General features: G+C 51.4%; 17 protein-coding genes across 63 annotated transcripts in view; 7 read left to right on the plus strand and 10 right to left on the minus strand.

The window, feature by feature from the left end:
• Positions 1 to 3,398: 3,398 nt before the first annotated feature.
• LOC122367866 (uncharacterized FtsK-like protein DR_0400) lies at positions 3,399 to 14,340 on the plus strand. Its single transcript, XM_043341345.1, has 10 exons — positions 3,399 to 3,507; positions 5,346 to 5,488; positions 6,813 to 6,933; positions 7,269 to 7,496; positions 7,748 to 8,007; positions 8,278 to 8,412; positions 9,940 to 10,050; positions 12,135 to 12,266; positions 12,375 to 13,057; positions 13,299 to 14,340. The coding sequence occupies exons 2-10, from the start codon at positions 5,483 to 5,485 to the stop codon at positions 13,633 to 13,635; spliced, it is 2,013 nt and encodes a 670-aa protein (XP_043197280.1). The 5' UTR covers positions 3,399 to 3,507; positions 5,346 to 5,482; the 3' UTR covers positions 13,636 to 14,340.
• Positions 14,269 to 41,734, minus strand: LOC122367868 (tektin-1-like). Of its 24 annotated transcripts, none has more exons than XM_043341371.1 (8): positions 41,441 to 41,734; positions 26,913 to 27,102; positions 26,546 to 26,733; positions 26,140 to 26,263; positions 25,686 to 25,834; positions 15,808 to 16,030; positions 15,301 to 15,536; positions 14,269 to 15,051 (listed from the first exon to the last, which is right to left on the minus strand). In XM_043341371.1, exons 2-8 carry the CDS (start codon positions 27,078 to 27,080, stop codon positions 14,931 to 14,933), a joined length of 1,209 nt encoding a protein of 402 aa, XP_043197306.1. In that variant the 5' UTR covers positions 27,081 to 27,102; positions 41,441 to 41,734; the 3' UTR covers positions 14,269 to 14,930. The 24 variants fall into 24 exon arrangements, with proteins under 24 accessions (XP_043197306.1, XP_043197285.1, XP_043197295.1 ...); XM_043341350.1 differs by lacking the exon at positions 41,441 to 41,734 and adding an exon at positions 34,174 to 34,269; XM_043341360.1 differs by lacking the exon at positions 41,441 to 41,734 and adding an exon at positions 27,912 to 27,962 and having other exon boundaries at positions 26,913 to 27,126.
• On the plus strand, positions 28,134 to 40,636 carry LOC122367867 (nucleolar protein 56-like). The gene is made up of 3 exons (XM_043341346.1): positions 28,134 to 28,308; positions 34,195 to 34,283; positions 38,820 to 40,636. Exon 3 carries the CDS (start codon positions 38,829 to 38,831, stop codon positions 40,371 to 40,373), a length of 1,545 nt encoding a protein of 514 aa, XP_043197281.1. The 5' UTR covers positions 28,134 to 28,308; positions 34,195 to 34,283; positions 38,820 to 38,828; the 3' UTR covers positions 40,374 to 40,636.
• Positions 35,007 to 38,398, minus strand: LOC122367865. Its single transcript, XM_043341344.1, has 2 exons — positions 37,777 to 38,398; positions 35,007 to 37,462 (listed from the first exon to the last, which is right to left on the minus strand). The coding sequence occupies exons 1-2, from the start codon at positions 37,882 to 37,884 to the stop codon at positions 35,048 to 35,050; spliced, it is 2,523 nt and encodes an 840-aa protein (XP_043197279.1). The 5' UTR covers positions 37,885 to 38,398; the 3' UTR covers positions 35,007 to 35,047.
• A 167-nt stretch (positions 41,735 to 41,901) lies between the features above and the next one.
• Positions 41,902 to 54,054, plus strand: LOC122367870 (vacuolar protein sorting-associated protein 37B-like). Of its 5 annotated transcripts, none has more exons than XM_043341374.1 (5): positions 41,902 to 41,918; positions 46,214 to 46,362; positions 52,368 to 52,542; positions 52,866 to 52,939; positions 53,461 to 54,054. In XM_043341374.1, the coding sequence occupies exons 2-5, from the start codon at positions 46,219 to 46,221 to the stop codon at positions 53,836 to 53,838; spliced, it is 771 nt and encodes a 256-aa protein (XP_043197309.1). In that variant the 5' UTR covers positions 41,902 to 41,918; positions 46,214 to 46,218; the 3' UTR covers positions 53,839 to 54,054. The 5 variants fall into 5 exon arrangements, with proteins under 5 accessions (XP_043197309.1, XP_043197308.1, XP_043197307.1 ...); XM_043341373.1 differs by having other exon boundaries at positions 41,903 to 41,923; XM_043341372.1 differs by lacking the exon at positions 41,902 to 41,918 and adding an exon at positions 45,539 to 45,626.
• A 24-nt stretch (positions 54,055 to 54,078) lies between these two features.
• LOC122367882 (dnaJ homolog subfamily C member 30, mitochondrial-like) lies at positions 54,079 to 61,741 on the minus strand. The gene is made up of 6 exons (XM_043341409.1): positions 61,700 to 61,741; positions 61,123 to 61,308; positions 60,714 to 60,778; positions 60,223 to 60,232; positions 56,942 to 57,364; positions 54,079 to 54,899 (listed from the first exon to the last, which is right to left on the minus strand). Exons 1-6 carry the CDS (start codon positions 61,739 to 61,741, stop codon positions 54,681 to 54,683), a joined length of 945 nt encoding a protein of 314 aa, XP_043197344.1. The 3' UTR covers positions 54,079 to 54,680.
• Positions 61,742 to 62,285: 544 nt separating this feature from the next.
• On the minus strand, positions 62,286 to 83,991 carry LOC122367864 (pre-mRNA-processing-splicing factor 8). Its single transcript, XM_043341343.1, has 29 exons — positions 83,784 to 83,991; positions 80,202 to 80,433; positions 79,836 to 80,005; positions 79,343 to 79,507; positions 78,784 to 78,999; positions 78,293 to 78,505; positions 77,979 to 78,104; positions 75,804 to 75,909; positions 73,685 to 74,213; positions 73,212 to 73,438; positions 72,838 to 72,981; positions 72,354 to 72,536; positions 71,938 to 72,144; positions 71,425 to 71,715; positions 70,984 to 71,179; positions 70,466 to 70,653; positions 69,850 to 70,124; positions 69,403 to 69,664; positions 68,946 to 69,122; positions 68,236 to 68,679; positions 67,667 to 67,876; positions 66,541 to 67,250; positions 66,061 to 66,255; positions 65,663 to 65,814; positions 65,233 to 65,366; positions 64,168 to 64,962; positions 63,664 to 63,843; positions 63,113 to 63,371; positions 62,286 to 62,872 (listed from the first exon to the last, which is right to left on the minus strand). Exons 2-29 carry the CDS (start codon positions 80,385 to 80,387, stop codon positions 62,718 to 62,720), a joined length of 7,095 nt encoding a protein of 2,364 aa, XP_043197278.1. The 5' UTR covers positions 80,388 to 80,433; positions 83,784 to 83,991; the 3' UTR covers positions 62,286 to 62,717.
• Positions 83,992 to 84,236: 245 nt separating this feature from the next.
• Positions 84,237 to 87,476, plus strand: LOC122367874. 4 transcript variants are annotated; one of them, XM_043341383.1, is made up of 2 exons: positions 84,237 to 84,336; positions 85,124 to 87,476. In XM_043341383.1, exon 2 carries the CDS (start codon positions 85,232 to 85,234, stop codon positions 86,645 to 86,647), a length of 1,416 nt encoding a protein of 471 aa, XP_043197318.1. In that variant the 5' UTR covers positions 84,237 to 84,336; positions 85,124 to 85,231; the 3' UTR covers positions 86,648 to 87,476. The 4 variants fall into 4 exon arrangements, with proteins under 4 accessions (XP_043197318.1, XP_043197322.1, XP_043197320.1 ...); XM_043341387.1 differs by having other exon boundaries at positions 84,269 to 84,336; positions 85,148 to 87,476; XM_043341385.1 differs by having other exon boundaries at positions 84,309 to 84,336; positions 85,106 to 87,476.
• Positions 87,477 to 87,663: 187 nt separating this feature from the next.
• On the minus strand, positions 87,664 to 102,939 carry LOC122367875 (MAP kinase-activated protein kinase 2-like). Of its 4 annotated transcripts, none has more exons than XM_043341390.1 (7): positions 102,740 to 102,939; positions 94,875 to 95,069; positions 94,156 to 94,360; positions 93,419 to 93,526; positions 92,255 to 92,429; positions 91,581 to 91,791; positions 87,664 to 89,392 (listed from the first exon to the last, which is right to left on the minus strand). In XM_043341390.1, the coding sequence occupies exons 2-7, from the start codon at positions 95,028 to 95,030 to the stop codon at positions 89,153 to 89,155; spliced, it is 1,095 nt and encodes a 364-aa protein (XP_043197325.1). In that variant the 5' UTR covers positions 95,031 to 95,069; positions 102,740 to 102,939; the 3' UTR covers positions 87,664 to 89,152. The 4 variants fall into 4 exon arrangements, with proteins under 4 accessions (XP_043197325.1, XP_043197323.1, XP_043197324.1 ...); XM_043341388.1 differs by lacking the exon at positions 102,740 to 102,939 and adding an exon at positions 99,617 to 99,974; XM_043341389.1 differs by lacking the exon at positions 102,740 to 102,939 and adding an exon at positions 99,444 to 99,508.
• LOC122367872 (vinculin-like) lies at positions 102,788 to 144,234 on the plus strand. Of its 4 annotated transcripts, XM_043341379.1 has the most exons (22): positions 102,820 to 103,059; positions 115,588 to 115,695; positions 116,090 to 116,235; positions 117,332 to 117,527; positions 122,559 to 122,709; positions 122,958 to 123,163; positions 124,009 to 124,173; positions 124,668 to 124,892; positions 125,128 to 125,273; positions 126,024 to 126,153; positions 126,809 to 126,961; positions 127,535 to 127,712; positions 127,914 to 128,007; positions 128,418 to 128,521; positions 128,792 to 128,883; positions 129,180 to 129,264; positions 130,890 to 131,009; positions 132,641 to 132,801; positions 133,010 to 133,225; positions 133,616 to 133,706; positions 134,185 to 134,229; positions 143,067 to 144,234. In XM_043341379.1, the coding sequence occupies exons 1-22, from the start codon at positions 103,003 to 103,005 to the stop codon at positions 143,231 to 143,233; spliced, it is 3,036 nt and encodes a 1,011-aa protein (XP_043197314.1). In that variant the 5' UTR covers positions 102,820 to 103,002; the 3' UTR covers positions 143,234 to 144,234. The 4 variants fall into 4 exon arrangements, with proteins under 4 accessions (XP_043197315.1, XP_043197314.1, XP_043197316.1 ...); XM_043341380.1 differs by lacking the exon at positions 134,185 to 134,229 and having other exon boundaries at positions 102,788 to 103,059; XM_043341381.1 differs by lacking the exon at positions 130,890 to 131,009.
• Positions 144,235 to 144,325: 91 nt separating this feature from the next.
• Positions 144,326 to 158,137, minus strand: LOC122367871 (histone-lysine N-methyltransferase, H3 lysine-79 specific-like). 2 transcript variants are annotated; one of them, XM_043341378.1, is made up of 16 exons: positions 157,832 to 158,137; positions 157,034 to 157,080; positions 156,601 to 156,675; positions 156,294 to 156,357; positions 155,591 to 155,731; positions 154,143 to 154,328; positions 153,429 to 153,696; positions 152,978 to 153,126; positions 152,700 to 152,817; positions 151,458 to 151,706; positions 151,084 to 151,316; positions 150,572 to 150,778; positions 150,178 to 150,366; positions 146,541 to 147,876; positions 145,818 to 146,297; positions 144,326 to 145,638 (listed from the first exon to the last, which is right to left on the minus strand). In XM_043341378.1, the coding sequence occupies exons 1-16, from the start codon at positions 157,925 to 157,927 to the stop codon at positions 145,610 to 145,612; spliced, it is 3,867 nt and encodes a 1,288-aa protein (XP_043197313.1). In that variant the 5' UTR covers positions 157,928 to 158,137; the 3' UTR covers positions 144,326 to 145,609. The 2 variants fall into 2 exon arrangements, with proteins under 2 accessions (XP_043197313.1, XP_043197312.1); XM_043341377.1 differs by having other exon boundaries at positions 157,034 to 157,083.
• Positions 158,138 to 159,018: 881 nt separating this feature from the next.
• On the plus strand, positions 159,019 to 161,038 carry LOC122367878 (small nuclear ribonucleoprotein Sm D3-like). Its single transcript, XM_043341402.1, has 3 exons — positions 159,019 to 159,728; positions 160,456 to 160,516; positions 160,803 to 161,038. Exons 1-3 carry the CDS (start codon positions 159,468 to 159,470, stop codon positions 160,871 to 160,873), a joined length of 393 nt encoding a protein of 130 aa, XP_043197337.1. The 5' UTR covers positions 159,019 to 159,467; the 3' UTR covers positions 160,874 to 161,038.
• Positions 160,985 to 171,860, minus strand: LOC122367877. Its single transcript, XM_043341401.1, has 8 exons — positions 170,961 to 171,860; positions 166,771 to 166,944; positions 165,417 to 165,636; positions 164,919 to 165,062; positions 163,051 to 163,274; positions 162,727 to 162,855; positions 162,333 to 162,413; positions 160,985 to 162,179 (listed from the first exon to the last, which is right to left on the minus strand). Exons 1-8 carry the CDS (start codon positions 171,188 to 171,190, stop codon positions 161,093 to 161,095), a joined length of 2,289 nt encoding a protein of 762 aa, XP_043197336.1. The 5' UTR covers positions 171,191 to 171,860; the 3' UTR covers positions 160,985 to 161,092.
• Positions 171,861 to 173,026: 1,166 nt separating this feature from the next.
• On the minus strand, positions 173,027 to 203,353 carry LOC122367879 (sodium-dependent dopamine transporter-like). 3 transcript variants are annotated; one of them, XM_043341404.1, is made up of 14 exons: positions 203,123 to 203,353; positions 189,092 to 189,226; positions 187,891 to 188,045; positions 187,341 to 187,456; positions 186,876 to 187,014; positions 186,085 to 186,219; positions 184,275 to 184,378; positions 178,941 to 179,065; positions 178,358 to 178,470; positions 177,585 to 177,713; positions 175,107 to 175,206; positions 174,698 to 174,798; positions 174,299 to 174,466; positions 173,027 to 174,006 (listed from the first exon to the last, which is right to left on the minus strand). In XM_043341404.1, the coding sequence occupies exons 1-14, from the start codon at positions 203,274 to 203,276 to the stop codon at positions 173,842 to 173,844; spliced, it is 1,839 nt and encodes a 612-aa protein (XP_043197339.1). In that variant the 5' UTR covers positions 203,277 to 203,353; the 3' UTR covers positions 173,027 to 173,841. The 3 variants fall into 3 exon arrangements, with proteins under 3 accessions (XP_043197339.1, XP_043197340.1, XP_043197341.1); XM_043341405.1 differs by lacking the exon at positions 203,123 to 203,353 and adding an exon at positions 194,506 to 194,850; XM_043341406.1 differs by lacking the exon at positions 203,123 to 203,353 and adding an exon at positions 194,365 to 194,395 and having other exon boundaries at positions 189,092 to 189,228.
• A 5,968-nt stretch (positions 203,354 to 209,321) lies between these two features.
• On the plus strand, positions 209,322 to 214,295 carry LOC122367880 (venom allergen 5.02-like). Its single transcript, XM_043341407.1, has 4 exons — positions 209,322 to 209,699; positions 210,109 to 210,196; positions 211,161 to 211,305; positions 213,173 to 214,295. Exons 1-4 carry the CDS (start codon positions 209,418 to 209,420, stop codon positions 213,834 to 213,836), a joined length of 1,179 nt encoding a protein of 392 aa, XP_043197342.1. The 5' UTR covers positions 209,322 to 209,417; the 3' UTR covers positions 213,837 to 214,295.
• A 28,509-nt stretch (positions 214,296 to 242,804) lies between these two features.
• LOC122367881 (homeobox protein zampogna-like) lies at positions 242,805 to 255,528 on the minus strand. The gene is made up of 3 exons (XM_043341408.1): positions 255,253 to 255,528; positions 248,250 to 248,458; positions 242,805 to 244,297 (listed from the first exon to the last, which is right to left on the minus strand). The coding sequence occupies exons 1-3, from the start codon at positions 255,446 to 255,448 to the stop codon at positions 243,875 to 243,877; spliced, it is 828 nt and encodes a 275-aa protein (XP_043197343.1). The 5' UTR covers positions 255,449 to 255,528; the 3' UTR covers positions 242,805 to 243,874.
• A 17,041-nt stretch (positions 255,529 to 272,569) lies between these two features.
• Positions 272,570 to 280,786, minus strand: part of LOC122367876 (uncharacterized protein CG3556-like) — a 34,040-nt gene continuing 25,823 nt past the window's right edge. For 4 of the 8 annotated variants that reach the window (XM_043341400.1, XM_043341398.1, XM_043341396.1 and 1 more), the window contains 6 exons: positions 280,441 to 280,587; positions 276,419 to 276,576; positions 275,081 to 275,258; positions 274,633 to 274,834; positions 273,661 to 273,815; positions 272,570 to 273,239 (listed from right to left, as the gene is read on the minus strand). In XM_043341400.1, the coding sequence (XP_043197335.1) occupies positions 273,178 to 273,239; positions 273,661 to 273,815; positions 274,633 to 274,834; positions 275,081 to 275,258; positions 276,419 to 276,576; positions 280,441 to 280,587 (902 nt within the window). In that variant the 3' untranslated portion in view covers positions 272,570 to 273,177. Of the gene's footprint in view, positions 273,240 to 273,660; positions 273,816 to 274,632; positions 274,835 to 275,071; positions 275,259 to 276,418; positions 276,577 to 280,440; positions 280,588 to 280,786 lie in introns of all 8 variants that reach the window. The other 4 variants (XM_043341399.1, XM_043341397.1, XM_043341395.1 and 1 more) reach the window with 1 other exon arrangement.

Below are 280,786 nucleotides of genomic sequence, written 5' to 3' on the forward strand. Positions count from 1 at the left end.
GTCCAGTCTAGAGTTGCAAAATTTCCCTACCGCACTACCGGCACGCCGGTAATTTTTCACTACCGCAGGTTTTTTCGTGGTATCTGGCATGTCTTGCCGGTAGCATGCCGGTATTTTTGATTTTGCACACAAAAAAATTATCAGCATATGATTCAAACTTTGGACACTAAGAGGCTATTGAATTGTAATAACAGCAATCTTAGCCACTGCAAAATACATTTTGTGGTAAAAGTTCCATATGCCGTATTAAAACCGCCAAATTACCGGTATGCCGGTAATTTGGCGGTTTTTTTGCTTGGGGCGTGGTAGCATGCCGGTATCCCAGAAAATTTTTGTGGGGCGGGGCGGTGCCGGTAGCAGCCCATTGGGAAAACTTTGCAACTCTAGTCCAGTCGTCCACCGTGTCAGTTGTCCACCGCACCTGGTCGGGCAATGAAGTTTAGATGCTCCGTGATGACCGTGATGTCAACGTATTTGAGCGATAATGTCAGTGTAAGCTCCTTTTGGTTTGAGCGCCGTTCGCCACGCCGGGCCAGCTCCAGATGCGACACCAGACACCCGCCCAAGATAACTTTTCTAATGCACCCACTTGCCCCAGGAGCGCGGAGCTCTCTGAAATTCATCGCAGTTAATCGATATTCAGTTTCCAAAAGCCAAAAAATATCCCTCAATGGGCTTGCTTCTACATTTAGTTCCATTCGAGAGAAGATCACCATAGATTGAAATTTAAGCTTGTGTATTTGGGTTGAATATGCTGAGAGTGGTTCAAAGTTCTTTTCAACATTTGTGGATAACATCATGCCCCGGCGATTGGGCGACGTAGAGCGGGCAAAACGCATTCGATAGCTAATTGCCAACTCCGTTAAACGCCGCCTTGTCTCCGAATTTCGTCTCTAACCTAGTCGTAGTGCACATAATGTGCGCATTAAGCAGCCCAAATATAGTTCATCTTCTTAGTGCCTAACTCTGCCAAAGCCCGTCAGCCATGAGTCACGAGCTTTTGTAACGTGCCATATAAACGAGATTGGACCCTTGCTGGTTTTCCATTTGAATGCGCAAATGTCGTTGATGATCGGTGAAACAGGAACACATTGCCAGGATCACTAGAAAATAGCCACCGAAGTTCAAAGAGATGCAGATGGAGTTCAAAGATTCTGGCTGGAATCTACAATCTCTGTTGAACTTTCTCTGTAGAACTTGGAATCTCCGTAATTTTTTTTAGGGCTGTGACCACCAGCTCAGAGTCAACCGGCAAGATGTACATATATTTAGACAAGGTGTGATATTTGGAGATGCAAGGGGAACAGTTCGTCTTACCACGCCGCTGAAATGTCAATAGATAACCAATTACCACTCCACCCGTGCTGTTGCTGTTTTTTCTGTATGTGTTGGGCAAGGCTGAAGTGTGAACTGTGAGCGGTAGGTACCTGCTGTCAACATCGTCTGAAGCACTTCTTCGTGGAATTGATGGCATTAACAAACAAAAATGACAGCATGGTTTTGGCCATCGCGGATCACATCTGTCATGGGTATGATAGGTCAAGCCCGCAGGCCCGTGCCTGTCCCAAGTTTTTTATGCTGGTAGAGTCGTCCAATTAGGCGAGTCTGATCTGTCGGCTGACTCTGCCTGTCGTCAGCCGTAGTCAGTGACTCAGTAGCACGCAGCGGCAGTGTGGCGCACACCTATGTCCCTCCGCAGTAGCACAGAGTGTCTGCGACGCAGTGTCGTCCAAACCAGTGTCCGATTACGCTGATTGGTCCAGTCGGCAGCAGGCAGGGATAGTCAGACGACACCGTGATAGTCACCTGATCTGACCACCTGACGTTCAGTCGGCAGCAGGCAGGGATAGTCAGCTGTCAGCCGACACCGCGATAGTCACCCGACCTGACCAGCTGACGCGCAGGCTGCGTGACTGTGGCGGAGGCGTCGTGACTCAAATTACATGAGCCGGGATGCGTCTTCATTTTGACAATCGGCGGTGGATGACAACTGTCGATCCTTAGAGAGTTCTAGATGCGCGATGTAGCTTTGCATGGATTCCAGCTAGGAGTGCTCTCAAAAGACCGATCAATTTTCACGATCTTTTTCACATACTATCTCTTATTTAACAATACTCTGATTTTTCTATACGTGAATAACCATTGGATGCAATCATAACAAACAAAACATGGGTTACGTGTGAAGTACGTTTGTATTGTGATTCCTAACCACCTGTCTTCATACCACACACCTATCGCCTGCCGCAGACGGTGCCTTGGATGACGCCGAATCCTGGCCTGTGGATGCCTGTCCGGCGCCGGAGGCGGTGTCTCCTCCTGGGCCCTCTGTCCCGGTGTCGCCCGGCTCCTGTACCGCCCTCCGCTGCGAGTCCTGGTCCTGCTCCGAACCGCCGCCAGCTCTGGCCGAGTTCTGTTCCGACCCCGAGCCGCCGCCAGCACTGGCCGCCAGGTGAGACACCCGGGATGTCAGCCCCTACCCGAATTATTAACCTTCTTATCCTGGCACATTTTAGCCGCGTCTGCCCCGCGAATATATTGAGTTAGTCCTGGGTGCTTTCTGTCGCTGCGTTTTTTTATAGTCTGGCTACCATATGCGTTTTACAATTTGCTTATTTATTTGTGTTTTCCTGCAGCTGTAACGTAACGAGAAGAATGATTGTATCGACTTTTGTATTTCGGAAAATGAATTTATCTGGAGGGGCTGTTACATCCTCCATGTATTTTACAGATAGTGAACACACCTACCTTGTATGTATACCTTGGCCATGAATAGATAGCTTTCGAGGACGGGTCTCATCTCGTGTTATCTCGATTGCCGACCTGGAGTGTAGGCAAAGCGTTCGACCGATGCTTTTCGGGATGACTGGCAGAGAAGATGTCTCGAACCGTCGCAGGCGTGCCCTGAACTTGAAAAACGCGATGTAATGGTCTATTACAAGTATTGTAATCTTCTCGTATGTCCTTTATTCGGTAAAAATCAAATGTAAATGATTAGATACTACTTAGTTTCGATAAGACTGAGACGGCACGTGCTAACTTATAGTTTGTATTCAACCGTCTCATTTGTTCACGATCACCAGACTGACCTGATCCTGATACTGTCTGATGGTGCACTGATCCTTGCATCCCGGTATCTGCCGTGGCAGGTCTGTTCCTGAACCAACCTCATCTGAACCAACTGCTCGTGAGCGACATACTACTCCTGAACCACCCACGCTGGGGCGGACTGCTCACGAACCGGCTGCTCCTGCTCCGACCGCTCCTGGTCCGGCTCTCTGCACCGACCGCTCCTGACCCGCCCACTCCTGATCCGCTGCTCCTGCGCCGACCGCTCCTGACCCGCCCACTCCTGACCCGTCCAACGGCGGCCCACCGGTTCCCGGGCGGCCGGCGGTGTGCCCTCCCCGGTGACCGAGCTCCGCCGCTGTCTGGCCACCCCGGAACTGGGCGGTATCCGAGACCTGGTGGTCACCTGCCTCCAGCCGCCCTTCTGCCTCTACCTCAAGTGTGAGTGAGCCGCCGGCTGGGCGGGCGTGGGCGCCGCACGTGTCCCCTGACCTGTCAGACCAATGTCGGAAGTGTCCGGGACGTTTCGCAATGTGTCCCCCTGCGCGTGCTAACCTCAGCAATCAGTCATCGCCGCAACTCAGCGTGCCACGCGGTCTCCTGTCGCGTGGAACGTCACAGAGAAATGCAGCTCTAGGTCTCAAAATGTCACCGAACGACCTTGAAGTCAGTTGCAGCCTCGTCCAGCTGAAGTTTTGGCGCAATAAGTAGCACATATATATTTCACCTTTTGGGTAGCTTTATGAAAGGAGTGATCAGCCTAAGATTGTAGGTAGTAGGGGAACGATGTCCATTTTCATTGTTGGTATATCCACATTATTCTGGTACTCCCCGTGCACTTTCTTATAAATAAGGGATCTTGCCTCAGTCGAAGCCTTGTTTGACTCCACCCCTCCCTTCTTTTATGCATGTTGCATGTTTGGTTGTTTTGGAACCATTTCCAATCTAAATTTACATCCAATTAGTCACATTTCGCAGACCTTCGTCGATGTCTGACTGCGTCTTGATAAGTACCAACGCTTTTCAAATGTTTTGGGACTTGGCTTCTCCTTCTAAGGTAGCTCCGAGGTGTCGGCTGTCGTTCTGAACAGGTATGATGCCGCCTGATGCGTAGTGGTCAATGAGAAACTCCAGGCCACCCATGCGTGTTATTGTGAGACGTCCTCGGTTTTTCCTCGGATCTCGAATGCAGCAGCTTCTGTTGCAGAGGATCGTTTCTTTCCCTACCGGGTGTGACCAGGTGCACTGCTGCCTCGTGTTCCGTTGTTACTGGGGGTCTGCTCCGTCACCCGTTGTTCCCTGGGTCACGGCCGGTCCCGTGCCGGTCACTGTGAGTCACTGGTCGCGGTCAGAGTCCCCTGTGTGCGGTATACCAGCACCTGTGGTCGGCCTCCGGTTAGTCAGCGGCCGCGCCGCGCCACGCACCGGCCGCAGACGACCCGTCGGCGATGGGCCGTCGGCGGCACCAGCTGTCGGCGGCGACGACTGACACCAGCCGCCCCTCCCACCCGTCACTTGTGGGGAGGGCGGGAGGGGACTGCGAACCACGAGGCGCGGCGGCGACCGCACTGTGGTCAGTTGCGTCGGCTCTCTCGGCCCGGACTGCAGTTGGGTCTGCTCGGTGGTCCAGGCTGCAGTGAGCTCCTCTCGGTGTTCCGGTCTGCGGTGAGCTCTGCTCGGTAGTCCAGTCTGCAGTGAGCTCTGCTCGGTAGTCCAGTCTGCAGTTGGGCTCGGCGCGGTCCGCAGTTGATCTGCTCGCCCAGTCCCGTCTGGAGTTATCTCTCTCCGGTGGTCTCTGCCGCCGAGATGCTGGCGCTGTTCATGTGTCTGCTGCTGCCGCTGTTTTCTCTGGCCAGCTCCGGCTCGGAGCGGGGCCGGGAGCGGCGCCGGCTCCGGCTCCGGCGGCCCGGCCGCTCCCGTGAGTACTCGGTACCGGCGCGGGCCGTCCCCGCGCCGGCACGTGGTGGACGGCGGCGGATGGGGCGACGCGGGGTCGCCGGTCCGTCCGTCCGTCCGTGTCTAGTGGGCTGATACCGACACGGAGATGGAGGTCCCGCGCGGGTGCTTGTGTGTGGGTGGGGGGGGGGGGGGGAGGGAGGTGGGAAGAGGGAAGATGGCGGGAGTTGCGATAGGCTGTTGCTGGTATTGTCTTCATGACCATTTATCTTGTTGTTTTAAGCAGTTTCGGGCCCGATTATACTTCTCGACTAATGCATAGCTGCATCTCTTCTCCTCCCCCGTCGAGAGTCAAATTGTGATTTGTTTCGTCTGTTCCGCAGACGCCAAGCCGCCCGACTCTGGCCAGCAGCTGCCGCGGACGTCGAACCTCAGCCAGGAGTCGATCCAGATCCACAAGGTGCTCACGGAGTTCCTATCCGGCCTGTCCAAACCGGCCGCCGAGGACGTGCGACGACAGATGCAGGTCAGAGCAGACGGTCGGCGAGCAACTGTCTGTCTGTCTGTCTGTCTGTCTGTTTTGTGTTTGTGTGTCTGTCTGTCTATCTGTCTGTCTGTCTGTCTGTCTGTCTGTTTGTGTGTTTGTCAGCACTTCTCCATGGCAATTGGCAATGTGAGGAAACATGTGCATTATGACTGCACTAGTACACAACGTGAACGCAACGTTAACGGGCGTTAAATGGTATTGACCGAATGAGGCGATGACGTGTTGATGCTTGATAGCAGCTATTTGTGAATATTTAAAGGTAGTGTGCCAGCTTTCTTGGACCGTATGGAGTTAATGGCCCAGATAAGGAGAACCGGATTTTTAGAACTTATCCATACCTTCAAAACTCATGGAAACGTCTTAAATTCTTCAAATTTTGAGTACCCCAGTGCGAAATTCGCCCCGACGGGTTGTCGGTCGTACCCCAACCACATTTCACACCACTATGAACAATAAATGCACACACTGAAATCGCTATTACCGATATGCTCATCCAATCAAGTTTCGATAAACCCGTTCATCATCATCTCCTGCGGTTTCGAACACGCCTGTTAGGTGGCTTCTGATGCTCGTCGAGGTCGGAATTTCCAAATACGCGTGGTGCGTCGGGCCGCGCGCTCTGACTTCGGCCAATAAAAATGCGTCAGCTGATCATTGTCATTTCTGCCACTTGCGTGTGGTGAAATGGGGTCATAACTTATAAGACGGCTTTTTCATATCAATTATTTTACATAAAATCATATTTCAAACCATAAATAATGTTCGACAGCCAAATAAAAGAAACAGTACCAATACGGGCTTACAGTTTAAGGCTCGACATTGTGTTGTCTACGATTAGACAGCTGATAACTCATTCCCGTACGTCGCATGGTCGTAACACTATAATGACCTTTGCTTATTGTCACAAGTGCGCCGCATTCGCGATTGTTGCCCGACGCCTGTTTGCAGGTGAGCCCACTACAGTTGTTATACATATCTAAAAACCGATAAACTTTTAGGCGAAAAAGGCACTATTCCAGGCCCATTTTTGATTTTTTTTTGCGATATTAGGTAAAAACAGAAGCTTCTTATCCTAGGAAAAATAAAATGGGAAATCTTTCAAAGGTGGCACACTACCTTTAAGGTGTTTGTAGTTGTCTTGTAAAAAGCCAGTCTTTTGACCATTTCTGGAAACGGAATTTCCGTTGGTGTGTTGAAGGTTCGGGTATGGTAGTTGATGATTTATGAGGTACCTATATTTTTTTCCATTCCTCGTGCATGATGGTTGTCCGCGCCCTAATTAGTAGCTTGGCTCTGTCCACAGACGAGTATGGAGAGCTGTATCAGCGCCGCCGACTCCGCCTCCTCGGACGAAATGTCTGAGATCGTTCAGCACTTCTATAACACCTTCCACGACAGGGTGCACTCGCACTCGGCCTACTACGGTGAGTATCCTGGATTCACACCTCACGTATTTAAAACTAAGAGCGCTGCTTTTGTCGGACGTATCACCGTACGATGATAATCATGGGCCATTTGTTAAGGCTGAATAGCAGTGCCCTCAATGCTTGCACCTCTCGTCTCGATGCGGGATACCTAATACCTATCGCAGTAACAGCGTTGTTTTTCCTAACACGTCCTGCTGTGTGCTGTTCTGTCTCGTGTCGTGTTTGTACGCCGACGGCCGACCAGGATGTCTGGAGGCCGGCCGGGCGCCGTGTGTGTACATACATAGTTGTGTGCGCTAGCAGCTGACGGAGGTCTCGACTCTGTCCTGCAGGCGTCTCCCCGGAGCGTCGCTCGGAGCTGGAGGACCTGGCCGAGCGCTACCTGACCACCCGGCTCTACCGGGTGCTCTTCACGCCGCTGTCGCAGGAGCTCGAGGAGGCCGACCTGGCCGTCCAGAAGCGGATCCGATCCCTCTACTGGGTGGGGGTCGAGCTGCTGGAGCTCAACATCGACGAGACCAACCCGGCCGTCACAGAGCTGGTCGAGCGGGCCATCACAGGTGAGACGCGCGACGCTGGCGCTAACGGGTGACGTACGGGGCACGGTGGGTGTCTAATGGTACCGTTATATGGCACTGATATACCGTATATACGGTGTACTATAGAGTGATGGCCTGTGTGGACGGTGCTGGAAGGCAAGCTTGTCTTATTTTGCACAGTCGGGTAGGTTTGGCATTGTACTCTGGACTGTAACACTGTCGTGTGAGCTATGCAAAACACCTAACCACGGCGCCGTCTCACCCCTCCGCAGACATTATCGAGATGGACAGCAAGCGTACGCCGCAGGACAAGCTGACGTGTGTGTCGGCCTGCGTGAGTCACCTGCTGGAGATGCTGTGCGTGGGCCGCCAGGGCGAGCCGCCCAGCGCCGACGACCTGCTGCCGGCGCTCATATTTGTGGTGCTGCGCGCCAACCCGCCGCGGCTGCAGAGCAACGTGCAGTACGTGACGCGCTTCAGCAGCCAGCAGCGCATCATGTCCGGACAGCAGGGATACGACTTCACCAACCTGGTGAGAGCCCGCGACGGCACACAGTATCGGTGGGGTAGGGTGTTCACTGTTCATGGTCCGGCTGCTGCTGCTGGCTAATGTGTCAGGCTGACGACAGTGTTGAGCGTTGAATGATGCCGTTTTGAGGCCAATTTACAGCGATAGATCCATCGGATTGTCCGCTTCACTGTCTGTGTTCGTTGTCATTGAGTGATGTTTATGCCTTGATAAATGTGTGTTGATGTATGTCCGCGTGTTAATGCTGACGTTAATGTCCCTTTGCGCCGTCAGTGCTGCGCCGTGTCGTTCATCGAGTCGATGGGCGCCGACTCTCTGGGTCTAACGGCCGAGGAGTACGAGCGGTACATGTCCGGAGAGGTGCTGCCGCCGGCGGCGCACTGGGAGAGCGGACAGTACCGCTGTCAGGTCAGTGGTGGGGGTACAGGGAGGGGTACCACTGGGAGAGCGGCCAGTACCGCTGTCAGGTCAGTGTGTATGTGTGCGTTGGGGGGGGGGGGGGGGAGGGGGATCCGTTTGCGGAGGTGCTGGAGTACATTTGCTTCCGTTTTTTATGCCTGTTAGGTTGTGCTTCTGGTCTTTCTTTTTTTAACCAGTTTCAACATCTTAGCTCTGCTGAATCATATATGCATTTAAGAACGTCGATATAACGTCTGCTCGGTCTCCGTTTTCCGGTGGGTTTTTACTCATTGTCATGAGGCCGCCCTGTGCCAGCCGCGATAGTGAGCTCCGGATGCGCAGCTGGTGTCGTTTGTTCGGCTCTGTCGCGGCTCTGAGGGCGATTTACATCCGCTCGGCAACACCAGTCGGCGCCGGGTGCCGGCGCCGTGATCCGGAGCTGCCAGCAGGACACTGCAAACTCCGAGCGCTTATCAAATCTTTGTGATTTACGCCGATGCAATTTTATGAATAACTGCATTTTAGGAAAACATCTTCCGTTGAACGCCGCTATCCAATGCTGATGGGCGTGTCTTCTGTGTTACGGACCGCTGATCACGCGCTGAGCACCCGGCCTGTTTAAAGCGCTAGACTCGGCTAGTTGATTTCCAAAGCAGGTGCAGATTCCATTCGTACGTCGGTAGTGAGGTCGAGGTCAGAGGCCGAGCCGTTACCTCGGCGCCGGCCTGCCCACCTGTGCCGGCCGTCTGCACGCCGGGCTGAGTAGTATGACTAAGTGCGCCGTGCGGTAATAGGTCGGACGCCGCCGCTGGTTAGAGTGCGCCCGAGGGAGGGGAGGGGTGGCCGGTGCGTAGCTGCAGATAGAGGCCCCCGGCGGTGACTCACCGTCACTACTCCGTCGGGGACGTCCACCCAGGCGCAACATGTCACCGACCCGCTCCAGATGACCCGGCACATATCGCGGCTTTGTGCACTTACGGCGTCACCTGATACAGATACTGCGCAATAGAGCAACTACATCTTGTCAAAGCTTCAAAAAGTCAATAGAGGTTGAGGATTTCAGAGTGAACGGTAAACATGCTGCCCAAAGAGCAAAAGCCTTCGGAAGGTCATTGCCCTGGCCGATGATAATACTCGGTATTCGGTAATGATTTTCGACGACGCGCCCGTTTCAAGCCCGCCAGAGTACCTTGACTGACTCACCACGAAACAGAAGGCCTCACTTTTTCGTTGTTTTTTGTTGCGCAAGGGACGTTGCAGCGGGTAGTTTGCACTAGCCTGCGAGTGCGGATGATATCTCCACTGCGACCGGAACCCGTGACAGTGCGCTGGCCGCCGTGGCACAAAGCTGTTGCTGCATGACTCACATGCCCCGGTACTGCATGGTACCGCAAACATATTGTGGATGTCCTTTATGTTAGAAAACGTAACACCGGGACTCCAGGACCTGCTTGTCCCACTCGCGGCCCACCTGATCGATGACTTGCGTGACCCGTGACCCCACGCGACCCGTCTGACCCTTCTCCCGGTCTGCAGGCGCTGCGAGTAATGGAGTCCAACACGGAGACGCTGTCGTCGCTGCAGGAGCGGCAGGCGCGGCTTCTGGCCGAGGAGCAGCAGCTCAGCGACGACATGAGCAGCTTCTCGGTGAGTGCCGGCCTCCCCTCCCCCTCCTTAGAGCAGCAGCTCAGCGACAATATGAGTAGCTTCTCGGTGAGTGCCGGCCTCCCCTCCCCTCCTTAGAGCAGCAGCTCAGCGACGACATGAGCAGCTTCTCGGTGAGTGCCGGCCCTCCCCCGGCGGCGCCCGGAGTTACCTTCACCCTAGGTACTGCCGCCCGGAGCTGCAACCTCGGAGTTACCGCCTCCCGCGGCCCTGCAGTCGGTCACGCGGGCCGCTATCGCAGCACAGCGAGGTAAAAACCTGCCAGCACGAGCGATGCTTACCAAAAGGACCTGACACACCTCAGAATATCTATGGTCTCATCTTATCAAAGTGTAAAACACACATCGATCGAAATCACACTCACTATATCTCCCACTAGTGTGTCCGGACATGCTTGATATGTGAAACGCAGTCATCCAAAAAGGTTGGCGTGCTTTTGCTCCACTTTATCCCTAAATCTTTGCCCCGGGTTAGAAAATTGGCTACTATAGTTCGTTTTTTTTTTCAAAAGGGCGCTGGCTCCTAGTTCCTTATCGAAGCTCTCACGTGAGTTTTGGCAGCTTCAGCGTCTGGCCAAGAATTTCTTACCCAAAAAATATTCGATTTCAAATTTTGCACGGTAAGTACCCGGAAATTGTGTCTTGAAAAATTAGCATACCATGATGACGTCACTGGTGGCAGCAGGCACCCAATGTCCGTACGATGGGACAAAGTTTCGACGAATTTGGGGGAAACGAATTGGGGGCCGAGGTTATAATCGAGTAAGCGGTTTCGTCCATGATAGTTATTCGTTACATTGCAATACAAGTTCGACAGCATGACGTCACCACTGTTCTCATATCTGGTTCCAAAATGCACGTATGGAAATTATTGGGAATACTTCACATGTTAAAATAAGGCGACGTTCGAATTTCTCAGGTTCAGTTTTTGCTCGTTTTGCTCGCTAAAAGGCGTGCTTTTTCGAAAAACGTACTTGGAGCCAGAGTCCTTTTGAAAAAAAAACGAACTATAGCTACGGCATGAGGACAAACTCCAAGTCGCATTCCCCTTCCTCGCCACTATTGGGTTTCGCGACTTTGTAGAATAATCAGTAATTTAGTGTGTTCACTTCTTCGCTAGCGCTGAATTCTGCTCTAGAACACTAAATAGCGACAGCCGACTACATTCGCCGTTTTTCTGTGGTTTGTTTACACATTCGGCCGTGCGCAACTGACACGAGAAGGTTGCTAATGTTGCGGTCACACATCAGCCAATACCTCTCCTCGTACCTGGCCAGGCAGCCCCACTCACCGCCAGCCCGGGCCTCGTGGTCAGCTCAGCACCGCCCCCGGGCCGGCCTCGGTTCGTTCCTCTGCCCCCGCCGGACGCTGTGTCGGCTATCTGGGCGGCCGTGGGGCCAGACTCGCACATCGACCCCTCCCTCCCCCAGGTCTGTGTGTGTTTTGTGCGCGTGTGGACGATAGCCGCCTCAAACGCACCTCCTATCAATGGTCACTCGTGGTCACTGGTCAAGGACAGGCGACACTGACCACGGTCGGGCCAGGGGACAATGGATATCCAGCTCCACTCAAACCAAAGACGGTGTCCTGAGAGGCCTTGACATGATGTTCGGGTTTTGAGCATTTTAACGTTGTTCCCGAAGATATGCTGGTTGGATGTACATAGTTGGCTCAATCTTTTCCCTTTCGTTTTGGCTTAATTTTAATTTCGGTAATCTATGATGCAATTTCGAAACACAATCTGCGGTCTAGCAACAGTAACATTGATTTTAAACCAAACCAATCACACAGTCTAATTCATCCCGTTCTACGCCTACGATCGCTCCGTTGCGTTGCGCGTTTGAGCTGCGCTGTTAGCGGTGTCCCAGGTGAGCCAGCTGCGCGCGGCGGATGACCGATTGCGGAGCGTTCCCTCCCCGCGGCCGACCGCGGCGCAGTATTGTACGCGCGGTGTTTGTAAATACGCCGACCGCCCCACCTGGCGCTGAATCAGCCGGTGTTTGTGTGGGGAGGGACGGACTCTGTGTTGGGAGGCACTGACTCACCCGTGACACGTCTGCCCCACAGGAGAGCGTGACGAACAGCGTGGACGAGTGTCTGGCGGAGAACCCGCTCACGCTGCGGCCCGCGCGCCGGCCGGCGCAGCTGGACTCGCCCTCCTCCGGGCTGGACGGCCTGCCCACGCCGCTGACACCCCAGGTCAGTGCTGCGGACAGTCCCGTCCCGTGCTGGTGCGATGGTCGGTGAATGTGGTGCCGGCGGCCGCTGTCCGTCCCGGCCGTGCGCTGACGCCCCCTCGGTCGGCAGGTGGTGGGTGCCGCGCCGTCGGCCGCCGGACCGGTGCAGCTGCCGTCGCCGCCGCCCGGCCTGCTGGCGGACGCCCAGGACAGCCTCAGCTCGGTGCTCTCGCTGTCTCAGATGTCGCTGGAGCCGGCTGGCGGCCCACCCCGGCAGCCGGCGCCGGCCAGCGGGCCGTTCAGCCTGCCGCTGGAGTCGGCGACCCGGCCCGACAGCGGCCCGCGCGGCCTGGACGGGCCGCCGACGGAGCCGGCGCCGGCCCCGCCGTACGCCACCAGTGGGGCGCTGCCGATCCCGGGCCGGCCCGGCCGGCCGGGGCGCTCGGGCAGCCCGTCGGTCGGCGGCCGGCCGCGCGCGCCGTCGCCGCCGCCGCCCGAGCTGCCGCCGCGCGGCCTCACGCCGTCCGTGCGCAACATCCCGTCGATTCCGTGCAGCACGGGCGCCGTGCCGGTGCCGGTGCCGGTGGCGGACGGCTGGGCGGCGCAGCCGAGCCGCCGCCAGGCCGGCTACAGCCCCGGCCGGCGGCCCGCCGAGCTGCCGCGCTCCCTGAGCCACACCTCGGAGCTGGGCGGTCGGCAGGGCGAGGTGCCGCGCTCCCTGAGCTTCCAGCCGGGCCAGGAGGCGGCCACCTCGCCCGCCGGCCGCCGCGTCTCAGTCACACGCAATGAGGCACTGGCCCAGGAGGCATTCAGGTACGGACGCAGCGAACGCTGAACACCGGACACTGCGAGACCTGATAATGGTGACATGTCCCACGGGAGGTCTTGGCTGCTTGTTGAAATAGTCATGCGTCAGAGTCAGAGTCAAAGTCAGCTTTAGCTACTACCAGGCAGCTGAGCCTGAATCAACGCTGGCGCTCACCCTGGAATCATCTGCTCTGTCGCAGCCCGTGGCCGCTGATGGTTGACGGCGGGCTCTGCGCTCTGTCTGCAGGCACTCTCAGGCGCGGTGTGAGCGGTCGGAGAGCGTGCGCAGTCGTCTCCAGCAGCCGGCGGCCGCCGACCTCAGCGCCGCGGCCGCCGACGACTGGCAGTGGTCGCGCCAGCAGCGCCGCGAGCAGCGCCACTCGGTGCGCGGTGAGATGGAGCGCCGCTACTCGGTGCAGGCGCCCGGCCAGCAGGAGCGCGCCGCCGCCGCCGCCGCCAACGCCACGGCCGTCCTCAGCGCAGAGTGCGAGGCCGCCAAACAGCGGCCGCCCAAGGCCTCCGACAAGGGCGACAAGCTGGTCAAGGTGCTCAGCGGCATCTTCAGTCTGACGGACAACTTCTGAGCGCGCGGCGGGCGGGCGGCGCCGCTCGGTGGACCATTCGCAGACGGCTGGAGGTGAGCGGGCGCGGCGGCACCCACGTACTGGCTTTAATCGGGGAGCTCCAGTGTGGCTGTCACACTGCCTAGCCGAGTGATTCATCCTAGTCCGAATACCGTGCGGCTGGCAGCAGAATGCGGGTACGATTCGACTATGCTGCCGCTCTATGGGATTGATCGTATGTCCATGTGCCGAGATAGGCCTAATATTGTTAACCGTATCGTCTCCCATTCTGTGTCGCCCTCCTCAGCCGCTGAACAAACCATCTCTGACTCGACGCCTGGGGTACCGTGGAACGATCGACACTCCTAAGGGGCTGGTCCGCCGCGCTAGGGCATATGCAATGCATCTCTTGGTCGGGATCTATCACTGAATGGCGCTGAGCGACAGCGAGCTACAATGGGGAGCTGATTCGCGAAATGTGATTCCGGGTAGTCATAAGCGTTGTTAATTGTTGTATATGGGCATATTGAATTGTGAAGTGTATATTGTTGGGAGAATTGGAGTAGTACATCCCTATCGCGCGGCGGGTTATCCGCCTTTTTATGGCCGGGCTGCTTCGGTGGCCAGAGTTCCACATAGCTGACTGTGAGGACGTGGATGCTGATTGATTTTATTATTTACTACATGTGCATGTAACGCGAGGCGAACAATAAACAGCAATTTGTCTCTTGTGCGTGTAGGCCGTCCGAAACGGCGTTTATTGCACACCGAGGACTTGGTGCTTTAATCTAAATGTAAACGAAATGCAGCTGTGGTCATGCTTTATAAGTCGCGGACTAGACAGTGGACATTCAACCAATTTCACATCATTGCACATGATAACACGGACAAAAATGCAGATCCTCGACCCTGTCTGGGCCCGATGGCAGGGGACTGGCAGTGTTCATAACGCGCTAAATGCGCTGGTCAGCACCGGTTTACACAACTTCATAATCTACTCGAAACCATAAAACTCACCGAAGAAATAATAAAACGCTCTAGAAGGCAAGGGAAAAGAGCTACATGACGCGAGTTGTTTGCGACCGTTTAATGTCTACAATTATCTCAACAACGCCTTGTGTGGGTTGGATTGTGAATTTGAGCTGACCTCAATGTGGGATAAAACTGAGAAAAACAATATCGAACCTGCCTGACCCGTCCATGCGTCTGAGCGAGGCCGCGGTGCGATGGCGTTGGGGGCTCGGCCACTGCTGAACTCGCCGCCCAGAGTCGGTGTCGCTGTCGGTCTCGGTGTCGGTTTCGGTGCTGGACGGCGACTAGAAGTGCTGGATGATGACCGCCTGCCGGTGCACCTGACACTGGCCCTCGCAGATGTGCAGCGTGTTGGTCTTGACGTCAATGTCCTCCTCCAGAATGAGCCGCTCCCGGTCCAGGTTCCTGCGAGGGCCGACCGGCTCAGTCAGTCACACTCTGCGAGCCGTGTACGGGGCAAATCTGACCCGGAGTGGGATACTCATGTGCTGCTTTGAACATAAGTGCACTCTATTGATCGTACGTAAGCAAGTTGATTATGTTACTGAAGCACACTGACGCAACCCATCGAAGCTTCTCCTTGTTGCGAAGCGACAGCGGTAATACACCGCCGCGATAGCTCATCTGCCTTGACGGCGTCGGTCGGCGACTCACCTGAGCTGCGCCTGGGCCGAGGCCAGCTCTCTGCGCAGCCGGTCGGCGTTGGTCTGGATCTCCTTGACCTCGATCACCAGCTGTCGCTGGGCGCGGTCGTTGGTCAGCTCTGGGCAGGGCCGCTCGGTGCGGCCGCGCAGCCGCGTCTGCGCCTTGGCCAGTGGCGTGCGCAGGTTCCGCACGGCCAGGTCCAGCTCGCCAATGGTGCGCTCCACGGCGGCTATGTGCTCACGAACCTGGACGGCGCGGAGATACAGCCCAGGTCAGGAGTATTGGTGGTAGCGTGGCCCTGCCGTCCTATCGTCATCCAGGGAACTGATCAGTGGACACCGTAAGCGGCCTCCGTCCCGATCACCACTACCGGCAGCAGCAGGCATATGGGGCCAGCTCTGTGTCCCGCTCACTCAACCCGCTCACCATGGGCCGTTTGTCCGCTAGCCCGCTCACCATGGGCCGTTTGTCCGCTAGCCCGCTTACCATGGACCGTTTGTCCGCTAGCCCGCTCACCATGGACAGTTTGTCCTCCAGCGTCTGTTTGGCGGTGCGCGTCTGTTGTACGCGCGTGTCCAGCGCCCGGTTGGTCCTCTCCACCTGGTTGCGTACGTCACACTCGGCCTGTTTGAGCATGGCCTCCAGACTGGACTGCAGCGTGCGCGCAATGTCCACCTCCCGGGTGGCGAAGGCCAGCAGGTCGGCCGCGTTCTCCAGCCACGAGTCCACCGTCAGACCGCTGAAACACAGACAACCGGTAGCCCTGCCGCTGAGACACAGACATAGGACAGCTGCTGACATGGTGTGTCGTTTCGGGAACTAGCGACCCGCGGCCGGGCGCCGCGCAGAGGTGCCCGCCATAGGGTTTTGGGGCTATTTTTTCACGTTTCGGCCTAAATCGTGAAAAGTGCTGGTCGTAGCAAATATGTTCCCTGGTTTCTGAATTTTCAGCCCACGTGGAATGCGATAGCACAAGAATCATTTTCGTACAGACAAAACTGTGCCCGCGTTTTTTGGTCAAAGTAAAAATGTTCAGCAGCTTTTAACACGTGGGCCGCCGCAAAACAGGGTACACCGGAGCACTTACGATTCAATATCTCCTAAGCCATCATAGATAGCAAATATGTTCCCTGGATCTATGTAGATAATACTTTAGAGAACACTTCAGGCCAAAAATTGTTTCTCGACAACTTACACCCAGCCCGCGTTTTTGGCTTAAATGCAAAGCAACACGGCAGCCGACCTTTAGGGCTCAGTTAGCGAGTTCATTTTTTAGCGAGCACTTCGAGCATTTCAGCGTTCGATGAAATGACATATTTTTTCAACGCAGTCGTTTCTTCATTTGCATCTAAACGCGACCTATATGATAATGTGATTGTATCGTCACACTAGAAGGTGTAATTCATGGTAATTTATAGGGCTAATTCTCGGCGCACAGCAGCAGACGGACACCGACTGACCCACCATCTAAAGGCAGTTTGGCGAAGCAGTATCGTGAATCACAGCCGCGAGATGTCCCTAGCGTAGAACACCGTCTGTTTGCCCAGTTTAAATACGTGATGTTTGCCCGCTGTCAACCCCTCAGTCATGGGGTTGGGGTCGCGGATGAATGGGCGACCGCCCGCCGCGCGGGGAGGGGGCTGCTCCCCTGACCCGGACCGCCGCGGCGTGGGGACGGTCCCGCACTCGCGTGCCTCACGTCGCCGCCTCACACCGGTCAATTACGCTGGTTTTGAGGAACCGCCCATTGTGGTGGTGGGTGATCCAACGCAGACCATGCCAGAACCCCACTGAGGGGGTATCACCCGTGTCAGCTGGCTCAGACCCATGATATCCCCATACCGAAAGCGACGTTCCAAAGAGCAATATGCCTTTAGTGGGTAGGATATTATTGATGTTTAATTCGAGAATGTATGCATGGATGTAAGCAAATACCTACATGATGTGTTGAAATACCTACTCCAACTGTACAACTCTGGCCTCTCAGCTCGAGGAATAAACTTTTTTTTTTACTTTATAGACAGATTTTTAGTGACTTAACACTCGCACTTACATATAGCGGGGTCGAACGGACCCCCTCCCGGTTTTTCGCGAATAATTCGCGCAAAAAGGGCCGATCGCGACGAAATTTTCAATACCCTCGAGTTAATCAATTTTACACTTACTCTTAAAATTTAATGACCCTGACCCCAATGACCTTTGACCTGTGGTCTGATTCTCGAGACCATGTTCGACCGGAATCGCGAATTGGCGTATGTCGGCTGAGGCTCACATTATCCGCGCAATTTCCAATCTTTTTTTTTTTGGTGTGGGTTTCAAGGTCCCGTGAAGGTCAGGTCAGTCATTGACCTTTGATGACCTTGCTTCACTATTTCGAGTTTTACATGTTTCTATGGTAGTTTCTGGGGCTGATTTCGAATTCCCCTTTGGAGATTTATGAAATAGTTTTGGTGCCCTCGTATGCTACGAAGCTGTCAATAGTGGTCAACACCTGCTATGGATGGCCGGCAGGTCACCTAATGGTTGACCTGACCTGACCTGACCCGACCTGGCCTAAATACATTAAGACATCAAAGATATGTGATCAAAGCTAACATGAACTACGTGTTCAGCACCCCACAAAATCCCTTTTTCAACCTCACTTTACGAATTTCCAGCAAGTCCTTATTTTCCGGATTTTTGGGTCATTGACCTGACCTGGAAGGTCAACCAGTGACATAAATAAGACCATAAAATTGGGTGTCATCGGCTTACTTTCCTTGCGGGCAACGCGCTCGTTTTTTTTTCTGCGAAGCTCTAGCTCCATCAGAGGCCAAACGGCAAGGAGAGTCCAACCCCCTCCCCCCTCCCCCCATATACGTTAGACGCTGGCAAACACGAATACGGGCGAGGATTAAAACGAAGGACAAATATACGAGCGAACGGACCGCGCAAGCGAAGCGAAATCTTTTTAACCCTCGCCGGCACAGGCCATTTTGCGTCCATCGACGGCACAAGGGGGGGGGGGTACGACCCCCTCGCGTTTGCCCCTGATCGAGCTACAGCTTCGCGGAAAAAACGAGCGTGTTGCCCGTCACGAGAGGAGGCCGGTGATATCCAATTTTAAGGTCCTAGGTCATCGGGAGACCTTCCAGGTCAGGTCAATGACCCGAAAATCGGGAAAATCGGGACCTGTTAGAAAGTCGTAAAGTGTGGCTGCTATGGGGTTTTCCGGGGTGCTGATCACGAATATCGTGTTAGTTTTGATCAGAGATTTTGTTTCTAAGCATTTAAACCAGGTCGGGTCAGGTCAGGTCAGGTCAGGTCAACCGGTAGGGGTCGTGACGGGTATTCGTAATACGTGTCAACCGCCTCTGACAGCTTCGTAACATGTTACGAAGGCAACAAAACTACTTCGTAAATGTACAAATGGTTGCTAAATTCGAAATCAGCTCCAAAAACTAGCCTAGAAACATGTAAAACTCCAAAAAGTGAGCCGAGGTCACCAAAGGTCAATGACCTGACCTGACCTTCAGGTGACCTTGACAACCACCCTAATGCATGGGAGGAACATCAAATCACATGTTGGAACGTTTGAAACCACGAAAAGCTTGCAAACGCGCGGCTAAAGCGAGCCGACATACTACGAATCGCGATTCCGGTCAAGCATGGTCTCGGAAAAGAGGTCACAGGTCAAAGGTCATTTAGGTCAGGGTCATGAAATTTTCAGGGTAGGTGTAAAATTAATCAATACGAGGGTACCGAAAGTTTCGTCGCGATCGGCCGCTTTTTACGCGAGTTATTCGCGACAAACCTTAGGGGGGGGGGGTGCATCAACCCCCACCCCCTGTGCCGGCGAGGGTTAAGATAACGGAAAGATATCAGCATTTACATATAACGGCCCGGCCCAGCCTGTAACGCTTTTGAGAGGCATATATTTCATGCCTCAGTAACCGTTGCAGTGGTTGGGCTAGCTCAATTTGATCAAGAGTTATTAACGAAAAAAATAATATCACCTTGATGACGTCATAAATGACGTCACGCAAGGTCAACATTGCAAAAGTACGCATCTAACCTTGCAAGGAGTGCATTAAATCACGATTCTGTGTGCTTGAGATAGTTGTAGATCGTTGCCGGCGCCAGAATAGCTGTTTTTATTTTTCCCCATTGACATAAATGGTGAGGTCACGAAAATGACCTGACCTCATATGACCTTTAGCACAGATAACAGTAGTACTTTAGGAAAAATCCGAGATATAAAAGTTGTGAGACTCATAATGAATACTAGATCCTGCAAGTTTCATTTCCCTGTGACATCTCCTCTGGCAGTGAGGGCGTTGCGAAGTTATTCGCGAAAAACCTTAGTGGATCGTTGCATGCATACCCCCATACGCCGGACGCCCCCTGTGGCGGCGTCCGGCGAGGGTTAAGCAGTCGAAAAAGCACTTTTGAACAATTAACCCTCGCCGGCACAGGGGGGGGGGGTTGATGCAACCCCCCCTAAGGTTTTTCGCCAATAACTCGCGTAAAAAGCGACCGATCGCGACGAAACTTTCAGTACCCTCGCATTGATCAATTTTACACCTACCCTGAAAATTTCATGACCCTGACCCCAATGACCTTTGACCTGTGACCTCTTTTCCGAGACCATGTTTGGCCGGAATCGCGATTCGGCGTATGTCGGCTAACATTAGCCGCGCGTTTGCAAGCTTTTTGTGGTTTCAAACGTTCAAACATGTGATTTGATGTCGCTCCCATACATTAGGGTGGGTGTCAAGGTCACCTGAAGGTCAGGTCAGGTCATTGACCTTTGGTGACCTCGGGTGACCTCGGTTCACTTTTTCGAGTTTTACATGTTTCTAGGCTAGTTTTTGGAGCTGAATTCGAATTTGGCAACCATTTGAACATTTACGAAGTAGTTTTGGTGCCTTCGTAACATGTTACGAAGCTGTCAGAGGCGGTTGACACGTATTACGAATACCCGTCACAACCCCTACCGGTTGATCTGACCTGACCTGACCCGACCTGGTCTAAATGCTTAAAGACATCATCTCTGATCAAAACTAACACGATATTCGTGATCAGCACCCCGGAAAACCACATAGCAGCCACAATTTACGACTTTCTAACAGGTCCCGATTTTCCCCGGTTTTCGGGTCATTGACCTGACCTGGAAGGTCACCCGATGAGCTAAGACCTTAAAATTGGGTATCATCGGCTTCGTCTCGTGACGGGCAACACGCTCGTTTTTTCCGCGAAGCTCTAGCTCGATCAGGGGCCAAACGCGAGGGGGGGGGGGGGTCGTACCCCCCCCCCCTTGTGCCGTCGAAGGACGCAAAATGGCCTGTGCCGGCGAGGGTTAACATGTGAATGAGACGTGGAAAGGCAGTAAAAACAGCTGCAATGCGTTCAGTTTTACAATAGGCAATCGATTGGGATGCCACATGAGTTTTACCGGTCAGGTCATGAGCTCGACCTTAAAAAATGTTCATCTTTGGAGGTCAAATTACACACCATTCTACACTATTGGACGAGAGAGACATGATGCTAGCCGAGCTGATTGTTTTTAATGCCTATGTAGTATATACCCACAACAATGACAACAATGCACCGCTGGGCTACGCTTCGCTTGCGTTCCAGGACCGTAGTGACGTCACAGGAAGGGACGCGGGCGGACCGCTGATGACCCGCCCGCTGTCAAAGGGCGGGCTGGGTTTGACGGGCGCACAATAGCGGCCGCGCGCGTGTTCCTGAAAGCGATAGCGAAGGCACGGGCGCCGGAAGGGTTGGACGCTTTGACCCTCTCCCAGACCTCCCGCTGTTACTGCCAAGGTTACTGCTACTGAGAAGGAAAATAAGTGACGGTGGTATTCACACAGGCTTTTCACTAATTTCTGACGTTTCGCACGTGTCGTCAACAATTCTCGTCCCCTAGAGATACTTGCACGATGCTTGCACGAACACTAAGGTAACCGGCCTGTTAGCTTGAAACGCCGCCAAAAACATAGGTTGCTCCATGGTATAATCTCTTCCATGCATGTGACCGGTCTGGAGCCTTTTCGCATTAGATCGATGCGCGTTTTTATCGATATAGGATCTCCATCGATCTTAGAATTTGGCGAATTTGCGATCTGAATGATGGGGTGGAGCAAGATTAGAATGGGTCTGAGCCAGGACAGTAGAATCGGAGTTGAACCCAGAGTCACCAAAATATTACTAACTCCGACTCCGGAGCAGAATCGACATCGCTAACTGAATGGCTCAAAGTTATACCCGAAGAGGAAGCCAGTCTGCCGAAAAATAGCCGTTTTCACGACGGGCTTTCTGGCGAGTGGACTTATATGGCAGTGTTCGCCATGGGCCGGGCCAGCCAATGGGTCATGGGCTGGGCTGGGTCACGGGCTGGGCTGGGCCCTCAAATATAACCCACGAGCCGCTGGGGGGGGGGGCATAAAGTTGCCCCCCTTTACGTTTTGTGAAATATCTCCGAAACCTGATGAGCTACGAACGTGAAACTTCGCATAGCTTCAAATGAATACCTAGGCAATGTTTGAGGAAAGTTTGGTGGTTGTAGCACCTAAGATGACGTCATAGTGACGTCATAAATTTTTGTCGTTTTCCGATATGGACTGTTTCTGATGACGCTGAGCATGAAACTCAACTGTAAATGAACTAGACAGCACCTGCTGTCATCCTAAAACATCTAACTACACTTCCATCTAGTTTCTTACCAATAATCGACCCTTTATATTCGGTCCCATATATCTGATGTATCGTGAGGAATATGAGAGTCGCAAATCTATAATTTCACTTATGACGTCACTGTGACGTCATTTCAAATGGGATCGACACCAAATTTGGACACAACCTTGGCTAGGTATTCCGAAAGATGTGTGCAAAGTTTCGCTTCTCTATCTCTTCGCGTTGCGACGATATCGTCGCAGAAGTAAAGGGGGGGCAACTATATGCCCCCCAGCGGCCGGCGGGTGGCGCGGAAGCCCAGCGGCCGCCGGGATAAATAATCGATGGGCTGTGGTGAGTGTGGGTGGGCTGGGACAAGGACTGTAAAGTGGACTCAGAGGTTCGCGACTGAGCTAAAAACAAAAACTAGCTTTTTACTGTGCAAGACTAAAAAAACGAATGAAAGCATATATGTGCAATGTGCATTGTGCATGCTGCTCCCAAAAGATTGTTTCTTTGCGCCTATGGGTGACATATGTAATACCTGTTTGGTGTCTATGATCCATTCATTGTTGACGGGCTGGTCCGGGCTGGACGGGCTAGACCGGGCTGGGCTTCAACAATTTTACTATGCATGGGTTCGCGCTGGGACGGGCTGTCAACCCATGGGCCTGGGTCGGGCTGGACTGGGATTTTGCGGCCCGTGGCGAACACTGTTATATGGACTAAATCTACAAAAATCTCTTAAACAGCAAATATGTTCATATCATGACTTTATTTTAGTATTTTAACTCTCGCATGTGTAGGGGTAGTTGGATGGACCCGCGTCCCGCCCCCTCGGTTTTTCGCGAATAATCTCGCTCAAAAGGCGGACGATCGCGACGAAACTTTCAGTACCCCAGAGTTGATCAATTTTACACATACTCTTTTTCTTTCATGAACTTGACCCAAATGACCTTTGACCCCTGGCCTTTTTCTCGAGACCATGTTTGACCGAAATCGCGATTCAACGTATGTCAGATCACATTATCCGCGCGTTTCCAGTCTTTTTTGTGTTGTAAACGTCCAAACATGTCAAATGATGTTCGTCCCATGCGGCATGCATTACGGTGGGTGCCAAGGTCACGTAAAGGTCAGGTCAGGGTCATTGATCTTTGAGGACCTTGATTCACTTTTTCTAGTTTAACATGTTCCTGGCATCCGTTTGAACATTTGCTTAGTAGTTACGAGCGAGCGAGCGCAGCGAGCGAAGCGAGTCTTTGCAATATAACGGAAAAATATCAGTATGAGCGGCCCGGCCCGGCCCGGCCCGGCCTGTAACGCTTTTGAGAGGCTTATATCTCAGCAACCGCTAGACCGATTGGCCTGCGGTCTTTTTTGCTGGGTAGCCCCATCCCTTCTACCCCGTAATTGACTACTTTTGATACATCTCAGTGACCGTCGTGGCACGTGCCACGTGAAAAGTCAAGGGTGTTAAAGCTGTTTTGCAAAAGTAGTGATTTTGAAAGGCTCGTATCTCAGCAGCCGCTTGAGCGATTGTCTTGCGGTAATTTTTTGTAGGGTAGCTGCATCCCTTCTACGAAAGGTCGGAGACTCTTGATCTATGTGAGTGACCCCCACTGCACGTGCAAAATACAAAAAGAAGAGGTGCCAAATTTGTTCCCATTTCAACAACTCGGTAATTACTGGGGCGATTTCGCTGAAACTTGGCGTACAGGTAGGCAGCCACCAGGCTATGCATTCCCATGTGTTGCGGTTAAGGTGCTACTGCACGACGTGCAGTGCACGTGCGCACGTACAGGGGGCGCTCCCAGATCTCGAGAACGGCTGGACCGATTATTTCAACATTTTTTTTCTTCAAAAAGCGGCGCACAACTCGGGAACCAATAGAGCTACCCGACTCAAGAAGCAATAGACGCAGCAAAACGGACGAGAAGGCAAACGAGAGAACGCGACGAGACAATTAGGATGAGCACCTGAAAGTTGAATTTCAAGGTCACAGGTCGGGTCAAGGTCAGATCAAACACATGAAATTGGGCTTTCAGTAGCATGGGTCCAAAACACCTTTGGTAACCTGACCTTTGACCTGACCGAAAAAGTGACCTAAGTATAAATTTCGCCATTATTCCTTACGCTTTTTCGAACGTCGCTTTCCCCGTATCGCTACATGGCCCAGGAGCCGAGCTAAAAGGGGGGTGTTCAAACACCCCGCCCACCAGCAGGGCGTGTAATTCCAGGACCCCCAGCTGGGTGCGGGTTATGAAATGCATTCATCATGGTCGTGATGTAGTCACAATAAATTGCCAAGATTCCATTCAAGATTTTGGAAACCGTAGAACGATAGGTAATCAAAAATCGAAGATGGTAATTTGATTGTTCATGGTAGGTATTGGCAGTCCAATGACGTTTACGGCATGTCTTTATGTCTTTTCTGTGCCTACCCGTGATTTTTTTAAACATGTGTCGTTTCTTTTCGAAAACTCAAATTATGACGTCACTAAAACCTCGATATCTTAAAAAAATGGACCGATTTTTTGGGAAACTTTGTCACAATAAATTTCTATAAATTCCCTACATGTACAGTCTGTCTTAAAAGTACCGCGCAAAGTGACGGTGGATCCATCGAGCCTGACTGAGCAAGGGCCTGCTAAATTTGGGTCACCGAAACAATTGACATCCTTGTCCATTCCCTAGGTCAATTGGTCGGTGACTTTTAAATTAAAACAGGCCCTTTCTCGGTCAGGCTTGATGGATCCACCGCCACTTTGCGCGGTACTTTTAAGACAGACTGTACAGTCTGTCTTAAAAGTACCGCGCAAAGTGACGGTGGATCCATCAAGCCTGACCGATGAAGGACTGCCAAATTTGAGTCACCGAAGCAATGGACATCCTCGTCCATTCCCCAGCTCCATTGGTTCGGTGACTTTCAAATTATAGCAGGCCCTTCCTCGGTCAGGCTTGATGGATCCACCGTCACTTTGCGCGGTACTTTTAAGACAGACTGTACCTACCTACACAAAATTTGGCACAAAAAACATCGTCCCTATGCTAAAATTCTGCACCAGCAACATTCCAAGTGCTCGTGCTTACAAACGAGCCAATTGTCTATATGGACTCTCAGCTGCTCCCGGGTCATGCGCAGCGCCTCGCCGACTGAGCGTATGCCACGCTGAGGCGACAAGCCAGCCCGTCACCGCAAGAACGGTGCTGCCTCCCTCCCCCTTCTCCCGACTCCGTCCCCCGACCGGCGCAGCATTCCTCAGGCCACAATAGTGACTCCCCTCCCTCAGCTGACCCGTCCTCAGGTGCGGTGTACACTGGACAAATACCTCTGCCGGGGCTGACGGGGTCCATGTTTGAACAAGGGATTAAGGGAAGCCTTCAAACATCTCAGACGGAGTTTTCGCCGAAACTACCAGCTAGCGCCATCCACCGGTGAACGGCGGTACTAAACTTCATTCGCTAGTTCCCGAAACGACACACCATGAGCACAGGAAATCAACAACTGGCAAATGCTCCAGTCAGTCTACAAGCAGCCCCGACAATGAAAAAAGCTAATTCCCTGTAATCCGGCACAGTTCATTGCCTTACCCCCGGCCCCGACACAATAAAAAGCACGCACATGTCATGGTCTGAAATCTGTCCGTGGGCCATGAACTACAAACTGACCATGGTAAGAGGACCGGAGGACAAACTGTCCCTGCTGAGACACTCCGTATGGTCACCGTATTTACTCTGTGTCGATGTTGACGTCTCCGGCCACCAGCTCCATGCCGGCCGACTGCAGGCTCAGATCGCGCATGCTCCGGTCGATGTCGAGCGCCGCCTGTTTGCGCTCAATGTCCCGCTCCAGCTGGTACTTGGCCTTTCGCAGCCGCCGCAGCTGCCGGACACGGCACGTGCGGTGTGACTGGTACAGACTGGCTGCTCACGACGGATCAACACTAACATACGATGTTTCAATTATAGAAGGCTATGCTGCTCGTACATGAACCTAATGGACCTTGGGTCCCAGCATCTCAGCATATACGACTCGTATGCGACTCGTATGCACTGAAAGCTTGATTTTCAATCATTTTCTTTAGCATCCGACTCTTTGTGAAAAATAATAGCATGTGATGAGTCCGGCTCGCAATCTCCCACTCGTGTGACTTTTCCGCCAGCTCCGGAACCCCTCGCTCGACTGACCTGCTCCTTGGCCTGCTCGCGGGACCGGCAGAGCATCTCCAGCGCGCCCTCCATCACCTCCACCTCCTTGATGAGCTGCCGCTCGGGGTCGTCGTGCACGCGGTCTACGCCCAGACGACGCTCCCTGCGGCCAACACGGGCCGGCGAGGAAGAGACATGTGGTGGGCGGGGTCATTGAGCGGTCGGTGATGTAACTTTACCGATGAACCTCACAGGAAAAACTTATTGCCGTATCGGGACTATGATTGTATCGCAGGTAGGTTCATGACCTATGCGTCACTCACTAACAACAGCACGGATGAAACAATTTTGAGACTAAGAAAGTATATAGCAGGTACTGCCAGCCAGCTCTTCTCGTGTGTCGTGTGTCGGTCTGACCGGGTCCTAGAACAGCGGGTCGCCGTACCTCATCTCCAGACAGTCTTTGGCGCGCTGCAGCGGGTCCTGCAGGTCACACTCGGCCTTCATCACGCGCACCAGCGTCACGTCCATCGTGTCGATGCGCTGCTTCACCTCAGCCAGCTTCCCGTCCAGCTCCGACTTCCAGTACTCGAGCTGCTCCACACGCTGGTCCAGCCGCTTGTCCGCCTCGTCCTGAACAAATCTAATAGTCAGCCAAACACGCGCATGTCCCTAAGGCGACGCTTCTACCAGATCAATGACACGTAAAAATTCAAATGCATAGGTACACGGCGTCCTTGTATACTTGCATAAGCATTCCCATTTTAGCATGACTTTGGTCACCGAGGAGTGTGGTTTGCCGACTAGCCCACCTGTGACTGTTTGGTGCGAACGACTATTTCATCGCGCAGCCGGTTGCACTCGGCCATGAGCGACTCGGCTGTGTTGGAGTTGGCCTCGGCATTGTGGAACTTGATGTTATTTGCTAGAGTCCACTCCTGCGGTGTGAACCGCGGAGGTCGGGCCACGGTCCGCGGCATGGCTCAGCCGGTCAGCGGTCACCTGCAAAATAAATACGATGGTCCTCTGCCCCGCGCCACTATCATCGTAATTTCCGGTTACCCAGCTACTACACAGTGCACAGCATGACCATCTTGTGTCCAAGCAATGGCTATGACCTGGGAACTTCGAGGTCCTGCAGATGCAAAGCTGAGGTTGGGTCCTTGGGTGATGGGTCAAACGTTACCGTTCAGCCTCAAGGTGTTTGGTAGGTACGGCTCTCGCGAAATTAAGCGGTAGGTTTTGCACTTTTACATTTCCGGTTATATCTCAGAAACTAATCGATCTACGATGAGGCCATTTTACACGATCGTGGCCGGTTTGTGAACCAACAAGTCGATTGCATCTTCAACACTTAAAACGACGAAGACATAGCCTGAAGTACACCAAACTTTTCTAGATGCAAAACCTATCGCTAAAACCCGCGAGACCTGTACCTAACCTACCAGCTCTGTATTCTGTCTCAGGATTAGGGCCTGTGACAGTGGGCCTGAGACAAGATTACTTTACTTATAGGCCTGAGGCGTTACATTAAAATTCATCACGATGTCCCAAGCTATAGGCAAGGCCCTATATGCTATAGGTACCCGCTCTGGACGTGTCTTCCGATGCTACGCTACGGCGTTAGGGATCCGAATATGCCTCAGCAACGCGGGTAACAACGTCCAAATTTGAGACCCACGTTGACGTAGCATTTGTATGGGTTAAATTACGGTGCTATGGAAATGAAATTCAAATATCTCTAGTATCCCACCCAAACCAGCAATGTGACTCCTCAAAAATTTCTTAAACTAATGTCGAAAGAGGTATACGATGATGACTTATGATGACAAACACATCAAAACAAATTAGTACGCAGCATCGATGGTTGCTATGGAAACAGCAATGCCCCAAGAGTTTCAAAATAAGAGTTCTTCCGCTGTTTTTTAAAATTTTTCTCAATTTGTTTCATTTAAATTTGAAATGAAATTACGTCTGACTTTTTATGTTTTTAGCCATTTACTTTAACAAGTATTACTTTTTCTATTATTCCTATAATTATTCCTCCCATTACTGCGTCACATTCCATATCTGCGTCAGTTTTGTATCGGTTTCGATAAACACGTGTGTGGTCGCATTTTGCGACATTTTGTTTCGAGTGTGAGATTCGTTGGGAAAATCGTATAGATTTAGGAAAAATGTCATAGATTTCCAGGATACCCAGCAGAGGTAATGCAATTTTCCTTTTAGGTGTACATTGAGCCAAATAGCATAGAATGCTTTTGGTGAAGTTGTTACTCTATCTGGGTTCCATTTCAATTTCCAGTTCACCGCTCAGATTGTCGAATTAATTCAGAGGGGTGTTCACGGGCACCGCACACTGCTGCGTGCGGTGTGTGCGGTGCGTCCAGCAGGCGTGGGGGTAGGGGATGGGTAGGCGGTTCTGACGTCACGGCTGCGTGCGGTGGACGGTCCGCTGTGGCCAGTCCCGACCGGCCACAGCGATCGCTGTGTGCGGTGACGGAAGGCTGACGTAGGGACGCGGTGGGCGGAGCTTGGAGGCTGTGTGCGGTCCGACCGCACACAGGGCCCGTGAACAGCTCTCTGATCATTTGTTGGTCAGTTAGGCACCAGCTTTGACATTTGAGTTTGGTATTATGTGCGACATTATTTCATACATTAAAGATAATGAAAAATGGGGAAACATTATGCTGCAATGGTAAAGCTGGCTTTCCAAGATCTTAACCCGCGCCCAGCTGGGGGGGGGCAGGATCTGCCCCCCTCCACCTCCCGTCTTTCGCCAACAACTTCTAAACGCATTACGCCAGCGACGTCAAACTTTCAGTACCTTATCATACATCAATTTAAGACGTTTCCTGAAAATTTGAGCGAAATCCGTCGGGAGATTTTTGAGAAAATGACGTTAAGTGATGTCATGTTCGCCATTTTCGCCTAAAAAACGGCAATATTTCAAACGCCGCTAACATCTTTATTTGTAAAGGAATCGAGACGTAGCAAAAAAGGTTATACGTGTTTCTACTTCGTCTATCAAACGGCTATCTCAGTTTTTTGATTTTTTATTTTGGCCCAATTTTTTCTCAGAAAACTGACTTTTTGGAAAAATGATTATAAATCCAAAATTTGGAGTGTATAAAAAAATGAAATACATGTCAGAGAAGTGGTCTATGTGCACCTACACGCCTAGGTACCAATTTTTTGAAGAATCGGTTAAAAAAATGGAGTACCGTAAAATGGGGTGTTAAGGGACAGTTTTGAGGTGTTTTGTTATATAACTCAAGAATGGTTGGAGATAGAAGCATCAAATTGTCAGCATTTTATGTGGAATTTGGTGCTTTACATGCCTGCCACATTAAAGTTTTTAAGATTTGTCCTGCATATTATTTTTTATTATTTTTCATCACTGTCCCTTAGCACCCCAATGTGGGGTGTTAAGGGACACCTATATTATTCCAAGAAATGGTCATCAAATGCCCACAATTGGGGTGTGGAAGGGCACACAATTTATTTATTGAAATGTTTCGCATATTCTGTCACAAAACAAGTCAGGTTCATTCACCACTAATGACCTTTTTAGCCAATTACGTGTAATGCGGTTTACGCTTGTGGAAAATGTGCTAATTATAAGGTAAACAGAACCAAAAAGTAATCTTCTGTCATCAATAAAACCCATGTTGAAGCTTGTCACTTGTCATTATGTTGACCTCTTTGTTTTAGCCTTTTTATGATGACATTACATTTACTTACATCAGTCTCCATTGACCCATCATTGTAAAAGAGAGTGTTGAGATGTTTTGTTACATAACTTAAGATGTGTTCGAGATAAAAGCATGAACTTGCCAGCATTTTATGTGAAATTTGGTGTTTTCCATGCGTACTTAATTAAATTATATTTAGATATTATTTTTTTTTATTTTTTCTTCCCTGTTCGTTAGCACCCCACATCGACCTCAAAATATGCATGTATCTGGAAAAGAGGAAGAGGATGATGAATGAATGGGTGGATTTGCACAAGTTTTTCAGGAAACATGTGCAATACATGTGACAATACACCTATGCATTCATTTTCCCTGTACAACCACTAGTTTATGTGGTACACACAGAGTTTTGGAGGTGTTTCAATTTTGTGAAAATGTAGCATGATTTTCAAATCCATTTTTGAACCAAATCACTTGCATGAAAAACCATACCATTTTCTCCTATGGTCAAGAGCAAAACAGTGTCAACTACCACACTGAAGTTTTTATTGAACCTTCTCAAATTAGGAAGTTAATATGACTCAAAGTTTTTCCCAGGCAATTGTCCCTTAACACCCCACTGTCCCTTAACACCCCATTTTACGGTAATTCAAAATTTTATGATGTCACGACACACAAAAGTGATAAAACTTTTGAAAAATGATTCATTTGGAAGTTCCAGACCTCGTATGAAATAAAAAAATAGCACCATTCGATTCACCGTGAAAAACTGCATCAACTATACACCTTTTTAGCCTTAACAACCAACTTCAGAATTTGACCTCACTTGGCCTGACGGCTGACCTTGACCTAACCTCGACCTGAAATTCATCCAGAGGTGGTCCATATCACTTATTGAGTGTGCCTATTGAATTCTATGAATAAAATGACCCATAAAACATGTGTTGCACATGCCCTTTTCTATATTTTGTTTTTGGTGACCTGACCTGACGTGACCTTGACCTTTGAATGATATTGTATGCAACAAATATTGTCTTGATAGCCTAAGAACACGTCTTGGGCAATCAGTCTCAGTCCATTCTTCGGCAACTACGGTGCAAGGCCGATACTGTAGAAACTTGCATTTTGTACCCTTGACCTGACCTTGACCTGACCTCTGACCCACTTAAGCAAAAAAAATGGGCTCTTAAAGATCCGCCTTGTTGAGAGCTTTCGCTTGCCGTTTTCCCCGTCTTTCTACGACCATCGGTTCCGAAGTTAGACAGGGGGGCAGAATCTGCCCCCCCCCCCCCTAGCAGGGCGCGTATGGCTGAATAGCCCAGCGGGGCGCGGGTTAAAGGGACCCTCCCACCTTCAAAAAAGTTAATGAATTGGAATGACAGTGATGTCGCTCGGTTCAGAAAGAGCAAAAACGAATATCTACCAAATTTCATCGAAAAATATTCACCGGTTTTCAAGATATTAGACTTTTACTTTTGTTTACTTTTTGAGATCTCCGCTGGGGCGTTCCACGACAAATCGACAAGTGCCCTGCACCCTCATATTTTATTTTTTGCTTAAACTTGGTGTAATGGGTTGTGATGGGCGGGGAAGCCAGCTGTGACAAGGATTTTTTTCTTCGAACAACGGTTTCCGAGATATAGCCTCGGGCAATTCCTGGAGGTCGCGCTGCAGCCCTATGTTTGGCGGCCTATAACTCAAAAACTATTGGTTTTCTACGATAAAAACTTAATATGGTTCAACTCACAATCAGTCAACAAACATTTTGGCTATCTCGGATTTTCAATTTTTGAAAATTTTGATCACGTGACCTTTTGACCTATTTTTCGAAGAGTGACCTTGATATTTTCCCCACTGAAAGTTGCAATTTTGTCTGATGACGATTAAAGCCTTATCAATTGTCATTCATATGCGAAAATAAAAAAAGTGGATATCGCCCTGCGTTGACCTCAGGTCAGGTCATTTTTATGACCTGTCCATTATTACGAGCGGGAGCGACAACGATATCTCGAGAATAAAGCAAGATAGCGACAAGCGGTAAACGGTGCAGGGTACACACGGATAAGGTCTATAATTTTTATTAAGGTCATTTTCAGGTCAGGTCAAAAATGACGTCACAGGAGCAAAAAGGAAGTCAAAATTGCGGCACTTCATATATATCAAGTTTTTCTCGAATAACTTTCAAGGTATCCCAGCTAGGAACAAACTAATATCACCATCGTGATCCTCTCGTCGATCCGCATCGAAACATATGTATGTTGACCTCGAAAGGTCGAAAGGTCAAAAGTTGACCTTAGGTCACGTGACCTAAGGTCAACTTTTGACCTTTCCACCTTTCGAGGTCAACATACATACGTTTCGATGCGGATCGACGAGAGGATCACGATGGTGCTATTAGTTTGTTCCTAGCTGGGATACCTTGAAAGTTATTCGAGAAAAACTTCATATATATGTAGTGCCGCAATTTCGACTTCATTTTTGCTCCTGTGACGTCATCTTTGACCTGACCTGAAAATGACTTTAGTAAAAATTATAGACCTTATCCGTGTGTACCCTGCACCGTTTACCGCTTGTCGCTATCTTGCTTTAATCTCGAGATCTCGCTGTCGCTCCCGCTCGTCACGTGACCTAAGGTCAACTTTTGACCTTTCGACCTTTCGAGGTCAACATACATGTGTTTCGATGCGGATCGACGAGAGGATCACGATGGTGCTATTGGTTTGTTCCTAGCTGGGATACCTTGAAAGTTATTCGAGAAAAACTTCATATATATGTAGTGCTGCAATTTTGACTTCCTTTTTGCTCCTGTGACGTCATCTTTGACCTGACCTGAAAATGACCTCAGTAAAAATTATAGACCTTATCCGTGTGTACCCTGCACCGTTTACCGCTTGTCGCTAGCTTGCTTTATTCTCGAGATCTCGCTGTCGCTCCCGCTCGTAATAATGGACAGGTAATAAAAATTACCTGACCTGAGGTCAACGCAGGGCGATATCCACATTTTTTATTTTCGCATATGAATGACAATCGATAAGGCTTTAATCGTCATCAGACAAAATTGCAACTTTCAGTGGGGAAAATATCAAGGTCACTCTTCGAAAAATAGGTCAAAAGGTCACGTGATCAAAATTTTCAAAAAATGAAAATCCGAGATAGCCAAAATGTTTGTTGGCTGATTGTGAGTTGAACCATATAAAGGTTTTATCGTAGAAAACCAATAGTTTTTTAGTTATAGGCCGCCAAACATAGGGCTGCAGCGCGACCTCCAGGAATTGCCCGAGGCTATATCTCGGAAACCGTTGTTCGGAGAAAAAAATCCTTGTCACAGCTGGCTTCCCCGCCCATCACAACCCCTTACACCAGTTTTCAACGAAAAATAAAATATGAGGGTGCAAATTTAATTTTTTATTTGTCGATTTGTCGTGGAACGCCCCCGCTGTTCCTAGCGACTTTATTTGAAAGTGCGGCATTTGTTGCGCGCAAAGCAGCATATACCACGGCGTGCTACCATACGTTTTAGTAAAAGATTTAAAAATCGTTAGATCTCCGTTGACGTCACAAATTCTAAGGGGGCATACCAATGCATTAGCCCCTGAGAATCCGAAAACTGCAAGTTTGAAATTCCATATCTCCGAATTAAAGCTAAAATTTCGATGTGGTGAGTGCCCAAACCGGTATTTTCATGCCATGGCCACCAATTTGGCTATCTCAACTCAAAGCTAATGTTAAGGTGGGATGGTCATTTTAAGGCCGCCCCACACTGGACCTCGCATGCGGATTGCGAGTTTTTGGGTTTTCGGGTTTCTTCAAAAGCAAGTAATACGATCTAAACAGAGTGACTCACACTACCATCTAACAAGCGAGTCTGCATGTTTTTAGCTTGCGAGCGACCTTGCATCGCATTCCAAAAGTTGATTTTGAGTCACCTTTCGATTTTCCTCGCTGCGAGCCCGGCGAGGTCTGCGAGGTTTGCGGGTTTATCGTTGGAGTCGATTTTTGGTTCGTTTTGCTGGTATTGCGACTATATATGCAAGTTTCTGAAGGTGTACCGGCTTCACTGCATTCATGAAGTTACCTACCACTCCCTGAAGGGAGCAGTCTAATCACTATGAATTAGTATTGTGCCCGCAAACTCAAAACCCGCAAACTCAAAACCCGCATGCGAGTTCCAGTGTGGGGCGGCCTTTAGGGGGCCGAAATGCCCCCCCCCCCCTACGGGTGGCAGGGTCCACCGATAGCCCTATGGGACGCGGGTTAACAAATATGAAAAATGATCTTTACCTACCTAACTGAGAACATTTTATTGCACATTATATTACATACCAACCCACCTTAGCCCACCCATATAGCCTTATGGTTACATTACACTTAAACTTACCAGTTGTTTTTTCTTTCACAGAAAGCTTACTTCACAAGGTAACATAAAGACTTTCTGGTGGCAGAGAGCATCAGAATTCAGATAATACTTGCACCAGCCCACTGCTTGAGGTAAGATGTGTTAAAAGGCGGGTCTGGCTGATGTGTTATATAATACTGAACGAGGCCGGTGTAAATAAATTTTCAAGACCGAGGTCCTTACTGAATTTTTGAACGAGGCCGAAGGCCGAGTTCAAAAATCAGTAAGGACTGAGGTCTTGAAAATTTATCACCGGCCGAGTTTGGTATGTATTTTACTGTATGCCAACGATAAAATAATTGTTTAGACCGAAGCTCTTAGCCGTTTTTTGAACGAGGACACCCCAAAATGTTGACTTGGTAATTCGTTTTTGACCGTGGTCACTTTGCTTACACCAGTTATTACCACACCCCTCAGGCTAATGTATTTGAATAGGCCAGGCATACAGTAAATTTTTTATACAGCATAGCCATGATCAATTAATCAATACCTAACTATTCTAGTTACTTCTATCTCTGTCTCTGTTTCGTCTATGTTTCTGTCTCTCTCTCTCTCTCTCTCTCTTTCTCTCTCTCTCTCTCTCTCTCTCTCTCTCTCTCTCTCTCTCTCTCTCTCTCTCTCTCTCTCTCTCTCTCTCTCTCTCTCTCTCTCTCCCCCCCCCCTCTCTCTCTCTCTCTTTACCATGAACCAATTGCAATGGTGGAGTAGATGTGACTTCAGCTGATATTTTACTGCTTGTCAACTTAGATCAACAAGAGCATTGCAATTATCCGGTGACCAGTCCTGTTCTACCCAGGGCAGTTTCATTACACTGGTGGCTTTTATTGCACTATGTATATTTGTTGTTGTTTTGGTGTCAGTCACACATTCCACAGTACTTTTTCGGCATGGAGCCTGCTCCTCCGGCGCCGCTGCCGGTGATGGCAGCCGGTATGTTGCACATGAACGGACTCGGCCCGCCGTCTCCGTTAAAGTAGAAGAGGAACGAGCAGTTGACGGCGCCGCAGCTGCTGTCCGAGTCGGAGCAGCTGCAGCTGTCAGCCTTGCCGCCCGGACGACGGCCGCCGGCTCTGCCCGCGCCCCTGGCCGCGAGTCGGGCCGGCGCGGCGCGCCCTCGGCCCCGTCCCCGTCCGGCCTGTCCCCTCCCGCCGGACAGCCGGCGGTAGAGCGCGGCGCCGCGCTGGCGCAGCGAGCTGAAGCCGCTCGTCAGACGCTGGCCGAGCCCGACGCCGCGCCGGCCGACGCCCAGCTTCTGCTGGCCTCCCTGGCGCTGCAGCCGGGCGCCCGTCGGCGCCGCCCCCGCCCGGATGTCGGTGCCGGGGGCGGCGGCGGGCGCGGGGCCGCCGGTGGGCCGACTCAGGTACGGCGAGTTGTCCCAGCGCGGCTGGTAGCGCTGCTCGTACAGCGCCGCGCCCAGATGGTCGTCGTCGTCGAACCGGGCGCGGCCCGAGCGGCCCGCCGGTGACGTGTCCAGGTAGGGCGACCGGGCGGCGCCGTACTCCCCGTAGTTTCCGTTCTCACTGTACCGCGCCTGGTCGGGCTGGTACAGGTCGTCGGCGCGGGTCAGGTACGGGGACGCCGCCTCCGGCTGCACGGGCGAGAATCCGCCGGGACTGTCCGCCGGCTTCCCGGCGCCGCCGTCGTACAGCGCATCCACGTTCTGGTAGATGGGCTCGGCGGCGGCGGAGGCGGCGTCCCCGCGCGAGCCGGGGCCCTGGTAGTCGGCCGGCAGCAGGTTCTGCGCGTGCAGCACGGTAATGTCCCGCCGACCGCCGTCGTCTGCTCCGTCTGACGGCTGGTCGGGGGATGGCTTCCCCGCCGGCTGGTCCGGTGACGGCTTCCCCGCCAGCTGGACTTCGTTCTGTATGATGGTGCGCTCATTGAGCAGCTGTCGCTGTCGCTCCTCGTTAAGCCTGGTGACACTGGCCTGCCGAAGTCGAGTCAGCGCTCCACGGGTCCGCAGCCTCTTAGTGCGTCCCTCTCTGCCGTCCAGCGGTACTGGCTGGCAGTCGAGGCTGCGGGTGGCCCTGGTGGCCGGGGCCGGAGCGCGCACTGCCGGCGCCGGCAGGGTCGGCTCAGAGGTGACCTGGCGGCGCGGCAGCGGGGACGGCGGCTCGGCGAGCCTCGCCGAGCGGGGCGCCGGCCGGGGGCTGCCGGAGCCGGCTGGCGCGCCGCCGGTGTCGGACGAGCTGGGCGTGCCGCTGACCTCCTCCAGCCGGAGTCGCTCGATCCGCAGCACCGTGTCGGCCGTGCGGCTGGAGCGACCGGTCCGCTCCGTGCCCGGCTCGGACGCCGGCGGCCGCCGCTCGCTCTCGGAGTCGCTCTCCGAGCCGGAGTCGTAGTCGGCGAACTGTCGGCTGTACTGGGCGCTCAGCCGGTACACGAGCTGGTGCTCGGCGGCCGTGCCGTCGTCGAGCTCCACCTGGCGCGCGATGCGGGCCACCAGCTGCCGTCCGGCCAGCAGCTCGCTGCGGGTGCGCCGCACGCCGGGCTCGGACGGCGGCGCGCGGCGGCCGCGGTCCGAGTCGGACTCGCCGAGGGGCACCGGCGCCCTCCGGGAGCGCGGCGCCGTCCCCAGCGAGCCGTCCGAGGAGCCGGGGCCGCCGCGCCGCCCCGGCCCCGGCGGCGAGGCACACGGGTCACTCACCGCCGGGGCCGCCGACGGGATGTGCCAGCGGTGCTCCCGTGTATGGATTATCTCCTCGGTTATCTCGTTTGGATCCGGACAGTGTGGGAGTTTGGTGTCCTGTCCACAGGGGACCGTCACTGGCTGGTTTGCGGTTGGCCCGTCTGGGGAGGCCTGCACAGAGAGCTGCTTCCCGGCGAATTCTGGCTGCTGCACCTGGGCCGTGTAGACGGTGTAGTTGCGCCCTCCGGGGTCTCCGTACCGCTGTCGGTCCCCGCCCCGCTTAGGGCAGGAGCGACACGTCTCCTCGGCCGACTTGAACCGCTCGCAGGGCGTACCGGGCCGCGAGCCGGTGGCCCGCTTGTCGCAGCCGCCGGCTAGTGTCCGGGCCGGGCCGGAGCGGCTGCACGGCCGGCCGCCGCCGTCCGACTCGTACCCGGCGTACCGACCGTCCTCGGCTGCCGCTGTGTCCGCGCGCGGGCCGCCCCTCCGGCCGCAGCCCCGGCGACACACCTCCTCGGCCGAGTGGAAGCGCTGGCAGCCGCGCCGCTGCTGCTGTCCATTCCGGGTGACGCCGGCGCCCACCGGCCGGTCACATGGGTTGCCCTCCGGCTGGTACAGGGCGTCTCCGCCACGCCGGCACCGCTGGCGACACGGGCGTAACTCAGCGGGGTCGGCGCCGCCGGGGTAGTCGGCCGGCAGCGATAACCGCTGTTGGGTTTGAGTAGCGGTTACACTGCCTTTCGATTAGAACTCCAATTTGACCTTTGATGACTAAGTTACCGTGAGAAACATAAGAATGAACTGCGATAGTGTTGTTTATGCAGCGGCACTAAACGTAGGCAGGATCGGAGGCTTTTATTACCCATGTTTGAGCTGTTATTTAGTGTTAGTCTGGATGAATGGCTTATTTTTATCATTTGTTCATTCACAGGTGTCTGCGTCCTTCATTTACTTACCGATCCTTTTTTGCATCGCTTTTTGCAGCAGCCTGTTTGCTGGGCGGGCTGTGTCCTCACATACCGATTGTGGACGTGCACTCGAACTCGATGCCGTCTATGAGGCATAGCCTTGACATTATAAAAGTTTACATCTATGATGTCTTAAGACACGGTCTTCCTGTGTTTTGTGCTTTCGTCACGCTCCATTTGTGTAGCTGTGTGTTACCAGGGCCTTCCGGTGGTCGGCGCACTTATCATTTTCACCTTGGCATCTCTTCTAAGGCTGATAAATGTTGTAATAAGGATTGAGCATTAGTAAGGGAGTTGCTGCTTCACTTTTCACTTCACTGTTATAACACTTGCTGTCTTAAGATGCTTCTTGTTGAAGTTGATATTACGTGGCAATTTGATAAAACCGACATGAGCTTGGAAAAAATAGACCCACCCCTAACCTAACCCCACACCCTGGATAATCCCCACCTTAAATACCTCACATAAATTCTTGCTTCTAGGCCAGGACCAAATGAAGAAATGAAGGAGCATTTTCAGTTTTCAGGCAGTATTTGACTGGTATTTGAAAGAAAGAAGGCGTCTTGCACGTGACACAAATCTTTGGCGCTTTTCTGTTGTACTGACATTTTGTGGTACTCATAGAGATCTTATGGTGGTACTTACCACTGGGCACCGATGACCGATACTATCCGCCTATAGATCGCCATAATCGGTGATATCCCAGAAGCTTAAATTCAATTATGCTACCTTTCCGAAATTTCCCAAACTCCGATTGCCATTGGTCGGTGGACATCGGGGTTTGCACAGGAAGCGTCAAATATTGGCTCTGTTACGGAAAGGTTCATCACGAGTAAATGCAGTATAAAAATACGCTTATGCTGAAATGATATGAATAATAACGATACTTGTTTCGTCGAATTTTATTCTTTTATGTATATTTGGGAGAAAAAAAATGTTGTTGAAAGTTATAACAAGACTACAACAAATGTCAAATGGAGCGTACCAAATGTCTAACAATGTGCACTCCCCACCCTTCCCGTTGTCGGCAGTGAACCACCATGGCGGGCATGCAGGTGCTGTTTGAGCACGCCGCCGGCTACGTGCTGTTCGGCGTCAAGGAGTTCGAGGAGACGGGCATGCTGCTGCCAGAGGTGGAGGCCTCCGTCACCGACCTGGCCAAGTTCAACTCGATCGTCCACCTGACGGGCTTCGCGCCCTTCAAGACCGGCGCCAACGCCCTGGAGAACATGAACGCCGTGTCCGAGGGCATCGCCACCGAGGACCTGCAGCTGTTCCTGGACACCAACCTGCCCAGCAAGCGCAAGAAGGTGGTCCTGGGCGTGTCGGAGCCGAAGCTGGGCGCCGCCATCTCCGAGGCGCTCGGCGTCAAGTGCCAGCACACGGGTGCCGTGCCCGAGATCCTGCGCGGAATCCGGCTGCACGTCCACAACATGGTCAAGGGCTTCACACTGGTCAACTCGGGCAAGGCGCAGCTCGGTCTCGGCCACAGTTACTCGCGTGCCAAGGTCAAGTTCAACGTCAACAAGTCGGACAACATGATCATCCAGAGCATCGCGCTGCTGGACCAGCTGGACAAGGACGTGAACACGTTCTCGATGCGCATCCGCGAGTGGTACTCGTATCACTTCCCGGAACTGGTCAAGATCGTGCCCAACAACTACATGTACGCGCGCTGCACGCAGCTCATCCGCAACCGCAAGGAGATGACTGAGGAGATCATCCCTCAGCTCGAGGAGATCCTCATGGACTCGGCCAAGGCGCAGGCCATCTACGAGGCGTCCAAGTCGTCGATGGGCATGGACATCTCCCCACTGGACCTGATCAACATCGACATGTTCGCCAAGCGTGTGGTGGCGCTGTCCGAGTACCGCACCAGCCTGCAGAACTACCTGAAGGAGAAGATGGGTGCGGTGGCGCCCAACCTGGGCGAGCTGGTCGGTGACACGGTGGCCGCGCGCCTCATCTCGCACGCCGGATCGCTCACCAACCTGGCCAAGTACCCGGCCTCCACGGTGCAGATTCTGGGCGCCGAGAAGGCCCTCTTCCGTGCGCTCAAGACACGCGGTAACACGCCCAAATACGGCCTTCTCTTCCATTCCACCTTCATCGGACGCGCCGGTGCCAAAAACAAGGGACGCATCTCGCGCTATCTCGCCAACAAGTGCAGCATCGCCAGCCGTATCGATTGCTTCTCAGAGACAACCAACACCGTTTTTGGTGAGAAGCTTCGCGAACAGGTTGAGGAGCGACTCAAGTTCTACGAGACTGGCGAGATCCCACGCAAGAACGCCGAGGTCATGAAGGAAGCCATGGATGAGAGCGTCCTGGTGGAGGCCAAGTCAGAAAAGAAGAAGAAAAAGAAGAAGAAGAATAAGAGTGAGAACGGCGAAAATGGTGACACTACGCTGGATATGTCACAAGTTGAAGATGCTGAGGAGCCGAAGAAGAAGAAAAAGAAGCGTAAGCATCTGGATGAGGTGAACGGGGACTCGACAATGGAGCTAAATGACACTCAGGAGGAGGCCACTCCCAAGAAAAAGAAGAAGAAGAACAAGGAGCTGGAGATGGAATACGGCGAGTAGAGAAGCCGACATCCGCTCGTGACCAGTCCAGTGGGCCATTTACTGGACGCGCTGGGGGCTATTGACGCCGTGCGGCTGGGTCAGACGGGTAAAAGTGTCTGGCAGACGAAATGGTATGCGGTTGTTGGTCTTAGACGAGTGGTATTTTAAGATGGCGCTTTTGATCGCGAGGAACGTGGATACATCGCTGCCACGCTTATTTTTGAACCATAAACGTTGTTCGCGTTTTTTTTTTTCGGGATAATAAAAGTGAAGGCGTCAGAGTGCAGTTTTTGAGTCAGTGATGTCACAAGGATGATGTGTCAATTCTGCAATTCGGTTGATGCCTCTGTAAATGATAAGCTTACCTGCTTGACTGCCTCCCGTTTCTAGCATCGCTAGCGCTAAAGCATCCGCCCCGTTCAATAATTACTAGAAATAAGTGCAGTCAATGCTGTTATCAAATGTGACATGAGAAGCAAGGGTGGAGATATCAATATTTCAGGAGGGGGGGTCTAGGCCGGGCAGATGGAGGCGGGCTGGATGCAGTACCATTGACTTAAAGAGCAGTATTTCGTTTTCAGCCCCCCCCCCCCCGAGATTCCCATCTCTAATGAGAAGCCCACTGGCACGTATCGAGTTTGCTAGCAGCCCTCCTGACAAGTAACATACGTAAACGGGTGCAGCAAGTCGGAGCCCTGTTTCACGGCCGCTCAGTAGCGGCGGAACGCCCTGAATTAAGGGGGGGGGGGGGCACTGCCGACTTTTGGTCCCATTCTTTCCATGCAACGCCCATAGGGCTAATGTTAAAATGCCAAAATCAAAGGGGGGCACAGTGCCCCGGTGCCCTCCCCGTTCCGCCGCCTATACGGCCGCTACCAGCGCGCTGCTAGTGCTATCACACCTGTCAAATTGGGTTTCCGTGGGGACATCAACAAGCTCGGTATCTTCAACATTACCACAATATGTGACGTCACCTTGCGAAATGCGATAGCAACGTGGTAGCATTTAGCAGCGTGGCTATTGATCCTCTCTTATGTAAAGAAACGACCATCGCAGAAAAGTCAGAAAAGCACACAAATGCATACTTGAGGGCTGAGGCAGCATTCTCGAAGGCCGAAGCATTTTGTCCGAATCGTTATTGGAGCATCAGTCTTGCAGCATATTTGTCCAGTATTTTTTTTAGGTATTTGATGGTCTACTCGTTTCATGCCTGCTTGTAGCGATTAAAATCAAAGTGTGGGAATAAACTTGAAAAAGTGATTGAAAGAGGCCATAATTAACTCATAAAATTTGAGGTAACTGGTTTTTGTAAGATAGAGGAGATTTTGGTAGCTTTTTAGACCACCAATAATGTATATGACACCATGGACGACTATGACACTGACCCCGCGTTCGATGTCTCTCGGACAGCGAAGATTCTACGCCGTCCGGCCAATCACGTTCCATAACCGCAGCTGAGCCCCCGCTGACCTTGGACGGGATTGGCCGGACGGCGTAGAATCTTCGTCGTCCGAGAGACATCGAACGCAGGGTGAAACGTAGCTGGAAACGCGACCTTGAAACGTTTTGTTGGTTCCTCTGTATTTATGGTCGTGTGGTTCGCTTTTTCATCCATAATAAGTCTAACTTGCAGTTTCCATTGTTTATTTTCCAGAAAAAAATAAGGATTTTAATGCAACACGAGTTGATTCGCATTGATGTGCCTATATCAGTCCCACGCACAAGGGGGAAAAGCTCAAAAAATTGAGCGCTCAAAAAATTGAGCGGGCCCCATTATGAAGGAATAGGCGAAACGATGGTATTTTACAATGCCTCTAGCGTCACACTACGGCAAATATCGTATCCAAATAAGGTATCAATGGCAAGAGGGAGCAACAAGGTTTCTTCTCGAACACTCGCCGTGATAATTTATATCGGTGTTTTTGGAAAGAGAATGCCCTAAAGGCGCTCAACTTTTTGAGCGCCACTTGTCGTTCGGGACCGCGATACTCAATAAATTGAGCGCCACGACAGACGACAGTCAGCTGGCGCTCAAAAAATTGAGTGCCGGCCAGCATCTACACTCAATTTATTGAGCCTTCTCCGTGACAGGTGAAGCCGGTACTGGCTGCCATTTTTGATGTTATGTTCGCTGAAATACGTTAAACTGAGTTGAAACAGATATGCAGGAAGTTGAATGCTACGTGGTACCTAAACTTTTCACAAACCCATGGCATCATGTCACATTTTCCGCTAGTAGTTTTATCGGTCGCCTTTCGGATTCGGCACACCTCAAATAATTATAAAGGACTTGAATAATCCGTATGAATACTGTATTGATATTTTCTGACTGTACTGGGAGAAGGGAATACGTGATTACAGAAAGATATCCACCCACGCTTGAATATTGGAGAATTATACAGGAAAAACTGTATTGCCACGGTTACAACTTACAAGGCCATCGGCCGCAAACAAACAAAAATACTATACAATGTGGGTTAGATTCACAAACATCATCAAGTGTGGAACACAGAGACGAGCAAAACAACATCACATTATCGCATGCCAGCCCGACCACATTGGAACCGGGTGACCTGCGACCGGAACCTGCGTCTTGCCAGCATACATCACAAAAGCAGGAGGCAGTGTCGTACTGCTTTGATCCAAAATGTGCCATATAACAAATGATATAAACGACCTAAGCTCGGACTAAGCTTATCATTATCAAATCCTTAACATGTAAAAGACGAATGGAAACATCGAGTCTCAGACCAGCAGTAGCAACCATCACAGTAGCAATATCACAATGAACACGCGGCATTATCAGACAGCCGTTTTGTTATCGGGCTACAGGCGGCGACGGCGTGGTTGCAGACCAGCTGCGAGGTAGCGGCGTGCGGGCAAAAGGCGCGGGCACACCTCCATGTGGCCGTGCGGACAGTGCGCGGTCGGCGTCGCATAGTGGGCGGCATCGGGCTGTCCCGGGGCCGTCGAAGCCGCACAGGTTGTCGGCGCATGTGGGCGCGCGCGGTCACCACGGCCAGCTGCTCACCACCAGCACAGACTGCGCAGCGTCGCCGCTCCGCCGGCCAGAACACGCAGACAACCCTTCTTGCAGTCGCACAACACGTCGCCAAACTCATTTACCTGCTCCACCATGTTGTTGATGTCACCGAGTCGTTCAAGTTGTGGCTCGTGCCGTCGAGCATGACCTGCCCGATCGGACACGGGTCAGCGGCTTCTGCGCCAGCGAAGTCTTCATCTTGGTGACGTCTTGCTGATCTCCACAAAGGCTGAGCAGATGACCTTACCCACATGGACGGCCGACGTCCTCGCCAGCGACCACTTGGTTGTGCAGACCTGCCAGAAAAAGAAAAGCTGTTTGGTGATCTCAAACGATTTTTTTCTTTATGCAGTGGAACAAAATGGAAAATATGTCATACAACAGGAACTAAAAAAAGATGCAGCCTAGGTCGTCTAAGAAATGGGTGAAACATTGATAAAATTCTTCCTTGAATGAATTCTGCAAATGCTTTTGATAAAATGTGTGGTGATTATAAGGAGACCACTTTACTATAAAATTGCTCAGAATTCCCTATCTGGACCTGTCAAAAAATCCTGACTGCACACCAACAATGAGCATTAAATCTGAAACCTCTACCAGGTACCTAGGGATAATTAAATTCTGATTCGGGACAATATTCCACATCATACAAATAAAAACCTTTACTATATTGAAACTGAAAATGTGATGCCGATCCAGTGACCTAAGGGTCTCAAAGTATAATAATGAATTAATCTATTATAAATTTGGTGGTGACTGCCGACTGGCGTCTGGCAGCCTAGACCTTGAGGCTTGAAAGTGGCCATCCTTTTCCGTTGACTCTGATCCTCCAGATGGAAATGATATAAGGGATCATTTTTATCTTATTTCAAATGAGCCAGTCAGCAAAGTGGCTATCCTGTTTCAGCATTCACACACACAATAGTTGACTGTCAGTCTGTCATGCTGTCAGTGTTGTGAAGTAACGAAGGAGTTGAGTTTTGTTGATTATAAATTGTGATGTTATGTAAAGGACTGGAAAATGAATGTGAAAACTATGGAAACATATTGGCAGAGTATTGTCACTTACTATCAGGACATATGGATAGAGAATACATTCAAATTAATAAGAAATGCCAAATATCAAGGTACTCAATCACTGATAGCAGTGGACTATCATATGTTTTAATGTCAATTATATGAAAGTTAAGACTGAAACTACCTTTTACCTCATCATAACTAATGAAAAATTGTGTGAAGAAAACATTCACAGCCTCTTTGAAGCACTTAGACCACTAAAAAACAAAAATTTTCACGTAAATATGTTGTGTCTCTTTCCCTCAAAACATCATATCGGATGGCGCCACTTTCGTCGACAGTTACTTATCTGCACGCAAATCGAGGAAAACGTGAATTGATTGACGTTTACGTGTTTCCAAATTTAACATCACAGCATATTCAAACTTTTCAGTGTACCTTTTAACATCTAAGTATAACTAAAACGATAAAAACTTACCTTCAACACAAGGACGACGACAACCACGCGACCGGAGACGTCGCGACGAAATAAACCAAGGCCCTATATACCAGGTAGGGTCGTCCGGCGATTCTACCTTTTCGTGACGTCAGCTCGTGACGTCATTTGGAGTCAAGTCTCGAAGCCCCGTTCAATCCCCATATAAATGAGCGATTTTCGAAGCACTGTAGAATGAAGTCTGCACAAGATATATCAAACCTAAGTATCTTATCTGAAAGAGCAGACAATTTTCTGCAAGTTATCTATTACGTGTTTTTCGCTAAATCTTTTGCTTTTTTCACAAAAGCGTAAAATGTCCCCCCATGTCTCCGCAGCCTCCCTGCCGCCGGCCGCCGCGCGGTCGCGGTAGTGTAGTGGTTAGCGTGCCCGCGCAGTATTCCAAAGGTCCCGAGTTCGAATCTATGCGGTGCGGAACTTTAATTGCAATTCCAAGCTGAATATACGCACATCCATAATAAATTATTATTCGTATAGCTAAACTGTCACCAAGCTATCCATATAAATTGACTTCACCCAAAATATCGGCAAGATTCTATTAAAATATAAATTCAAATATGGCGGCTTGGACTGCCGCGTGCGTTAGGCTCCGCCCATAGCTCCGCCCACATGCGTGACGTCATTCGTGTTAGTGGACACGCAGAGAGATAGGGGACGACATGGGCCTGGAAATAAACAAACGGCGCCGCCAAATGAAAAATATTCTCCGATATGGGTAATGTGAAATTGAGTCGCAATCATTTTGGGTAGTATGAAAAATGCTCTTTCCAACAGAACCCTAGTAAAAAACGTGAATGGACAAAAAATAACTTTTATTTCGACATAAGTATTGGCCTGTTTTTAAGGCATCCTGGTATGCCGTAAGATTTCGACCTAGAAATTGGTGTTCCCCCAATCATTGAAGCTTGAGCAGTGAAAAATATGAAAGCCTAATCTGTTTTGCACCATTAGTGATTCTCCTAGGGTGTTGCCATTTCTCCCTAGGTGTTGCGAGTTGCTTTTGCAAAACGTGTTCCTGAAACGGCTCAATTTTTTGAGCCCTCAGCATTACGCCTATGGGAGCCTCTGACGTCACACGCTCAATATTTTGAGCGCTCAATAATTTGAGCTTTTCCCCCTTGTGCGTGGGACTGATATTTCTTTCTTCATGGTAATGACGCATCTGTGACGTTCGCGATTCAGTCTGAGTCATAAGGTAAGGGCTAAACTAAATTGATATTTAATTAACATTTTCTGGACGAAATTCTCATCATCATTTATCAATTTGTAATTAAATGTTAAATATATTTTTTGTCCGTGCAGCGAACATGTACTCCGCCCCAAGTGAGGTGGAGTCGGCGATCCAGTCAGTGCTGAGCTCACTCAACCTACATTCGCTGAGCACGGATGAGCTCAAACAGCTTCTTAATGAAGATGACAAGCTAAATGACAAGATAAATGATGCTGGAGCTGTGAGTATGAATTGCACATCTTAATTAAATGGGTATTAGTAAGCCTGGCGTCACATGAAGATACCAGATGTCAACGGTTGAGAAATTCCCTAGATATCTAGAGATATTCCTCGGAACGCTGTGTATACTAAAGTTACTGTCCGTCGTCCTATTACCAATGTTAAGGTCTCAAACAATTCCCCAATTCACGGACTACCTTCACTGAGGTTCATGACCTCCAAGGTCATGACCTTCCAGGTCAACATAAAGGTCAACCGACGGAAACCGCTCTGCATGCCAAAGTTAGCGACTGATATCCAAAGTTAAGGACTCAAACGATTTCCCACGTCACGGACTACCTTCACTGAGGTTCATGACCTTAAAGGTCATGACCTCCCATGTCAACTTCAAGGTCAAATGACAGAAAACGCCCTACACGCTAAAGTTACCAAGCGATCAATAAAGCTAAGGTCTCAAACGATTCCCCGATTCACGGACTACCTTCGCCAAGGTTCGTGACCTCCAAGGTCATGAACTTCCAGGTCAATATCAAGGTCAAACGACGGGAACTGCTCTGCACGCTGAAGTTAGCGACCGATTTCCAAAGTTAAGGTGTCAAACGATTCCCCGATTCACGGACTACCTCCACCGAGGTTCATGACCTCCAAGGTCATGACCTTCTAGGTCAACATCAAGGTCAAACAACGGAAACCGCTCTGCACGACAAAGCTAGCGACCGATTACTAAAGTTAAGGTCTCAAACGATTCCACAGTTCACGAACTACCTCCTCCAACATTCATGACCTCAAAGGTCATGACCTTCCAGGTCATTACCAAGGTCAAATGACAGAAAGCGCCCTACACGCCAAAGTTACCGCCCGATTACCAAAGTTAAGGTCTCAAACGAATCCCCGATTCACAGAATACCTTCACCAAGATCCGTGACCTCCAGAGTCATGACCTTCCAGGTCAACATCAAGGCCAAACGACGGAAAACGCTCTGCAAGCCAAAGGTAGCGAACGATTCCCAAAGGTAAGGTCTCCAACGAATTCCCGATTAACGGACTACCTTCACTGATGTTCTTGACCTCCAAGGTCATGACCTTTCAGGTCAACAACAAGGTCAAACGACGGGAACCGCTCTGCACGGCAAAGTTAGCGACCGATTACCAAAGTTAAGGTCTCAAACGATTCCCAAAGTTATGTCAAAAACCTTTTTTTTCGCGAAAACTTTTAACTCCCAAAGTACTCTAAATATTGATCAGGATCACAAAACTTGTAGAAGGGGGGGGGGGACTTTGCTGATTTTAAGTCACATACGAGCGAAACGAGCGGCGATCATGCCCCAGCCTGTACATAAAGTGTACATATGCGGTACCTAGTAAAAAGGAGGTAGGCGGAGCGGTTTAAATCACGTGTTTTATGGCGCGCCTTTTATTTGGCGCCAGCCGGCGCGCGCTCCGACTCATTCCTTAGTTGCGTGCAAGTTGCGCGCTGGGTAGCGGGTATGGCCGATCCCGACATGTTCCAGTTCATCCGGGATATTTCTAGTGAGGATGATGCCATAGACTTTTGCAGATGGGCAGGACTCATTCCAGCTCCTCAACCTGTTCCTCGAGATCCGGCCCGACCGCAGCGGCTCATTCAGGACTTCTGGGGGATATGTGGAGAGCTGAACTTCAACCCAAATCTGCCACAGTTTGACGGAAGGGTCACCACCGCGATACGGCACTTTCGAAATGGGCCAAAGCCTCGGTTCAGGTGCGTAAAATGTCGAAAACAGCTGTCTCAATTGCACGGCATGAGGGCAGTGAACCCAGCCGCTCACCATGGCACTTGGTTCGCCTCCCTGGATGCGGCCGGCAGGCCGAACGTAAAACTGTCCAAACGGGCGGTGTTGTGGATAATGTACAGTCCACAGCAGAAGTAATGTGGGCTTTCAGTCATGGGTATGTTCTGCTTCTGAAGCTTAGGAACGAATAGCCAGACTACAATGAAACTTTGAATGTAGCTTATATGTATCGTCACCCTTGCAGCTGCAACTTTAGCTATTGACATCTTCTTTTCGATCACTCCGCATTAAACAATCGCCAGTCAAAGCCAACCGTTGAGATTGGTAAAACCCTACATTACTTTAGCGGTGGGCTGTACATATGCGATGGCGAACGGCATGTCTGTCACCCAAACGGCCCACTACTCTCGCCAAGTGATGCCGATATCGAGAGTCGCTATCATCGACTGGCGGCATTACGTTCGCGAACTGTTCGTGACGGCACTGGACGTGGCCGGTCCTATGGGAGGCCCAGGTGACATCGTCGAAATAGACGAGAGTCTTTTTCGAGGCAAGAGGAAGTATAACCGTGGGCGGATGCTCCTGGGAAATGTTGGAGCCGGAGGAGCTGGAGGAGGACCCGGAGGAGCTGGAGGAGGACCAGGAGGAGCTGGAGGAGGACCCGGAAGAGCTGGAGGAGGACCCGGAGGAGCTGGAGGAGGACCCGGAGGAGCTGGAGGAGGACCCAGAGGAGCTGGAGGACAAGGAGGAGCTGGAGGAGGACCTGGAGGAGCTGGAGGAGGACCCGGAGGAGCTGGAGGAGGACCCGGAGGAGCTGGAGGAGGACTAGGAGGAGCTGGAGGACAAGGAGGAGCTGGAGGAGGGCCCGGAGGAGCAGGAGGAGGACCAAGAGGAGCTGGAGGACAAGGAGGAGCTGGAGGAGGGCCCGGAGGAGCTGGAGGAGGACCAGGAGGAGCTGGAGGAGGACCCGGAGGAGCTGGAGGAGGACCAGGAGAAGCTGGAGGACAAGGAGGAGCTGGAGGAGGACCCGGAGGAGCTGGAGGAGGACCCGGAGGAGCTGGAGGAGGACCCGGAGGGGGAGGAGGACCAGGAGGAGCTGGAGGACAAGGAGGAGCTGGAGGAGGACCCGGAGGGGGAGGAGGACCAGGAGGAGCTGGAGGACAAGGAGGAGCTGGAGGAGGACCCGGAGGAGCTGAAGGTAGTCCGTGACTTGGGGAATCGTTTGAGTCCTTAACATTGGATATCGGTCGCTAACTTTGGCGTGCAGAGCGGTTTCCGTCGGTTGACCTTTATGTTGACCTGGAAGGTCATGACCTTGGAGGTCATGAACCTCGGTGGAGGTAGTCCGTGAATCGGGGAATCGTTTGAGACCGTTTGAGACCTTAACTTTGGTAATCGGTCGGTAACTTAGGCGTGTAGGGCGCTTTCTGTGATTTGACCTTGGTGTTGACCTGGAAGGTCATGACTTTGAGGGTCAAAACCTCGGTGAATGTAGTCCGTGAATCGGGGAATCGTTTGACACCTTACCTTTGGAAATCGGTCGCTAACTTTGGCGTGCAGAGCGGTTTCCGTCGTTTGACCTTGATATTAACCTGGAAGGTCATGACCTTGGAGGTCACGAACCTTGGCGAAGGTAGTCCGTGAATCGGGGAATCGTTTGAGACCTTAGCTTTGGTAATCGGTCGGTGACTTTGGTGTGTAGGGCGTTTTCTGTCATTTGACCTTGAAGTTGACCTAGGTCATGACCTTGGAGGTCGTGAACCTCGGTGAAGGTAGTCCGTGAATCGAGGATTCGTTTGAGACCTTAACTTTGGTAATCGGACAGTAACTATTGCACCGTGTGCCGCAACCGGGTGAAGAGTGCGCAGTGTCAGGCCAGATCGTCGTTCTTTCTGTCATCCTACCGTCACGCGAGGCGGACAACATGGACTGACATCAGGCGGTATCTGATCGCACCGAGGGGAGGCGCACACCGCACCGACACGTGTGAACGTGGCAGTCAGTGGGCTGAGAAGCTCAACGCGCACTTCGCTACGGTGGGGGCTCGAGTGGCGAACGCATTGGAGCAGACTCGGAATGGGGCGGACCGACTGCCCCCGCGCCCCTCCCGCGTGGTGAGCGGTGCGTTCAAGGTGCGACCGGCAACTCTACCGGAGCTGTCAGCAGCGCTCCAGCGAATGTCGACCTCGAGGGCGAGCGGGGATGATGGGATTACCATTGAGATGCTGCGCATGACATTTGAAGTGACTGGGCCGCATTTACTTAGTGTCGTGAACTCTTCCATTGTGTCGGGAGAGCTGCCAGTGTCGTGGAAAATCGCAACAGTTTCTCCCATCCATAAAGCAGGGAGTACAGCAGACCCCAGCAATTACCGGCCCGTATCAATTTTGCCGACTGTCGCGAAGCTGGTAGAGAGTGTTGTCTGTCTCCAACTGATGTCGTATCTACTGTCACACAACATACTCTGCGATGAACAGCATGGGTTCCGGCCGGGCCGATCCACGGAGTCGGCGATGCTGGACGCTGTTGGGTATTTAATGGACGGGATGGACCGTGGACTCATTGGCTGCCTTACCACGGCCGATACGTCCAAGGCGTTCGACAGCGTTCGGCATCCCCGGCTCCTGGAGAAGCTCGGCTGGTACGGGATTGATACCCACTGGTTTGTGAACTGGCTCGGCGGGCGCAGACAGGCTGTGAGAGGTGGTACAGGTGACACGCTGCCCATTACGCATGGCGTGGTGCAGGGGTCCCTGATCGGCCCAGTGTTATTTTTAATTTTTACAAACGATTTAGTGTCCTACATAGACACAGAGGAGTCCAAAATAGTCATGTACGCCGATGATGTCCAGTTTTTGCACCGGAGTAGACCCGACGATCTGTCTCAACTGAAAGCGAGTGTTGAGCGCACCGTAGCCACCGCGCACAGTTGGTTTAACGAAAACAGTCTAAAAATTAACCCCACTAAAACGGATCTTATTCTTATCAAGTCAAACAGGAGGTTGTTAACCTCTGAATTTTCTGTTCAACTTGGCGATGCTTCAATCAGACCGTCTTCAACGGTGAAAGTGCTGGGGATGGATGTAGACGCAGGGCTGACTTTTGAGAAGCATGTGTCTGGCACAGTCAGACGCTGCTATGCCACACTCGGAGGCCTATCAAAAATGGCTGGCAAATTGCCGGAGTCTGTAAAGAAAATGATTGTAGAAATGCTCATCTTTCCACATCTCGCCTACTGCTCTACTGTATGGGCTGGTTGCAACGCCACCCAGCGCCATCGGCTACAGAAAGTGGTAAACCACTGTGCGCAGGTGGTGAAGGGGGCGAGGAGACGCGACCATGTCACGCCGTTGTTAGCGAAACTGGAGTGGCCGTCACTCGACAACCTTGTGGCCGAGCGCGACGCATCGCAAATGCACTACTTGCTCAATAACGACCAAGCGCCAACCGGCCTCACGGCCCAAATCGCACACCGCAGTGACGTCTCCACCAGGGACACGAGGGGCTCTCTAGCCGGCTCGCTGCAGATCCCTCGAGTGCGCAGTGAACACGCACGGAAGTCGTTCTTTTGTCGTGCTGTCTCACTCTGGAACCGCGCTCCTGCGGAAGTGAGAGAGTCCCGCTCTGCCAGAGTCTGTCGGAGAAGGGCGAGAAAGTGGCTGACGACCTCCACCTAAATAGGACACTGATACTTTTTTAAATGGTGTTGATAACTTTTAGGCGTGTTTCATGTGTATTTTAATATTTTTAGTGTAGGGTGCAATCTTACTTTTATGCTGCATATTTTACTTTTAATAGGTACCTGGTTTTATGTAAACCTGACACTTGTTCCGAAAAGCCATCGAATGTGGACGAACATAAGAATACATGATGATGATGATGACGAACTAGCGTACACAGCGTTCCGAGGAATATCTCTAGATATCTAGGGAATTTCTCAACCGTCGACATCTGGCATCTTCGTGTGACGCCAGGCTACTAATAGCATTAAATGCTTTGTTGATTTTTGAAGGTTTTTAAACTATTTCCTGAACACCTACGCAATTAATTTTAGATATTCAGCCAATGTAGTCCATTTTTATGGAAGTGTAATTTAAAGCACTCCATTGGTGGTACATAAACTCAGCAGCATTTTTCTATTCTGTAATTACCTACCATTCATAGCAGCTGCTTGCCAAAGTCATTGCAAAATTTAAGAAAATATTCCTAACTCCGTTTAATGTACATGCTTCAGATCCAGGCATTGCGCAACAAGCGTGACTTTGCAGTGGCTGGCAACAAGTCGTTGGCTGAGTACAACCTGTCACGCCAGCCACGTATCATGGAGCTCAAGAGCCTTGTGCGTCAGCAGCTAGAGGAAGCCGAGAGCCAGGAGCAGCAGATCCGAGAGAAACGAGACAATCTCAATGGTCAGTCAAGTTTGAGTGACAGGCTTGTTCACCATGCATTGTTTTTACCTGTGTACTGTCATCACCTTTTCAGCTTGGTTTTTGTTTTTGATTTGGTTTGAATGTTTGGATGTACTTCTGAAACTGAAGCCAACTGTTCAGATCCTTACCAGCCTGAGTGACATCTGACCAGTGATTATGACCATTGGGCCAGTCCGTCCCACTCGCCCAATTTGACTGGCCGCTGCTGTAACGTTACGATGATTGTCTGTCCCTCTCTGGCAGTGGTTGACCAGCCGTTAATGGTGTAGTGGGTATGATGATTGTTTATCCCTGTCCGGCAGTGGTGGACCAGCCACTGGACACGACGCTGGCGCTGCTGCAGACGGCCGCCGCTCAGGCCGAGGAGGAGTCCGAGGTGAGAGACAGTCGAGGACAGACAGATAGACATACAGACTGGCAGACGGCCGCCGCTCGGGCCTAGGAGTCCGAGGTGAGAGACAGTCGCGGACGGGTAGACCGGAGACACATAGAAAGACATACAGACAGACTGGCTGATGGCCGCCGCTCAGGCCAAGGAGTCTGAGGTGAGAGACAGTCGCGGACAGACTGGCAGACATACAGACTGGCAGACGGCCGCCACTCAGGCCAAGGAGTCTGAGGTGAGAGACAGTCGCGGACAGACTGGCAGACGGCCGCCGCTCAGGCCGAGGAGTCTGAGGTGATGAGCAAAAAGGAGACAGCCGTGAACAGACGGACTGGAGACGCATACAGACAGACGGACAGACAGACCGAGGACACACAAATTGGTGACTGGATAGAAAGACAGGCCGGAGACAGACAGACCGCCGTTCTGTGTCAGACTAGCATAATTGGCTGCTCGCTGACGGAACTGACGGCTCGCTGACGGGACTGACCGCCACCCACCTGCTCCGACAGAACCTGGTGCAATCGATGCTCCGTGGCGAAATGTCCATCGATAACTTTCTGGAGCTCTACCTGCCCAAGCGGCAGACGGCCATCGCGCGTCGCGTCAAAGTGGACAAGCTGAAGGAGCTGCTGCCGTCTGCGGCGTCCTCTGGGGGCGGCGGCGGCGCCAGCGGGCGGTACCGACCGCCGCCGAGCTCGGTGCCCTACCCACCCAGCTCGGTGCCGACGCCATACCCGGCCAGTCCGGCGGCGCCGTACGGCGGCGGCGTGCCCTACCCGGCCAGCAGCGCTCCCGGCCCATACCCGGCCGGCCCGGCGTACATGCCGGCCCCGCCGGCTATGCCGTACCCGTACGTGCCCGGAGGCATGCCTCTGCCGCGGTACTGAGCCGCCGTCAGGCAGCTTTGGTGTGGCGGGGGACCGCATGGATCGGCTGGATTTCCTATTGCGCTATTTGCAACATGTGATCACACTTATATTGAGTGACAGCGGCACGCACGCATGGTGTGGGGCTCCGCCGTCGCACGACTGATATCGATATTTGCCCGAGTGTTATACCGATGAATGGTAGATGCAGCATGTCAATATATGACGGAAACGCCAGGCGAGTGCTGCAAGTGCTGTTGCGATAGTATCATTCTTGTATTCTCTATTGCACCAGGTTACACGCGGGCATGATTTACATGGCAAGAGTGTGCCGCTAGCTTCCTCGTCCAGTAGGGATCAGCTCATATTCATCAGTCGTATCGCGCTACTCGTCAGGTAGTTATCTAGCGTCAGCCCGGTCGAAGGGCAGGAACAAACGTCTCATACGTCCTGTTACAGGTAAATGTCCGATATGCGGATAGCAATGCGATCACTATCAGTTGTCGGACATCCTTCCCATAAGTACTTCTTTGACATTATTTGATGGGGGACAAAGTTACTAATTCTGTCGGTTATGACAGGCGGTAGGGCTGGGTAACTCGCCGGCTTGTTTTTTGCACATTTGCACGTCGCACGGTGCCACAGCCACAAGCTCAGTCCCACAGCTATATGCTCAGCCACCCCGCTTTTGCGCTTCACGATCGCCATCTTTAGTACCGGCGGTCACTCGCGTAGTCCACCCAAAACACCGAGTCAGTCAACAATAACAGAAATTACCCGGCGCACTTACCGCGGTGCGTCTAAAGTCCGTCAAAAGGCGACTTATTCCCCGTGGCTAGACCAGCTATCTACTGACTCGGGTGTCAGGGCGGCGGCGGCGGCGGCGGCCGGGCCGGGGAAGCGCCGCCGCGCGCCAGCCCGTCGTCCGTCAGCAGACCCACATACGCGGCCATGGCCAGGATGGCGGCGCACACGACGAAGCCGCGCACACGCTCCTCGCGGCGGTCGCGCTGCTTCTCGGCGGCCATGGCGTACTCCTCGCGCGACTTGGTCTCCCGCGAGCGCAGCTCCTGGTAGTGGGCCTGCCGAACGCGGTCAGAAGTCAGTCATTTTCACAGGGCAGCGATGATGCACGCCCAAAGGAAAACAGCGCATGGCTTGCTGCTATATTAGCTACATGATTTCATTTGCAAGGGAGCATCTGCCGTTTTATTGCAATGGGCGACGTAAGGATATTTTGCAAATCACTTTCATTTATACTTTCTACTTTCATGATTTGTTGCGAACATGGATGAATGTCATTTCATTGTTCATTAACGAAAACCATTGCAAAACGGATATGATACTAGACATCGTAACTACAACCTTGACAACGTACTGTGCCTATGCTAGCCAGTGGGCTGTCCCGTGGGTATCTCTGCACAGTGCACATGCCCGGTTCGAATAAGTGTCTTTTGCAGGGACAGTGCTGATACGTCTCCAGGAATTGAGCAGCTCGCCCAGCGGATCGCCAAGCTCCTCGAACCTCAGCTGCTGGCCGCCGTGCAGAGATCACGTCCGTCGCGTGGCCGTCCGTCGCGTGGCCGTCCGTCGCGTGGCCGTCCGTCGCGTGGCCGTCCATCGCGCGCCGCGCCGGCTTCTGGGACCGCTGGGCAGGCGCCGCAGCGGCCGGCCGGGGCGACCGGGCCGCCGCGTGAGCAGGCCGCCGGCCGTGAGGCGGCGCCGCCGCCGCCGACGCCTCTGGTGCGGCAGAGAGCTGCTGGCGGACCACAGCGTCGCCGCTGCCACCACCGCCGCAGCTACCGCCGCAAGCCGGCCGCGCAGCCACTGCCCACCCAGCGGACCCGGAAACAGCGTGACCTGTCTTGGCGGCGCGCCAATAAAAGGAGTCAGCTCGCCCGACAGACCGAGAAGCTTCTCAACTCTCACAAACTTGCCGCCGCGCTGCAATATCCCAACATCACCATGCCGCCTGGTGGAACTGCGACGCCCGAGACCGGTCCAGACTCGACCAGCGCACCCCTGCTCAAATGGCCGACGCCATATTGAGATTGACTCGATCGTGGGACCGCGCCCTTTCGGGCAGTTAGCGTGTGACGTCATACAGGTGTGTGCCGACATGACGTCGCAGAGCCCGGCAGGTGCATCACAGCGAGAGAAGACGCAGCTTCACTCACTTGGTTTACGCCCCACAAATTCAACAGGAAAAAAGTCAATCGCAAATGAAAGCGACAAACAGGAGTGGGCCATACCTTATTGAGAAAACGCACAATTCTTCACAGCATAAAAGCCACGCACCCTACTTGGAATTCCGCAAAGGACGCAAAGGAATGCAAAGAAGATTAAACGAATGCTTGAGGAGCCCTGAACTGCAGCCAAGAGGGACGTACAAATATTGTGAAATGGTCTGCCAAGACTGCCAAGACTGGTCACTTGGCTAACTCCAATCGGTATTACTTTTTGTCGGAATGATGAATGAAGCGATGAGTACAAGTTTATGATGAAGTCATGCGAGGTAGTAGTGTAACGTCTAACTATCTCCCATAAACCGTCAAACAAAGCAAAACTTATTTCAGAGCTGATGAGAGCTTTGTGGATAAAGCTATGAATCTGCATTGCCGACATTATATGTGTGTGACATTATTGTATGCTTCAGGCACCAAACACTTATCTGCGTAATGCGTTGGGCAGAGCAGTCTTGACAACGCCGTTTGCCACTAGCTGCGACCGAAGGTCCTTAAATCTTAATCATGAAACATCATTGACACTATTTATAGCCACCGTGATTGACACAACTTTATCACCAGTAAAATAAAAGAAAAAAACACGACAGTCTGCCTTTCTGCCACATGCAGTGCGTTTAAAGACGCCAGGAACGCGCCAATCAGATGCGGCTGGACTCTGGAGGGCGGGACGTCTAGCACAACTCTGCGTATGTTGCAGATGGGGGAGGGCAATCATCAAGGTTCCCGTTATATGGGTCAATGGAACAGATCGGTTACCTAGTTCGCAAGATAAACTCGGGAGGGATACACTAGATACTCCTCATCCAATAAGAATTGGAATAGAGAGAAAAAGCGTGGGAAAACGGACTAACACCATCAAAATCTGACAGTGATCTCACCTGTGACCAGGCGTCATAGTCGAAGTGCGCCGAGCGGCCCGTGTGCGGAGTGGCCGAGCGGCCGGCCGGCGGCGCGTGGAAGTCGGGACCGTGCCGCGCCGGGCCCCGTTGGTGGCCGTGGTGCCCGTGCCCGTGGTGCCGGCCGCTGTCGTACACTCGCCGCCGGTGCCGGTTACCCAGCACCTCGTAAGCGGCGCTGATCTGCTGGAACTTGATGGCGTTGCCGCTCTTCCGATCTGGATGGTACTTCTTGGAGAGACGGAAATAGGCAGCCTTGATATGCTTGGAGGAGGAGCGTGGTGTCACACCCAGCACATCATAAAAATTTGGTTCTGCTGAGGACAGGTCACGTTGGCAGCTGCCACCACAGATGGCTGGTGTTGTGAGTACGCCGGGCCTCTGGAGCAGTCGCCAACCACACAGCTGCCAGCACAGGAAGTCAGTGTTAAAAGCAAATTAACACTTAACACTAGAATGATAATAGTTTTGTGCAAATGAAAAAAGAAAACCAACACATAGTGAGTAGGTAGTGACTATGAATAGGTACCTATATCCTGTGAAAGTAGCTTATTTGTATTAAAAATGACAAAAGGTAACTTTGTTAGCATGTTGTACAATTGTACATGTGTTAGAAGCGGGGGACCATCAAAGCGTCCAAAACCGCAGCATCCAAAGTACGCATCATCCAAAACCGCAGCGTCCAAAGTACGCAACGTCCAAAATACGTCCAAAATCGGGTATATAGGGAGCATTCACAACGTCCAAAACCGAAACATCCAAAACCGCAACATCCAAAACGTATCATCCAAAAACGCAACATCCAAGGACGCATCATCCAAAGTACGCAACATCCAAAGTACGCAACATCCAAAACCGTTAGGTTAGGTTAGGTTAGGCTAGGTTAGGTTAGGTTAGGTTTCCTTATCCCCGGTAGGCATAAATCAGTAGGTTAGGTTAGGTTAGGTTAGGTTAGGTTAGGTTAGGTTAGGTTAGGTTGGGTTTCCTTATCCCCAGTAGGCAAAAATCAGTAGGTTAGGCTAGGTTAGGTTTGGTTGGGTTAGGGATAGGCAAAAATCAGTAGGTTAGGTTAGGTTAGGTTAGGTTAGGTTAGGTTAGGTTAGGTTAGGTTGGTTTTGGATGTTGCGTGCCTTGGATGTCGTGGTCTTGGACGTTGTGGTTTTGGAGGTTACGTGCTTTGGATGTTGCGTTTTTTGGATGATACGTTTTTGGACGTTGCGGTTTTGGATGTTTCGGTTTTGGACTTTGTGAATGCCCCCTATAAACCCGATTTTGGACGTATTTTGGACGTTGCGTACTTTGGACGCTGCGGTTTTGGATGTTGCGTACTTTGGGTGCTGCGGTTTTGGACGCTTTGATACGGACCCGATACATTCATGCATTGAACTACGAAAGTTCTGAATTACTAACAGTCTCATGAACACTCATGACTCAATTGTTATTCAAAACAGATTCAGAAGAATGTAGAACAAGTGCCATACCCAGAAGCAGGAGGATTTTCTCCATTGATGCAATGGAACAGCCATCTAATGATGCTATTATCTCGAGAATGGAGGCCTATTGAGCCATTCCGAGAGAACTTAAAATAGCTGTTCAGCCAAACCTCCTGATGAGCAGGAATACTGAAAAACAAACCAAAATGTTTGAGCAATTGTCAGGATGAGGTCAAGGTGATGTGATTTCGTGAGCTCTAGAGATGAGCTCAAGGGGGCATTAGTAGAGCTCAGACGTCACACGAAGGTTTTCCAACCGAGGAGAGGCGCAGGTTTGTAGGTTGTAGGGTAGGTTTGTAGGTTGTAGGTTGTAGGTTAGGTTAGGTTAGGTCTGGTTAGGTTAGGTTTGTTTAGGTTTTCCTCGAAAGAAGCACCACCGGGTATGGCGCCTCTCCTTGGTTGGAAAACCTTCATGTGACGTCTGCTCTATCTCTACCAATACCGGCAAGGGAGGAGTGGTGTTCCAAGCCTTGGGAAATGGGAGGAGCATGAGATGTACACAGTACATTGAAGTGTTGCAAGAAATGTTGACAGCATTGAACCATATTTATTGCACAATATTTCATTAACATAGCTTAAGCCATTCATTAATCATATATTACAAATCTCAATTCCAGCGGATGTAAATCTTTATTTTATCAGTCATCTTGAATACGATGGGATAATTGAAGTGAGTGAACTGGGCGGCTATGAGGAGGTAAATCCATTTCAGTTGGGCAAACTAGACTTTTGGAATCAAAATATGGAGGCATCAATAATTTGATTCTGGTGGGAGGAGCCATGACCAAATATGGGCATGGAATCAATTTTTTGATTCATTTGGGTACACTTTTACTTCAAATGTACCGTTACGGTTGAAAAAAGGCCCATGACGGTGAGATTTTTCTTTAAAAAGGTAGAAAAATGTAGTAGGTTTGCAAAAAGTGTTACCTCATAGCTAAGAAATTGTCCCTTTGGCCTTGTGAATGGGAAAAAGACAGAGCCACTGTCCATCACGTAAAGCTGTTTTGAGGAAATCACGCTGTATGTTATTTTTGTATCATGAATCACATCCTAAACAATCAGTATTAGTGTAAAATGGCAAAATGAAATTTTTAAACCCCTAATTATCATTGTTGTAGTGCTTTTATATTATTTATATGGGTTTTACCTGTTGCTTCAGTTTTTGCATTCTTGACATTTAAAAATTGTGAATTGTTATCAAATGTAGTGAAGGTAAAGTACAACAATGCTATAGGTATCTGTTGTGGTGCTGAGGATACCACTAAATGAGAATAATAGCAAGATAAATGCTGTATTCTTGCAAGTCATTGTTGCCTATCTGTTAACATTACCTGTGAATCAAAATAATGATTAGCCAGCTGATAGGGAATCAATATTATGATTATCTGTTTAAAGTGAATCAATTCCTTGATTGCCTTTCACTACCTATAGAATTCAAATTGTTATGATAGGAGTAATATTATTTTGCTTAGGAGATAGTTCCAGCATTTCTGTTCAAGATCAGGCATGCTCCTTCTGGAAACACTCTCTTATTTTTATGTGATTGGTAAGTTAGAAATGGTCTGCATTTATGCCCAAATATGGTCACAAGGAATCAATCTTTTGATGCCTCCATATTTTGATTCCAAAGGTCTAGTTTGCCCAACTGATTTGCTATCAATGAAAAATACACCTTACCATATTTGACTGCTAAACCAACGCAAAATATGAAAAATAAAAAAGAAATCGCCCTAGCCCTATACAATTTCTACTACGAGAAAATCACACCGTATGAGAACTGGAAAATCACAAACGAAACTGTCGCGTATTATATGAATCAACTTCCAAATCCCTTCATGATTCCAAATCCCTTCATGCTATTACATAATATTTAGGGTCCATGCAATTGCCATGAAAATTGCAAGCAGCAAAGGGTGGTCAGACAAAGGTCTTACGGCTGAATTAATGAGCATTTTTCTAATTCCAATCTTCAAAGCATTTAGCCGTTACTCTTTCGTTTATATCGGCCTTGTATCGGCTTGGCCTGCCAGGAAGCTCCACGGGTCGGCCGTGCCGCGCTCCGGTCCCGTGCTGCCGCCGCCGGCCCCGGCTTATTGTGCTCATAGAACTGGCATCGCGGTATGTGCCGTTCCACTGCCGTCTGATTGAACTTCCGCTGGCAGTGCGGACACTGGACGTAGTCGGAATAGTCTGAGGGCGGCGGCGGCGGCGGCAGGTCCTGAGGCCGGCCGCCGGCCGTTAGGTGGGCCTGCGCCTGCCGCGCTGCGCGAACGGCGGTCACCAGCTCCTCGTGCCGCTGCCGCCACCGGCTCTCCCTCACCGGCTGACGACAGAAGGACGGGATCGCGCCCATGAAGATCGAGCTCTGACGAGTCCCACTGTACTACATCACATTGACACGACAGCGATCTGCGATACGTCATCAATTCCGAACACTTACAGACACGAGTAGACTCCACACCAAGCGAAATAGGGCGTGAGATGAATTCGGAATAGTTTCGCTATGGGTCTACAACATCTTATTCATGTAGGAGAAACTCGTATGAACTATAGTTCATCGAGTTATAGTGCGGCTTATAAGCCGCACGTAACTCGAGCCAAGAAAACACTACCCTCTGGCCCGCTCAGCACCTCGTTGGCTAGCCGGCCGGCCCGTCGCCCACCTACCGGAGCCGGGAGGTGCCGCGCTCTGGCGTAGAGCGGCCCGTGCTCGGTGCCCGCCAGCCGGTGCCGCTGAGAGTCGTAGACGCTCCGCCGCCGGCCGGCCAGTCGCGCGCAGATACGCTCGTGCTCCTGACGCCGTCCATCGACGAATGGGCGGCCGCAGGAGGCGCAGGGCGCCGTCACCGGCGACTGGTACCGGGGCGGAGGCATTGACAGGCCACCGCAGCTACACGGGTGTACGGTCAGCAGCGGGCGGACAGCTGCTCGAGTACGGTCAGCAGCGGGCGGACAGCTGCTCCAGTACGGTCAGCAGCGGGCGGACAGCTGCTCGAGTACGGTCACCAGCGGGCGGACAGCTGCTCGAGTACGGTCAGCAGCGGGCGGACAGCTGCTCGAGTACGGTCACCAGCGGGCGGACAGCTGCTCGAGTACGGTCACCAGCGGGCGGACAGCTGCTCGAGTACGGTCAGCAGCGGGCGAACAGCTGCTCCAGTACGGTCAGCAGCGGGCGGACAGCTGCTCGAGTACGGTCACCTCACTGACGCGGTCGTCGGCCACCACACTGCGGGCGGCTTCTCACAGAGTACACGGCTCGGAAACGGACGGCGATCACCGGCGGCATGATCTCCGACTTTGCTGCTTTGTCTCGACGACTTCCTGACTTGTGAATGTTGCTTTGCGACTAGCTGTTGGTACTTTGCCCATCGTGACTTACATCCAGTGTTTCAGAACAAGAATGAAATAACTAGCTAGAGATCGATTTTAACAAACATTAGTCCCATGAACAGTAAGAATTTAAACATGACTCACCGATGCTTCATGATGCCATGTACATATTTTCAGAAGCACACAATGCAATCCCATCGCTCGTGACAACCCCATCAAACAACCTCACAAAACTGGAATGAGAGTGGCTGTGAAGTTTAGGTTTGGTAATATGCCTGAGAATATTCTTGGTGACAGGCCAACAAGAGAACAAATCGTAATCTTCAATGAATTGGTCTTGATACATGTGGGTTATCATGTGGATCATGTGAGCTGTCTTGGAGAATGACCAAACATAACACTGCTATCCACATCTTCAAACGACAAACCCTGTAGTATTCCACAAAAGGTATCCAAATTTCTCCGATCCAGCAACCCTGAACCACACACAAACAAAATGGTAAAATATGGTCTGTACGACGATGTATTCAGCTTATCTGTCTCTCTCCTGAAAAGCGACAAAAACGCCACATACTTCTGTGAAGTGATGAGAGCCGGCGGCGGCCGCACGGCTGGTCTCGGGAAAGTGAGAGACTCGTCATTCTAGACAGCTCCAGTCCGGTCACCCCGGGACCGACGGGAGTGATATCGGGCACACAGACACACACCATAGCACCGGGACGCTCCGATCGCGTGTCTGCAGAGCCGGACCGCGCCTCACAGTCACAGTCGATCGGACACCACAGTCACACCGTCTCACAGTCACATACCAGCTCACAGCAGTGCGGCGCCGCTCGGGTCCACTGGCGGTCCGGCCTCCCTCTGACGCCGGCAGACGCCGCCCCGACCGCACACACAGTTCCGCGCGCACCGCGGTGGGACGGAGCGCCCGCTCAGGCGTACACGTCCTCGCGGTCGGCGCCTGCCGTCTCGCCCTCCTCCAGAGAGGCGAAGTTGAGGAAGTGCGACGGCCGGTGCACCTCGTGGTAGAACTCCTTCGGGTTGGCCAGCGTCAGCTCGTACTTCATGCTCGGGTCGTGGCGCACGCCTGCGGACGGAGAATGTGTCAGTGTCATTGGCGGTGGGCGTTCGGAGCGGTCAGGGCGTGAGACAACATACACAAAACATCACCCATCGGCCGGCTGAAGCAGCAGACGAATAACATTAATATTCATATCAAAGTTACTACTGAAGAATCACAGCCATTCATAGTCGCATGCAGACGGTTAGAAGAATGGCCAACCAGTTGTGAGGACTTGACAGCTATATGTCCGTGTACTCCACGTACCCATGAAGTTGTAGTTCCAGCTGCCCTGCGCCGGCACCATGAAGAAGCCGAGGAAGCGGTCGGAGAGCAGCATCTGGACGCGCTCGTAGTGTGAGGGCAGGTAGCCCTTGGGGTTGTTGCCGCGGTCCGTGTTCTGGCGGCCCCACTCGAAGCCGCTCGGCGTCAGCTTGTAGGCGGTCAGCGAGCACGAGCCGGGCGTGAAGCTGCACGTGATCACCACCGTCTTCTCGCCGTCCCAGCTCGAGTGTTCCGACATCACCTGGGCGAGGGGCGCGCGTCAGAGGGGTGCTACGGGGCCCGTGACAGGAGAGGGCAGTGCACATCTATTGGGGGATGTGAATACCAATAAAGGGGTAGCTGACTAAAAAAGTACGACAAAATACGCCATCATAATATTAGAATCATTTAAAAGTAGTGAGGTACGCGGAGAAAAAGTTAATTGAAGGAGCGCAACTAGACGTCTCAACTGGCCCACGACTGGCCATTACATCCCGCGGATTAACTTCCCCCACCGCGGTGCCCCCTCCCCCGTCCGTCCCCAGGTGCCGCACCTTGGCGTGCGTGGTGATGTCCTGCGGGCTGAGCTGCGGCAGCTCGTTGGGCTGCGTGTGCATCCAGCCGAGCGGCTCCATGTCCTTGAGGTACTCGTGCTGCGGCAGCGCCGACGGCAGGTGCACCGTCTGGTGGGTGCCCCACTGCGGCGCCATGACGATACAGCGGATCTCCTTCACCTGGTGGCCACAGACGCGCGGGACGTGACACGGGGGAGACTGTGCGGACTCCTGTACAACATCGCCGGCCCGCGACGACACGGCTGAAGGCGCTATCCGGTCATACAACAAATGGACAAGGTGTCAGAGATAAGGAAGGTCACGGGTTTGTCAGTTGGGCAGACGTGCAGCGTTATTCAACATGCAGGCGCCTTTTCAGTCGGGAATTAAAGTTCACGCAAATGGCGAAGCAAAGAGAGCCAAAACGAGAATGCATCGAGTAGACAAGGTTCTGGTTTGATTACGACAATCTGAGACGGGAGAGTTCGCAGCCAAACCACTCACCTGAGGGTTGTCCGACGGCGACACGCCGTACAGGTAGCCGGCAATCTGGGCGCGCAGGTCAGAGATGACGATGAACTTCTTGAGGATGTTCTTGGGCAGGATGTAGGTGTAGCCGGCCTCCTTGATGTCGTCCGAGCTGACGTAGATATGGTTGGTGCGCAGGTGCAGATTGGTGGCCGAGATGGCCCGCACGCGCCACTCCGTCTTGGAGTTGAACGTGTTGGACTCGTAGTTGGAGGTGGTGCTGGTGATGATCTCGTCGCCGTGCTTGTTGACCGTGCGCGTGGTGGTGGCGGTCAGCTGGCTCTGCTCCTTGGTCTGCTTCTCGATCTCGGCGATCTGCTGCCGCTGCTGGGACGGCGCGCTGATCTCCATGCCCAGGATGATGTCGCGGATCTCCGACTGCGTCAGCGACGCCACGTTGACGTTGTTCTTCTTTCCGTAGTCGGCCAGGATGAGGTCCTTGAGCTGCACCTCCACCTTGACCCACTCGTCGTCGGAGAGGCTGGGCCAGATGTGGTGCGGCTCGGTGATGGTGGTCTTGTCCGGTTTGAGGATCACCTTGGTGCGATCGTTGTTGACGTGCAGCGCGCGCAGGATCAGGATCAGACGCGAGAAGGCCGTGTACGAGCTGATGGTCTTGAGCCAGTCGTCGTACAGGTTGAAGAGCACCATCTGCGGCTCGGTGGCCTTGAGGATCAGGTCGCCGAACTTCTCCACCTTGAGGCAGGCCTGGAAGGGCAGCTGCAGCTCCGAGCCCTTGATGACGATATTGGGGAAGTCGAGCAGATGCACCTGGGGGCAGAGAGACAGGTATGTCAGGGTGGGGAGGACAACACCAATGCAATAATATCGTGATCATATACAGAATGAGCAGCCTTCATGAATCTCGTGTAAGTAATCCTGATATGATCGTCTGATCCAGGCGATCAGACGCAAGACGAGAGTGACGAAAACGAGCGTTCATCATCACAACATGGAAGCTTTCGGACCCAACTTGCCCAGAATAACATTCAGAATGCCAGAGGCCAGCTGCTGCTTTCAGTAAAGGAGCGCTCTTCTTACCTCGAGCGGGTCCAGCATGCCCTTCCTGGTGACGATGATCTGTTTGGGCTGCTCCTCGACGGGCAGCGAGCGAATGAGCGCGGCCACCTCCTCGGCGGTCTTCCACTTGGCCAGCTGGCCCAGACGCTTCTGACCTGTACAACGCAGCCAGACAGTCAGAAACGTGGCAAGTAAATGTACATAAACACATCCAGCAAACGAGGCGCTACGAGCTCAGAACGTCAATGACGAGCTGTGGCCATCATACAATGAAAAGATGGTGAATACTGAATATCTATCGATGTGTACACGTATGGATCGGTGCGTCAGCAATATTAATTGACCTCTGAGAAATGATGAAACGATGTCAGTACGATCCATAAGAGCCGACGCTGTTGTGACCCGCATATTCGCGGCCAGCAGCGCAGCTGCCCCGATCTTGCGTACGTACCCGCCCAGACGGAGGTGTGGATGATCTTGAGGAAGAGCTGGCCGGTGCGCGGGTTGAAGATGAAGATGGCGCCGTTGATGGGCTTGGTGGTCAGGTTGCCCTCGAACGTCTTGTGGATGGTGACGCGGTACACGTTCGTGTCGTCCACGAACCTGAGGAGCGCGACGGCCGTCAGCGAATCGAACAGCACGCGCAGGGGAGGGTCGGCACGCAACCATTCCTACATCAAGTGTACAAGAAACAACTGTTAATTACACGTTTGGTCGTCTGAACCTAAGTCTCTTTTATGATTGCTAAACAAAACAATAATGAACAAACGAAAGCACTTCCATCCTTCGCTGTTGTGACACTACACCGCGTTTCGCCAGCACAGTCCGTCGGGCAGGCAGTTTACTCACCAGATGATCTGGTTGCTGAAGAGCTCGCCGTAGTTCTGCGAGCTCAGGTAGGGTTCGGTGGGCTCCGAACTGTACAGCTGGAGGCCCTTCCTGATCCGCTCGCGCAGCACGTACAGAGCCGGGTTGGCCTTCATGATCTTGGCCATGGCCTGCTGGATGAGCGGCTTGCTGCCCGGGAACCAGTTGCCGTAGGCGCTGTAACGGACGGTGGCCAGCGTCAGAGGAGAGACGGGGAACAGAACAAATATAGATAGCCAGCAAAAAGTCAGCATGGGATGCTTCACTATCATGGAGGAAAGGAAACAGACGTTAGAAAAGCAACAAGGGACGCCGTGCTAAAATCCTGATCAGACATTTGCTTGAACATGTTACCACAAGATATTATCCATTTCTCAGCTAGAGTCACGGAGCACAGCCTCTATAGTCACAGTTCTGCGCATGTCAGCCGCAGTCACAGCCGCCGCTGTACCACCGTCTCACCTGTGCAGGTTGTAGGCCAGGTCGATGGCGATCAGCAGCCCGGTCGGGGACGGGTAGATGGACATGTTGTCGGTGGTGTAGTCGAGGAACTTGGCGCGCGCGTACCGCTCGATGTCGTGCGAGTCGTAGTCGCCCCAGCGCAGCTGCACGTCGATCCAGTACTTTTGCGTGGTCGTGTTGTCCATGGTGTCCTTGCTGTCGGCCAGCAGCGACGGGCGCGACACGTTCCACTTGTAGGCGGCGAACAGTAGCATGTCGGCGCACGACGAGTTCATCTTGTACGACTTGCGCGGGTGGATGGTCTCCTTCTGGACGGTCTCGATCTCCAGGGCGTCCAGCTCCTGGTCGAACACCTGGCACAGGTCCATCACCACCGACTCGTGCACCTTCTGCCACAGATGGGCGCGGAAGATCTGGATCAGCGAGATCTTCAGCGTGGGGATCTTGCCGTGCATGAAGATGCCCGTCAGGTCGAGCTGCACCTGGAAGCCGACGTAGACGTTGGCGCGGTTGATGGTGGGCGACCACCAGAGCGTGAAGCGCCGGTTGGGGATCTGGTTGAGACCGGAGCGCTGCGCCATCGTCAGCTTCTTGTACTTCATCGACTCCTCGAAGCCGCTGGCCTTCTCCCAGAAGAGGCCCTCCCACGTGGGGAAGTAGGTGCCCTTGAAGAGCGTGTGCTCCAGGATACCCTCCACGCCGCCCAGGGCCTGCCGCCGAGAGAGACACGGGGTCAGTGACAGACGACAGGGTTCTCTGCACGGCGCGGAGTAACGAAAAAATGCAGAGCACAATGAAATACTGTAGACATTTTTTTCCCGAAGGAACAGTAGGGTAAGTTCTTTTGAACTAGAGGTCGATATTGCATCTAGCGAAAAAAGACATCACATAACATAAACAATGGAGTGGGGATAATTACAAGGAAACGACGAAAGGACAACTAGAATATCTGCCTAATGACATGAGCAAAGCATTTCATCACCAGCAGCAGCCAATAATTGCAAGACTTCTTTGGCAAACCAAGAGACTAACTTCGACAAAGTCTCGCCACCCGCTCCCAGTAGCCCCGCGGCGGCGCAGCCCGGGACCCGCGGCCGCGCCGACCGCCGGCCGGCCGGAGTCTCACCTGGATCATGTCTGTGCGGTAGTTGTTGAGGTTCCACAGCTTGCCGTCGTGGCGCTGGTGCGTCCACCAGAACGGGTTCTGCTTCAGCACCTGGTACATCTTGAACTCGGTGCGTACGCGCCAGCCCTTGTCGTAGGCCAGCGTGTGCCGGTCCTTCTGGAAGAGGGTGTTGATGCGCGGGATGCCGCGGTCCCACGAGTCCTCCAGGTCCTGCGGCGGGCGGACGGAGAGACGTCAGGCGACAAAACTCATATCAACCGTGATATGTCAACCGGTAGATATTAGTTAACTGTGTGAAAACAATTGCACTTCACGGGTTTGGTCCCCTACTGACGAACATAAAAATATTGCCAAGATATGTTTGACAATAAAGATCAATTACTTATAGCAATCGCAGGCGATAAGCGAACGTTCAGTAAGACGTCTTAGCGACGATACGAAAAACCAATCTGGCGCAAAGCATTATGCCCCTCATCGAGACTGGTCAGCTCACTGGGCGCTACTCTGATTGTCAAGGCCTGCCTGCCTACTCTCGGTTCCCTCTGCCGAGCCCCGTCGCCGTGACCCACCTCGAGCGTGAGCCGCCGATTCTGTGCGTTGGCCTCCTGGCGTTTGAGCGCGTACTCGGCCCAGACGCGCTGCGAGTCGATGAACTCGGACTCCCAGGGCTGCACGTAGCGGTACAGGTTGGGGATCAGCTGGTCCTCGTCGTGCGACATGCCCGAGCGGAAGTGGGTGATGCCGACGTCCGTCTGTTTGGACCAGCGCAGGTCCGACTGCGGGATCAGCACGTGGCCCATGCTGAGCATGCCCAGGCCGCCCAGCTCCTTGGGCGTGTAGAACACCACCGGCGGGAACCGGGAGGGCATCTTGGAGTTGAGGCCGATCTTGATGCGCGTCTGGATCTTGTTCTCGCACTTGACCAGCAGGTCGAGCAGCTCCTGGGTGTTGACCACCGCCTCGCGGAAGTAGGTCATCAGGCCGATCAGCGCCGTGTTCCACTTGTTCACGATCTGGCGACGAAGGAACAGAACGCAACGCCACGGGTGAGAACAGTCAGACAGGACAGCACTCAATACTGGACAGCATGGAACGTTAAGCGAAACGTCATCATGAAGACTGTAGGGCGTAGGCCTTCTCTCATGGTTGTTTCAAACTGCTCTACCTACGTCAAATAAAATGGCCCAGCGGATGCTTAAATATCCATCAGCCAGTCTCTGTTCTCTGCCGTACCGTCACCCCACTCAGGTTTCAAACAGTCTGCCCACCCGGCACCCACCTTGGTGAACGTGGTCGATCCGGACGCCATGAGGATCTGTCGGACGCGGTTGTGGAAGCGCTGCATCGACTCGTCGTCGACGCGCAGGAAGCACTGGGCCGTGCGCTCCTTGGTCAGCTCGTGCTGCAGGTTCCACACGCCGTCGCGGTGCTTCAGCTCCTCGTTGGTGGTCCGGCACTGGAGTAAAGAAGAGAGAAGTACGTTACGGTACGAGTCATACGCGGGAACATGACAGACGGACAGACAGCGGCACAGAACAGCTAAGAAAGTAAGCTCTTGGTCTCTAATGGTCCGGGTATAAGGTATTGGTCTTGATATTGACATTGGTATTGGTAGGTATGGGTATTGGTCTTCTAAGCACATTCTTCACATTCTAAGCAGTCATGGGAGCATTCAAGAGAGACTATTAAGTTATACTGTTTCGTTCTAGATCCTGGTCCCACTGCCGACGTCCTACCTTGGGCAGGATGCGGCACTCGAAGCCGGCCATGTTGAAGAGCTGGTTGGGGTTGTCCTTGCTGTAGACGCTGACGAAGCTGTCCTCCCAGTGGATGGTGGTGACGGAGCGCGGCAGCCGCGACTTTATGTCCCAGAACACGGCGCGGCCCAGATTCACGTCGTGCTTCATCAGACGCATCCGGGAGTCACGCGGCCAGCACTTTTTGTTGTTGTAGCCCACGATGTTCTCGTTGTTGGGGTCAGGGTGCTCGGTCAGGTACCTGTCGGAAGAGGGGGACGTTGTCAGCGGAACGCCTTACAGCTGTGCATCGCCAGCGCGACACAATATACTCGTAAAGGCGCCACGCCATAGCCTTACATTATGTGCGATGACATTTCGCGTATTCTCAAAGAAACAAAATGAAACATTCTCGCAGCACCTCTCCCGTGCCGTGCCGTGCCCCACCTCTGGATGAGGTCGCGCGCCTCCTCGGCGGTGAAGCGGAAGAAGATGTGGATGCGGTCGACGTAGCGGCAGTAGAGCCGGATGGGGTGGGCCACCTCGGTCACCGTGTCCTGGTAGCTGAGGAAGTCGTTGGGCAGCTGCGGCGGGCCGGCCATCTCGGAGGCGCGCTGCAGACCCAGCACCAGCAGGTCCAGCACCAGACCGTAGTACTGCACGATGAACGAGGCGAACTGCAGGCCGCGGATGATGCCGTACGAGTTCGTGTGGTTCATGTCCTGTGGAGCGGGGCGGACGGCGCCGGTCAGAGCGGGAACTGGCCAAGCGAGGAACACACTGGCAGATGCAGGGATGTGAGGGAAAGTCATCAGAGGCATGTCCACCAGAAATCCGATTTTCAACGCTACACAGATTTCTGACAAATAACTGAAGAATCCGAGCGGATTCAGCCTAAAAACGAGTGAATTCTAAAAAACCAACAAACGAAAAGAATAGACACTTACTGAAGGCACAGAAGATAGTCGCACGTTTCGCAGCATACGGCCATGAATTGTGGAAAACCCAACCAAAAACAGCTAGCCTCATTGCCGGCTTCCCCACAGCCCTCCAAATGCCCCACCTTGTAGTTGATGAGGACGTTGTTCTTGGCCGTCATGTAGTCGGCGATGTTGTGGTCGACGATGAGCCGCAGCAGCCGGTTCAGCAGCGTCAGGTCGATCTTCTCGTAGAGCTTGTTGAACTTGGACTCGAGCATGACGTTGCACTCTCCCTCGGCCGTGTCCCACACGTCCTGCAGGTTGTTCACGCCTGACGACGACGAAGGAAAGTTAGATGTCACACAAGAAGAGGTAAGGGGTCATATACATAGCATTGCCACTCTGCGTAAACGAAGGAGTCACACAGGTTACAGTGAGATCAGCGCTATCGTAAGGAAATAAACGATATCACGGATAAAAAGGTTAAACATGGCGAGGTCCGAGGTCGTATAGGTGAAAACACGGTAACACACGCTGAAAGGTCAGACACAGACTTACCAACAGATAAGTTACAGCATGTTTACAACGCACGGTCAAAAACAATCGTAAGACAGACTGGATAAAGTGACACACATCCCGCGCCCTGAAGCGTCCCACGTACCTTGGCACCACTTGTAGACGAGAAGTGGCGGCGGCTCGGTGTCGGCCGGTTTGATCCAGGGCGGGAAGAGGCGGCGCTTGTCGGCCTCGTACCACAGATACTGGTCCAGGTAGGCGTCCGTGATTTTCTCCAGCGGCTCCACATCGTGGTACACGGGCACCAGGTGGCTGTACAGGTCCATGAACTCGATACCGATCTGAGGTGGGACAGATATATAGTTCACATTGGGAGCACAGGCAGCGTGCGCGTGAGCGCCCACACAATGACTTTTGTATCTTGATATAAAGGCGGAGATGCTAGCAATGAAATGTAGCTTTTGGCGACAAAACAAAACGGGAGTCTTCAGAACCGAACCATCACAATTTGAAAAGGAACATGAAGATTACTCGGGCATGGGACCCAAATGACTGAACACAAAACCAGCCCTTCCCGGTCACCGACCTCCTTGAAGGCGCGCTGGGTCAGCAGGTGACGTTTGATGCGCGACAGCGCCTCGTGCGGGTTGTCGTAGGCCTGCTCGATCAGGCCCAGCTCCTCGCGCTGCGACTGGTTCAGGCGCGACTTGACGCTGTAGGCCTCCTTGAGTCGCTCCAGCGCCAGGATCAGCAGCTTGGTGTCGTGCTTGTAGCTGAGCGGCGGGAACGGGATGGGCGCGAACCGGCGCGACTCGAGCCAGTGCACGGTGGTTGTGTAGATGGCCACCGCCTCCTCGGGCGAGATGTACGGACCGTCCTGGCGGCGGGGCGGCGACCGAAGGTCAGCAGGGAGAGAACCGGCGACGGACATACACGGGAGACGGCAGGTCACAGCGGGACATTGTTTGCTTATTGGCCGGCTTTAGGGCGCGTCGACTACAGGAGTCATATTGCGCCCGTCACTTCAAACTAACAAAACAAAGGTGTCGAGGAAGAACCATATCATACTATACACCCCACCGCGTCCCGGTCCGCGCACCTTGAGGTAGTTGTGCTGCCTCTCCTGTTCGGCCTTCAGGTACAGTCGCGTCAGGCGGCCCAGGTTCTTCTTGCAGACGGTCTTGTCGACGGTGGCGCCGCGCCGGATCCGCTCGCGGTTGTAGTGCGCCGTGTTCGTCCACCAGTCGGCCTTCATCTTCACGTACCGCAGGATCATGTTCTCGACCGGCGTCGGCAGGCCAGGCACCTGAGAGATGGGCGGGGTTACACTAAGTCACCAGCGGGGACCGTGACATTATACCAAAACCTAGCACAAGAAAACATAAAACGGCACAAAATTCACTACCAAATGAATCTATGTATATCACAATCCCAAAAGTCCGACATCACCCCGGACGGATCGGAGCCCAGTGATAAGCCCGTAACCAGCTGGCGATGTTCCAGCTCACAACTCACTTTCCAGGGGATGTTGGCCTTCCAGCAGCGCCACGCCTCGCTCAGGTGCTGCAGGATGGTGCGCGCCTTGTTCTGCTTGATGCCCTCGGGCATCATGTCCAGGATGTCGTGCATCACGGAGGCACGCAGCTCCAGGTCAAAGTGGGACTCGACGCGCTGCTTCGTCACCGTCTTGGCCACTCCCTGGGGACGGCAGAACGACAGTCAGTCGCCTGGCGAGCCAGCCATAGCACACTGAACTGTTACTGAATGTACGCGACATAGCGAGTGCACGACGAAAGTAAGAAGACGAATAGCCACACTTCCCGCTAATTAACGCAAAACTTTAGTAATATGTACATTGTGAAACTGATCAACTGCCTTTCGATGGCGGGCATTTTACATAGTCTCAGAGCAAAACTCGGTCGCAAATGACTTGCTTGCGCCCAATATGTTTCACGAGCGAACGTCCTGAAGATCTGCAAGTTCTGCACAACTAGCTCACCTTGGAGTGTCGTCCCTCGAACTGCCTGCTGAGCAGGTTGCCCAGCCAGCGCTCCAGCAGGGGCGTGATGCCGCGCAGGAAGAAGAGCCAGACGCGCCAGCCGGGCGCCCACACGCCGCACCCGGGACCCTTGCCCACCGGACCCTGCGAACGCGGGGGAACAGCGCTGTTAGAGGTACATAAGGGAAAGTTGTAAGAGGTGTTGCAGGAAGGAAACAACAGACAGAAGCTGTTGGATCAATACCAGATTTAGCCCACACAATCATACTCGAAAGACAAGCAGAGGTAAATGAGTAAACACACAAGTCATTCATGAGCTTTGTGACCCATTCCTTAAAGGGACAAAAGTTAACCGGTCGCCTTCCAAGACTGACCGTGTTGAAGCGGTAGTAGATGAGGTGCTTGAGGTCCTTGCACATGCGGATCTGCTTCATCAGCTTGTACTTGTAGCGGTACATGCCCGTGAGCTGACCGACGTGCGCGAAGATGTACTGCAGGCCGTCGGCCAGCTGGAAGGCGTCCACGTTGTTGAGCCGGTACTGCACGTGCGCGTCCACGATCAGCTTGGTGAGCCGCAGGATCTCACGGCACAGATGGAACGCTGTCGAGACGCGCGGGCACACGGTCAGGTGATGAGGTGGCACGCGGCGGCGACTACAACCGCTCAATGAAAGCTGGGGTAAGGAGTAATATTTTCTAATAAGGTAAGTCTAGACAGGTGACGTGATACCTAGATGATATTTCAGGGGCAAAGAACGGCGTGAAGAAACGTTGTAAGACGATGTTAGCAAAGACCCAGGAGTTCAGGACAACCGATCAAGACGCACGGATAATAATTTGAACTCACCGTTTCCGAACCTGCTCTTCTTTCGCTCCTTGGTAGTGAGCGTCTTGACAGGCTTGAGGTTGAAGTTGTAGTCGAGATGCAGGTAGTTGAGGTTTTTGCGGTGGATCAGCAGGTTGAGCATGTTGTAGCCCTGTCTGCAGACCTGCAGGCCCGCCTCCACCCAGTCCAGCGACGTCAGCTGGAAGAACTTGGTGGCCTTGAAGCTGCGGAACAGGTAGCGCTTCTTCTGCGGCTTGGGTGGTTTGTGCTTGAGCGCGTTCAGCACGTAGTACTTGAGCAGCTTCTGGTAGCTGACGCGTACCTTCACCGGCTGGCCGGCCGGGCAGTGTTCGCGGTACCACGACTTGACGATGGGCACGTCCAGGGCGCGGCGCGTGCGTCCCGAGCGCAGGCAGAAGGGGCGCGGCGCCCAGAGCAGCGCGATGCCGTTGGCCGTGTTGTCCGAGTAGAGCGGCGAGTCCTGCAGGAACGGCTGCACGTAGTCGGGCAGCTCGAACTCCTCCTCGTCCTCCGGCAGGTCCTCCTCGTGCTGTCCGACACAGACCAGAGTCAGTCATACACGGAGACGGAGACCCTCGGGCAGGTCCTCCTCGTGCTGTCCGACACAGACCAGAGTCAGTCATACACGGAGACGGAGACCCTCCGGCAGGTCCTCCTCGTGCTGTCCGACACAGACCAGAGTCAGTCATACACGGAGACGGAGACCCTCCGGCAGGTCCTCCTCGTGCTGTCCGACACAGACCAGAGTCAGTCATACACGGAGACGGAGACCCTCCGGCAGGTCCTCCTCGTGCTGTCCGACACAGACCAGAGTCAGTCATACACGGAGACGGAGACCCTCGGGCAGGTCCTCCTCGTGCTGTCCGACACAGACCAGAGTCAGTCACACACGGAGACGGAGACTAGATGTTTTAATCGGCATACAGCACTCCGGCCGCAGATCAACAGGCAGTGATTAACTGCAAAGTAATTACCAGTAAAACGCCTTTTGGGCGAAGAACGAGCGAGCGAGGTAGTGAGCCCTGCACGTGCGGAAGGGCGAGAGGGTGCTTCCAACGGGCTTGTGCAAAGCACCCTTCTAACCGGTCGCTAGCGGTGTGCCAAATTTGAACGCAATCGGCCCAGCCGTTCCTGAGATCTGGAAGCGGCATTCTGCACGTGCGCACGTGCAAACGGGGTCCAAAATGACTTTTGCACGGCACCCTACTAACTGGTCCCCAACCGTGTACCAAATTTGAGCGCAATCGGCCCAGCCGTTCTCGAGATCTGGAAACGCCCCCTGCACGTGCGCACGTGCAGTAGCACCCTAACATGGAACACATGGAAATGCATTGCCTGGTGGGTGCCTACCTGTATGCCAAGTTTCAGGGAAATCGCCCCAGTAATTACCGAGTTACTGAAATGGGAACAAATTTGGCACCTCTTATTGTTGTATTTTGCACGTGCACTGGGGGTGACCCACACACATCGAGAGTATCGTATTTTGGGTAGAAGGGATGCTGCTACCCTACAAAAATTACCGCAAGTCAATCGCCCAAGCGGCTGCTGAGATATGAGCCTCTCAAAATCACTACTTTTGCAAAACAGCTTGAACACCCTTGACTTTTCACGTGGCACGTGCCACCACGGTCACTGAGATGTATCAAAAGTAGTCAATTACGGGGTAGAAGGGATGGGGCTACCCAACAAAAAAGACCGCAGGCCAATCGGTCTAGCGGTTGCTGAGATATAAGCCTCTCAAAAGCGTTACAGGCCGGGCCGGGCCGGGCCGGGCCGGGCCGCTCATACTGAGATTTTTCCGTTATATTGAAAAGACTCACTTCGCTCGCTGCGCTCGCTCGCTCGTAATAACGTGCATAGCTGATATCCAATGATTAAAATTGTGAAAAATACATATAAATATCCTATTCGTTGAAATATTCTCCAAAATGTGATAGAAACAGTCAAGGTTTGGACGTGACGCTAGCATCCGGCTGCGGAGCTGCTGCTGCCGGCCAATATCCAGCCACGCGGCGAAGAGGGCCGTGCTGTGGCCCGGCGCCGGCCGGCCGCCGGCAGACGCTGGCCCCGGCGGCCAGCCGGCCGGGGCGGTACGGGGCGGGACGGTCCCCAGGCTCACCTTGACGGCGTGCCGGTGAGAGATGGGGTTCACCAGCGGGTCAAAGTAGAAGGCCGGCAGGTCCGGGTCCTCCGTCTTGATAAACACCACGTTCGGCGTGTGGTACCTGAGCGGAACAGCAAGCGCTTTAGACATCGATGCATTTAGCCCATCATCAATGCACAATCCTACAAAGCATCTTCATGAAACAAGTGCAAGCTTAACCCTCGCCCGTAAACGCCGATCTGCCACCTTCGCCCATGCAGGGGGGGGGGGGGGGTTGGTGCGACCCCCCCTTGGCGTTTGAAAACGGAGCGTCGTAGAGCTTAGCGGAAAAGACCAACGGATTGCTCTCGCCGAGATCTCGCGATTGGTGGTATATTTTTTGGTCCTAGGTCAACATTTGACCTACTTTTGACCGGTCAAAGGTCAATATTCGGAAAAATAGACTTTTTTCAACTTTCCGCGGCGATTGCGGCAAAACGGTGGGAGATATCGACTTAAAACCTTCACTATCGTGTTCCTTGATTAATTCTCTATCGTTTGGTATGTATTTCGTTTCCCTAGCTCTAAAAATGGCGCGTTGGGAGCGCCGGAAGTCGGCAAGGTCACAGTCGGCGGCAGAAATTCGAAAAATCAAAATTTAAATTTTTGAAATCTGATTGTATTTTTGGATTTGGGAGGTCCATTTGCTCCCTATAGAAGCTAATATTGCTGCATATTCCCACTGAGGTGACAAGAATTAGCAAAATAATGGTTCGGGCGCTTTTCAAAAATAGTACCGGACGCTGTTCCTCTTGTGACGTCATAGCTCCGTGACCTGACCTGACCCGGTCAAGTTTCTTATACCATATGATAGCCAATACTTGCCCCAACATGCATGGGAAGTTTCATCACGATCCATCAACCGATGTCCGTACCACCGACAGGAAACCTCGGGCGTTGGCACTCAGTTTGTGAAAATCCGGCCGGAGGCTGTTCCCTTTGTGACGTCATAACTCCGTGACCTGACATGACCCGGTCAATTTTTTTTTATCAAAAGATGCGCAAGGTTTGCCCCATAAGGTACCCAAAATTTGGCGGCGCTGCGCGCCGCCGTTTTTGCACTATTTCCGAAAAGCCTCAGGGGGGGGGGTTGCACCAACCCCCCCCCCTACATGGGCGAGGGTTAAATTGTAAAGACAACCCCTAGAATCTAATACTATAAACATATCACTTTCTTCATGCTGCTCTGTGTTCTACATAGAAGAGTAGGTACATAACTGACTAATACATAACACCAGTAAAACGCCTTTTGGGCGAAGAACGAGCGAGCGAGATAGTGAGCCCTGCACGTGCGGAAGGGCGAGAGGGTACTTCCAACGGGCTAGCGCAAAGCGCCCTTCTAACCGGTCGCTAGCGGTGTACCAAATTTGAACGCAATCGGTCCAGCCGTTCCTGAGATCTGGAAGCGGCATTCTGCACGTGCGCACGTGCAAACGGGGTCCAAACTGACTTAATTTGCACGGCACCCTACTAACTGGTCCCCAACCGTGTACCAAAGTTGAGCGCAATCGGCCCAGCCGTTCTCGAGATCTGGAAGCGCCCCCTGCACGTGCGCACGTGCAGTAGCACCTTAACCGCAACACATGGGAATGCATTGCCTGGTGGGTGCCTACCTGTATGCCAAGTTTCAGCGAAATCGTTCCAGTAATAATTACCGAGTGATTAAAATGGGGACAAATTTGACACCTCTTATTGTTGTATTTTGCACGTGCACTGGGGGTGACCCACATGCATCGAGAGTATCCTATTTTTGGTAGAATGGATGCTGCTACCCTACAAAAATTACCGCAAGTCAATCGCCCAAGCGGCTGCTGAGATATGAGCCTCTTAAAATCACTACTTTTGCAAAACTGCTTGAACACCCTTGACTTTTCACGTGGCACGTGCCACGACAGTCACTGAGATGTATCAAAAGTAGTCAATTACGGGGTAGAAGGGATGGGGCTACCCAGCAAAAAAGACCGCAGGCCAATCGGTCCAGCGGTTGCTGAAATATAAGCCTCTCAAAAGCGTTACAGGCCGGGCCGGGCCGGGCCGCTCATACTGAGATTTTCCCGTTATATTGAAAAGACTCGCTTCGCTCGCTGCGCTCGCTCGCTCGTAAAAACATACATACCTAACTACAGTTATAGTGGGTGTTGAGGTACTTACCACGAGAGGTGGACGAACTGCGGCATGTTGTTGTACAGGTAGGGGAAGGCGATGCGGTACTCGGTCCGGATCGGCTGACGGATGATGATCTTGTTGATGTCGTTGAACTCGTTCCAGTCCTCGTCACTGAAATGGGCAGCAGGGTTCATGGTTCATCCATTCAGCGTCCATGTCAACTCGTCAAATTCCCTTGAATACTAACGAACATCTCGTTCACCAGCATTGAATTTTGCGATAGACGTGCAGCACAGCCGACTGAAGAACCGACACGCCGCGCAGCCCTTCCCGTTGCCAGCTCAGAGCTGTCCACTCACCCGAGATTGGTGTCCTTGATGAGCGGCTCGAACTTGGGTCCGCCCGGGATGGCCATGTTGAGCGCCTTGGCGGTGAAGAAGGACTTGAGGTCGAAGAGGTAGAAGTAGTTGTCGTCGACCAGGTCTGTGAGCAGCTGATTGGCCAGCCGGTACAGGGTGGCCATCTGCGGCAGACTCAGCTGCCACCGACGGTACGTCGAGCCGTTCACGTGCCTGGCGGGACAGGAAACGCTGTCAGAACGACACAGAACACAGGGTGCGCTCACAAACTACAGCAACAGACAGCTGAAAATGCTCATATAAGAATACAGACATCCAATGCCTAGATTGAAAACATGCCCCACATGAATCCAATCGATACTATGATTTTTACGTAAAAAGAAAAACGAAGCAGCAAATCCTCCGCACAAATCTCCCCTTCACAAAACCACCGCATCAAATCACCTCTAAAAACTCTCACTTTTCCATCCTCACACCCTCCCCTTGCTCACTTTGTGTCGACGAGCGGCTTTCCGTCATAGAACCACTGGCTGACGGCGCTGTCCTCCTCCTCGCTCAGCTCGATCTGGATCGCCTCCAGAGGCTCCACGTCCAGGACGTTCTCGGCGTAGTCCAGCGGCGGCTCCTCGTCGTCGAACGGCGGGAAACGCATCCGCTTGAAGTGGCGACGGTCGCGCTTCTCGCGACGCATCATGATCCACATCGTGCTGCGAAGGGGGTCAGAGGAGGTCAGGAGCGTTACCGCATGGGGCTGAAAAGTAACCACGAGTGTTCTCGCAGTAATTGTGACAACAGTGTATTTATTTCATCTGCTTTAACGTTAGCACGAAGTAACTGGAAATAATTTAAAATAATAATTCATGAGAAATAATTTACGAAAACTGCCCATCAATAGGGTATTCACTTGTTCTAGGGACACATTTGTCATTGTTGCATCACTGTTCGTATATTTTAGTACAGCGTTTTCATTAACAGATCGGAGCATAAACAAAAACTAAGACAGGATGTTGAGCACTGTTATGAAATGAGACTGTTTGGCTCGACACTCACCCCCACTGGGCGATGTACACTGGCTCGATGACCCAGGGGATCTCGTCGACGAAGGTGATGGCCCCGGTGATGTGGTAGAGGACGCGGCAGTCGCGGATCTGCTCCCACGGCATCGGCATGTTCTCCAGCAGCTTCAGGATCGCGTGCGGCATGTACTTGAGCGCACTATCAACAGAAATTGAATGTCACCAATAATAAAGCCACTGCTCTTAAAATACACGAAAAAAAAACATAAAACCGCTGAATGGAACTGGTACGGTATTAGGCTCTAAGTAAGCAGCTTTCCAGCGGTCCCTCGATTAAAAATAAACGGTGAAATAAAGCTATCAAAAGGGATATCACAAGCAGCAACTGCCCACAATCAACATCAGTGTCGTCATTTGTTATGAAGCACATTTTCGGTAGCGTGTGTCCGAAGTCCTATCTGCGCCACCCCTCCCTCCGCACTCTCTCTCTCCCGTTCCCGTCACCACTCTCCCCCTCTCAGTCTCACCCGAGGTAGACGCGCTTGTCGTGCCGGTACTTCCTGCTGCTCATGTCCCCGTGGTCGCGGATGATTTTCCGCAGGTGCTCCGGAGGCATCTCCTCCTTCTGCGCGTCCACGAAGCCGAACTTACGCTTCTCGGCATAGCGCTTACTCTGCAGCTGCTGCCACTTGCGCGCCTGTACACGACATGGGGCGATACGGAACACGTCAAACGCTGCCCAGAATATCGCCGTGCTGCCAACCCAAATAAGGAACCAGTCATGGTGAAATGCATGCATGGATAGAACAGCCAAAACAATAGCATGATATCAATGAAATACTGTATCATCTGGTTTCACTCAGCAATGCCAATTATGGGCGCCACGCACGTACCTTTTCCTGCAGTTTCTCCTCTGTGATTTTGTCGAGCTGCGCCTGCCGCTGGGCCTGCGCCTGCTGCTGGGCCAGCTGGGCCTGCTGCTGGGCGGCGTGGTGCTGGTGCTGCGCCAGCTGCGCCTGCTGCTGCGCCAGCACCGCCGCCCACGGGTTGCCCGGGATCAGGTACGGCGGCAGCGCCATGGCCACCGAGCTGTGCTCACTCGCTCACACGCACAATGGGATGCGACTGAAACCAGACACAACGGTTATAAAGCGATCATTCATCATTGTGAACACAGATAATGTAGTATAGTGGTTCACTGGGAAAGGGGATTGTGCAATGTGGATGCCATCCTGAATTGGATGTGGATACAGAGAGGAAGAAAACGACAGGTACCTGGCAGAAATGGAGTGATCCCATTCTGCCAACTCTTGTGATTTTCACATTTTCTCTCTACATTCATCAATTGTCAAATGAAAAGGGGGCAAAAATAAGGCTATTTCATGATGCTAGACTGATAGACCCACCTTTACCTAAGAATATAGAGGACCTTCAAATGGCGGGTAGGTGAAGAATGTCGAACATTACCATTAACAAACAGTATACAGATCATTAAGTTATTGTTCCCTTGGCAGCTTAGCTTTATTTGGTGTAGGGCTGCTCAGTGCCTCAAGATCAGTGCATGTTAGAAAATGTCTGCCTGCTCATAAATCCATTTTCCTCAGCAATCTACTCAAGATACCACAAGTGAGAACACATTCTGTTCACAATAATATATGACCTTGTTTGAAATGACAAACTTCGTTTAATGGAAAATGGTCATAATGTGAGTACTTAAATGCTTTAACATTACATGTCATTTGTGTTTGCAATAGTACTTAGTTCAGCTATGTTTTACCATCCAAGTAATATAAAAATCTACCAGAAAAAATTCAATTAATAAGGCAGTCAGTTTGATAATTGGTGGCCCCTGGTTTGACACTGCTAGATAGAACTATAAAGCTGAATATTGCAACTATGCATGGCTCACAAACAAATTACACAGAAATTGAGTTCTAACTTACAGTATGAGCATTCTTCAGTGTCTTCAAGTTCAGACTTAAAAAATGTCGAGCATAACACTAGTGCAAAAGAAGGGTTTCTGCCTTATATATTCTTAAAAAAGGATCTAGGTGCAATATGAGTTGGCTGATAACCAAACTACTCATGGGATCCCATCCCATAGAGTACCAAACTGCAACTTTTGGTCTCAATGGAGTGACATGTAGTTATAGACATTGCCATCAGGGCTAGCAAACATAAAATATTAGTCAAAAGTTTTTGCATGTAGTGCAGATCATGACTTTGTTTGCAAACACTCTTGCACTATAGATTTCCAGTTGTGTGTAAGCAACTTAAATGAATTTATATTCTTTGAAGGTAAACATTGAAAACAACATTACAAAGGTATATGTCCTGAGCTAGAGGTAAAAGTGGAGGTACCTTACAACAGAAAATTATGTAAAAGCTCCAAAATTCCAATAAATAAAAATATTCAGGAGGAAACCTGTAATCATGGGTGGGTAGGCCAACAAGTAATTGCGTATCTAGTCAATGTGGGCACTTCATCTAATGGTTTAACCCTCGCATGTGTGCGACGTTTGCCAGCTTCTAATGTGTAGGGGGGGGGGGTCGGTTGGACCCCCCCTTGCCGTTTGGCCCCTGATCGAGCTAGAGCTTCGCGGAAAAAAACGAGCGTGTTGCCCGTGACGACAGGAAGCCGATGATACCCAATTTTAAGGTCCTAGGTCATTGGTTGACCTTCCAGGTCAGGTCAATGACCCAAAGTCGGGAAAATCGGGACCTGTTAGAAAGTCGTAAAGTGTGGCTTCTGAGGGGTTTTTCGGGGTGCTGATCACGAATATCGTGTTAGTTTTGATCACAGATGATGTCTTTAAGCATTTAGACCAGGTCGGGTCAGGTCAGGTCAGGTCAACCAGTAGGCGTCGTGACGGGTATTCGTAGTACGTGTCAACCGCCTCTGCAGCTTCGTAACATGTTACGAAGGCACCAAAACTACTTCGTAAATGTTCAAATGGTTGCTAAATTCGAATTCAGCTTCAAAAACTAGCCTAGAAACATGTACAGCTCGAAAAAGTGAACCGAGGTCACCCGAGGTCACCAAAAGTCAATGACCTGACCTGACCTTCAGGTGACCTTGACACCCACCCTAATGCATGGAAGCAACATCAAATCACATGTTTGAACGTTTGAAACCACGAAAAGCTTGCAAACGCGCGGCCAATGCGAGCCGACATACGCAGAATCGCGATTCCGGCCAAACATGGTCTCGGAAAAGAGATCACAGGTCAAAGGTCATTTGGGTCAGGGTCATGAAATTTTCAGGGTAGGTGTAAAATTGATCAATGTGAGGGTACTGAAAGTTTCGTCGCGATCGGCCGCTTTTTACGCGAGTTATTCGCGAAAAACCATGGGGGGGGTCCATCCGATCCCCACCCCTACACATGCGAGGGTTAAATGCCTAGGGTATGTGACATGTGTGAAGATGAAGTCCAAGTGGTGTGTATAATGTGGGTTCATAGGTTGGTAGGTTGGTACCTATGTTGTAGGTTATAGGTAGTAGATTGGTAGGTTGAGGGTTAGTAGGTTAGTAGGTAAGGTTAGGACAGCTTATATTTTTTATTTCTGGGACTTCATCTTCACACTTACCTCAAATAGAAGGTAATAAATTTGATAGGCTGACATATCCATTATCAACTATCCCCCTAGATGTTGGACACATTACAGCATATGAAATCCTTCAAAACAGGTTATAGACACTGATTACAAAAGAAGATGCTCACAGCTCGAGGTAATTGAAGGTAAGGTAAGGTAATATCACTCAAGTCATATGGAGTCATGTCACACATGCCACAGAAATAACCAGAAATATTTATGAACACTCTAAAGCAGGAGAGATTTCAGAGTTACTGTGAAGTTAAAATTACCTACTTATTAATACAAAATGGCTCACCTAACAGCCTATTTATGGTGAATACTTACAATCACCAAATTCTGATGTCCATTCTAACTTTAGGGACAAACTGAAATTAAAATGACCTATCATCAAAGTGAAAAGGTTTACCAATTATGATGGAGTTGGATGTGAGGTGATCCAAGCTTTCAGTGGTGTGTGTAGTGGCACTCACTCTAAAAATTCACTCTAATCATGCATATGCTTGACTTTGAAATTCCGCTTTGTTCAACAAAATGCAAGTGCACAGACACATTGACATCTAACTCACTGTAACCTTGACCTTCAACAAAGGAACATGAAACTAAACCTGTGTTTGATGTCTTGGATGGCAAAGATTCTATGTTGTCCGAGAGACATCAATCACGGGGTAAAGCACTGGAGTACAGCCCCATCATTTGCTTAACAATCACCACAAGATGCAGCCGAAGAAATCTAATGACCTTAAATATTATGTACCCTATGATAATATTTTGAAAAAAAAATAACAGGAAAAGAAAGTGAAAAATCCAATGCCAAGAGAACCTTCAAATTGAAAATAATCGGCAAAGGACAACCCATAAAAAAGTAGCTGAAAGATCACCTGAATATGATGTAGAAGAAAATTATGGCATGTCTTCCCCAAGTCAAAAGTAAATCAAGTGGTTCATATCAAGAATATAGCACTTAAATCAGGCACGTGAACAACGTGAATTAAATTCACGTGAAATTGACTTAAATTCCAACCGGTCACACAAAACTCATTCAGCAAAGAGCGTGCTTCAGTCAAAGTGACGCATGTTTTGCACGTTGTTATGCGGGAGGGTATTTTTATGGAAGCTGTTTCGCTCAATGACGTCATTTCACAAAAAAAATTGAAGCCAGTGAAAATATCTGCCTTTGCGTTTAAGCAACCAATTATCACAAAATGGAATGTTATTTCTTTTTTTTCTGAATAAAATCTGCCATTATAACCGGAACACAGGCTGCAGAGATGTAAAAGATGCTATTTCCTGGTAGTCATGACGTCTACTTTTAGAGCTGCCAAATTAAGGATGTTATTGAGTTGACAAAACTGACGCGGGAAACGTTTGTAATTCCTGTTGCATAATTGAATTGAATTGAATCAATTTAATTGCATTTTGCTGACAAGAAAGGTAATTTCGTGGTATTCTGCACCTTTGTACCGTTGTGGCTGGAATTTCAGCCACAACGGTACAATTTTCGTTTAAACTTTTCGCCAGTTTATTTTTGTTATTTGCAGCTCAATTTTGTCTCTTAATTCTGTAACTTGAACCCAAAATTTGATCAATAATGCTTCTGGTTTTTCATATTGGATTCCTTTTTATTGTCTGTCAGGACTTTGAGTCATGCATACATATGCTTTGATATGAAAATCCAAGCAGTGAATAAGTCGGGTGCTTAAGGCACCTATATAGGCCATGGAATAACAATTTGGACTAAGTGACCCAGATCAAAACCCTGTTCCCAATCAGGGTATGTTCCCAATAGCTCTGGAACAGGGTCAGTGACATTGTATGGTCCCAAAGTGCTTTTCGCTGAGGTTATTGTAGTGTAGCACCATTGGCACTAATTTCAGGTGTCATCCTCTATCACCATTTCACTAATACTGGATTTGATATTTTTGGTCCAATTTCCAGCAATTTCCTCTAGATACTAGTTTTTAATTAATTTTAGTACCTACCTACTTTTTCCAATTAAAATCTTTTTTCCCTTGGCTTGCAGCTGGGAAGAGTATGTCTCGCTTAGGTTCGAAATTGGAATATGATAGCCCTGGACAATGTTCTCTGGACTCAGTGGTCACTATTGCCTCTACAAAATCTTCCAATTTTTCACTGCTAGGATGTTGTAATATATGACCTTCATTGTTTGATGCAGCATTTTTCATAACCTTCATATTGTCAGTGCATGTTTTGTTTTCAGATAGCACCATTGCCACATTTGCAGGGCAATGGAACAGTTTTGAAGACACTCCCCAAGTGAGCTGCTCCACCAGTGACTGCTGTGCTCAGCCCTGCTGTAGCATCAGCGATGGGTCAGAGTCACAGCCACCACCGGCAGGGCCACGCCGCCGCCGCCGTCGCCGCGCCGGTCGACACGACTCCCTCGTTCCTGGCCAAGCTGCGTGACGCGCTGGTGGCGCGCTCCGCGGACGGCGCCGTCTCCCGCCAGCTGTTCGGGCTCGTCTTCCCGAACAACGAGACAGTAGCCGGGGTGCTGTTCGAGCACTTTGTGCGCCGCTCGCCGGCCTCCACGGGCGAGGCGCTGACGCCCGCCGACTTTGTGTCGCGCTGCGCGGAAGTGTGCGACCTGATCTCAGAGCACGATCAGGTGGAGTACCACCTGCGCGCGTTTGCCGACCGCGAGGACGCGCTGTCAGCCGAGCGGCTGCGCCAGCTCGTGCTGCAGGCGTACGACGCGGCCATGTGGGCGCACCCGAACACGGTGTCGGTCGGCTCGCTGGCCGTGGACGAGATTCTGGGCGGCGTGGCCGAGTCGGTGCTGCACGGCCGACCAGAGGTGGGCGTGGCGTTCGCGCGCAACTGGGTGCTGCAGCACTGCCCGCGTCTGCTGCGCTCCCTGCACCAATACGTGCTGCACCGGATCACTACCGGACACGCCGACCTGGCGGCGGCCGGCAGCGACACCGGCGGCCACGAGGCGGCGGCGGCGGCCGGCCCCGGCGGCGGCACGTGCGTGCTGGAGAGGGCGGCCGCCTCCAGTCTGACGGGCGTGCACCCGGCGCTGGTGTGGCTGCTCATGTGCTCGCTGCCCGAGTGCTACACGCGGCCCAGCTCGGCCGAGAGCCTGCCCTCGCTGCCGGCGCTGGCGGCGCTCGACCCCGGCCAGGCGATCGGCCGATTGGCGCAGGCGGCCGCGCCCAAACACTGGGTGTCGCTGTACAGCTCGGCCGAGCAGGGTCTGAGCGCCAGCCGGCTGCAGCACCACGTGCTCTCGTACCGCGGGCCGACCATCACACTGGTGCGCGCCGAGGAGCACCGCCTGTTCTGTGTGGCGGCGGACGTGGGCTGGCGCGACTCGCCGCACTACTGGGGCGGCGCCGACTGCATGGCCATCCAGCTGCTGCCGCAGTACCAGGTGCTCTGCAGCCACCAGGCCGACGTCATGTTCTACAACCAGTCGGCGCGCGGCCTGCCGTCCGGACTGCGCGTCGGCGCCGACCGTAAAACGCCCGCCGTCACCGTCGACAAGGATCTGAGCATGTGCTCGAGCCGCGGCGCGCCGTTCCGGCTGGAGGGCCTGGAGGTGTGGGGCTGCGGCGCGCCGGCCGCACGCGACCAGCAGATCAAGTCGCAGAAGCGCGACCAGGCGGCCATTGAGCAGCGCCGGAAGGTGAACATTATGGCGGACACAGAGTGGGGCGAGAACCCCGACCGCTATCTGCTCGAAATGTCCGGCGCCCACAAGAGCTACAACTACAACTGACGGCCGCGTCGGGCCCCGGCCGACCGGGACCGCGGCACCAGAGGTGTAGGATGGCCAGCGCTGATCGCACGCGCCAAGCCGACTGACTGGCAGCTGGTGAAGAGGTACGCTCAATCACTGCAGACGCGATCGTTCCTGCGTGCCGTGTTGGTTGCTCTGATGGGTCGGGAGCTATGCAGCGCAGGGCTTTGCGAAGCGCCAACTTGTTATTTATCTGTTAGCGTGAATGAGTTTTATGGAATATGATTTTATTTTTGAAGCTAACACCTTACGAAGAAAGGAACTTGCAATATAAGTGAGCTGTTATTTGGGGTGCTGCGGAGTCCTAACGCACATCATGATCAGTGTTGTGTTACAAAATACTTTCAGGAAGTGTTGTGTCATAATGGAATCAACTTCTAGTGATCTTGGCACGATATTTGTTTCTCATTTTTACCATCTGCTACCATCGCTCACTCCTCGCCCCTTAGTGGCCTGTTTAGATGTACGCTCATCAGTATTCTGTGTTACTCGTATTTCGCCACGTCATTAACTTACGCTGCGGGGAATGACTGTGCGGATGCCTTGGGTTCGGCCTACATAGCCGTCTTCCACTGCGGTGATGTGATGTTCCTTTGCATTCCACACGGGGCACCCGATGACTCCCACTGAGGCCAGTGCCATGCCTAGGGCGAATGTAGCGAGCGTGTGACAGTGTCGGCAATCACGTCACCCTACGACGAACTTCGAACGAACTTATTGCGCGTGTGCACGCTCGCCAGGTGCGTAAACTATGAGTATAGTAGGAGCGAGCTGTTTATGGTATGGATAAAGTCTAGTTATGTAAAAATGTGTTTGTGGCTACTGTAACGCCCATCAGTCGCGACAATCAAACCGTGATCCTCCACTTCCCGGGCATTGCATGTGCTTTGTGGCGAGCCACGTACCGGCGGCACGAACTGGGCTATCGCAGTACCCCAGCTGAGACTGGCGGCTTCCTTCCGGGTGGCCGTCCGTCAGAGTCGCGCACTCGCGAGTCGGTTAGAGGCCTTGTATTAACACCTGCAGCACCGAAAACGGCGCCAACTCGCGCTCCGTCCCGCCACTTTGGAGATTAAGACTATTTACAGTAAAACGGCCTCGATCGCTCACCCGCCCCGCGTTTGGCACACTCCCCATCGGTCCCCGTAAGGGCACTTCACGGGCCGCGCGGCCGGCGGACTGCAGCCGGGGCTCCACCGGGCCGACTGCGGTCGACGCGCGCGCGGAGGGCTCGCGGACCGTGGTGATTGCGGGCCGCGCGGGCGGGGGCGGGGCGCGAGCGGGAGTCCCGCGCACCCGCTGCATAGGTGATCGTCATAGAGTCTGCATAATTCATTGCTACATATCACAAACAAAGGGGGCGGTAGAGCGCGAGCGTGATTGTAAGCTGGCCGTGAGGGACAGAGGTTTGTTTCAAGCATCTCTAGAGAACCAAAAAACTCATATGCGGCAGATTTGAGTCCGCTGATGTTGTCGGTACATTTGATTCAGATACCACGGCGGCCGCGCCTCAGACAGCCGGCCCTCCGCAGACCTCACTGTCGCACGAATTCTATGATCTCACGGTTTCACTTAAACACGGTCGAGCCGTTAAAACATTCACTCCACACAGCTCCGAACATCTCGTTATACCGTCGAGTCGGTTAGACCGCCCGGCGCGCGGGTTAAACGCTGAACGCGAACTACGACTCGAACAGCTGGGGACGACGCCAACATCGTCCGCCGGAATCCTCCGGCGGAGGCCGAGGCCGGACAACGCAGCGCTCCCCGGCCGCTTCACTAACCCATGCAGGGAGGGTCAACACAACCCAGGCGAGCGGTCTCCGAGTCGACTGTTGATGCAGTCGTGGCTTTTGGGGAAGTCGCCACAGGCCGTACGCACCAACTAAGACCGTTCTTCGCCCCCCCCCCTCTCAGACGTTGTCGCGCGCGTCATTATATCATACGGGAGTACGTCGATCAGTTGCATAGACTAAAGCGGCGCAGTCGAGTTGTGAGACGCCGGCGGACGGCGGGGTCTCCACCGGCCGGGAGTGACACGCTCACCGCCACTCTGCACACACATACGTTCACACCAGTCCCTTGTCACACGTTCACACGTCTCACAGGCTCAGAATGCCTCTCACCGGCCGCCGCCCCGAGGGTGAATCTCTGGCCGCTCTGTCTCTGTGGTGAGCCGAGTGCAGCTCAGTCTCACTGCTCAGTCGCGGCACCACTGCGCTCACCAGTTCCAGATTATGCGAGACGAGCGCGACCGGGTGACTTGCTCTGGCCTCGTGACGCCCTGGGCCTGGCCCGCCGCGGGCCAGGTGGTCAGGGAAGTGGACCCGGGCGCCGGACCCTCTGGAAGCCGCCTCTCGGCCTCCGACGGTGGCCGCGGAGGTACCGCCGCTCCTCTCCTCGGCCGTCCACTCACGGTAAAACGACATCCAAAAATAAGACGGGCGCTGGCGGTGAGCCGCCGCGCGCGCTCGCCGCGGCCTCTCACATCTGCATCGGCTGGGCGGCGGCCTGCTCGGCGGCCGCCGCGTTCGCCCGGTTCCGCCGCTTGGCCAGCAGCGAGTTGTCCGAGTTGGCGATGCTCTTGAGGTTGATCTGGTCGTAGTCGACGCGCATGGTGGCGAGCGAGCGGGTCATCTCGTCCTGCACCTCTGGCCACTGGTCCTCCTCCTCCTTCAGCACCTGGGCCGTGCAGAGCGGCGTCTGCGGCACCTCGGCGTATTTCTGCAGACAGACACACAGAGGTCAGGGAACGCACAGACACACAGACGGAGGTCAGAGGGCCACAGAGCGGCGTCTGCGGCACCTCGGCGTATTTCTGCAGGCACAGATACAAATAGAGCTTGAAGACCAGCCGGCCGTTGCCGGACAGAGGGACAATAGGCAGGAAGTGTGCAAAGAGGATATACCTTAGCGTCATTAGGACTGCATGGTGAAGGAGACTCCTGTGTCTTTCACTATGCAGTCCTATGCAGTATGCAGTCCACTGGCGCGCATCAAACAGGTCAACTTGATAAGTGGATCATGTCTTATCAAAGCGAAAGACGGAATGGCAAAGAATGAAACAATAGAGGCAACTCGAGTGGTCGAGGTTCGTATACGAAAAGCAGTAAGCACATTTCATTCTACCAAGTGTGAAAAAAATGTACCCCAGTTTATGTTTACGTGTTAACCCGCGCCCTGCTGGGGGGGGGGGGGGTGTTTGAACACCCCCCCCCTTGTGGTTTTTGGTACACCTTATCATACATCAATTCTACACATGTTGTGAAAATTTCAGACCAAGGTCATTCAAGGTCAGGTCACCAGGTCACTTGAAGTGACCTCACCTCATAAAAAGTTTCAATGTCTGTCATAGCTACACCGAGTGACCGATCGCTTTGAAACTTTCAGCGATTGCTAAGAACAATAGCATGTACAAAATGTATATCTCAGAATTTTGATATCGATGACCTAAGGTCAGGTCAATTTTGCGACCTCCCCATTATAAGTCAATGGGAGAAAATTGAAATGCGCCTAGTCTTTTGGACGAAAGAAATTATAAACACTCCCAAACACTGAATTACAAGTGGTTTAGACACACTGAACATGAAAATGGTGTCCGTGACCCCTGTTTATGCCCTGAGGTCATCTTAGGTCACGAATGGTATCTAACAGTTTTTCGCAAATAACTTTTGATAGAGGCACGCTAGAGCGATGAAAACGCCTTAGATGTGTTCAGCTCGACGATACGAATCGACTGATATGCAACATGACCCTTTCCGGTCAGGTCATGACCTTGACCTGAGGTCAAATTTTCAAGTTGACCTTTCAAGGTCAAGTTATAGTTCATTCGATGCGTCTTGACGAGAGAAACACGATGCCGGTAAAAGTAAGCTCGTACAAGGCTTGGGTCAAAAGTTATTGCAGAAAAACTGTTTCCGAAAAATCGGCTATTTTTGCAGTTTTTGCCCCCTGCAAGCAAAACCGTTGACGTTAGGTCAAATCTGAGAAAATTACTCAGAAAGGGCGTTAATAGGGCTATCGAATGCGCTTTTCCGTGGCGCTGTAGCTCTATTGGTTCCCAAGTTATGCGCTGGCTTCTTGGAAATTGTCGACATTCGACCTGGAAATCAACGAAATTTTGCCTTCAATGACCTCTGGTGACCTGACCTTTGACCTGACCAAAAAATTGACTGAAGTGATTTCGTCATTATTTTTGACGCTCTTTCGAACGCCGCCTTCCGCGTATCGCTACGTGGCCCAGGAGCCCAGTTAGAAGGGGGGGGGGGCGTTCAAACACCCCCCCCCCCAGCAGGGCGTGGAAATCCAGGACCCCCAGCCGGGCGCGGGTTAAAGAGCATTACATAATGCTCTAGATACGACATGGTCTTCCCGTATATTGATAGATGCATTGGGGCCCATGAATATAACCCGTCAAGACTGATGAATAAATCATCCGACCAGTCCAGATATATCCCGATCCCGTCGGGCGTGAACGCTGCCTTTATCTCACCCTCAATGGCCCCGGCGCCGTCCCAGCACTCTCAGCAGATTGGTCCCCGAATCATCATACACACCTCGGCTCACAAATCACCAATATCAATGTGCATAAATCCAATATCGCGGCCACAGCCGCCCCGTTAGCGGCGACCCGTCCCCGGTCCCATGCATTACCCATCGGCGCCCGTCGGAGGGTCGTGAGGCGCGCCCGTCGGAGGGTCGTGAGGCGCGCCCGTCGGAGGGTCGTGAGGCGCCCGGCGGAGGGTCGTGTGGCGCTCGGCGGAGAGCCGTGAGGCGCGCCCGGCGGAGGGCCGTGTGGCGCCCGGCGGAGGGTCGTGGGGCGCCCGTCGGAGGGTCGTGAGGCGCGCCCGTCGGAGGGTCGTGAGGCGCGCCCGTCGGATGGCCGTGAGGCGCGCCCGGCCGTGGCACTCACCGCGATCCACTTGTGTCGCATCACGTCCTCGATGGTGGGACGGTGCTGCGGGTTCGTCTTGAGCATGTCTCTGATGAGCTCCTTGGCCTCCTTGCTGACGTTGCGCCACTCGGGGTTGGGGAAGTCGTACTCGCCGGCGCGGATCCGCTTCTTCATGCCGGGCGAGATGGCCAGGCCGTGGTTACTGTAGAACGGCGGGAAGCCGCACAGGCTGCCGGGAGGAGAGGGGTGGTCAGGGGGCAGGTCAGACGGCAGGGCGTGGGGCAGGTCAGAGGACGGGTCAGATGGCCGGGCACGGGGCGGGTCAGACGGCATGACGCGGGGCAGGTCAGAGGACGGGTTAGAGGGCCGGGCACTGACGAGCCGGGTCGAGGTCAGAGTGGTTACATAACGGTCGGAGTCAGTGAAGTGTCTGGGTCAATACTCCTCACAGATGAAACCTGCTCCCCTGGGTCCGTGGACATTAGGTCTATCTTAGAGTGCATCGATCTTGGAGCGGCCCCGGTGCCGAACCACCACTAACTTATTCACCGGCAATAACCGACCGGGCCGACCCGTTAGTGGAAGTTGGTCGGCGCCCTGCCCACACCCTGCATCCAGAGTACGGGACAGCTCGCGGCACCGCCCCCACTGCTGGCGAATTTCGTCTGACCGTCCCGTCGCCGGGCACTCACAGGATGTACATGATGACTCCCAGGCTCCAGATGTCGCACGAGCGGTCGTACTTTTCCGGGCCGAGCACCTCCGGCGCCACGTAGTAGGGCGTGTAGCAGGGCGTCTGCAGCGAGTCGCGCGCCAGGATCTCCTTGGCGAACCCGAAGTCGGTCAGCTTCAGCACGCCGTCCTCGCCTGACGACAGGGAATGGAGGAGCGGTGAGACAGGAGACACAGAGCGGTGAGGCAGAGACACGGAGCGGTGAGGCAGGAGATATGGAGTGGCGAGACTTGGTCATGGAACGAGGAGACAGGAACACGTGGAACGATGGCCAGAGAGTGGTCAGCCAAAATAGTCACACACAGTCACGGACCATGGCCAGAAACGCTGGCAGCGGACAGAAATAACGCCGAGTTGGCTAGCACAGTGTTCATACCTAGAAACGCTGGTCACGAACAAGCATTTAATGTAAAACGCCGAAATGTACACGTCAACAAAGTCGCTGCAGGCTACACTGCACTGCAGGCACCCAGAGTGACGAATTATAGAATAGAGCTTCCAGTGATCATGCTGTATCGTACAACGGAAACCTTGCACAACAGAAACAGTACTGCGTGTCATATTTTATTTTACCGGAAATAATGCGCCACGATGGTCAAAAGTAGAACGAACGTATTGACTGATCACTTTGTGATGTAGCATGATGCTGATTTTCATTGTTACCCACTAACACATCGACGCCAACTACGTAGTTTGTTTGAAACCAATCACGCCCCACCTGATTGAACATGTATCAATCCAGGAAAACCTGAATTCCCACAACTATCGATATCTTGCAGCCCAGGTGGGCGCCGCAGTGACAGTCGGCGGCCCGGCCGTAAATATTGATCTGTTCGGGTGGCGAGCTAATCCGGACCTCTGCTCTGCCGAGCGAGCGCTAAAAAATGACACTAATATGGCCGATAGGAATCAGCAGCGATACCGGAGGCGCGCGGTGAATGTAATCGTCGGCAAACTTGCCTAACTTCGGTGGTTTAGGGGAGGGGTGGGTATAATCATCGGTAAACTATCGTATCTTTGGCGGTGTAGAGAGTTGATTGGTATAATCGCTGCCGTTGGCAAACTCCCGTAACTTTGGTGTCGTAGGGGGATGGTGGGGTATAAAGGCCGGTAAACATCGTACCTTTGGTGGTGTAGAGAAGGTTCTCCGGCTTGAGGTCGCGGTGCGCTATGTTGACAGAGTGCAGGTGATAGACGGCCATACAGATGGAGTGGACCACCTCGGCCGCCTCTGCGGAACAGGAGGGTAACATACGTCACACATAGACACGTCACGCACGGCCGTCACAGCCGACAGCCGGGCCCAGCGCCGCCACAGTTGCAGGGGCGCCCCCCCCCCCCTCCCCCCCCCACTAGCCGCAAACCCACCGGTAGATGCGGCTGATACAACACCGCAGCACTGACAGCCAGTTCGCAGTGTGGGCGGCACAGGAACACCAAAGTATGCAGTACAGGACCGATCCACAAGGGCGGCACGGCGGTCGGATTGCGTACTCCACACACACAGTGCCCACGCCACACACACGCCACAATACCGATAAATACGTAACACATAAATCATCCGACGCCGTATGAGGATAACAAGATAAATCGTCCGATTTCCGGGGAAGCCGGACACAAACGCTATAGGAAATGTCACCTTCTCGGAAGTTTCCGATCAATAAATACCAACAACGGGACATTTCAACAAGAACGCCAGACAAGTCACAAATAGGTTATTATTCCCCAAACCGCTTGTGGAACAGATTCACGAAATTGTGCCTGTGTGTAAATGACTTCTCTTTGGATTAAGTAGGTACCTTCACGCAACTCCCGTATATGCGGGCTAATCTATGAGGATCTGGCGCGCAGCTGACGTACCGCGTTCGGTGAAGGCGCCGTTGGGCCGGTCCTGGATGCGCTGGAACAGCTCGCCGCCCTCCATGCACTCCATGACGATCAGCAGACAGCGGTTAGTGCCCTGCATGTTCTCGTACACGGCGTGGATGTTGACGATGTGCGGGCAGGCCGAGGCGCGCCAGTGGATGTCCACCTCGCGCCGCGACTTGGGGTTATCGCGTAAAATCTGCCGCACACAGGGCCGGGCGGGCCGGGCGGTCAGTAGCCGCAGTGTACCCAACAGGGAGTCAGCAGTCACCCTCCGGCCGCCGCCGGTATCAGGCCGGTACCAGCGGGAGGCGGATGGTCCCGAGCGGCGACTCTCAGCCATGCCGTGAACGGTCAACAAACACGGGCTGACTCAGCGGGGAAGACAGCCGGTGAAGTGTTCCACGACGGCGATAAACGACTGCTATCGGAAATGAAAGGTGGGCGGGGGCGGGACGTAATCCCTAGGTCGGTACTTTAATGCCAGCACACATAAGGAAGAACCGAGACCATTCCATGAAAATTAACCCTTAAAATACCACGAAGCATAAGAAGCGCATCAGAAACGTACATAGGAATCGCCCTTGCAAGATTTTGATAATCTTTTAGGAAACTATCGAGAATGCAAAACAGCGATTAAAAGCTCAGAGCACTAGGTCTGGAGACGTAGGAGACATCGACCGGCTTCAATTCATCCGGCCGGCAGAGCTCACCTTGAGGGCGTATTTCTTTCCTGTGGCCTTGTGGACGCACGCCAGCACCTTTCCGTTGATGCCGAGCCCGAGCACATGACTGGACAGCGTGTAGTCATCGCTGATGGCATGCTTCTTGGGCACCAGCGGCTCGCGCACGGGAAAGGTGATATTCATAACGTGCTAATGGGTGCAGCAGCGGCGGCACCACCCTTTCTGGAACAACCACAGACCCTGTGTGAGCGCACGGGAGTAGCGTGGCTTATCTGCGAGACACACAGAAACACTGGCAACTGAATCAAACGTATGCGGTAAATACGAAACAAATTACTGACATATTACGTAGAACTGTGAAACAAAATCAAAATAACAGACAAAAAACATTATGTACCCGGAAGTTCATATTATGTTAACAGTAACGCAGCAGGCCGATCGATAGCAGGCCATTTTTTCTAAACACAAGTTTCAATGGATAGGCAATGAACATCAAGTAGGCTAACTAAAGGCACGAGTCAGCATGAACACATCGGCACGGTCATGGTATGAGCATTAATCTTCCTTTTTGTTCGTGTAACTCTCATCCCTTGACTCAGTCTATTCCACGAATCTGTCACAGTATGACATGTTTCACGACAGAGACGCGGAGGTGCGATACGTGACACTGTGGGCGTAAATATTATGGTGGGGTAACTTAGCGTGACTTATCAGCACCGAGTGGGCGCAAAAAGCGATGTACCTTGGAGAGAGCACGTGCCAAAAAAGCAATGCTTTCCACTCAAATGCCACAAAGCATGCAAGTGCTAGCATAGCAGCCAGCTTTATAGAGTTCAGAGCGGCCAGCCAATGGAGAGTGCTGCGGCATATGGGCCATTTGCAGGCGTGTGTCTGTCACGTTAGTGCGGTACACATAGGAAGCATCTCGTTATGACTAATGATATACGTCGATTTATGAAAAAAACCTATGCCCACTTAAGTCACGTAACTGGATAAATTGTACAATTCTAATTGTAGATTGAAAGAGCCGTCATTATCAACAAATCACCGATGTCCAGTGATGACATCAGGGTAAATGATCGGGAAAAGTGGGAGACAATAAGCGTTATAAAGGGGAGACCCGGATGGTATGAGCCATCGCAGTTTTGAAGAAGTGATGCGTATTTTTACACATTTGACCACGTAAACTGGTAGCAGCCATTTCGTTATACAACCCATGAGATTTCCAAAATCTTCCTCAGTCTCCTTTGGCAATGAGCGGTGATAAAAGCGTTTTTACCCTCTTCGAGTAAAATACGGTACATACAGAAAATTCGTGATTAATGTGAGCCAGACTCGTCTTATTATGTCATATCACCTATAACATAAAGTTTAAAGCATGTAAATGAAGACAAGGCAGACAATTTGAAATTTTCTTGCAAGATTATGAGCTGAGATGCTACGTGCATTCTGGCATCTTAACTGGGAGGTTCAGGCCACCCACTCTCCTGGGTCTCCCCTACAACCAACCATGAACGATTTTACCCACGCTTATACGCCTAGACCTAGGCTAATTGTGATATACGCAAGCACGTCGGAGAACATAGTGTTCTCTAAAAAAAGTATGACGTAGAGAAAGAGCGCAAGTTAAGCATTGTGCTGAGTGTGCCAAAAGTATTCTATGCCGGTTCAAACCCTGGGTTCAAACTGCCGATAAAGGTTAAATAGATCGTGGATTAAATCATACAGCGATTTGACCAGTAATTTGCATGCTCCATTGACTAATGACTATACTTCATTGGCGCTAAATGTAGACATGGAGAGTACCAACCAGAAACAGGCCTGCACGCTGCGTACGTGGAGGTCCGGAAATATTCAAACTTTTTATGCAAATTCAACGATGCCAGAAAATCTTTCCCGATTATTTTCCGATGGAACGTCGCCTCGGAGCGATTCGCACATCCGGTGTGGTGCCTCTGCCCCCTATTGATTCAGCCAGCACATGCGGCTTCATTAGCCCATGGGTCTATCCCTCGCTAGTCCTGACTGGAGCTAAAAGAGGGCGTCAGGTTACCAGCCCCTTCCTGCAGACTGCGCAGATACTCGATCGGGGAAGAAGTGGATTGTAACAATGGCAACAAGAACTGCATAAGATGGTGTGAAAGGTCAGTATCCCACAATGCATTGTCATTTCACTGTCAAATCATCTTCAATTGAACATACTGCAGCTTTCAACTATAATATTGCACTGGAACATATCAGGCATGAAAAAGGATAACAAATTTGGAATGCTGGTGATAACATGTTCATCTGGCAATGTATAAATCTCTCAGAATCATTCTATGAAAAAAAACAAAAAATCTGCAAAAGAATGAAACTATAAAATATGAGCAAATAAAACTACTGCAATTAAAATAGGTAGGTAGCCTATGCACAATAAGCTAACCCAAAGGTAAATTCTTGCAAAGATAAAAAACTGAGCAACAACATTTTGTTGCTTAAATACCTTAAGGTATTTATCACAGGCATTCAGGTTTCTGGACCTGCTGTTCTAAGCACCATGGTAACCCTTCTGACAAATGGTATGCATTTCAACTCATTTGGACACATTAGACATGGTCCAGACATTGCACAGGACCAACTTTAAACATTGATCAATAATAAAGATGCTAAAACCGCTGCCATAGTAGCACAGATACCAAAATTATCAACTGCAGTCCAGTATTTTGCCAGTCACCATTCACTCCAATGGCATGTAGATAGCTGAAAATTTAGCAAAAACATGCATAGTTTCATGGATGACTGTGAGCCCTTATGAAGGATGCCACCAGCTCTACATTTAACCCTCGCCCGCACATGGGGGGGTGGTTGCCACCCCCCCCCCCCCCCAGGTAGTCTTTCTGCTCTGCACTCAACATTTTTAGAGCTAGAAGGCTGATTTTTCGCATAGCTGCTCCTCTATCCTTTCTTGATGTCCACTGAAAATTTCAAGTTTCTGTGATTTTTGGTTTAGGAGATATGACCTTGTTTTTCAGGTCATGTCATGACCCAAATGGCCAATTCTCAACATCTTTCGTTTGCCATGGGCCTTGTGAGCTTTTGACACCCTGATTTCGGCCTTTTTTGCCAGTCTTACCTCCCACCTATCATGGAACATGTTGTTCGACGATGTACAGGGGTCAAGGTCAGGGTCAAGGTCAACCTAGGTCATCTAAGATAATTGCGTTTTAGGCAAGCTGAATTTACTTTTTGTGAAGTTTTTTTACTGCATTTTTGGTAAAAGCTTCTCAGATCATGATTTCATGTGATATGGACCCAAAAACAATCGGTGCACACATCAGTATACACACAGACACACACAGACATACAAACACATATAATTGACCTTGACCTAACTTGACCTGAAATGACCTCAGCAGCAAAATTTTGGTCGGATAGTGTGACAAAGAGGTTCTAGCTGGCTTGGCACCAGAAAACAGCATCGTCATCGGTATTTGATAAGCAGCGCACTTGATATCCAACGGTGACCCAAAACAGCAACATTTTTTAGTTTGACCTGACCTGGAAGGTCAATGACTGACCTGAGAAGGTAAAACTGGGTATCATTGGATTCGTCTCTTCTCAAAGAATCTTTTTGGTCTTTACTGCTAAGCTCTATCTCCAACAGGAACGAAATGGCGCGGGGGGGTGGCAACCACCCCCCCCCCCCCATGTGCGTTCTAGGATGGGAAAATAGCATGTGCGGGCGAGGGTTAAGATTTCAAAAACTGTCAACTGAAGACACTTATAAAGCATATAACTGTATTGTCTATTACACCATGAGCCTCAAAGCCACTCTTTTATTTAATATCCATTTTATTATCCTATCAAACTGTTGTTAATGCATAACAGTCTTGGTTTGAACACATCACTGGACACAACTGGACACATCACACAACTCTCTTTTGAGCTCTATAAGCACTGCAAAAAATATGGACAGTTTAATTATGCTATTGCTATGGGCTTGTTCCAGTGGTTCCTCCAGCCTCATCTAAGCTCCTCTAACCTTATCTCATTTAAAAAAGTTGTTCCTGTCACTCCCCTAAGCTCCTCTAAGCTCATCCCAATTTGACATCTCGCCACCACTATTTACCTCCTCCCTCATCCCACAGAAAAGTGATATAAGCCTAGTAATATAATCCTGAATTGCTTATAAGTGAGATTTGAGTGATGTGGAATTGTAAATGATTTTGGGATTACAGCCATTACAGCCAGCCCAGCAAACAGCTGATTTCCTCACAAAAATGTTCCCTTGGCTGCTCTTAAATGGCTCTCGTCGACGCTCATCAATCACATAGTTCCACTTTGACTTACCATTGGAACAGACCCTATGGCAAACAAATTCATGAATTCATATTTAAGAAGACAGCAAAAACCAATAACAACAAAGTGTTATACATAATATGATATAAATTCAAATGGAGTCTCATAGCCAAAAATGCAAATAATTTATCATTTCATTTTTTTCAATGCCAATCATTCAACTCTGAAAGTTGACAAAATTTCCTTTTAAATTTTACAGAACAAATATGAATATCAAATTATTAACAATGATGGGTACACAAATGACTAACTTACGCAGGAAATGAAACAATAAAAGGAACCACCCATCTCAATCTGCATCGTTATCCAGTGGCAATACCGTGGTCAGACGAGACCACAGACGAGACATCGAGGGCCTACTCTCAAAGGAAATGAATGAAAATTGAGGAATATTACATGAGACATCAGATGAAGGGTTAGGTATTTACCTTGCTGAAGATATTCTCGGTTCTAATCAAGGCTATATAACCGTTCTAATGCACCCAAAAATATAGCTGACCGAAAAACCACTCCACACACAAGGCAGCCAAGTGAAAAGAAATAAATGAGTGGGGTGTTCGGAGACTGACGCGCCATAAACGCCTCTCAACAAGAATATGGAAGCAATTTTCCAAATCTATCTAAAAATATTGCTTGAATCATTGTCTTTATTGATTCCAATCGTGTCAGAGAACTCAAAATGATATTCAATTAATTTTTAATGACATGCAAATGTATACGAGTAAATTATATTAGATCTAATCTATGGAAAAAAAGTCAAATTCGCACACATGCTCGCATATTTACGTCTGGACAACGAGTTGCGTTGGAGAGGCCGGAAATAGTGGCGATTTCAGGACCGCAAGAATGGACCGTCATTGGAATGATTCTTTTTTAAACCGTGCACTGTTTTCGGCCGGAATTTAATAGTTGATACAAAATATTTTGTAATTACGTTGTCACCAAGAATGAATGCAATCAGGGCTAAATTTTTAATACTATTGCATTTTGTCAAGAAGCATATAGTGCTGTTATGTTGCAGTTTTAGCGCGTTTGTTACAAAATATGAAGCGAATAAGCGTCAGTGTAATTCATCAACAGTGCCAGAAGTTAACTTGATGGAAAGATATGCTAATTGCTCTTGTCCATCCACTAAAATTTATTAAATATTTTGCTTTGTGTATTCCAAAAGGAGAGGGAACCATTTCATTTGTGCCTTCATGTCAGAATTGAAGGTGGATCATTAAATTTTCAACGCAGTTTACAAACAAGCATTTCAATTTGGTCTTTCTCGTTTATAAGCAGTGGCTAAGAAAAGGTTGATCAATCCTGAAGTTCAGTCATCGTACCTCAACTTGGCAGCAAGATTCCCCAAGGACAGAGGATATATTGTATACATGTCCTGTAAATCAAAACAAACAAGCATTTGGTCTTTCTCGTATATAAGCAGTGGCTAAGAAAAGGTTGATCAATCCTGAAGTTCAGTCATCATACCTCAACTTGGCAGCAAGATCCCCCAAGGACAGAGGATATATTGTAAACCTGTCCTGTTAATCAAAACATTTTTGTGCCTACAAAGGCTTAAGTTATCTGTGGTGTGTTCGGAGTTAGGCTATATGGCTGTTTTTGTTGTATGTTTATGTGGAGATTGAATATAACTGTGACCCTGTGCTTGTTTGTATACTTACGGTCAAACAGGGAACAGCACATTCACATAACATACTCAGTACCTAACTCATAGCTGAACCCTGCAGGATCTGTACTTGTTCATGTCTCGAGCATTAACAAAGCACTAAAGTAGCTTAGTAATCATTTCCCACATTTTTTGAGCATCTAACATGACATACAGCAGTGCAGAGCAGCTTCAGAGAAGAAACACTTTAAATGCACAGACTCACACCAGCCACCCAATGAGCCAGTTCCTCAGTTGACTGTTTCTCTGGATGCAGCTTGGCAATGTGAGCTATAAGTCTAACTTTTGGCAAGTTGAAGGTTAGCAGGTAAGATTGAGTTAGGGTGAGTACCTACCTATAACTGGGTGCTACTGCCATGCAGGTCTTGGGTAGGCTGCTAATATGTGTGATGATTGAGGTTAGGTCAGCTGTCAGGTTAGTCAGGTTCAGGTATGCTCATTGCTCAGGTCACATTTTTATGGACATTTGGCAAATTAAAAACTAGCAATCTAATCTCAGCTAACCCAACTAAACATACACAACTATACTGACTATAGGAACTGAGCACCTACCTACTTGTGCCTACATCTCATACCACGTCAAAGTAGAGTTCCTTGGTGGAAGATTACCCTCAGTACTTTTTATCCCAGCCCTGTAAAGAAAACTAATACTTCTAAGCTCTGAGTCACTGCTAGCCATCCACAGGAAGAAACGCTGAGACTGAGAGCTTTGCCATTGTATATTGGACCAATAATGACTATCACGAATGACTATGAACACATAATATGATCACCTCGTTGCATGGATTGTCACATTGACAATCCTTCTTTGACAATCCTTTACTACAATCCTTTTTTCAAGAAATACAGTGATGATGATTAACATCAAAATCAACATAAAGTGGATTTAGTGATCCAAGCTTTCTCCTCCAGTAGCAATGGAATGATCGCATGTTTCATTTGCCAGACACTGAGTATACTGATGCACTGGCACATTACAATCTGCATAGCATCTAAGCATAGTAAAACTGCCCAAGTCCATTCATTCTAGATTTAAACTTGATAGTTAGCACTAATTTATCTTGCTGTTGTAAGTTATCATTCAATATTCATACCAATACATCAATATGCGCTCATCAGTCAACATTTTCTGGCATGATCCTGCTCAGCGTGCTCTTCAGTATTGCTCCAAGGTCTGCAATACTATAGCTTGTTTTTGGACAATAAGCTCTTTTAATTTTACTTTTTCCTGCTGATATATGAGCCCGATCAACTTGCGTTTATCAACCAAAATTTCATAACTTGTTCAACTTGATATTGATATTGCTCAGGAGTCAGGAGCTCTGTCAGCCTCCTGGATACTTAAGATTGTTTTCGGTAAAACTTCAGTTTTTTACATTAAAGAAACACAATTTTGATTTGTTTTCAGTCAACATGCTTCTTAAATATGATATAAGTCAATCTTCAGGGATTCAAAACGTCCAACAAAACGACGTACAAGAGCAAGAAAACCAACAGATAAACTAAAAAATGGCCTTGGAACAGAGCCAAGTGGTGCTCCATTTGTTTGTTTACAATGATTGTAGTGCTGATGTATTTTTAGGACTCTGAACGTCGGCTTATAAAAAATGAAACGTTTTTACAAAAGTTGTAAGGCAAGTAATATTTATCTGAAAGAACTAAAATATTCAAAAGCCAAACACTATGAAATACATGAATCGGAACGAAAAAGTAACCCAAAAATCCAGCCTAATCACCGACTCCTAAAACTGCAATACAATCAGCACTTTTCCCCGCAACTCGTTGTCCAGACGTAAATATGCCACATGCTCAAGGTAATGCTACCAAATCCCAACGCTCAGCTGACCACATTTCTTTTGTCATCTACTGGTGATCTTACCGCGAAGGAGCCCCTCTGGCTAGAAATTCGCGAGCTTCGCTGCAGATTCCGAGTACCGAGCCACCCATTGGTTCTCTCACGGCCTTGGCCGTCGCTCCTCCTGAGCGGAGTACGCGCGCGAGGGGGCGCGCGTGGAGGCCGTCCCGGAGGAGGTACTCCGTGCGCGGTGTGCGCCCTCGAGGCCGGAAATCACACCGACTGTGGTCAGTGGTGGTGTCTGTGCGTAGTGCTGTAGCTTTATCCGCCATCCAGAGGCACTGAAAATGCCAGTGTTTCACACGAAAACGATCGAGAGCATTTTGGAGCCTGTAGCTCATCAGGTAAGTTCAGTTCGTCTCTCTCTCGTCACCTGTCGAATGATGCCGATTGCCGGGGTGGATTTAGCTTGAGCTACGGGAAGTCAAAAGATTCGAAAACCGCTCGTCGTTCTCTCACTACCATCCTTGAATAAGAGGACGAATGAATGAATGAATGAATGAAAAGTGGGTGGATGAATGATTGAATGAATGAATGAATGGTTTGGTGAATGAATCTCTAAATGAGTGAAATGATGCATGTATGATGATGAATGAATAATTGATTGAATAAATGAACCAACGAATGAATGACAAGTGTACCTATCAGTCAATCGTTTATGTAATGAACTATTGGCATTTACTTCCGCCGTGCGTGCGTCTGGAAGGCATGTTGTTGTTGTGGTATAGGGCTAAGGGCCCGTAGCAACTTGGCTCTTGCGTCCAACTGGAAGGCATGGCGCCGTGCTACATTGGTGTGCATTCCCGCGCCCCGCTGGGGGGGGGGGGGCAGAATCTGCCCCCTCCCGTTTTTCGCCAATAACTTCTAAACGCGTTACGCCAGCGACGTCAAGCCTTCCGTACCCTATCATACATCAATTTGACACGTTCCCTGAAAATTTGAGCGAAATCCGTCGGAAAATGTTTGAGAAATTGACGTTTTAGTGACTTCATGTTTGCCATTTTCGCCTCAAAAACGGCAAAATTTCCAACGCCGCTAACGTCTTCATTTTTAAAGGAATCAAGACGTAACAAAAAAAGATTATACGTGATTCTACTTTGTCTATCAAATGGCCATCTTGATTTTCTGAAAATTTTGGATTTTTTTCCCAATTTTAAAAAAACTGACTTTTTGGGAATATAATTATAAAATCCAAAATTTTGAGTGTATCGCAAAAACCGGAGTATATGTCAGAGAAGTGGTCTATGTGCACTACTTACAAATTTCTAGAAGAATCGGTTCAAAAATGTGGGAGTTATTCAAAAATTTATGACGTCACGACACACAAAAATTTTGAAAAATGATTTTTTTGGAAGTTCCAAACCTCGTACGGAAACAAAAATAGCACCATTCTATTCGCCGTGAAAAAAACTGCATCAGATAGACACCTTTTTAGGCCTTAACCCTCGCCCGTATGGGGGGGGGGGGTCGAACGGACCCCCCATGGTTTTTCGCGAATAACTCGCGTAAAAAGCGGCCGATCGCGACGAAACTTTCAGTACCCTCGCATTCATCAATTTCACACCTACCCTGAAAATTTCATGACCCTGACCTAAATGACCTTTGACCTGTGACCTGCTTAGTGCTTTTCGAGACCATGTTTGGCTGCCCTAGGAAAAAAACCATCAGGATTTTTCTGATGGTCTGATGGTGCATGGAAATTGGCCCACTGGCATGGGTGAAACTTTGACATCACCATTGGGGTCCCAAACGTCCAAGGGGGCCTCCATTTAGTGGGGGCCTCCAAGCAATTAGGGGCCTCCAATTGCGGAAGCGGTAATTTACGAGCCACGCCAGGGCCTCCTCTAAGAAATTTTCATTGGGGGACCAGAGGCTCAGAAGCCAAACATGGGGTACCCCCAAATCCAGTTTTCTCATCGGATTTAGGCCACTTATTTTTCGTCACAGCTCTGATGCCATGATTTTTTTTAATATCGATAAAGAAATGATAGGTCACCTGACCCTACTGGTGGATCCAGGCCAGCAGGGTGACATTGTATGTAAATATCCCCCGCGGCATCCGAAATCGACGAAAATTTCTGGCTTTTTCACTTTTGACAATAAAACACAATGCCTTTATAATAGAAAAAAAATTAACGGCACAGCATTGCGCAAGGAATCTAGCCGTAAGCCGACCCCAGAAAGTGTGAGGGTTAACCTTCGCCGGCACCTGGGGGGAGGGTCGCCACCCCCAAGTTAGTTTTTCTGCTCTACACTTAACATTTTTAAAGCTAGAAACCTGATTTTCTTTGTATAGCTGCTTTTCTATCTTTTCTCAGCGTCCATTGAAAATTTCAAGCTTCTGCGGCATTTGGGTTTGGAGATATGACCTTGTTCTTCAGGTCATGTCATGTCCTAAATGACGAATACCCAATATCTTGCGATGGCTATGGGCCTTGTGAGCTTTTGACACGCTGATTTCGGCTTTTTTGCCAGTCTTACCTCCCACCTATCATTGAACATGTTGTTCTGCGATGTACAGATGTCAGAGTCAGGGTCAAGGTCAACCTAGGTCATCTAAAATTATTGCGCTTTAGGCAAGCTGAATTTACTTTTCGTGAAGTTTCTTTGACTGTATGTTTAGTAAAAGCTTCTCACTTCATGATCAAGTGTAATAGGGACACACAAACCGATCTGTGCACACATCAGTACATACACAGACATACACAGACATACAAACACATATCATTGACCTTGACCTAACTTGACGTGAAATGACCACAGCCAGCAAATTAGTCGGATAGTGTGACAAAGAGCTGTTCTAGCTCGCTTGGCACTAATACGGCAGCGTCATCGGTATATGATGGGTTGGCCCGCTGCTTGTGTAGGTATCTTATTCGACATCACCACAATTTTTTCTTACAAGATTTTAAGCCTTGCGGTCAAGAGCAACAGATTCTTTGGGAAGTGACGAATCCAATGATACCAATTTTACCTCATCAGGTCAGTCATTGACCTTCCAGGTCAGGTCAAACTAAAGAATGTTGCTGTTTGGGGTCACCGTTGCCCGTTGGAATATCACGTGCGCTGCTCATCATGTACCGATGACGCTGCCGTATTGTGGTGCCAAGCCAGCTAGAACCTCTTTGTCACACTATCCGACTAGGTTTTTGCTGGCTGTGGTCATTTCAGGTCAAGTTAGCTCAAGGTCAATGACATGTGTTTGTATGTCTGTGTGTGTCTGTGTGTACGAGTATACTGATGTGTGCACCGACTGTGAATGTGTCCATATTACATGAGATCATGAACTGAGAAGCTTTTGCCAAAAATACAGTCAAAGAAACTTCACGAAAGTAAATTCAGCTTGCCTAAAACGCAATATTTTTAGACGACCTAGGTTGACCTTGACCCTGACCCTGGCATCTCTACATCATTGAACAACATGTTCCATGATAGGTGGGAGGTAAGACTGACAAAAAAGGCCGAAATCAAGGTGTCAAAAGCTCACAAGACCCAACGCCAACGCAAGATATTGGGTATTTGTCATTTGGGTTATGACATTACCTGAAGAATAAGGTCATATCTCCGAAACCAAAAACCACAGAAACTTGAAATTTTCAGTGGACGCTAAAAAAGGATAGAGCAGCAGCTATACGAAATATCCGACTTCTAGCAATCAAAATGTTTAGTGCAGAGCAGAAAAAACTACCTAGGTCGGGGTGGGGGGTGTGGCAACCACTGCCCCCCCCCCCCATGTGCGGACGAGGATTACCTAAGTAATTTGAATATCAGGAAAATAATTTATTAAATCAGGTATTCCAACAGAGTCCCGCTTTTTTATAGGTGACCTCCGATTTGTGTTGCATCTAAGTTACCCAGGGGGCCTCTTATTTGTAATTGTAGGTACAGTACAGAGAGCCTCCTACTTCGACTACTTGCACAGAGAGCCTCCTAGCGTACATACGGCTAAGCTTCTACAGGTCGAGCGCCGGTCTCTTGTACGTACAGAGAGCCTCCTACTGTTACAGAGGGCCTCCTGTTTGTCTAGGGGGCCTCCTATTGGTTAACGGCGCCTCCTATTTGTCCAAGCGGCCTCCTATTCGTCTATGGGACCTCCTATTTGTCCAGGAGGCCTCCTGTTTCTCCAGAAGGTCCCCTATTTATCCAGGGGGCTTCTATTTTCCAGGGGGCCTCCTCTTTATCTAGGGGGCCTCCTACGTGTTCAGGGGCCTCCTATTTGTCCAGGGGCCTCCTATTTATCCAGGGGTCTTTTATTCGACTAGGAGTCTCATATTTGTGCAGGGGCCTCCTATTTGTCCAAGGGTCTCCTACTTGTCCCGGGGCCTCCTTTTTTTTTGAAGGGACTCCTTTTTGTTAAGGGAGCCTTCTATTTGTCCAGGGGGCCTCCTATTCGTACAGAGAGCCTCTAGCTCCTACTTGTCCATGGAGCCTCCTATTTGTTCAAGAGGTCCCCTATTTGTCCAGGGGGCCTCCTATTTGTCCAAGGGACCTGTTATTTTTCTAGGGGGCCTCTTTGCCCAAGAGGCCTCCTATTTGTCCAGCGTGCCTCCTACATGTTCAGGGGGCCTCCTATTTGTCCAAGGGGCCTCCTATTGGTTAAAGTAGCCTCTTATTTTCCAAGCGGCCTCCTATTTATCCAGAGGGCTCCTATTTTTAGGGGGCTTCCTCTTTATCCAGGGGGCCTCCTTGTTCAGGGGGCCTCTTAATTGTCCAGGGGCCTCCTTTTGTGAAAGGGGCCTCCTATTTGTCCAGGGGGCCTCCTTTTGTGAAAGGGGCCTCCTTTTTGTCTAGGTCTAGGACCTTCTATTTGTCCAGGGGGCCTCCTATTTTTGCAGGGGCCTCCTATTTGTACAGAGGGCCTCCTACTTGTCCATGGGGCCTCCTATTTGTCCAGGGGCCTCCTTTTGTGAAAGGGGCCTCCTGTTTGTCTAGGTCTAGGACCTCCTATTTGTCCAGGGGGCCTCCTATTTTTGCAGGGGGGCCTCCTAATTGTACAGAGGGCCTCCTACTTGTCCATGGGGCTTACTATTTGTCTAGGGGCCTCTTATTTGTCTAGGGCCTCCTATTTGTCCAGGAGGCCTCCTACTTGTCCAGAGAGCCTCCTATTTCTCCAGGGGACTTCCTGTTTTCCGGGGGCCTCCTACTTGTTCAGGGGGCCTCCTACTTGTTCAGGGGGCCTCCTACTTGTTCAGGGGGCCTCCTATTTGTCCAACAGGGCCTCCGATTTGTTCAAGGGGCCTCCTATTTAAACAGAGAACCTTTTATATGAATATCGGACCTCCGTTTGCAACGAAGCTGATGCGTCTCGGGGGCCTCCACTATTGGGGTCCCAAAATGACAATTGGGGTCCCAAATGTTCGCATTGGGGTCCCACATGGGACCTCGAAAGTATACAAAGTTACACCCATGCCCACTGGTCTGATGGTCTGATGGTTTCTGATGGTCTGATGGCTTCTGATGGTTCAGGGGTCTGGTGGTTTGTGATGGTCTGATGGTTTGTGATGGTCTGATGGTTTCTGATGGTCTGACGGTTCTGATCAACAGTCGCGCCATCAATTGATGGCGCGACTGTTTCAGGAATTCTGATAGTCACTGTGCTCCTTGGCGGTGTTCTGTGGTTCCTGTTGATCCTGGAGGCGCTCCCTTTCAATCACTTTCTGAGCCCGTGGTGATCCTGGTGATAAAAGGTACGATTATGAACACCAATATATTTATACCACCACCAATTGACAAATAATTTATCCCCCTAAAATTTTACCGATTTCGTTTTATTTTGCCTCTCCTCCTAATTTCAGGATCAGCCCCTTGTATCTCTCCGCAGACGATGTCGGAATCTCATCACGGAAACCTCTCCAGAGGACCTTCACAGGCAGACTTGGGTCGAAATCTTGCACATTTTTGGGGAAAAAGTCCTTGATGTCACTGCTATGCACCACACGTTTCACACCATCCTTCAGGAACTGGAAATGTACATAGGCGTACATATCAACCGCAATGAAGCGCCAACAACAACGCAGCGTTTCACGCAGCGCCGGCATTTTTGAAAATATGTTTGTTTTCATCGCTTTTTAAAAGAACAAATATCCCAATAATTTTTACAAGTATCACTTCTTAATGATTTAAGAATATTATTTTCTATCAGAGAAAGCTTCTAACCGATTTTGGCAATTAAATAACTTCATTGGTCATGAAAGTACGAGAAATTATGCATGAGAAAGGCAAGTTATATTTCCTATTCCCTTCTTTTTAAAACAAAATAAATTTTTATTAATTATAAGTCACTATTTTAGTGTGTCGTTTTTCATCGTCATGCATTTAGAATAAATTTATTTCTGAGAACTGGCAACGCTGTTCGCTAGAGGAATTTCCGGTAGCTGTTTAAAGTGTTTGTTGGGGACCACGAGAAATTATTGAAAGAAATTTGGCTATTTAGAGCTCAGCACTCGCGATGTCGGCCCCGAAGCGCTATAAGGCTTTCTGATGAAATCTTTTTCTGATATAAGGCCTAAACTATTGAACCATCAAACCATCAGACTTTCCATCAGTCAAACCACCAGACCATCAGCGCATGCATCTTCTGATGGTCTGATGGTCAGCAGGGTGACCATCAGACCATTAGGCTACACCATTAGAAACCATCAGACCATCACAAAAAAACCATCAGACCATCACACAACACCATCAGACCATTACACAGAACCATCAGACCACCACACAGAACCATCAGACCATCACACAAGACCATCAGAAACCATCAGACCACCAAGGAAGACCATCAGAAACCATCAGACCACTAGCTAGAACCATCAGAAACCATCAGACCATCAGCCAAATCCATCAGAAACCATCAGACCATCAGAAAAATCCTGATGGTTTTTTTCCTAGGGTGGAATCGCGATTCGGCGTATGTCGGCTCGCATTAGCCGCGCGTTTGCAGTCTTTTCGTGGTTTCAAGCGTTCAAACATGTGATATGATGTTGCCCCCCATGTATTAGGGTGGGTGTCAAGGTCACCTGAAGGTCAGGTCAGGTCATTGACCTTTGATGACCTCGGTTCACTTTTTCGAGTTTTACATGTTTCTAGGCCAGTTTTTGGAGCTGAATTCGAATTTAGCAACCATATGAACATTTACGAAGTAGTTTTGGTGCCTTCGTAACATGTGACGAAGCTGTCAGAGGCGGTTGCCACCTACTACGAATACCCTTACTGGTTGACCTGACCTGACCTGACCCGACCTGGCCTAAATACATGAAGACATCATCTGTGATCAAAAATAACATGATATTCGTGATCAGCACCCCGAAAAACCCCATAGCAGCCACACTTTACGACGTTCTAACAGGTCCCGATTTTCCCGCCTTTGGGGTCATTGACCTGACCTGCAAGGTCAACCAATGACCTAGGACCTTAAAATTGGGTATCATCGGCTTCCTCTCGTCACGGGCAACACGCTCGTTTTTTCCGCGAAGCTCTAGCTCGATCAGGGGCGAAACGGCAAGGGGGGGGGGGGTCCAACGGACCCCCCCCCCCCCTTATACGTTCGCGGCCGGAAAAACACCAATACGGGCGAGGGTTAACAACCAACTTCTAAATTTGACCTCACTTGACCTGACCTTGACCTGACCTCGACCTGAAATTCATCCAGAGGTGGTCCATATCACTTATTGAGTGTGCCTATTGAATTCTATGAGTAAAATGTGTGTCGCACATGCCCTTTTCTATATTTTGTTTTTGGTGACCTGACCGATGACGGCTGACCTGACCTTGACCTTAACCTTTGAATGACATTGTATGCAACGAATATTGTCTTGGTAGTCTAAGAACACGTTTTGGGCAATCAGTCTCAGTCCATTCTTCGGCAACTACGGTGCAAGGCCGATACTGTAGAAACTTGCATTTTGTACACTTGACCTGACCTTGACCTGACCTCTGACCTACTTAAGCAAAAAAAATTGGGCTCTTTAGATCCGCCTTGTTGAGAGCTTTCGATTGCCGTTTTCCCCGTCTTTCTACGACCATCGGTTCGGAAGTTAGACAGGGGGGGGGGCAGAATCTGCTGCCCCCCCCCCCCCAGCAGGGCGCGTATGGCTGAATAGCCCAGCGGGGCGCGGGTTAAACACGTCCCTCGATACAGTGGAGAAACGTTAGCGGCTAGCGCAGCCCCCAGGAAACGTCAGACTGAGACGCGACGCATGCAGTCTTGCCCCGCGTTCGATGTCTCTCGGACGACGAAGATTCTACGCCGTCCGGCCAATCACGTTCCATAACCGCAGCCGAGCCCCCGCTGACCTTGGACGGGATTGGCCGGACGACATAGAATCTTCGCCGTCCGAGAGACATCGAACGCGGGGTTGGTTTTACCGGCTTTGTAGTTTGTACACTCGGGGGCAGATTGATGTTCCATCACTCCCTACCCATCGGGCTCCTATGGCTCAGCACTGGCTGCTGCCAGTGTTGTCTGCCCTCAGCACTGCTCAGCACTGCCTGTCAGTGCCAGTGCTGCCAGTGCTGCCACTGGCAGCAGCCAGTGCTGAGTCATGGGAGCCCGATGGGAAGGGAGTGGTGGAATATCAATCTGCCCCCGAGTGTACAGCGCCTAACGAAGGTTTAGGCCAGGGGATGGGATCCGCTGGATTTTCCTCAGCCGTTTGGCCTCTGAGCGAGCTAGAGCTTTGCGGAAAAACGAGTGTGCTGCTCGTGACGCGAAAAAGCCGATGATAGGTACCCAATTTTAAGACCCTAGATTTTTGGCTCTTCCAGGTCAGGTCAATGACCAAAACAGTTTGAAAATCTGGACCTGCTAGAACTTTTTAAAGTGAGGTCATGTTTTTCGGGGTTCTCATTACGAATTTCATGTTAGTTTTGATTAAAGGTAGTGTGCCAGCTTTCTTGGACCGTATGGAGTTAATGGCCCAGATAAGGAGAACCGGATTTTTAGAACTTATCCATACCTTCAAAACTCATGGAAACGTCTTAAATTCTTCAAATTTTGAGTACCCCAGTGCGAAATTCGCCCCGACGGGTTGTCGGTCGTACCCCAACCACATTTCACACCACTATGAACAATAAATGCACACACTGAAATCGCTATTACCGATATGCTCATCCAATCAAGTTTCGATAAACCCGTTCATCATCATCTCCTGCGGTTTCGAACACGCCTGTTAGGTGGCTTCTGATGCTCGTCGAGGTCGGAATTTCCAAATACGCGTGGTGCGTCGGGCCGCGCGCTCTGACTTCGGCCAAGAAAAATGCGTCAGCTGATCATTGTCATTTCTGCCACTTGCGTGTGGTGAAATGGGGTCATAACTTATAAGACGGCTTTTTCATATCAATTATTTTACATAAAATCATATTTCAAACCATAAATAATGTTCGACAGCCAAATAAAAGAAACAATACCAATACGGGCTTACAGTTTAAGGCTCGACATTGTGTTGTCTACGATTAGACAGCTGATAACTCATTCCCGTCCGTCGTATGGTCGTAACACTATAATGACCTTTGCTTATTGTCACAAGTGCGCCGCATTCGCGATTGTTGCCCGACGCCTGTTTGCAGGTGAGCCCACTACAGTTGTTATACATATCTAAAAACCGAAAAACTTTTAGGCGAAAAGGGCACTATTCCAGGCCCATTTTTGATTTTTTTTGCGATATTAGGTAAAAACAGAAGCTTCTTATCCTAGGAAAAATAAAATGGGAAATCTTTCAAAGGTGGCACACTACCTTTAAATATGATATGCTTAATTAAATATGATATGCCTTTGGGGTAGGTCGGGTCAGGTCAGGTTAGGCTAGGTCAACCAGTACCTATGCGTCCTGCCGGCTATCCATAGTACTCGTAGGTGTCAACCACCACTGACAGCTTCATAATGTGGGACCTAGGCAAAGAGACTATTCTCAAATGTTTAAATGGGTGCTAAATTGAACTCAGCTCCAAAAACTACCCTTCTAACATGTAAAACTCGAAGTGAACCAAGGTCATCTAAGGCCAGTGACCTTGAACTGACCTCCACGTGACCTTGGCACCAACTATTATTCAAGGAACAAACATTTTTTCACATGTTGGAACGTTTACAACTATAACAGTAAGACCTGGAAACGCACGGATAATGTGCGCTGGCATACCTACGCCGAATCGCCGCCGGCCGCGATCCGCCGTTTTCGGCTATTTTGGCCTAACATGGTCTCTAGAAACAGGTTGCAGGTCAGCCAGGTCATTTGGGTCAGGGTCAGGAAATTTTCAGACTAGATGCAAAATTAGTTGACCCGATGTAAAGCGACGTTTCGTCGCGATTCTCCGCTTTAGTTACGCGAGTTTTTTTTTTTTACTAAAAACCGAGTGGTTCCATTGCGGGGGCTCAGCCCGACTATTTTTTTCTAACCCATGTCACGCCCGTAATCTTTTTATGTATAGTGCACGCCTATTGCAGTAGCGGCGGAGCACCTTCAATTAAGGTGTGGGGGGGGGGGGGGGCACTGTCGACTTTTGGTCCCATTCTTTCCATGCAACGCCCATAGGGCCAATGTTAAAATGCCCAAATCAAATGGGGCACGGTGCCCCGGTGCCCTCCCCGTTCCGCCGCCTATGGCCTATTGCCCTTGTAAGCTTACCATTCCTCATTGCATTTACCCCATATCCATACCCCTACCTTTTCAAGCTGTGGCCTGATGACGCCCATGTGGCCAAAACCCAGGGTCAGGTCGGGTGTTGGCAAGATGTTAAGAAATCTGACTGAAGTGAAGGCGTCTGAGACTTGGGGCCCAGTCGCCAGTGCCGATTTTGTCTGGATCGATAGCCCTGCTGAGGCGGTGGACGCCCGACCGGTAATTATGCGCCGGGCCCCAAAAGGAGCGACAGATGTGTGTCACCGGACCAAACTGGGCGGCCTCAGTAGCGCGTGCTCCCATTTTCACCTGGCTCCGTACCACTCCGTCACTTTGAGACCATGTAGAGATTTATCAGCACAAATCAATCATAAGCCTGCTTTTTAAATCGTAAATATGGTCACAGTAGCGCCCGCCGCCTCTTGTCTTATTCGTAGAATTAAAGATCCCGAATGAATTGCAGTTATTTGCGACGTTCGTGACACTTTTCCTAAGAATATTTAGGTACAGCCGCTTATTGATAGGCTGCATATCCTTGAGGCATTTAACATTTTAGTGGGCTGATCTTTTTCTCAGCTCGCCTGACTGATAGTCGAGCTGTGCGAGCCGCTCACTGCAGTCAGTGGCGGCGGGCCGGCTAAATTTAGCCGTGCGCATGGGCGGCGCGTGCCGCGGGTGGCAGCCGGCCCCGGCCCCGGGGCGGGCGCCCGGCCGAGGCCCGCTGCTGGGGGCGGGGAGCGCGCAGGGGTGTGGGTTGGGGGGAGACGGGTCAGCGGGCCGGACCGTGACCTGGCCGGGCGGCGCGGGACGGACGCACGGGGGCGATGGTGGGCGGGCAGCGCAATTATCGCCGGTCCAGATGAGATGATACACGATGTGATGATTGGTGAGGCGCCGCTGGCTCAGACCTCCTCCAGATCTGTTGTTCGCGGCCGAGATTGAACGGGCCGACTCGGCAGGGAGGGAGCCGAGGTGATCTCAGCGGGCCGATCAGCGAGGCAAAATCCCACTATCCTGTTGACTTTGGCCGTGGTTGCTCGCTCAGTTATGGAGCTGATCCGACCGACCGCAGGTGTAACCGACCCAATGACAATTATTTACGATTTATTAAATGGCAGTGCGCGCCGCGAAGCGCCTTGAGGCATGCTCGAGCCTCACATGTGTGACATGCCGTTATTGATTTTGGCTCCATGGTGTGGATAGGTCTCCATCTGAGTTCGCGTTGGCAGGCGGCGGTTGGGCCCGGCAGCGGTCGCGGTGACTGTTCGACTCGCGGTGTGTGGGTGGAAGGCGCGGTACGCGGGGCGTCTGTCGCCGCTCCACCACCCACCTCCCTCCCCGCCCTCCCTCAGCGCGCCTTACGTGTGTTCTGTGTAGTGGTGTTGGCTGTGGCACAACACGTAGTCGACAGGTGACATTTTTAGTCACATGGCCTCCACTGCCAAACGACCGTTTCACCCACCCACGAGCATGAAGCGACTATTGTCCAACTGCAAGCTGCCTACAGCACGGGACTGAACTATTGTGGCCGACTGGTCAACGGTCCTCCTTGCCTCCCTATTCTTTCATCCTTCATTCAACTCGAGTGTAGCGTGAATGTCCAGGCGAGTCGTGAGGGCAGACGTACTATGGACTATGCCTCAAGGTCAAGACTTTAGACAATCATAATGCTCTCCTAAAGCTGCATGGCTCAATGGTTTACACCGAGTCTCAGCTGGGGCACGGGGAGAGGGGTCTGTCAGCGACACCGAGCGGCCCGTAGCCAGGTTAGCTGATCGATAGGCCCACACACTGGCGGCCGAGAGCCGGCTGGCCCTATCAGCAGACTGCAGGGCAGACAGGGTCAGACAATATGGACAGCGGCTGCAGCGACCGACACGCTACACGGCGGCGCAGTGAAGTTCACATAGACTGTGTGGGGGCAGACGCTGGTGAACTTATTTAATCAGTCTAGGACGGCTTAGTGCCCTGGCTTGTCAATGCTGACTAAACATCGGATGCTATGACACGTGTCTACAGGTCAGGTGTTCCAGCTCTGACATTGCCGTATGTCTAACCGGAGAGACATATCCCGGTCCGGCGCTGTTGTGCCTGTCTGTCCCGATAGTTGTCCTCCTCTGACATTACCGCAGGTGTCTGACCGGCCAGGTCGATCTGACACTGCAGTGCCTTTCTGACCGTCCATGTGTCCCTGTCTGACATTGCCTTATGTGCCTGGCCCGACTGGTCGATCTGACCCGCTGTCCCTCTCTGGCCGTCCAGGTGTCCCGGCTGGTGATCCTACACGAGGAGGCCGAGGATGGGAACGCCATGCCGAACCTGGAGCGGCCCGTGCAGGCCGTCTCCCGGGCCGTCAGCAACCTGGTCAAGGTAGGCTCTCTTCGCTGGGTGATCTACTGGCTGGCAGTGGCTACTGGTGCTGCTGGTTCTGTCCAGGCAATGCCAGTGAACTGTACTTCTTCGTTCTTTACTCTCGACACTCTCAAACGGTTTCAATATGAAACTCGGAATGGCATTGAGCTCATAAAAAACATAAAAGTATTCCATTTTCGTAACTCGTTGGAAATGGTCTTGTCGGGAGAAGCTTAGCACTAAAAACGGCTAGCCAGACGGGGTATAAGGTCATTAGAAGCTCGCCCTTGAAAGCATCATTAATCGTCTCTACGTCAAGCGTTACATCTGCGTTTCTCGTTCGCCGAGTGACGCACACGGTGTGGACGCCGCGCCGGTGATTGATCTGTGTGTGGGCCGTCCTGTATTTCAGGTGGGCCGGGAGACGATCAACTCTAGCGACGACCCGATCCTGCGCCAGGACATGCCGGCCTCGCTGGTGCGCGTGGAGCAGGCCAGCCGGCTGCTGGAGGAGGCCTCCTCCATGCTGAAGGCCGACCCGTACTCGCAGCCCGCCAGGTCAGTCGGGCGGGGCGGACTGACCGCCACCGCCCACTGCGGAAAACGCTAGAAAATTCCGACACTTATGGCGAAATTACCTGAGCGATTGGTTTGCGTAGTTAACAGTCCGGTCTCTAGGGTACGCACATAAAAGGTCAAATTCGTGTATTGTGAGACTTGATGGTAGTGGCAAGTGACAACAGATCTCCTGCCATGTCGGCATAACCCTTTAATTGCCTTTAAATTTCACCGTAATTGTCTCGCCATGATAATCGGCGAAACCCTGACGGGTGTGCACACGACCGCATTTAGGCGGGGTCTCAGCTCGCCACTACCGCGGCCTACGACCGCCCCATTTTGGCCGCCTCCGGGACCAGGACCGGGCCTCTACTGGCGGCTGCTGTGGGCGGGCGCCCGTGCCGCCCCATCGCGCTGTGGCGGACAATGAAGTCACCTCGTTAGATGCGGGGGGCGGGGGAGAGGGGCGAGGGGCGTGCAGAGCAGCGGGCCCGCCCTGCGAGGACGTCACTGCTGATCACTGTTCTGGATAGGGGACGGTGAACTACTGAGGAATCTGTCCAGGGAGTCAATGTCACGGATGATCGGGGCTTCAGGGAACGAAGAATGATTGTCCGACTTAGTCAAGGGTCACTATAACGGATCATTTACTGATTCGTATCAGGCAAGGGCATGCCCCTAAGCTCTTTGCCAAGGTGGCCGCGTCTGCATCGATAAGGAAAAATACTGTGTTACCGCTAGTGCCAATTTACCACCCTATTACCATCCGTTCCGTCGTTTTCATCCTCAGGATAGGATAATCAAATCCTCCTCCAAGCCCCACCCACCCCCTGTTCCGGGCTGACAGGCAAAGTTATCCCATGCGGGTAGCTCTCATAGGAGCAGGCCCGTAGCCGGGTGCGGTGACCGTCAGGGGGGCTGTCCCCATGATGGGCTCAGCCCTGACAAGTCTGCAGGGTGCCCTCCCAGACCAATGCTCCCTCTGATTTCCGTCATCCTTCCGGCTCTGAATTGTTCTCGCTGACCAAAAGAGCCTAACCCAATGAAACAAACAGACACCGTATTGCCATCCCGTCACCGTCACTACCGTTTTCAGGGGTAAGCTGATCGACGGCTCGCGCGGCATCCTTCAGGGCACCTCCTCGCTGCTGCTCTGCTTCGACGAGTCCGAGGTGCGCAAGATCATCGTCGAGTGTAAGCGAGTGCTCGACTACCTGGCCGTGGCCGAGGTCATCGACACCATGGAGGACCTGGTGCAGTTCGTCAAGGACCTCAGTCCCTGTCTGACCAAGGTGAGGCTGCGGCCCGGTCCCGCCACGAACCTCAGCCCTGTCTGATCAAGGTGAGGCTCAGGTGCACCGCCGTGACCTCTGTCCTGTCAAGTGAGGCACGGTCGTCGTTTGGCCAGACGGAAGCTGTCGATCGGGCTCAAATGACAAGGCGCTTGTCGGCTGGGGAGGGAGGAGGGAGGTCGTCTCGAATGGCATTGATGCCGACGTGTCTGCTGGACGTGGTGGGGCCGATGGGTAGGTCGTCTCGGATGACGGGCTGTGGACGGGGGGGGGGGGGTATTGTAGGGGATAATCTCGCCCAATAAAATGTGGGCGGCTCCGAAGGCACGGCTTGCCAGCAGTTTGGCTCATCAGCTGAAAGCCTCCGGTTACATAATCCCACTCGATGAGGGTATTCGATCAGAAACGGACGACCTCGATGGGAGTTTCATGTCGGAATGTCCAGCTGTTACGGCGTTTCTGAAATATGTTACGACAAGCTTGCATTAGGGAATTTCATTCGATTAGCTTTCATCAGATTGCTTGTGACTTGTTTATGATCGTAGTTAGTATAACTGATGACAGAGGGGCTATCTGTCTATTTGGGCTGATTTCAGTTTGCTACGTGAAACTTTCTGAATACCCGAGATTTGATCCTACCCATCATGTTAGTGTTGATGCATTATGAATGCATCCCCCTGAACCACTCCAGAACATAAGCCACCCAGCTCCTGGGCTAGGCACACTGCGCCGTCGCCTCGACCCTGTGTACGGGGTGTCGGCGATCGCTTGGTGTGTCGAAAACAGGCCACTACAGGGCGGCGGTGCCCCTCCGCCCCTCCCCGCGGGCCCGGCTGCCAGCTCCGGGCGGCGGCGGCTCAGCTGCCAAGTGTACTGGGGGCGGGGAGGAGGGGTGGGGGAGAGGGGGCTCCGGCGAGCCGCGGCCGCCACCATTACTCACTGCTCAGACAGAGTGGTCGCAGCCCGGGCTAATGTCGAGCTGCCGAACACGCCGGTACCGACACGCACCGGTGGTGATCAACTCGGGAGCCAGGTCAACTCGGAGCTTTTAACTATACGTCTACTGGCTGGCTTCACTCACTGTCAGACACGTTTTTGACATTGAGATGATACCGGCTCGATACCAATAACGTGACCATTGCCTATATGCTTTTGTGAACGGATACGGGGGACTCGTTTCCTTCTACTCATTCAGATAACCGAAATAAGCCAACAAACTGCCCGCCCCGTCTCGGAGCCCCGCTGAAGTGCTCAGCTTCCCGACACATCGGCGCCGTCACGGCTGACAAGTTCATCTCCCGCTCGTCTGACTGAGACTGACGTGCTCGTGCTCAAAGTTTGACGCCGACCGGCTACTGCCATTAGCTGATATACGGCCGAATGGGACGCCGGCCGTCGTCAGGTATAGACGGCGGCCTGCCAGCGTCCTGCCGTGACCTGACCGACGGCCAGCTGCCACGATAAAGGGCAACTCAATGCATCAGAGACATCAGGTCCATGCCCGTAATGGCAACTGATGAACTGAATGTGCCATAGGCAGGTTCATTTTAGATTGATCAGTTTTTGTATCTTTAGGATTTTGACAATAAATGCAGACAAATAATGCCGCTATTATCGCGGACAAACTGCGTAGCTCTACTCCACACCGACCGTCTAGCGACGCTCGTAGTTATAGTTGTGTGGTGATCTAAGCACAATGGCAAGTCAGATTAGGACAATACCAGTAGTAGGGCCTTGACCAGTAGGTTCTAGGCGAGGCACCAATCACTGTACAGGGCGGCAGTGGATATGCTCGCACTACCGCCGAGCGCAACAGAATCTGTTTCAATCAAGAACGTCCAAAGTAAACCGTCCTGTTTAATCATTATTAATGTTTTCTTGGTACGTCATGATAAATGAATGCATCTCAGCCTCACTGAGCTATCCGGGAACGGCGGCATGATTAGGCTCTCCAAACCACAGAAAGAAAAACAAACGTATAACGCGAATCAGGGCCGTATGAGCCTAGCATGCGTGATGATCTTGGCCAGTTACCATTAGTCCTAGAACCTCAGATTCAGTGTGGAGAGGATATTCCATTCTGGCATGCACTTGTCATCTCCACTTGGGTCGATTATTATTTTACACTAATTTTTCGTAATTGTCTTGCAATGTATCGTACAGGATGTATAGTAAACAGGAAGAGTAAGCAAGAGCAGTTTCCAGTTCAGTTTAAGAATAAAGTTCATTAATAGGTGGGGCATTCCACGATAGATCGTACCACTTTTTTCCAATTTGACACCCTCATCGCACGGATTTTAACGATAATTGGTCTAAGGGGTAATCAGGGGCTCTGAATCCTCCTGTAACAATTTCAGGCTTATCAGATGAGTGGTTTTTGAGTTAAAGTGTATAACATGTTTTGGATCTTGCGTTGCAGCCCCAAGTTTGGCGGGCTGTAACTCTAAGACGGATAATCCAAATGCCAAATGTTATACGGCATTGAACTTGCATTGAAACAAAGAATAATATGCATTTTTAAAATTTTGAAATCTATATTATTTTTGATATATAACACCTCGGGTTTCTTTTCATTTGCATTTTTATGCCTTTGGGACCAATTTTTTTTGAATTTTTATTTATTTAAAAACATTTTTGGATCATTTTTAAGTAGTATGCAAAAAATTAGAAAGGTGTTCTTTCTATAAATGTACTTATTTTGCGTCACCGTAATGGTCTCGAATTGTGATTTCGGAAGAGAGCCTACAAATGGTGTGGTAAATCTGCCTAGTGACATCACTGGCTACTGAAAGTTCAATTGAAGTCATTTTTGCCTCACTTTTGCATTGTTGACCTTGCGTGACGTCATTCGTACGTCACTAGGGTCATAAGAGTTTTTCGTCAATAACTCTCGATCAAATTGAGCTAGAGAGACGGGAAAGCTACCAATGGACTCGGAAAGACGTTGCGAATCGAATGATGTGCCATATGATCTCATTCACCCAGCTTCGTGGCCTGACCGGTCTGTTAACCGTCTCTGTGGCGGCGCTGTTTGTCCAGCGCCGCGCTGGTTGGCTTTGCCGCGGACTCGGGGCGGTCACGTGATGCCCGGCGGCTGGCTGCCGGCTGGGCCGCCCGGTCGGGGAGCGGAGCCAAATACACGGCAGTGTGCTGACCCGAGGTCAGCGACTTAAGCTGACCTCACCAGAACAAACAGTATACCATTCGACGCGCCGGAGCTAGGCAAACACAAAGATGCTAAAATCGCGGCTCTGCGACCATTTGTTGCGAAGTTATCTATCAAAAACCGGACCCGTAATTTGGGTCACTTGAAATGACCTCAGGGGTCACCAATGAACCCGAGACCTTAAAATGTGGTATCATTCGATGCATCTTGTAACGGCGCACATGCTCGTTTTTTCCGCAAGGTTCTAGCTCCATTAGAGGCGAAACGGCGAGCTGGGGTCGTACCGAACCCCCGGAAACCCATTTTGTATAGGCATTTAAATGAGGAACTTATAGAAAGAACACCTTTCTAATTTTTTGCATGTCGATTTTAAAGGACCTGAGGTTTATTTTGAAGAAATAAAAATGGCAAAAATTTTGGTCCCAAGGGCCATTATAGACAATTTAAAAAATACTACTTTTTATAAAATAGACTTTTTTCAATATGTAAAGCTTTTCTTTCCAATTTTAAAAATACTGTATTAATCTTTGATTCATCGTTAGTTCAAAGCTGTTTACCGTTTGTTGCTTGCTTAGCTCGTTTTTGAGTTATAGCTCATCAAACTCACCCTTACAATCTGAAGTTAAGAAAATATTATGCAATGTAACTCAAAAAGTTTTCATCTGAGAAGTCTGATATTTTGGCAGGTGTTTTTGGAGCCTATGATTACCCCTTGTACCAATTTTCATTCAAATCTGAGAGATGAGGGTGACGGGCCTGGTACGATCTATCGTGGAATGCCCCAGGTGTGTTGTTCGTTTCTTATAGGTATCTTGTGTTGTTCCACGCATTCATCTGTGAGCGAATTGGGCTAATTATTTTCCCAAAATTTGCCACGAGTTCAGTGCGCCTGTTATAGGTATATACGCGATAGGCCTACAGTTTCTCACTTGCACGCATGCACACGCTCGTTTCGGAGTGTTATGCGTGCCGGGGCGAGGGCGCGTGCCGCCGCGTATGGTAGGCCTCCGGCGACAGGTGGTCTTTGGCGGCGCGAGTTTGGCTCGGCGCGGCGGGGAGAGGAGACCGAGCTGTGTGCTCTGCGCGGCGCGGCACCTGTTTGACTTGGCGCAGGGCTGCCGGCGCCGCGGCGCGCGCGCTCGACTGAAACATCATCGGACGGGCGCCCTGACAGACACCCGTCCCATCGGCCCCGTCAGCCCCGGCGGCAGCTCGGACCGGCCCGCCACTACCGGAGAGAGGGCTGAGTCACCTATCGGAAATAGTCCGCCGCCCCCGCCCCCGCCCCCGCCCGCGCCCGCGCCCTGTCGGCAGGGACAGCTCGGGGCAGCTGCCAGCCCGCCCCTCAGCCGGCGAGCAGACTCTCCACGACTGGAGCCGAGTCGGGAGAAACCAACCGTTATACGGCGGGACGCTCCGAATCGCTCGGCACACTCCTCAGCTCCGGAACGGAACGATCCATTCCTGGGAACGTAACGATGATGATCGCCGCTTCGAGCGGACGTATTCCATGTAGCTATCGTCTCCATTGTTGCTTATGTCCTGCAAAAGTCTGGAGCTATACGAGTTCAATTTATATAAAAAAAACTCCAAGTTGGGAACTGAACAAATGACGGGAGTCTCAGTTCGGGGGATTTTGGTGCGTGTCCACGTGTCTGTGCGATATCGAGTGATGAGGACCAGACGGGAGCGCCCGGAACTACCATTCCTATGTGTGTCATTCCGTGAGATGTCACATGACACACTGTTTTGCCCTCTGTCAGGTGTCACATGACCTACGGTTGTGCCCTCTGACAAATAACACGTGACTCACGGCTGTGCCCTCTGACAGGTGTCACGTGACTGACGGCCGTGTCTTCTGACAGGTGTCACGTGACGTGGACGCCCGAGAGAAGGAGCTCACCCATCAGGTGCACCGTGAGATGCTGATTCGCTGCCTGGAACAGGTCAAGACGCTGGCTCCCATCCTCATCTGCAGCATGAAGATCTACATTCAGCTGACCAGCCACCCCAACAGTGCGTGAAACGCGGGAGGGAATGAGAGGGTTATAGGCCTATAGAGTTTAATCACCCGTCATCTGACGATTAAGAATAGAGGACAGCGGAGACAAGGTGTAAATTAACCTTGTGATATGCAAAAAGTTCAGTTATTCCCTCGCCGTTTGGTTACCATCGCTGCATAAGATCGCCGAACAGTGTGCCGTTACGACCGCTTGTTTTACCGCCGCTGCCACCCCGCACCTACTCGTGCTCGTCTCCGGCAGACAAGGGCTCCGGCGAGGCGGCGGAGAACCGGAACTACCTGGTCGGCCGGATGGGGGACGAGATCACCGAGATCATCCGCGTGCTGCAGCTGACCACCTACGACGAGGACGAGTGGGACGCCGACGTACTGACCGCGCTGCGGCGGGCCGAGAACGCCATCGCCGCCAAAATGCAGCCGGCCACCGACTGGCTCCAGGACCCGCTGGTGAGCGGCGGGCTGGGAAGGGAAAGAGATGACCGGGCTGGTTAGGGAGCTGTGAATGGGGTGGGTTGGAAGGTGGCAAGAAATGGTGAGTGGAAGTGAAGCCGATGACGTTAGATTGAGGACAGTTCGTGGGACGTCCAGTGTAGGTTTGGGATCGGTGGTGAAACTGCGAAGACGGTTCTGAGATTATTCAGAAGACCACGTACTCAATGCCTGGCTGACGATCATCTGCCCTCCTGCTTGGTCCGCGTATGACTTGATGATGAAAACAAATGGATGCTAATCAAAAGACACATCGCATACGTCCACCGTAGAGGTGTTTTTAGGGAAGTAAGAAACTCTGAGTCACTTCAGTGGAAGCTGATTGGTATCGTTTGTCAGCTGCGGCTGTCTGCGTCTCGTCAATCTCAATTGTTCTAACCCAGTAGCGTTAACCGATAGTGATGGCGCCTTCCTCTTCTCCCCGGTCCCGCTTAAATCCCTCTGTTTTCGTATTGTCAGAGATCACCCTACAGTTCAACTATGCTGCACCTTCTCCGACGTATAACTGGTATGCTGACTCTTCTCCTTCCAACCAAAGAGCTCACCTGATCTGACCCGACCTGGCCATTAAAATGAGGTGACATAATCTGGGATGGTACTTTGTTACGATGCTGAGAAAGTTGGTATGTTTTTACGTCAGGTCAGATTGTGATCTGATCTGAATCTAAGTGCCCTGACTCTACTCGGACCTGACCTGATCTTTACTGCCATTCTGGTTTGACCAAAATCCAATCTGACTGACCCGCGCCCGGACCTCTCTCTGACCGGACCCTGACCTGACCTGACCTGACCTGCCCTCTCAGGCGGTGCGCGGCGGCGTCGGGGAGAAGTCACTCCGCTCGATCGTCGAGCTCTCAGGACGGGTGGCGGACCGCGCGCTGCCTCAGGACCGGGACGCCATCAACAAGATGGCCGGCGACGTCACCTCCATGACGGACGCGCTTTGTGAGCTGCGCTCCAGCGGCCAGGTGAGAGCCGGGAGAGCCGTGAAGTCTGTGGGTTTGGTAGACTTGAGTGGGATTGATTAAAGCTACAAAATATGTGTTGCCCGATGGTATGACCAGAAGGCTGAGATTTTTGTGTAAGCTGACTGCCGATGTGTCCTTATACGGGTTTATGTACTGTGAAATGCTTCCCTCTCTGTATATTACGTTCATATGTGTATGTGAGCTGATTCCACTGTCTGGCCTGTCCGTGTCCTCCCATGGTATGTACCAGCCCTCAGGCGCAGGGGTTGGCCCGCAGCGTGCAGGGTCAGCTGGGGGGGGGGGGGGGAGCTGATTCTCTGTCTCTCCCCTCAGGGCACCAGCCTTCAGGCGCAGGGGTTGGCCCGTAGCCTGCAGGGTCAGTTGGGGAGCTGATTTATCCCTCTGTCCCTCAGGGCACCAGCCCTCAGACGCAGGGGTTGGCCGGCAGCCTGCAGGGGCAGTTGGGGGAGCTGATTCTCTGTCTCTCCCCTCAGGGCACCAGTCCTCAGGCGCAGGGGCTGGCCCGCAGTCTGCAGGGTCAGCTGGGGGATCTGCACGGCCTGGTGCGCCGCGCCGTGGCCAATGTGGAGCGGGCCGGGGTGCGGCAGCCGGCGCACACGCTGGCAGGGCGGCTGGAGCAGGCGCGCCGCTGGCTGCAGACGCCCGACGGGCCGGACCGAGAGCTCGGACAGCGCGCCATACAGCTGGTGGTCGAAGAGGTACGAAGGACGGAAAATGAGTGATGCCTGTAATAAATTGATTTCACACATTTAATGCAGGTGATATCTTATCTTCTTTGCATATTTTATATTGTCATCTGTTTATGTATAATTTTATTATTGAGGATCCCCATTCCCGTATGTAGGTCACACGGTACCCTCTGAACACCATCCATCCTCCTTGTTCCGTTTTCCCTGATCCCCGCTAACCTTCCCCGGCCCACCCTCCCCACAGGGTCGACGGGCAGCGGATAACCTGAGCGGCCAGCCGCGGCAGCAGGTGCTCTCACTCTGTGACGAGGTGGAGGGCCTATCTCGGCAGCTGGCCGACCTCGTCCGGCGCGGACAGGGCAACACGCCCCAGGCGCAGGCGCTCGCCAAGTGAGTCGAAACGCTCGCCTGTGGCGTGGCGGTATCGACATTAGAAGAATGTGGGATAATTTTGCTCGAAAGCTCCCGACAGTTTCTAGATGCCAGTAAATTGAAATAGCGAAATTTGCTTGAAGTATGCCAAATAACGATGAAAATGCTATGATGAAAATTGCTGTAAGTAATTGCTACCAATCGCTGTGTAGAATGCTATTGATAATATGAGGTCTTCATCTGGACTCCAGCGGCTGTCAAAGCCGTCCCACCTTCTACCCCATCACAAACAGCTCGGTCTACCACCGACCACCATCCCCGCTCCGCCTCCCCTGTCCTCACAGGCAGCTCTCGGCTAAGATTAACCCCTCTCCGCCTCCCCCGTCCCCCGTCCTCTACACTCTACAGGCAGCGCTCGGCTAAGACTAACCCCGCCCCGTCCCCGTCCTCACAGGCAGCTCTCGGCTAAGATTAACCCCTCTCCGCCTCCCCCGTCCCCCGTCCTCTACACTCTACAGGCAGCGCTCGGCTAAGACTAACCCCGCCCCGTCCCCGTCCTCACAGGCAGCTCTCGGCTAAGAGTAACCCCTCTCCGCCTCCCCCGTCCCCCGTCCTCTACACTCTACAGGCAGCGCTCGGCTAAGACTAACCCCGCCCCGTCCCCGTCCTCACAGGCAGCTCTCGGCTAAGAGTAACGGCTTGCTCTGTCCCCGTCTCTACAGGCAGCTCTCGGCTAAGACTAACCGCGCTCCTTTCCCGTCTCTACAGGCAGCTCTCGGCTAAGCTGCAGCAGCTGAAGGACCGCATCCAGAACGCGCTGGTGGGCCGCGTGGTCGAGGACTTTGTCGACATCTGCACGCCGCTCAAACAGTTCACCGAGGCCACGCTGGCCCCCGAGGTGCGTCTCACACGGCTGCTGTCGAGGGAAGGAGGCCGCCGCTGATCAGAGACCAGTTGTACAGTCTGTCTTAAAAGTACCGCGCAAAGTGACGGTGGATCCATCAAGCCTGACCGATGAAGGACTGCCAAATTTGAGTCACCGAAGCAATGGACATTCTCGTCCATTCCCCAGCTCCATTGGTTCGGTGACTTTCAAATTATAGCAGGCCCTTCCTCGGTCAGGCTTGATGGATCCACCGTCACTTTGCGCGGTACTTTTAAGACAGACTGTACATACCCAGTGGCACTGTTGGCTGGCGTTCAGTCCGTGACGGAACCTCAATGGCGCCCGGTGTTGATATATACTCGGAATATTATCGTTGGCGTGGATCGCCCTTTCCGGCACATGCCTTTACTTTGTAGTGATTGTAGCTGATGTGTTATTCATTTAACAGCTCCGAGTCTAGCCTTCATGGATAAGTCTTGCTCCATGTGACATTATTTACCTGACCTTGCAATCGAGGAAGCCTATGAAATCCGCAGCACCTGTCTAGTTACACATACATTCGATAGGACATTGTTATGACCTCACCGACACCTGCCTAGAACACACGTTTTCTCTCCTGCCATTCTAACACAGTGGTGACGTTTCAATATGTTCCCTCTGCTCCCAGGGCACCCCGGGCCGGGAGCAGAACTTCTCCGACAAGGCGGACAACCTGCAGCGGTTCAGCACGCGGGCCGCTCGCACCGGCCGCATGGTGGCCTCAGCCGGCGCCTCCGGCAACAAGAAGCTCTCCGAGGCGCTGCAGGCCTCCGCTAATGAGGTACAGCCCACCGCTAAAGTAATGTGCGGTTCTACCAATCTCAACGGATGGCTTTGACTGGCGATTTTTTAATGCGGAGTGGTCGAAAAGAAGACGTCAAAAGATAAAGTTGCAGCTGCAAGGGTAACGATACAGGTTAGCTACATTCAAAGTTGCATTGTGGTCTGGCTAATCATTCCTAAGCTTCAGAAGCAGAACATGCCCAGGACTGAAACCGCACATTACTTATACTGTGGACTGTACGGTTGGGAAACGTTTGTAACATTGCCGGGATGGTCTACAAGGCAGTAGTCGCGGATAATCACTGTTCGGTCCTAGAAGATAGGCACTAAGCACTACGGGCACCATCGGAAAGTACGTGACGTACCCGCGTTACATATTCGACGCACTCGGAGCCGTCTCATCAAGTGCCACCCATTTAGACTTGTTGATTTGTCTGATCCATTCGACCCCACCAGCTGATCTCTCCGTGTTCGCTGCACGAAAACGCCCTATCGCCGCAGTATTTTGACCTCTTGTGACTTTCTCTGGCCTTTGTGACCTCTAACCTCTGACCTGCCATGTCTGCCGCAGGTGGAGAGCCTGTCGCCCCAGCTGGTGAACGCCGGCAGTATCCGTCTGCAGCACCCTCAGAACCGCGCCGCCGACGAGCACTTTGAGAACCTGCGCCGGCAGTACGCCGAGTCCATCAGCCGAGTGCGGGACCTCAGCGACGAGGCCATCGACGCCGCCAAGTTCATCCGACAGTCCGGTATGTTGGCGGGGAGGGGGTGGGTGGGAGCGCGGGGACCGGGGACTGGGGAGGTTAGGTGGGTGGGGAGGAGAAGGGGCAGGACGTCAGTTGGCGGGAAGTTTTTTTCGGTGATGATTTGATGGTACTGCTCCCCGTCCAGCGATAACCCCGGTTACCCGCAGTATGATAACCAGTTCCATGTTATTCCGTGTTCTACAGAGGAGCTGATGCGGAAACACACTGGCCAGTGTGAGGACGGGATACAGCGGCGGGACCCGCAGCAGGTGGTCGACAACACATCGGCCATCGCCAGGTGAGTCCGAACAACACGTCACCCACTCACCCACCCACACCCCGAACCGCAGCAAGGTGCTCGACACCACCTTAGCGGTCGCCAGGTAAATCTGAGACGGTCGCTCTCCACCCGCACACACGCGTCTTTCATAAATTTATCTCTACTCGTAGCGCGTGGTGGACAACATTTCAGCCCTCGCCAAGTAAGTCTGCTGCATTACTTTGCTCGACTTTTCAGTACCTCTTGTCTAGACTTCTAGCCTCCAGCCCTGCAGTTGTCAGCGGTCGTTTCCATTCCAAGTTCGATAGAAATATGCATCGATAAATTCACGTAAGTTCCTACGCTTCGCTCTACATCAGACTGGCCGACCATAGGCTGACATTGAATTCCAGTGTTACGTTATTAACGTTCACTATCTTCTGCGTCAGGCTGGCCAACCGGGTGCTGATGGTGGCGCAGAAGGAGGCGGACAACTCGGAGGACCCCCGGTTCAGGACCGAGATTCAGGCGGCCGTCGACCGGCTACAGAGCAGTGAGTGTCGGCGTCTCTGAGGGGTCTCCGCGTCAAAATGGAGACTTAGGAGACACGGGTAGATCCCGAACGATGGTGGCTAGCCTCAGTTCGCACCACTGACACATACGTGCAGCGTCCCATTTTGAAGTGGTTCTGCCATTGACTCAGGCATACTCAGGACAATACCGATCACTTGGATGGCACTGACCTCGCTCGTCAGTTGGAGGCACTGATGGGCGTCAATTCGGGATATACCAGGTTACTGACCCCTGACCCGGGTGACCCCAGGCGTGACACCGATGGTGCAGAGCGCCAAGACGGTGGCCCAGAACCCCGCCGACCAGAACGCCGCCGCCCGGTGGCGAGGGGCCAACCAGGAGGTAAGGAGAGTCGCAGGCATGGTCCGTGGACGTTCCGATGCACAGCTGGTACCTCAGTATCTGGATAGGATGCGTATCATCTTTCTTCGTCAGTCACTCTAAGGAAGCTATTTACATCAGAGGCACGTACTGTCAGTGGGACGCAGACGGTTCTATCCGGCCGATCCGGCGAGACGGTCTGTAGCCAGTTGGAGAAGGCGCCGCCGTGGCCCTGTCCCATCACGTGACCCCCACTCTCTGTATATCTGCTAATAACCCTATCCCATCACGTGACATTCTTTCCGCGCCTCCGCCAGCTGCTGGATGCCGTCGGTCAGGTGCGGAAGGCGGTCGGATCCGATGTGGATCTCATCCCGGGCATGTCGCAGCTGGAGCTGAACGGTGAGCAGTGAGCAGGCCAGCGCAGATACTCAGAAACACCCATGTTAACCGCGGCGGTTACCATGGGTGTGGTGGACAATGTGTGCTATTGTATGTACGTATCATGTTAGCTGTGGGGCAGGTGTATGCATAATTCACATGACTCACGATAGCTGATATAATGTCCCCTCAAAGTTTTTTTTTTGTGCGACTGTGGCTAATTTAGGTCTTGTGACTAGACAACCCGAGTAAAATGTGACTACCAAAAATGTAACTACGCATAAACGAAAAGTCTCCAAGCTTAACCTTCGCCCCAGTGGGGGGGGGGGGGCATATGTTACCACCCTGTCGCGTTTTTTGCGTTTGAATAAAAAACCGCGGCGCGTAGCGCCGCGCCGCTTGGGGTACCTTTTGGTACATCAATTTTGGACAATGTGTGAAATTTTTGACCCCAGGTCATGTCAGGTCAGGTCACCAGGTCAAGTTAACTGACCAAACCTAAAAAAAAGTTTGCAATCATGTCCAGCCTGCAGTGTTTGTCAGAAAGGTTTTAAACTTGTTGGATTGCATGCTGTTATGGGCGCCTACAATTTGTATATCTCGGATTTTTTATATCCGTGACCTAAGGTCAGGTCAGTGGCGTGACCTTACCATTACAAGTCAATGGAGAAAAATGAAAATGCCTCTAGATCCGTGTGTACGCATCGGAAAAGTCCAAATATTTCAGACTCACAATTATTTAGTCCACTCGTGATGACCAAGGTGTCATTTTTGCTGATAGCCTCTAGACAGGTCATCCGAGGTCACTTGAGGCTACAAACAGTTTTTTGCCAATAACTCGCGATTGGAACGAGATAGAACGCTGGGGATGGTCTCATTGTGTTTGTCTTGCTGAGACGCATCGACTGATATGCAACATGACCTTTTCCGGTCAGGTCATGACCTTGACCTGAGGTCAAATTTTCAAGTTGACCTTTCAAGGTCAAATTATAGTTCATTCGACGCGTCTCGGCGAGAGGAACACGATTCTGGTAATAGAAATGTCGTGGCTTTTTGTAGTCGAAAGTTATTGTCGAAAAACACTTTTCGTAAAAACAGCTATTTTTGGAGTTTTTGCCCTCTGGAGGCTAAACCGTTGACCTGAGGTCAATATTGATAATGACCTTTTCAAAAGAAGAGTTCACAAGCTATCGTTTGCTGTTCCATGCGTTTTTCTAGCTACCATAGTTTCTGAGATAGCGGCATGTTTTCTGAAAAATATAATGACAATTGGCAAATTTTGACCTTTGATGACCTCTGGTGACCCCAATATTGCTCTAAGGTGAAAAATGACCGAAATACTTTCAAACGTACGCATTGAGAGCTATCGACTGCTTTTTACCGCGTCTTTCTAGCCCTCTTAGTTTTTGAGTTAGAGGTGGGTGGTAACATATGCCCCCCCTCACTAGGGCGAAGTTGGCTGAGACCGCCACTGGGGCGCGGGTTAAATTGACTCATTAATGTGTCATAGGCAATAAAGCATTGACTTGCTTGACTACATGCCAGTCCTGCGTAGTGTTCCGTGGACCCTTCCACGGGTAACAACTCGGCCTACCATGAGTGTGCTGTGCGCGGGGCGGGACCGTGTAACCAATACTGCCCCCTAGATGCCATCGGCCGCGACAAGCGTGACCGGGAGGAGGAGCTGGGTGCCCTCCTGGCAGAGATGGAGAAGGTGTCTCAGGCGGCCCACGCCGCGGAGCTGAGCGCCGCGCCGCCCCGCTCAGGTGACCCGGTGTGACCTCTGCGTGACCCGATGTGACCCCAGCGTGACCCCGGCCTGATCACAGCGGACACTGGTGTGCTGTGAGCTGATGTAACACAGCCTGCTCTGGTTTTGCCCCGCTGGCACCCTCGTTTTATTTAGCGTGAACCGATGTGTTCCAGCTTAGTGTTGATTGATGCGCTTTGATGGAATGCTTGGTTTGATTATCTCGGTCACGTTCACAATTCTCCTTAACCGAAACAAGTTCAGCGGTTAAATGCTGGTTACATCGATATGCGATAATGTCTGTCGATCCCTATCACTGCCCATTTTATCTATATTACTATTTGTTTAGTTCTATTCATGACACGAACAAGTCATTCTTTGGCGCGTAGGAGACACTTGAGTCATTTTTGACTGTCTAAATTTAATTAGAACGACCAAAACCATTTACGTCATAGCTTGGTAACACTATGGAATAACATTTTCGTATTCTGGCCTGTTATACATGTTCTTGGGGAGCCTTGAGCCATTTAAACAATGAATTGGTTTATTTGTGTTGGTCTAACCATTACTTTACATGTAATAGAACTCTTATCGATAGCTCGGTAGTTCTAATGACGCTTAGCAGTAATTTCATCGCGTTAGAACGCTCTAAATGCAGCTGTTGCTTTCTCTCACCTAAGGAATCGGCCGTTGTATTTGTAGTTATAAATGTATTAGTTGTATCAGTTATGGGCTTCTGATGTTGTTTGATTTAGTTCGTCCCTGTAGGTATTGCTGCATCATTGGTGGTTATGACAAGCATGCCTGTGTTTGCTGATTATTCGTAAGTGTGGATAACTGAGAATTGTGTTTCCGTTAGCATGGCCTGTTGAGTGTTAATTAATAATTAATGACTGATGGATATAAGTGTTCATTGTGTCACAACTGTTTTAGCCAGGCATGCGCTACCCACTTGACGTTCAGTCCGATCGGTCGTCGGTCGACCTCTGAGCAAAGGGACTAACAGCACTGTTAGTCGCTGAGGCAACATGAATAGTCACCAGTATAGCGCTACCCAATACATAGCTTCGAGCACCATTAATTGCGGTGGTGTACTATGACAAGGCCCTCCCGGCGGTAGTCGCTTGTCACTCGTATCATGAAGTAATACTTCATCCCATGCTCATATTACCGATCCGGCCAACCTCGAGTGTTGCGGTACAGCCTAACTTCAGGCGCCGACTATGCCTGCCATCTAGCGGCGGGAATACAGTCATATGTTTGCCTTCTTGCCGCGCTGGCGCTAGGTGTTGTTTTTCGCCACAGGAACAGTGCTTTGCGAGATTTCGAGTAAGTGAACCGAATTGGAGCGTCGAGCTGACTGATCTTTCGTAATTGTTTTGAGTCTATTACCCTATCTACAGAGCTCAGGGCTTCCACTGTTTATGGTCAGACGTTAGCGGACTGGCGTGCCCCAGCTCACAGCCCCCGACTGACGCCTGTCTTGTTACGAACAGGTGTGCTGGCTCTGTGTGTCGCTGCCAACAATCCTGATTCGGTTTGGCGCCCGTCTCTGAAATTTGGTGCCATGCCGTGACCTCAGAGATGGGTCCCTTTCGTGCTGCCCCCCGCTATGTCCCTGACGTCCCGTCCCTCTGCCCTGCCCAGAGACGGCGCCGCCGCGGCCGCCGCTGCCGGCCGGCGGCCAGCCCCCGCCGCGCCCCCCGCCGCCGCCGGAGACTGATGACGAGGAGGACAGCCACGTGTTCCGGCACGCGCCGCCGGCCAACCAGCCCATCATGGCCGCCGCGCACGGACTCCATCAGGAGGTAGGGACGGCTGGTGCCGTGACTGCAGGGACTGGCTACAAGGGACTGACTACAAGGGAACAGCATCCAGCCAACAGGGAGTGTTTGAAAACCACGGGAGCTGTGTCATTGTCAACTTTGTCGAGGAATGTATGAAACATTCCCTAATAGTGGAATGAAAGACGTACAGCTGTTCTAAAACTGAACCTTTCCTCGCGCGGGTTCCCAGGTGGCTCAGTGGAGCAGCCGTGACAACGACATCATCGCTGCCGCCAAGCGTATGGCGCAGCTGATGGCGCGTCTCAGTCAGCTGGTGCGCGGCGAGGGCGGCGGCACCAAGCGTGACCTGATCGCCTGCGCCAAGGCCATCGCCGAGGCGTCCGAGGAGGTCACCCGCCTGGCCAAGGAGCTCGGCCAGGAGTGCACCGACAAGAGGATGAGGACGGTGAGCCGCCGCCACGGGAGCGAAAAACGCTGACTGCTGATTCGATAGGGAATGTTTTATGTGGAAATGTGAGATGTGCAAGTCAATCCCTATGGTGGAATCCAAATCAACACTCATGATATGATGAGGATGACCGTCGATATGTGGCGATACGACTGTTTCCATCGCCCACTCTCCCTATGGTTGTTGAGACCATCCAGCAATCGTTGGACCACTACAAACGTTTTGACGACCGCTGTGAATCCGTCCTCTCACCTGCCCGTGCCGCACGCCGTTCGGTTCAAAGTTACTGCTCTAGGTGTGCTAGTGTATCCCGACTATCTGCAGCCCCTCTGATCCCCTTCCCCTTCCGTCCCCCGTCTGACCGTCCCTCCACCTCTGTCCCCACAGCAACTGCTGCAGGTGTGCGAGCGTATCCCGACCATCGGCACCCAGCTGAAAATCCTCTCCACCGTCAAGGCCACCATGCTGGGAGCCCACGGTGAGTGGATTGATCTGCAGCGACCCACAGGGCTGGGAGGTCACAGGGCAGAACAGCTGAATGGTGCCAGGACGGGTTAGAGAGTGATAACTTAGAGATAGTTGAATTGTGATTAGCTGTCATGTCGATAAGGGATACCCGCACTAAGCTAGTCAATAGGGATTTAGTCCGTCTGTTCCGTCTAGTCTTTAGTCCATTTAGGGACCATCCCGGTTATCTTAGAGCTCGCTGGTCTGTCTGGTTATTTATAAAGTCCGTGATCGCGGCTAGTTTCCGTGCCTTCAGTCAACGAAGCCCATGTGTGGAACGCGATCCCTCCACTCTAATGGGCTGTTTCGATGAGACGGCCACCGTCTTGTGTTCCCGAAAACCACTCAGAATATATAGGTGGGGCAATCGTCCGTGATCCATCTGAGTGCTGTCTTGGACCGACCTTTCGATATAGCCTGGTCTGACCGCTCTCCCGTGTCCCTCCTAGGAGCTGACAAGCTGGACAGGCGTGCTGATGGCATAGTGACCAGCGGTAACTGACAACGATAACTACTAGTTTGACCACTAACCTAACCAGATAACCCCGGTTTTACCACTTCTAGCTGGCATTGGACCTTCACATCTTAATCATATTATCTGCTGAACGCCCCACCGCCTGTTACCGCTCCTTTAGTAGAAATAGTCAGGGGAAGGAGGCCCAATTTTGGGCCGAATAACGCAAAATTGGGTAGAGCTTAGCAAAGGGTGGTTTCTGGGACAAAAATGACCGCTGAACCCGAATCTGACCGGTGCGCACCTCTAACTAATGTTGCACCACTTCCAGAGCACGTGCAACTGCGTGGTTCTTCTTTTTTGAAGAATGGTACCCTTTTTATATATTTTAAAATAAAATTAGTAGTGTAGTTGTGTTGTGTTCCAAAACTTTAATGTTATAGTCAAAATTCATTGCATAAATGAAAATCCTTGTTAACACATATCGCAGACAATCTATGACGTCACTGTGACGTCATTTATTCGTAAACTGACGGGAAAATGAGGTGTGACAACAAAACATTTAACTTTGTTTACAGGATACGCTCATTGACGGGTTTAAAATGCATTGATCATGCTCAGAAAATATCTCCCCGTTGCAAAAAGTAAAAATCGTCTGGATGGAGGTACCATTTTGGCCTACAGGGGGCGAAAACCGCGGAGTGTGCGTTTTTACCCCAAATAGTTTTTGTGCAATAACTTTTGATACAATGCTTGCATTTCGTCCATTTTACCATCGTTGTGATTCTCTCACCGAGACGCATCGAATAGTATGCAAATTGGCTTCGACTGGTTAATATTATATTTTACCGCAGTTCATGAGCTCAGGTCGATTATCACGCTAGTGAAGGTTATGACCTGACTGGAAATGGTCATGTACTCTACCAATCGCTTTGCATTATCAAGATAATCACATAGAAAATGCTTTCATTGTTCTTATGTGGTTTGATCAAAAGCTATAGCTGAAAAATTGCTGATGACGTTTTCAGGACGTCACATGACAAAATTCAAAGGTAGGTATAGAAGTCGTTCATAAATGTATTGGCGCCGCAAAGCATTCGTAAGGCATGCAGTATGCTTGCGAGATTTTAGAATTAGATGTGTGCTTAACAAGCGTAGTTTTAGTTTATTACGTTGGCATGCGTACCTAATAAGGTGGGCGTAAATTTCGTCACAGAGGGTTTCACATGTGTTATGTCCCAAGCTCTTATCAACGTCTTGTGGTTATTCATGTTCTTAGACGTCCCATACCCGAGCATTGAAGAACACGTAACAACTAACCGGAGAGAATTTGATTCTGGTTGGTTGTATTTATCTCTTCTGTAAATATACACACACACGCACAGGCGAACACACATAATGTAGCACGGCTATTATCAGGAGGCGTTCGGCTGCCGGCCGCCGGCACGGTGACTCTATGCACCCTGGCCGTTGGCCTTCGCCCAGGACGTCTGCCTCGTCCATCCAGCGGACGCGTCTCGTCGTAATGATACAATATGTTCCGTCCCATTCTGTACAGTGTACAGTACACGGCACACGCACATAGCTAGTATCCCGAGTGCTTGGCACCGCCGTTAAGTTGTACGACGCCAACCAGCCGGTGCATAGGTATACGTGAAGTCGCCGGCCAGGTTGACGGAGCAGAGCGACTGGTTGTTCTGTTGTTGTTGTTCTTTCCCCTGGGACCTCCTTACGGAGGACCATAGCCGAGAGGCTCCCTATGACGAAGGTAGCCGGCCTCCAAGGCAGCCACCAGGTCGGCGTCCCGCAGCCGCGACGGGTCGACGTGAATGCTGCCAGTTAGCCGCAGGCGGGCGCCAGCGAGGGCCGGGCAGCGGAGCAACACGTGCTCCGGCACGTCCGCCTCTTCCCGGCACACGGCGCAGAGCGCCGTGGGGCACCGCTTATCGGGGCACTGCAGGCATGCCACGGAGGGGTGGCGGCCGATCCGGTGCAGGTATTGGAGCGAGCGGCCCCAGTGGCCCGCCCTCAACTGGTGCACCGAGATGGCGGCCTCTCGATCCTCTCCGGGGATGGGGAGCGGCAGGGTGCTCCCGAAGATAGACTTAAAAAAGGAATCGGGCCAGTTTTCGCGCCACTGACGTGTGGCCGTCCGATAAACTGCCCGTGTCAGGGACCGAGCGTCCGAGGGCACGGCGTCCTGGGGCAGGGTGGCCGCTTGCTTGGCCAGGGCGTCAGCGCGCTCGTTCTCCGCCAGCCCGCAGTGAGCAGGGACCCACTGCAGAGTCACCTGCCGGCGCTCGGCAACGTCCAGCAGCGTCCTCCAGATCGCCGCGCCGATAGTGGAGGTCTGGGCGGCCGCTCCCGCGTGAGGAGGCTTAGGGCGGCTCGCGAGTCAAAGCACGCCACCAGCGGGGCGGGGGACGGCTCATCCCGAACCCGCTCCAGCGCCGCCCTCAGGGCGAACAGCTCTGGGCGGGTGCTGGAGCAGAGGTTAGCACTCGCATAGCAGGTGCGCGACCGTATCCTCTTCGCCGCACTGTCCGCAGAGAGAGTGTGGCCCGGACCAGGGGTGAGCAGCCGCTGCGGATCTGCGAGACAGTGGTCTGTCCCCATCGGTCGAGGTCGTCGTGGCCAGGGGTGTTCTCCAGATGTGGGTGGTGCTCAGAGCGATCGAGGGTGAGCAGGCCGGTTCAGTGTCTGATGGCGATGCGCGCACAGGCCAGGTCAACTGAGATCCGACGCTGGCATGGTGTGTCAAAAGTGGAAATAGCCGGTGCGCCGTCTGGCAGCCCGGCAGCCCGCCGCCATAGGGAAATTCATGCTTTTTGTCGCTTTTTCGCTCCCTCTGAGTCACTTGATCTAATTAGAGCTTAACTAGGAACGAGGCGGGTCACTTGGACGTATTCGGGAGCCGAATACGGTGTTTTGGAGCCAATACCTGGGAAACCCTACCCGCCCAATGCGAGTTTTTGAGAGTCTGCATGCCCAAATTAACGTTGAGCGCGGCCGTTTTCGGTCGGTTTTCCCCGACCTTGAGGCGAAATCGCCTTATTTATTCAACCAGGGTAGGCTAATTCGCTTAACTAGGAATGAGGCGTTGAAGAGAATTATTCAAGGAATAGAGCTGTGCAAAAATATTTTTTGTATTGTTAAAACTGTATCCGCCCTCGAACGATAAATATTGTTGACCCATCAGAAACACATCACCTGGAATGCGTTTGGACTTGGCTGGATCTAATATTAGCGAGTATCTGCTAATGCAGTTTCTTGGCTTACATAGTACGCACACAAGCATACATACTTCCTGCCCTTGGTTATTCCTCACTTGAATGAAAATTTTGCTAAGTAATAACTATTCCAAGCAGTTAACAGGTTTTAGTGCATTGCCAATTCGGAACCGTTCAGCGCCGCCAGTCTCCCAGGCGGCGCGTAGCGGCCGCCGCCGGCCGCCGCGCCGCCGCTCTGGCAGGGTGTTTGACTTCATATCTCTGTTGCTAGAAAAGTTGTGGACCGATTCACTTGATTCTTGCATGAAAAGATCCGCCATTCAATTCTTAGCAGATAACGAAAATTTGACGTCAATTGCACGATCCGCTGCCCATATTGTGGTACTGCCATCTATTGACAAGGCTGGCGAACTAAAGCCGGGCGGCTATTTCCACTTTTGACACACCATGGTCGCCTGATGTCGCCTCGATGTTTGCTAGGCGGTCCGCTCCTTCATTACCCTCGACCAAGCGTGGCCCGGGATCCACTGGAGACTGATAGCTCTGCCCCCGGCCGCGGCAGAGTGCAGGAGAGCCCAGATGCCGTGTTAGGGCCGATTCCTGCGCTGCCGGGCCTCGGCTGAGCAGTTGGAGGCCGGACAGGGAGTCCGAGCAGAGCAGGACAGACCGAATGGCAGCGAGGGATGGCTCCGGCTGTCCCAGGAAACATTTTAACGCCTCCGCCATCGCCGCCAGCTCCGCCTGCATGCTGCTGCATACGACTTCTGCCGGTACGGTACATTCGATCTTGCGCCCCTCACGGTGCAGTTCGAGGAGGGCTCCTCCGCCGCCTTTCTTGGTACCGTCTAGGGCAGAGCCATCAGACCAGTTTGTGAGGTCTGGATTTGGGTAGACGGCCAGGGCCTCCAGGGTTGCAGCCTTCCGTAATTCTGGTGGGTCAGTCATCTTGGTAGGTTTCGGAAGCTTCAAGCCGAAATGGACTTTGGTGTTGTACTGCCTCCACGGCGGTTCTCCCTGGTGCAGTGTTAGTGGGGCTACGGGCACTCCACCCAGTCCAGCTTCCTCGCACACCCACTCCCCCACTCGTCGGAAACAGGGTCGATGCTGGAGGAAAGCAATGTCCTCATCTGGCGGCGACGGCGCCGGCACTCCCACCTCCTGGGCTTCCTGTTCCTTCCGCATCCAATGGAGGTGGACTCTGTACTGCAGTCTAGGTGGCGGTGTCTTATCAATGAGCTTCCGAGCGGGATCGTCCGGAGGGAGTCGCGTCAGGCGTCCATACTCCCGGCCTGCCAGCTCCTTGGCCCGTACTGCCAGCTCCGGCTCTCCCTTCTCCAGCAGCCGCATGCTGGTACTATTCAATCTCTTTTGGACTCAGACGGGCGAGTCGGGAGAGTTCCATATTCAGCTCGTCGTGCCCGTCATCATCAATCTGCAGCTTTGTCTACAACGGTTCCATGTGTGCACCAAGAGCATCTGATAGTGTCGAGCCGCATGCATGTTGAAGGTGTCGCCAAGCTTCAACTTTATAGGGTAATCACGAATCCATGTTCCTTTGATACAAATGAATTTTCACTTGCAATGTAGTCCCAAGAAAATACACTTCACGCAAAACAGGTTTACGAGGAGGCATTCGGTTGTCAGATCATTTTTGTAGGTACTGTTTTGTTCCTGCATCGTCTATCGTGTGGTCTCGCTTCGACCTTAGATTGTTTTCCTCAAATATCCAAGATATTTCACTTTCTTACAAAATTAATTTTTGCCCTTTTTGATAAACCACAGCTGTTTATTTTCTTTCCCAGTCTTCATGACAAGCACAATTCTGGATCATTTTATATCGCTTGCCAAACGCGCGTAACGACTAGGCTGAACCCACGCTGACTTTCCGTTATTCATAGGAATGGATATTTACTTGAAATAAATAAAAAAATATACAATTTGAACTATAAATGAGACCAAAGGAACGATATTTAGTCAATTCAACGCCAACAGCATTTTGATTTAAATGCCGTCGCAGCGCCAAAACACGGTAAAAATGAGATAAAAATATCCTGTTTCACGTGATTTATCAATATGCTGTACTACTTCATCCAATTTGACCAAATCTGTCAGGTGGTGACTTGGGCTGTCACGTTCTCAACGTGACTCACATGTACCTCTGCGAAAACGATTTTAGCATGATCCGACTCAGAAATGTTCATAGATCATGTTTGATTATTTTCCCTTCTCTGATTTGCAAACGACGGGAATAAAGTTAAATGCTTTAAGGACAAGACGACTTTTTCAACTCATTTATAGGTGAATGACGTCACGGTGACGTCATCGGCTGCCCGAACATTTCAAAACTTCAGCTTCCAATTACGCCATGTGTTTTTAGCACAGGGACAAAATCTCAAAACAATATCTCAAATATCAACAACGTAACACTGCAATTCATTAAAAAGGTACCATTCACCAAAAAAGATGAACCACGCAGTTGCACGTGCTCTGGAAGTGGTGCAACATTAGTTAGAGGTGCGCACCGGTCAGATTCGGGTTCAGCGGTCATTTTTGTCCCAGAAACCACCCTTTGCTAAGCTCTACCCAATTTTGCGTTATTCGGCCCAAAATTGGGCCTCCTTCCCCTGACTAAAATTGGTGGATAGTGACGTAGAATAAATAGTGAGTAGTTAGCCGCTTTGGTGTCCCAGCGCGGATTTCGCTAACCCGGCTGTTTTGGCTTGTAGTTTACTGGCGGTGTGGTAATGCTTCCTTTTCGGTGCGCTGACCAATGCGGTTTTATGAGCTTATTTACTAGGGTGACCGGTTTTGCAAAAAGTTTCGAAAAGTTTTGCTCCCCAGGTCTAATCTAACGTATTTGGGGGTGCTGATCACGAATCCGGCGGAAAAAATATAAAATTCGAATTTTTTTTGACCGCCCCGGCTCTTTGAATATTTCCGGTTTTCTCAATTTTTGCATGTTTTTGAATAATATGATGAATGTAATGAAAATTTATTAACAATGTATCGCTAAATGCATGTACCAGTCGATTCGGCATACAGCGGCGTCGAAATCGGCACGCCGCCTGCTTCACCGGCCTCGCAGGAAAGCATAAGGCTCGGAAGGTTTGCGTTAGTTACCCGATTCTCTCCATAGATGGCGCTGGCGTAGCCGCCCGCTGGCCGGTCGTTGCCGTGCCGTTCACAGCCCCGGCAGTCACTTGCGACCGTCGTGGTCGTTATGCTACGTCTATCAAAGCACGACAGAAATGTTCACTTCATTTTTATGTTACTTCAGACACATTTTAGACCTAATGTTGATTTGGATAAATGACTATCGTGAATTGGCGAAATAGTGGAGTGCGCTCGGGAGCCATTTACAATAGCGAGGAACGTAGGTGGATTGATCTGAGTAACATATGACACTGCGTTCACGGTTGATATGAAGTTTATTCACACTATGTAGTCGGGTGACATGAGAACAAAGTGACTAACATACCTTGTGTACGACAGGCGACACATGGATGAAGCTAATGCTACTTTTTCATTTTGTTTCGGTAGGCCCGTTTGTTCAGAGCGTAGCCGTCCTGTCGGTCTAAGCCTGTTACAGCTGTGACTGATTCGGTGGTCAGCTTTACAGCCCTTCCGGTGGATTGGGTATGGCAGGGGAGCCCCGTTTTAAGGGGAGTCTGTAGAAGGTCGCGCAACTCATCCTCGCTCATGTGCCGTACACAACGGGGCTCAATGTCTCGGCCCTCGTCAACCGCTCGCTGCACGTTAACCAGTTCCATATAGTTGTTCGCTTGAACGTTAATTTCCGGCAGCCGGAAGTGCCGAATGGGCTGCTGCTGTGGCGGTGGGGGTGGCAGCTTTGGCGGCGGTCGTGGCGGCGGTGCCGGCGGCGGCGGTGGTGGTGGTGGTGGTGGTGGTGGTGGTGGTGGTGGTGGTGGTGGTGATGGCCGCCGCCGTTTCAGACGCCGCTGCTGCTGTTGTGGCGGTGGCGGTGGTGGTGGTGGCGGTGGCCGCCGCCTCTGTCGCCGCTGCTTCTGCTGTGGCGGGGGCATGGCATTAGGGCAGATGCAGTCCGCATAATCCAGAGCATTCGTCAAAAAAGGCAGCGACAGGAGCAGCCGCCGTTCCCGCCCCCGCCACAGCAGGAGCAGCGGCGACAGAGGCGGCGGCCATCGCCACCACCACCACCGCCACCGCCGCCGCCGCCGCCGCCGGCGCCGCCGCCGCCGCCGCCACAGCAGCAGCAGCGGCGTCTGAAACGGCGGCGGCCATCACCACCACCACCACCACCACCACCACCACCACCGCCGGCACCGCGGCCACGACCGCCGCCAAAGCTGCCACCCCCACCGCCACAGCAGCAGCCCATTCGGCACTTCCGGCTGCCGGAAATTAACGTTCAAGCGAACAACTATATGGAACTGGTTAACGTGCAGCGAGCGGTTGACGAGGGCCGAGACATTGAGCCCCGTTGTGTACGGCACATGAGCGAGGATGAGTTGCGCGACCTTCTACAGACTCCCCTTAAAACGGGGCTCCCCTGCCATACCCAATCCACCGGAAGGGCTGTAAAGCTGACCACCGAATCAGTCACAGCTGTAACAGGCTTAGACCGACAGGACGGCTACGCTCTGAACAAACGGGCCTACCGAAACAAAATGAAAAAGTAGCATTAGCTTCATCCATGTGTCGCCTGTCGTACACAAGGTATGTTAGTCACTTTGTTCTCATGTCACCTGACTACATAGTGTGAATAAACTTCATATCAACAGTGAACGCAGTGTCATATGTTACTCAGATCAATCCACCTACGTTCCTCGCTATTGTAAATGGCTCCCGAGCGCACTCCACTATTTCGCCAATTCACGATAGTCATTTATCCAATTCAACATTAGGTCTAAAATATGTCTGAAGTAACATAAAAATGAAGTGAACATTTCTGTCGTGCTTTGATAGACGTAGCATAACGACCACGACGGTCGCAAGTGACCGCCGGGGCTGTGAACGGCACGGCAACGACCGGCCGGCGGGCGGCTACGCCAGCGCCATCTATGGAGAGAATCGGGTAACTAACGCAAACCTTCCGAGTCTTATGCTTTCCTGCGAGGCCGGTGAAGCAGGCGGCGTGCCGATTTCGACGCCGCTGTATGCCGAATCGACTGGTACATGCATTTAGCGATACATTGTTAATAAATTTTCATTACATTCATCATATTATTCAAAAACATGCAAAAATTGAGAAAACCGGAAATATTCAAAGAGCCGGGGCGGTCAAAAAAAAATCGAATTTTATATTTTTTCCGCCGGATTCGTGATCAGCACCCCCAAATACGTTAGATTAGACCTGGGGAGCAAAACTTTTCGAAACTTTTTGCAAAACCGGTCACCCTATTATTTACGCCAAACATATTACTTTTTTCCTCTAAAATATCGGTGCCTTTGGCATCATTTCGATGCGGATCGTCGTGGCTGACATAAATGGTACTGCACCCAGAATGGGTCTACAGCTGAGACAGGTAGGGAGTGCGCAAAAGTGTAGAAGAACTCGCTGATTTTCTGTCGTTTGTTGCATCTTTGCCAGCTGTGGGTGGGTTCACAGACACAGGGTTCGCCGCTGCCGGCGAACTGACTGACTGACACACCCCGCGGCCGCCAGGTACTGAGGAGGACCAGGAGGCCACCGACATGCTGGTCGGTAACGCCCAGAACCTGATGCAGTCGGTGAAGGAGACGGTGCGCGCCGCCGAGGCGGCCAGCATCAAGATGAGGACGGACGCCGGCATCCAGCTGCGCTGGGTCCGCAAGTCGCCCTGGTATCAGTAGATGCCCATAACGCGCCGCGGACCGGCCGGTGACGTCACCACGGCCCGGCCGGCCGCCTGATGACGTCACTGACAGACTGTTGCAGAGGTTACAACTAGTCACGACGGCGGCGCCGGAGGTCATTGGCCAGAGACGTGAAACGTCGAGTGTTGAGCAACTCGACCTGTCTCCATACACTGCCCTTTACTGGATTTGTTTTGTGGGACATGTCATTAATCGCATGTTAATGTTTTATAAAATTTATCAGATATGACACAATTTGCCTTATCAAAGGTTGGCCGTGGCGTTATAACATAGCATAAGGTCAGTAAAGTAATCGAGCTTACGTCGGAAGCGGTTTCGCGTTTTCAGGTCGCGCGTTTTGCGCCCTGCAACTGGTGTGCAATATGTGACAACTATCGAACAATTAATGCGAACAAGGTGGCAGAATGGTCGTGTTTACCAACTATTCGAGGCTATTTAACACAGTCACAAAAGAATATGCAACTACTTAGATAACTGACCCTGTGTTGAATGGCCTGTCATGTCAATAACACTAATGTTGCTAATATCAGGGTTAAGAGGAGCGATTTGACGGTAATTACATTTGTTATAACGATGTAACACCGTGTTATCGTCGGTTTATGCTGCCTTTGGAACTTGGAAGACTGGCCAGTGAAGTGGGCCGACCCGACCCCCAGTCATTTTACAGTTGTTTGTGAAAACAGCGCACTTTTTACCCGCGCCAGTCCTCTTTTGTCGCCTGCTGTATTTGTGGAGGAAAGCTGCCTTACGGGCGGGGTGCGCCCCCAGTCGCATGTGGTGCCTTCACCGTCCAGTGCCTATTGGTTGGTAATTCACCGGCCTGCCCGATACGTGTGGACTCGTCTGTCGTCTGTAACAGAGCCGAGGCCGTGCCGAGCTCGGGTTCTCTGGCCCCGTGTCACCGCCCGTCTGACAATAAAACAGAACCTAACAACTGGCAGCTGGAAATCGGCGTCCAATAAACGCTGACGACTATCTCCCGTCTGTCTCCTGTGCACCAGAGTGGTGCGGATCAGTGATCCCTCTCAGACCGACTCTGTTCATTGCAGCAGCCTAAACGAACTAGGATCGATCGGCTGGATGGTACTTTATTTATCCACAAATGGTACATCAATATATAAACAACAAATGGCGCGAACGGACGTCTCGCCGCCTGGCAGTGGTGGAGAGGTCAATGCGCTAAAATTCACGCCCCCATTTCGCCGCCCCGAATCACCGCACCGAGCTACGATTGCAACAAAAGAGCCGCGCGCCCGCCCTCCCGCCCGCCGATGGATTTTGTACTGTTAGTAGACGTGTGTGTCGCGCGGCTGAGCAAACCAACCTGAACCGATGGGCGCCGGCTCAGCGCGGCGGCCGGCAGATGATGTGCGCGCACCATCGAGTCTGGCCACACAACAGATGAAGCCCGCAATCGAGTCTGGCCACACAACAGCCGGTGAGACACGGCGGACAGCGCGCTCTCACCCTCTCCCCGGAGCCGGGGCAGGGCAGAGCCGGCGGTGCGCTACTCTGACCCTGGCCGACCTCCGCTACTCGGCACCGCCGGCGGAGTCGCCGCCCGTACCGAGACCTGGCGGCCGACTCTCGACACTACACCCACCGACCGGGCGGCCCGGGACACACCCACGGTCGGCCACCGAGCGAGAGCCGCGCCCACGACACTACACCGCCGCCGGCCGCCCAAAACACGCCACGCCCGGGGACACGTCGAAAACCAACCGCTAATGCCGTATTTGAACCGAAAGTTGGCAACAGAGACAATGCCGCAGGTGGCGCTTCGCGAAGACCAGCGCCCAAATCAACAGCGTTGAGGTAACGAAAAACGAGGGGAGCGCGACACCGAGGTAAAAAACACTGCGAGCGCCGACATCCATCCACGCGCCGCCGACGAGCGGCGCGCACACTGCTGCCAGTCAGACCCGCATATTCACCGGCCGCAATTCATGCGTCATATAATGCATCGTGCCTTGCATAACTTCATACAGTCAATTCGCCCTGTACAGCATGCGTTCTGCCATTTTCCCGTCGCGCAGGGGCCGGGCTGCCGGCCGGGGCGACCGGACGCCGGCCGGCCGGCCGACCGCACCAGTAACAGAGTGGCAGTGAGTAGCGGGCGGCCGCGGCTCCGTCCCCGTGGACAGATAGACCCGCCGGGGAACCGCGCCACCGCCCGACCGAGCAGACCACTGGCACGGGGACCGAAACAGCTCGGTCCGCTTATTTCCGGGCGGGACCAGCCCCAGTCGCACGCCCTGGCGAGGTGGTCCACCGGCGTGGTTCCACACCTTATTCATCGTTGATACGTACCGCGCAGAGGAGTGGGGTCAGCCGTCCCATAGCCGGGGAGGTTCACTGCGCCGGTCGGCCGCTGGAGATACCTGAACACAGATGGAAAAGAAACATTAGACGGACTGAAAAACCCCATCAAATTAAATAATGGTGCAATAACTATCCCAATGTTACCAGCTGTAACCGCAACCCCACCCAGAGACTGAGGAACACCACCCGGGTAGCCCGCCGCCGCCCCGCCGTGCCCTGTGCCGTCCCCAGCACTCACCGTCCGCGCGGCTGACGTGCGGCAGCTCGGCGCCCAGCTGTGAGCCGAAGCTGGGCAGCGGCGCCATGGTGGGCAGCGTCACCGAGTGGCCGCCGCCGCCGCCGACGCCCGGCCGCGGCCAGTAGCGGCTCTGGCAGTGCGGAAACTTCTTACGGAAGTGGTGGTCGTATTGGTGCGAGTCGTCCTCCCCGCCGCCACCGGCAGACGGCAGCTCGGGCGTCTCGGCGCGGCTCGGCAGCGAGCGTTTGAACTTGAGCGCCATGGTGAGGTCGTGGCCGGCCGAGGACGAGGCGGTCGCCGCCGACACCGAGGGTGCGGCGCGCGGCGGCGACAGGGCCGTCGAGCGCGGCGACACGCCCGCAGAGCGCGGCGACGCGCCGTCCGTCGACTTGCGCCGCTTGATCTCGTCGGCCACGGCGAAGATGCGCTCAAAGTCCATGTTGATATCCTTTTGCGCGGCGCTCGGCGACTGGGAGCGGTCTGCGAGCGGGGAGACACGGCGGGGGTCAGCGCTAAACGCCGGTAACACAGGCGAGTCAGACGACAGCAGAGAACATAAGACCTCCAAAATTCAACATGGCATTTCACAGATCATATCAGCGATATTCTACACGCCGAAGCCAGCTTTAAAGAAATTGAGCATTCTACAATCTACCGTATTAATTTCCTACCGTAAGAGTACACGATATCTCGTGATATATCGCAGTAGTGATGCGTACATACCTGAGTCGTGCGGCCGGTGGTGGGCGCCGGGCGCGGACCGCTCCTCTGGCCGGCCCCGTTTGCCGGCCGACGGGCCCGGCTCCGGGGTACTGGGAGCGCCGGCCGGCCGCTTCACGCCGCTCGGCTCGTCCCGTACGTATCGGGCGTGCAGCGAGGCGGCCAGGCCCTCCATGGGCAGGCCGGCCAGGCCGTCCGGCAGGCCGCCGGCCGCGCTGGACACGGCCGCCGCGGCCGCCGGCGGGCCGGACGGCGGCCGGGCGCGCGGCAGGTAGGCCGCCGGGGAGGGCGCCGACGGCGCCGCCGGCGAGGCGCGGCTCAGCTCGCGGAAGTGGGCCGGGTCGGCCAGGCCCTCCAGCTGCACAGAGGCGGCCTCGGTGCTGCCCGGTCGCGAGATGGGCGAGTAGGCCGGCGGCGCCACGACGCGGCGCTGCTCGACCGGCGGCCGGCCGGCGCCGGTGCCGCGCACACCCTCCTCGATGGCGCGCGAGGTGAGTGCGCCCACCGCCGGCCCACCGCCGCCGCCACCGCCGAAGCTCATGTCGACGGCGGCGTCGATGATGCTGCGCTGCGAGACGTGGACAGGCGGCTCGGCCTCCGAGCCCAGCCGCTCCTGGGAGAGGTGGCGGCGCAGCGCCAGCTTGGCCGGCGAGAACTGCGTGTAGTCGGGCAGGTGAGCGGCCGCCGGCAGACGGCCGAACGGCCGCGAGCCGCCGTCGTCGGCCGCCGCCGCGCCGCCGCCGCGGTAGCCGCCCTCCTCGGCCGGCTTGTCCTCGTTCAGGAAGCAGGTGATCATGCTCTTGAGCCGGTCCTCGAAGTTGTTCACCTTGGGCGGCTCGTGGACGCGCTGTGGCGGCGGGCCGCGCCGCTCTGGCTCGCGGCGGGCCGGCGGCGCGGCCGGCGCGCGCGGCACCTCCTGGACCGGCACCGGCGAGCTGCGGATCACTGGGATCTTGCCGGCCTCGATCTGGCGGCCCGTCTCCAGGATCTTGCGCGCCAGCAGCTCGGGGTTCTTCTCGTGGATTTTGCCGATGTCTGGCACCTTGGGCCACTCCTGGTTCCGGCTCTTGTGGCGCGCCTTCTGACCGCCGTGGCCGGCGGCGGCCGAGACGGGCGGCGCCAGCGCCTGGTGCTGGGCCGCGGGCGCCGCCGGCGGCGTGGCGGCCAGCTGCAGCTGCTGCTGCTGGGCGGCAGCGGCCGCGGCGGCCTGCTTCTCGGCGGCGGCGCGCTCCAGCATCTGCACCTCGGTCTCCAGCTGGCGGATCTCGCCCTGCACCCGGCGCCGGGCGGCAAACGTGCGCGATATCTCCTGCATCACCATCTCCTGGGTGACGGCGCCCTGCCGGCCACACCGTCAGTCATACGGGGCGGACCGTCAGACTACATACGGCGGGACATTGGACAAGAACCACTGTACAAACTCCTGCGGTATCATGGACACTTCGCATCTTCATATTAATCGTCAGATAGTAATCATCCCTCAGAAAACTTCGAATTCAGAAATCGGTGCCAAGACAACTACCCGTACACAACTCAATGAAAAATCTAGCCGTTCTACGCCAAATTCAGCCGTGTGCACATTTTCCTACCGGGCGGTAGAGGTCAGGACCTGCGCAACAAGCACTGCTTACTGCTGTGGGTTCTGAAATGGCTTATCTATGTCTCCATTAAAAAGTATGACTTTTTTCCAATGCTAAGGAAGACTGGGATATGCAATAAGCAGGACATTCTTGAGAATCGGAATATGTAGATTTCCTTTGCTCCGTCCTTCAATCAAATGAACAATCGCCCGGGTAGAAAGTGAGCATTCCACCTACGACGCAGAGCCTGCTGGTAGTCCCAGGGTGAATTTCAAAGCAATATCTATATGCCACCGGGCTACCAGGCTCAATATGCATCAAGTTCACTCGTTAGTAAACCAAACATAGGCAACAGACGACGCATAATACGGTCATTTCCAAAGTAGTTACATACTGCACAAACAGTGCACGCGGACGCAGCTGGTAAAAGCAAGCAAACTAGCTGTTCCGTCAACAACCAGAACCGAACACGGCATCCGTTTATGTTCCACTCCACTGACTTTTAGTGCTCAACTCAATTATAGCCGGCGGTTGTAGCGCTGGCGTATTATCATCGAATACGTCCTGTAATCATCGCTGTATGCATCCCTGTAAGCATCACACAATTCGCGGAATCACTTTGGGTGGGCGACTTATAACACTTACTAATTACTATAATGTGCGATTTATTTTTTGTCGATTTATCTGTAAAACACCTTTGATGGCCTCTACTAGACATCATCTTTCTATTCATATCCCTCTCATGAAGCACATGTGGCGTAGTAAGATAAATGAAGATGTTGGTTCATCTGATCGCCCTAACCCTGGATGCCTATCTCGTATCTTCCTGAGTGAACCGATTGGTTTTATGGCCCGGCGCCGCGTGTCAATCAGTAAACGAACTGACAATAGTTCCGTGGGGTCTGTTACTCGTCTCGTTTGGCGCTAATACGGGTCAGGTCTGAGCTAGCCTACACATTGACGAGATTCATCCCCATTCCAATCAGCACAAACATGAAACTGGTCCGGTCTGAAATAAGCAGCTGATTTTAGCGTCGTTGTAGCCATGTTTGAACTGTTCAGTTATCGAACAGACAAATGTATACTTAGCTTAGCTAGCTAGCAATCGATGCGTAGTCCCTTCCAAGTTGAAGCAAAGACCATAGCAGCATCGCTACGTCACTGTTGGCTCGGCGTCTCTCTCGCCCAAAGCGTCCACCACGGATCATCAGCCCGCACCGAAGCCAGCCACCATCACAGACACAGCCCAAACCGTCACCAAAGCTGCTCAGCGTCAGGTCAGCGGGGAGACCAATACCTCAACACGGCACTAACACGAACAAAACAGAACGCAACAAAACAAAAACAGCGTACAGTCAAAATGTATTAAAATGCCAGTCGAATTGTGCATGCAAGAGGGTGCAAAAGCATCAGACGCGCAAAGGAAAAAGCTGGTGACAGAAGCGTGCGTGAATTAGTTCAGTGGCTTGAGTGCAAAAGGAGTGCGCCGACAAGCAGAAAGGTGACAGAACCAAATGCATAAATTAAAGAAACAAAGCCAAGACAGGTTTCATTTAATTGACAACTATGCTGACGCGATGAATGCGCTGGAAGTGATAAACAAAACATCAGAAAAACGTCTTCTTTGTACTAGCTGCTGGCTGTACAAAAAAAAAAAACTTAGCCAATGTCATCTGTCAGCTAAGACTGGCGCAGTCTCAAAGTTCAGTATCAGGGACAAGGCTTCGAACCAGAGGGGGTCGATAAAATTGTTCGTTGTCGGTACTTGAATGACATGTCCCATTGGTCGATGAAAGACTCGGGAAAGCACAATGGGGTACAGGTTCATGGCTAAAAACGTACATCGTGGCTACATATTTCGTCTACTTCAATGGCACATGCGGTAAGCAAGAGTGCATCCCTTCTACCCGTACTCGGTTTGTATGTCAGGCGGCTCGCGATCTAGCGCTACCCCTCGCTACCCCGATGCAGCGCCGGAGCGGAGCCCAAAGCGTCCCCTCCCGGTCCTCCAGCCACCGTCAGTGCTCGGCCCCGGTTAGTGCGCGCTTTAGGCCACGTACTTCCTTGCCGGCCGGCGGCGGCGGCGGCTGCTGCGGTAGAGCAGGCGGCGGCGGCGGCGGCCGCTCCACCTCCGGCTGAGACGGGTAGCGCTGCCGCTGCTGCTGCTGCTGCAGGAGCAACTGCTGCTGCTGCTGCTGCTGCTGCTGGAGCTGAATCTGCTGCTGCTGATGGTGTTCCATGGTGGCGACCTGGCGAAACACGGGTAAAAACACACGAATACTATTAAAACAACCGTCATGACACTCACAGAAACTCACTCACGACGTGTATCATATGCCTACACTTACCAAAATATGAGCACAATGCGGCAACCTTCCCCTTCCCTACCCCCAGTACAACGGCAGCGTCACTGCCAACCACCACTGCCTCAGAGCGGCCCGCGGCGGCGCCTACCTCGGACTCCATGGCGGCGGTGCGCTCCTGCAGCTCGCGGTGCTTCATCACAATCTCCTTGGCCTTCACGATCAGCTCCTCGGGCTTGTTGGCCTCGATGCCGAGCTCGGCGATGCGCTGCTTCAAGAAGCCGAGGCTCTCGGCCTTCAGGTGGTCGATCTGGGCCTCCAACTGGCTGGTGCGGCCCTTCAGCTCGCGCTGCCGTACCTAAAGGGCACGGGGACGGCGCGGCGTCAGCGCACTGTTCGCGGCGGGCGGGAGTCTGACAGGATATTGCTATACACACGGCGGTGAGGCCAGCACGCGGCTAGAATCAGCTGGAAAGAGTCTAACCTAACGCTACAGTGTAAAAGAAAGGCTCGAGAATTATTCATTTAGACATGCGAGGTGCTAGACGCCACCAAAATTGTAAAGCTACGCCAGGTACTTTATGGATCGTGTGAAATTACATGGTACACCGAGAGAAACATGCCACAGTTGCACCATCTCTCTCCTCTCCCGTTCGCACTGACCCGCTCCTGTTCGATGTCCCTCTCGACGGAGAGCCGGAACTCGTGTGTCTGCATGTGTTTGATGAACTGCATGTACTGCTGTCGGATGCTGTCAAGCAGCAGCTGCAGGCCGTAGGGCACCTCGCCAGCGGTGATCTCGGGCGGCAGCTCGTCGTGGCTGAGCACGGCGCCCACCGCCACCGAGGAGAGCTTCTGGTCCACCGTGCCGGGCGCCACCTGCTCCGGCGCCGTCACTGAGCGGAAACAGGAGGGACGGTCAACGGCCAGGTCGGTGGAACGACAGCGAGAGTGGGGCATCCACAGCCAGATCAAACACTCTACTCAGTCCATTCGTGCGACTGCAGCGCCACGAGTGACGGGCCGGGCGCACTCACCGAGACTGGTGGTGCTGCGCAGTGTCTCGTCGTGCAGCACATCCAGCCCGGTGATGTTGTACTTGCGCTTCCGGCCGGGCTTCTTGCCTTTGCCGGGAGCGGCTCGCTTGAGCGGCACAGTCGGCATGACGGCGGCAGCTGCGGCGGCTGCGGCCGCAGAGGCGGCGGCCGCTGCAGCCGCGGCGCGTACCTGCGGCCTCGCGCGCGGCAGCTTCCTGGTCAGCCGCCGCTTCGGCTTCCGTTCCTTAGCTGAAGCGCGGGCGGCACGTGAACAGAGGTCAAACACGGCCCGGACAGGCAATCAGACAGCAATACAAGTCGAGAGAATAATAACAATTATCTGATCATAGCATCGTAAGCGGGCAACTGTTGTAATGGGCATGACAGTTTGATAATATATGTACAAAGTCAAATAATACATATTCGGGACGCATTCACAAGCTAAGCCCCAAAACTAGGAAAATATTTGACTAGTTCAGAGAAAAAAGTTGTTAATTCATGCTGTTCTCTACATCACACACATAGAGGAGAGGGGTGACTGTTACGTCCGCCCGGTGCTCGCGGCAGACTGAGCAGGCCGGGCCGCCAAACCTGGATGCACGGTCATGGCCGCCGCCGCCGCTGCCATGCACTAAGAGGTGCCGCCGCGGCGCGCCTCGGCCACGCAGCTCTCCGGGCGCCGCCGCCGCCGCCGCCGCCTCCTCGGGCCGGCCGCGCTGCGCCGCTACGGGCACGGGTCAGAGAGCAGGCAGACGGACCGACGGGCCGCCGCCGGCCGGACGGACGGACGGACACGCGACGGCCGCCACGCGCGGCGTAGGGGCCGTGTGCAGACCGAACTGAGAGAGCAAACCACAGAGACAGACGGGAGGCGTCTAGCTACGGCCAGCCGTGGCGGCCCGTCATGCACACCGTCCCTACACTCACCGGGCGGGCGCGTGCGGCCCGGCCGGCCGTCCTGCTCCGCCTCCTGGGCCGCGTCCGTCTCAGAGGCCGCGCGCGCCGGGGAGCCGAGCTCGGCCGCCGCCGCTGGCTCCGGCTCCGGCTCCGGGTCCGGCTCCGGCGGCGGCAGCGAGCGCGGCGGCGGCGGCCGCGCCGGCGGCGGAGAGGTGGGCGCTGAGCTGCTGCAGCTGACCGCCAAGCCCGGGTGGCGCGCCACCCACGAGGTCCAGGCGCGCCGCGTGGTCGGCCCGGCCGGCGGCGGCGGTGGCGGCGGCGCCGGCGGCTCGTCGTCACACCTACCGGCGTCGCGGGCGTCCGAGTCGCCGCCACTGCTCGAGTCGATCAGCAGAGACTTGGTGTCGGAGCGGCGGCTGGTCGAGCGGCTGCTGCGGCCCGATGAGCCGCCAGAGTCGTCGTCCTGCAGGCCGCACAGCCAACGGATAAGTCGACGGAAACAGTGCAAACTAACGGAAACGCCCGTAAGTTTGAATAGCACACAATACAGAAACCGAGGTCATCAATATAGAAACTTCGTAGGCGGGATGCTGAGACGCTTCAGCACACTGCCTATATCTTACCCGTGTGAGTGGGTTTTTGAGTTTGGAGAAGTAGCGCTCCAGCTTGGTCCTGTCGATCTCGTGCATGAAGTAGGAGACGGGTTTTCCGGTCCACGAGACGGAGCCGTGCAGCGGGTCCAGTTCGGTAACGTGCATAATCGTACCGATATCTGCCGGAGGACGACACAGAGAACAGTCATCAACAACATCGGAACTGAATGACAGAGGGCAGTTCGTGACATGCCAGAAGTTTGTAGCTTCGGGCCACGTAATACTCAGTTCCTAGCACACACATAACAAATAAATTACCTTGTAGCTGTTGCTTCATTGATTAAGACAGCCTAGATTGTCACCAGTTTCTTTCGCAAAATATGATGCGGTAGGTGTCTGTCAGGTGTCTGTCTCAGAAGCTGGTGACATTTTATTGAAATATAGTAGACAGCATTCACATACAGATCCATCCCTCACTCACCGCTGAGGTTTCGGTCGGACATGCGGAAGTTCTGCGGACAGAACGCCTTGGAGGAGACGATGCGCGCGCCGTCCTTCAGGTCCTGGAAGATGGTCTTCAGGTGGTGGTCGACGGTGGGGCCGAACGCGAAGTTGTTGACGAACACCAGGTTGGCGGAGGTGATCTTCTCGCGGTGCTCCGGCTTCAGGAAGTCGCCCTCGATCAGCTGGTACTCGCTGTGCTTCTTGCCGTACCAGCGCATCCACCGACGAAAGTTCTTATCCAGTTCCTGGCAGACCCAACGGTTACTATGTAAAGTTCCACTAACACGATATTATGATGCCTAATGAATTTACAGACTGGTAAATTACAATAGGATGTTTGTTTATCGAATTTCCAACCCCCGCTCACCCTGGCGTATCACGGCATCTTGGCCAAACCCTCGCTCACCTTGGCATATCACTGTATCTCGGCCTAGCTCCCGCTCACCTTGGCGTATCGGTATGGCGTCTCGGCCCAACTCCCGCTCACCTTGGCGCATCACGGCGTCCTGGCCCAACTCGCTTTCACCTTAGCACATCGGTACGGCGTCCTGGCCCAACTCGCACTCACCTTGGCGTATCGGTACGGCGTACTGGCCCAACTCCCGCTCACCTTGGCGCATCACGGCGTCCTGGCCCAACTCGCATTCACCTTGGCGTATCGGTACGGCGTCCTCGCCCAACTCGCACTCACCTTGGCGTATCGGCAGGGCGTCTCGGCCTTCTCGATGCCGACGCAGAGCCGACACTCGGTGGCGGCGGCCATCTGGAGCACCACCTGGCCCACGCCCGAGCCCAGGTCGATGAACACATCCGACTCGGTCAGCGGACGCTGCTCGATCATCTGACAGATCAGGTCGAACGACGTCTCGCCGTACACCTGGCGCACAGGGGGGCGGGGCAGGTCAGGTCAGATCGAACGACGTCTCGCCGTACACCTGGCGCACAGGGGAGCGGGGCAGGTCAGATCAGATCGAACGACGTCTCGCCGTACACCTGGCGCACAGGGGGGCAGGGCAGGTCAGGTCAGGTCAGGTCGAACAACATCTCACTGTACACCTGGCGCACAGGGGCAGGGTAGGGCAGGTCAGGTCAGGTCGAACGACGTCTCGCCGTACACCTGGCGAATAGGGGGGCAGGTCAGGTCAGGTCGAACGACGTCTCGCCGTACACCTGGCACCTAGGACAGGACAGGGCAGTTATGTATTGCAAAGATCCCTGGATGACTCAGGCTACATCAAGTACACATATATTAATTGTCCACATTCATGAGAACTAATTACATCAAAATCAGTTTCACAACAATCAGCAGCTGGCATCCTCATCAACACAACAGAAACTGATAGAGTCATAACTCCATTGAACATGAACATCACTGCTGAGGAGAGAGCAAGAGAGGAGAGCAGAGTTGAGGAGAGGTAGGCGGGTACGGTCACCGGACGAGGGTATGGTCACTGGCCAGGCACTGGACGAGGGTAGGATTGCTGGTACCCGCCGGACGAAGGTACGGTCACTAAACAAAGGTAGATCACCGATACCCCGCCGGACGAGGGTCGGACACCGGACGAGGGTACGGTCACCAGTATAGCGCCGGACGAGGGTCGGACACCGGACGAGGGTACGATCCCCGGTACCACACTGTACGAGTGTATGGTCACAGGTGTTCCGCCGGACGAGGGTACGGTCCCCGGTACCACACTGTACGAGTGTATGGTCACAGGTGTTCCGCCGGACGCGGGTACGGTCCCCGGTACCACACAGTACGAGTGTATGGTCACAGGTGTTCCGCCGGACGCGGGTACGGTCCCCGGTACCACACTGTACGAGTGTATGGTCACAGGTGTTCCGCCGGACGCAGGTACGGTCCCCGGTACCGCACTGTACGAGTGTATGGTCACAGGTGTTCCGCCGGACGCGGGTACGGTCCCCGGTACCGCACTGTACGAGTGTATGGTCACAGGTGTTCCGCCGGACGCGGGTACGGTCCCCGGTACCACACTGTACGAGTGTATGGTCACAGGTGTTCCGCCGGACGCGGGTACGGTCCCCGGTACCACACTGTACGAGGGTACGGTCACCAGTATAGCGCCGGACGAGGGTACGGTCCCCGGTACCACACGGCGCACCACCCACGCGGCTCACCTCTGGCGAGAAGGGCTCGTACTGATTCAGCCGGTCGGGGTCCTCCACCGCCTGGTTATACACCTGCTGGATGATGTGCCGCAGCAGAGCCATCCCCGGACGCTTGTTGAGCCGCTGGGCCGGCCGCGATGTGCCACGCTCCTATGGGGGGGGGGGGGGGGGCGGGCAAGCAACTGTCACAGCACAGGCCCATAGTGGACGGGGCTACACCAATGGCGCTCATAATGTACACTGGAGTTTCATAAGTACCCACTGGCAAAACAATTACTGACTGATGATCAGCTGCAAGATGAAGGTGATCATAACTGCATGGTGGTGTTTGATTCCTAGCATTCTGTTTTATGAATTATGTAATGTGTTGATTGCTGACAACAATGAACATAAGTTCATGGACTGATTGTCTAATGTAAACATATACACTCATGCAGACACTCAGGATGGCCTCACAAAAGTCTCACAAAAGATGTATGGCAGGCAATCTAGATGTTGCCTGCTGGAATAGAAAGTCAGCAAAAAGATGGTATACAGTATAACAACTTTTTAACAGATCAAGGTGCAAAACACCTTTTAAAAGCAAATACCTATTTTATATATTAAACAATTGGACAGTAGTATTCAACACTGATAAATCAGAATCAGAAATACCTTAGAGCAGCAAGGGAAGAAAAAAAAAATCCTAAATAAGAATAGTCATGATACATACCAGTTGAAGTATGCTATCAATTGCTCTATTGTATCGATCACATAATAGTTTCATGCTTTCATAACTGAAAGAAGAGAACAAACAGTCAGGCACACAACACCCATGATATGTACTAATTATGGAATCATGTACCTACATTGTTCAAGGAAAAGGCTATTGTCAATGGAGCTCAAATTCAATACCTATCAGCTGTAATTTTGACTTAATAATTCATCATCATCTATAATTTAACAAAAAACTTATATGTGAGCAAATAGATAAGCAAGTTAATTCTACAAACTGCTGCTTCACTGATGACACAACTTACCTTTTGGTGTTATGACCATTCAGAACATTCATTTCCATAGCCATTTGTAGCTCAGGAATGTCATTACATACAAATCTGCAACAGCAAACATAGTAAATCAGCAGCTTTGGAAAGGAATCAAACCTATTTACTACAATCTGCAACAATATAAATATCAACAAAGATAGGCTTCTAATTGATTACTGAATAAGTAACACATTTTAATCTTAATTTACCAATGCTTCTGTACATTTCCTTAATTTTCACTTCCTCAATACTGTTTTGAATGAAAAATGGGGGCAGATGAAAAACTGACAGATCCCAATGTGCTAAGATCAAAGATGTGAAAGACCTCACACCAGCAATAGGAATGTCTAGAACTCAGGTGAAGCTGCATTCACACTAAGAATATAATTGACTTTACTTCCTTTGGGCAATCCAATCAACCACATACCTGATGGTCTCAACAATCTCCATTGCTCCATCATGCTCCTTCCCTTTCTTCTGCAATATAAGAGCAACAGTTGAAATTTCAGAATAATGAAAGCCCAAGCAGGGATCTCTGGCTTTGGGACTACCATGTGCCAAATGTTTAGCAGGGCACAATGCTTAAATACCAAAAGAATCTAATGTAATGCTATTTGTACCAGGTACCTCCTACTAGTTACTACATAACTTTAAAGGCGATTCACAAATGTGCAATCACATATTAACCAAATAACACAGGCAGGATTCTCCTGTGGCAATGTTTGAACAACATAAAATAAATTGTTAAGATACTTAAACACTGGATAGCCAGTTAGCATGGCAGCATAATAGACAGGACCATCAAGAAACATTGGTAAGTTATTGCATAGCAATCATTGTTCTAAAAATTGTCAGAATGGTTCAATGGGGAGAGCTGAATTCATAACCACCTTGCATCACAGTTTGTATTGTGGGACAACAGGACAGAGGCCCACCAACTTGTACGTCAACAGTAAAATTGCAAACTTGACATACCTACCTACCAAGTGACAGGCAGATGGTATGTTTAAATAACAATACATAAAGCTCAACATCACAAATGAAAATTAGTATTTCTTCTTAATTTCATCATGAATATATAACATAGCTACTCAAAAAGAAATCAACTATCAATTAAAAACTGAAAACTAATTCCCAAAAACATGATTAAGTGGGCACATTTATCAGCCAACTGCACTACCTAGTACCTACCCTGACCCCTGCACGGGGGTGAACTTCGACTTACCGTTGTACTTGTGGGTAAAGGCCAGGTAAATATAGCTGGCTCCGCTCCAGCAGGGCTATGGAGCTTCAGCTCCAGCCCAGACTCTGGCATTTTCATCTACTCAAGCTTGATATAAAACTGTGGCACTCAGCATCAATCACGTTTACAATAAAAACATCCATAGGCTATTGCACATCGACATAGAAACATGCCCTGCCACTAAATGACCATGAGCCACATGTTTCGTATGCTTTCTTATATGCACCTGTACCACATAAAGAAATTCAATCTTTCTCGTCCCCGATTCCAATCACACGGACAATGAACGATGACTGATGCAGGCCCATGTCACTCCACTTTTGATGACATCATATGGGGGCCTCAGGACAATAATGGCGCGGCGCGCCACAATCGCTTCAAAGCTACTTGCCAACAGTTGCCATTTTTGAAAATATTATTTTGAAATAAAGTTCCAAGTAATAAAAATTTTGTAATAAATTTGGTGTATAAATCGATACCATATCTAAAAACATATTGAAAAATGATTTATTCATAGTAAAAATATAAGCTCGATGCGTTTTTACGTTGCTTTCCTTCAACTGCAGAGGGTTTTTAAATCGTCTATATCTTCCAAACCAGCCATTTCTTAGCATATTGCTGCTCTTTTTTATCGCTAGAAAATTGGTTGGACTTTCCAATGACATCAATGGTTGAGCAATATGTGTAGAGTGTCACCAACAATCTTCAAATGAAGTTAGTCATTTTTACGTTGTAAAGGAATGGAGTACCCCTATCGAGCATCAGGGGTGACGTCACTCAGGATCTGTCTCTGATTGGTCGGTGGGAGAGTGACTGTACCTTCTATAGATGGCCTTGGACTGATGACGAAACAAGCGGATAAGCGGATAAGCGTGAAGACGGAGCCGAGATGAGTGGGAAGCGGACGCCATTGTTAGGGGAAAATCGCTACCAGATCTACAAATAATCAAAGTCATTTCGTTTTTTACTGTAGATGAGTTCATAGCTTATTGTCAGAACAGTCTGATACTTTTGATGAGGAAAGAAATTGACGCTGGTTTTGCATTTACACATTCAAAATTATATTCAGATTTGTGATTGAGAAAGTATTTTTCTTGATCGTAAAGGAAAGAGGGAAAAAGAAGCAAAAATTGACAAAGGCTGCTAAGAGCAAAAATATTGTAGATTAATTCAAAATTGAGAGAAATCTTATCTTCTAGCTGTTCCCTCAGGATGAGGAAAAATATTCAACGAATAATATAAAAGTAGTCTTTGTTTTACACTATTTTCAATGGTTTCAACCAAGATTTCAACGAAACAAGAAAGTAAACATGTTCAGTTTGTGTCCTTTATAATGCTATCGAGCACAGGTTGAGCACAAATTCACCAATCATAGATTACTCAACAGTCATCCTCTGTTGCAATTGGTGCGTTGTAGCGAAAGCGACTTCAAGAGGTTTCTGCTGAATATCAGTAGTGCGCAGTATACGTCAAATTTTGGCTCGAAACGTTTGAGACGGCGCGTGTGGTGCGGGCACGTGTGAGGGTAATATTAAATAATTACCCACGCTAACGTTATTAGTGTGATACGTTCTGAGATTTTTGCCTAAGATTTTCACGTCCTTATCAAGAACCCAGGATGTCGATTGGTGTTCCCATAAAAGTTCTTCATGAGGCTGAAGGTCACATCGTCACGTTGGAGAGCAATACCGGCGAAGTTTACCGAGGGAAGTTGATCGAAGCCGAAGACAATATGAACTGTCAAATGTCCAATATTACAGTCACCTATCGAGATGGGAGAGTCGCCCAACTAGAGAACATTTACATCAGAGGGTCCAAAGTTCGGTTTCTTATCTTACCTGACATGCTGAAGAATGCTCCAATGTTCAAGAACTTCAAGGTTAGTTAGTAGGTGCTGAAGGGAGGATTCATATACTTTTATGATGATGTACCTATGATGAAAGAAGCCATAGGAAGAAGCAGTTAAATTGTTGTTCGATGTCAAGCTAATTGCTCGGAAACGAAAATGCTGATGCTTGTTGTGATGGCTCGTGCAGTGTGCTAAACCCCTGCGGGCTGTCCATGAGACTTAGTTGAAATTATAACGTCTTGTGTAACAGGCTGTCAAGTATGGCAATGAAAAATAGGTACCAGTATCTATGGTACCAGACTTAATTTTATGGCATACCTATGAATTTGACTGTAGGAGTCAACTCTTTTTTAACAACTCGAATGCTTCAGGAATTAAACATATGTTATCAGCAGATTAATGGGTCTAATAAGGAACCATTTCAAGTCTGCACAATGCACTCTAGAAGTGCTTGTTAAAAATTGCACCAAACTCAATTCGGTGGTATTATTTTTTTCAGGATCAGGAAGTCTTACAAATTTAAGCAGGAGGATCGACATACAACTGTGCATGATATTGTTATGCCAGTATAATTGGATAAATCCATTCTCCAACCATTATCAACATGTTTTATATATCATTTTATATTTCATTATAAACATTTACCTAATAAGACCAAAGTGCTTGCCTCATTATCAGGCTGGAAGCATTGGAAATGTGGTTTGATAGCTGTCAGCCACTGGAACAGATATGATAGCTACCACATTCTATTTTTCAGGGCCAAAAAGGACCCACCGGTGGTGCTGGAAGAGGAAAGTCAGCAATTCTCAGAGCACAAGGTACGTGAATGGCTGTGGTACCAAGGCCTCAATGTGCTGCCTAGGGCCTTTGGCTGTGGATATGATGTGTAACAGACCACTTAAGATGGCATATTATCCTTTCTTGAGTGGTCTGCTGGATCATATTATATATACAGATATCTGTCTATCCAAGCTGTGTTAGAGTGTAAGCTACAAAGCTTTAAAAGGGGACTTTACTGATCATGCTGTCTGGCTTGTTTCAGCCCATCTGACTGATGATCTCTGGTTTGTCCCAGCATGTCTCACTAACTCTGCGCTGTTTCAGCGGCTCGAGGCCGCGGCCGATCGGGCGGCTTCCGCGGCCGAGGCGGCTGGGGCGGAGGTCGGCGGAAGTAGTCGTCTCGTCTCATCATCCCCGGCTCGGCAGCGGACCGGCGCCGCCCGCAGGTGGGCGCCCTGTGAGACTCACCGCACCACCGCGGCTCCACTCTGCCACCAACGCGCGCGTCCACTCTGTCTTATATTTCATGTCGCGTCTCAATACAGAAGTCATTTGTCACAGAACGCGCGTCTCTCGGGGCCACAGCCGGGCAGCGGGGTGGGGTGGTATCGTTGTCAGAGCACTCGCGGGCTGCTGACCCTCTGCACAATCTCGGAGCCCTCGGAGCCGCCGGAGCTGCTGGCGGCTCTGTCGGGCGGCGCCAGCAGCCGGGCTGGCCGCGCCACCGGCTCCAGTCGCTCGGCCGTCCAGTTTCCGCGCCAGGCCTGCGGTCGCGCGCCCTCCGGCGGCGGCGCCACCTGGTTGCGCATGTCGTGGTGGTGGCAGCGGCCGTGCACGTGGTGTCGCGCGCACACGTGATGGATCCGCTGCCCGGCCGGCGAGCGGTAGCCGCTGTCGCAGGCGGCTATCCGCTCCAGCAGCTCCGGGTAGTCCTCCGAGGTCGGGTCGAGTCGGTGCAGCCGGCCGCCCGGCGAGCGCCACACGCCCGACAGCCGCCGGTGCCGGTCGGCGGCCACCACGCCCGACGGCAGGCCGGCCAGCACCAGCCGGCGCACCAGCGACTCCTCGGAGAAGGTCCGCTCCGACCGGCCGGGCCCGGTCCGCCGCCGCCGGCGGTGCCACAGCGCCGCCACGCGCGCCGCGAACCCGCGCTTGCCGGCGCGCTCTGGCGTGCCTGCCGACGAGTCGGTCAGACTGGAGTCTGAGCGGCCGCGCGAGCCGGGCCGGCCGCGCCGGAACAGGTTGCGCAGGCTGTTGATGATGCCGTGTGAGTGACTGGAGCGCTGGCTGGCGCCCGGACTGACTCCCGGCGAGCGGCTGCCCCGCGACGGCGCGTCCGACAACGAGGGCGTCATCGGCGGCGTCATCGCGAGCGTCTGGGGCGACACAATAACCGGCGACGGGCTGCTGCCGACGGTGATCTGCTGGGGTGTGTCCGTGCCGAAGGCGGCGTCCACCACCCGGAGCAGCGAGGCGCCGCTGGGCCGCTGGTGGGCCCGTTTCGGTGAGATGGGCGGCAGGTTGTTGGGGCCGTACAGCTGCGCCGAGGGCCCGCCCGTGTCCTGCACCTCTCGAAGCTCGCGCAGCGGCAGCAGCATGCTGCTGCGCTGGCCCAGATTGCTGCCCACGCTGATACCGACATCACTCATCAGCCGGGGCAGGCCGGCGGACGGCACCGGCGTCAGCCTGCCCACACTCATCCTGCCGGCACGGGGTACAGTCGTCAGTCACGGGTGACGGCTGTCAGTCACGGGCCACATTTGTCACCAGAGGAGCACAGAATAGGGTTGGACTGTCATGATTGGTTTGGCTTTGTGACCGTCTCCCTGTGGTTGTAATTGTTGAGCTATTTACCGGTCTGCGTCAGCGTTGAAGGCCTCCAGCTGGTCGTCTGAAATGGCGTGTAGCGGCTCCCACTGGAGAGTGACGGTGGACCTGCGGCGGGGTGGGACTGTGTCAGGGAGGCTGACCTGGGTCGGGGTGGGGCTCTGTCGGGGGGATATGGCGTGGAGCGGCTCCCACTGCAGGGGGACTGTGTACTGTGACGGAGTGGGACTCTGTCAGGGAGGCGACAGCACAACGTCTCTCACAGACCACACTATACAGACTGTTTTGGACTTAAAATCACACTCCCGGGACGCCCTGTTGACTTTCCACTGTCATTAAACAAACGACATAGGTACCAGGGTGAACGATAAACGACTTCTTTCTAGGCTTTTCCCGGCCGTCTACGATCGCCCGGTCGTACCCTGATGAGACGCTGGCGGCGCGGCAGCACATGTTCCGCAGCAGCTGACGCATCATCATGTTGAACTCGACGCTGGAGAAGTAGTAGAGCAGCGGGTTGAGAGGGGAGCTCAGCAGCGCCAGGTAGTGCCTGTCGGACAAAGGGAAGGGAAAGTCAGCAGGACGTCTGCAAGATGCGCAGGACACGCTCACACAATTGTGCTTAAACGTGTAATTAGACATTTCCGCTTTTTTTTTGTTATACTATGCTGTCTTTTTTTCATTGGACCACTCAACTGCTTATTCTGCTCTGAACTGAATCCAACTGTCCGCTATCTCCACTCACACAATTTCGACAATGTTGTACGGCACGAGGCTCTCTGAGACGTGCGCGTTCAGCGAGTAGACCACGTAGAAGGGTAGCCAGCAGGCCGAGTGCAGCACGATCAGCAGCAGGAGGGTGCGCACCGAGCGCGCCTCCTGGTCGCCGTCCTCGAACAGACGCTTCCCGAGGCGCGGCGTGAGCCGGCCGCCGGCAGCGCGGACCTCGGCCGCCTCCCCCTCCGGCACCTGGCGGACCGATCAGACAACTGAGCTCTCACTCTCCGGCACCTGGCGGACCGATCAGACAACTGAGCTCTCACTCTCCGGCACCTGGCGGACCGATCAGACAACTGAGCTCTCACTCTCCGGCACCTGGCGGACCGTACATACAACTGAGCTCTCACTCCCCGGCACCTGGCGGACCGATCAGACAACTGAGCTCTCACTCTCCGGCACCTGGCGGACCGATCAGACAACTGAGCTCTCACTCTCCGGCACCTGGCGGACCGATCAGACAACTGAGCTCTCACTCTCCGGCACCTGGCGGACCGATCAGACAACTGAGCTCTCACTCTCCGGCACCTGGCGGACCGTACATACAACTGAGCTCTCACTCCCCGGCACCTGGCGGACCGATCAGACAACTGAGCTCTCACTCTCCGGCACCTGGCGGACCGATCAGACAACTGAGCTCTCACTCTCCGGCACCTGGCGGACCGATCAGACAACTGAGCTCTCACTCTCCGGCACCTGGCGGACCGATCAGACAACTGAGCTCTCACTCTCCGGCACCTGGCGGACCGATCAGACAACTGAGCTCTCACTCTCCGGCACCTGGCGGACCGATCAGACAACTGAGCTCTCACTCCCCGGCACCTGGCGGACCGATCAGACAACTGAGCTCTCACTCCCCGGCACCTGGCGGACCGATCAGACAACTGAGCTCTCACTCCCCGGCACCTGGCGGACCGATCAGACAACTGAGCTCTCACTCTCCGGCACCTGGCGGACCGATCAGACAACTGAGCTCTCACTCTCCGGCACCTGGCGGACCGATCAGACAACTGAGCTCTCACTCTCCGGCACCTGGCGGACCGATCAGACAACTGAGCTCTCACTCTCCGGCACCTGGCGGACGGATCAGACAACTGAGCTCTCACTCTCCGGCACCTGGCGGACCGTACATACAACTGAGCTCTCACTCTCCGGCACCTGGCGGACCGATCAGACAACTGAGCTCTCACTCTCCGGCACCTGGCGGACCGATCAGACAACTGAGCTCTCACTCTCCGGCACCTGGCGGACCGTACATACAACTGAGCTCTCACTCTCCGGCACCTGGCGGACCGATCAGACAACTGAGCTCTCACTCTCCGGCACCTGGCGGACCGATCAGACAACTGAGCTCTCACTCTCCGGCACCTGGCGGACCGTACATACAACTGAGCTCTCACTCTCCGGCACCTGGCGGACCGATCAGACAACTGAGCTCTCACTCTCCGGCACCTGGCGGACCGATCAGAGTCAGACAACTGTCAACTGAGCTAACTGCACATAGGCGACCTCGCTCTCCGGCACCTGGCGGACCGTACATACAACTGAGCTTACAATGACAGTCGATAGGTGGCGCTGAGGTCACTAAAAGACCATTATTCCGACTTTCTGACAGAGCGCTGGAGCTTTTGTAACGAATTATCCCAAATGACAGTACTGAGTTTTATGGACCCGGGACTTGGTTTCCGCAGGGCAGAGCGGCTAATGAGTCCGCCTGCCAACACTGAGGTCTCAGTGGTAAACCCAGTGTTCCCGAGAGGTATGCCCAGCCTACACACACTCCTCGCCTTTACCAGTGTGTCCCCGAGGAGCCCAGCCTGCCCACACCCCTCTCACCTTGACCAGGGCGTCGCCGGTGAGGGCGCCGGGCAGGTGCCCCGTTCGGCGCGCCCGACGGCCGTGCAGAACCTGAACCAGCACCAGACACACGAATGCAGTGCCGTAGCACAGGTAGAAAACCACCTCCATCGCTATGTCGCCCTGAAAATACGCGTCATCAGCCGGGCGGCTTATTTTCGTGGAGGCGCTTGGCTTAGTTTCTGGCCGCAGATCCGCGGGAAGCTCAATTGAGTCGGCCGATGACGGCCGGTGACCTGCGACCGGCTGTAGCTATAGCATCTGATTGGTGACATGACCGATGACCTATAACCTGTTACCTACCCCTGGTGACCTAAACGATGATCTGAAGCATTCCATTGCTGACCTGTGACCTCTGATCGGTGACCTGTGACCTGTAATCATACACTGATCGGTGACCCGTGACCTCTGACTTGTGACCGGTGACCAAACACTGACCTGCGACAGATGACCTGTGGCCTGTGACCATTCACTGACCGGCGCCGCCGTCGTAATCCGCTGGCTCGGTACACCTCCTTCTCTGTCGTCGGAGCAGATGTGGGTGCGCAGTGGGTGCCGAACGCTGCCGGTCAGCTCGAGCGCGGCGACCAGGGCCAGCGCGGCCACCCAGCAGCCGGCCACCACGGCCAGCGCGAGTCGTCCCGAGTGGCGGCTCAGGTAGTGCCAGCTCCAGCGGCCCTTCCAGAGCCGGTCCACACTGAGCGGCGACGGCCACAGCGGCGGGCAGAGGGGTTAGAGTCGTCAAAGGCAGTTGTGAAGGATTTTTGCTCGTTCTTTTTTACTTCTGAACCTTCTTTTGATAAAGATTGTGTCGCTTGACTTGAATTCTGCAGTTACGGCTAAGGTCTGCAACGGCTAAGGTCTGCTTGTATGTTTACAAATTACCAAGCAATTTATTTCCCAGATTCTTCCCGCACAGCTTGTCAGTGGTGAATACCGCACCATATAATGATTGTAAGCGGTGAGAAACAAACCTTAGACCTTACTCATTCATATTGGTAACTCCTCAGTCCATGGTATGCCCCTGAACCGGCTGCTGTCAGTTCCTCTATCCACTCTGTCCCCCACCCCTGCCCGACCCGCCCCGCCCCGACCCTGGGGCGGCGCAGCGGTTCCGGCGGGGCAGCCGACCGCGGCGCCCGGCCCCGGCGCCCCGCAGATACCATCAGCCGGTGCTTTTTCTACCGCTCCTTATTCTGACGCGGCAGTAATACCCTCAGGTCATTACGGGCAGAGCATTAGCACCCGACACGGAGCAATCTTTCCCGCCCCGTTCCCATATATTCGCTCAGTCTGTTGGGGCTCGTGTTTGCGGCTGTTTGCGTCATCACACCCTCCTACCTGTGGGCGGGCTCAACACCCGCTAATAACACAGACTGACACCGGATACCTCCGCTTCGAGATGAACACAGCACATAAGTTTTTTCGCTCCAAATGACGTAATCAGCCAACGGTAGTCGGTAACATTCATTTTTAAACGAATTTTTAGAAGTAGGTACCTTTGTATCACAGTCTCATTCACACCTGCTGCCTCCCTGTCCCAGCCCTGTTAGTCCGGCATTTTGCCTCCTGACCTGCTATCCCAGTCCTGTCCGGCGGGTGCCTTTCTCCTGACCTGCTGTCCCAGCCGCATGTGAGACGGATCCCCTGTTCCTTGACCTGCAATGTCCAAGCGCTGCCATCCTGGTCCCGTGCGGAACAACTGACCTGCTGTTCCAGCCCTGCCAGGAGGGTCCCTGCTCTCCCAGCCCCGCCCACCCGATCCCATGGTCTCCCGACCGTGCGATCCCGTCCCCCGCGGACCTGTGGCCGCCCCTACTGTCCCACTGACCCGATGGTGAGCACGCCGAGCGCCACCAGCAGCGCCAGCGAGTAGAGCAGGATGTAGAAGGAGGCGCACACCTCGCGACGGTAGTGCGCGTCGCGCAGCACGTGGAACGTCAGGAACGGGCACACCACCAGCGAGAGCAGCGTGTGCACTACCGCCAGGTGGGCCACGTAGTAGCTGGCGGCATATGTTCGTATGACTAGAAATACAGTACTGCTGACAATGGCAGAAGGGATAGAGAACTGTGTGCGCCACCGCTAGGCGCGCCACGTAGTAGCTGATGGCTTAGGTGGATATGAGGTCATTTCAGCGACCGGGAGGTATATGGGGATCGTATGCATTACCACTAGGCTGACCAGACAAAGGCGGAGGCTCGGGATGTTACGGATATTTTTTCTGAGTAACATAATGATCAAGTTTGTCGTAGTCCTTGCCACAGTGCGGTCAGTTTTAGGATAGGCACGTACAGTATATCTAAAAAGTATGTCCCCTGGTTTGGCTCTCCCACAGGAGGCGAATCGGTAACTTGGCTGAATCCCAGTTGCGGCACCCGGCCGCCAGGGTCGCTGCCGCGCGAGCGGCCTTGACCGCTCGCATGTCATTGGCAGTTCGGTCCCTCCCCATCTATACCGAGGTGGGGAGGGGAGAAGAGGGGAAGAGGGGGGAGGGAGCGGCATCCGCTCGGCACTTGGCGATACCTGGCTGACCCCGCGCTCCCTCGCTGACCTTTGTCCTGCCCTCAGGCGAAGCCCGACTTCCTGGCCTGTAGCGGCCCAGCGGAAAACCGAGCTCGCGGGGCGCGACTCCATTGGCCCAATCTTATAAATGGAATGCTGTCGTATTCACGGCATTAGATAATATTAATAGTGATACCAGCAGTGGATGTGGTAAAATACAGTCCAAAATAAACGAAAGCACTCGATTCGTGCATAATGCGCCCTCCCATTCAAATAAGCCCGCCCACTTCGATAGATGGTGTAGTTTCTTAGGGCGTAAAAGATGCAAAACACTACCGATTTTTTTTTTTTTAGCTCGGCCACTGGGACCGACAATATACAATTGACTGAAATGCATGAAAACCATTTTGCATTTAGGTAATAGCCGTTTTCTGCACCCACACTTTAGCCAGTGACGCCCTGTCCATTCTAAAGCGTTTATAAGATTGTTCCCAGCACCCGATTTTATATGAGGAAGTCGTTTAAAAAGCATCTTATTTTTAACGAATTTATTATTATGGCCACTTTTACAGGACGTCTGTAGAGCTTTGACTTTTACATTTCTTCCTCGTTCAGGAGAAACGTTTTAACCCTCACCGGACCTTCAGGTTTTCTGAATACCGAGGGGACGTTGGGGGTTGGAAGTGAGGAAACACTTCCAACCCCCCTTCGCCGATTCGCCCCTAATTGAGCTAGAGCCTCACGAAAGAAACGATCGTGTGCGTCGTTACGAAATGCAGCGATTGGTCTCCGATTTAAGGACCAGGGTCAGCCAATGACTTCGGAGGTCAGGTCAAGTGGCCCAAGGCACAGGTTCGGTTTTTGGTAAATAACTTCGCTAAAAATGATCGCAGATCCGCGATTTTAGCAGCATCGTGTTTGTCTAGCTCAGGCGTGTCGAATGGTATACTTTTTCTTCGGGTGAGATCAACTTAACCCTCGCCCGTATAGGGGGGGGGGGGGTCGAACGGACTCCCCTCCCTCGGTTTTTCGCGAATAACTCGCGTAAAAAGCGGCCGATCGCGACGAAACTTTCGTTACCCTCGCGTTAATCAATTTTACACCCACCCTGAAATTGTCATGACCCTGACCTTTGACCTGCGACCTACTTTTCGAGACCATGTTTGGCCGGAATCGCGATTCGGCGTATGTCGGCTCGCATTAGCGGCGCGTTTGCAGTCTTTTCGTGGTTTTAAGCGTTCAAACATGGGATATGATGTTGCTTCCATGCATTAGGGTGGGTGTCAAGGTCACCGGAAAGTCAGGTCAGGTCATTGACCTTTGATGACCTCGGTTCACTTTTTCGAGTTTTACATGTTTCTAGGCCAGTTTTAGGAGTTGAATTCGAATTTAGCAGCCATATGAACATTAACGAAGTAGTTTTGGCGCCCTCGTAACATGTTGCGAAGCTGTCAGAGGCGGTTGCCACCTACTACGAATACCCTTACTGGTTGACCTGACCTGACCTGACCCGACCTGGCCTAAATGCATGAAGACATCATCTGTGATCAAAACTAACATGATATTCGTGATCAGCACCCCGAAAACCCCATAGCAGCCACGCTTTACGACTTTCTAACAGGGCCCGTTTTTCCCGACTTTTGGGTCATTGACCTGACCTGGAAAGTCAACCAATGACCTAGGACCTTAAAACTGGGTATCATCGACTTCCTCTCGTCACGGCCAACACGCTCGTTTTTTCCGCGAAGCTCTAGCTCGATCAGGGGCGAAACGGCAAGGGAGGGTCCAACGGACCCCCCCTTCCTTATACGTTTGCGGCTTGAAAAACACCAATACGGGCGAGAGTTAAGGTGTTAACCTCGGGTCAAGGTCAGGTCACAGCCCGTCAGGTCACGAAGCTGGTCAAAGGAGGTCATATTGCATATCTCGATTCGGCAGGTCTTTTCATGTCCATTAGTGGCTTTATCGACTCGGTAGCTTTAGTTGATCGGGAGTTATTGACGAAAAACTGATACCCTTGGTTACGTGATAAATGACGTCACGCAAGATCAACAAAGCAAAATTAAAGCAATGCTTTAATTTTAATAACAGACCTTGCAAGGAGCGCATGAAAGCACGATTCCGTGTGCTTGAGAATTTGAGATAGTTGTATATCATTTCCGGACCAAACTAGCAATTTCCATATTCCCCTGACTTTTAATGGTGAAAGACTGACCTGATCTCAGGCGACGCTTCAGAAAATCCGAGATATACATTTATACAAGCTGTGAGACTCTCGATCATACTATAAGATCCTGTAAGTTTCATCTCCCTAGGAAAGCTCTGCACTGAGGGTGTTGCGAAGTTGGAACATTTTAGGAGTGTGCACACAGTCCTAAAATGTTGAGGACAGTTTAGGACAGTTTCACACAGTTCATTTTAGGACTGCTCATTTATGACGTCATAGATCAGTGACCTGACTTGACTTAAAATGCGGTTTGCGTAAAAAAATCCGACTTATCAAATCCCGACTAAAAAATCGACTTATAATCCGGTTAATCAAATGATCAAATCCCGACCATGTTTTTACCTGGCCATTAATGTTCTAGCCTTACAGGTAATTGTTTGAACGCGGAAGATGCTGAATCTTGGTTAACCCCATACTTATCGTATGATAAAGAACGTCAGTGTTAAAAAGTTGATTAACAATTTTATTTAGGATAGTTTAATTCAAGTGGGTATAATCCGACTTGATAATTTACTAGGAGGGTTTTGCAGCGCTATTAGTTCGGCATTTAATTATTTATAATTTCGATCCGGATATCGTTATTCAATGCTGGCCTTTGCGTCCTCAAAAAGTTGTTTATAGTCATGAAGGCTTGCATTGACCCATACTTTCCATTTTTCAGCACTATTATTCGCCGTAGTTGACCAGGTGTTTTCATCAGCTCTCCCCTGAATCCTTTGGCTTAGACCTGGCGTATCACCCGTGCATCGCAAGACGCACCTACCACACACAAGTTCATGATCCCCACGAACCCACATCAGCGTCCGTTCGCTTGGTGTGTGACCCCTTGACCTTTGGCCGCGACAACTGCCAGCTTGCTGGAGCACCCCTCCCTACTGACGCGCTGCCCCGCCCGCTCCCCTCCCTCCCCCCCCCCCCCCCCCGGGGTCGTGTCACGAAGGTTCGGGCTTACGCTACTACCGGCCGCTGCGCAGCTGTCACCTAGCGCCTGGGAATGTGTGGTCTGGTGCGGATTCAGCCAACTACCGGCTCGCGACACCAGCGCCACGTAGTGGCGACGGTACATTCTTTTTAGACACACTGTACCGCTTCGCTAGAGCACTGACTTTGATAGATTACATCGGGTCATGACATGCATACGGTTTTCATAAATCATATTTTTACGGCACTGGAGAGTTCCCACGCTTTCGGTAGCATGAAGTTGTCCAATATGAGAGATTTTATTCCGGCTGCTATATTTAGGGAAGGACTTGGTCCCTTGTTTACCCAACTTCATCCAAACAGCTTACCTCATCGGGTTATGGAGAAGTCGGCGGATGCACACCGTCAGGAGAACCAGGACGTTTCCAGCCACACCCAGGACGAGCGTCACCAGTGTGACCAGCATTATAATCGCCTTGTTGAGGTCCCAATAAATCCGGCGCTGGAAGGCGCCTTCATACTTCATGGCGTCCCGGTGGCTTGGTGCGGTTGAAGTCCACATCGTCAGAGCAGTGTGATTGTTTGTTTGGTTGAGCATCACCACACTGCCACACTACTTGACTTCGTTTCGCAAACAAGTTACTATAGTCTATAACAACACTAAGTTTTCATGTGCTCACGAATGTTCCTACATCGTCAAGTTTTGCTATTTTGCAACAAACAGAAACTGCATGTTATCATGGCACTGAAAAGGATAAAGCATCTTGCTCCCATCATTTGTGCTATAAGTGGCAAGGGCTATCTCGTATTCATTAGTACAGTACAATCGTTCGTATTGCCTGTGTGTTCTTGTCAATTTCCATCTGCATTGCGCTTCTTTTCACTGCTTTTGGCATGTGACCGCAGTAGCTAGGTAGGTATTTCCAGAAGAGCCAGCCGGTTAATATTTCCAGGATATGTCCGGAATGCTCCGTGGTAACCACCTTCGATCGATACTGAGTTTTAGCTGGAACGTAATATACCAAGATTGTCACAAGCTAGGTATGTACCTATGTGAGAGCTGTAGCGCATGTCAACTGTATCGTATCACTATGGCAAAATGGTATCTGTGGAACGAAGTTGCCTGGTTATTGCTATTACTGCTCTCGTTCTTACATGATGCGGCACATGATATTTAAGGTTTTGTAACGTCAAAGGGGCTAAGCCATTCTGCTATCTTTATTACGGGAAGCCGCTACCTACCACGTTGCTTTTTTGAAGAACGCTCATTTTTAGCTTTTCGTTATTTTATCAGAACCGTTTACTAAGAACGTGCTGCTGGATCTAGCATACTCCTAACAAAGTGCGCCGCTTTTATGCACTGACCTGTGGCATTCCGACTGAGGCAGTAGCGGGGGAACACCTTCAATTAAGGGGGACACTGCCGACTTCTGATCCCATTCTTTCCATGCAACCCCCATAGGGCTAATTTTAAAATGCCCGAATCAAAGGGGGGCACGGTGCCCCGCTACCCTCCCCGTTCCGCCGCCTATGGACTGAGGATCACAGTTAAATTCACTTTCAAAGAGAAATAGATATCTTGAAACTCATTTCGATCAGCGTAATATTTACAATTTCATCCAGTTTTATAGACTTATAGTGTAAATTAATGCATTGTAATCCGTTACCAATCGATAAACGGTCGGCTGACAAAGAAGCGGGTATTTTAAGACATTTGGTGAGACTAATGTATACTTAAGTATTCTACCTGTGTACTGCATGGCCCCTTTACACATATAACGTACTGTCAGCTATGAAGACATTCCGACTTCCGTATACCTACTTGAGGAGAATTCGACACAGTTTATGGATGAGTTCGTTAGATATCCTTCAACCAACGTCATGCTCAAGAATGTTTTGTAAATGATTTATTATTTTAATGATCGGACGATAAATCAGATGTCTGTAACCGCAGGTTGTTTCTTCATTAGACAAACACTATTCGTTAGAATTGTGTTTTTCTATTGTATTGCGCTGTAGTTCGTTGAGTCACGGCTCACGTAACTCAAAGACTCTAATAAACGAGTGCTTGAAGGCGAAACATTGAGCTCCTCTTGATCAGTAAAACGAGTCTGCTCTTGCACTTGTTTCTGAAAATAGCGGACCCGATAGCAGTTGCTGGGGTCAACCGAGCTCGTCTCCAGTTTGATAACCTAAGTTGCATCGCAATGCATCGCAATACATTTTGTGACAGACTGGAAAATTTGCTGTTACCGTAAATGCATGAACTGAGAACAATGCTTATGGGGAATGAGAGCTTTTTGTACTCAATGCGTCGGCATTGTTGAAATAATTTGTTACGAGTTTGTTTAATTTAGTTCGTTCATTGCATGATTGTACGTATATTTTTATGTTTGCTTGGGTTTAGAGCACACCGTAAAAAGCCAGCCATTGACGTAACCTTTATTTCACCTGGATTTCTATTTGGTTTCATTTCTGTGCCATGCCTCGGCGGATCTAACCTATGGCGGCCTCGCAGGGAGCCGCTCGTTATATTAATACTTATTGCTACTCTACCAACTTCATATAAACAGTGAACGGTTGTAAGCGTCTCAGCGAACAGGAAGCGAACTGACATCGAGGAGTAGGCGCCGTCGAGAAGCCCAGACGCGCAACAATGGCTGCTGTGTTGCGCCTCTGGGCGACCGACAGCGCAAAACTACAGTTGCCAATATGCGCATGACAATAGCAGGCGACATGACTTCAAGCATCCAACAGCAAACACTCAGCAAGCACGCGCACTCGCACTGGATGGTCTGGTAGTCGTCATTCAATGTGCCGCACTAGTTAAAACACCTAACGCACACACTCTCGCACACAACAGTGGATCAGTATGACGGCGACTAATTAAAGCTAGCGGACCGTCTGCTCCGGCGGAGTCGGCCGCCGCCGCCCGCCGTTCCCGATCTCCGGCCGGTCTGTGATGTCGAGTGGGGCCAGCTCCGGCCGGAGACGGGGCCGAGCGGACGGTACCCCGAGTCGCCCCTCCCTCCCCACACACACAGCACCATCGCGCGCCATCGGTCCGTCGGTCAGCGTCACACCAAACAGCGCCGCGAACAGATAACCGAGAACGAACGCGTCAGCCGACCCAACGCGTCAGCGACCGAGCGATCAGCGCAGCCGGCCGCCTCCCGTGGGCCGAACCCGCCCGGCCCGGCGCGGCGCTCAACTGGGCCCGTATTTACACACACTGGCGCCGGTGGCCGTCTACACGGCCGTCGAGCCGGGCGGTATGCTGCCGTCCGAGATCTTGATGGTGTGGCCGCTCTCTGAGCCGGACACACCGTTCGTCAGGGCGCCGGGCGCCGCCCCCGCCCCCGCCCCCGCCGCCGCCGCCAGGTCTTTGGCTGGCGTGATGGCGATCTTAATCCGCTGTGGGAGGCACGGCGAGCGGTCAGTGAGTCAGGACGTGACTGCTACGCAGCAAGGTATCCTCAGATTCCTACTCGACGCTATTTCTGCTCGGCAGTCGTAAATAATAAAAAGGTAGGCTAAGCTGGGAAACTTATCCTATTTTGTTCAAATGTTGGCTTGGCCTACATAAGTTCTAAGAAGAATAGCCCGGACATCTATGTATGTAGCTGTAAGCGGGTATGGCCTGTGTCCCGTGGCTCGTTTATACCGGGTACAGGGTGCGCGGGGTGTGATCTGTACCCGACTGTACCTGGTAGAGTGTACCGGGCGTGATGGCGATCTGGTAGACGGCCATTCCCGGTATCATGCTGACGCTACTGAGCGCCAACAGCCAACCCACGCCGTCACACCAATCCGGGAAGTGGTAGCCCTTGTAGGCCAACGGCTGGTGGCCGATCAGCGTGAATATTATCATCGCCTGAAACACAGCCACAGGCAGACACCGGGCTCAAACAAAGAACACTGAAGCTGGAAGAAAACCAAACTACCTCTACAGACGTTCTGATTAAGATCTGAATGTGTAAACAAATCGTCTGGAAAATAGCAATGTTCAAGCACGTCAGCTAATCTGGTGTTTCAGCACGGCGCTGGTGGTATAATCGGTATAATCGTTCTCGCAGCTGCAGATTAGCGCAGATGATGCACTCACACAGATGAAGATGGGCCCGATGAACTTCCAGCAGAGTCTCCAGTAGAGGCCCGGTCGGAAGCCGATCATCTCATTGATGTCATTCACCAACCGGTCGACGCCTGAGGGAGACGCCAAGCCCAGTCACAGCGCGACCCCGGAGAGAAAAAGGGAGGAACGAGGAGCGCGAGAAGAGGAAAAGGAGAGGGGGAAGGACGCAGAAACGGAGACAGATTAGAAGCTGGGTATTTTAGTTACATTTGTCGGTAAGCTATGGACCGGACATGATTTTTTTTTCATCCGCTGCGACTTTATTCCGTGTTAGTGACACGCTAACCAGCAGGGCGTAAGGCATTACAGCGACCTAAAATCGTGCTCTTTTGTGTGAATGTCTTGTGATCGGCACTCAGTGAATAAATTTGCGACTTACCGTAAATGTAGGACACGGCGATAGCTTCGAAGAAGACAGCGCAGAGAAGTGAAAAACCGAACACATATTTTTCGAGCAGCTGGAAGACAAGGAATCCACCCTGCAAATGGATAAATTAATTTAATTGTTTGGTGAGAACGTCAGCGAACAGTTAAAGGTAGTGTGCCAGCTTTCTTGGACCGTATGGAGTTAATGGCCCAGATAAGGAGAACCGGATTTTTAGAACTTATCCATACCTTCAAAACTCATGGAAACGTCTTAACCCTAGAACGCCTAGGGGGGGGGGTTGTATCAACCCCCCCCCCCCCTGAGGTTTTTTCGAAGTGCACGCTAAACGGCTTGTCGTAGCGGGCTGAAATTTTCAATACCCTCTGGGGCAACCTTTGCGCATCTTTTGCCGAAAAAAAATTGATCGGGTCATGTCAGGTCACGGAGTTATGACGTCATAAGAGGTACAGCCTCCGGCCGGATTTTCACAAACTGAGTGCCAACGCCCGAGGTTTCCTGCCGGTGGTACGGACATCGGTTGATGGATCGTGATGAAACTTCCCATGCATGTTGGGGCAAGTATTGGCTATCATATGGTATAAGAAATTTGACCGGGTCAGGTCAGGTCACGGAGCTATGACGTCACAAGAGGAACAGCGTCCGGTACTATTTTTGAAAAGCGCCCGAACCACTATTTTGCTAATTCTTGTCACCTCAATGGGAATATGCAGCAATATTAGCTTCTATAGGGAGCAAATGGACCTCTCAAATCCAAAAATACAATCAGATTTCAAAAATTTAAATTTTGATTTTTCGAATTTTTGCCGCCGACTGTGACCTTGCCGACTTCCGGCGCTCCCAACGCGCCATTTTTAGAGCTAGGGAAACGAAATACATACCAAACGATAGAGAATTGATCAAGGAACACGATAGTGAAGGTTTCAAGTCGATATCTTCCACCGTTTTGCCGCAATCGCCGCCGAAAGTTGAAAAAGTCTATTTTTCCGAAAATTTGACTTTTGACCGGTCAAAAGTAGGTCAAATGTTGACCTAGGACCAAAAAATATACCACCAATCGCGAGATCTCGTTGAGAGCAATCCGTTGGTTTTTTCCGCTAAGCTCTACGACCTTCCGTTTCGTAACGCCAGGGGGGGGTCGTAACAACCCCCCCCCCTGGTCGTTCGTGTTATGAGAAATGGCCTGGTCGTGCGAGGGTTAAATTTTTCAAATTTTGAGTACCCCAGTGCGAAATTCGCCCCGACGGGTTGTCGGTCGTACCCCAACCACATTTCACACCACTATGAACAATAAATGCACACACTGAAATCGCTATTACCGATATGCTCATCCAATCAAGTTTCGATAAACCCGTTCATCATCATCTCCTGCGGTTTCGAACACGCCTGTTAGGTGGCTTCTGATGCTCGTCGAGGTCGGAATTTCCAAATACGCGTGGTGCGTCGGGCCGCGCGCTCTGACAATTCGGCCAAGAAAAATGCGTCAGCTGATCATTGTCATTTCTGCCACTTGCGTGTGGTGAAATGGGGTCATAACTTATAAGACGGCTTTTTCATATCAATTATTTTACATAAAATCATATTTCAAACCATAAATAATGTTCGACAGCCAAATAAAAGAAACAATACCAATACGGGCTTACAGTTTAAGGCTCGACATTGTGTTGTCTACGATTAGACAGCTGATTACTCATTCCCGTACGTCGTATGGTCGTAACACTATAATGACCTTTGCTTATTGTCACAAGTGCGCCGCATTCGCGATTGTTGCCCGACGCCTGTTTGCAGGTGAGCCCACTACAGTTGTTATACATATCTAAAAACCGATAAACTTTTAGGCGAAAAAGGCACTATTCCAGGCCCATTTTTGATTTTTTTTGCGATATTAGGTAAAAACAGAAGCTTCTTATCCTAGGAAAAATAAAATGGGAAATCTTTCAAAGGTGGCACACTACCTTTAACCTTTTGTTGGGCCGCAGATGACTTACATAACGCAAATCGCCACCTAAAAGGGACTGGCAAGTGGGTAGGTAGGTATTGCTACTTAACTCTTACACCTGCACACGCTACTTTTTGTTTGCGATGGGGTAGTTCCTTAGAGGCACTTTATTTCAACAGGCTGGAAGTAAATCCGATTAGAAAAGGTCAAAATCTAAAAACAAATATTTCATTGGAATGTCTTACATTAGATATAAGCTCTTCACTCAACGACACTTACGCAATCTAAGAATTCGTGTTCGATAAATTGCACTTTAATGCTATCAGGACAAAACCATATCCCTGCAGGACCTACTGCTCATCAACTTCAACCAATGCAGCCTTTTGGTCACAACTTTTTACATTCACAACCACTTGCTGTGCGAGTCCCCGTACAAATCACCTACCAAACTGTAAAGCTGTTTGTGCCTGCCGTCCCCAGCCTCCCCATCCCATCTCCCCACGGAGAGGGTCGGGGTCGGGGAAGGCCTGTACCTGAGTACAGCAGATTAGACCGATCAGGAAGTCGAACGTGAATAGAATGGCGATGAAGATCTCCCGGTTGTTGTGGATGATGGGGAACTCGTCACTCAGACCAGTGATGACTGCTGTGGAGCCGCCGAACTGCCCGGCACAGAGACGGGAGGTCAAACAGAGACGGGAGGGTTGGGCAGAAAGACGGGGGACGGACGGAGAGACGGGGAGGTCAGACGAGGAGACGGGGAGGGGTGTACAGAAGGATGGGAGGGACGGACAGACAGAGGGGAGGAGAGGAAAAAGACGAGAAGACAGGCAACAGATGGGAGGACGGACATAGGGGCGGGAAAGTCGGGCCGTGCGGCGACACGGAAGGGCAACGCACAGCTTCAGGTAACACACTGGAAAACACACTCATCGCTCGCTCCTAAAACCATGGTCAGTGCCTTACATTTCTTATCTACATAGGTGCTTGTATGTGGTACATTTTTAATTATTAGGTATAATTTATACCGGTGTAATCAATATAAATGTGGGTGTTACTTCACTCGATTGGGTTTCGTGGACTGTAAAGAACAGCAGCAAAAAAGTAATTCAGAAAGCACAACTGTGAGGAACCAAAAATAATCAAAGAATAATATCGCCGATGTTGTGCATTTCATCGTCCCCACCGAATACCGATCGACACCGATACCGAGTATGCTCGATGGCGGCCATGCCAGACGGGAGCTGCTGCTTTACCGCACTAAGGAACTTCAGGAACTTGTTAAAGCGCAGCGTGGACCACTGACCGAGCTGTCAAGTCCCAGTGTCAGCAGCATCATGAAGAACAGGATAGCCCAGAGCGGCGCGAACGGCATGGTAGCGATCGCCTGCGGGTAGACGATGAACACCAGTCCCGGACCTGTGGGAGCACAGGAACACACGGGTAACGGGCTAGTAACGACCTCCTGCGGGTAGACGATGAACACCAGGCCCGGACCTGTGGGAGCACAGGAACACACGGGTAATTGCACTGGCGCGCTACATCAGAGACGGGCTTCAGGAACTCAGGAAGAGACGAGCAACTGCTCCCAACGCACTGACAGCACTACATATATTGATGCAGACCTGTGAAAAAAAATTGTGCCAATTTTATTCACTGAACAAAGTCTTTCAAAGGTTGAGGCACGGAGCTGTCCTTACGACCATCATACGTTCCTAATATTTCTGCTATTTCCCGTCACAGATCTTCTAAAAAGCCGCAACCGTCGCAAACCTCGCGTCAAATTAATCTCTGCATCCAACTATCGAGAAGCAAACATGTTTTCAGAACTTCCTAACTGGTTTCTGTGTTACACCAAATTTGCATAAATCCGACTAATGAGAACTCACCTTCTTGGGCGACACTTTCGATGGGTTTTCCGGAGATGTGCGACATGTAGCCGAGCACAGAAAAGATGACGAAGCCGGCCACAAACGACGTGCCGCAGTTGATCAGACTGGTAATTATGGCGTCCCTGCAAGCACGGTCACACGTCACGTGACCTCCGAGAAATAGCGTGGGGAGGATACACTGGCGGCGGGACACAGCTAGACCCCGTTCTGGTAAAGCTTTGTTGGAAAACAAAGTACTTTCACAATCAATACATTTTAACATGAATGGTTAGAAAATCAGCACTTGCTAAAAATATCCAGTTTTTAACCCATTTATGCCCAGGAATATTGACCATCATGAAAATCGATGAAATCAAGATATGTCACGCTTCTACCAGGGCCTTGCATGGAATCGAAAATAATTTTTGCCGGCAGCAAAAGTTTTTCGAGAAAAACGTAAAAAACGTGCGTTGCGAAATCGCAACGAAGGGCACACCGGGCGCCATCAGCGTTGCGAAAACGCAACGACGGGCACATCAGACGGACATAAAGTACACTAAACCGCCATATATGCTAGTTTGTTTTAACATATACTTCACCAACTGTTGACAAATATTGCTTGAGAATGCGGAACCCACATCCCTCATGCTTTATTGCCCGCCTAAGAGCCTCAATGAGGGAGCATAACCTAGGGTTCGCGAACGGGGAGATGGCAACAAACGGTCATTATCAACAACCATTGTCCATTTAAAGTACCTAGTGGTCGGCACGTACCCTGGGCGGTGCTTTCTTTTTGGAAGCTAGACAGAGCCATTACCCCATTACCCTCTCATATGAGAACCCCAAACTGAAAACAATTTAACCGAGGATTGGGAGTAAACCAGTGCCTCGCCTAAGCGCCTTACCGCAATACCATTGTTAACCACCCTCCTAGGAGTAAAGTCAAATTCAAATGCAGGATAGTCGTTCCTACTCTTAGCAAAAAAAAAAGAACCTTTCCGGCTTTCACAAATTACCCGCATAAGGCGTAGCGCGTCATAACAACTCGGCTGAAAGTGTCTCCCAGGACCCATTTTATCACTTTTACACCTAATCCCAAACTGTCATTGTCCCACTCTCAGCGACCTTCACTTGTAACCTCTTTCTCGAGACAATGCCAGGGCAGACTGGTGATTCGACGCAGTTCACACTTTCCAAGTGTTCCGTCAATCCGTCCTTTCCATCTTCATAGAATCCTTCTCCTCTATGCCTCAACCCCTGTTTCGAGCTGGACGGGCAACTATATCGCATTCGAGCAGCTCCCATAGAAGCACAGGTCTGTAGCCGGATGCAGTAAGTGCTTGGGAAGGGGGGGGGGGGCTGGTTCATGGGTGGCCTGGATGGTTGGGCTCAGCCTCGACGATTCACCATGCCCGCTCAGACCAATGTTTTCCCTAATTCCAATAATGCTTCTAGCTCTAAAATGGTCTGATTAGACAAAAGGCCTACCCTCAGTAAACAAACAAGCATTGCTTCACATCAACCACCTTATCAATCCGTGCAAACCATGAATTCTAAAAATAAACTATTATTTTCCCAGACGCCCTCATCACCCCTGCCGAAGGGGTCTGTTGCCTCCCCCCCCCCGAGGGGGCATATCCCACATTTGCCGACTCTGGGAGTTATCTTTTCTAACGTAAGGGTCAGCGGATTGTATCCAGAGAATGACAATGCCTATCTGTCGTCTGATACCAGACTACGTCCCCATTATTTAGTACATAGTAGGCCCAATTTTCAAAGTACATCGCTATCTCTCAGCTCCGTTAGCATCGCCGACCGTTTGATGCAGATCCTTATCCTACCATGCGATTTTCAGATGCTCGAAAACCCATTGCTTAGTGAACAGCCCGATAATCTGCGAGAGAAAAAGAAATGAGTGTTTGATAGCTGTTTAAGTGAGTTGATGTGAAACGTGTCGCAACATTCACGTGCAAATGCACCTTGCATTTTACATACCTACACGTCCCTCACGACCACAAAACGAGAGAGAGAGAGAGAGAGAGAGAGAGAGAGAGAGAGAGAGAGAGAGAGAGAGAGAGAGAGAGAGAGAGAGAGAGAGAGAGAGAGAGAGAGAGAGAGAGAGAGAGAGAGAGAGAGAGAGAGAGAGAGAGAGAGAGAGAGAGAGAGAGAAAGAGAGAGAGAGAGAGAGAGAGGGAGGGAGGGAGGGAAGGAAGGAGAGAGAGCTGGGGGAGCGTGGAAGAGAGGGAGGAAGATTGAGGAGAGAAGGAAAGAACCCACAGCGTATTACAAGTGAAGTCTATTTGATATTCCTATACTTCCGCTGCCCTGCCAATTTGCCCCTCGTTGCGTTTTCGCAACACCCCTGTCTTTCCGATGTGCCCAACGTTGCGTTACCGCAACACGACTGTAGTCATATTTGAAAATAGTCACAAACCCTATTTGCAGCATAATTTGTTAATAAAATGCATATTCTAGCTATTGTAGGGACTCTGCAGAATATGTTCACACATTATTCATTACGATATAATTAATCACTTAATCTACTTATTTTGGTTTTCGTGACGTCATCACTGACGGGACCTTCGACTTCCCTCTGGGAGCTCTGGACGGTAAGTTACCGGCCGCACAGACTTGTAACTGCGTAGCATCATGCGCACAACCATGTTAAACGCGCTGAAATGAATGAACTCATATTTTGTCGACGTCGGCCCACGTGTCGCGGCTAGCCTGGCTGGCTCCGGGGTGCCGCCCGACGTTCCGTGCCGCCTGCCGCGTGTTGGTGCGTGTGGTTTTCGGGTCGCCGAGGTGACATTGGCGGAGCTGCGGGGGGTGGTGTTCTCGATGAAGCGTTCCGGTGCGTGTGGACCTGACGGCGTCTGTATTCGCATCCTGCTCCTTTCTTTCGAAGCCATTGGTCCCATCCTGCTCCATGTTGTCAATGCCTGTCTTTCCACCTGTGACTATCCCGATTCTTGGAAGCACTCCCTTGTCCATCCCATTTTCAAGTCCGGTGATCCTGATCTGATCTCCAACTACCGTCCTATTTCGATCGTCCCCACCATAGCCAAAGTTGTCGAGCGCCTAGTGCACCGACAACTTTCCGCCTACATGTGTGACAATCACCTCCTTTCCTCATCCCAACACGGTTTCCGTTCTCTCCATTCCACCGAAACCGCTCTGCTCTCTGTAACCAACCGCACTTTTTCCAACATGGACCGTGGTCTCATCTCCCTCCTCTGCCTTCTGGACCTCAGTAAATGTTTTGACGTCATTCCGCACTCACTGCTAATTTCCAAGCTCCAGCTCTATGGTATCCACCCGACCTGGTTTTCCTCCTACCTTACCGGTCATACTCAGTCTGTCTGCATCTCTTCTCCTTCCGGTGGCAGAGTGGTTTCGAAGCCCCTTCCTAACACCATTGGTGTCTTCCAAGGATCAGCCCTCGGTCCTCTGTTATTCACCATTTTCGCCAACGACCTCAGTCTGCACGCGCCGGGCGCTCATGTGACCCAGTACGCTGACGATACCCAAATCCTTATCTCCGATACCAAACAAAACCTTCCTAACCTTATCCAACGCATGGAGTCTACTCTCACCTCCTTGGCATCGTGGTTCCATGCCCACGGACTTAAACTCAACACATCCAAAACGGAAATCCTCCTCCTTGGCACCCGACAGAATACCAGAGATCTCCCTCCTGCTCAGCGTACGGGTCGGTGGCGGGACCGTTCAGGAGAGCCCACATGTTAAAAACCTGGGGGTCATTTTTGACCGCCACCTTACGTGGGATGCCCATGTCAATGACGTGGTGCGCAGATGTGTCGGCCTCCTGATCGGTCTCCGCCACCTGAGGCGCCTCCTCCCGCGGCGGGCGCTTCTTACAATCGTGCAGGGCCTGGTCGTCTCGCGCGTGAGATATTGTCTGTCTGTGTACGGGAACGGCTCCGCGGCTAACGACTTAAGACTGTTAAAGGTTGTGAATTTTGCCACCAGAGTAGTAGCCGGTCTCCGCAGATACGACCATGTGTCTCGCGCGCGGGGCGACCTGGGCCTGCACACACCGCGCCAGATGTGTGACGCGCAGACTGCGATTGTGGCACACAGGGTGCGTGCCCTGGGGGAGCCCGAGGAGCTCGCCTCACTGTTCGTTTCATTCGCTGATGCACGACAGTGTGATCGTTCTACCAGACAGGACGGGGACCTGCGTCCGCCAGCCACCAGAACAGCGGCCGGGCGGCGAGGTTTTGCCTACCGAGCTGCATCGCTTTTAAACTCTCTACCTAATGATGTGACACGGCTCGAGCCATCAGCTTTTAAGCAGGCTGCAAAACGTATATTTTATTCGGAGTGAGTGTGCGTGGGTTTGGTGTTACTGGTGTGTGTGTGTGTGTGTGGGTGTGAGTGTGTTGTTGAGCCAGACGATTGTTATGTTCTACCTTGTACCATTTTGACTCTCCCAACCGTTTTATTGATTGACAATGGACACGTAATAGCCACTCTGTTGTGGAGTGTCTGCTGAAGTGAATATATAGTGAAACTTGTCTCATCGGTGAGACGCCATTACACACTTCTCAAGATTTGATCACGTCGACGCTTGCTTGTGTTGCGAAAACGCAACGAAGGGCGTAAATGGGTTAATTAAAGCAAAGGCCTGGCTACGCTATGCGTATTCTGCCTGCGTTTTTTTGTGGGTTTGCGTTTTTTTTTTGTAATATCGTTCTAGAAAAAAAGTTATAAATAATATAATTTTTACATTAGTTATATGCCTACAAAAGTTAATATAGCTATTATACTATCTAAAATTTAATATAGAAAATATCACAAAAAACGTGATATCGCTAGTTTTTCTATAACGATATTACGCAAATTCTGCAAACCCGCAAAAAAGTAGGTACGCAGAAAACGCATAGTGTAGCCAGGCCTTTACTTTACTCGAATGAAATTATTGATGTGCGCAAGCTATATTTGATGACCAATTTACCGATTCTTTGAATGTTAAATTCTTTAAGCTCCCAAAATATCCTCATCGAAATATATCAATATTAGTATCTAAATACCGTTCAACTTTTTAATTTTGCTCTGAAATAGAACTAAGGCGGAAGCATCACGCCTCACAGAAGTCAATTCATTGCGACAGTAGGACTGTTTCTGTATTAGTCCAGTCCAATGCTCTGCTGCGGGGCGAGGCCTTAATTTATCGCCTTCTTTTTCCGCTCAAATGGGTGCGGCGAAATATTGAGCGACCAGCCGGGGACGTAATCACATTCAGATGAAGCAATCAGTTGGGAAGATTGATTTTGGCCGATAAGACAGATGCCCCCGTACTGCGAAAAGCATTATGGCTTCACTTACTTGTAGACGTTGTTGTGAAATTTATTGTACGAAGCAAATGCCAGAAGAACTCCGAAGCCCGGTCCCAGCGAGAAAAATATCTGCGTCGCTGCGTCTACCCAAACCTGAAAACATAAAGGCACATTACTATGTGTTTGCATTGTGCTGTTCATGTAAGGATAGGGGTATTTGTCCAGTTTTATCCATCGGTTGGCCCTCTCTTTTGAAGCTGTGCTTGTTAGCCCTGGCTAGAGTCGCCACTGTGTCGATCGTCGATGAATATTATTGAGTCTATACTAAGTAAATTGAAAATAATCAAGTTATTTGAAATAAAATGGGCTTGGTATAATGACACCTAATTTTACTAAATTATTTTCTTTTTTAATTAAGAGGAAGGTCGAACGTTCAGAAAAATTATTCAATTGTAAAACTAGTTTCCATAGCGATACAGGATTCCAAGCTTCATTGGACTTGAATAAATATCTATTGCCTATCTACCAATGGGTCGCACAAGTTTTTAGCTTACCTACCCAAGATGTCCACAAATTATATGACATAACTTATGCGTTTTTAGACAATTTGTTAAGGTCACCGTTATCAAAAGCATCAGCACGCGCTTTTTAATCTGCTTACTGGCTTACAAGATGACATAACTACAGGCTAACTGTCCAGTGTTTTGACAACGTGGAAACATTAGGGAGCCAGTCGCGTGCCCGTTTCAGGCGAGTGACAGACGGTCGAACCATCTTCATCTACCTGTCAATCTCCGGGAGTCAATCCGACTCTCCACATAACGGGCTCCTGTCAGCATCCCCCTCCCCCGTCACCCCGTGCCCGGGCCCCGCTAATCCGGCTCGCTCACAGCCGCTCGGGGTCTGTTTTCCGCGTCCGCTGGCAGGGGCGCGGGAACTACTTTCCGACTGGGGGGGCACACCATAATAGAGATTAACCTAGGGTACCCCCAAATCTAGTTTTCTCACCGGTTTTAGGCCACTTATTTTTCACCCCTCGGCTTTTTCAACAAAAAAAGAAAACATTTGCAAAAAAAAGTGTGGTATTCCGTCTCAAAGCTGTGGGGGCACCGCCCCCACGGCCCCAGAGTTGGGGGGGCAAGCTGCCCCCACTGCCCCCCCGGCTCCCGCGCCTATGTCCGCTGGCGGCGAGTGGTGCCCCGTGTCGGCCCAGCCGGCCAGCGAGCCGCACGGCCGGGCCTCACGCCGTTCGCCGAGTGAGTTCCCGACCCGTGAGCTACGGCGGCACAAATCACGGCGCCGATTGGCCACCCGAGTCACGGCTGGCCCCCGCGGCGGCACCCATTCAGCCGCCGATGGCTGTTCCGTGTCGCCGCCGGCGGGCGGTCGCCGGCGCGGCGTACCGCGGCCTGTGTCGCCCCTCGGCACCGTCACCAGGCACTTCCTGCCGGCCGCACGTCGTTGACGAATGGAGGAAACATGAGCCGCCAATTGATACGGCCACCCGAGCATCGGATTTGCACTGCTGGAGCCCCGCTCACCGCTGCGAGACGCGGCGAACAGTGTATGCCCGGCAGCAAGCGCCGCGGCGTCGGCCGAGTCCGGCGGGACAGTCTACATTTCAGGCGCCGTGGCTTCGGCGGAGCTCGCCGGGATAGTCTATCCTTCCAGGCGAAACAACTGCGGCCGCCCGGAACCACTCAGAAACACTCGACACTTGTTGCGATTTAGAACGTAGTTTGAATAAGTTTGACTAGAATAAATTCATAGATGACGCAGCAAGGAAAAGGCAATAATTAACCATTGATCATTGCACAGCATGGTGGTAGGCACCGCGTGCGGCCCGGGTCGTCACTCACGCTGGTCTGGTTGAGTTTGCTGAAGTCCGGGTACAGGTAGTACTGGATGCCCTTCAGCGCGCCGGGCAGGGTGACGCCGCGCACCAGAAGGATGCTCAGCACCACGTACGGAAACAGGGCCGTGAACCACACCACCTGCAAACAAACATACAGTGAGCACACAACTACAAGAACAGAAGACCCCACTTCGCACCAAGACTTTGATGCCATGCGGTATGCATATTGGTACAGGGAACGAGAAAAAAAAAGAGAAAATAGTTTTGTCACTGAATGCACCTAGCGACTGTTGCATCCCGCTGAATAAAGACCTGTATACCAGATTCCTTCAGCATGCATGTGACGCATCATCGTTGCTTTTTATCCAATACAGGCCGCATCGTCGACCCTCAGTCTCTCAATAACATCACCGTGACTCTTCGCCGCTGATTGGTTTGGCGGCTGATTGATGACTTTCTTTGAGGCCATTCACGGAGGCGACAGCGGTGACAGACCGAGTCCGGAGCGCGACAGGCTCGGGAACTCGGCCGGACCACGCTCTGCGGCTCCGGACCGCTGCTCCCCGGGGAGGACCCGGACCGGATGCTCCCCAGTCACCTGGGCCAGACTGACGGACCCGGACCGCTGCTCCCCGGGGAGGACCCGGACCGGATGCTCCCCAGTCACCTGGGCCAGACTGACGGACCCGGACCGCTGCTCCCCGGGGAGGACCCGGACCGCTGCTCCCCGGGGAGGACCCGGACCGGATGCTCCCCACCTGGGCCAGACTGGCGCCCCGCGCCTCCGACACTCACCTTTCCAGAGGTGGAGATTCCCTTCCAGAGTGAGAAGTAGCAGATGATGTAGACGGCCAGCAGGCAGAGCGCCAGGTCCCACTTGATTACCCCGAGGTCGGTGATACCGCCGCTCTTGTCGATCTCCAGCACGTTATACCTGAACGGTAGGCCGAGCGGTCAGCTTCGCAATGAAAAACGTATGACGTGCCGACGTGGAATAGAGATAAGTATTTTATGAGGAAAATGTGTCGTATTAAGTACGGTAATAATAAGCGATATCGTAAAGCGGGCGAATATTAAGCCTCATCGGAGCATGCATGCGAGCTTCCTATAATGATGGACATCTTTTTTGTGTATTTTTTTTTATCACCAACGGTATTACGACGTACGCAATACGCTATACGCTGACAAGTGCTCCCTACAACCCAATGCCCAATAAGCGCACCCTTTGCCCTCGATTAGATGCCGAGTGGCCGGACTCACATCCAGTACTCCTCTGCTGGCGATGTGAAGTTGTGGTCTTCGCCGTCATCAATTTCGGCCAGGCTGATGTTACCGCCGCTGTCTATCGTTGTCTCGTTGGGGTAACTCTTCCCCACCTGCCAGCACATGTAGTGGCTCATGACGGAGGGAGGCACTTTCCAGTCAGTGTTAGTACATAGTTACCTATGATAAACTAACGAATTAACTTTAATAACTAATAAATTAATTAACAAACGTATCTTTACAATTGATACCGAGTTTGTCATCCTTATTAGCTCATACACTGAACATATGTTCGTGATTCATGATAAAGACCTCTGTATATCTCCGAAGGTGTGCACTGTACAGTGTACAGAGGCCTACGTTCGTGATAATAATAAGTTTATAAGCAACGCTTTGTTTCTTATATGAGACATCTTTCACATCCTAGATATTGAATAATCCTAAATAAGCATCCTCCATAAACCGTTTTGCAATATGCGCTGTTACCTTTCTCGGCACACGCAGTGCCTCACCACTATGAAGACCAGACGTTGAAATTCCGGCTCACCTCGACACAGTGATCAGTGTTCCAAGTGTTGTTGCAGTTGGTCCACGGCAGCTTAGAAGTGAACGACGAGAAAAAGTAACGCAGAGACCAGGCCAGAATCACGTTGTAGAAAAGATCAACGTAAGAAGCGATTAGCACGACGGCGTAGCCCACTCCTGAAACGAAAAAAAAGACACGGTTATATGCAAACGTTTGGTATACACTGTAAAAAATGTTTACTTATTTCCTAGTTATCCCGCCACTTTTCACTGACAAAAAGCGAGTACATATACATGAAGTCTACTCACATTTTGTTAATGAAAAGTGAAGTCTACTCGCATTTTGTTAGTGAGAAGTGACCGGATAACTAGGAAGTTAGTAAACATTTTTTTACAGTGCAGACACATCGATAGTATTCCACGTAAAGGTAACCGAAATAATTTGGCAAATATCTCCTGCAAAAAACGGCTGTGTGTACCAAGAGACTAGGCCAATGTCGCTTATGCTAAATGGTGCCGCAGCCCGCAACTATTGAAAATTGAAAAAGACACGTCAGAAAAAAGGAGATTCACTTATATCTTAACCTTCGTCTTCTTCTCTGGCTCTCCTTTCCCGTCGTTCCCCTCATCTCTTCCTCTTCCTCTCCCCTCTCTCTCTCTCTCTCTCTCTCTCCCTCTCCCTCCCTCTCTCCCGGCTGGCGCGTGTGAGTGGCATGTGACGTAGTTCGGGGACGCGGCCTTCCTAGCCGTAATTTGATTGGCTGTAATGCTCCAGATGAAGGATAAAATCACATTGTCGATATTTAATCTGGCGGATCTCGTCTCGGCTCGATAGGAACCGATAGGCCCCTGGGGAGCGCCGGACAACAGTCCGAACAGACTGCCGGACGGTGGCAGAATCGGGAACCGCGACCCAATGGACTGGGGACGACATCGCACGGTTGGGTTGGGACTGGGCGACGGAGTAGGTACTCTGGTTCAGGGTGTTCCTTTTCGCAGTCATGACTCGAGTCACACACTCGCAGTCTCACTGATCGGAGTCACACGGTGGCACGGAGTCATGCACTGTATCTCACAGGATATAGGTACCTATACAGATTCAAAATTTTAAGGTGGGTCGCCGAGAACATTTCACGTCATGACTATTTTAGTGCAGGAAAGGCTCGTGTTTTGTTGTAGTCGATTGCGCATCGATTACGCGCACTTGGATCGATTGAGCTGACCTTTGAAGAGGGGCACCAGGTTGCCCCAGCAGGTGATTGCCCCCTTGCGATTGAACTGGCCGATGCAGAGCTCCATGAAGAAGAGCGGGATACCGCCGAGCACCAGCATGATGCCGTACGGCACCAAGAACGCCCCTGTAAAAACACCGCAGTGGAAGCGTCAGCAGGGAACGCCAGAAACACCGCTGGGAGACAGACACCACAAGGGGCAAAAAGTTAGGTCAGCCGGTGAAGCCGAGAGAAAAAGGGGAAAGCGTTCAGCGTACAGTACCTAAATACGATGTTTCCCCAGAAATGAGTTTAAATTCATAGGCGGCGGAACGGGGAGGGCACCGGGGCACCGTGCCCCCCTTTGATTTTGGCATTTTAACATTAGCCCTATGGTCGTTGCATGGAAAGAATGGGACCAAAAGTCGGCAGTGCCCCTCCTTAATTGAAGGTGTTCCGCCGCTACTGTTTAAATTTACTCATTGCATGAAGAGAAGTAAATCATTTTACATTTCATCCTTCCCAAAATTCATAGGCGTGTGGGATGTCGGCAGAACCGGTCAGTCTGAGATTACCCCGTGTGAGACGCGGTAGTAACGTTCCGGCGTGTATTGGTGCTCCGCTCCCACTGACCACCAAGGGACCAGGAACCCAGCCGGCCGGCCGACCGCCGGAGGGCAGGGCACGGCAGTGGCGTCTCCAGGGACTCAACTCGGGCACACACCGGCACACCACGCACAACGGAGGCGGGAACACCAGCACATCTCCCCTCCCCTCAGGGGTCCCACCTGAGCTCATATTACAGCCGTAAGTACCAACATAACGTAACAACGAAAACAACTTGACAACAAAATAACAACAAAATAACTTGACAAGTGAAAAGAAACATCACGCTGCGCACACGCAAGCCTATCATCACATCTCCTCTATCAGACGCCTCGGCCGTCTCCTCGTCCGCGTCGACCGTCGGAGCGGCGGCTCCTCGGCGAGACGGGACGTCCCCTGAAGCGGCTGTCGGCCTCCGCTGGGCACCTCGGCGCGACGCTGCCCGGTCGGACCTGAGTTGTCCGATGCACCGCTCCTCTCCGCTAGACACGGTTCAACAACAGCATACCTCCGGCGAAGGTGGCACCGGTTGCGGTCTACACTGCCGCCATCGTCGAACCGCACACGATACCTCCGGAACGGTAGGACGTCAGTCACTGTGCCGCACCTCTCCCACCGGCGGGTGCGGACGTCTTGCACCCGTACATGGGTTCCGACTGGGAACTCTGGGAGATCCCGTGCTCGGCTGTCGTAGTGCTCCTTAGTTTTACGACGGCACTCCTCTCGTCGGTCAGCGAACTCTTCAGGGGGCTGCCGTTTGTAGAGATCAGGGTGTGATGGGAGAGTGTCTCTGATCGGTCGTCCGTACACGAGCTGAGCTGGCGACACTCCGCAGCTACCGGGCGTGTTCCAGTGTTGGAGGATCCCTCTCGTCCAGGCGTCCTCGTCCAGTCTGCACCTGCGAAAGTCCCAGCACCTTCTCAATAGCTTTTTAGCAGCCTTCACTCCAGACTCGGCGAGCCCATTAGATTGTGGATAGTGGGGAGATGATGTGTGATGACTGATGCCCCACTTTCTGAGAAAACTTCGGAACTGATATGATGTGAATTCAGTGCCCCCGTCACTCCACAGTGCCTCAGGAACCCCGATTTGTCGGAAGACATTTAACAAGGCAGATATGACTTTGGTTGTGCCCGAGTGTAAGCCGAGGTATGCTACATGACGCCATCCAGAAAACCCATCCACAACAACAAGATATTTACCTCCAGCGTGACTTCCAATGTCGACAGTCAGATGCTGAAAGGGTCGTCCTGGAAGCTCGTGCTGGATCAGCGTCTCCCGCTGTTGGGAGGGGAGCTCACTCTGACAGCGGTCGCACGACTTTGTGACGTGATCGACGTCAGCATTCATTCCTGGCCAAAAGACGATCTGTCTTGCTCTGGAAATTGTCCTTTCTCTCCCCAGGTGCCCCGCGTGGAGTGTCACGAGCGTTCTCTTCCGCAGGGATGGGGGTATAACGACCCTGCATCCACAAAGAACGATTCCATCGTCCACTGTCAGGCGATCTCGAACTGGCCAGTACCTTTTGACGGCTTCTGGGACCTCTGATTTACTGTCAGGGAAGCCGTTTCGAATGACTTCTGCCAGTAGCTGGAACTCGTGGTCCGCAGCAGCAGCCTCCCGGACCTCTTTGAGACTGATGTCGACGTCATGGGCCTTGAGTTCACTGATGACGATAGACTGGATGCAGGAAGTCGTTGCATCCTCTCCACACTCGTCGTCTTCGTTTGGGTGCTCGATCGGGTTCCTAGACAGGGCGTCTGCAGCGCTGTGCTGGGAGGCCGGTACCCATCTTGCTGAGATTGTCCCAAACTCGCTCATCCGTAACTTGAGACGCTGCAGCCTTGGATTTTCAATCTCGTCTAGCGTCTTGCTATTGAGAATTGGTACGAGAGGACGATGGTCCGTGATTACTTCGATGCTCGGAAGTCCTCCGATGAACAGGCGGCACTTCTGTAGGCCCCAGCATACAGCGAGCGCCTCAAGCTCGATGGTCGCGTACCGCGTTTCGGCATCACTGAGGAAGCGTGATCCAGCTTGGATGACGTGCCATCGCCCATCCTTGTCAGCTTGTCGCAGAACAAAGCCCAGACCCTTCTTGCGACTCGCGTCGGTTGCGAGCATCGTCGGCCTGGTGGGGTCGAAGAAGCCGAGAGTCGGCACCGAAGCAAGGTGTTCCTTCGCTCTCTCGAACGCCCGCTGATGATGCTCTTCCCACAGAAAGGTGGTTCTTGGACTCAGAAGAGAACGAAGCGGCTCCATTAGCTCTGCTACACTGTCGGTGAATGGGGACAGCTGGTTGATGAGTCCGAAGAATCCGCGTAAGTCGGAGATGTTACGCGGAGTCGGGAACGCAGATAGAGCTTGAGTCAGTTGCGGGTTTGGCTTGTACCCCTCTTGTGTCACAATGAAGCCGGCAAACTTTGCGGAGCGTTGAGCCAGTTGGAGCTTTCCCAGGTTGAGGGAAATGCCTCGTTCCTCGCATCGAGACAGAAATTCCCGAACGTGCTGGATGTGCTCTTCCAGTGTGCTGCTGAAGATGATGACGTCATCTACCACTTTCCGGTAGTTATCGGGCATTCCCTGCAGTGCCTCGTCCATCCTCCGGTTGTAATGCTCGGAGATCGACGAGACACCATACGGGGCGCGTTTGAAGGCAAATCTCCCGAACGGTGTGATGAAAGTTGTCAGTAGCCTACTTTCTTCCGCAAGCGGGCACTGGTGGTATCCCTTGGCAGCATCAACCACTGTGAACCATTTGGCCCTCTTTCCGACAATGGATGCTACTTCTTCTGCTGGAGTCGGTGATTGATAGCGTTCTCGACGGATGTGTTTGTTCAGCATCGAAAGATCCACGCAGAGCCGGATGCCGCCTCCCTTTTTAGCGCTGACAACGATCGGTGCGCACCAGTCAGTCGGAGTCGTCACCGGGAAGATGATGTCTTGGTCCTCAAGACGTTTCAGCTCCTCTTTCAGAGGGTCACGATACGACAGTGGTACCCGTCGTGGCGCGGTGACGCAGAATGGCACCGCATCTTCACGGAGATGGATCTTGTACTCCTCTCCTGGCATGCACCGAATGTTGCCATCAAACACAGTGGGGAATTCCTGCACGAGGTCTGGGATCTTCGTGGCACGTTGCTCCTCTCGGTGCTCGGGAGTGGCTATCTGACCGTTGGTCGTACAGTGAGTGCTCGGAGTTAGTGTCTCTTCCCTGACCTGGGATGTAGATGGCAGTGCAGCTTGGCGACAGCGCGGTGCGGATTCCGCCCGCACAGATGTCGCCACAAAGCGGTCGGGTTGCGTTGTAGATGGCGCTGGCATGGCCGTGCTGCGCAGTCCTCCGGTCGAGCTTGCTTGATCTTCAAAGACCGGGGTAGCAGTCGTACTGCTGTCGTCTGGAACTGCCGGGTGTCTCGAACCAGCGCTGTTGACGTAGGGCGTCGAGGTCGCGCTCTTCATTTGACGCGGGTAGTCCTTTGGAATAATGTTTAACCGGCGGGTGGTCCTCCATGACATCAGCAGACCCGTGACGCGCGGAAGAATATGTATGTCGTCATCAACCGTGACGTCACCCAGGGTGATACGAACGGGAAGAACGCCGATAGACTTGACGGTGGCTCCGTCAGCTGCTTTCGGGTGCTCGTTGGGCGGTAGAAGGTTCTCAGGGAACTCATTCATGTCGTCCAGGAACTGGATACCTCCAACACTGATGTCCGCTCCGGTGTCGGGCAGCGCGTCCACATCAGCAGAGTAGTACGCCTCTACGCGTACCCGCACCCTCGGGGCGCCCTGTACCGATGCAGACGCGATGATAGCCGATGTGCTGGGGCTCCGGCGGTCCACGTGATTCGCCGTTTCACCATCCCGCCGGAAACGGACTCGGCCGTACCCGTCTGGAGACTGCCGTCGGCGACTACGAGAGGCGCGACGATCCCCTGTCGCTGCACGGTGCCGATCGCGGGGAGATGGTGACCGGTACACCTCTCGGGGCGGCGACGACATGTGCCGACCTCTCGGAGACTGAGGCCGGTCTCGCGGCGGAGATGACAGGTACCGATCACGGAGCGGTGGGGACCGATACCGGTCCCGGGGCGGCGGGGATCGGTACCGTCCGTACGACCCCTCGCGGCTCCGCCGGCCGTCGGTCCTCGACCGGCACACAGCTGCGAAGTGGTCCGGTCCCCGGCAGGCCCGACACCGCAGCCCGCGGGCGGGGCACTGCTGGCCTGGTCGGTGCGTCCGCCGACCGCAGCCAGTGCAGGCGGCCGGACCGCCACCGGCCCGGGGCGACCACACCTGCAGGGCCGACGGGCCGTCCGCAGTGCCGCCGTGCAGCTCCCGTGCGTCGCGAGATGCCGCCTCCTGCGCCCTGCAAACAGTAACAGTGGCCGACAGAGACAGGTCCGGTGTTGCACACAGACATCGAACGGTCTCTGCAGACCTCAGACCCATAATGATTCTATCCCTTATAAGCGAATCGCGACATTCAGTGCAAAAATTGCAGCTGCGGGCGAGTTCTCTAAGGGACGTTAAAAAGTCATCAAAGGATTCGCCCTGTTCCTGTACCCGTTCGTTGAACTTTTTGCGCTCAACGACCTCATTGATTTGGCCGTTCGCGTATTTCTCTAGAGCCTCGATGGACTTTCTCACGTCAGTACGATCGGGTCCACTTAGCTCCAGGTTCCGAAGCACTCTGATTGTGTCGTCCGTGAGGCAGTCTCGGAGAGCGGCTATCTGAATGCGGGGCTCTGCCCGCTCCAGACCAGACAACAGCACATAATCTTCCCATCGCTCTCGCCAGACGTGAAATAACTCGCCTCGGTCGCTGGCGATGTCCAGCCTGTCCGGTCGCGCGTGCCGGCCGGCCCACGTCGGGCCAGCTCCTGCAGCTGGAGCCACGACACCACTCCGCGAAGCGTCCACAGTCTCACCGTTATGAGACATCGCCGTCACTCGTCGGTTCCGCAACACTTATCACTTAACACCGCGGTTCACTACCCTGCAGGCTGCGCCATGTGAGACGCGGTAGTAACGTTCCGGCGTGTATTGGTGCTCCGCTCCCACTGACCACCAAGGGACCAGGAACCCAGCCGGCCGGCCGACTGCCGGAGGGCAGGGCACGGCAGTGGCGTCTCCAGGGACTCAACTCGGGCACACACCGGCACACCACGCACAACGGAGGCGGGAACACCAGCACACCCCGTCCATTACGTCAGTGTCCATGTCAGCTGTATTTCTATTTGATTGTGTCCGAAAAAGTCCGTTTTGCCACCGATATATGACGCACACGAACGCTATACGCTGACTACTTTTGCTTACGGACGGCTTAATGTTATGCCGATTAACTGCTTGCTGTTTGTCGTCAGCTCACGGTGCCTGTTCTACCGTCCCGGAAGGGTCGCCCATGCCGTCGCGCTACCGCCGCTCACAGAGCGCCCGTGCTACCGCCGCTCACAGAGCGCCCGTGCTACCGCCGCTCACGGAGCGCCCGTGCTACCGCCGCTCACAGAGCGCCTGTGTTGCCGCGGACAGGTCACCGGTGCTCCTTCCGCGGACAGGTCGGCCGCCCGGCTCTCCGATCGGCGCCGATAGCGGCGGCCGGCAGCGGTCGGGGACGGCGCCGCCACTTCCGGACCTCCTCAGACCCCCCCCCTCCCCGCTACTTATTACCGACGGACCTCGGTCCCATCGCCCCATCGCGTCGCCTCTTCCTGCGTCGCACGCAACCGGCGACAGGCGTGGGGCTCGGGCCGACCGCTAAACCGCGCCGAGCCCCCTCGAGATCGGCTGCTGCGCGTCTCCCAAATACTCCTATCCGGAGAGATACGGTCGCTGGAGGGCCGCCACGGCCACTTGTCGCTGATCTCTTAGAGAGAAGTCGAAAGAGTGGATTTACCACATAGCTCATCCTGTCTTTCATGTCAGAATTCCTTATGTATGTAGTTTCTGATGCATTCTGATGCATTCTGATGCAAGTTATTGCCTACTGTCTCCTGTGCATAAATGCATCACATGTATCAGTTATTACAGGGGAGTCATCGAAAGTTTATATTGCACGGGCCTGTACCATAGACATCAAGCTTGTTGTGTCATCATGTCGGAACACACAAGCACACAACACTTACATACGGATTTGTACACGTACGCCACTATAAATACTGCCATATGCTAATAGTTTTCGCCAGGTTTGTGATATTACGGATTGCTGTCGCGCGCTTCTGCGGCTCTGGCCATTAGGAGCATTGCTAGGCGGTAAGTAGCGCCATGTCGCCATCACGGGTCGTCGGAGGCGACCATTGACAGCCGCCTCTGATGGCGGAGTCGTTAGCGGACAATCCACGTCGTCGTCGCCGTATTCAGCGCCAGTCGAGCGGCAGGAGCGACCAGTCAGGGAGTTCAGGCCCCCAATAGCACGAATGGAGAGAAAATCACGGGCAATAGGAGCACTCAGTGGGGCAGTGAGGGCCGGTCGGCTGACGCCGCGCTACCCGACTCTCGGGGCCTTCTGAGAGAACTCACACTGCGGGGGCTGCAGCGGGGCTCGATCAGCTTCGGAGGAGGTATTTGATCGCCCAGATCGATAAGTTTTTGCGCATTACAAAGTTGCGGGCATTTGGAAGGCATAAGCTTCAGGACTGTAGGAGTGAACTGCTCTTACCGGGGAGTGTTAAAGGTAGTGTGCCACCTTTGAAAGATTTCCCATTTTATTTTTCCTAGGAAAAGAAGCTTCTGTTTTTACCTAATATCGCAACAAAAATAAAAAATGGGCCTGGAATAGTGCCTTTTTCGCCTAAAAGTTTATCGGTTTTTCGATATGTATAACAACTGTAGTGGGCTGAGCTGCAAACAGGCGTCGGCAACAATCGCGAATGCGGCGTACATGTGACAATAAGCAAAGGTCATTATAGAGTTACGACGTACGGGAATGAGTTATCAGCTGTCTAATCGTAGACAACACAATGTCGAGCCTTAAACTGTAAGCCTGTATTGGTATTGTTTCTTTTATTTGGCTGTCGAACATTATTTATGGTTTGAAATATGATTTTATGTAAAATAATTGATATGAAAAAGCCGTCTCTTAAGTTATGACCCCATTTCACCACACGCAAGTGGCAGAAATGACAATGATCAGCTGACGCATTTTTCTTGGCCGAAGTCAGAGCGCGCGGCCCGACGCACCACCACCGCACCACAAAGTATGAGCAGAAGCCGCGCCCAAAGCCAGGGCCCCGGTAACGTGAGGTAGCCGAGTCGGTGCAGCGTGCGCTGACCCAAGCCGGGGCCGCAGCTTTGGGCGCGGTCTACTGCATCCCCCCGGGCTATCACATGACACCGGGAGGACGCGCGGCCCCGGCTTGGGTCAGCGCACGCTGCCCCGACTCGGCTACCTCACGTTACCGGGGCCCTGGCTTTGGGCGCGGTCTACCACACCCACTGGCGGATCCAGGGGGGGGGGGCCACGGGGGCCATGGCCCCCCCCCCAAAGGCCTAAAGTGGCCTGTTTGGCCCCCCCCAAAACGTCAGAAAAAAATCTAAGAAAATATACCTTGATTCCACAGGGCGTTTTCACAAGTTTCCACAGCATAATATGGAAGCAATATGGTAGCAGTGAGGGTCAGTCAAAAGTTGCGCGAGCGGAGTCGACCTTCAAAAAAAGGACGACGGTGAAAACAGGGCGCCTGGGGCGATTTGATCAAGGTTCGTGAAATTCACACGTGACATTTAGGATGTAGAAGGCCCCTGGAGGGGGAGAACTTCCAAATATCACGTGACTAATATGCCCTCCGGCGCCCTGTTTTCACCGGCGTCCCAAAAAAAGACTGTTGTTGGCACGTGTTTATGGCGCGGCAGCTGGTAGTTGGCGGTGTTTCGCGTGGTGTGGCATCACTGGCGGAGCCGGGGGGGGGGGGGGGGGGGTAGCACGGGAGCCTGAGGTGCCCCTGACAGGCCCGTGGTGCCCTTGCTAGGCCTGTGGTGCCCCTGGACCCTGGCAGGCCTGTGGTGCCTCTGGCGGGCCTAGGGTGCCCCTGCTAGGCTGCTGATGCCCCTGGGACCTGACAGGACTGTGGTGCCCCTGACAAGCCTTAAGTGCCCCCAACAGGCCCGTGATGCCCCCGACAGGCCCAAGGTGCCCCTGCGACCTGCGTGATGCCGTGATGCCTGCGAGGCCGGTGGTGCCCCTGCGAGGCCGGTGGTGCCACTGCGAGGCCGGTGGGGCCCCTGACAAGCCCATGGTGCCCCTGCGAGGCCGGTGGTGCCCCTGCTAGACCGGTGGTACCCCTGGCAGGCCTGTGGTGCCCCTGCTAGGGCGCTGGTGCCCCTGGGCCCTGACAGGACTGTGATGCCCCTGACAGGCCCAAGGTGCCCCTGTAAGGCCAGTGGTGCCCCTGTAAGGCCTGTGGTATCCCTACTAGGTCTCTGGTGCCCCTTTGACAGGCCCATGGTGCCCCTGCGAGGCCGGCGGCGCCCCTGGCAGGTCTCTGGTGTCCCTGACAGACCTGGGGTGCCCCTGACAAGCCTGTGGGGCCCCTCACAGGCCCGTGGTGCCCTTGCTACTTGCTAGGCCTGTGGTGCCCCTGGCGGGCTGGTGGTGCCCCTGCTAGGCCGGTGGTGCCCCTGACACGCCTGTGGTGCCCCCGGGCACCAAGGGGGGTCATGACCCATGTGGCCCCCCTTGGATCTGCCACTGATGCATAAAACATTGATTTGTAAAGGCGTTATGGCTTATGCAATATGCAATTGCAGGCACTTGATATGCCTCACTTATCCCTTATTGGGGGCTCTGGCGGGCTCCTGAGGGCCCACGTCTATCTCCGGGAGCCCTTGACAGGCTCCTTTGGGTCCTTTCAGTCCACTATAGCATAAGAGGTCTCCATGCGAGTCCTATACATCTGAGGGCGTACCCTGACGTCTGAGGTACCCAACTGCAGCTCCAATGGTCTCTTACACTGGCGGATCCAGGGAGGGGGCATTTAGGGCCATGCCACCTTCCCAGAGGTCTAAAGTGGCCCGTTTGCCCCCTCCCCCAAACGATAATGAAACATAGTTCAATCAGTGCGTGGCCTAGGAGCCGAGTTAGACAGGGGGTGTTTTACCACCTCCCGGCCCGCAAAGGGACCCAAGCACTGACTCGAAGCGGGTTAACTGTTCGACAAAAGCAATGGTAAGTGCTTACAAAGTAATATAAAGGCATGGGTCGGGTGGGCTACCATTTATATATTTTTTCTTTCTAGTTAAAAAAAAAAATCATAGTGTCGGGGCTGTGACGAAAAATAAGTGGCCTAAATCCGATGAGAAAACAGGATTTGGGGGTACCCTAGGTTTGGCTCCAGCATGAGTTGGCCCCCCCCCCAAAACGCAAGCCTGGATCCGCCAGTGAGTCCGCACCACCTAACAGGCGTGTTCGAAACCGCAGGAGATGATGATGAACGGGTTTATCGAAACTTGATTGGATGAGCATATCGGTAATAGCGATTTCAGTGTGTGCATTTATTGTTCATAGTGGTGTGAAATGTGGTTGGGGTACGACCGACAACCCGTCGGGGCGAATTTCGCACTGGGGTACTCAAAATTTGAAGAATTTAAGACGTTTCCATGAGTTTTGAAGGTATGGATAAGTTCTAAAAATCCGGTTCTCCTTATCTGGGCCATTAACTCCATACGGTCCAGGAAAGCTGGCACACTACCTTTAAAGGCGTTTGTAAATAATCAGACATGATTGAGTTTTATTCACGAATCACGATCGATGGCAACACAAGTCAAATTCCTAAAACCAATTTTTATTAATTTAGGAATTTGACTTGTGTTGCCATCGATCGTGAATAAAACTCAAGTGTTAAAGGCTTGAGTGCAACAAAATGCGATGAAAAGGTCAAATGCAGCTGCGTGAACAGAGTAATTCTCAGGAATTTGGGAAACCACCAAAATGGGCTGTATGTAAACCACACCACAAATGTCAACTGTGATTCCCTTTACATTCTTCCAGTTTAGAGAAAAATGGTTAAAAATTGTGTGACGCTGCTTATCATTCGAATAAGGCAGCTATAAAATTTTGTCAATAAAACATTAGCCTCTACCTTTACGTACGGGAAGTACCCGGATACGAGCCGCTTACGGCGGAGGTAATATAAGCCTAAGATGACGTATCGTACGTATATTGTATGACTGGCTCCATTGTTTGACATATTGAAGTCTGCATGTGTGTATGCGTATGTATGTACCCACTCCTCCGTTATATTTTACCGGTTACTGGATTCAACTGCCTTACGATGCATTTGTAGTCCCTTATCATATTATTAGGTCGTTCAATAAGTAATGAACAATCGGTCATAACATCTTTATTTTTTTATACAACACTTTCAAACTTTCACAGATTATAGATCAGATATTTCTGAATGCAGCCTATGCTTCAAACAGGTACCCGCCCGCCTGCACACACTTCTTCCAGCGTTCCGGTCAGCGCCGGAATCCCGTCCGGAAAAACGCGTTTTCCGTCTCTTTCACCCAGTTCTTGACAGCGCACATGACTTCAGCGTCGGTCTCGAAGTGTTCACCACGGAGGCCATCCTTCAGGGGACCGAAGAGGTGAAAATCTGAAGGAGCCAGGTCCGGACTGTTGGGTGGCTTGGACATCATGAAGCTGGGGCATGAAGTTCCACTCCGCTGGAAAGATTATGGTCACCATATTCTGGGGTGGAGATGGTGTCATTCTGGTGGACTTTCTTGAACCTGGGCGGACTATGAACAGCGACCGCTACATCACAGTCCTGAGGAGGCTGATAAATATAAATAAATAGGTATTAGCAATTAGCAATCCTGAAGAAGAGGCCTGGCTTGGATGTCAACAACATCACCATACACCATGACAACGCCCGACTGCACACGCCTCACCCCACGAGCGAGGAGATCACGCGACAGGGATGGACAATCATGCCCCAGCCGCCCTACAGTCCGGACCTGGCTCCTTCAGATTTTCACCTCTTTGGTACCCTGTAGGATGGTCTCCGTGGTGAACACTTCGAGACCGACGCTGAAGTCATGTGCGCTGTCAAGAACTGGGTGAAAAAGACGGAAAACGCGTTTTTTCCGGGCGGAATTCCGGCGTTGGCCGGAACGCTGGGAGAAGTGTGTGCAGGCGGGCGGGTACCTGCTTGAAGCATAGGCTGCATTCAGAAACATCTGATCTATAAATCTGTGAAAGTTTGAAAGTGTTAAATACAAAAATAAAGAAGTTCTGACCGATTGTTCATTACTTATTGAACGACCTAATACATATGCTATTCATATTGACACAGTGCATACCACCTACGGAAGTACTTACCTATTGGTATGAGCTTTCAACGGTATATCAATTCGTTTGTCGGGCTCCCTGGCACCTTAAAGGACAGTCGTCTCAGTCGTCGATGCCTGCTTTACTCGCAGTCACGTTTTGGCACATTCGACTGGAGGATTTATGCGGTGCTAAGCGCCGACCCACGATACACATCAAACGGAGATTGTTTTTCATTAACGAGGTAGGTATTCGTTTTAAATGGACTCTGAACAGTGTGCTATTTGTGAGTGAAAAATGGGAAATACACTTGGTTGTGAGCACCTGTAGTGTAACAAAGACAATTTTGAAAACGATCTAGATCGGGAAAATGTGGATTTCGGAGAAATAAGATTTCTATATCTTGATGGATACACGGTAGGTAATGCAACTTATTTCCTCTTCAGCCCACGGCTAGGCCATCACTTATTAACCATCGCACGACCAGGCCATTTCTCATAACACGAACGACCAGGGGGGGGGGGGGGGTTGTTACGACCCCCCCTGGCGTTTCGAAACGGAAGGTCGTAGAGCTTAGCGGAAAAAACCAACGGATTGCTCTCAACGAGATCTCGCGATTGGTGGTATATTTTTTGGTCCTAGGTCAACATTTTACCTACTTTTGACCGGTCAAAGGTCAAATTTTCGGAAAAATAGACTTTTTTCAACTTTCCGCGGCGATTGCGGCAAAACTGTGGGAGATATCGACTTGAAACCTTCACTATCGTGTTCCTTGATCAATTCTCTATCGTTTGGTATGTATTTCGTTTCCCTAGCTCTAAAAATGGCGCGTTGGGAGCGCCGGAAGTCGGCAAGGTCACAGTCGGCGGCAGAAATTCGAAAAATCAAAATTTAAATTTTTGAAATCTGATTGTATTTTTGGATTTGGAAGGTCCATTTGCTCCTTATAGAAGCTAATATTGCTGCATATTCCCATTGAGGTGACAAGAATTAGCAAAATAGTGGTTCGGGCGCTTTTCAAAAATAGTACCGGACTCTGTTCCTCTTATGACGTCATAACTCCGTGACCTGACCTGACCCGGTCAATTTTCTTGCACCACACGATAGCCAATGCTTGCCCCAACATGCATGGGAAGTTTCATCATGATCCATCAAACAATGTGGGTATCACCGGCAGAAAACCTAGGGATTCGGCGCACACGTTTGGTAACTGTCGGCCGGAGGCTATACCTCTTATGACGTCATAACTCCGTGACCTGAAATGACCCGATCAATTTTTTTTCGGCAAAAGATGCGCAAAGGTTGCCCCAGAGGGTATTGAAAATTTCAGCCCGCTACGACAAGCCGTTTAGCGTGCACTTCGAAAAAACCTCAGGGGGGGGGGTTGATACAACCCCCCCCCTAGGCGTTCTAGGGTTAAGCACAGATTAAATCAATTTGAATGTATGTGTAGGTGCGTACTCAATTTCATTAGTTTTTAGCTATGGCCTCTCAGAGGAACTATCCGGTAGGTATCCAATGACGTCACTATCACTGCTGCTGCTGATTACGCCCGCCGGCGACATACGGCTAAGTATACACTCCTCTCGACTCTCTACTGTCAATGCTCTCGCGTCAACACTGAACTTGAAAATGAATTTGACGCTTTGCATGGCTGTGTCATGTGGCCGCTTTTGCAATAGCCCTTTGAGATAGTCAACATTTCATCGTTTTCTGACTAGTTTGGCTTTGGTAAAAAATGAAAGGTGGAAAATTTAAGATATAAAAGTAAAATGTGATTTAGTATTGGTTAACGTTGGAACATTTCAGGGTGCTTCCGACAAAAAAATGACCATAAGCGACAGAAGTTAATTTGACTTTCCGTTGATTTCGAAATTTGTTTCGGCTGGATAGGAGTACAAGTAAACATAATTAGTATAACTATAGCAAAGCCATTGGGAGGCTATGCCAGAGGAAACTGCAGGCTAGTTCCACGTCCCAGGGTGTCAGCTGCATAAGGTATGCGCAGTGTCTTACATTCGTCATTCCGGTAACAGCAGGCGGGTGTCTGGTTTGCACAGGATTTCAACCTCCTTTTTCGTAAGCAGGAGGCTGTGAGTTACATGTACGGGGTTACCTTCCCATTTCGTCATCAGGAGACGCGGACAAAGCATGCTCGGTCTTACCTCCCCCATTTCGGTAGCAGAGGTAGGGAAAGCGCCAGACGTTGGCCAGGTCGACGGCGAAGCCGATGACGGAGAGCAGGAAGTCGACCTTCTTGCCCCATGTCTCTCGGACCTGGTCGCCGTCGGCGACTGGCACCAGGGAGCGTCTCCCCATGTGCGCTCAGTCGAGCGACCCGGGGCCTGCCGCCGGCATCGCCCGCGGCCGCCGTCCGCCGCCGTCCGCCGCCAACTGGGCCGGCCGGCTGCGCCCGGGCCGTCCGGGCCGCCCGGGCCGCCCGCACCTCTGCGCTCCGCCGAGTGGGCTGCCAGTGTCCACGGCCACACCATCGGTCCCCGACGGCTCCTCACAGCCGATCGACTTCGGATAACGGCCCCAGGCAATGATCTCTTATTGGCGTCAGACGTGAGCGTAGGCAGTTAGATTTGGGCATATAAAACGGATGTCGCTTTATAACAGCATTTTGTAGCGTTGACTTCAGACTTATTCTCTAGTTCTCAGATCTAAAAGGCTGAAATGAAGGACTTGACCGCCTATCACACAGCTGTTTCAGTGTCGCCTATCTGTGCAGTGTGCACACGGACTCGCACAGACAGACCTGAATCGGTGATCAACGGCACAGCCTACCATTGCAGGCAACTGGCGGTCGAGGAACAAAACATTCTGCTGTCACATTTGCGGCCAGGACGGCTGCTGTTTCTCTTGGTGCATGCTCTCTACCTTCCGAACTTCCGGGTAGAGTGAAGGGTGATCATTTCTCTTCGTAACGGTGTCTTTCCGTCTCACCATAGTACAGTCACGGAATATATAGTCTACGACATGTGTCGTAGACTATCCCCGCGTTCCATGTCTCCCGGACGGCGAAGATTCTATGCCGTCCGGGCCCAAAATGCCGTTCGATGTCGCACGGACGGCAAAGATTCTACGTGACGTCACGTAGAATCTTTGCCGTCCGCGCAGAATCTTTTGAGCGTACTACGGTGGGCAGAGAGGCAATGGTGGCGCGTATTTCAAAAGCGGCGCAGCAGCTGTTTACAGAAGTTGTTGAAATTTGTGCGCGGTCTCTATGGAAACGTAAACTTGGGCCTTTTTCGAAACTTACGCACATTTTGTAAGTGGCGCACAAAAAGGCCGGTCTCGTCGTCCGACTGTGTGCTTCATCGAACGCAAAATAGAATATTCTGCGTAGAATGTTCTTCGTCCGAGGAGACATCGAACGCGGCCTATATATTCTGTGGTACAGTGGTCGGCATCTGTGGTAGGTCGGTTCGACTGGAGGAAACTTTAACGCCGAGTCTTACAAGCGCACCGACCGGGAGCCGGGTTACGAATCTTATATGCTATCACTCGATCGAATATGCTTCACATGCAATGAAAATGCGTTATCATTGTTCCAGCGATGAGAAAGACACATCATTTTTCAATCAGTGACTCGGTTTTTGTCAACTTTACTGAGTTTTTCGTAAACTTTGTTTCTTAAAGTTTTAGAGCAGGTCGTGGAAGTCACTCAACCGTATCAAGCGAGAGAGGGAGAGAGAGAGAGAGAGAGAGAGAGAGAGAGAGAGAGAGAGAGAGAGAGAGAGAGAGAGAGAGAGAGAGAGAGAGAGAGAAAGAGAGAGAGAGAGAGAAAGAGAGAGAGGGAGAGAGAGAGGGAGAGAGAATGAGAGCGAGAGCAAGAGAGAGTGAGAGTGAGAGTGAGAGTGAGAGAGAGAGAAAAAAAAAAGAGAAAGAGAGAGAGAGAGAGAGAGAGAGAGAGAGAGAGAGAGAGAGAGAGAGAGAGAGAGAGAGAGAGAGAGAGAGAGAGAGAGAGAGAGAGAGAGAGAGAGAGAGAGAGAGAGAGAGAGAGAGAACGGGAGGAAGACAAATGTACATATACACAGCACAGACAAACACAATCGCAAAACATTCCCCAGAAGTCAATAATAGCAACTCTTAACCCGGCTGTTGCTGGACCTGCAGCCTCGGTCCCCCCGGGGCTAGAACCGGTAGCGGCGTCCCACCACGTGTTGCTCTAACTTGTTGCTCTCTGGGCCCCTGACACCCGGCTGGGTCATGGAAGTTTCGGCTGTCGTGGCGCGCTTGGAGCTCCATTACTCCACTACTTCAGGTCCGCCAAGCCTCCCTCTGACCCTACATACTTGTCACAGATAGGTCGCTTTGGGTCCGTATTACCGTCTTTCCTTGCATGCCATCTTCTCCGCGCCGACCTGCGACTGTCCCCACAGTCTGTTCCCGTCTCCCCACCGTTCTCTTGGTGGTCTTTCACAGTCTTCCCCTGGTCTGCACCACCTCCCCGCCGTCTCCCCTCCTCTTCCTAGTGGTCTGCTGCCGTCTCCTCAGTCTCCAACGCCTCCCCAGTGGTCTGCCCCAGTCTCCCCAGTGGTCTTCCGTCGTCTTCCCCACCGTCTCCCCGCTCTGCACCGTCTCCCCGATATGCACCGTCTCCCAGAGGCCAGACCTCTCTCCACCGTCTCCCCGAGGCCAGACCTCGCTCCACCGTCTCCCCGCCGTCTCCCCGAGACTGGCCGTCATCTGAAGCCGCTACCATTCGTCTGACAGCACAACGGGCCGGATGACGCCTCTAAGGCGGCGCCCAGTCGCACACGGTAAGGCCATCTGGCTGCCATTGTGTCGCTCGTCACCGCACGCTCCGTATTCGCCGCAGCGCGCCACTTTGTCAGACCGCGCCGCGCGCCTGCCATACTCGCCGCCGCCGCGCTGCAATCGTCTCACTTCCGCCTTGACAGTCATTGAACCCCCCAGTTAGCGCGTTCAGAATGCCCTCCAACTCGACAAAGCAGAGTTCGATACGGGCGCTCAGTTTATGACGTGTGAGATAAAGGCCTCTCATTGAAGCACTTAGCCAATGGCTGGCGAGTCATTAGGCATCCTCAGGCTATAAATAGAGTGCAAGGAGTTTGGTCCATCCGCTTACAAAACATATGTGATTTGGCTATAAGAATCTAAGTCAATATGTGAAACTGATGTTGTCGAGAAATGAATTCGTTTAAGTCCAGACATAACTTAGCTTGGGGAAAGTGGGACTTTAAAGTCATTTTATCTTTTACTCAGGTTGATAAGTTAATGGTATACTTTTCAGAGTCTCAAGAGTAAATGTATTTTTTATTTAAATACTAGCTATTATTTAAATTTATTTAAGTATTTAAATTCAAATACAAACTAATTAAATTAAATTAGCTTGGGGAGTTAGCTTGGGGAGTTAGCTTGGGGAGTTAGCTTGGAGAGGTCTCGTCGGATACACCCACAGAAAATTTGGTTAGCTATTTGGCTAGCTAATGCCATGTGTGGCTCTCGTGCTGATAATATCTGGTGATCTCTCTCGTAGAGATCATCTGCTGGTGCCGGTCGACTGTTGCCGACGCGGCCGCTATTTACCCTCGGAAGATAATCCATCTCCAGTGGTCGGCGCTGACGATGGTCGGAAGGCGGTGTCGGCACGCTCGGCGGCGCTCTTTCAGGCCGGCTATTGACACTGGGCCGGCGGCCAATTAGTGGCGTGCCGGCCGCCGGGCCCACCCCGTCAACAGTGTGCCGGCGCTGCCGCCGCCGCCGCCGGGGGAGCGCGCCGCCGGGCCCGCTGCCGGTCACCGCAGCTAATGAGAATACGGCCGGCGCCGGCCGACCGGACTGGGCTCGCAGCGGGCCGGGGAGCCACAGCGAGACGCGGGAGGGTCCGAGGTGGGAGGCACAGACACAGAGGGTCCGGTCTGAGAGGCACAGCCACACAGAGGGTCCGGTCAAGGACAGAGAGTCCGGCCTGAGCTGCACAGAGAGACGAGAGGGTCCGATCTGAGACACAGAGAGACGAGAGGGTCCGATCTGAGACACAGGGAGACGAGAGTGTCCGATCTGAGACACAGGGAGACGAGAGGGTCCGATCTGAGACACAGGGAGACGAGAGGGTCCGATCTGAGACACAGGGAGACGAGAGGGTCCGATCCGAGAAACACAGATAGACGAGAGTGTCCGATCTGAGACACACAGAGAGACGAGAGGGTCCGATCTGAGACACACAGAGACTCAGAGCACTGTGCGTTACGTTAGGTCAGGAAAACGGCTCGCATCACTGATGGAAGGTAGTGAAGATTAGATGGTTTTATATTTGTCAAATGTCAATGCACATTAATCTACGAGTTATAGTAACTGTACGTATAAGGTTTGGGCAGCATAGCTACGTGTCGGTCATCTAAAGGTTTAAAAAAAAGATAGTGTAGTGGTTTTTACATTTCGCTGCATTTACTTTCAATATAGCGGTTGCTCGTAACGGCTTTACTTGGGTTGCATATCCAAACTATGATTAAATCTAGGACACATTTGTACGCCATACACCTACTCAAAAGTATCATGTGGGGTTAATTTGCACCTGCAAGCATATCACACAGTCCCAGCCGGATACTTTTATGTGACCTGACGGCTGACAGCCACAACATCCCACTGAAGTACATAATTAATTTGACTGTCGATTGAGCCCCACTCAGGTGATCCAGGTGGCCGACTGAATAATGACAAGGTATGCGTTAACGACGCGTTTAATGAATATTTCATGGATGACCTTGTTAACGGCGATCCTACTTCTCGTAGGTACGAATGCGGGGGCTGAACGAAATTCGGGAATTAACCCTCGCCGGACCTATTGGTTTTCTACATACGCGCCGGCCGAGGGGGGGGGGGGGGCGGGTACGACCCCCCCTCGCCGTTTCGCCCCTGGTGGAGCTAGCGCGTCGCGGAAAAAACGAGCGTGTGCGCCGTTACGAGACGCAGAGATTGGTACCCCATTTTAAGGTCCTAGGTCAACCGGTGACCTCTGAGGTCAGGTCAAGTGCCCCAGGGTACGGTTCAGTTTTTGGTGAATAACTTCGCTAAAAACGGCCGCAGAGCCGCAATTTTGGCAGCATCGTGTTCGCCTTGCTCAGGCGCGTCGAATGATATACTTTTTGTTCGGGTCAGGTCAACTTAGGGTGTTGACCTCAGGTCAAGGTCAGGTCAGCACCCCCAGGTCACGAAGTTGGTCGAAAGAGGTCATGTCGCATATCATTCGATTCGGCAGGTCTTCCTGAGTCCATTGGTGGCTTTCCCGACTCGCTAGCTCAATTTGATCGGGAGTTATTGACGAAAAACTAATATGACCTTGATGACGCCATAAATGACGTCACGGAAGGTCAACATGGCAAAAGTGACGCATCTTACCTTGCAAGGAGTGCATCAAATCACGATTCTGTGTGCTTTAGATAGTTGGAGATCGTTTCCGGCGCCAGAATAGCAGTTTTCATTTTTCCCCATTGACTTATAATGGTGAGGTCACGAAAATGACCTGACCTCATATGACCTTTAGGAAAAATCTGAGATATACAAGTTGTGAGACTCATAATGGATACTAGATCCTGCAAGTTTCATTTCCCTGTGACATCTCCTCTGGCAGTGAGGGCGTTGCGAAGTTGCGACATCTGAAGACCGTGCAGAGGTTCACTTATGACGTCATAGGTCAGTGACCTGACCTGACCCGAAAATGCGGTTGGTGTCAAAAGATGCGGCTTGGATCAAAGGTCAGGTATGCCAAGTTTCATCTCTCTATCGCCAGCGTGTTCGGAGCTATCGCGAAAAACCCTATGGGGGGGGGGGCGGCACCCGCCCCCCCCCTCGGCCGGCGAGGGTTAATTCGTCTTGAAAATGGCTTTTTGGAGCCTCAGACGTGTTGCTGTTTTTGGCCTCGACCTATGAAATGTGAGAGTGTGAACTGTGAAGTTTATTCAGTCAACGTTTTACTATGTTTATATTGGATTGATATTGTGAAGTTTAAGTGAATGTTCAAAAGTTTTTTTTTATCTCGTAGGCGTTTACCTACTACACTGATATTCTAATATTCATTTCTGAATGACAGGTTTTTCAATATTCCGTGATATTGTTCTTACGGCTGAAGCAGTCAATTTTCCGGCAGGCGACCCCCGTCAATCATCTGAGGCAGGCAGTGTGCATTATGAGGTCTGCCCATGATGTCCCAGATCTCCATCTGTCCAACACATCCCAAGCGACACGCGTGGCGAGTTGTTATCCATCGGACCGTTATTCGCTCTGCCGCCGAGGGTCTCAGAGGCGTCCCTCCTCTCCGCGCCGGCGTGTCCCCTGGCCAGTCACAACACCTGTCTGCCGGGGGGTGGGGGGGGGGTGAGGTCAGGTGCCGGGGGCGCCCCTGTCAATCACCCAGCCCCGCTCCGAGGCTATATCAGGCCGTCCCTCGGCCGCTCGCCCAGTGTCGGACCCGCCGCGCAGTGTCCCACCATGTCGCGCGTGCCGCAGACTGTGCTGCTGCTGCTGCTGTGGGCGGCGGCGGCGGCGGGGCAGCGTCCCGACTACTGCGCCTTCTCGGTGAACCACACCATGTGCCGGTACAGCGGGCCGGACCGGCAGAGCTGCGGCCGACTGCTGACCTCCGGACTGGGCGCGGACCAGCGCCGGCTCGTGGTGGCCCTCCATAACGAGCTGCGCAGCCGAGTGGCCATGGGTCAGGAGCGCGCCGGGGCGCCCGGGCCGCAGCCGCCCGCCGCCGACATGATCCAAATGGTGAGCCACGTTATAGACCGGCAGCTTCTCCTCGGTGAGAAAAAGATAAGACAGAATACAACGTAACTGAGCCTATCACTCTTCATTAAACGTCAGATGTCAAGAAAATGGTTTTACAAATATATCCTCAGAAACAAAAGCAAATCGCCAAGCAATTTTCCATGATTACCTACCTGTTTCTTATCTTCATGAAACAGTGCACATCCGGCAAGATCTATAGTTATAGATAGCATATTCCGGGAATCTCCAATTACCAGCATCATTAGCAATGAATATCCTGCGGACCAGCGCATACAGTGTATGCCATACACGCGACGACACATCGCACTGCTGTTGCTTGTCGTCCATCATGTAGCCGTCGCCCTGATCTGACCTGACCTGACCTTCTCTGGCCTGACCTGACCGACAGGTATGGGACGATCAGCTGGCGGCGGTGGCTCAGCGGTGGGCCGAGCAGTGCCAGCGCGGACACGACTGTGGGTCCTGCAGAGCGGACCGTAAGTCACCAACGCCGACGGCGAGTCAGTAACGTACAGCTGGCGAGTCAGTAACGTACAGCTCGCGAGTCAGTAACACGCGTAGTGGACACACGCGTATAGTCCGTATGATCCGTGAGTCATTAACACACAGTGAGTCAGTAACACACAGTGAGTCAGTAACGCACAGTCCGTGAGTCATTACGGTCAGCCCGTGAGTCATTAACGTACAGCCCGTGAGTCATTAACGTACAGCCCGTGAGTTATTAACGTACGGCACGTGACTCATTGACGCGATCATTCCGCCACAGTCCGCCACTGGTAACACACACGGCGACCGCCCGGGGTATTCCCAAGTGGCGTCTGTAAAACCTTTGCCATGGGAAAAGCGTGGCGTATGGCCGCTGGATGGTATTCAATAATGCAGGGGTATATTTCGATGTACAGGTAATTTTCGCGATTGCTCGTAATGACTTACAAGCTAAGGTAGTATTTACAGAATTACGCATTACGCATACAAGCCCTGAATAGCTGGACCACAAGCGCAGCTTACTCCGATGCATGTAAGTGCTGCGTTCTACACAAAAGACCTAGCCGAGTGCTCTCACTGCCACTGAGCACGGTCACCATGCGAGTGACGTGCTGCGGCGCTGATTATTTCCAGAGGCGCAGTCACATTGGGTGTCCGTCCGCCTGTCACAGCACTCCGTCTCCCTACCTTTTCTGCCTTTTCCGAGCCGCCGGCTCTGCTTATGCTGGGGAAACTGGGAAGGGCCGAGCTTTAGGCCGCGTATACAGCACGCATAGACTTTCTCTGTGCCGGGCTTTTGGAAAACGGGCCCCTGACTGGCTCCTCCGGTGTGTGGTCGTAGGACGAGGCTGATGGGAGGAAGTGGGTCGATAGAAAAAAACCTGCTTAAACGCACATTGCGTGTTTCTGTTTCATGTTGAGCTCACCTTACATTTTTCCTCTGGTCTGTTTCAGCTCGGTTCACCGTCGGTCAGAACATGTTCATCACGATCCATTCGGCGGGCAGCGGCCAGCCACAGTCCGACTGGGAGAGAGCCATCGAGGCGTGGTACTCGGAGGTCAGCGACTTCGACCGCCGCGCCACCGACAGCTTTCCGCCGTGAGTAGCTCTAACGAGCCTGCAGCTCCGTGAGAAGCGGCCGGCTCGACGTCGTAAGAAGCGAGTTTTTGCGCATTGCGTATAGCGAGAATCTCCCCCTCCCATAAGTAGTGAGTCTCCCTCCTAGCTTCTCTCGGTGAGTATAGGCGAGGGCCGGGGTCGGGTGAGAGTGCAGTCGGACGCTGACCGTCTCCCTCCCGGCCGCCGGCAGTCTGTCCGTGTCATCTGCCGCGCCCGTCCGAGGGGTAATGACTGGCCGCCAGCCTGAATCAACACAATCGCCGGATAATGGATTGGTGGAGGGCGCGGCCGGCCGGCGCGGCGGCGCTCGCTATTGATGGTGCCGGCTGGTGACCGTTCACCGGCCGGCCGTGCAATGGGAGGTCGGCACCGCCGCGGTGGTTGGCCGCGTCCCCGACCCTCCGTGTCTGTCTGCCCCTCATCCCGTCCCCGACCCTCCGTGTCTGTCTGCCCCTCACCCCGTCCCCGTCCCTCCCTGTCTGTCTGCCCGTCACCCCGTCCCTCCCTGTCTGTCTGCCCATCACCCCGTCCCGTCCCCGTCCCTGTCTGTCTGCCCATCACCCCGTCCCCGTCCCTCCCTGTCTGTCTGCCCATCACCCCGTCCCTCCCTGTCTGTCTGCCCATCACCCCGTCCCTCCCTGTCTGTCTGTCTGCCCATCACCCCGTCCCCGACCCTCCCTATCTGTCTGCCCATCACCCCGTCCCCGTCCCTCCCTGTCTGTCTGCCCATCACCCCGTCCCGTCCCCGTCCCTGTCTGTCTGCCCATCACCCCGTCCCCGTCCCTCCCTGTCTGTCTGCCCATCACCCCGTCCCTCCCTGTCTGTCTGTCTGCCCATCATCCCGTCCCCGACCCTCCCTATCTGTCTGCCCATCACCCCGTCCCCGTCCCTCCCTGTCTGTCTGTCCATCACCCTGTCCCCGTCCCTCCCTGTCTGTCTGCCCCTCACCCTGTCCCCCTCCCTCCCTGTCTGTCTGCCCATCACCCCGTCCCGTCCCCGGCCCTCACTGTCAACAAAGTCCTTTTATTCGGCCCACTTCGCCAACCTATAGGAAATGGCCCGTTTCCGTACACAGATTGAAGCTGATAATTGATATAACAGTATATTGACAGAATGCAACGCAAGCTTGAGTGATGCATGATGGTAGAAAATCTGCGTTCAACTTCATGGGAAGAAAATGCCGTTGTTACTTGTTTATGGATATAGTATTTGCTTTCTTGACAGGTACAGCCCACCGCCAAAGTAATGTGTGGATTTACCAATCTCAACGGATGGCTTTGACCGACGATTTTTAAATGCGGACTGATTGAAAAGAAGACGTCAAAAGATAAAGTTGTAGCTGCAAGGGTGAAGATACATGTAAGCTACACTTAAAATCTCGTTGCAGTCTGGCTAATCGTTCCTTGGCTTCAGAAGCAGAACATACCCGTGACTGAAACCACACATTACTTCTGCTGTGGACTGTACCTGTACTCGATATCTGTCTTACAGCCACAACTAATGATGGAATTATACCAATCATCTGCGATCAAGACAAGCGCATAGTCCTTATTTTGTACCGATGGGTGACCCATTCGCATGGCTAATGATTGTCGATAAATAGGAAGTAATTGGCCTGTAAAATAATGTTTCGCCATTGATCTAGGAAATATGCACGCTTACGCAACCGAAAATGATGGATGTAGGAGAGACAATGCTCGCTTGTCGCTCTCTTACCTACCGCGTTGCCGGTGGCGGACAATTTAGGACTGTTCGCTGATAACCAACTGTGACGCTACTGATCCGACATCGACAGCATGCCATTGCCGTGAAGCGCCCCGCTGACCGGCTGCTGTCTCTGCTGCAGGACGAGCCGGTACATTGGCCACTACAGTCAGATGGTGTGGGCCCGGACCAGCCACATCGGCTGCGGCTTCGTCCGGTTCCGGGTGTTCAACCACGACAACCGTCTGTACGTGTGCAACTACGGGCCGGCCGGTAACGTACTGCTGCAGCCGGTGTACCGGCGCGGCACGGCCTGCTCCCGGTGTCCGCCGGGCACCGCCTGCTCGCGCCACTACCGCGGCCTCTGCGCGCCCGCCCGTCTGCTCGGCCCGGCCGGCCCGGCCAACGTCGGCCCAATGCCGGGGATGAACGAAATGCCGGGGATGCCGGGCATGAATGAAATGCCAGGGATGCCGGGTATAAATGAAATTCCAGGGATGCCAGGCATGCCCGACATGCCCAGCATGGTGCCCGGAATGCCCGGAATGCCCAGCATGCCAGGTATGTCCGAAATGCCCAGTATGATGCCCGAAATGCCCGGAATGGTAACTGGAATGCCAGGAATTCCCGGAATGATACCCGGGATGCCCGGCGGTGTGAACCTGCCCGGCCCAACCCTGATGCCCAACATGGAAGTGTACGTAGTGCAGCCGGACCCTAACTCAGGCTGTTTCACGTTCAGGGGCTACATCTTCTGTGGCAAGGGTAGGGAGAAGCTGGTCGTTATCAGAAACCCGTTTGTCTAACTGCCCAGCGGAGGGTATTCTGGTGGAATATGCTCAAGAACTAACAGGGAGGGAGAGGAGAGGAAAGGAGGAGGCATTAGGTGCGTGCCCCTTCGCCGACTATACAGCGGATGGGTATGAACTATGAAGCGGAGTGAGCTCAGAGCTGTGCACCAGCTTGGAGCTGTTTGGTTGCTATAGGTAGGTACGTTACTGGTAGGACCTGACCTCATTTAATGGTTGAGTGTCTTGATGACTGAGATTGTTTCAGGTTTGCTTATGGTTATGATGAGTGACTGGCGAGAATGACATTTGTAAGATGAATGTGAGTGTAATTCGTTGAATGAATCTGATTTGATTGGGATGTGCCTATTGAACGTAGTGCTTGCATGGTATTTAATCGACAGCCAGAGTGTTGTATTGAATGTGATGAATGTGATCGTTTATTGTACATTGTACAAATATACTTACGTTTACCTCTGAAATGAGCTTTAGAGTGTATAACACACTGAAGAAGTTAATGAGAAGGCAATCTGCTACGTGCGCCCACATGCCTACATATTTTCGGCATAGCTGAGCAAATCGACATTTCCCAGCAAGAACATCCTAATAATTGAATGAGGACTTAACTCCACAAGAAATCGTTCGGGTCCAGTCCTCATTCAATTATTACATTAGCAAACTTCACATCATGTCCTTTAGTGAAGAACATCCTAAGTATCAAATTTTCGAAATTGATTTTTTTTTACTATTCGAGCTGAGTTGAATGGTATAAGAATCTCAATTTCGAAAATTTGACACCTAGAATGTTCTTGCTGGGAACTGTCGAAATAGGAAGCATAGTGCTGCAGACTACTCTTGTTTGTCCAAACAGGAAGTGACGCAAAATGAGGGAGTGCCAGGCGTTGTTATAGGCATGGAACATACGCAATTGTATACCAGTCTAACACCCTCCTCTGAGCAGGGATAAATAATTACCTAGGTAGGTAGCTCAATCTTTTGCCGATATGCTCGGATGACGTGTGGGCGGTGGGGTTCATCCGACTCGCACTGTGTTTCTGCGTCGTATTCCCATTGTCGCGTTACTCTTTTTCTGGCGTTCGCTGAGCCGACGTGCAGACCGATCCCCGTCCGTGCGTCTCTCTGGAATGGCATGCACCTGTGACCGGTCACGAGATACGGTTGTCATGGCGACGCGGCGGCGCTGCGCTGCGACAATGGTGAGCTGTTAACGCGTCATTATTGTGCTGAATTGGCTGTCGGTCAGGATTCAGGTGACTGTCCCTCGCGGCGGCTGCTGAGCAAATACGATCAGCGGCGACACTGAACGCCAATTCGCGCTCCACCGGCATATCGCCGCTGGGCTCTACTCAGATGGACAGGTGACACAGACACCGATAACCGCATTTAGCGTTGTAATGGAATAGATATGTCAGGATCTGAGGGCAGCCAGATTGCCAATGATCGTGACTCGAAAGATATGATGCAAAATGCAGCTTATACATTAAACGGCTTATGTAATAGCTACGAGTTTTTTGCTTATATTCAGGATGAAGGATTCTTGCTGGTCAGTGGTCACTATGTAGGTAAGGTTCTAAATATATCCGTTATCAGCCAGGGACATTTGGGTCCATCACATTTTCACTACAGAGAGCCCCAAGTCCCATTCAACCGAATGCACATGCCTACAGCTCCATAAACTTCACCAGTGCATGCGACACATGCCAAATGTGTGGAAATTGATATTGACATAAGACGGCCACTGTGGCTAACCCAGAGATAGATACGGCCGCCGTGTGCGCTTCTAGCTGCCGGTGCCCGCAGTGTGGCCGGCCGGTCTGTGGCCGTCAGATCCTCCGGCCGACGTGGCCATCAGGTCCGGTCGGCGCGGCCGGCTGCCTCTGACACGGCTGTCCGGCCCGGGGTGTCAGCTCGCCGCCGATGGTGACGCTCTCCTTTGATCGGGACCGATTGCCGGACTGCGGCGCGGCGGGGCTGAATGGCCGGGCCCGGTGAGGCCGTCACTGGCAGCCGAAACCCGCCGCACCGCCGACCGGAGTCTGTCACAGCGCGGCCGACGCACGGGCGAGCTCGGGAAGTGGTGGAGGTGACTGAGAGGCAGCGGCAGGGCTGGCAGAGGGCGGAAGTAGCTGAACTGCCGCCGAGCTGGCGCCGCTGGCCGAGCCATGAGCTTGTAGGTTGGTGATCCTACCACTGATGACGTTTCCAGCTGCGTTGCTGCCACATGCTCATTTTACAGGATAGACACATGGAAAGAACTATGACAATAATTTCAAAGGCGAAAAAAGCCATCGCAAAAGCGATATTTGTCACACCGTCACATGGCCACGAAAATGGTTTTTCGAAAGGAAATGAGAGCTTCGAGCTGTCAATAAATGTCAGCTGGTACCACTTACATGCCTAAATTCCAAAAAGAAGTGTTGAGCTTTGTTGCCAAGGACACGTCTGGCAGCAGTGGAATCGATCGCCAGTCATCAGTCACCAGACTCGAGTCAACCACCAGTCACCAGAGCCTCCAGTGATCAGTCAGCGTCGCAATCGTCGGCTCTGTGTCGTCGGTCGAGTCGGCGGCCCGGTCTCAGAGCCGGACTCTCAGAGCGCCGCCGATCGCGCCGCCGTCCGGCCGTCCGTCCGACATGCTCTCCAACAGCAGCGGCCCGGCCGAGCCGCACGGCGCGCTGCCGGCCGGCTACCAGCTGGGCTTTCTGCTGCTGGCCGCCGTGGCCGCCGTGCCGCCCGTGTGCGTGGCGCGAGACATTGTGGCCGGCAGACGCGGCCTCTCGCCCGTCGATGAGATCCTTCTGGTGCGACAGATCATCATAGCCGTTTGGAAGCCGCTCACTAACGTTTTGGTGCTGGTCCGCGACCGGCTGCCCGAGTCGGTGCCGCCGGCCGTGCTGCATCCACTGTGTTTCGGGCACGGGGTGAGCATTGTCACGGGGGTGGGGCTGGTGTCGATCGCCAACTTCCTGCTCAGCTTCAGCCGCATCCAGCAGCTGCTGGCCTCGCGGCTCTCGCGTCCACTGGCCTGTCTGACCGAGCACAGGATCCGCTGGCAGAACCGCGCTCTGATGGCGGCCTCGCTGATAATCTTCGTGTCGATGCCGCTGTGTGCCGATATGCAGCCTTCTGCCTACTTCTGGTGCATGGACGGATCGGAGCCCAAACGGCCTCCCATGCTGCTGCTGCTCTCCATTAACAGCGGGGTGAACTGCGTCAACTTCTGTTTCAGCATCTACCTGTGGAGGGTGAGCAGTGGTCTGCCGGACACCCCGCGGCCGCGTAACTACATCCCGGCCAACTGCTGGGCGCAGCTCTGCTTCGTCATCATCGTGGCCAAGACGCTGCTGGTCCCCCTCAACACGGACAACTTCGGCGCCAGCCAGAAGGTGTACCTGAACCACGTGTTCTTCACGGTGCTGTACGGCCTGCTGGACCCCTGCCTGCTGCTATTCATGGCCGCCCGATGGCGCCAGCAGGTCCGCGATTGCAGGCTGCACAACGCACAGACCAGGCAGACGCGCAAGACTAACGCGGTTGTGCCGATCATACGACTGCATCTGATCTAAGACATCGCAATGGAGGGTTCGCTCATCTTTCTCACACCTTCGATGACTTCGATGACTTCGTATTTTATAGGCGCTACTATACACCTACCGTAAAATCAAAATATGGAGTAATCTATCAGAATGTAAGCCACTTTTAGTGAAAGAGTTTTCAGCGATGATATTTATGGAGAAGTAAGGGAATTCTGTAAATAAATGTTGATATTTAGACATTGATTTTTATTAGTTGTTTACGCAGATGAAGTTTTATTCAGACTACTAAGCCAATTAGCCATTAAGGCCTGCTCCTTCTAGTCTGTTCCGTAACCCTCGGTCTACCGGGCCGATATTTTACCATGGCTGTTCTCTGCTGAGCGTTATGTCTGATCAATCTCTCACGACTTCTTGATCACGAGGCACATGTACAGGCCACAGCAGAAGTAATGTGCGTTTTCAGTCATGGGTATGTTCTGCTTCTGCAGCTTAGGAACGATTAGCCAGACTACAATGAAACTTTTAATGTAGCTTACACGTATCGTTACCCAAGTTGCAGATGCAACTTTATCTATTCACGTCTTCTTTTCAATCACTCCGCATTAAAAAATCGCCAGTCAAAGCCATCCGTTGAGATTGGTAAAACCGCACAGTACGAGTACTTTAGCTGTGGGCTGTACCTTGTGACCACTGTGCTCACTGTTCAGTGTACAAACCGACAACCGTTAACACAATGTATTTAAATATTTTTAGGAAGCGGAGAAAAACTAGAAGCTCCGCTTTCCCGAAACGACATTACTGTTTACCGACGAAGCCTTTCTACCACAAACCAATAAGTGCTTTTAACAATATGGCCGGTGCAATGCTGTATCTGAGTTTTTGTAAATCGTTTTTTTTTTTCTGCAAAGATTATACAAGATTATCCTGTCCCATTTACCGGAAATGTTTTACTGCATGATGGCGTTCTATTACATAGACCATCATATTTTTTTGTGGCCGTCAGCACTGGTGTTTCAGTCGGGTTTTATAACATCGAGGCGCGCCTAATGACATTTCATTTAGCCACAAACGATATTCGTAGGAGGAAAAGTTCAGGCGGGGTTCGACCGGAAACGATTTCATATCACATCATACATAACTTTAGTAGCACATCATTTCTTTCGTCATTAGGCCAATTCATATGCATAGGTAAAACCCTGCCCTCTCAGAAGAGGTCATGACCTGTAAGCTCAAATTTGAAAATGACTTTTTAATCTTCGCTTAAATTGGGTCTAATGAAACCTCCCTTTAGCTGTGTGTGTGTGTGTTTTTTTTTTTTGGCGAATAGCTTGCGTAAAAAGTGGCGGAATTCAGCGACTTTTCCGTAACTATCCAGAGCTGTTTACAGCATAATTTTTAAGTTTCCTATTGATTTTATGACCCTGATCCGAATAAAATGTGAGCTATGGTCTGTTTTTTTTTTAGACCATACTGGACCAGAATGGCGATTCAACTTATGCTAGCGCACATTATCCGTACGTTTCTGGACCTTTTGTGTTTAGAAACGCGCCAAAATACGAAACGTCGTTTGTCCCATGCATTATGGTGGTTATGAAAGCTGCTTAGAGGTCAGGTCAAAGCTTTTGACCTTGATGACCTCGGTCGACTTTTTTAGTTTAACGACTTAGTAGCGCAGCTCATGAAGCTGACTTTGAATTTAACACCCCTTTGAGCATTTACCCTCGCCGGCACAGGGGGGGGGGGGGTTGATGCAGCAAATAACTCGCGTAGAAAGCGGCCGCTCGTAACGAAAGTTTCAGTACCTCGCTATCAAAGTTTCAGTACATCGCGTTATTCAATTTTACACCTACACTGAAAATTTCATGACCCTGAACCAAATGACTTTTGACCTGTGCCAACTTTTCGAGACCATCTTTGGCCGGAATCGCGATTCGGCGTTTGTCGGCTCGCATTTGCCGCGCGTTTGCAGTCTTTTCGTGGTTTCAAGCGTTCAAACATGTGATATGATGTTGGTCCCATGCATTAGAGTGAGTGTTAAGGTCACTTGAAGGTCAGGTCATGTCGTTGGCCTTTGATGACCTCGGTTCACTTTTTCGAGTTTTACATGTTACTAGGCTTTTTTTGGAGCTGAATTCGAATTTAGCAACCATTTGAACATTTACGAAGCATTTTTGGTGCCTTCGGAACATGTTACGAAGCTGTCAGAGGCGGTTGACACCTACTACGAATACCCGGCAGGACCCCTATACTGGTTGACCTGACCTGACCTCACCCGACGTGACCTAATTGCATGAAGGCAACATCTATGATCAAAACTAACATTATATGCGTGGTCAGCACCCCGAAAACCCAATAGTAGCCACACTTTAGTAAGTCACCATTTGACATATGATCTTAAAACCGGATACCGTTAGCTTCGTCTCGTGACGACCTACACGACTATTTTTTTCCACGAAGCTCTAGCTCAATAGGGGCCAGACGCGAGGGGGTGTCATACCAACCCTCTCCCCCTTGCGCCGTCGAAGGACGCAAAATGGCCTGTGCCGTCGAGGGATTATTACGGAGCGAGCGAAGCGAGCGTAGTCTTTCCCTAACGGAAAAATCTCAGTATGAGCGGCCCGGCCCGGCGCGGCCTGTAACGCTTTTGCGAGGCTCATATATCTCAGCAACCACTTGATCGATTTACATGCGGTACTTTTTGTAGGGTAGCTTCATTCCCTCTACCAAGTATTGGACTATTCCCGATGCGCGTGGGTGACCCCTTGTGCACGTGCCACGTGCAAAACGAATGGGTGTCATTTTTGTAACGATTGTAATATCTCGGTAACTGCTGGGCCGATTGCGCTGAAAGTTGGCATATAGGTAGGCACCCATTAGGCAATGCATATCCATGTGCCAGACTTGGGGTGCTGCTGCACGTGCGCACGTGCAGGGGTCGATTCCAGATCTTGAGAACGGCTGAACCGATTGCACTGAAATTTGGTGCATGGTTAGGGACCAGTTAGTAGTGTGCCGTGCAAAGGTCAGTTGGGACCCATTTTGCACGTGCGCACGTGCAGGGTGCCGCTTCCAGATCTCGAGAACGGCTAGGGCGATTGCGCTCAAATTTGGCACATCACTAGAGACCGGTTAGAAAGGTGCCGCGCACAAGTCAGCTTGAGGTACCCCCTCACAATATCGCACCCTCTCGCTCGCTCCGTTTGTCGCCCTATAAGGCGTTTTACTGGTAATGCTTATCCATACCCGATGACAATATCTAAGCAAATATTCTAAGTAACTAGACGTTTCGGCCTTAGGGTACCATCGTGATGATGGCGCGAACGAACACTGACGAAGGACCCCAGGCCGAAACGACTGGGTATTTAGAATATTTGCTTAGATATTGTAGTCAGATGTGACTGAACATAACAACGTCTGATATATGCTACATATCAGGACTAGTTAGTTTTGGTGCCATCTTGCGACATGTTGCACTAGCATCTTCGATGGACGTCTACAGTGTCACAGCTCCCGCAGCGCTGCAGGTGAATAGTATTTTTGGGCCTTACATGATTTCGTATGAAGGGCACTCTGGGTTTCCTCAGTGTGCCTAAAAGCAACTCGCCCCTCTATTTTCTAAATACTGTAGAATCCGCTTAATAAATCCACCTTGATGACACGATGCTTTGGATTAACAGTGGAATCCGCTTTATAAATCTTCGGATAATGAATATAGCTGCTTATTGTAGCCACTTAGCTGTTCACAGAGTTTCTTCATAGAGGCATAACTGACTACAGTTAATAAGGCCACCGCCACCGCGCCGTGTCACCAAGGTGGATTCGGATTCTACGGTGGCTTTATTAGCCGGAGTCTGTTATGCATCTATGGAGAAAATCTGTGAACAGCTAAGTGGCCACAATAAGCGGCTGGACTTATTATCCGAGGATTTATTAACCCTAGAACGCCTAGGGGGGGGGGGGGGGTTGTATCAACCCCCCCTGAGGTTTTTTTCGAAGTGCACGCTAAACGGCTTGTCGTAGCGGGCTGAAATTTTCAATACCCTCTGAGGCAACCTTTGCGCATCTTTTGCCGAAAAAAATTGATCGGGTCATGTCAGGTCACGGAGTTATGACGTCATAAGAGGTACAGCCTCCGGCCGACAGTTACCAAACGTGTGCGCCGAATCCCTAGGTTTTCTGCCGGTGATACCCACATTGTTTGATGGATCATGATGAAACTTCCCATGCACGTTGGGGCAAGCATTGGCTATCGTGTGGTGCAAGAAAATTGACCGGGTCAGGTCAGGTCACGGAGCTATGACGTCACAAGAGGAACAGCGTTCGGTACTATTTTTGAAAAGCGCCCGAACCACTATTTTGCTAATTCTTGTCACCTCAATGGGAATATGCAACAATATTAGCTTCTATAGGGAGCAAATAGACCTCCCAAATCCAAAAATACAATCAGATTTCAAAAATTTAAATTTTGATTTTTCGAATTTCTGCCGCCGACTGTGACCTTGCCGACTTCCGGCGCTCCCAACGCGCCATTTTTAGAGCTAGGGAAACAAAATACATACCAAACGATAGAGAATTAATCAAGGAACACGATAGTGAAGGTTTCAAGTCGATATCTCCCACCGTTTTGCCGCAATCGCCGCGGAAAGTTGAAAAAGTTTGATTTTTTTCGGAAAATTTGACCTTTGACCGGTCATAAGTAGGTCAAATGTTGACCTAGGACCAAAAAATATACCACTAATCGCGAGATCTCGTTGAGAGCAATCCGTTGGTTTTTTTTCCGCTAAGCTCTACGACCTTCCGTTTCGAAACGCCAGGGGGGGGGGGGGGTCGTAACAACGTAACAACCCTGGTCGTTCGTGTTATGAGAAATGGCCTGGTCGTGCGAGGGTTAAGCGGATTCCATTGTAGTAGCCGTCTTACTTAGCTAGCCTAGCGATCGCCATCTGTTGTCCAGTTATTATAAGAGGCCGGAAATCATAAAATACTTAAAAGACAGCAAAATAACGTGCCATCTTTTTAAAATATTTCAATGCGTAAGCCATACTGGCCTAGCCATCACACACTCAAACAGTGGATGGCAGGTGTCAGTCAGACCCCGCGTGCTGTCTGTGACAGACGGTGGGGCTGCCAGCGCCACCTGCACCGAGTACCAATGTACCCACGCCCAGTAAATCGCAAACTCTCCGCCAGATGCCAGCTCCACGGCTCTGTGGTAGTGCTCACTGCTCATCGATTATTATTATCCTCACCATAGGCTCAGCGTGGTGGCACAGGGGCCGTTTTCAATAGGCATGGTAGTGTCCGAGCCCATCCAATGATTCAGATATTTTAAGCATCGTTTGTATTGGCGTTTTTAGAGCCGCTAAGGTATTGGAGAGTTGATCGGACCCCCAGTCGTTCGGCCCCCTGATTGACCAAGAGCGTCGCGGAAAAAAATCGGACATTGCTCGTGACGAAAAGAAGCCGATGGTACCCGGCCTTAGATTCCTCGGACATTGGTTGACTTACTTTCCAGATCAGGTCAATGCAATGACCCAAGCGTCGGATAAATGATAAATCGAGCGCCACGAACGATATTCTAAGTCAATCGCCCCGGCTCGGGCAACTCTGTAGAGCTTTCCGGCACAGCATGATCAGGCGTCAGACGCGACAGCCACCTATTGGCCTTGAGCGCTACTATCAAGCCGCGCGGTCAAGCGTCAGCACGCGCCGTACACTAGAGCCATCTCTTGGCCGCAGACGCTACCAAATACGAGCCTTGCGGCACAGCATGATCAGGCGCCGGACACTAGGGCCATCTATTGACTGTAGACGCTACTACCGGGCCGTGCGGCACAGTATGCCTCCAGGTGTCAGATTAGGCTGACATCTAGCGGCTACTGGTGCTACTATTGAGTCTTGCGGCACAGCAGGTTCAGGCGCCAGACACTACATCTGTCTGGCTGTAGAGCCATCTGATGGCTACAATTGCCAGTGAATACGAGCATTGCGGCACAGCGTGTTCAGGCGTCGGAAGCGAGAGCCATCTACTGGCTACATATGCTGCACACAGAAAAATATTAACACCGTTAGCGGTGTAATTGCACAGTACATATCTGAGCACTTGAGGAAAGTTAATTTAGTCCCTTCCCCGCTTAAATTACTCGCGCTTCTAAATGAACACCAGGAAGAAGGTAATAGAACACTATTAGGAGGGCTGGGTGTTTTGCTACATGTAGTAAAACACCCAACCCTCCTAACAGTGTTCTATTACCTTCTTCCTGGTGTTCATTTAGAAGCGCGAGTAATTTAAGCGGGGAAGGGACTAAATTAACTTTCCTCAAGTGCTCAGATATGTACTGTGCAATTACACCGCTAACGGTGTCAATATTTTTCTGTGTGTGCTCAGAGCCTTGCGGCACTGTATGAAGTGAACTCGGGCGTCAGGATAGTCAAAAGGGGTCTGGATGAGTTGGATTGGAGACGCATTTTCAGCGTCTTTCGGCATAAAATATGTGGTCAAGTGTCACTCTGGATAGTAACCTGCACCCTCACGGGCCACGGCTCATTCAGAGTACGTCGCAGCGGCGGAGGAAGCCTCAAGCCGCAAGCGTGATCATACCCCTTCGGGCTGACCGTTTAGGGGTGCGGTTGGCCTGTACCACGCCGATGCGTGTCTCCCAAGGTCTCATTCTCATCCTTCCGTCCCACGCCCGGATGTGGTCTAAATAGACCAAAATGGCAAAGCCCCACAAAACAAATGGGAAAATAACGGTAGTGATGAATACAGCTTAACGTACTTATTACTTTTGTATTTTCTCGTTTATGGTTCGGCAACAAAAGGTATTTCCATTTCCACTCGTGGTAGTGTGCAACTGTACTGCCTTCACAGCAGGCATTCTTTGTATAAATCGTTTGGTAACATAAATAAACATCGCATCGCTTTGCCATTCTAAATCACTTGTTAATAATCACGCTCCTATTCGTATTTACTGCATTCATGCCTCCAAACCAGCTTTAACTACAATATACGATGTTGACTAATTATAAAAATATAGGTATGACTAAAATAACACGATCTGTCAAAACATTGTCCAAACCATTACCTACCAATGAGTGCCAGCGTGATCATCAACGGCCAAAACCACAAAGGATATTGGGTAGGTATGCAACATTGTTCTGAATGCTAGCTTGTTACTTATCCACTTGTTTCGAATCAAGCTCACTGATTGAAGCATCATTTATCGGCAATAGTTCAAATGAGCTCCAATTTAATCACTGGGATGACTATGTTGTTTCGTTTCGGTGGGATTCTCGTCCGCGCGGCATGCAGGCGGTGCTCCCTCGCCTGCTGGCGCCACCGTGAAGCCATGCACAGCATCAGACAGGGGTCCAGCAGTCCGTACAGGGACACGAAGAAGGCGTGGTTCAGGAAGGTCTTCTCGCCGGAGTCGAAGTCGGACAGGTTGAGCGGAGCTAGCAGTGCGTTGGCGGTGATGATGACCAGGCAGAGCTGCGCCCAGCTCAGCGCCGGCAGGTAGTTGGCAGGCCGGGCCGTGGCCTGCAGGCCGAAACTGGTCCGCAGCAGGAACACGCAGAGCGCGAACGTGCCGAAGTTGAGGCCGCTGTTGAGCGACAGCAGCAGGTGCATGGGCGGCCGGGCGGGCTCGGCCACGGCGGCGCACCAGAAGTAGGAGGAGGGCGGCACGCCCAGCAGCACGAGGGCGGCGAACCCGGCCGACAGCAGGGCCAGCAGCAGCCGGTTCTGGCGGCGCACCCAGCGGCCGGTCAGCCGGGCGGCCAGCGCCGGCACGCCGGACGCTGCCACCTGCTGGGCGCGGCTCAGACTCACCACGAAATTGGTGGCTACCACTGAGCCCGTCGCGGTCACCACCACCAGACTGTGGGCCGTGCAGGCGACGTGGCGCTGGGACTGGGTCAGCCAGCGCTGCGCCGGCGCCCGCAGCACCACGAAACACGCCGAGAACGGCACCAGGAAACAGATGGCCAGCACACGGAACAGCAGGATCTCGTCGACGGGCGAGAGGCGGCGTCTGCCGGCCACAATGTCTCGCGCCACGCACACGGGTGGCACGGCGGCCACGGCGGCCAGCAGCAGAAAGCCCAGCTGGTAGCCGGCCGGCAGCGCGCCGTGCGGCTCGGCCGGGCCGCTGTTGTTGGAGAGCATGTCGGACGGACGGCCGGACGGCGGCACGATCGGCGGCGCTCTGAGAGTCCGGCTCTGAGACCGGGCCGCCGACTCGACCGACGACACAGAGCCGCCGGCGGTGGGTTTCCGCCGCTGATCACAGTAAAAAACCCTCACTGCCACTGACCACAAGGTCCTTCCACTGATGCAGTACACCGACTGACTGCTGATCTCTCTGAGCTCAGTCCGCCAACCGCATAAAGCCGCTAGCGAGTTTCGTATAGAGCATGCAGTCTCAGCTGCCCGCCTGCTAAGCCGACGCCCACTCGACTGCCGATAATCTATAGGGACGGGCTATACTGAAGATTAAACACCGTATTAACTGCCTCTTCAGTAAACCATATGCGAGGCATAGCTGGCAGTTAACGACGACCAGCAATTCAGATCAGTGACTTATATCGAGGCAATCTATATCGGGCATAGAAGGTAATGATTAGGTTGAACGTCGAATGATAACTATATTTTTTATATATAGAAAATTGTTTCCTTGCGGGGAAATCTTGACACCGTATATATGATTTAAAGTTTTTTTTTTGAGTTTCCAAGTCATTGTTTAGCCTGTAAAATGTCCGACCCAATTTAATCCTGTTCTAGAAAGGTGACAGAAACGCCTTTTCTGTTGTCCGGCTTCTGACCCGTACCTAATTCATTTGCCTTCTTTGCCATCTTGTCTTCTATCCGCCAAAAGGTATATGTAGGATGTAATCGCCCATAGACATATTTGACATAAAACAGTGTGAGCATCTGCATTCAGCTGGATACCTATCTCAACGGGTCTGTTAGTTACGGTGCCCTTGGACGATTTTCAGTAGCAGCGGCTTCGGGAGAGCTCCTGAAGCTTATATTATCGTTGCCGGGGTAACCAACACCAACAATCGACAGCGGAATGTGACGGTGCATCATTTGGATAAGTACCTTGATAAGTACGCAGAAACAATATATTTGACGTGATTTGCTGCTGGCTTAGATACTAAAGATAGTGCATCCAATCCCACCTTAAGAGTTAGGAGTATTCGTGATAGGTAGGCGGCGAGATTACTTTGTTTGCACTATATGTAGGTACTGACTGGCAAGTTGCTGGGCGTCTTAATAGTGGGAGGTTACACTATATTGGCAGCAAATAGCTGCCGAGCAATACTGCCGGACTGATTGGATCTGTTCACTTAGACTGGGTACACCGGTCCTGCTCACTGTTTAGTTGATATTCCGCTCTACTATAAGCTTTTGCTTAGGTAGTTCAGTTACTCTTCTGCCAATTGAACGGGGCAGTGGAGCAGATTCTATAAGCCTTCAGACTGATCAGCAGTAAGACAAGCTTGACACTGTTGTGCGGAAATCACGCCCAATGAGGCTCCTCAGGCATTTACATGCATCCGGCTGAGTTTGTATTTACAAAAAAAAGGATTAGTCAGACAACGAGAGATGCATAGAATTTATCATCCATGCCCAAGCTATGCCCTAGGCAGCCGTTCTTCGTTAGTTCTTTTTTATCAAGTTCGGTGTCGGATGACAAAGACACTCGTCATTAGCATGCCCTTTATGCAGCATCTCATTATATACAGTCTCGACTCATCTTTTTGTGGTATCCGTGCCTATGATGACTAGGTATGTATGTATCTTTATTCGGTTGAATCGGAGTGGGTAGTTTGCTCTCGTGCGCTGAATAAATAGACATATAGAAATGGAGTGCACTCAGGAGCCTGATTTAATTTTTATTATTCGCGTTTGATAGATCACGCTACGATCACACAGATGGCTCTACACAGGCGCGCACACAGGATTCTTGAATGGGGGTGGCACGACCTGCCAGCTGGGCCCCATGCCGAAGGGCCCCCAGGCCCCACGCCAACTGAGGGCCCTTTGAGGCCTTCTGAGGGTCTTTTGAGGGTTTATGAGGCCGTTGTAATTTCACCTATATCACCTCCTCTCCCATGGCTGCCCACAGGGCATGGTATGGACTGATATTGGCCTGCTGGGTCCCGAGATGGGCCCTCCCGGTATTTTCAATCATCATTCCAGCTCCTTTTTAGACGGTCTTTGACGGTGTAAAGATTAGGGGCCCATTTTAGCCACCCTCAATTCAAATGGGAGGGGCATGGGCCCATGTGCCCCTCCCCCCCATTGCGTGCGCCCTTGGCTCTACAAGAAGACCCGATTACACAATACCCCGTGGTGGTCCCACGTGCATTCAATATTCGCCCTTAGCGTCACTGTTTCAGTAGCATCCTGTTTCCCTCAATGAAGCTGTAATCCATAAAGCAGCCACCCAGCATGGTCTCAGTCTGAGATCGTTATCACCGCGGCGCCGGACGGCGAGTCTCGAGCTCGCGCAGCGACATCTGTAAAAACCGATGCTGTAATGAACGCCAGAATAATCGCCAGATGGCAGCTAAAGATGCAGGCATACCAAAGATCTCATGGGCGAGGGCGATTTATATAACCTGTTCTGACTGGTCACACTCACCACCGTTCCGTGCTTCTATCCTCAGGATACTGAAGTCCTTCTCCTCCACGCCGCAACCCCCCTCCGGGCTGGACATGCAACTTTATCTCATGCGGGCTGCTCCCTTGGAGCGGCACCGCTGCTCCCTAGGAGGGAGCGCACACCGTACACATTGCCCCAAAAGACGGTAAATAACTTTTGAAAATACCTATCTCCAATTTTAGTGTTTTCTGGACCAAAATTTTGCAAGGAATCCGATGGTGTGGTCCCCAAGATCCGAAAAATTTCCATTTTGGAGATAGCACCTATTTTTTGAAAAATAAATATTCGTCAGGCATAATAGTCAAATCAATTGAAAATATACTGAGTTAATTTTTGTAACAACACTAGAATGTGTCGAACATGAATTAGAGATATATTTTAGCTGAGATGATAGGTACTATATCTGCGCATACATGTACATGAACTAGTACATTAACCCTCGTCGGCCGAGAAGGGGTGGGGCGGGTGCCGCCTCATAGGGCTTTTCGCGATAGCTTAACCCTCGCCCTGGCAGGGCATTTTTCATAACACGGCCTGGCAGGGGGGGGGGGGTCGATGCGACCCCCCCTCGCGATTGGCTCCTATGGCACCTAGAAACACCAAATTTGGTAGGTAGGTGGGCCCCCTGGAGTTCTCGCCCCTGTGCAAATTTGGTTGCTCTAGGTCAATATTTAGGGGGGTTTTGGGGGGTATAAATGTAAAAATTTCGCTAAAAACAGGCCAAAAGTTTTTCGCTTAGGGGAGAGCGGGGCCAGTTGAACCACTTTTTATATATTGACATGCACAGCGAGATCTAGTTGGCATATCGAAAAATGCACAATGCCATGAAAAAATATGCTCTTTTGGCTTTATTTTAAGATATGTAAAATTATGTTTCAAACATATTTTGCTGCCAAACGCATGCTTATAAAACAGCTCTACGCCCGTTTCAAATGACCCCGATGCGAGGGTCAATTGAACCAGCCCATGGGGTCAATTGCACCTATCCTTAACAATGGGATGTTTTCCTCTTTAAGGCCACTTTCTTAAGGAGATATTTTGTCCGGTTTACTTTTCCAAATGCTACATTCAATAGGTCGTTGGAAAGCTAAAAGTGCAAAGTTCCTCATAATAGGTGACATAAACTACATAGACTATGGTAAAATGGGCGGATGAGGAAAATGAGAAATGTCTCAGGCTATAGTGTGCTTTCAAGCAAAAGGCTGGAGAAAAAGGGGTCAAAAATTGAGCTCTATTAAACTACTAATTCAGTTTAAAAGCTCATTACAAAGGTAGACTATTTCCTTTAACCCTCGCACGACCAGGCCATTTCTCATAACACGAACGACCAGGGGGGGGGTTGTTACGACCCCCCCCCTGGCGTTTCGAAACGGAAGGTCGTAGAGCTTAGCGGAAAAGACCAACGGATTGCTCTCGCCGAGATCTCGCGATTGGTGGTATATTTTTTGGTCCTAGGTCAACATTTGACCTACTTTTGACCGGTCAAAGGTCAAATTTTCGGAAAAATAGACTTTTTTCAACTTTCGGCGGCGATTGCGGCAAAACGGTGGGAGATATCGACTTGAAACCTTCACTATCGTGTTCCTTGATCAATTCTCTATCGTTTGGTATGTATTTCGTTTCCCTAGCTCTAAAAATGGCGCGTTGGGAGCGCCGGAAGTCGGCAAGGTCACAGTCGGCGGCAGAAATTCGAAAAATCAAAATTTAAATTTTTGAAATCTGATTGTATTTTTGGATTTGGGAGGTCCATTTGCTCCCTGTAGAAGCTAATATTGCTGCATATTCCCATTGAGGTGACAAGAATTAGCAAAATAGTGGTTCGGGCGCTTTTCAAAAATAGTACCGGACGCTGTTCCTCTTGTGACGTCATAGCTCCGTGACCTGACCTGACCCGGTCAAATTTCTTATACCATATGATAGCCAATACTTGCCCCAACATGCATGGGAAGTTTCATCACGATCCATCAACCGATGTCCGTACCACCGGCAGGAAACCTCGGGCGTTGGCACTCAGTTTGTGAAAATCCGGCCGGAGGCTGTACCTCTTATGACGTCATAACTCCGTGACCTGACATGACCCGATCAATTTTTTTTCGGCAAAAGATGCGCAAAGGTTGCCCCATAAGGTACCCAAAATTTGGCGGCGCTGCGCGCCGCCGTTTTTGCACTATTTCCGAAAAACCTCAGGGGGGGGGTTGATACAACCCCCCCCCTAGGCGTTCTAGGGTTAATGTTTACAGCCCCTGAACAATAACCATTGCAAAGGTCACCGGGGTCCATTGAAACGGCCTGTGACCCTGTTTCAACTGACCCTCAGAGAAGCGTTTCAATTGACCCCATCCGCTCCCGCCATCTCGCACGCGCCGTAAAGCACATGTCAAACGAGCTGGAGGGACGGCATCATGCTGAATGAAGGGCCAAATAAGGTGTTATTCCGGAGCCAGGAGTTCTTCTTTCAGCAAACAAAGGTATATGAGATATCACAAAATATTCATAAAAACGATTTCTTCCAAACGTCCCTCAAAAACACAAAAACAAGTGTCAAATCAAAATTACCGTCCGTTTGCCGCCCAAACGCCGTTGACAAAGGAAGTGGTCGAGCGCGGATGCGCAGTGGTGTCGGCAACGCCATATGTTGCATACTGTTGAAAATAAAGCCATGTTTCATCTGACCCCGTGTTTCAACTGGCCCCGCTCTCCCCTATAACTTTTGATCTAATAAAGATAGAGAAAAAAGAAAAGCACCAGTGAACTCAGCACGTCAAGGCGCGTCGAATGATATACTTTTTAGCTTGCTTAAGTGCACTTAAAGTTTTTCTTAAATTTTAAGTAAACTTAAATTAATAAATTAAGTTCAAGTTAACCAAACTGCATCATATCGCATATCATTCGATTCGGCTGATCACCAGGAACACAATGGTACCATTTTTTAAGCTCTAGCGTCATTATGTGCCAAGTTATTGGCAAAAACGTCATTTGACCTCAGTTGACCTCATTTGACCTGACCCATGGATAAGTACACCAAACAACGAAGCACCAAGTGACCTGCTGTTAAGTACCGTGGTTTCAAAGCACAAAAGTGATAGAACGAAGCGGATATCTCCAGTATTTTCCGAATTTAGTATTTTCCCATAGGCTTAACATTACGACGTAATGACCTCTAACTGACCTCAGGTCAGTGACCACAAAAAAGCCGGAATATATGTTATACAACTCGGTGAACTTAGCACATCCTGAAAGTTTGACAGAAATCAGTCGAAAACTGTGAGTTGGACAGGTGCAAAAAGAAAATTGAAATTTGACCATGACCTTGTACCGGTTTTTCTGACCTGGTGACCTGACCCAAGGTCACTTGGACCTGAAATTTTCAGGTGATATGTAAAAAGGTTGCCCCATAGGCTGTGCCAAATTTGGCGGCGCTGCGCGCCGCCGTTTTTACGCTATCTTTGAAAAACCTTAGGGGGGGGGGGGTCGCATCGACCCCCCTGCCAGGGCGAGGGTTAACCCGCGCGGGGCTGGGGGGGTAAATTTTACCCCCCCTCGCGAATTTTTGCGATATCTCAAAAACGGCGGCGCGCAGCGCCGCCAAACTTTCAGTACCTTTTCTTACATCAATTTGACACCTTCCCTGAAAATTTGAGCGAAATCCGTCGGAAAATTTTTGAGAAATTGACGTTTTAGTGACGTCATGTTCGCCATTTTCGCCTCAAAAACGGCAAAAGTTCAAACGCCGCTAACATCTTCATTTTAAAGGAATCAAGACGTAACAAAAAAGGTTATACGTAATTTTACTTTGTCTATCAAATGGCTATCTCGGTTTTTTGAAAATTTTGGATTTTGGCCTAAATTTTTTTTCAAAAAACTGATTTTTTTGGGAAAATCATTATAAAATCCAAAATTTTGAGTCTATCGAAAAAACCGGAATATATGTCAGAGAAGTGGTCTATATGCACCTACATACCAAATTTTAGAAGAATCGGTTCAAAAATGTGGGAGTTATTCAAAATTGTATGACGTCACGACACACACAATTTTTGAAAAATGACTTTTTTGGACGTTCTAGACCTCGTACGGAAACAAAAATAGCACCATTCGATTCGCCGTGAAAACCTGCATCAGATAGACACCTTTTTAGGCCTTAACAACCAACTTCAAAATTTGACCTCACTTGACCTGACCTTGACCTGACCTTGACCTGAAATTCATCCAGAGGTGGTCCATATCACTTATTGAGTGTGCCTATTGAATTCTATGAGTAAAATGACCCATAAAACATGTGTCGCACATGCCCTTTTCTATATTTTGTTTTTTGGTGACCTGACCTGACCTGACCTGACCTTGACCTTGACCTCTGAATGATATTGTATGCAACTAATATTGTCTTGGTAGCCTAAAAACACGTTTTGGGCGATCAGTCTCAGTCCATGACTCCATTCTTCGGCAACTACGGTGCAAGGCCGATACTGTAGAAACTTGCAATTTGTACCCTTGACCTGACCTTGACCTTGACCTCAAACTTTAAATTAAGTACATGTTTTTAGTAGTTCGTGATGAGAGCTTTCGATTGGCGTTTGAATTTTCCAAATCGGACCATTAGTTCGGGAGATAACAGGGGGGGGTAAAATTTACCCCCCCCCCAGCCCCGCGCGTTCGGCTGGAGACCCCAGCCCCGCGCGGGTTAAAACTCGCTTAGGGTAGACAGCTGAAACTTGGTATACCTAATCTTTTATTCAAACTGGATCTTTTGACCTCAACTGCGTTTTCAGGTCAGGTCAGGTCACTGACCTATGACGTCATAAATAAACCTCTGCGAAGTCCTCAGATGTTGCAACTTTGCAACGCCCTCAGTGCCAGAGGAACTTTCACAGGAAGATGAAAGTTACAGGACGTAGTATCCTTCTGAGGTCTCACAATTTGTTTATCTCGGATTTAACCTAAATGTCACATGAGGTCAGGTCGGTCAAGTGACCTCACCATTATAAGTCAATGGGGGAAATATTGAAACTGTTATTTTGGCGCCGGAAATGATCTAAAACTATCCCAAGCACATGAAATCGTGGTTTCATGATCGGACCTTACAAAGAGTGCATGAAACCACGATTTCATGTGCTTGGGACAGTTTTTAGACAATTTCCGGCGTCAAAATAACAGTTTTCATATTTCCCTCCATTGACTTATTATGGTGAGGTCAGGTGACCGAACTGACCTCATGTGACATTTGGGAAAAATCTGAGATGTACAATTTATGAGACCTCTAAAGGATACTACGTCCTGTAAGTTTCATCTTCCTGTGAAAGTTCCTCTGGCACTGAGGGCTTTGCAAAGTTGCAACTTCTGAGGACCGTGCAGAAGTTAATTTATGACGTCATAGGTCAGTGACCTGACCTGACCTGAAAACGCAGTTTGTGTCAAAAGATCCAGCTTGAATAAAAAATTAGGTATGCCAAGTTTCAGCTGTTTTCCCTCAGCGTGTTTTGAGCTATCGCGAAAAACCCCTATGAGGCGGCATCCGCCCCATCCCTTCTCGGCCGACGAGAGTTAATGTACTAATTCATGTACATGTATGAGCAGATATAGTATCATCTCAGCTAAAATATATCACTAATTCATGTTCGATACATTCTAGTGTTAGTATAAATATTCACTCATTACATTTTCAATTTATTTGACTTTTGTGCATGACGAATATTTACTTTTAAAAAATAGGTCCTATCTCAAAAATGGAAATTTTTCAGATTTCAGGGACCACACCATCGGATTCCTCGCAAAATTTTGGTTCAGAAAACACTAAAATTGGAGATAGGTATTTTCAAAAGTTATTTACCGTCTGTTGGAGCAATGTGCGTAGCCGGGTGCAGTGAGTGCCTTGGGGCTGGGTGGCCTGTCCTCTGGACGGGCTCAGCCCCGGCGACTCACTAGGGTGCCTGCCCAGACCAATGTCTCCCCCTTTATCCTATCATCCTCCCGGCTCTGAAATGGTCTTGCCAGACCGAAAGGGCCTAACCCAACAAAACAAACAAACAAACAAACAAACAAGTCACACTTACCGCTCCATCATTTTTCCGGCCTAAGGACAGTCAAATGTGTGTCCTCCACACCGTCAATCCCCTGATCCGGCCTAAACGGTCACTTAATGTTGGTTAAGTCTAGTTTAGTTTAGTTTAGTTTATTTCACAATCATCCACAGGCACAAACCCAGTTACGGACGAAGTCGTATGTGTAAAACGAAGCTAGATTAGCTTCGAAGCTAGCTTGGTAGCTCCTCTACAGGATGACCCGGTATACGGTGACCGTTAGTGGGGCGATGGCCTGTCCACGGACCACGTGCTGGGCTCAGCCCGGCGGAACATGAGGGTGTCCGCCCTGACCAATGTCTTCCCCTAATTGCTACCTATAGTCCTTCCTACTCTGCAAACGGCTCATCGGGGCCTAACCCTTTAAAACCGAACAAAGTGACACTCAGTCAACTGATTCATCTCACGCATGGCTGAAGGAGCACTGCACAACTGTTCGGGCTAGTTTCGTGCCAGTCCATGCTTTGTGTAAGTAACGGAACCTCCGATGAACTTTTTTACAGCGTACCTGCCATAGCTCTCGATTGATTGCAATGCCCACGCTAGTTGACAGCGGCACTATGTTTTCGCTGCATGCCGTAACTACCTCACTCGGTACACAAAATCGGTTCTGCATTCCCCAATACCGCATCAATTCTTGTCAATCGAATGTTTTCCTGTAATTAATCGTCCGGAATAGCAGACTCAATATCACTTCCTCGGTCACTAGTTATCTAACGTTGTTTGCAGGAATGACCTTTTTACCCATTGCCCTCCATGGAGTTAAAAAAGGTCGCTGCACTTGGAGAGTTGGCCTGTTCTCAGTTCTCACGTTAATAGAAAAATTGCTTAGGTGAAAAAATAAGAGAGAAATGACACCACCGAGCGAGCGTTAACTTTTTATTGCCCACTGATCGCTCATCTACTATCCTACTACATCATCTACTACGCATACTACCAGTATAACGCCTTTGGGGGCGACTAACGGAGCGAGCGAGAGGGTGGGCCTTGCACGTGCGAAATTGCGAGGGGGTACCTCCAACTGACTTGTGCACGGCACCCTACTAACTGGTCTCTAGCGATGTGCCAAATTTGGGCACAATCGGCCCAGCCGTTCTCGAGATCTGGAAGCGGCACCCTGCACGTGCGCACGTGCAAAATGGGTCCCAACTGACTTGTGCACGGCACCCTACTAACCGGTCCCTAACAGTGTACCAAATTTGAGCGCAATCGGTCCAGCCGTTCCCGAGATCTGGAAACGACCCCTGCACGTGCGCACGTGCAGCAGCACCCCAACTCTGGCACATGTATATGCAGTGCCTAGTGGGTGCCTACCTATATGCCAACTTTCAGCGCAATCGGCCAATTAGTTACCGAGATATTGCAACAATTAAAAAACTGACACCTCTTCGTTTTGCACGTGGCACGTGCATAAGGGGTCACCCACATGCATCGGGAATAGTCCAATACTTGGTAGAAGGAATGAAGCTACCCTACAAAAATTACCGCGTTTAAATCGGTCAAGTGGTTGCTGAGATATAAGCCTCGCAAAAGCGTGACCACGGCCGGACGGCCGGCCGGCCGGCCGCTCATACTCAGAAATTTCCGTTAATCTAAGGAAAGACTACGCTCGCTTCGCTCGCTCCGTAACTACTTCATATACATCTACTAGTAGACCATCCAGTGCTCGGTAAAGGTTTCAGTCTGACGTTAAAAAAATATTCTTTTCTGCTAAACTCGTTGTCCACGTCGGTGTGACCATTTTAAAGTTTGAATTTTGGCAGTTATTTTGCCAAACCTTAGGCCACGACAGGCACAGCCTCGCCAGACATCGATTTCTAGTTCGGACTGTATAGGACATCCATGGTACACTGCACCGATAATTTAGCACCGACTGGTAATCCACAGTACCTGCTGCGAAGTATGCTGGCTGGTGGAGGGGAGGGGGAGGGGACATTTGGCCCCCCCCCCACCTGATACCTCCAGACCCGTTTGGCTGCTTATGTTGATGCAAGCAAGTAAGCAACAAATGACTGCGGATGCTCGAACCGTGAACTGTGCAGTATTAACTTAAAAACATGGAGTTTGGGGTAACACATACACGAAAATCGACATTTTTAAGAGTTTCTAAACAGCTTCTACCTGTACCTGTAATTTAGGTACCTGTATTTAGGTACCTGTAATTTTGTTGCTTCTGGGCCGATTTCGTCTATCCTACATTTTAGCACAGGCCTTCCTTTCTCGTCTTTTTTGAATATGATATAAGTTGTTTCAGGTGAAAAGCGGGATGAACACGCATTTAATTTTTTACCATCGAAAAAGGGCTTCTAATAGATCGACAATAAGATGAACGATTCATTCAATCAGGATTCCTACAAAACCTACAAGTTTTTCCCAGGCAGAAGCAGATGCAGTAGCCAGTAATGCTGCATCCGTTGCTGTTACAAACTTGACAGTTTTTCCCCGGGCACAGAATCACACATTTATCACAGTGCTGTTATAGCTGCTACATTCACACTCCCACAACACAACTAACCTCGTTGGCCCCTTTCCTTACCCCCGTCGTACCTAATACCTATCTTCTATCTGCATATCTAAATTGCATCACGGGTAAAGATACCGGAACACGAATTGGGAATATCCGTGGCGCAGGACGCCGTACCGGCAGTGTCACAGTACCGCCGGAGACAAATGGTGTGGGACCCTGCCGCGCACTGTTTGTGTATCCTGTCTGCTCAGCCTTGACCCAATGGATCATAACCTGTGTGCTGCATGCCCACTTGGTCGCAAATATTTAATTGGCTCGCCGTGGGCGGCTCAGCTGGTGGCCAGGTGTCGGTGCCGGTGGGGCGGGCCCGGCAGCCCGCTCGGCACGGCTGCCAGCGCCGGCAGACTGCCTGGGATTCCGCCGGTCCAGATCGTGTTTTTGCACGCCGTGTGTTCGGAGAGCAAAACCAACAATGGCCCAGGAATAGCGGGCAGCTGTTTGTATTTGCCTGCGGCGTGTTAATGATGGTCACGACCAGTTGCCGTATTGTTTTCCACTTACTGCCGATAGGCGCTGACGGGTAGCTGGCGGAGCTCGGCTCCGGGGAGGGGGCGGCTGGGGTGCGGCGGCGCCCGCCCGTCTCCGGGCCGCGGCAGCAGCGCCGTGGGAGCGACACGCCGCGGTGGGTCCCGGCCCGGCCGACCGCCGCGCCCGGACGACTCTTCACCGAGCCGCAAACATCTGTCCTCTGCCAGCCAGCGGCCAATTATTAATTATTCGAGCGATCCGCGGCTACTTTATTTACTCGGCGAGTATTAATGGCCCGGCGCGGGCCGGGGCTGTGTTTGGATTAGTGTAGTGTTTCAGGAGGGGCCACACCGGTGGCGGCGCGCTCCGCGGGGTGAATCAGGGCGGCGCGGCCGGGCCGAGCCAGCAGACGGCGGCTCTCCGGGGCGAAATCGGAGCCGCCGCCGACCTGCCCGCCACCTGGCGCCGGGGACAGACGAGGGCCAGCGGCGGCCGCCGAGGGCTGCCGACCGATGGACGACCGCAGAGGATGAACGAGCGACGGTGACACGGCCCGTACCGCCGGCACAGGGACCCCGGGCCACGGCGCGGCTGAGCCGGCCGGCCGGGCAGATACACGACGCTCTGGGTTCTCAGTGGAAATAGTGCCACCGGGGTGACTGGTGGTCAAATACGTATTTCTTTTTAGGGCTATCATGCATTTTCGTGGGGATATCGTTTTGGGATATTTTTGAGGGATACGACATCCTCCCAGATCAGACTATGTCCCGGAGGAGTGAGCGCCGTTCTGTGCACCCGCCGAGTCCATTGCCGAGTGGGGCTCTCCGGCGGTGTATGTCGCGCGGTGGGTAAAAACGGGAGCAGGCCCAGCTGTACGGCCGGCCCGTCGTCACCTGGGGAGAGAGTAATGGAGCCCATTCTGCGCTCCGACAGCCCCGCTAACGAGCAGCCGCCGCCGCCGACAGCTACACGGCCGCGGTAAGGGGCCGCAGGGGCACACCTTTGATCGGCGGATACGGAGACGGCGCTCGGCAGTTGCAAAAGAGTGGTCATCTTACAGAAGGCGATGTAGAAATGAAGCGGAGTGGTGACGAATGAGCAGAAGAGGGCAAGAGGTGAGAAGTACATACGTACTCGAACATAAGCTGGCAAAAAGCGATTCTCGTTTCGCATTGAGAGCCTCAATCAGATTGTTTATGTGTACGCTGTCGTAGATGCAAGTATATGCAATTGAATATATTTAATTCACATAGATACACTCACAATCCGACCTGACGACGCCGTTTTGATCACAAAGCACGTAATGATGTGCTTAGACTTTAGAGCAATGCTCAGAGTCCGGGTGGTGGTTGACCTCGTACCGCACACGGCGCTGGCTGTCAGCGGGGTCCCGTCCACGGCCGTCGGACCCCCGCCGGACCCTTGTGGGACCCCCGGCGATGGCTGTTTGGACACCGGGTCAGGTGTCACACACTGGTGAGGGAGATAACCCGGCCAGCCCAGTTCATTCATCATACAACGAAAGTGGGGTGGAACTAAAACTTTACAACAAATTTAGCATGCTAAACGATTCCAATTATCAAAATAAGATAAAAGAAGAATTTACATGGTTGTTAGACAGAATGCGCTTTTATTTCAATACCATGGCCTAGCTAACTGATGTTTTACCAGCCCTTGTCTCGTGAAGGCCCATGCTTGCTTCACATTCTAAATCGCGTTGTCATATAACTACCCAAAGTCACTTTTTCTCATTTACTGCGTCTTATCTGATATCTGGAGCGTTCGTATGGACTTTCCCTTCTCTCTACTACCATTCGTGTGGGTCGGCCATAATTATCGTGTCAAAACGAGGAACGTATACGCCGGGCGAGCTCACAGCAGCAGCTCGTCAGTCGTAACTCCGATGTTATTCAACAGTGCGACGCTCAAACGTCCATAAATTTCACCTGGCCAATAAATTCCGCCAATGTAAACTTAACTGTTTGGCGGAAAGACAAGTCTCGCATTTCTTTTTGCGTTTGACAAAGCTAAATGGCTCTCACCTCGGTGGAGCCTGTCTGGATATTATCAGCAAACGGCGACAGAGGCGCTCAGAGGCGGCTGCAAGTGAAGAACAATCCGCCATTGACTACCAGCCGTAAACAAATCTGGTGGGCCGGCTCCCCGCTGAGGCCGGGAGCGGCGCGCACATGTTCCACGCCGACCGGCCGTGAACACCGGCCCGCTGCGGGCCACACACGCGCCGCGCGCCGACGCCGAGAGGGCAGCGCGGCGCGTCGGCTGCGACAGACCACCCGCGCGCCGCCGCCGACACCCGAGTCGGCGCCCGTAAACGTCGCGTCGAACCCGACGCTCGACTCAAGGCTTCCGGCCACTAGCACTCACGCGGCGAAGGTTGTTGGCCAAATAAACAGCGACGCTTACATCAGTGATTTAATTGCGCCTCGTAGGAGGCGGAGTGACAACAAAGGGTGGGGCGGGCGCCGCCAGTCGGCCGGCCTGTAAACAGGCCTCTGCCGCGCGCCGCCGCCGCCGACGGCGTTTATTTGCGCCGGAGATGGAAGCGCCGCCGCCGTCAGCGGCCGCCGGCGACGACGGCCGACGACGACGGCGAATTAATAAACCCCTGATGGCCGATCGGCTTTTAACGGTGAAAGAAGAGTTAAACAAGCGCCCAGCTGGCGGCGATTAGCGGAGAGGAAGCCGGCGGCCGCCTGTTGGCTGCCGGCCGTCTGGCGGCGCACCGCGAGCGGCCCACCAAACATCCACATCCGCCGGCCGTAGATACGGCTGCCGAGGAACCCACTCCGACTCCTGCGACCCGCCGCCGGGACCCCGGTCCCATCCCCTGCGGCTACCGGCGACAACGCACCGTCCTACTGTCCAGGTGTCTCGTCTCCAGCCTCTACACCGGCCTCCTCTCCCCCGATACCAGCCAGCGGCCGCTCATGGACACTGCGCAGCGACGTTTCAATATTTGCCGGCCCTCGAGCCGCTGCCGAGCGCGTGACGCATAACAAGCGGGTCAGGCTTCATTAATTCCGACTAATTTGGGGCGCCGATAGACGTCCCTCGGTGGGCGCCGCTGGGGCGGGGACGGGCCCCGGGTCACGCGAGGGGTGGCCGCCACCGCGCCGCGAACCTGTCATTACCATCAGAGGGGTACAGAGCCGGGAGCCGGCGACCGCAGACGCCCGGAGCGCTCTCGCAGCGCGTGCCACATTGCGGCTCGAGCGGAAACGCTAAGCGGCCCGGCGGTGGGTAATGAGCTGCGGGGTACGGTCTGACGGACTGACGGCTCGGGGGCGCCCGACACCGCGCCGAGGGAGAGAGGGATGAACGGCGTGTCTGTCTGTCCGGTCACGGCTGAGAGAGGCGCGAGGTTCACCGCGGTCGGCACACGATTGTATGGCGTTAGGCGCTACCGAAATGTGTAGCTAATGCAGATATTGTGTCTTCCCCGAAAAAGTCGACATTTGTCCAAGCCACAGGCTACTGCGTGTTGTTCACGTTCAGCATGATGGTATTGCTTTGCTTTGATTGCTGCCTTGCATTTGACAATTGTTACAACCGCATCAAATTACTCCTACTTTCATACCTGAAATATTTATTCCTATCTCCAATGTTTGATCGCCTATTGGACTTACGACTCAAAACAGAATGCTACTCAGCACCAGACTTTGCTTACCTCTTTATCTCTGTCAGCGATAAATCGTCTTTTTCGCCATTCATCTTAATCAAATTAATTAATAAATGAAACATTGTTGACAGCTGCGAAGTGTTTTCTACTGCACATTCAGCGACGATGGTTCGGGGCATGTGCTTCACCATTTTCGTGTCTATTGATCTCATTTCTTATCGCTACTGTCGTTCCGTTTCTAACCCTTCTATTGACTTATTGAGCTTTGAGCAACTTTTAAATGCTTTAGTTCCTTTCAGGAGCGGCGTCTGTTTCCACTGACATTAGGGGGAGGCGCGGCCGGGGGGAGGGGGTGCAGCGCGTCTTTGGGTCGGCTAGCCGTGTCAACAGCCGGCAAAACAGAGTCCGTGCCGCCACAACACGGCGGGAGCGAACATCAACCGAGCCGGCCGGGCGCTGAAATAATCACGGCAGCCGAGCGGCCGAAACACGCCCCGCTGTGTACTCCGGGGTGTTCACACCTGCGACTTGCGAGCGAGGATCACAGGCGCGCCGCGCACCTCCCCGAGGCCGCCGCGCCACGGACATCCCGCCGCCGGCCAAATCACCGGTGATTAGTCAGAACACGCGTCGAATTAATCCTTTGTCCTAAGCACGCCCCAGTTAGACGGTGAGTAATTATTAGTTCTCCCATCGGCAATGACAAGCTTCACACTTCAAATATTGGCGGAACAGTTGCGTGACTCCACGGGCCGTAAACGAGCATCGAAATTCAACTAAACCAACAGAGATTAATAGCATGCACTGGCTCCGAAGTTCGAGGTGTCAGTTTAGTCTAATCGGTGTGAAAATGACCCGGCTCGGTCTGTGCTAAATATTCATTGACAATCTAGCACTGTTGGGCGTCGTAAATAACAGGGAGCTCAGCCAAAAAGAGGACTGAATTGTACTGTGGAGTGGAGGAAGAATATCAATTTTTAACTTGCCACAGTTTCTTACAAGAAAGACGCAACTTCCTTCCTCTCTCATATTCGTATATGCTGGCATCCGTTCAATCCTGTCCTCCTCTGTTCCTTTTCAATCCTAGTCCAAACCATTCCCAAATCCCATCCATCAACGCTTCTCTCGTGCCCCATCTATCTGTTCATCCTCTTCGACATTATCCATTCCTCCATCAATCCTCATCCTCTCGGTCCTATTATCCTCATATTATCGGTGCTCTAATCCCGCTCTTAGTTTTCCTCTCATCCCGGTCGTATGCAAGTGCCCTCTTTTCTTTACCCTCTCGGTCTACGTCCATCTATACGTCCTCTGGTCCGACTCCCATCCGTCCTCTCGAGTCTCGTCTCTCGGCCGAGTCGTCCTCCCCCTGTCCGGCGGGCGGCGGCCGCTCGGCAGTCGCCTCACGGCCGGCAGCCAGTTTAGAATGACCCTTGCCGCCGACAATGGCCCCTAACGAGGGCGGCACGACTCGCCCAATCGGCACCCAATGATTTGTATAAAACCGACTGCAAATTGGACGCACGCAGCCGGCCGGGCGGGCGCGCACCAAACGAGCCGCGATTGCCGCCGGCGCGCCGGAAACGGGCGACGAGCGCTCTCCGGCGCGGAAGGGCCGCTCTTTATGCAGATGCGGACAGCGATAGAAACATTCGGAGCCGGCAAAAGACAGGTGTCGAGTGGCAGGTGCTGATTGGAAGACGCAACGATAACGCCGAAATGGTGGAATGGTTTTCGGCGTTTTTATATTTTTTTAAAATTAATTTTTCTTTTAGGTAAGAAAGAATATAATAAGATTAGGGGACGATGATAGCTTTGAGTTTCCTTTGTGCCCTGTCTCGGTTTTCCGATGATGATGATTGTTCAACGTATTGCGACGTCACTGCTGAACGACTGCTACTTTGTTGTTTTTTTTTTTCGCCTGGACTCAGAGCACTATCTCATGGAGGCAAAGTAGGTATGTGGTGCCAGTTAAGACCTTAATGGATAAATCGACTTGTGGTAGAGGGGTTACAGAAATACAGCGAAACGTTTGAAGAGCCTGTGGTGTTACATTAACATATATTTGTGCTTGATACCCCGGGTGCAATACATATACATTTCACAGTCATCACAACATAACAAAGGCCAAGCTCCGGCCAGCCGCAGAAGTTGGGCGACGCCATATACACGGTTTTCCAGAGTGCACCTGACACGGCGCACCTGGCATAGCGGCAGACCGAATTCGTGAGATTCGCTGCCCTTAGACACCGCCGATACTCTGCCAATAATCTAGCTAGCTCACCTGGGCAACAATTGTGACGGAACGAATCACACTATCGTTAATTAGCCATTATGACTCAACCATCACAGCGTAGGGACAGAAGATAGAATCGCTCTCTTTACATAAGGAATGAATGATGTAAAGCATTGCTCTCCCAAAAATGTATAGTGTGCTATTATACTAAAAGCCAGCGACGAAAGTGATATGTAAAGGAAGTAGCGACGAGCTTTAAACCGCACAACGAACACAGAAAATGTCTCGTAGCGTGAAACAACATAGCCATCAGCTATGGGTGAAGCATGAATGCTACAACAACACAAGCATATGTCCACGTAGTCAAGCAGCCCCTCATGGACATGCGGGCGAGCCTTCGCTATCTCTACTCGTGTCAACACTGTCCCAAAAGCAGTACATCTCTCCTCAGGTAAGAACTTAACGCACGCATTTATATGCAGACATGGACACAGTGCCAATGATTTTTTAACCGATCAAATGTGTCTGACCAGGGAATATACCTAGTTAATGAAATTAATGCCTGTTGAAAGTCAAGTTTATTGTGTGGGTTTCCGTCGGGCACATAGGAATCACCTCGTCAGCTTTGATAAAATCCATAACCCTCAAATAACATATTCGAAACAGGGTGAATAAACTTATAAAGATGACAAGTAAACATTATAAAGTAAGCTTTTCCGCTCCCGTACTCATCCACTCTGTTGGCCAGATAACAACAAGCTCGGATGAAATCGTGTCCCTTTTAAAAGTAGTCTTACCCTTCTTATTCAGCCTGTACCCACCCTTCTGCCCTCGCTCATTCTCGTAGGTATCGCACTGCCGTGTCTCACGGCGGCGTCTCTTCACTCGGGCTCGCTGCCGGACGATTTTCGGACGGCGGCGGCGGGCTCGTCGGCCGTGAGCTCGGGCGGGGGCGGGGGCGGCGCGGGCGGGCCGGGCGGGCCGCGCCGCTCGCCCAGCAGGCTGCTGTAGACGTTCATGGCGGCGGCGGCCGGCAGCAGGTGCGGCCCCAGCTGGCTGTACAGGTACGGGTAGTAGAAGCCCGGGAAGCTGGGCAGCGAGAGCGGCGGGAACAGCACCGGCGGCCGGCAGCGCGCCGCGGCCGCCGCGGCGGCGGCGGCGGCGGCCGGCTCCGGCTCGTACACGAGCTGGTCGTCACGCATCAGCACGCGCACGGCCACCTTGCGCGCCGCCTGAGAGCTCAGCTCCTGCTGCAGCTGCTTCCGCTTCGTCTTGTAGCGCCGATTTTGGAACCAGATCTTTATCTGAAACGGAACGGAACGTTTTTAGTCCGCAAACAATCCTCCTTTAGTTTTGTCATTGCGCGTAGAACAAAATTCTACGTGCTGACGGTTCATAGAACCCAGGCATATTTGAAGGATTTTGTGATAGGTAATTAGCAAACAAATCAATTAATTCCTAAAACGCAAAAGTGAATAAATAGGTAGGATTAAATTGCCTGAACTGCCTGGGTAATTACTTTAACGTATGCAATCTTAAGTCGAATATGCATAATTTTCTATCAAAAAGGGAATGAACATTACCAGATGGACAAACGCAGTAGCTCTGAACATGGAAAACCGATAGAAAGTGATAAGTACAAGACAGAAAGGAGAGGCTCGTCCAGTGCTGGACCTCTCATGTACCTGTTCGCTTTGCCCAATATGGCTGAGTGCCTGGTGTTGTTTTCTTCGCCCGGGATCGATCAAATATTACGACAGCTAAATTGACTTTTTCGTCATACGGCGCTTCAGGACGCGATTCATTCGTTGAGAGGGGCTGTATAGTGTGTTTACCCGCACAAAATCGGCTGAAATCAAACACGGTCTGGACGCCGAGTGTTGACCGGAGTCGCCGGAGACACTGCCGCGCCTTCCATTGGTAATTGTCCGAGCGGCCCTTCTACTGCTCCGTGCGTGTGCTGGAGTCATTTACACTGCACTGAATAAACACTGTGCTACAAACACTGACCCGCGTCAGATGATGTAAATGATTGATCGATTGCGCCCTTCAGTGATCTGTTGTGATACAGCTCAATACCCATTCAGGTGAACAGCACAGGAAGAGATTCAAGGAAGTGCATATGACCGAAACCGACCTGGATATGGAGTAAAACCAAATAACACAATAAAGATCGGCATTATTTCTCTTCCGAATTTCATGCCTTACACGAAAATGGGGAGAACTGCAGACTTGACATAGGTTTTGCCTTTTGCCTGACAAAATAAACACGCCGATTGCACCATAAATACATGAAGTATCGAAAAGTCGCTGCACAATAACTCTATTTGTCTGATCCTCAGTTCAGGCTGCGCCGCTGAGCCGAATCGGGGCGCCCTTTCACCAGATTAATCCGGCGGTGGGTCACCGGAGGCTACAGCTGCCAATGAGCTCAACTGACCTAGACCGGGCAGCGTCAGGCCGCGGCAGGTGACGGCCATTTCCCCGACACACCGCTTCCGGTCGGCCACAATGATCGGCTTCATCGACCGTTATTAATGACCCTCTGTGCTCGACAAGGGCACTTTGATCCACAGGTATTCATGATTTGTTTCCTGTGGCACGGGTGAACTGGCACAGAGATAAGAGTATCATTTACATGGATTGCTAATGATGCCGGGCAATGACTGTAAGACCTTTATACTTCACACTCTTCTCAGAAGCAAGGAATGCTTTAGATCTTCGCTTTTATTGGCTCTATGTCTGTGGTCTGCTTTAAATAAAGAAATCGCTTAAAGCGTCTCTTGATTTTCAATGGTAATGCAATTGCTGCCGGTTATGACACTAATCTCGAGATATTCACCAGAGTTACGCAACAAATTGAAGGCGTAGGGGAATGAAGTTAAAGCCCACCTTTGTGTTTTAAAGTAAAGTGTTGATTGGTGATCTAATATACGGTTGATCTATGTATACCTACGAGGAAACTTTGCCGTGATTGAACGACTAGTATCATGCGTAATATATGTACACTGATAAATATTGCAGTGCATCTTTTGTATTCTTTTACTTAACCCTCGCGGGCCCGGGGGGGGGGGGGGCGTTTTTCGCCCTCCCTGGCGAATATTTGCGATAGCTCCCGAACGCTTAGGGATAGGAAAGCGAAACTTTCAGTACCTTTTCTCCCATCAATTTGACATCTTCTGAAGTAAAAATTTTTGACCTAGCCCCCTTGATGACGTCACAAGGTCGATTTTTCTAGACCCCTGCAAGGCAAACTTCGGCGTCACAGACGCGAACTTCAAATAGCTGCTAAAAATAGAGTTTTAGAGATAAAGACAAATTACGAGCACGGTTGTGTAGCGTTTGACCTAGAGAAAAATAGAAAAATAGTTTTGGTGACCTGAGGTCAGAGGTCAGGTCAACGACCCCGAAATGTGGTTTTAGTTTTTCGCAAATAACTTCGACAAAAATGGTCCTAGAGCTACGGCAGTGGTACCATCGCATTCGCCGTGTCAAGCCGCGTCGAATGATATATATTTTGTTTGGAAAAGGTCAAATTTTATGTTGACCTCATGTGACCTCGAATGACCTTTGGTTGACCTTGACACATGAAAGGTCGTTTATAATGGATTTGTACCCGCTGATCACGAATCTGGCATCCATTTTCCTCTAAGCCTTCATTTAGAGCTTCCGGATGGCAAAATTGTCTTATTTATTATTACTAGCTTGAATTAGTGAAATAGCCTCTAGCAAGGATACTCTTGTGACCTTGACCTTTGAGCAGCCTTGTATCGTAAGATGAACCACAAATAGGGAACTGATAAGCCTCCAAACATTTCAAAACGTCTTGGAAGTTAGCACGCAAGATGTACGAAAAAGTGCAAAGTTTGAGGTCAATTGTGAGCGTGACCTTGACCTTGACCTTTAATTTGGAGCACATATTCGGAATCCTCAGATTCTCTTCTTTCGTTTGATACCCAATTTTGCCGGTTTGATGCATCCTGCCATCCTCTAGAAGGCTTACTTTGAGATCACTACACATGTGCCGGTTTTTGCCTTTGACCTTGACCTCTGACCTTGAAAATTGACCTGAGGTCAAAAATTTTAGGTGCTTTAGAATTGTCTCGTAAGGACCTTTCGTTTGGTATCGCTTTTGTTTCCGTAGCTCCCTTATTTACGGAGTTAGACAGGGGGGCGAAAAACGCCCCCCCCCCCGGGCTGCGGTGGTTGGGATTACCCCCGGGCCCGGCCGGGTTAAAGGGACTACCCCACCTTTAACATGGGGTTTGAGTTGAGATAGCCAAGTTTGCGGCGAGGTTCAGAAACCACTATCTATCTAGGTTGCAACCCCCGCGGCCTCTTGGTGTTGAAGAAATTCGTTCCCTTCATTTGAAAATGGGCCTTGTGTAAGGCCCTATCTTCAACACGGAGCGACCGTTAGTGTGACGTCACCTCGTTTAGTCATTCTGATTTAAATGGGTTTGTTCGTTAAAAAATCGCTTAAAACTTGGTCTGAACTTTGTTGTGGTGCCTACAGAGTAAAAAGAATCAGCTTTTTGACAGTAATGTGGCCTGGGAAAGGAGGTAATTTTGGGCTGTGACGTCACATATTTGAAAGGAAAGTTTGTGTTTGTTTGGAATATGTGAAGCCTAAGATGTTTAATGAAAAATAAATGCCAGAACCGTGTTCCTGGTCATCCAATCTATAAAGTCGGGCACAATTTAACTGGTTTTAACAACATTTTAGAAGGTGGGATAGTCCCTTTAAAGTTAGATAAGAAGTGGAAATGTAACCGAGAAAGAAAAATGACAAAGATAAAAAAATAATATATAGGAAGCGAGTTGTGATGCCTGACTCACCAGCTCATCTGAGTATCGATCAGTCCACCAGTACACCTGAGTTTTAGTGAGTTTCACAGCACACCTTACTCTCCATTAATCCCATTAGCTCACCTTACTCTCTACGAGTTTCGCCAGCTCACCTTGCTCTCTATGAGTCTCGCCAGCTCACCTTGCTCTCTATGAGTCTCGCCAGCAAACCGTGCTCTCTGAGAAGAGTCTCGCCAGCTCACCTTGCTCTCAATGAGTCTCGCCAGCTCACCCTTACACTCAATGAGTCTCGCAAGCTCACCTTGCTCTCTATAAGTCTCGCCAGCTCACCTTGCCCTCTATGAGTCTCACCAGCTTACCTGAGTCTCTATGACTCTCGCCAGCCCCCCTTACTCCTTATGAGTCTCGCTAGCTCACCCTTACACTCAATGAGTCTCGCCAGCTCACCTGAGTTTCGGTGAGTTTGAGCGCCTGCGCCATGTCGGCGCGCTCCGGGCCCGACAAGTACTTCTGGTGGGAGAAGCGCCGCTCCAGCTCGTACACCTGGGCGTGTGAGAAGGCGGCTCGCGAGCGCTTCTTCCTGGGACGCTCCCCGGCACCCTCGTCTCCCTCCACGGCGTCCCCCTCGCCGACAGCGTCCAGACCTGTCGACAGACCTGCCGGAACAGCACCTGGCGTCATCAATTGTGATCAGTACCACACCAGCAACAAACGAGCGTGTGCTATTTGGGCTGTTTACTTTGTTGTCCTAGGCAAGTAACTCATCTGTTGCACTGGGACATGGAATTGGATATTCAATTCTTGCACAACCACTGGAGGTAGCAGACGATCTCTGAGCCTATAAAGTTAGTTTATCAGCATCCCCAATATTTCTTTTAAAAATCCTTCCCCTGAAAGGCTCTAGTTTTACATGCCAAAAGCTCCTGTGGCCTCGGTCGCCTCGTTTGTTGCCCCAGCCTGTCCTGTCCTCGCCGCGCCGGTGGCCGGTCGCCGGTGGGCGGCACGCGACCTGCCTCGCCACAAGGCCTCCTCCACGGCCACTTAGCGCCGTGTCGGCCGGCTCACGTGGCCACTGATAGCGTGAGGTTGTGTCGGCCACAGAGTGCTGACGAGGCCCCAAACAGACGGTCGGACGCGGTGCGGCGCGGTATCGGTCGCCGGGTGCCTGCCGGCCGCCGCCGCCGGCCGCCGGTCAGTGTTGTGCTGACCTGGCAGCCCCGCGGAATGTCTGTTGTGCCGCGGGCTCCGGTGGCAGCATCCGGGTCTGATAGTGTTTGTGATACCAGATAGTGGGGCTGGTGGCGATCATTGACTGGCCACTGATCGCTGGTCAGCGGTCAGCGGAGGGGGATTGTCAGTGGTCAGTGTTTGGTGGTTAGGCTGGTTAATCAGTAACCAGTAACAGGTCAGTGCAGAGGTGCATTGTTTTCTGATTGATTCTCATTCGTAGTGGAACTCCGCTACCAGAATACTCTATTTGAGCGGGACCAACTTTGGACTGATTGTGCACTTGCATTTACACATGCCATGATGAGTCACCAGCATTGCCAACGATGATGTCAACGACATTGGCAGTTCACCTTTTGTTTTAAGATAAGAACTACGATATAAATAATGAAGAGTTCAAACTAATGAAAGTGTAGTTACCAGTATCAGCCATGTCAAAAATATATCTAAATAAACCAGCGCATTAACCAGGTATATCCCATAACGCGATTGACTGGGGGGGGGGGGGGCTCTACAGAGACTACAGAGCCCCCCTCCCCCTCTACGGGAGGGTGCTCCTATCCCCGAAACTACTGGTCTGATTGTCAAAATTCAAACGACGTTTGATAAGATTGGAGAAACTTTCGTCCGAGGCCTTCTTTCAAGGTCACCGATGACGTCACAGGTCCGGTCAAAGTGAAGACTAGCAATATTTGGACATGCTCACAGTTCGGTCTCTGGTCGCCGCCAAATACTTCACAAACACATCGAGCCCATATTTGGTTTACACAAATGTGTGCTGAAGATAGCCTGTGGTTATCGAGTTTGTACGCGGTATTTTCAGTTCATGGCTGGTTTAGCATAGGCCACAAATGGGAAATTTCCAAGTTTGTATAGGTTATGTAACATATCATTTTGGCTATAAAATTAGAAAATAGTGTCGCCTTTGTCGTCTTAAGCTACTTTCAGCTAATTATAGCGATGCCAAGGCCACGGTCAGGTAAAAAAGGTCATGTTTTATAGTTGAAATTTGTCAACAAAAAACGTCCCTGTCAGATACTGTTTGAGGTTAGGAACACAATAAGCCTATTTGTATTGGTTTAGGATGTCTATAACGTACTAAAAATTGCACTTAAATTACCCAATTTACTGCGGTAGGATGTAAAAGCTGGATAATTTTGCCATTTGTGACGATATACGGCTAAAACTTTCTAGACTATGTTGTCGTTATGTGTTCTATCATAAATGTTCCATTTTGTTTTTGAAAAGCTTTAATTTAATAGCTCAAAATTAAAAAAGATAATTGTTATTTTATGTGTTGTGTCAAAATTGTTCCCTGGATAGACGTTTGATAGCACTGAGTATCTTGTGTCTTCCCATGCAAACCAATTGGTGTTAGCTTAATATCCGGCCGACCTATGGTAGCTAAGAGTTTTTTTCTTCTGTAAACACAATGTGTTTAATTAATGTATGTGAAGGAACTGAGCGTTTCGTGACGACACCTTTAATTGCTTTAAAGATATTGCAGAAAAATGGGAGCGGGCTGTACATACAGAGCCCTTTTGTAGAGACCGTTTCTGTCGCCACTTTTGTGCATGATTCCGTATCGAGATCCATCATTTTACACGCGCAGTAGGATAGGGGGCGGGGCAAATTTGGCCCACCTTCCTGTTTTTCGCTAATATCTCACGCCATAATCATTCTATTTACGTCAAATTGTCACCACCCGCCTTAAATGACATCGCACACCTTTCCTTGCAAGCAATAAGTAAATCAGTCCTCATTTTTCTTTAGTTACAATTTACAAGGGTGTTAAGTAAAAATGCTGATTATTTAGGGACATATTTGTGTTATGAGGTTATCGGTGGAGCCAACAAATAACAAAATGTACTTACTTTTATTGACGTTTCGGTTTCAAACAACCTTCGTCAGAATAGAATTACAAGTTACGTCTCATATTTCAAAAATGCACATATTTCAAACACACTGAGAACATAGCAGAGATAAATTCATATTCATAAATTTATATTAATAAATTTATAAATTAAAAATAAATTAAATAATAAATTCAATAAATTATTTAATTCAATAAATATATTGAATTAATTATTAATATTAATAATTAATTATTAATATTAATAATTATATTATTAATATTAATAATTAATAAATATATATTCAAATAAATGAATTGATAAATTCAATTCATAAATTTATCTCTGCTATGTTCTCAGTGTGTTTGAAATATGTGCATTTTTGAAATATGAGACGTAACTTGTAATTCTATTCTGACGAAGGTTGTTTGAAACCGAAACGTCAATAAAAGTAAGTACATTTTGTTATTTGTTGGCTCCACCGATAACCTCATAACGTTAAGTAAAAAATCACGCCGCACTATGGTTGGAAACGGCCTCACGGATGGCCGTGGGCAATTTCGGAATATATGTATATTTGGGGTGTCATTCTGTTGGAAATTGATGAAATGTTTTGAATTGGGCAGAAAAAATTATTTAGTTGCGCATTTAGTCTCCATTATTGTACGTGGAATCGGGAGTTTCTGACAGTGACTTTTTTGGTGCGCCGTCAAAGGTTTAAACAACCGCGCTGGTGATAGCATGTGGAGTACCTCCATGACGTTGTAAAACTGGATTATTATATATCAAAATAATCCTTGTTATGTTGGCTATCGAGTGGAGTGACTCTTTTTCCCATGCGTGTTCAAAATCAGGAACGGCATTGCATTCTGTTTGCAGTGTCACCACAGCAATATTTGCAAAATTGCGTTTATGTTTCATTGGACATACAAAAAGTTCTCCATCGACCTCCATTGAGCTTTTTGGCAGAATAAATCGCTGTTCAATTCTGCGTAAGGGGAACGTAAAAGCAGACTGCGCACTTGTGCGCAAAATCGTCCGTGAAGCGTCATCTCCCGAGGCGTACCTACCCGTCGCTTCGTTAGCACCAGGTCGGCTCGTCAGTCTTGCAATCGCTTATCCTTATAAATGATGGTAAGAAGCAGGGTTGCGGAGTCGTGGTGGCGCCAAATCCGACTCCGACTACGACTCCGACTCCTGACTCGTTGCCATGACTCCGGCCGACTCTGTCTCCGACTCCGGACCCCTGCCAGTGTTTCGGAGTCGCGATGGAGCTGTTCCGATTCGGACCGACTCCGACTTCCACTGCGGGCTCCTGACCGACCCCGACTCCGACTCCGACTCCTGGCTCGTTGCCACGACTCTGGGCGACTCTGACTCCGACTCCGACTCCGACTCCGACTCTGACTTCGACTCCGCACCCCTCGTAAGAAGTAACTGCTCGCCCCTGCACCTGGAGTATGAATATCGTGCAAACGTGTATGGATATCCTGGAGTATGGATATGGATATCCACTGACAGAACAGACATACAGACATGCTGTAAACTCCATTACACTGCCAATACCATGGCAAATCAAATGGCTATCTATGGTTTTTGATCATCGTTCTACAGTTTCCAAAATCTTGAACTGAATGTTGGCAATTTCTCGTGACTACTTCACGACCATGACGCATGCATTTCTGAAATTGATCTTTTTTCAACCAGCCACGTACTCGTATGATAAAATGAATGTCACCATCGTGTTCTACGCCCAAAAGTACCCATAAAACATGTGTCATGCATGGGCTGCGGATAGGTACCAGTTTTAATTTTCGGGGTTATGTGCTTACCTGATTGACCTGACTTTGACCCTGGCCAGTGGCCTATGCTTGACTGACCCCTACATTGATCTGACACTCTTTTAGCACTTATATGAAGGGTTGTGACAGTTGTGACAGTTGTGACAGATTGTTTAGGACCAACTGATGACTGAATTTATTTAGGACCAACTGATGACGATATAATCGAAACGCGAAACGCGAGGCACCGATTGCGAGGTTCTAAAGTCCATGCTACTGAAAGCCCGATTTCAAGTGTTTGACCTGACCTTGACCCGACCTGTGACCTCGAAATTCAGCTTTAAAGTATTCATGTGAATCGTCTCGTCGCGTTCTTCTTTCGTTTGCCGCGCCTCGTGCGTTTCGCTGCGCCTATTTGTTCGCGAGTTATCGGCTGGGGGCGTTGAACGCCCCCCCCCCCCGGCAAACGGCGGATGGGGAAATACCCCAGCAACTGCCGGGTTAATCTGACGCATGTTTTGTCATTTGATCGTCATTTTATTTCTTACTTTTTTGCCTAATCTAAAAAAAAAAATCATAAATACTCTTTCTCCAAATTTGTGACCCTTTATGACCAATAGTAAGACACTGTGCGTCACTACGTTGATATTTCTCGCCCTAAAGCATAACAACAATATCCATTCAGTAATAGCAGTATTCAAAACATGTTCAAAATGCCTCACGATATCGATAACATAACGAAAGACATAGGCGACTTATGACATACTTGCAATGATGACGTCACACACGCGTGACGTGACGTGACCTCGTCATTTCTGAGCTACTGTATGATGCACGAAAGACACTGGTATACCTATGCAAAGTTTCATCGCAGTCGGTCTACGCATTAACAAGTTATGGGCAAAACATTTTTTCGCGTTGACCCCCGGCCATCCGTGAGGCCGTTTCCAACCATAGTGCGCCGGAGCGGTGGCCGATTCTCGCTGCCGGCGCCGGACGGTTCCGCCTTTGCATTGCGCTGCTTACCGCTTCTGTTGCTCGATTCGCGTCAAGATCTTTGTGAAGACTGAGTAGCGTGCAGGCAATCTTATGGTGAAAGAAACACGAAGAACAGCCGGGAACATTTTGACTTACGAGTATGTAAACACAAAATTGTGACTGAAGCTTCCCGCGGCGGCTGCAACCCGCCTCAACCGGAAGATATCTTACCCTTAGCAGAGTTCTAATTGCCATTATTATAGCTGAATTAACTAGATTGGCAATTATTGCTAAAAAAATAAATGTGCCGTCGTATAGTGAAATAAATGAGAAAATCGTTTGTTGACTTTTCGAGGTATGGGCGTGTAAACACAAAATAGACCCTCATCTGGCAAAGTGATCCCGTTTCACCTCATTTGTTCTGGAAGATATTGACGTAGCATCATGAAATTAACACGCAAGCCGAGTTTCCCATCACCCCATCCACGTCTCCAAATTTCGTCTTTTTGGCCTCGATAAGAGCTGAGATCAAAGGAGGGGGGGGGGGCATTCACCCCCCCCCACACTGGACGTAGTTCTTGGAACCATTCTACTGCGCGTGGTAAACTCAAACACCGTTGTAAATGTACGAAACGAATGTAGGATCTTAGTGGAATTATCTGCTGGTCACAGTGTGAAATTGGTCCTAGATATATGCATTATACAGTGTGTTTTCAGATGGGAATGTTCTGCTTCTATGTGATCTTTAGACTTGAAGCACTGCGTGGCACGTTACAAATTACAATCTGTTCACCAGATATAAGCAATGAAAAGACCCGAGGATATGGGTATTATGTCTGATCCCACGGATTTCGATCTTGCATCCGATGGAATCATGGACCTCTTTTATTTTGTTGAAATCTCTTGGGATTCCAAATTTGAGTCTAGGTTTCGTCGAAATAATTCGTGAGTACTGTTTGAAGATAGGTACAGTCCACAGCAGAAGTAACATGGGGTTTCAGTCACGGGTATGTTCTGCTTCTGAAGCTTAGGAACGATTAGCCAGACTACAATGAAATTTTGAATGTAGCTTATATGTATCGTCACCCTTGCAGCTCCAATTTCAGCTATTGACATCTTCTTTTCGATCGCTCCGCATTAAACAATCGCCAGTCAAAGCCAACCGTTGAGATTGGTAAAACCCTACATTACTTTAGCGGTGGGCTGTACATGTGTTGCAGGTTTCAACGGTTCTGTTTCAGGGATGCAATTTAAGAGCAGTCCTCAATTCACAGTTTTGTGACGCTAATAAACATTAAAACGCATCATGTCAAAAACAAGATATCAGGTTTCACAGGCTGCATATTGTGGGATCCATACAGATGATAGATTCAGACAAGATTCTTGTCCTTGCTCGGTCGACAAATTTCACGAGATCATACATCCGGGCTAGTTTTTCAAAACTGGATCCAATAGAACCATAAATCTTAACGTTAAATTTGAGATCCACTAAGATCACAGATCTAATCCAACACTCGGATCATTGTCACGTTTAGCGCGGCTGACCCCCGGGAACTGATGTTCCTACAGGGAACTATTGGGAACGTGTCAGACTCTGGTGTCCCGTCTCACCGGTCTCGGTGTCCTCCGTGTCGATGTCGACATCGATGGTGTCGTCAGCGGCGGCGGCGGCGGCGCCGGGCCGCTCGGCTCCGGCCCGGGTCGGAGGCTGCGTGCCGGCCCGCTCCGGCCGCCTGCCCAGGATGCTCTCCACGGAGAAGGGCGGCGGCAGCGCCGGCGCTGTCTCCGCCTCCGTCACGGCCAGCATGGTCACGAGCTCGTCGCGGCGGCGGCGGACAGCGGCTGCCGACAGACCCCCTCGGGCGCTACTGAGCCGGTCCTTGGGCGGCCGCCGCCGCCGCTCAGCAGCTCATTTGTCGCCCGAGCGGCCGCCGGGGGCGGGGCCTAGCTGAGCGGCGGCCAATCAGAGCCCGGTCTGAGCGGAGCGGCCGCGCGGCGCGGGCGGAGGAGGAGTGTTTTGCAGCCGACCCGTGTGTTTAACGCACGGCTTAATGACCAATTTGTCACTGCTCACTGCGTCGACCATTTATCCGCGACGCTGTGACGGAGCGACCGGCGCCGGTGGGGGACTCACCCGCCGGATTTAGCCGTCAACAGCTCCACCGCGAGCCGGCGGATGTAGATCGTTTGGATGATATTTGGAACGACGCTTCTGTCGGTTATCAGTGACAATAGCTGCCTACCGCAGGATGAGGTGTGTCAAGCATAGAATAATGCACATGGGCTTATAAAGCCATTTTCTGTTCAACGCCATTTAAGCGCTCAACGCCATCCAAAAACCTCATGAAGGTCGCATCATTGGCTTCTACACCTTTTTGCGTTGTTCGATGGCCTATCAGCAAAACCCATTCGTCCGATCAGCACATAGGTGGCGCCAGTGAGAGGCATTCCGGCAAAACCTTCAGCATATGGGCAAACCGGAATGCTGATCCCACTCCACAGTTCGTCAGTTGGTAAAACATTCGCTATTCGCCATAACTGATTGAATTCCGGCAAAACCTTTGACGATTTGGATAAATGCTTCGTCATTCAGTAACAGCCCTTCGTCGTTCGCCAAAACATCACCATGCTAATTTCGGCATTCATAATAACATTTCGTCAAAACTAAAAACAGATCGCCCCTTTACAGACAAGTATAAATATGACCGCGTTTATACAGTGCAGTGCGAGGCATAGGTGGCGAAACTCGTAGGTCATTTATTCACATAAGAATCGGTAGCTGTTCATGAGCGCCATAGGTACAATGCACATGGACGTAGCTGACACGATATCGACTGGTTGAACAATGAACAGGCAACAACAGAGCGTTTGATAAGTCCACCCCGCCTCAAACAAAGGTGTTGGGCGGTGGGCCGGCCGGGCCCGGCTCGCCATCTGTCAGCCGTTCCCCGCGAGTCCGACCGGCGCGGCCGCCCGAGGCGTCGTCCCATGACATCGCTCGGACAGTGACGCGATGATGACGGCCGGCTTCGTAGTTTACATCGAAACGCTTAGGAGTCTGACGTTCGACCGTCTACATTCTACTCGATATTGCATCGGCAGTCTCCTCGTAGCTATCGTATACCTACTGCCTTTTTCGGAATCTAATGGTTGATTAGTTAATTGGTCAGAGGCCAATTAATGCAAATTGCGCTGGAACATGTCGCAAGCCTCATCCATGAATGTGTGATAAACGTTTAACATCTAATATGACTAGATAAGCACTACCTCATTGACATTTTGATCATTGACGAAAGTTTTACATCAACAGTCATTGTTTACGCACAGTACCGATGAATTTTGCACATCGATTAACCATTTTGTGAAATGTTGAAGCATTATCACAATCTGACAAAGTGTTTTGCCCGTGACGAACATTCCGCCCAAGGACAATGAGTTATGCAGAATAGTTAAATGGAGTCCAGCCTGTTTTGCCGACCGTCAAACAGTGATGCACATCGCCGATGGGTTATGCTGAATGACGCTTGTCCAAACTGATGCCGAAGTGGTTATGACGATTGGCCATCGAACAACGCAAAAAGGTGTATTAGCTGGTAGGTTCTCTAGGATGGCACTTAGTGACACCGCAGCTCAGGTAGCTTGCAAACAAGCATTCGGTTACGATATCATGCAACGACCAAAATGTCACGTGAAATCTTAGTGCTCTAGTCATCTTCTTCTGACCAAAATGCTCTCCTTGTTTGGCTTCCGGAGAACAGGCTCGCTCTTCCACTACCTTCTTACCTTCCCACTCTTGTTGATCATTCGAACCAGAGCTTTGGGCATAATAAACCTCATCCATGAACATTTGAGCGATACCTTGACGCATTATTTGAACAATTGGCACATAAGCTGGACGGTAAAATAAGCATTCTTACATACATAGTGTGAGAGTGCACCCACGTGTTCCATTTTATTTGCTCGTTCCTGTTAAAGTTTATATGTCTGAATTAAGCGTCCGTTCGTTTAACCCGCGCATGCATGGGGCATTTTCCATGCCGCGGCTGACTTGACGGGGGGGGGGGGGGGGCTCTACAGAGCCCTCTGCTATCTCCGAAACTACTGGGCCGATCATCAAAATTGAAACGGCGTCTGATACCCCTAGAAAAACTGTCGAACGAAGCCTAATTTCATTGACCTCGAGGCCAATGGAGAGTTCCCATGAAAACCCAGCGGGAGTTCGCTTAAAGGGCCGTGTCGGCGTGGAGCGCAAGCCGCACACATTAGGCACTAGGGGGATAGGCGCAAGATGATGATGCATTTGGTTGTATTTTAAAACGCTGTTATATTTTAGTGTTTCAAACGTGTCGTCCATGTCGCTTTTAGATATATTCCCAGTCTTTTACACGCAACTTGTACAGCACGTTTAATCATGTATATTTGATTAAGGATCGTTTAAATTTGGGCATTTGTGCTTTTTCTGTAAACCACTCGACCGAATTCGTATTAGCCACCACGTGGAAGAATTCTAATAAACGCTTATGGCTTATGGCTATGGCCACTGATGACGACACAGGTCAGGTAAAAATAAAAATTATCAGCATTTTGGCTTGTTCACAATTAAGGCTATGGCCACGCGCTAACAAGTCTGATTGGGCTCATTTTTTTGCACACTTCCTTGGTAACTGGGGCATTCCACGATAGATCGTACCACTTTTTTCCAATTTGACACCCTCATCTCTCGGAATTTGACAAGAATTGGTCTCAGGGGTAATCAGGGGCTCTGAATCCACCTGTAAAAATTTCAGGCTTATCAGACAAGTATTTTTTGAGTTATGGTGTATAACATTTTTTTGATCTTGCTTTGCAGCGCTAAGTTTGGCGGGCTGTACCTAACTCTAAGACGGATTACACTATGCAACAAAAAATGAAAAATTTTCTGTTCCTGGAAAGCGACCGAATTATTCTTATTCATTGGGTCCTATTATAACCGAAATGGGCATTAGTTTTGATCTGAAAATGCTTTTCCGGTTTTCAGAGACGATTTTCGATTTTTGGCCCCGAAATTCGGTTTTTGGCCCAGCGTGTCCGATGTAAATGAGTAATCGATGTAAATGAGTAATCGACTCGCGGTAACTTTCATCGCCTTTCCTATGCCACAAGCTTTCGAATGATATCTGGTTTTGCATATTTGCGTGCAAAAATAACGTCATAAATCTATGTTAAAGTAAGAAAATGTTGAAATTTTGTAAAAATTTGACATTTTTTTCGATTTCATTTCAAAATAGAGGAAAAACTAAAGGCCCCATCCAAATTCTGAGCCCAGTTCCTTGAAGAGCATTCAATTTCCGTTCGGAAGGTACCTTTTTTAGTGCATTTTATCGGATTCCTGTGGCGTCCAGATTGAGTTAACCTAAACACATATCCTAAGTCATATCACATAGCATTAACCTGATAACGTATGTTAACGCCATAGGATCAACGAGGGGTCAACTGAGGTCATTTTGTTGACCCCTTGTGACCTCGGGTCACACGCAGGAACTTACTTTTGAGCAGTCCTGTCGCTCAGAATCTTGATCTGTTGGGGGCCCGTTTTTCAAGTGACTCAATCTGGACGCCACAGTAAACCGATAAAATGCACTAAAATAGTACCTTCCGAACGGAAATTGAATGCTCTTCAAGGAACTGGGCTCAGAATTTGGATAGGGCCTTTAGTTTTTTTCTATTTTGAAATGAAATCGAAAAAAAGTCAAATTTTTACAAAATTTCAATATTTTCTTACTTTAACATAGATTTATGACGTTATTTTTACACGCAAATTTGCAAAACCGGATATCATTCGAAAGCTTGTGGCATAGGAAGGGCGATGAAAGTTACCGCGAGTCGATTACTCAATTACACCGGACACAGTGGGCCAAAAACCGAATTTCGGGGCCAAAAATCGAAAATCGTCTCTGAAAACCGGAAAAGCATTTTCAGATAAAAAAAATGCCCATTTCGGTTATAATGGGACCCAATGAGTCCAAAAAAATCGGTCGTTACTCAGGAACAAAATGACTGTTGCATAGTGTTATTCAAATGCCAAATGTTATATAACATTGAACTTGCAATGAAACAGAGATTAATATGTATTTTTGAAATTTCCAAAAATACCCTATTTTTGATATATGACATATCGAGTTTTCTTTCATTTGTATTTTTGGACTTTAGGACCAAATTTTTTTGAATTTTTATTTCTTTAAAAAAAAATATTTGGCTCATTGTTAAGAAGTATGCAAAAAATTAGGAAGGTGTTCTTTCTATAAATGTGCTTATTTTACGTCACGATAACGGTTTCGAATATTGATTTCGGGAGGGGAGCTTACAAATGGCGTGGTAAAGCTGCCTAGTGACATCACGGGTTACTGAAATTTCCATTTAAGTCTGAGTCATCTGAAAAAAGCGAAAAGAGGGTTCATCCAACCCTCTTTCCTATAAGCGCGAGGGTGAAAAAGGCTGTTTGGTTCTGACATTGTTTTGGACGCCAATGACCATAGCTGTCCGAGATGAAAGTTACAGGACGAATACATGGTGTCCTCCAGAGGTCTCACAACTTGTATATCTGGGGATTTTTCAAGGTTACATGAGGTCAGGTCGGTCACGTGACATCACTGTTGTAAATCAATGGGGAAATATAAAAACTGTTATTTTGGCGCCGAGAATGATCTAAAACTATCCCACGTACATGGTATCGTGATTTCATGCACTCCTTGCAAAGTCCAATGCTTTACTTTTGCATTGTTAACCTTGCGTGACGTCATTTATGACGTCACTAGGGTCGTACGAGTTTTTCGTCAATAACTCCCGATCAAATGGAGCTAGAGAGTCGGGAAAGCCACCAATGGACTCGGGAAGACCTTCCGAATCGAATGATATGCCATATGATACCCTTTGCCCAGCTTCGTGACCTGAGGGGCTCTGACCTGACCTTGACCCGAGGTCAACTACTTAAGTTGACCTCACCCTAGCAAGAAGTATACCATTCGGTGCACCTGAGCTAGGCGAACACAATGATGCCAAGATCGCGGCTCTGCGGCCATTTTTTTTGCGAAGTTATTTACTAAAAACCGAGCCCGTAACTTCAGTCACGTGACCTGACCTCAGACGCTACCGGTTAACTGAGACCTTAAAATCGGGTACCAATCGCTGCGACTTGTAACGGCACACACGCTCGCTTTTTCCGCGAGGCTCTAGCTCTATTAGAAGCGAAACGGCGTGCTGGGGTCGTATCAACCCCTCCGAAACCCATTTTGTTTGCGGGAAAATGAGGAATTTATAGAAAGAACACCTTTCTAATTTTTTGCATGTCGATTTACAATGACATGAAGTTTATTTTGAAAAAATAAAAATGTGAAAAATTTTGGTCCCAAAGGTCATTAGAGGCAAATGAAAAAAGATTAAGGTATTTGCTCAAAAATGAAATTTTTTCTTTGGAATTTTTAAATGGTAATATTAATTTTTGATTCATCGCAAGCTTAATGTTGTTTACTTTTTGTTGGTTGCTTAACCCGTTCTTGAGTTATAAGCCATCAAACTCACCGTTACATACCGAAGTTAAAAAAATGTAATGCAGTATAACTCAAAAAATTTTGATCTGAGAAGTCTGATATTTTGCCAGGCGTCTTTGGGGCCTATGATTACCCCTAGGACCGATTTTCATTAAAATCTGAGAGATGAGGGTGACGGGCCTGGTACGATCTATCGTGGAATGCCCCAACTGTCACCGTGAGGCTACCGTTGATCTTCGAAGTTCGAATTTTTCAAGTCAAGGCCAGGCCATCCTAGGTCACGGAAATTTTATGTCATGTGCCGGTCACGTTACACATGTTTTATGATCCATTTCAACGTCGTCTGTGTCATTTCAGGCAATTTTCAGCTGAATATAGCCTAGATCAGGTCACTTTCAGCCTCAGGTCAAAAGGTCAATTTTTGAGGTTTATTTAAAAAAAAAGACATAGGTATATTGGATGCAGTTTGAGCTCAAGAACACGATGGTGCTATTTATATTGGTGTAAGATGTCAAAACGTACTGAAAAATTGATCTATATTTTGACTATAGGTAATACGTAGGGGGCTGTTTTTAAAGATATCGGGCTAAAACTTTCTAGGGTAGATTATCGGTATGTGTTTATAAATGTCATAAATGCTTTTCCGTTTTTCCTTTTTTCGAAAAAAGGAAAAAATATGTTTTTACGAGCGAGCGAGCGCAGCGAGCGAAGTGAGTCTTTTCAATATAACGGAAAAATCTCAGTATGAGCGGCCCGGCCCGGCCCGGCCCGGCCTGTAACGCTTTTGAGAGGCTTATATCTCAGCAACCGCTGGACCGATTGGCCTGCGGTCTTTTTTGTTGGGTAGCCCCATCCCTTCTACCCCGTAATTGACTACTTTTGATACATCTCAGTGACCGTCGTGGCACGTGCCACGTGAAAAGTCAAGGGTGTTCAAGCTGTTTTGCAAAAGTAGTGATTTTTAGAGGCTCATATCTCAGCAGCCGCTTGGGCGATTGACTTGCGGTAATTTTTATAGGGTAGCAGCATCCCTTCTACCCAAAATAGGATACTCTCGATGCACGTGGGTCACCCCCAGTGCACGTGCAAAATACAACAATAAGAGGTGTCAAATTTGTTCCCATTTCAGTAACTTGGTAATTACTGGGGCGATTTCGCTGAAACTTGGCATACAGGTAGGCACCCACCAGGCAATGCATTCCCATGTGTTGCGGTTAAGGTGCTACTGCACGTGCGCACGTGCAGGGGGCGTTTCCAGATCTCGAGAACGGCTGGGCCGATTGCGCTCAAATTTGGTACACGGTTGGGGACCAGTTAGTAGGGTGCCGTGCAAAAGTCATTTTGGACCCCGTTTGCACGTGCGCACGTGCAGAATGCCGCTTCCAGATCTCAGGAACGGCTGGGCCGATTGCGTTCAAATTTGGCACACCACTAGCGACCAGTTAGAAGGGTGCTTTGCGCAAGCCCGTTGGAAGCACCCTCTCGCCCTTCCGCACGTGCAGGGCTCACTATCTCGCTCGCTCGTTCTTCGCCCAAAAGGCGTTTTACTGGTTTTAGATTTTGTAGGGAAATTTTTAGTTTTTCTTTCTCACCATTTTGAAAATCCGAGAGAGCTGTTTGATAGCCCTGTGTATTTTGAGTACTATCATGAAAATAAATTTGCTCTAGCCTAAAACTGAGCTTTTGGGAGCGATTGCCGTAGTTTAAAATTTTGCATCAAAATCGGCCGACATGACGTCACTCTGACGTCATTTTCGGCCGATCTATGGCAGCTACGAAAGTTTCCTTTGGATACGGCCCAATCTTACTAAATGCCGTGAATTCACGGCATTTGCTAGCATTCACAACTATTCCACATTCACTTATTAATTCGTACAGGCAACACTTATAACCATTCACGTCATTTAACTCATTTGACAAGATTAGCTGAGCGTAAATAAAAATAATACCGCTGATATTATTGCCGGTAACTCTAGCCAGTGCGGTCATATCCTATTTAGCGCATTAGTAAGATTGGGCCCGTGTCACATGGATGCAGCCGGAGCTACTGCAAGTTTCGTGTTGACATGTCCAGCGTTTTTTTATATATATAGATTTAGTCCGAAACTTTTGATAGGAAGGATTCACAAGGACAGAGCCACCGCTAAGCAAAGCTTGTTGTGGTGACCCTGCCCTCTACCCTCGGATCGCACAATTCCAGTTCTATGGCAGAATTTAGAGTCCAAAGTTTAACGTGCGCACATAGCCGCGCACGGCCGGTCCCCTCACTGACTTCGCCTGGCTACGACCTGCCACCAACCGCAACCATACCTGTCAGGAAGCCCATAAATGGCAAGCGCCCATCGCGCTTCGAACCCGGACTGTTATAACCGGGAACGCGTGCTCTCACCACGCGGAGTCCAACGCTCTACCAACTGAGCTTCAGGACCGGCGGTTCAGAAGATATTGCAGAAAAACGGGAAAGGGCGCTCTGTGGAGCCCTGCCCCAATCATGCGCGGGTTAAAGATCACAAAAAACGAGCAGAACGCGTCGCTAGCCTCAGCATAGAAATTCCGGTATGAACATGCAGAAATGCAAAAACCTACGCCCGACACTTAAGCCAGTAAACTGACGGGTTTGACGGTAGGTTACCGTTTAGTCAAGTCTGTCCGGATTTAAATTCTTTAGATATGATGCAAGTATGTAAGTACATCCATGATCTCTGGGTCCATCGGCACGGCTGTAACCTAGTGGTTAGAGAAATGTTAGCATTGTTGCGCTAAGCATGATTCATGAATCCTTTGGTACGCGGATGATACTTCTCTGCTCGCAGTGACCCCAACATTGCACACTTTTGGAAGATGTTCGTAATGATGTCAACGCCGGAACGTGCGGAGAAAAGACATAATTTTCTATTTCACTTTTTAGCGTCTTGTTAAGCCAGAAACCAGCCACAACCATCTCTTAACTATTTAATTTATTGAGTTTTCCTTCTACGATGCAAGTGACAAGACAAAAGGAAACGGATAGATGAAACCCTACTGCATTGTTCCACTGATATAACCACGTCCTAGTAATGACAATATTCGGTAAAACACGTATTCCATTTTAATGCCGTACAGTAGTGTTTATCCTGTTTCTCTCCTCGTTCCTCTGGCTCCCTCCCAGCCTTTCGTCGTCCTGTTTCGCTGACCCACCTCCCTTGGAAGAGGGAGGGGGAGGTCAGAGAGGTTCGTCTTCGGTGTTTGTCTGGGCGGGCATTCGTCACGGGCCGCAGACAGACGGCAGCGGTATGGCCGCCGCCGGCCCGCCGCCCGCACGTGCCGCCCGCCGGTGATGAGCTTCGCACGTCGACACGCGGTAAGGGCGCTTTTCCGGCCAGCCAGAGGCTGCCAGGCGCCTTATGGGCCGGGCCATGTCGCTCCGGAGTGCAGTTAGTCTGAGTGATGGGGAAACGTCGTGGTCTGCTGTACCTATAGGTCACGGCGGGTCGGCCTCGGCAGTCACCACAGGCGTCAAACAGGAAACATTGTTGGTATCAATAGGGGGTCCATATTCAGAAAAGACATGTGTTTGGGTTAGGTTACAGGTAAACAGTGTACGTGCCAATAATAACTAAATATGCCGAAGAATGCTGAGGATTTGATGATGGTATCTTTAATTTAGAAAGCGAATGAAATATCGCTTCGTCAACAGATGAAAAGCCAAACAAAGATATATTTGAAAAATCAAAAGCTAACATCCATGCACATTCAATTCATCATTAGATTCCGCAGCCAGCTCAAGCTACATCCATTTCTTTTACCACCCTAGGCCCACTGCACTGCCACCCCAGAGGCAGCCCAGCTCTCTGGGACGCCATCGCCCTGGGTCCCTCCCCAGAGGCAGCCCGGCTCTCTCCCAGCTCAGCTGAGCTCTCCGGCGCTCTGCTGACGAGGCTGCACACATAGTTGGCTGATTTTGCGGCCACAGCACGCCGCCTTTTTGGCCACCATTTTCCGCGTTATTAGCTCTTATGAAAGCCTGTTGAGATAAGAGCAATCAGAGGAGGATTGGCGTCCGCCTTCCGGTCCAGTGGCGCCCAATCGGAGCCGAATAACCACCGGCCGGCGACGCGGCGGGAATTCCTCCCGGAGCCGGACCGGAGCGGGCCCGGAGCCGGCCCGGAGCTGGTCTGGAGCCGGCGCCGGCCCGGAGCCCGTCCGGAGCCGGTCCGAAGTCCGTTCGGAGCCGGCGCCGGCCCGGTCGCCTCCCCACCTTCCACAGCGCGGGATGAGACCACTGGCAAATCGGCGGCTTCTACAGCGAATTAGCCGTCTCAACCCAGCCGCCATTTAGATACTGCTATAGAGTGCGATTTAGAAATCTAAGGCTGATGGAGATGTGGAAGGATTTGACAGTAGTGGCCTTATACTCGTATGTACTGAAAAACGAATCAGTAAAAAGAACATTTCCTCCTGGTGCAAGAAGGGCTGATCAAAACATCATTCTAGGATGTTACAACTCTTGAACACGAATACTTGAATGGCTACTTGCAGTTCGTATTCGTGAGCCTGAAGTCTTGAAATCATATCATAGGTTTTACTTGCATATATTTACACGCATTGATGAAACACTCAAAATACTCGTACAGGTTACTTTATGCGCACAAATTTAGCCATTTACCTCGGTGGCGCGTCTCCATCCAGTTTCTGCGGACCGGCCCCTTATCCGTTGCTGCCCTCCGCAGACGAGAGACCGAGCCGCCGGACAGGGCCGCGGGATATCCTGTTCCTGATCGCTCCGGGCCGTGTGCCGACTAACTTCTGCTCAAACATTTGCAGAGTCATCTGCCGCGGCCGACGTATACGGCGGGTGTTGGCAAAACCATTACCCAGCACTCGGCGCCGTGCGTCAACACACTGATGACCCATTACTTGGAGCGATGTCGGCCGGGCTAACGCGCTGACCAGTCGCGCTGACCCCCGCCCCTCCCCGTCCCCTCCCCGTCACCGCGGACAGAGTGGTGATAGCGGGGGGAAGAGGAGGGTGCAGGCGGCTCCGGGAGAGGAGGCTGGTGAGGAGAGGGAAGACAAGGAGAGACACTCCGCCAGCAGTTCTATGAGTGGATACCGGCTGTTGATTGGTGCGAATGCAGTACAGAAATAATACGGACTCAAATTTGCCTGAGCCAGAACCTTGCGTAACCACTCCTAACTCGAAGGACCGGCCACGATTTAGCCATTACATAGAAAGAGACGGCTAGCACCTTTCTACGCTACGTTTAGGTATATACATACGTAACTGTCATTCAAAATCAGATCACAATGCCGGAGTGGGCAAAGTCGGGTGACGGGTCAACGTGGCTTTGCCTAGATTTTGCAGCGTGGATTTGCGTCTCGGGACGAGTTTTGCATAGAGCGACATCAGAATTACGATTTGCTCCGAGTACTGGAATGAGCTCGGTGTATCTGACGGAATTGCAAAATTAATGCGTCTGATTCTTATCTTTGATCTTTTCACACTGTATAGTCGGTCAAATATGTATCTTTCCCGGCCGGCCCTCCCCTCGCTGGGCAGGTCGGTAACTTGGCTGAATCCGCCGGCCGCTGCGAGTACTACGGAGGGGAGGGGACAGGTTGTGCGGTTGCCGCGTCGGCCAATGAGCGCGGACCTGGCGAGCGGGCTGGGGCCACGGCGTGTTGACCTAATCTGGTCAAAGGTTCATGCCCTGCGGGTATGGTCTGCGGCCAGCTGGCCCACTGATTGAGCCACAGCACCGGGTCGCGGAAAGGTTTCGATAGGTATCTGAATTGGAGAGTGGAGACCGTTAGCTTGAACTTGAGTGTAGTCGCTCTAGGTTTGAGATGCCGGGACCAGGGACCTGCAACACCATGATCCTGAATATATTGTGTGGATCGGGTGGCATTCAGATGAAGTTGAAATTTATCCCATTGACTTATAATGGGGAGGTTGTGAGATTGACCTGACCTCAGGTCATAGATAAAAAAATCCGAGACATACATTTTGTGGATATTGTCACCCTTACTAACTCCTGAAAGTTTCATATCGATCGGTCAACAGTTGTAGCTTTGGTGCAAGTTCAAACTTTTTGTGACGTTAGGTCACTCAAACCGACCTGTTGACCTGACCTTAAGTCATATAAGGTCAAAATTCGCACACAGTATGCGCAATAGATGGAAAAACAGGTATGCAAAATTTGGTGGCGCTGCACGCCGCCGTTTTTCGGCTATCTGCGAAAAACCTGGGGGGGCGCAAATCGCCCCCCCCCCGGCCCGGCGCAGGTTAAGATTTTCAGTAGATATGGCTTAACGCTTTCCCGTTAATGCCAAAAAAAAAAGAAAAAAGTTTTTGCTTTATCAAAAAATAACCGGTCATAATTCGATTAAATATTTCTCTTGCGCTAATCATCATATCACCAAGCATTCGATCGTATCAAGAGCAACCATCTTAATTTTTAGGTCAGCGACCCCTGTTGAAACACCAGATAATCCTTTGATAGCTCATAGCACTCAGTCTACAATTTACACGGCGCATGAAAGCACAGCCATCATTAGACCATCGCGCTGCCCTCACATTCGTTAGATTCCTAACGCATCCGCTTGCTCGCCTCTCCCGGCCAGACCCGCCGGAGCACCCGGCGGCGAGGCCGTCCAGTGCTGGTCTGCGGTCACTCTCCAGCCGGCCGCTGTGTAGCTCCGCCCCCCGCGCGTTACGTCACAGGGCCGCCAGAGCCGCCAGGGCAGCTGGGGTGTGGGCTCAGCCAACTATCGAATCCAGACCGTAGCGCCACTTGGCGGCCGGGAAAGATACATATTTGACCGACTATACCATAAGCCGATCAGTTGTGTGTGGATGGTTTGAGGATCTGCGGCCTGCGCCGATGGACATTTTCGTGTTGATGTCTGCCCAGTAGGTACCCATTCATGCTGTGCCGCTATGATCTGTAGAGTAGCACCCGTGGCCGCTAGACGTCCGTCAGTGCAGCGCCTGATCAGAAACCATGCTGTGCCGCAAGGCTCAGTAGTTACACTTGCAGCCGCTCAGTCAGCCTAATTCGTCTGACGCCTGAGGGCGTACTGTGTCGCAGCCCGCAAGGCTCAATAGTAGCACATTTAGCCGCTAGATATCAGCTTAGTCCGACGCCTGAAGGATAAACTGTGCCGCAAGGCTCTGTAGTAGCACCTGTAACCGCTAGATGTCAAGCTAGTCTGACGCCTGAAATCATACTGTACCGCAAGACTCTAGTAGCACCTGCAGCCGCTAGATGTCAGGCTAGTCTGACGCCTGAAATCCTGCTGTGCCGCACGGCTCTGTAGTAGCGCCTGTGACCAATAGATGACTCTAGTATCCAGCGCCTGAACATGCTGTGCCGCAAGGCTCCGTAGCATCATTTTTAACCGCTAGATATCAGCCTATTCTGACTCCTGGGCTGAAAGTTTGCACTTTGCTGCACCACATGGTTCGGTAGTAGCGCCTGTGAGAAATGAGAATCATTTCTGTCTTCTCTATAGTGTCCAGTGACTGAATATGCTGTGCCGCAAAGCTCCACACTTGCACATAGGACCTACCTACTACCTAGGCGTCGGCGCTGAGGCGACGGACTAAGGACAGTTTCCCGACGGGTTATCTTATCTGGTTAGTGGTAACCACCTATTTGGTGCAGATGTGGTTAAATTACGGCAGCAAAGGTTTGAAATTGGAGTGAAATGTTTTTCTTTAGTTTTCTTTATACATAGTCCGGATGTGCGCCGTTGTTTATTAACCCTCGCCCCGTTGGGGGGGGGGCCATTTTGGCCCCCCCCTGTGGTTTTTCCTGAATAGCAAGAAAACGGCGGCGCGCAGCGCCGCCAAATTTTCAGTACCTTCCCGGGCATCAATTTGACACCTTCACACCAAATTTCAAGTCTTAGGTCACCTTAGGTCAGGAGTTATTGAGGTCAAACTGAGGTCATGTTCGAGCAAAAATAAGCAAAAAACATGCAATCTTGAAACGCTCACCAAATCTACAGTTATCAAGCAATTTCAAAGTTCTTTATATGGTCTAGTAGACAAAAGGCGGCGCTACAAAACTGCTATCTCGAATTTTCAAAATTTTTGGTTTTTGACCCAAAAAAAAAATCAAAAAATTGATTTTTTTAGAAAAACTTTGAAAAAATCCAAAAATTTTCCGAATTTCGAAAAAACCGGAAAATATGTGATAGTCCCAGCGCTCTTCTATATACATACCAAATTTCAGATCGATATCTCGTTTTTTGGCCAAGTTATAGCGAAAAAACTGTTAAAAAATGATGACGTCAAATTTTTGAACTCAATTTTTAGCAATTCTAGACCTCGTACGGCAAAACAAAGACCACCATTGAACTCCCCGTGACGAGCTGCATCGATTCGATACCCATTTTATGCAAAAATATTAACTTTGAAATTTGACCTAATTTGACCTGACCTTGACCTGACCTTGACCTGACCTTGACCAAAACGTGATCTAAGCTGGCCCCAAAGGCTGCCTGACCCATATAATCGCATTTGTCATGTAAAATGGACCATAAAACATGTATCACACGACACTTTCATATTGTGACCCCCCGTGACCTGACCTCTGTGACCTGACCTGGTATCAGTGACCTCAAATAGCAAAATATGTGTTTGAAGAACATTTCCCCATCGATGATTTTCAATGAAATGCATTTTACTCGATTTTACAACGCATTTCTTGAAGTGCCTGTAAACGGTGAAAATTGGACCTTTGACCTGACCTGTGACGTCATCGGTTTGACCTAGGTCAATAAAATTGGGTCACAAGGTAGTTCCCCGTTGGGGCTATCCAACGCCGTTTACCGCTTGTCGCTATGTTGCGTGGTTCTCGAGATCTTAGGGGGGGGGGCCAAAATGGCCCCCCCCCAACCGGGCGCGTTGCTCGGCAGAGCCCAACGGGGCGCGGGTTAAAGGCTGAAACAGACTCTTTTTGCGTTCAGGAAATCGCATGCGAGAGCCTATTCAAATACATTATAATTCTTCTCGCATCAATCGCTTGCGGGAGGTGCGTGCGATTGATGCGAGCGTGCTTCCATGTATTTGAATAGGCTCTCGCATGCGATTTCCTGACTGCGGAAAGAGTCTGTTTCAGGCATTAGACTCTTTCTACAGCCTTGCTACATGTATGTGATGAGGACCCGTGGTCGAAATATAATTATCAATTCCATCTTAACTTTACAATATGCTATGAGCAACAGGCTACACCTAAACCTTTTCTTATATATATATTTGCTTCATGTATGATGTATGGAACTATGATCTATAATATTTATAATGAATGCTATCTAACACTTAACAGCCCGTGTATATGTATGCTTTTTTCAATGAAGATAGCCCTGTTAGTTTGTATAGTAAATGTCGACCTTAGGTCCGTCATGAAAGCCACCAACAGATGCGTTTATTTGTATTTACTGAACGGCAATGTGTCGCGGATCGGTTGTAAGCGACCGAAGTTTCACTAAGCTATGTAAGGTGGACAATATTCCATGCATGTTAGAACAACATGTCAGCATTTCAAATAAACACCCCGCGTGTTCTCACGCTCATACACTGCCAAAGTGGAGGCCAAGAGCCACCCCTTCCTGTTGCGTGACCCCGGACGCCGCGATGGGCTGCGATTTTTCCGCGTGCTCGGCTAACTATGCGGTAAGCACTGCGCGCGCGCACGTGTCCCGCGCCGCCGGCGGCAGAGGGCATGTCAGCCTCCGCCTCACGCAACACTGGGAAACGAATACGGACGCAGTTCCCACGGCCAGCGGAAACGGATCGATGGCGCGAGAGGTGCCACTCGTGGAACGTGATTGAAGGCTTCGCACCGGGCTACATGAGCAGGGTGCTGATAATTGGTCAGTGGGCACGCAATAAGCCACCGCCCCTAACATCCTGTAGCACCCGCGACCCATCTTTCTAGCGAGTCAGTCACCAGGCCAAGCTCGCTCTCCCGGCGAGGTTTCTTGGAGGGCTATTGCGCATTTGCTAAGGGACGTATATCTCTTATCCGACAGGTAAATGACTCGCAGGTCCGGGATCTTGCTCTGATCGGTTCACGTCGCCGACAACTTAATTACGCACTGCCTGTGCGCTCCGCTCTAAGTCCGGCTGAGCGCGGCAGCGCCGGTGGGGCACGTGTCCTCTGCCGCACTGGCGGCTCAGTGGGGTCTGAGCCGGGACTCGCTGACAGCCGCTCGGCTCGGTGAGTCGTGTCACGCACCTCTCTCGGTGACTCGGTGACCTGGCGTGCCGGCGAGCCGCCCTAATGGAGCCGCCGAGCGCCGCCGCCGCCGAGCGGGACCGGCAAAAGGCCGGATTATCTGCCGCTCGCCTGACGGCGCCGCCGGCCGTACCACGCCCGCTGCGGCGGCCTCTAATGGTTCGGCGAGCCAACTCGGCCGCGGTCGACTCACGGACGACGAGGGAGGGGACTGATTGGCTGCCACGGCTGGATCCAGCTCTGGAGCCGATTGGCCGCAACAAACCTTCACATGTAAGTGATCCTAAGAAACGAAAAAAGGTTTTACAAAGAACACTTGGTTTAACGCAACCGCGATTTCAAACACATTAGTGATTCCTGGTCATGAACTGAGGTCTCGGTAGATATTTACATTTAGAGACTTATGTATAAAAGATATTGTAGTGCAGTATGTATGAACTGACGCTGGGCCGACGCGGCCGGCAGCCGGCGACCGGCGTCGAGCCGGCCGCGTGGGGAGGCCGGCGGCCGACCTGCCCCGCGGCGGTCACGTGGGCAAGGTGACGCCGACTGGCCGTGGCTCGGCCGGGGGAGAGCTGGTGGAGCGCCGGTCAGCGACGGACGCTCTCGCGTGCAGGTCGAAATGTGCAACTGCATTATCATTAGTTAAAGTCTTTGTCCTGTGATGTTAACAATATAGAGCATATATATAAGCATATACATAATATGTAGATCTTATAGGTGTCAAATTGGAAATTGGAACAATTGAACTGGTAGCAGTGCGACAATCTGCCAGATTGGCAACGTTCCGTTTACGCTAGCCGTTCTCACGACGGGTTGTTCGGCGAACAATTATCTCATATCATGAATTTACTTCAGTGTTTTAATCGAAAATAATGACTGATAATTTGAAAAATCAGGCATATAAGCAACTGTGCAATCCAGACTGCTAACTTTTAACAAGCAAAATGAACCTAACTCGACCAAACATGCACCGATGTGCACCAAATGTGTACCAGATAGATGTCGTAAAAACGGCTACTGTATACTTTCCGTACGTTTTTTGTTCTATCTTTCTGATAATAATCGTGCTCACTGTAATGCGCTGGCGTTATCTAATAATTATCTTTTAATAGCCATTCAAAAATGGAAAATCGTTGCATGGTAAGCTTCTTCTTCAGACGATTATAAAAAACATTATGTATGAACAATGTTTATCAGATGACATCCAGTGCAACCATCGTTATCATAACAACAGTTACGAAGATATTACGTAAGCGGCACGCTAGATACATAATAAGGAATGTTTAAAGTTCGCCTTTTGCGACCATTTTCCAGTAACTTGAATAGTAGTCGGACGTATAATTTCACCAAACGTCAAGCTAAGCTCGCTTCACAATCGAAACATCACAACTACAAAACAATCCACTATTATGCCTCCGTAGCGCCCGCGCCAATTTTATCGCCCTCCAGTATCGCAAAATCGTCGTATTGCGCTCCCATCGCATCCCACGCCCTCTCGTCACGACTGACACGGAGAAGACGGCCACACCGCTCGGCACACATCCCATCACAACTGCATCACACTGATCGCAGTGGCGGCGCCTCACTGACTCACTGCCACACTCTGTACACAGGCGTCAGGTCCGTACCACGCCCCCACGTCCCCGGTCCCCAGACCCGGGGCTCCCCTGCGGGCCGACCGCCGCCGGCGCTGACCGTCAACCACACTCGCTCGTTCACAGTCGTCGACAGAAGCTCGACGTTTAGCACGGCTATCGCTGCGTCCATGGAAGATTGGCTGGTTATATTTTCTTGTACCAGAACAGGATGTGTTCGCCCTCCTCGGGGAACACGTCATCCACGCCTGCAAACCAGGACACGGTGAACGGCGGCTCAGCGTTATACGCATCCTACCAATGCTATGGTAGAAGGTGCCGAGCGTGTTACGGGAAATGTCGCACAACACATTACAATGTGACTTATAGGCGGACGGAAACGTTAAAAGTTAACCAGCTAGGTCGGCAAATTATGCAGCGCTTTCTGTCGCAATGTTTGAATATCACGACATTTCAGAAGTCACAGGTAAGCACAACCGGAGATACATGAGCCAGTAAATTATCAGTGCAATCCGTTTGTAAAACGATTTGACTTTTGTCATTTACTTCCATTAAATAAATGTACACACAGACTAGTCAAAAACCTATTCTATTATAGTCACCCAAGTGTTGGTAGCTACCTCCAACACTCCCTGCAGCACTCGAGTGCGTTATGATTCCGTCCCTCACCGGTGGCGGAGAGCTGTGTGTTGACCGGCTTGCTCTCGACGTTCGGAGACGCCTTCAGTCGGTAGAGCAGCCAGAACATGTAGCCCACCTTCTGTTCGTGGACGCCGCCGATCGTGTGGATGTAGTGCCCGTTGGGCCAGACCGTGGCAGAAAACCTGAATATGAGGGGAAGCGGCAGGAGAGATTAGTGCGAGAAAGATATCCTTTTAGGGTAGTGAAATTGCGCTATGCCTTTGCTTCTTATGTTCTATGGTCTTATGAGCAAGAGATGATAACATATCAAATATGTGTGTAAAGGGGGTAAGCTCTTTAAACACATAAACTCAAATTTCTGCCCGTTGGGTGTTGAAATGAACCACCACCAATCAACAAGCCTCAGCATGGGAACGGCACTGCACCGGGATGTAGGTATCTACAAACATATCGTATTCAGCAGCACCTGGTGAAGTCCAGCAAGACGCTAAGTATCAAAACATCCTGCATCTCTGCCATTCCTCAGAGGTTACCAGTTGAGGCGCTAGTCAGCGCAGATAAACAGTAACAGGTGTGGGTGAGAGTATGCGGCCGAGAGAGCACACATTAGCTGCCACTCAGCCGCTTGTAAAATACCGCGATCACTTGTTTTCGGATGTTAGGAAAGAGTTCGAACAACAACAGCGGTCATTTGATATCCAGTCGAAATACGTTTACCGCGCTGTCGATGGTCGTTAGATGGGGCTTGGCGTAGGACTGTCAACACTCAACATCATGGTGAAATAATGATCCAAAATATTTAGGCATCTGCATTTCTAGCTGAGCATAACAAGTCGAAAAGATCCGCACCAGACGCTTCAAATTACGTAGCGAAAGGTGATGAAATTCATGCAGAACTTGTCTTTCGTTAGGTCGGCCAAATTTTATTTTGACACCTCGACCTGACCTAGTTCGGCGGGAGCTGAACTGATGCCCTCTGACCCCACTGACTGCACTCACTCGAAGTTGCTGTCACGCTCGGCGGCCAGTTTCATGGCGTCGAAGAGGCTGGTATTCTGCGGGATGGTCAACGCCTGACTGAACGTCTTGTTCACGTCGGGGCCCACCCACAGCCACAGGGTGAAGTTGATCAGCGTAGGTGGCGCTGCTGTAGTGGTAGGTGGCGGCACCGTCGGTGGATCCTCCGTCACCTCAGCGCCCCCTGCCGACAGGAGACAAGCCCGTTTTCGTCAGGTCGCCAGGTGGCACTTGATGCGAGATCGTAGCCCTAATAGCGTCAGCCTGCTCCTCCATTCATTCAGATGATATACTGCTAACGCATAGGCACTCAGAAATACACCTGACTCAGCCGAGGCCCGTCTTAATCAGCTGCAGGAACTCCCCCTCCCAGCTACAGCCGACGCCGGCGCCGCGCGCTCGACTCTGTCCCCCAGCGCACCCCTCTCACCGCCGTCCCGGTGGCAGTCGGTGGTGGTGACATTCAGCAGTGTGCGGCCCAGCAGCACGGGCAGCACCTGAGTCGTGTCGAACAGGTTACCGAACGAGCCGTCCTCCTGCTGGTGAGAGAGCAGATAGGCCACGGCCGCCGACTCGTTCCAGCCCTGCTCCCGCTCCAACCGCAGCGCCTGCCGGCAGGGGGAGGCGGTCAGAGCGAGACTCGGGCGCGGAGATCAGCTGGGAAGACGTTTCAATTGTCATTCCCACCTACAAAGATTTCTTTCCCAAATTCATTGTGATACATATTTTGCATAAATGCCGGCCCAGGTCACTATGACCTTTGACACTTCCTTGCCTTTGTCGCGTGAAACGGCAAGTGACGAAATGGAGCAGTTCTGGCACCAGTCAGCGGCGCAGGTCGGAGAAATGTGGTCGCAGCTCACGCCACAAGGAAGTGAGTCTCCGCGGACCGACTGGCCCGTGTGTGTTTATGGCTGGGACGGGCGGTGGTCGGTTTCCCAACGGACAGGCGCAGTAAGACGGTCAACTCTTGCGTCACTCTGTGGTACGCTCACTCCAAACACTGGTGGTGTCGCGTGTGGAGTGCCATGCAATGCGCTCATCGACCGCGAGCCGGGCATTTCGCAATGGGAGATCGGCTTGCATGGACAACAAATACATATGCATAGATTGATGATAAGCGAAGGAACGGAAATGAAGCTGGTTTAGTTTCTCGGATATAACCGAAACCAAGACAGTGAAGTCATGAAATGTTTGACAACTGAGTCCCTCAGTGTTAACATCCTCTGATTATACCTTTGAGTTCATCACGAAAGTACATGCACGTCTGAATGATAAGTTACTACGTTTTGCCAGTCAAATGGCCACTTTAACATACAACTTTTAGGTTGCCCTCACACCTAAGTCGCTATCAACCCCGATTCAGACACAAGGGTATCATTATCAAAGCCAGGAAGCTAGCTCCATAACAGCTAGGAGGATAGCCAACGTGATCGATACCACTTAGCTGACAAGCTTGGCACGCCAAGCTGCATACTGACCACGGTTTTTCACCGTCGAAATGAAAATACTACGAGTATAGCTTGTGTCGAAAACTGAAGCTAAGTAAAACGCTTGATTGTGGACCCTTTCCAACTGGACGTGCAGACCCTGTCCCACTGAGCTTCCCCTGTCCCACTCAGCGTCTCCTGTCCCACTGAGCGTCCCCTGTCCCACTGAGCGTCTCCTGTCCCGCTGAGCGTCCCCTATCCCACGTGTGCCCTCTGTCCCACTGAGCGTCCCCTGTCCCACGTGTGTCCCCTGTCCCACTGAGCGTCCCATGTCCCACCTGCACGGCTAGCAGGGTGGAGTGGAAGTTGCCGAAGCCGCCGTCCGCCTCCTGTCGGGTGACCAGGGCGGCAATCGGGCCGCTAAGGTGGCGGTCCACACTGCGACTAGTGGTCTCGGCCACACAGCGCAGTGCCAGGACGGACAGGGCGAGGGTGTCTGGAACAATACATAGCGTCAGACAAACAGACAGAAACAGAAAGACACGCAGGGCAGCGCCAGCACGGACAGGGCGAGAATGTCTGGAACAATACATAGTGTCAAACAGACAGAAACAGAAAGACACGCAGGGCAGCGCCAGCACGGACAGGGCCAGAGTGTCTGAAACAATACATAGTGTCAGACAAACAGACAGGAACAGAAAGACACGACACGCAGGGCCAGCACGACAGGGCCAGAGTGTCTGGAATGGACAGGGCAGACAGGACAGTGTCAGACAGACAGACAGACAGACAGACAGACAGACAGACAGACAGACAGACCGACACACAGACAGACACACAGACAGACGGACAGACAGACACACAGCGCAGCGCAAGCAAGGACAGGGCCAGAGCGTCTGCAGCGGGAGACTAGACTTTGACGTACACCATAACTGAAATACATGTCAGAAGAGTTATGATCGGCAGGTAATGACATGACATTCTCAAACTTGTGAAAACGACATGTGCCCTCCGTCACATTCCGCCTCTCCCGCAGACACAACGTAATGTAATGAAAGCAGAAACTTTTTCAGATGTGCTTTTCATATACCAGGCAGGTAGAGTCTGAGAAATTTTACAATACCACAGCGGTATTCATGAGGCCCGCATGGGTCCAGATGCGACCACCATTCTCAACGGAATTGGATTCGGCACGCTGCCCTATAAATGTTGATGGCCCGGTCGGTGACCCCATCACGGCAAGTGGCAATTGCAAATCCAAACAGAGCCTGGAAACGCCCGTTCAAAACGATCGCACCCTGCCCGTAAAGCACGATTAACGCCGCTATTTAATGCGAATGGCACATGACACTAGCACGGCGTTAGATTCTGATTTAACTGGACGGTGAACACTGATTTTCATATCCAATATAATCATCTGCTGTATTACCATAGCATCCATATTCAGCACTAAGCGGATTGAAATATGACTTCGCTGAGGAGTTCAAGGATTATGAAAGAATGTATTGACAATTGATGACAACTCCACATCACTCATTGTGGCTATTCTGTGTCACAAGTCAAAAGATAAAACGATCAACGGGAAATATGGTTGAGGGGTAAAAACAGGCACACAGTCAAACAACACTCATACGTCAGAAAATGCTAACCCCGTCCACCCTCCCCACCCCTATTGCACACCACCGACTTGACTGCTCGCTTAAAGCGTGCCGGGTTCAGCTCCAATGTGCTCGCAGGCAGTTCGTTCAGGAGTGATGCGGCACGGTAGGTAAAAGACCGCTGGCCGGCGGCTGTACGCATGAGTGGAGGCCGCAGCCGCCGGTCCTGCCGGGTACCACGATCACAGCGCTGACGTGAGTCCACAAATGTCACAAACTGGGATGAGATGTCCGTGGGCTCCCCGCACACAATCGCCTTCTGAGCCACAGTCATGGTGGACACGTCACACATCAGTCGAGGGGAGATAAAACCAAGCTCCTCCCGCGCGCGAGACACATGGTCATACTTCCGCAGGCCAGTGACGACTCTGGTGGCGAAGTTAACCACGCTCATCAGTCTAGCGTCATTCTTGGAAGTGCCACAGCCATAAATCGCAATACAGTACCTCACGCGCGAGAGGACCAGGCCATCAACCACCGTGCGCATCACATGCCGCGGGAGGAGATGCCTCAGGTGGCGGAGACCGATCAGGAGGCCAACACACTGACGGACAACAGCACTGACGTGGTCGTCCCAAGTCAGGTGACGGTCGAAAAGCACGCCAAGGTTTTTAACGGACGGGCTCTCCTGAACGGTCTCCCCACCGACCCGTACGCTGACAGGGGATAGGCCGCGGGTGTTCTGACGAGTGCCAAGGAGTAGGATTTCGGTTTTGGATGCATTTAGCTTGAGTCCATGGGCATGGAACCATGATGACAGGGCTTGGAGAGTGGTTTCCATGCGATGGATAAGGGAAGGAAGGTTGCGTTTGGAGTCGGATATCAGGATTTGGGTATCGTCAGCGTACTGGGTCACATGAGCGTCCGGCGCGTGAAGGCTGAGGTCGTTGGAGAGGATGGTGAACAGGAGAGGACCTAAGGATGAGCCTTGGAAGACTCCCATGGTGTTAGGAAGGGGAGATGAGACCACCCTGTCACCGGAGGAGGTAGCGATGGAGACGGATTGGGTATGGCCGGAGAGATAGGCGGAAAACCAGGTAGGATCAATGTTGTACTGCTGAAGTTTGGTAAGGAGCAGAGGATGGGGTATAACGTCAAAACACTTACTGAGGTCCAAAAGGCATAGGAGTGACAGCTGACTGCGGTCCATGTTGTGAAGGATGCGGTTAGTGACAGTGAGAAGGGCGGTCTCGGTGGAATGATTGGGACGGAAGCCGTGTTGGGAAGTGGAGAGGAGGTGATTGTCGGACATGTAGGCAAACAGCTGCCGCTGCACCACACGCTCGACAATCTTGGCCATGACAGGAACGATGGAAATAGGACGGTAATTGGGAATAAGGGCAGGATCGCCAGACTTGAAAATAGGATGCACTAGGGAGTGTTTCCAGGCCGCGGGGATATCGCAGGAGGTAAGGCAAGTGTTGATAATGTGGAGAAGGATGGGACCGATGACGTCAAAAGATAGGATAAGGATACGGACACATATACCATCAGACCCGCACGCACCGGAACGCTTCATGGAGAACATCACCTCCCGCAGCTCGGCCAGAGTCACGCCAGACACACGGTACCCACACGCACCCACTCGCGGCAGCCGGCACGGGACAACGGGCGGCGGCCCGAGGTCCGTCAGGCCGGCCGCCACACGAGGTCCAACGTTAACAAAAAACGAGTTCATTTCATCCGGTGTGGCAGAGGGGAGACGGGGAGAGGCACTCCGCTTGCCGGCGATGACTGGGCGGACAACACGGTACAGAGAACTGCTCCCCTGGTCTCGCAGTCTGACCTCTATGTCCGCACGACAGTCACGCCGGACAGCAGACCTCACTCTCCGGTCAAGGTCACGAAAAGCCGGTGACCTCCCCTCGCGGCGCAGCACACCCCGCCGCTCTGACATGAGCTGTAGTGTCGCAGCGGTAACGGCCGGCGCGGTGGGGTTCCGAATCGTCATAGACCGGAAAGGAGCGTGCGCGTCAATAACAGGTAAGAAACGATCGGTAAAATAGGACCACATACAAGCGACAGAAACACTACTAAAAATACCAGACCAGTCTACACGGTGCAAATCGTTAAGCAGGTCAGGACGACATAGACGTTTTAGCGATCGCGACCGAATACGAGCAGGTTTACTACGACACTTCGGAATAGATAAAAGTAAACGAACGTAGTTGTGGGGGCTAAAAGAACACGGATAAACTGCCACGAATGACGTTTCAAGTCCAACAAGACCGTTTGGTCGGTCATAGCCGAGCATTCCTTCAGGGCTGTTTTACTGCCGGATTCAGCGTCTGCTTCAACGGTTCAGAGCTGAGTTCACTAAATCTTCTTCATGGATAAAGAATTTGAGAAAAGGAGCTCGTGAAGCAGAAGATTATGAATATTTACATTTAGGACCCCTTTGGTCCAGCGGAAACGTTTTATAGAACGTTTGCCCTCTCTCTTTGGCGAAACACGCGTTACTGTTCCTCTAGGCAGGCCCACCGACCTTTAACAGCTCTTCTAACCCTTATTACCGTAAAGGTCACCAATCGGTGGCGTTCAAGCCGCCCAGTTACGTCTATCGGCCGTGAGCTCCGGGCAGACTCTGACCTGTGGTTCTCTGACTCTAACCTGTGCTGGCTGCTGACTGACCAGTGCTGTGCTGGCTGCTGACTGACCAGTGCTGTGGTGGCTGCGGACTGACCTGTGCCAGGCGGACTGACCTGTGCCGTGCAGGTCGTTGGGGTCGTGCGCCACCGTCATCAGCTTGCTGTAGCTGCGCCTCCGGACCGGGGCGCCGGCCGCACACGTGGCCAGCACCACGAACGCCGACTCATAGTCCATGACGCCCGGGTGGTGCTGGAGAATCGCTGTCGGAGCACCAGAGTACTGGTCAGCGCCACTGGGGTGCGGCGGGGAGGAACGGAGGGACCGGGAGTCCGGCCAGCGGGGCACGGGAGGCGGGCTGAACAGACGGTCCACGGTCCACGGGTCACTTCAGCCGGTGAGGTTAGAAATCTACATGAGAGACAAGAGATATTTTGTTTCGAGTGGGTTAGTTTTTAAGGG

The sequence above is a fragment of the Amphibalanus amphitrite genome, unplaced genomic scaffold (assembly GCF_019059575.1).
Source record: "Amphibalanus amphitrite isolate SeventyFive unplaced genomic scaffold, NRLGWU_Aamphi_draft 000902F_arrow, whole genome shotgun sequence".
Taxonomy (NCBI): Eukaryota; Metazoa; Arthropoda; class Thecostraca; order Balanomorpha; family Balanidae; genus Amphibalanus; species Amphibalanus amphitrite.

What these genes read in the sequence shown, in the direction of transcription:
- LOC122367867 (XM_043341346.1), top strand. Translation starts at nt 38,829, where the DNA reads ATGGCGGGCATGCAGGTGCTGTTTGAGCACGCCGCCGGCTACGTGCTG.
- LOC122367882 (XM_043341409.1), bottom strand. Translation starts at nt 61,741, where the DNA reads ATGCCGCCGGTGATCGCCGTCCGTTTCCGAGCCGTGTACTCT. An exon ending in GTTTCCGAGCCGTGTACTCT is followed by an intron (nt 61,309 to 61,699) that starts GTGAGAAGCCGC and finishes CCCCGGTACCAG; the next exon opens with TCGCCGGTGACGGCGCCCTG. An exon ending in ACTATGACGCCTGGTCACAG is followed by an intron (nt 54,900 to 56,941) that starts GTGAGATCACTG and finishes CGCGTTCGGCAG; the next exon opens with GCCCACTACCAGGAGCTGCG.
- LOC122367865 (XM_043341344.1), bottom strand. Translation starts at nt 37,884, where the DNA reads ATGCCTCATAGACGGCATCGAGTTCGAGTGCACGTCCACAATCGGTAT. An exon ending in AGCGATGCAAAAAAGGATCG is followed by an intron (nt 37,463 to 37,776) that starts GTAAGTAAATGA and finishes CCGTGTCGCCAG; the next exon opens with CGGTGCCGGCGTGGCGGAGA.
- LOC122367877 (XM_043341401.1), bottom strand. Translation starts at nt 171,190, where the DNA reads ATGCTCAACCAAACAAACAATCACACTGCTCTGACGATGTGGACTTCA. An exon ending in CTTCTCCATAACCCGATGAG is followed by an intron (nt 166,945 to 170,960) that starts GTAAGCTGTTTG and finishes ATATGCCGCCAG; the next exon opens with CTACTACGTGGCCCACCTGG. An exon ending in GCCGCCAGCGTCTCATCAGG is followed by an intron (nt 162,414 to 162,726) that starts GTACGACCGGGC and finishes ACCCCGCCGCAG; the next exon opens with GTCCACCGTCACTCTCCAGT.
- LOC122367868 (XM_043341371.1), bottom strand. Translation starts at nt 27,080, where the DNA reads ATGCCGCGGACCGTGGCCCGACCTCCGCGGTTCACACCGCAGGAGTGG. An exon ending in TGGAGGACAAACTGTCCATG is followed by an intron (nt 15,537 to 15,807) that starts GTGAGCGGGCTA and finishes CGCGCCGTCCAG; the next exon opens with GTTCGTGAGCACATAGCCGC. An exon ending in TCGGCCCAGGCGCAGCTCAG is followed by an intron (nt 15,052 to 15,300) that starts GTGAGTCGCCGA and finishes CGGCCCTCGCAG; the next exon opens with GAACCTGGACCGGGAGCGGC.
- LOC122367866 (XM_043341345.1), top strand. An exon ending in CTCGCACTCGGCCTACTACG is followed by an intron (nt 6,934 to 7,268) that starts GTGAGTATCCTG and finishes TCTGTCCTGCAG; the next exon opens with GCGTCTCCCCGGAGCGTCGC. An exon ending in CCACGCCGCTGACACCCCAG is followed by an intron (nt 12,267 to 12,374) that starts GTCAGTGCTGCG and finishes CTCGGTCGGCAG; the next exon opens with GTGGTGGGTGCCGCGCCGTC.
- LOC122367878 (XM_043341402.1), top strand. Translation starts at nt 159,468, where the DNA reads ATGTCGATTGGTGTTCCCATAAAAGTTCTTCATGAGGCTGAAGGTCAC. An exon ending in CAATGTTCAAGAACTTCAAG is followed by an intron (nt 159,729 to 160,455) that starts GTTAGTTAGTAG and finishes TCTATTTTTCAG; the next exon opens with GGCCAAAAAGGACCCACCGG. An exon ending in AGCAATTCTCAGAGCACAAG is followed by an intron (nt 160,517 to 160,802) that starts GTACGTGAATGG and finishes GCGCTGTTTCAG; the next exon opens with CGGCTCGAGGCCGCGGCCGA.
- LOC122367881 (XM_043341408.1), bottom strand. Translation starts at nt 255,448, where the DNA reads ATGCTGGCCGTGACGGAGGCGGAGACAGCGCCGGCGCTGCCGCCGCCC. An exon ending in CACGGAGGACACCGAGACCG is followed by an intron (nt 248,459 to 255,252) that starts GTGAGACGGGAC and finishes CTGTTCCGGCAG; the next exon opens with GTCTGTCGACAGGTCTGGAC. An exon ending in TCAAACTCACCGAAACTCAG is followed by an intron (nt 244,298 to 248,249) that starts GTGAGCTGGCGA and finishes GTTCCGTTTCAG; the next exon opens with ATAAAGATCTGGTTCCAAAA.
- LOC122367870 (XM_043341372.1), top strand. An exon ending in GAAACGAGACAATCTCAATG is followed by an intron (nt 52,543 to 52,865) that starts GTCAGTCAAGTT and finishes CCTGTCCGGCAG; the next exon opens with TGGTGGACCAGCCACTGGAC. An exon ending in AGGCCGAGGAGGAGTCCGAG is followed by an intron (nt 52,940 to 53,460) that starts GTGAGAGACAGT and finishes CTGCTCCGACAG; the next exon opens with AACCTGGTGCAATCGATGCT.
- LOC122367880 (XM_043341407.1), top strand. Translation starts at nt 209,418, where the DNA reads ATGTCGCGCGTGCCGCAGACTGTGCTGCTGCTGCTGCTGTGGGCGGCG. An exon ending in TGGGTCCTGCAGAGCGGACC is followed by an intron (nt 210,197 to 211,160) that starts GTAAGTCACCAA and finishes GGTCTGTTTCAG; the next exon opens with CTCGGTTCACCGTCGGTCAG. An exon ending in GCCACCGACAGCTTTCCGCC is followed by an intron (nt 211,306 to 213,172) that starts GTGAGTAGCTCT and finishes TCTCTGCTGCAG; the next exon opens with GACGAGCCGGTACATTGGCC.
- LOC122367875 (XM_043341390.1), bottom strand. Translation starts at nt 95,030, where the DNA reads ATGAATATCACCTTTCCCGTGCGCGAGCCGCTGGTGCCCAAGAAGCAT. An exon ending in GAAAGAAATACGCCCTCAAG is followed by an intron (nt 94,361 to 94,874) that starts GTGAGCTCTGCC and finishes TGTGTGCGGCAG; the next exon opens with ATTTTACGCGATAACCCCAA. An exon ending in CGGCGCCTTCACCGAACGCG is followed by an intron (nt 93,527 to 94,155) that starts GTACGTCAGCTG and finishes CCTGTTCCGCAG; the next exon opens with AGGCGGCCGAGGTGGTCCAC.
- LOC122367879 (XM_043341404.1), bottom strand. Translation starts at nt 203,276, where the DNA reads ATGGGGAGACGCTCCCTGGTGCCAGTCGCCGACGGCGACCAGGTCCGA. An exon ending in CACTGGGACTTGACAGCTCG is followed by an intron (nt 177,714 to 178,357) that starts GTCAGTGGTCCA and finishes TGTGCCGGGCAG; the next exon opens with TTCGGCGGCTCCACAGCAGT. An exon ending in CGCCCGGTACACTCTACCAG is followed by an intron (nt 174,007 to 174,298) that starts GTACAGTCGGGT and finishes TGCCTCCCACAG; the next exon opens with CGGATTAAGATCGCCATCAC.
- LOC122367872 (XM_043341379.1), top strand. Translation starts at nt 103,003, where the DNA reads ATGCCAGTGTTTCACACGAAAACGATCGAGAGCATTTTGGAGCCTGTA. An exon ending in CAGGCGCAGGCGCTCGCCAA is followed by an intron (nt 125,274 to 126,023) that starts GTGAGTCGAAAC and finishes CCGTCTCTACAG; the next exon opens with GCAGCTCTCGGCTAAGCTGC. An exon ending in CACCATGCTGGGAGCCCACG is followed by an intron (nt 133,707 to 134,184) that starts GTGAGTGGATTG and finishes TGTCCCTCCTAG; the next exon opens with GAGCTGACAAGCTGGACAGG.
- LOC122367871 (XM_043341377.1), bottom strand. Translation starts at nt 157,927, where the DNA reads ATGAAAATGCCAGAGTCTGGGCTGGAGCTGAAGCTCCATAGCCCTGCT. An exon ending in ACGAGCCCTTCTCGCCAGAG is followed by an intron (nt 154,329 to 155,590) that starts GTGAGCCGCGTG and finishes CCTGTGCGCCAG; the next exon opens with GTGTACGGCGAGACGTCGTT. An exon ending in CGCCGCCGGCCGGCAAGGAA is followed by an intron (nt 147,877 to 150,177) that starts GTACGTGGCCTA and finishes TGTGGCCGGCAG; the next exon opens with GGCGCCGTCACCCAGGAGAT.
- LOC122367864 (XM_043341343.1), bottom strand. Translation starts at nt 80,387, where the DNA reads ATGGCGCTGCCGCCGTACCTGATCCCGGGCAACCCGTGGGCGGCGGTG. An exon ending in CTCACCGGCACGCCGTCAAG is followed by an intron (nt 74,214 to 75,803) that starts GTGAGCCTGGGG and finishes TGTGTCGGACAG; the next exon opens with CACGAGGAGGACCTGCCGGA. An exon ending in AGTGCCGCATCCTGCCCAAG is followed by an intron (nt 69,123 to 69,402) that starts GTAGGACGTCGG and finishes TCTTTACTCCAG; the next exon opens with TGCCGGACCACCAACGAGGA.
- LOC122367874 (XM_043341383.1), top strand. Translation starts at nt 85,232, where the DNA reads ATGGGTCAGAGTCACAGCCACCACCGGCAGGGCCACGCCGCCGCCGCC.